General features: G+C 42.5%; 1 protein-coding gene across 2 annotated transcripts; it reads right to left on the reverse strand.

Annotated features, from left to right (window-relative positions):
• Positions 1 to 791: 791 nt before the first annotated feature.
• On the reverse strand, positions 792 to 121,010 carry LOC126354213 (transcriptional regulator ovo-like). 2 transcript variants are annotated; one of them, XM_050003680.1, is made up of 12 exons: positions 120,139 to 121,010; positions 14,747 to 14,983; positions 14,124 to 14,476; positions 12,280 to 12,649; positions 11,296 to 11,740; positions 10,939 to 11,195; positions 10,251 to 10,367; positions 7,415 to 7,671; positions 5,108 to 5,425; positions 4,692 to 5,028; positions 4,183 to 4,307; positions 792 to 3,949 (listed from the first exon to the last, which is right to left on the reverse strand). In XM_050003680.1, exons 1-12 carry the CDS (start codon positions 120,359 to 120,361, stop codon positions 3,779 to 3,781), a joined length of 3,210 nt encoding a protein of 1,069 aa, XP_049859637.1. In that variant the 5' UTR covers positions 120,362 to 121,010; the 3' UTR covers positions 792 to 3,778. The 2 variants fall into 2 exon arrangements, with proteins under 2 accessions (XP_049859637.1, XP_049859638.1); XM_050003681.1 differs by having other exon boundaries at positions 5,135 to 5,425; positions 120,139 to 120,858.
• Between the last annotated feature and the right edge of the window lie 167,348 nt (positions 121,011 to 288,358).

Consider the following 288,358-nt stretch of genomic DNA (forward strand, 5'->3'; position numbering starts at 1 on the left):
TCTGTGGAAGATTACACTTTTAAATTACCTAAGAAATAACAGAGGGGACAGATGGTTTTATATTAGAGGTCACTTGCTTATTTCCACTTTTATAACTAGGTGTTACCATTGCTCACTTCAGCCCTTCAGGAAACACACCAACTCCTTAAATGGTTCCGAAAGTAACAAGGGATGTGCTGTAAGTCAGCAGATGGTTTTAATACTGTACGTAATTGAAGAACTTCTGATTTTTAGAAACAGTGTTTTTGTGATCCTTCCGACAGTCGATTTGCTAAACTTTTGTCCAAGCAAGCCTAAAAATCTAATTTTGATGGTCCATTCTTTGTCCCACTGTTTTCAGCTACTCTTAGACAAAGTCCTTGAATTTTATGGACAACGATCTGAATTTAACAATGTTTCTTATCATTTTCAAACTATTTATTTCCATTGATTGTGTACAACTTTTTGGTGATAACTTGAAAATTTGTGTCACTATAAACCTTTGTTCTTTATTGCAGCTAAGCATCTGAATTTAGATAGTGTCCATTCTTCCGGATAAGATACTGTGATACTACACGGCAAATACGCATAATCTCTTGGTGCTATTGTCCTTGTAAATTCTCTCTGAATGTTTTATTCATGCTATTTATAATCGTTTCCTTTCACTACAGTGAATGGGGTAACTGTACCACTTTTGCAATTTTGTTAAAATACTGAACACAAACTGCACATCACAGACAGACAATGCAACATTTTACATCAATAGTTACCGAGTGCCCAAGGAAGCGAAAATGCAGAATAATTATGCCCTGTTACAGTAAAATTTCAGTTTTAATACTGGTACAGTCAGATTAAGTTTAGAGCAGTCTTTAAAAAACTTAGGACTTTTTCCTGTATCTAATGTTCTGGCTACCTTGAGACCATGCCAGAAGGAAATCTGGTGTTAATAATGATTAAAAACAAGCAATTTGAATTCAGCCAGTATTACAGGTTTACTTTAAAATGTCCAGATATTTGCATTGACCTGCAATTGTTGAATTTAAATTGATGTTGTCAGAAGCTCTCTTCATAACCAATGTAATTAAATAGTCACACCCATTAGAGCATATAGGAAGGTGGAAAGGCAAATGAAATATAAACTAGAAATCACAGAGATAACAGAAATTACTTTTAGTACAAAATTATGTAAGTAGGTGGAAAACTGCATTATGAAACAAAAGTAGTTGGTGGTAGAAGATACCTTGACTGGTACAAGTTACATATTCTAAATTGGCCATTTTGTCAGAAAAAAACAGCATTAGAACTTTAGGGGCTATACATACACATTTCTCTTTTATAAATGCTGCTTAAAGATACTGCAGTTAACTTTCTGAAAGTAAATCTGCATGGAGCAACTACACATATTTAAACAAGCCTAGCCTTCCAAGTAAGTGTTGAACAAGAGTAATTTGTTAACAATCCTTTAATTAAGTAATAAATACAAGCACTGAAATTTACACTACTTATAATATTTGCAATGCTTTTCTGCAGGTTTCAGCTTTGGATGTATTTTTATGAATATATTTCCCCACTGAAATAAATTAAGAACATAATTTCAGTTTTGACTACAGCCGTTGCTCACATGTCAAAAAATTACTCAAATCAGCACATATGTCGTAGTTACATTTTACCATAACTGTTGCATGCAAACGACACAGTTGACAAGCCACTTTTCATTCAAATGGACTGTAGTGTGTATTTTAATTTTTTTATCATGTTGCAATAAGCCTGTGATTTTTATACAGACATTTGTTACAATTTTATTACCTGTACTGAATTTCACAAAACATGTACTTTTCTGATACACAAAAATTGCATATCCATACAAAACTGTTCACCTTTTTAGTATGTAGCTTTCCAGAATGAAAGAAACCACAACACACATCAGTATCAATGTGCTTGAACCTTTAAGTTTTGCTATAAGTTTTTTGCTTCATCAAGTAATTGATTTTCCATGCACATTTTCACTGACGTAATGAGAAAGAATGAGGTAATGTAAAGGCAAAACAGACTATTTCCACCTACTCGTGGATGTATTTGCTTCTACCCAGGAACTGTATGTGTCATGATATCAGTCTGCTTTGTAATACAGATTCAGATATAACCCTGTACAGTTTAATGAATACATGTATGATATATATCCTTCCCCTGAAATGTGAACATTTGATCCTAAAATCCATTTCTTTCTTTGTTTTAAGAAATGATACCAAGTATATATTATGATTACAGTTTACTTTTACAAGTGCGTACAACCCATATTTTATGCTTCCTTTAAGATAGTGTAGAATTTAGATAGTCTGGAAGACTTCTGTTGCAACCTGGCTCTGTTATAATCATTCTGTGGTGGATGAAGCCAAATCATATAGAAGAAGAAACTTCTTAAGGTGTAATAAACTGAGTACTTTCTTTCCAGTTTTGCCCCCTCAACAACATTTCTATAACAAAATGTACTATCACTAAGAATAGAGAACTTTTACGACAAATTCAGAAATGTATTTTATTACACATTTTGTTTGCAAAAATGTGAATACTTGATAGTGTGATTATCATATCTGCAGCTACACACCACACAGGAAACTGTTTATACAGACCTACACAACCAAATACCAGCCCATTATTTACAAGTAACCATCCCTCAGCCACATGTATCCTAATTGTGAATGAACAATGTCAACTCACAAGTTCAAGTCTTCTTTAATAGTGAAGTTTACTTTTCACTTTAGTAATGAACAGTCTGGAACACGCAATGTTTTTCAATTATATTATTAGATACAACATTTCAACAAGACAACAAATAACTGCACCAAAAACAGCACAACATGTAGTGTCTTCTCTTTCATTAAATATCTATTATTTTCAATTGTACTTATCACAAATATTAATGTAATATATATATCACAGGTACATACTGTTAAAGTCTGTAATTAAAAATATAGTCTACATACAAATAGTATTCAGTACATCCACTTTCCTGGTAAGATTGTTGCAACAGTCCAGATATTACAAAAAAATAATTTTTCCATTCTTCTGGTTGTGGAAAATGAATTGTATTGCACATATGGTCATACAAACTATCTAGAGCTCTGAAACTGATTTTGGAACTGCTACTCTCAATGCCTTCTGTACACTAACAACTTTTATCACAATAGATATACACTAACAATCCCACTAGATGACAAAATATGAGTTCAATACCACCTTATAAGATTGTACTACATAACAAATACTTTAAATACTGAAGTATGCTAAATTTTGAAACATTTTAACATATAACAAAGAGTTTACATAATGTCTGATTACCAATAGGCCTTTAATGCACAACCCCCTTACTTCCTGTTATAAAAATCTAAAAGAAAGGTCAACATAAAACTGATTAGTGATCTAAAAGACATTTTTAAAAAAAGCCAGTTGATATTTAGACAAAATACAAACTCTCAAAGCAATACTGTACTTTAGAACAACAGTCAGCTAGTTGATGCCAATTGCAAGTACAGAGTCGCAATGAATGGTTACCACCAAGTCCACATTTATATGCACAACTGTGCCTTTGCTCTAAAGTTTCACTGTTCACTGAGATTCCTACCCACTTTCCGAAAAGGTCTGTTGTCTTTGGTTAACTGTTAACTTCAGCATAATGACAGCAAGGCAGATTCATAACAGAAACACACACACACACACACACACACACACACACACACACACACACGTATGTTGCTTCAGCTGTTATTAAGCTTGTCATGAAGTCACACTTAAGGATGCTCTATGATCGCACTTGCAGAAGCATGTTGGCAAAGTTTGCATTTGTAAACTTGAAATGACGTTTGTCATAAAATTTCAGAAGTGCTGGGCTGTATGGATGGTTGTCTTTCAAGTGCAGGTAATGAACTTCAGGTTCACTGGTTGTGTGACCACATTCCTCACACACGTACATCTGAAAAATGGTTTTCTGAATTAGAAATATAATGTAAAAAATTATAAACTGAAAGATTAAAAGAAAATGGTGATTATCACAGGGCAATAAAAATCTCCATGAAAATGTGTGATAAAATGAAATTTTTATCTCCAATGCTCAGAAATTCTTGGAAAACCGCTAGTTACTTTCCCACCGATCCCTTTTTCTTAATAAACCATTGTTACTGCATCAGTAATGGAAACTTTAGTTACCTTTGTTCTCCTTTCCTTGTAAGCATACTGATGCTGGACCCCATGGACCTTGAGGCAATGAGATTCTAGAGAACACCGCTGTGTGAAGGATTTTTCACACAGGTTGCATTTATATGGCCGAACACCTACAACAAAAGACTATAATGAGAGTTTGTCCAACATAATACCTAGGCATGAAAACACATTCTATTAGACTTTATTATTAATCTCAATACTGTTCCACGATTCATCTTACATATCTTTTTGGTTGTTATTACTGCGTGCTCTCTGTCACCAGTGAAACAAACCAATGCATAAAATATTTGTCCTTTTTGAAACAACTTTAAACATCTGACTCAACAGGTAAAATTATGTTGAGTGAATGGTCATTAACTCAAAATATAACAGATGACAGTCATATTTTGAAAAGCAGACTCTCACTTGTCTTCTGAGAAATTTTAATTAAAATGCATCTGTATCTTTTCAAACAGTGCCATTTTAATAAGAATGTGACAAATATGTACACACACCTGTATGTGTCCTGGTATGTCGCTTCAAGTCAAATGTGTCATTAAACCCTTTTCCACAAAAAGTGCAAAGGTAGCGTTTTACATCACTGTGACACTTCATATGCCTATTGAGAAGTCTCTGCAGACTGAAGGTTTTGGCGCAAATACGACATGTAAAGCGTGTAGGATCATCAGGATTGGCTGAAGGACGTTCCACAGAATCATTTGCAACATGGGCTGCCCTCGAAGATGGTCTTCCTCCAGGCACTGCAGGTGTCATTTCATGGTTTGCCAATGGGTTTTTGATTCCGTGACCACCATTGACAAACTCCAATGGCACCTCCACAGGTAAACCAAGCTGTAAGGAAGAACCTCATTACTATCACAAAAACAGGAATGAAAATGGAGAACCAGAATGCAAAGAATAAAATTATTACCCTTTGCTGCAAGATGTTAACACGAACTTGCAATGATGGTATGTTGCTGATGTCTGTCTGTACAGTATTTGCATCTGAGCTGCTTGCCGTTCTGCGACTCGGTCCTCCAGAAATTGAAGCAGGAGGTGATAGAGAACCAGGTCCCGAGCCGGCTCCATCAAGGCTGCAGGAGGCAGGTGATGGAAGTGAAACTGCCCCAGGTGAATGCAACTCTAGGCCTCCACCAGCTGTGAAGGATGAAAGCCCTGGTGACAGCTGTAGCTGTGAGCTAGCTGATGAATGCTGCTGGACCATGTGCTGTTGTTGCGACATCTGCACCTGTAAAAATATTTTAAAAAATTCTTTTTATTAACTGATGAAAAATTAATGTTATTTGATTTGATACTTAGAACTTTAAGAAAAGAAATAAGAATAATGTGAAACAATCTAAAGACATGATATTAACACCTATTTACTATAATATGTAGGTAGGATGGACATGGGGGAAAGAAAAGATCACTGAACACTGTTGCTTGTACTGGTTGGAGTTAGTTAATTTGTGCCTCATTTATAAAATATGTTCTGTTTCTTTAAAAAGAAAGAAAGAAAGGTAATGTAGCGATTTGTCAGGTTTCTTCTATGTAGTTGTGATTGTTGATTTAGCTATACACATCATTTAGCAAGAAAGGTATGGAAACCCGAGAAAGATGGAGGGGGGGGGGGGGGATGCAGTGGACTGGCTTTCATAGATGTTTTGTGTCTTTTTCAGATCTAAACTTATTGCCTTTGGCGTACTTCTCATCTATGCAACTGTATAAAGATAAGTCATCAATTACAATAGTTACCAAAAAATCTCTGTAAATTATTTATTTACTTCAAATTTCACACCATACTATAATAAACATTCAGACGAACAAAGGCTATATATTTCTTTGAAATATGTACAGGTTTTCTGTTAAAACTGACTGCAAGAAAGAATATGATATGGAGTGCTCTGCTGTGAAAATGTGCTGTTGTGTTTACTTTCTTGCACTCTGTTTTCATAGAAGACAGGCTAGTTGAATTTATGGATTATTGGTTTATGATTAGAAAACAACTATGGAATTTGCAACAACAATAAACAATACTCAAGGTCACAGAGAGGGATATAAGAGCAAACGGACAGAGGAGGTGGGAGCAAACGGACAGAGGAGGTGGGAGCAAACGGACAGAGGAGGTGGGAGCAAACGGACAGAGGAGGTGGGAGCAAACGGACAGAGGAGGTGGGAGCAAACGGACAGAGGAGGTGGGAGCAAACGGACAGAGGAGGTGGGAGCAAACGGACAGAGGAGGTGGGAGCAAACGGACAGAGGAGGTGGGAGCAAACGGACAGAGGAGGTGGGAGCAAACGGACAGAGGAGGTGGGAGCAAACGGACAGAGGAGGTGGGAGCAAACGGACAGAGGAGGTGGGAGCAAACGGACAGAGGAGGTGGGAGCAAACGGACAGAGGAGGTGGGAGCAAACGGACAGAGGAGGTGGGAGCAAACGGACAGAGGAGGTGGGAGCAAACGGACAGAGAGGGGCAATGAGAAGATGGACAGAAAGAGATGGGTGGGGATGGGGAGTGGGAGATAAACGAGTGGGCAGAACGAGATTACAAGGAAAATCCAGTTCAAATATCTATTTAACAATTGCAAAGCATTACTGAATTTGCTAGTATTGAAGAATTACAAAGTTCTTTCTCTCAGGTAGAACCACTTATACCCTTAACAAGATTCTATTGGTTTTACTTCACATTTCCACTGATCTCAATTATTCATTTATACTTAATGTTTTATCCATATGGTGATCTAAAAAAACCTAATTGGTTAAATAATTTTCACTGCAAAAGCATTCAGTGTTCACTGTAGAGTTTACAGATAAGAACTTAGAGATGCTGAAGTAAAATAATATGACAATTATTCTATAGCACAGTACTTATTGATTTTCATCTCTCTCCTCACAGTCAGGATTCCCTCCATTTACTACCTGCATTCACATTTCCTTCAACTTGCTTCTCTTCAGCTAAATAGGGTGATGCTGACATCGCCTTTTATTTAAGTGCATGTCTGCTGATAATTGGAAAGCTAGTATTTGTTTTAGTTTATTATAATTTCATTTTGGACTTTTTTTTTCTTTGTGCACTTATTACAATGCTAGGACCTTTCAAGATTTTATGAAATAGTTTTCGCAAAAGAAGTGGAAAATCTGGGAGTGAACAAGAACAGGAAGAGGAGATAATGCTGCTGCTCACCACATAGCATGGCACTGAGTGGCAAGAAAGTACAAAGTACAATGGAAATTCATACCTGTATCTGCAGTTGCTGCATATGAGGTACAGCATCTGGGGCTGGAGAAGTAGCATCTGTTGGAGGGGAAGCTGATGATGATATATGTAGTGCCAACTCTGCACGTTCCTTTGGGAGAGGACTATAGCCAACATTGTTTCCAGAGGCATTGTTTTCTCCATTTCCATAGGAGGAGGATGAAACACCATTCTTTCCAAATTGAGAGGGTGCCGCAAAATTACGTGAAGTGTCAAAACTGCGCTGTCCATTGTTGTTAGCTGAAAAAGTTGTATTTTGTTACATAACTGAGCTGTGATGAAACCTAAGTATCTAAATATAAATATGTGTAATGGTGCAGTGTTATGGGTGTTTCTCAAGCTACCTGTAATTCTCCCAAGCCCGGTAAAGCTGGCTGTTTCTCAGAGTCTAAGTAAAATGTTATTCATAAGAAAACTATTTTCACTAAGCAGCATGGGAAATAATGATGCATAATAATTGATCACTGTGCGTAAAAGTGTGTGTTATACACTATATCTAACAATGTGCTACCAGACAGAAAATAATGAACAGCTGCAGCATTCAAAATGACATCTGTATACTCTTACTGCAAAATCTTAACTGTGTTAGTCCATTTTAAGATGGATGAAAGCCCAAACAAACCTTGGCATAAAGTAAAAACCTAGGCATGTTGCTCTCTTTCTTCTATTAATTTAATCTGCAGCCACAAGACACATTTGATACATATAAAACACACAGTAGAGTCCCATTAATCCAAACTAATGGGGACCGGACCTTGTTCGGATTATTGAATTGTCCAGATTAGCCGAAATTACAGTGACGAGTCTCTAGATTGGAGTATATCAAGCAGATAAGTGGGTATATCACAACAACAAATGGAAGCAAGTGTGGCAACAAAGGCTCACTCTCACTTCCTTCCCTTGTTGTTGTGCATAGTTGAGACCTTTTAATGCCTGAAGTTAGTGCACTGCCAGCTGGCTCACAAAGCACTTTGTTATGTTTGTTATCAATTGCTGGCATGCATTACAGTTTTATTGTATTTGTTCAGGTGTAGTGGCATATGTATTTTCGTCATGAGTAAACAGAATCATACAGCATAAACACTCAAAGAAAAAGTGACTGCTTTGAAGCAGATAGACAATGGTGAGAATGTATCTAAACTGGCAATGGAACTGAGTGTAGATAAAGCAATACCTTTGGGGGAAAAAAAAACACTCAAAACTCGGCAGACTTTTAAACAGTCTCAGTACAATAAAGTGGACAAAGCTCTTTTCCTTTGGTTTACACAGGAAAGAGAAAGGGGAACTCTTTTCAGTGCAACACTGGTTCAGGAGAAGGCTGTTTACCTGAACAAGCTAACGAATGGTGGCAAGTCTTTTAGTGCTACTACGGGTTGGACGGATTCAAAACACTGTCATGGAATCTGTCAGCTAACAATTACTGCAGAGAAGCTTTCTTCTGACTTGGGCAAGTTCGAAAAAATGATAAGAGAGGGCAAGTATTCTCCCAACAAATTTATTACACTACCTAGACTGGCCTTAATTTTAGGGCATTGCCAACAAGAAGCCCGACATCAAAAGCAGAAGACCATGCTTGTCATTTTAAAATGTGGAACGATAACTTGACTTTATTAGCGTGCAGCAGTGCTGCTGGTAATCACAAGCTGCCTTTAATGCTGATAGGCAAATCTGCTAGGCCCAGAGCTTTGCTAGTATAATATCGCAACCAGAAAAAGCATGGATGGATAGTATGCTGTTCAAAGAAAGGTTTCACGGCCTGTTAGTTACCTCTGTTTGAATGTTTTCTATGGGAAATCATTTGTCTTCTCATGCAATCCTGACAACGACCCATATCACTCAAGCACTGAGGAATTATGTGATGGAGAAATTGTGGAGAAGTTTTTGCAGCCGAATGTTACACAAATTCTACAGCCGATGGACCAGGGTGTACTGCCGACATTAAAACTGATTTACAGAAAACAAATTTTAAGAATGCTGATCCAAGAGGATAGCATTCCTTTAGTGGACAAAATAAAAAAGACCAGTGTGAAGGATGTTTACTGGGCCACTGAGGGCATGGCAGAGTATTTTAGAAAATACTCAGAGAATCGTGGAGAAAACTATGGACATCTCTTGAATTTCAGGACAACCTAGTTGAAAATGAAGAGGAAAATCTACTACAAGTTATACAAAAAATCGCTGGTTGTGAAGAAGCTAGTGAAGGAGATGTAGATGGGCAGATGGCAGTGGATGGGACGTGTGTGGAAAACCTTACTGATGCTGTTTTAGTTGCTGCCGTGTCTCAAGACTAGGAAGAAGCTGACTGCTGTGACGGAAGTGACAATGAACCTGAAAGCGACAAAGGAGAGCTGGTGCCACACAGTGACACAGCAGAAGCCCCTGACCTCATGCTACATTGTTTGGAGCAACAGCTCACTGCTACACCTTCTGATTTGATGTTTACGCAACGATGGCGCAACTATGCATCATAACGGACTGTCTTCATTATGCCAAAAAACGAGTTTGTCATCTAAAAAGTAGGGATAAAATGTCTGCTGTATTTTAGTAAGTTTGTCAGTTTTTGTAATACATGTTTACTGTACTGTGTAAATTAAAATAGTGTGTATGTACAGCAGTTTACTGCACAGTTTTCCATATTTAGACTAAAATTTCTCATTTTCAGATTTACCGAACATTCGGATTACTGGGGTTCGGATTATCGGGACTCTGCTGTATTCCCGTACTTGGGACACTGTATCTATCAGTTTTATGACAAAATATATAAATATGTGAAAGCAGTGACTTAAGTTATAGAAAGACTGTCGCCATAGCATTCTTACCTGCAGACGTAGAAAGGCCAAGTACATTCTGACAATGTTCTGGAAATGGATCTACACTTGGTTCGACTGGTGGTGGAATGTTCGTATTGCTGCTGTTGCCACTGACATCCCGCTGACCTGCAAAAATATATACATCGATTTTAAAGCAAACAAAAAGCTTGAACGATTCTTCTGATAAGTCTGGATTGAAATCTGTTCTGCACAATAGTTTGTACATAGATGGCTGAGAGGATAGATGATCTTTTAAATAGGCTTTACATCTATACATATAAAGTTAAGTAGAGAAGTAAGTAGATTCAGTTTATTCTACCTACTAAAACTGTGCCAATGATATAGCTGACTACTTATGCTATGTCTGCATCACTGTTTTAATTTCATAAGAGTCACTTTATTATAGAGTGTTTAAAGACTGAAAAATTCATTGTCAGGCACGCGTGTTATATTTTAAGACATTGATCTGCAACCAGCTACAAATATTTTCTTATCCTTGCAAAGACAAACATTAATAATTGCCAGAATAGACTAGTGGGGTGAAATTTTCACACCTTTCAATATACTCTAGCAAAGTTCAACCAGTCAAAGTATTTGGCCTGTTATTATATAAGAGTGCAATTATTTGACAACTACATTGCAACTTGTTTACTCATTAGAAACAGACTTATTAATAATTCACCATTGTAATGTATACCTTGGCTGTCATCATCCAGTAGGCCATTTGCATCAGCATTTCCTGTGCTCTCCATGGCAGCATCTGTATCATCTGCTTCTGGCGAAGACATCCGTTGAAGGAAGAGATCGTCAGAGAGAGAAGCAATGAGAGCATTGTGGTCATGTGCAGGGCTTGCAAATGCTAATGTTGCTGTGAAGGGCAGGGGATCGACAACACTTCCCGACACCATGTCCACCACCATCTGGTCTGCTGCAGCTGCAGCAGCTGTATCCACACTGTAAGAATTAAGTAAGTCCCATGGATTAAGTGTTTTACTACATTTACATGTAGATATGTCAGAATACACCATGAAACAAAACTTTGAATTTTATGTACCTGAACATATTGTATGTATGCTGAGGGGCACCAAGCAGATGAACAGGAGGCAAGACACTGCCCTCGACTTTAGGAACCACTTGCTGGCGTTGATTTTGCTGCTGCTGTTGCTGCTGCTGCTGCTGTTGCTGCTCTTGCTGTTGCGCAGCCACTGCTGCTGCAACATACTCGCTCAGTTCATCCTCCTCCTCCTCTTTGAAAGATATGCCATATGATTCACATACATTCTGAAGGAGAGAGTATTGCTTCTGCTGATTGTATATGTCCTGCTGTTGTTGCTGTTGGTGGTGGTGTTGCCCAGTGTCACAGTCCATTGCAAGTGGACCTAGCAAAGAGTAATTTGCATAATGCTGAGCAAATACGCCTCCCAAGCCATTACCATTGCTTCCTGCACCACCACCAAGGCTACCAGCTTTCAGGCTCTCGTAGAATGGAGGAAGTGAACCTAAAATTTAACAAAATACCTCAGTCTCGTGCAAATAATGGATACAGAGAATTTAAATCATCAAATTATAACATTTTTTTATTTTTATATGTTCTATAAGTTATTTTTGTGGATATTAAACTAATTTACAGTTGGCAATACTGAAACAACAAAACTCTTTGTAACATCAGGTCACAGCAATACTACGAACTTTCCTCCTCCTCTGAAGGGTTTTTGCATTGTTCAGTTAATCTAACTATCTTTGATTGGAATTCTCAAGATTTCACTTGCAGTAAGAGCCATGTAATGTAAATAAATTAAAAAGAAACACTGCAGACTTCACTCTTCTAACAGTGAAAATTTGTGAGGGTTCTGAAAGTTATTTCCATTTCAGTCAAACAGATAGTTATAGAAACTTATTCTATCTCCACAGAAAATGTTAGATTAAAAGAAATTACGTCTACAGAAATACAAAATTGAAAGAATTTACTAACTGACAATATCCTAGCCAACAATAGAAATGTCTCAAAATGTTCAATGATAGTTGAAATTTCAGTTACCTGTAGGAGGACTGTTGGGTCCATACATATTGGAACCACCACGATGGCCACCACCTCCACCTCCTGGGTTCATCGATCCACCACCTCCTCCGCCACCACCCAAAACCCCACCTCCACCACCTCCGAGACCACCACCACCTGAGTAGCCACCGAGACTGCCTCCTGAGGAGCCACTTCCAGATGAACTCCCACTGCCTCCACTGCTGCCACCACCACCACTACCACGGCTACTGCTATGACCGTGTCCAGCAGCTGCTGTGCGTGGAGTTCCTGCACCGTGGCGAGCCAGGAGGTGCTGAATGGGAAGAGGTGGTAACCTGCCTCCCACTTTGAACAACTGGAAGCGTGGTCGAGCCCTCCTGTCGTCGATCTGTGGAAAGTGCACTCTTGTCATTATGTTATATGAGTATTAGGGTAACTTCAATTTTAATGTACTGAACTTTGTATACCTGATATAAAATATATTTACACAGAAATGTGCAATAACAGTTACCATGTTTAACAATTATTGTAATACTTTTATCTATAGCCACTACAGTAATCAAATCTGCTATTTCACACTTCATCTTTAAGTAGCACTTTTGAAGTGCAGATGTTCCTCCAATTTTGTTGGCTTTGCTTGGCCTAACAAAACAATGCAGCAGTACGGATTTCGATGTGACAATGGATTTCCCATTTGCCAGGAAACTACATTTTACTTTGTTACCAAAATATATTGTCATGTAGCTACCAGAATTCTTACACTACATGTCAATCTGTACTGACTACAATGCTATAGGGAAAATATTGTTTGTTGATTTGATAACAGTAGTCTAATTATTCCAATTCCTTCTCATTTGTGAAACAGCTTACTAGCTAAATGTGGCATTTTAATAGGAAGTAGGGATGTAGCAGAAGCAGTTCTTTATCTTTGGTGCAGTGCACATAAGTAGCCAGCTTTAAATTGTTCTCTATATACACTACATTCCCCACTCAGCTTTCTCTACATCAAAAACATGTTTTAGGATTTCAGTTGCATCAAGCTTATGATGTCCATGAGCTTTTGCCAGATTTGTTCCAAGCCAATTTTAAGTAGTATGGTCATCACAACTGTTGTCACTATCTTTCTATAAACAAGCTGACAACTATGGAGATACAAGGTCACAGTGACTAAAAAATTTGACTAAGTGCATAAAGCTCTTCAATATACAGTCGAGGCACTAAGAACTGCAAGGGCTCAAGGCAGAGTAGTTAGGTTCTTAGAAATACAGATATTTGTGAAAATTAAATTTACTAACAACCAGCCACATAGGCCTGAATTGCTTTTTTAACCTAGCCTGAACATCTCACACTTCCTGCAAAAACATGTACCCATTTTACGTTATGAAATACTGATATTTAAGATTACGTTTTTTATTAATATTAATTCATAAAATTTCCAAGTTTATGCTAGGACAACAATGTATTTTGACACCTGTAAAATTTGTAATGTGAAACCAGATTCTTAACAAACAGATACTACATTCAACACACATGCAAATTATGATCTGTTTCCAACACCTCATTCTTCGTTAGCACCCCTGTGGACTTGAGGTTAAGATAAAACTGCCAATACAACTGACTACAAAGCATTACTACTAACATGCCGTAGACACAAAGTTTTCAACTATAGGTAACAGTTGAGCAGCACAGAGTAATAAAATTATGAAACTGAGGAATGATAGGAAACATAAAAAGAGTATTTTATTTGTAATGCTATGAGACTCCAAGGCCCTTCAAGTAGATTGTTCCAAGTCTGAATTTCTGATGAAAACAAAAAGATAACCTGTGAGATGGAAAATTTTTATCATCAATGCCCAACTGACCTGGGAGGTATCCTGTTCTGTGGCAGACCCGTCTCTCTTCTTGGGCACGTGGTAGTCTATTGGTGCATCCTGCTCAGGGCCCAGCTCAGGAGCAGTACTGGGAGCAGACGTGGGCGCACGCTGAATGACCGATACACGCTCGGCGGCAGCCGGTGGTGGCGTAGGGGTGATACCGGCATCTGGTACGGCACCTGCACTGGGAGTGCCAGTACCGGGAGGTGGGGGTGGCGGTGACGACACCGAGTCCTCCGACGGTGGAGCAGACGGTGGTGGAGGGGGTGGCGGAGCTGTCGCAACACCAGCATATTCCTTGCGTTCGGCACGTGTCAGTACGTGGGCGCGCTGGGTTCCACCTGTTAGTGAGAAACAATTTAACCAAATGCTCGAAATTGCATGTTTTATTAGTTTTGAAATGAAGGTGCACATGTGATTGCAGTGTTGATGGCCAGTTTTTAAAAAGCTACAGTATAAAAAAAACAGCAACATTATTACGTTTCTATTAAATATGTAAGCTGAACAACAACAACAACGTTTAAATGTGACTATAAGGTAGAGTGTTTATTTGCAGTCTTAGACAACTTTAACCTCCTCCCCCCCAGCTGAACTCTGAACTAAAAACGTACCATTAGCAGAGGTGGAGGATGCACGCTGCAGGTCTGCACCCAATAGGGACGAGTAAAAGCGGTGCGGCTTGTCGTCGCTAGCGGCGTTAGGTTTGGTCGCAGGAGTAGGCGGCCTGGCATCACCGTCACCGGAGCCCACACCAGTGCTGGCGCCGACACCCGGTGTCACAGCCCGAGAACCCTCTGGGCCGGGGGAAGAGGACGACTTGCTGTCGCCATCCGCATCGCATTTCCCATCTGCAAACATACCGACATCCCTGCATTATGTGTGAGTCCCACAGAGCACATACAAAGGCTGCAAAATGCTTGCTGACAACAGTGGCAGGAAACATGAACCACTGTCATAAACATGAACGTTGACGGAGTTGTTACACTTGATAATAAGATCGACACAAAAGTGACCGATTAAGTCAGCATGCATCTTACACAGCACAGTGACAACGAAAACAAAGGCAGAAATTGTGGGAAAAACGTGTAACTGTGGAGTAATGTTGCAAAACCCTCTTTTGAACAAGATGAATGAGAAGTTATACTTTTACTGCGTTGCAGGTATCGACCTTGAGAAAGCAGAAGGTCGTTGCGGGCAGAGAGAGAGTGAACACACAAGAGCACACGCCGTTAGCTGTGGCGTGGATTGGGGGTGGGGGCCGGGGGCTGAAGTCTGGCAGCGCCGCGGCTCACCTGTGAAGATGGGAAGACCTGGCCCGGCTGGACTGCTACCGGTAAAAAAGTGCTCGCCATCCGGGATGCTGGACGCAGTCGCACCTGCCCTACACCCTTCTGGCTCCTACAACACGGTCGCGACTACCACCGCTACAACATCTGGGAGCGGCTGCTCTTCAACGAAACGTTCCGTCGCTGTGCTGCCATTTCTGATGCTATCGCAGATGGTGGCGCCACTGCTCCCGCAGTAGATGAAGATTGCAACGAATATCTATCTTCTTCTATATCGAGAGCTCGCTTCTATGCACCGCTAAGATTGTATTCGCTGTCACGGATGAAGATGATCTCACACATTTAATTTCTACAGCTTCTAATTACATACCAGTACGTAGAAGCACGAACCAAACTTCTTTTCCGACGAACAGTATGTTACGTTTGTAAGGCTGTGCGCAGTAAATGCTGTTTCTCCAGTTTTCGGAAACTTAGTATGCTGTTGCTCTGTGTGGATGGACCTACCGCTATAACTACTTCCTCACTCACAAGGCATGTTATAAATCCAAAGATCCTGAGACCGGCCTATTTTGCTGGACGTAGCGCCGTAGTAAGGAAGGAATACAATCGTCGGCTGATCCTGTGAATTTTCAACATGTTCACGTTTCCTTTTCTTTCGTACCTTAAGTTGACGCACACTGATTTATGTCTTAGCGCTCAGAATTCTTATCATCCAATCCAAAAAGGAGCAGTCTTAATACATTAGTACACAGAGCAAAAACTGTTGCTGACGAGGACCACTTGGAACCCGAAAATAATCATCTGAAGTAGATGTTTCGAATGAACGGCTGTGGTGCACATGATATGAAGTCAGTGTTCCCGAGGAAAGCAAACGTGAAACCTAGTAGTTATTTTTGGTGGTGGGTCGGTAGGTCTCTCTCTCTCTCTCTCTCTCTCTCCCTCTTTCTTTCTTTCAACGTTTACTGGATCTTATCAGGTATTATGTTTCACCTGACAATGCGTTGCCACGCTAACGAGGAGAACACGGCAAGAGCCTTAATCCGATTTCTTAAAAACTTCACTTAGTGGAAGAGCGGTAAATAAGCGAACACGCGTATCCGCTTATCCGTTGATACTCGGCCGTTCCTGACAGAACGACGGTCAAAGCTTTCGAGGTACTGTTCATGGCTTTTACCGCGCGATATCATCAGACGAAAATGTGGCACAGTGATCAGCGTCGCGACTTCTTAATTTTGTACCCCGTGTTCGACCCCGATAACTATTTTTATTTTTACAAGTAACCTTAGAGATCGGGCAATCACTGCTAAAAAAAACTTTTACATAATGTGAACGATAATCAATTTTAAATCAGGTGGTAACGTAGTCTCCCTCACATGATGTACTTTTATTTTTGTTTTTCATTTATATAGCCACGCCTGTAGAAGATTACTACACGGATATTTTCCAGTGTACATTGATATATCGTTGTCATTCGTCCCGCCGTACGTCAGCTGAATGTTTTCAGACATCTCCTTTAGTGTATCTTGCTTCATAATCGGTTTCAAGCCCCTGTTTTCGGAAAAGTGACCCTTATGCATCCAAGGGAATGCAACAAATTTACCTGGAGAATAAACGTGAGTAAAATGTAAGGAATAATATAATAACTGATACGAGCATGAATTAAAATATGAGAATTGAAGACGATTGCAAACCCCCAACATTCCATTAGATACATACACGGTATAATCAATGTGTAACACTTATTGTGAATCCACCAGTAATATTACAATTAATATCGCCCAATTTGATATGAAACATTCTTGTAATAACCTACGGACATGGAATACAAATGGAAACAGAAATAGAATAAATAAAAACAATTTGCTTTCGAAAACGGGGCGCAATATTAAGAAGCGACGATGCTAACCACTGAGCCACCATTTCGTCTGACGATATCGCGCGGTAAATACAGAGTACCTCGAAACCTTTGACCATCGCTTTTTCAGAAATGGACGGGACACGTGTTCACTTATTTTGACTCCTCTTCCATTAAGTGAAATCCATGGGAAATCGTGTGACGGCCCTTGCTGTGTTCTCCTCTTAAGTAGCTCGGGTGCCAACTCGGGCGGAGCCCACGAGCACATTTTATGCAGATGTTTGGTGTGCTGCGAACGCGTAAGAGCGGGCAGAAGGACCCGGTCGAGCACCTGCCGAGGGCCTTCGGAAGCCGCCAAATGGAGCGGGGGCGGCGGCATCCGGCGCCGCTGTAAATGGCCGCCGCAGCGCGCCAAGGCGACGTGACGTCCGCGGACCGCTACGCCGCTTCCGTCGTCTGCGTCCGCGCACGAGGCACCTACAGCGGCTGGCATCGGGCTACACAGAATGAACTCAGATTGCGGCAAACTTTCAGAGGTTGTTCAGGGATACTGTCTTAGTATTCTGATTGAGGAGACCCGTGGTCTACCTTCGTACTCCACAGGCCACCTTACGACATTGGAAGGGGGTGCTCGTGGTACCACAACGATTTTCCAGCCCCGCTTTCCTGTTCAATTTGCGGATAGTGAGTGACAAGAACGACTGCCGGTAACTCTCCGTATGAGATCCGATTTTCTCGTCTCTGTCAAGCCACGAAAAACATGATGGAGAAAACAGTAAGTTGCCTGACTTCTTGGAACATACGGGCTCTGCATTTAAGCAGCAAACCTCTTTGGGATGCAGAAGGATTATCTTTTAGCGTCTTTCACAGGAGGTGGTTTAGCATTTTCGTAACGCTCTCGCCATTCTTAAATTATCCTGTGATGAAACGCGCCGCTCTTCGTAGGATCTTCTCTGTTTCTTCTACGAATCCAAACCGGTAAGGGTCACACTGATAAACAACATTCACGAACGGGTCCAACAATTATTCAGTAAAACATTTATTTTTATTCAATGAATACCTTCCTCAAGATGCTTCCCATTAATCTCTGCCTGGCATTTGCTTTACCGACGACGACGACGACGACGACGACCACCCCCCCCTCCCCCCCATGAACCATGGACATTGCCGTTGGTGGGGAGGCTTGCGTGCCTCAACGATACAGATAGCCGTACCGTAGGTGCAACCACAATGGAGGGGTATCTATTGAGAGGCCAGACAAACATGTGATTCCTGAAGAGGGGCAGGAGCCTTTTCAGTAGTTGCAGGGTCAACAGTCTGGATGATTGATCTGGCCTTGTAACACTAACCAAAATGGCCTTGCTGCTCTGGTACTGCGAACGGCTGAAAGCAAGGGGAAACTACAGCCTTAATTTTTCGCGACGGCATGCAGCTTTAGAGAGCTGCATCAAGCCAGTCTCAAGACTGAAGACCACAACAACAACGACGACTTTCACCACGTCACTTTGGTTCGTTCTGGATGGTTGCTCCTGGGTATATTACAGTCGTTTCACTTTTCAATAATGTACGAGGCGTGATCAAAAAGTAACGGAATTTTTTAATTCCGTGGTCATTAAACACGCGATTTTCAATTTTTTTATATTGTTCATACAAATGTTCATGTGTGTTTGCACTTTCAGCAGTTTTGAATATTCAGTTTATTTTTGGCAGTCGAAAAGGTCGTACGTGTTTCAGTGCTCGGTGAATTTTACTTTCAAAAAAGATGGATCAAAGAATTGGCATTGAATTTTGCTTGAAAGAAATACAGTGTAGCAGTGCATTCGAAATGTCAACTGATGATTTTGGCGAATCTCCTGGAGTACCAGTACAGCACTCGTGGCTGCCGCATCGCGGTCCCGAAGTGGGGCCGAGGCAGTTCCAAATAAGCTTTATAGTCTCACGATAATTTATGGATTCTTTGTTTTAGCTTGACGATGTCCACTATGGACAAAACGTAGTTACTGTTATTACGAAGAAGGTAGGGTTATCCTGACAAACCTAGGTGAATTCTAGGTAAACGGTGCAGCTGAGGCCGTTTATTATTAAAATTAACCGATCAAAATAATCTAAGTGTATCCTTTGCATAAGTTTACTCGTTAGATACACAGGCAGAGTAGAGTTCCGCGAGATTAAGTGCCCGAGACGACCTCTGAGACGCCAGTGTGTTGGCAGGCGGCTTCCCGCAGCCAAACAAGGACCCAGTGGCGGTCGTGCGGCCGTTCCCAGGTGTCCCCGAGAGTCTCCCGCCGCCTGTGTCCTTGGCACAGTTGAGCAGCCCAGACGACACAGGCTTCTGGTTCACCACATGCACCGGCCATCTGAGGGAACTATTGAGTCAGTCTTAGGTCAAAGCCCTAACATACCTCTTTCACTACAGTTCATTCGGCTGCTGGAAAATTATTCTGTTACGTTGCCTGGCACATTATCTGAATTTAAACTGGGAATGTATTACCGAAGATATCTCGGGGGCCACATCAATTGACCAACTACTAAGTTAACCCTGAACATTAGCTTGAAAATTAGTGAATAGGCCACAATTCAGGAATGATTAATGGGATCTTAATATACCTTGATAAATTCTTGGGACCATCAGTTCGGGAAATTCCCTTAAATACACTAATAATTATACACGTGTGACCTGGCTTTGAAGAGCCTCGTTAGGAAATTGGATGAATAGTGGATGAGTTATTGAACATCAGGAATGCCTTTTACTATACAAAAAATGGTTCAAATGGCTCTGAGTACTATGGGACTTCTGAGGTCATCAGTCCCCTATATCTTAGAACTACTTAAACCTAACATAAGGGTATCACACACATCCATGCCCGAGGCATGATTCGAACCTGCAACCGTAGCGATCGAGCGGTTCCAGACTGTAGCGCCTAGAACCGCTCGGCCACCCCGGCTGATTTTACTATACATTTCAGAATTAATTCTTTAAAAGGAAAGCACACGAACGAACGTATACCTAAAGGCTAACCTACAGAGGAATGTTGCTTTGCTGGAAAACGGACTGAATTGCCAACATGGATAACACGATCGTTTGAAATCTTAAGTGCTGTGGCAAAGATGGATGACATACACACACACACACACACACACACACACACACACACACACACACACACACAGATAGATAAACAAGTTCTTCAATAATTTAATAATGCAAACAAGGTCTAAATTGGGTTGGAGAGGCTAGCCTAAATGGCGTTAGCTATAACAAAAAATTATTCCCAAATTTACAGACTGCAATTAAGAACAATGAATAGGACCTATCGTCCTGTGGACAATTCTTCCAGAACGTAGGAGCCACCTAAAAATCTCTAGTAACCACGTGGCTACCACCACAAAGAAAAATCGGTAAAACATAAAAAAAATTCTCGACAAGAAAGATCACGAAATTGAACAGAGTACGAGAATTTACTGAAACAAGCAAACTCATGCACTTGCAAGCACAGAATACTGAAGCACAATCTCATAAACAAAGCAAATGGTAAAGGCTACCGGCCCTGAAAAAAGAAAACTCACTGAAATCAGCACAAAAACAATGAATTTTTATTAATATTGCTACTGAATGGTAAAACCATAAACACTGCTCTTAGTTACATGATTTAGTCAGAAATCTAGTCACACTCAGTACCAAGTGACCTCATGCTACAATCCCAAGAAAACCCTATTAATACGATAAATCACGAAATTCTCAATTCTTGCCTATACAAGGTATCCCGAGTTAGTCTATAATAGCTGAGAACTACTAAGAAATGAATTAAGGACTCAGTTAACCTGCAACTTAAACATTTACAAAACTACAGTACTATGGATTAAGCAACTACGTGTTACCTCTTCCACGACTCCAAGCGCAGTAGACCTGTCGCCACTCACCCAATAGCTAACGCGGACCGGAAGCCGACGCACAAACAATATGCACTTTCTACCTGTGCCAACCGAACAAAAGCGACGGATCATTTCTGACCGAGAAGAGTTCGCCTTTGAAGTATACAAAAGTTGGCTATACTGTTCCTACATCAGAGAAACCTATCGCAAGTCCAAAGACATATGGACACTCCAGCTTCCAAGCATAAAATAGGAGGGTGGAGCAAGGAAAGTAAAGGGTGACAGCGCCGATGTATGATGATTTTCTGTATCAAATGAAACTCTTAATATGTGTCTGGATGGTGTGCAAAATGATTTAGCTATGAGATACAATTCAGATAGGGTAACCTGGTACTGAAATATCGCTATAGCTGCATGGCTACCAGATATAGCAACCAGCTGATCGTCTCAGTTTGAATTTATAGGAGCACCGACACCTAAGTAGTTGTGGTGGTGGTGGTGGTGGTGGTGGTGGTGGTGACCAGAAATGTAAAAGTGGGTATCAACATTGAAATTCAATTAAGTGAATCGGATAGTAACGCTTCAGTGCCTGATTACGTATCTGAACATTTATATACCATTTTTTACGTCTAACTTTTTGTTGCGCGGGCTCAAATATTATCTTGTAGCAAGTGACTGCAAAATACTTGCTATGATAATGATGCTGGCATAGTTACACTAGTTTTCCTTCGTGTGAAATAAAAGCCCTCGGCACACTATGCCCTCAGTGAGCGAGGAAGGGATTTTCTAGAACTTCCGACGTAACTCTGTAAGCAATGGGTGTGACGCATTACTATATAGAAAGACGAATCAGTAACTGTTTCTTCAGATATTGAACCCTCTCTCTGGTATTCCTATCACATTCCTAAACACAAGTACGCTCAAGACAAAATATTAAAACTGTCTCCGTGTAAATAGCATGCTACAGTAGACAAAGCAACGAAATGACTGAGCAGATTTTCCCTGATAGATACGGAACAAAAACTGAATCTTTTTTACGTGGCAGCACTTCGGAAGTGTAGCTTCATTGGCAGGTAAATTGATACCGAAAATGCAAAACCGTTTTAATTACAACAATGGATAAAAATGCAGGAATCAAATAATTAAATAAGTTACTTGCGTGTCTGAGGGTAATTTTAACGTTAATCATTAAGTGACCACGTCAAAATTTCATTTTCCACACTTGCCGATATCGTACAAAATTTTGCAACTAATTCTGAAATTGGTTTGTCAGTAGAGGCCCTCATCCTCTATAAATGGAACTGCACTTATTAAAATATCTGGTTTCGTGTAATTGTGCGTTATGGTTACATCTGAAAGACAAAAAAAAAACGACAGTATAATATTAAAGTCAGTTGTAGATATTCTAAGGTATTTCACGAATTTAACAGTGATAAGCTGTTGGAACTTAAGGCGGCGATCGATCTGCCATAGCCGGCCGGTGTGGCTGAGCGGTTCTAGGCGCTACAGTCCGGAACCGCGCGGCCGCTACGGTCGCAAGTTCGAATCCTGCCTCGGGCATGGATGTGTGTGATGTCCTTAGGTTAGTTAGGTTTAAGTAGTTCTAAGTTCTAGTGGACTGATGACCTAAGATGTTAAGTCCCATAGTGCTCAGAGCAATTTTTTTTATCTGCCATACAATACTTATTCCTTCAGACAATATAAATACTTTAATCGCACGAAAACAAGACTTAATGCTGAGACAAATTTTTCCATGCCTCTTTTTTCTAAATAGCTTGTGCGTTTGATTACATTGCAGATTATTTTGCGCTTTGTTTATGCGTGCGCGAGAAACGCCGAGTTTTAAAGATAGCCATTTGGTTGATACATCAGCGGGAGATATCGTTCAGACTTAGTTCTCCTCTCTTCAATTTGTCTTGCAGAGGTTTCGTAGCTCTTGTTAATTGAGTACTACAAAATTCATCGCAATTGACCTTACAGTCTTTCATACGTCCGAAGGACAGGCGATCGCAAGACGTAATGCGCTTTCTAAGGACCTGAGTAAGTGACGAGCTCTGGAAACAGACATTCGTCACTAGTGAGGTGCCGGGAGGACGAACAACAGGGAGGTATCCCGTCCGGAGGTCGGGGAGCTTTCGACACTTGCTCCGTGGACTGCAGTCAGCAAACATGTGTGTCCGTGTGTGGCGGGCTGGCCCGGCGTTCTCACGACAGCGACTTGTTTGTCGCAACCACAAGGATACAGCTGCTTCACCCTTGCTGGTGCTGCGTCAAAATCCTGAACGTCGTCGCCAAAACAGGAGGCCCAGGGCTTGCCAGAGTGCGCTACACCAGTTGAAAGGACGGCTGCGTGGAGAATCAGTTTGACATCTCCCGCCGATTCCCCAGGGAGTATTAAAGGGCATCTGCGGAGCACACTAGACGTTGGAAAGCCTGAGGTGGTGGTGGTGGTGGTGGTGGTGGTGGTGGTGGTGGTGGTGCGCATATATTATGTGGCCTGTATCACTTTTTGCTACTGCCATAAGAGTACAATGCGTTATTTGACAAATTTTGTTCGATTTTTGAAGTTCGGTTTCAGCAAAAACTGGTACTCGATAATCTGCGAGTTAAATGATTAAGACGTGTCAATTATTTAGAGTTTTATTACAGTGGTGGACCCTAGAAAAATTAAAACTAAAATGGAATATGTCGCTTAAATTATACACACTTTCATAGACTGCACATAATAGTAAACTGTAGAAGAATTAAATTCTTTATTTTCGAAGCCAAGCATGTCTGAACTACGGTCATACTGCAGACGAGAGATTAGAAACTTACCTAACGGACGCCAAGGAACAGACGAATTGTATAGATCTAACAGGGCAACATGAAAAAAACACTTGCTGCAGCAATAGCTTCGAATCCTCAAAGAAAAATAGTGCAAAAGGCTACAGCAAACAAAACCCTCGTTCGACCAATACTCTGATTCTGCTCGTCAGTGTGAGATCGGTAAGAAACGTGACTGATAGAGGAAACAGAAAACCCCAAGAGGAGCAAGGCGTTTCATTACATGTTCAATTAGAAAGCGCCACGGGAGATGCTAAGCTAACTCAAGTGATAAATGCTGCAAGAGATGTTCCGCATAACTGTTTTTTTACAGTTAGAAGTTCCGTGAGCGTAGGTTCATAGGAAGAGCAAATCAATATGATTTTTTCTCTCTCTCTCTCTCTCTCTCTCTCTCTCTCTCTCTCTCTCTCTCTCTCTCTCTCTCTCTGTGCGTGTGTGTGTGTATGTGTGTGTGTGTGTGTGTGTGTGTGTGTGTGTGTGTGTGTGTGTGTGTGTGTGTGACAGACCATGAAGGCAAAATCTGCTATCTTTGAGCTCAAACACAAGCTTACCATTACTCTTCGCGAACCATTCGCGTCTGGAAGAGGAAAAAAGATTGAGTGACAGTGGGAAACTACCCTCCGCCGCAGACTATGGTAGCTGGCGGGGTGTATGGATAGATTCAGGAAAGGTCGAGGAAGGGTCCATTGCCTCCTGTACCCGAATCACGTAATTCGCCCTTCAAGTAGAAGAGTGCATACATGTAATTTATTTGGATAGAAGAGTCTTGGCACTTTGAAAAAGACGAAGGCGAGCAAGAGTTTTCACTATCGTCTTACCCCTGTTTCAATCGGCTCACCGTAACATTTACATTTTTTTAGTAACTTAAAACACACAGGTTCTTGCAATCGGCTTAATAGTGACGTCTCTGGTTCCGTACCAGAACCGGACAAGAAACTGAGAAGTATTAATCCAGAACAGAATTGTGGAATGGGTAAATAATGAAATGCTCAAAGCTTGAAAACGCCTTTACTCGTAGAATAAAAGTACTTGCAGCTGAAGCTCGTTCTGCTGTATTTTCTTTCCTTTAAACATTTTTTCGTTGTCGCTCTGTAAGAGTATTATTAAGATAATTTAACATTTAAAAAAATTGGTAATGAAATGTAGTAGTACTATTTAGCTTATTATTGCTCACCGTCTCATCATGGGTTACTGGCTTTTGCGGGGACTGAACACAACAAACTCTAATGATGCTGTAACAGTATAGCAGCGGATACTGGAGTTGCGGAGTTCATGTCAGACGTTTCTTGGAACCGGGAACGTTTCAACTGGCTAACGTGGCTGGACCTAGCAAAGAGCTGAAATTTTTAAGTATTAGCTGCGGCACCGAAATATCAAACAAATACACTCATAGAAAGTTAATTCCATTAGGGAGAACAACGAAATGCCTGAACGTCCGAGAAAGACGTGCGAATGCCTGTGATAGTGTGGAATTAGCGGCGTTTCTTCGAATGTGTCCTGTGGGGAGAAAAAAAAACTGCCGTATTTCTGGAGCAACAAAACCATTGCAACTATTCCGTCACCTTCGGAGAGTTTAATGTCCATACCTTAGGAAGATTAGGTGTAACAAAATTTCTCGTTTGCACGGCGATTAAGTGGCAATCTCTCGGCGCGCCAAAGCTTTGTAGTCTCCTAGCGCGGCAAACGAATGCTGAACAAGGGCTGGAGAACCTCTGACGAGAAGGAAGGGTGCAGGGTTGATTCTACCTGCTGGCTCCACCCCCACACCGTGGCTCTGAATGGCAGACGCGCGACAGGTCCGCTCCATCTCAACCTCACTTGTTAGGGAGTGCTGGAGGCCATTGTTAGGTGGCGGCGGGTTTCCCCCGGGACTGGGGCTGGGTCTGTCCAGGGAGGGAGGGAGAGGGAGAGAGAGAGAGAGCTCTACGCAGGAAGGCTCCATCCAAGTTCTATCGCTTAAAGAAAAAATGATCAATAGTTATCTACTTCTTGTCAAATATTACCTTTATTCTTAAACCGAGATATAGTAGAGGAATATGTACATTCTTCCGTAGTGTGTTACGTACCAAGTGGAGTGATGAAATAGGTTTCACTACTGTGAAAAATGGATACGGGTAATTGTTAGTGCTACCGATTCAATCATGGCGAAGCTTGACTGCCCAATACGCTCTATGCAATACGCTACGTTTGACTGAACTCTCAACGAGCTACACTTGGCTGTACCTGTTTAAAGCTTACATACTGGTAGCGTTCTTCACATTTAGTGATTGAAATAAGAAGGGAAGAATACGTTCTACATCCACCTACTTCTGTCCTTAGCCAACAGGTCAGTTGTGCTGTCTCACTTCTTTTTGGTCGAAGCAGTAGGCATGTATGTTATCAGTGGTGCACTTTATCATGTGCCTTTTTTTTTTTTTTGACAGAATACTGTAGTGTAATCGTATCTACAGAAACGAAGACTAACGGAATTCATAGGAATGATCATGTGTCTTGCAACTCTCCATGCGCAGTGGGTCTATGAGCAAGCTGCTGGAAAAGTGTGCGGAGGTCCACCATATGACCTTGAGCCGAGGAGACATTGCGCACTTTACCAGGAAGACTGGAGAGGCCTTGAAAAAGTGAATTCGTAACCTAGCGATATGCGAATTTTACATCCTATTGATGCTAGGATTATCTCTGCCATTTAACGCGACAGTGTTGTATAGTTGTCGCCTGCCTCTCACACACACACACACACACACACTTACCCTCTCTTCACAATAAGAAAGTAGTATCAGCAGTGAGGCACCATCTCCTAATGACACTTGAGGCAGTCACGTTTATTAAATACATGAATTACGAGTGCGAGAATTTAAAGTGGAACGGCCACATAAACAAACCACAAGAAAGGCAGATTCCAGCCAGCTTCATGAGAAGAATTCATATGCAGTGTAGTCCACCCACGGAAGATGTAGCTTGCAGAATCTCCATTCCATCGGTAGAATAATACTGCTCATCACTTTGCGACCCGTACCAGAAAGTATTGAGAGAAGAAATTTCGTCGCATGTTCAGTAAGCACGAAAGGTCATGTACATTTTGATTCCAGTAGCGGAAGTTACAAGAGAGGCGTTTGGTATCAGTGTCTTTTGCTCTTAATGCTGTTCTGGTACTTTTCTAGGAGACACTTTATACATTGTTTCCTGCTCCCTCTAGACAGCGGAAAAGACCAAAGACGTAAAACTGTATCAAGCTTGCAGAGAAGCTTACCAACAATCTTTCTTCCCGCGCGCCATTCGCCTAGTGGGAAGCGGCAGTGGTACACGAAGTACCCTCCTCCGCACAGCTTGAGGCAGACTTTGAAGCAAGGATGTAGGTGTAAAGAGACACTCCTAGCGAAGCTCTGCAGCGGAGACAGCAACGAGTGCACTTAACCACAGCTTCGCGCTACTCGCATTGGACTGTGCGCTGAGCAGCGGTCCTTCCGGAAGCAGTGGTCCCCCGTGTTGCCAACACGGTGGCTTTGGTTTTCGGCGTAAACACCCTTTGTGGGGGGGGGTTCGCTGTCAAATCTGCAAAGCTCCCCCGCAAGGTCGGGACGGACAGGACAGGACAGGACCGGACAGGACCGGACAGGACGAGACGAGACGAGCTTCTGACGCCGACCACCCGCAAACCACTCCGGCCAGAGCCCACAAGGGGCTCCTCTTATGATTGGCACGACGCTCTGTTCAATATACAATTACGTTTAACGCAATGTTCACGCCGCCGTATCTCTGACAACACAGTTATTTAATAAACATTGTGCTTCCACCTTAGTCTGAAATATGAACCAGCTGATCAAAGAGTTTGTAAAGTGGCTGGGATCACAGTTCAAACAGTAATTGAAATTTATGCCTTTTTTTTCACAGCCAAAATTGTCAGATATAAATATTACCTTTTAAGGTGAAGCTGTCAACTCTAAGGTGTGTTCGAACACTACAGTGCAGTACTATGCATTTTCCATTGGAGGTGGTATACCATTTCTATCTTTGAACTGACTGCCTCTGACATAAGGAGACCTACAGTTTAACGTGTACTTTAAACCATTATGCAACTCGGCATTTTTCACACCACCAAAAATTATCAGAGATGAAATAAATCATAAATGAAAAAAAGTATGACTGGCCGCGGATTCTTATCCGACGACCACTGAGCCACGTTACATTCCTGAAATCCTCAAACATGCTGACAAGCCAGACAATTAACTAACCTATCTATCGCTCCGAATTTCCAATTTAATTGCTTATCAGTCTCCAAAAGCTAGAAGTAGTTCTGAAGAGCGACAAAGTTGGAATATCTGCTTTGTGCGCACCCGACAGCAATGGACTGATTTACCTTACGCAACTTGCTGATGTGTAATGAAAGTCTTGGTCATTCGAAGAAATCAAAGAGACGAACGATTTGCAATAACATCAGTCAAATACAGAAGCCAGCATTCTGCGAAACCCTTCCATCATCTGCAATTTAGAACCCTTTGCCAACAATATGTCAATATATTTCTATGTAAGCATAATATGAAGTCACCAATCAAAACTGTGTTCGTTACAGGAGTTTTACGTTTACCAGGAACTAATCAACATTTCTACACAACCCGATACGATATCATATTGTTATTGGGGATACTGCTGAGACGCCAATTATACGGAAACAGTAACTGCAGAACAACAGTGAAAGGGAGTCTTTATACCGAAGTATGACGACGTGTCGTTAGAGAAATCTGTCAGTTGATTTATGATACAGTAGACGTCTTCTAAGCTGATGATAGTATTTGATGCTGCTAATTGTCTGTTAAATTAGTAACCGTGTTGTGTTTAATATTTCTGGCTTTACAGCCATCGTATTCAGTTACAAGAAGCTCTTCTTAGAGCAGTTGAGAAACCAGCAGTGGCAAGATGACGTAATCCGGTGCAAGTACCGGTACGTAGTTTATTCGGTTCGGTTACCGTGAGAAAGATCGCCGTTATTCGGATTCCTCTCCGCGATTGGCTGTTGTGTTCCCAAGTAGCCCGTCACAATGAAACTTATGTCATTAATATTAGAAAAAGTAAACAATTTACTTGCTTTTCATATAAAAGCATCTCTCAGTAGTAAGGCTATCATTCCATTATTTGCGAAGTGTTAATAGCCAGTAGTGTAATAAACAATTGCTACACGAAAGGACAGACGAAGCACTCTGGAGGTCTCTGCACCTCGCATAACTTGAATGGCGGGAGGGGTGGTGCGGTTACAGCTCTGGCAACAGTTTCTGAGCACATGCATGTTGCCTATCGCGGTCCGTATTCGTTAACAACTTAATTAGCAATGTAACTGAGAACTGCTTTCGTACCAATTACGCGAACAAGCGGTTCATAATTTTGTTTGTTCTCCATGAAAGTGTGAAGAATGGAAATTATTTTTTCTTCATAAACTGTACTATAATTGTGCAGTTTCTCGTATTCTCTTAACAAAAAGCGAGTGGTATTCCGTTTAAACAAACTAATGCAAAATTTAATAATTTATACAATACCAGTAGTGTACGCAATCTCAGTACAGATGAGATCAGTGACAAGGCATCTGTGTAACAGACTGTATGAAGGAAGAAAATTCTCGAGGGAACGGTTTTTCATACACACTTATATCCCTTTCATTTAACTCTTTCACTTGCCGTGTATAATATCTTTCTTATGCAGAGTCTGGGTAGTTTTTATTGATAGAATGTTCGCGATATCACGTCAAGTAATATCCAACTGTGTAAATAATTACGAGAAGTTTATCGCTGACCGACAAAAATAGACCACAGAAAGCAGTAATAGAGCTGCCTGTGTTTGTGGTACTTCATTTGACTAGAACATAAGAAATCGGATTAGACACGCGATCTAGAATTTCAGTGTGAATCTGTCGTGGCGCCGTCTGTTGTGAAACTTTGTTGGGTATGGTGAACTAATAATTTACAGTGCGTAATCGAAGTGTCATTGTTCTCATCTCGAACCTTCATCAGCACATTCATTATGGACCACCATGACTTATCGAAGGAACATCGCAAAGTGTTCAAGGAAAGAAAAATAGGATGGGGCGTCGAAATAAAAATATGTCATTTTGGCGATAAATTGTTCCGTTATTTTAGAGGAACAATACACAAAGATTTTGCTACCTCCGACGATTATTTAATCCAAAGACCTTACAAACAGGGTTACAGCGTGAACGATGTGGTACCGTGAGGTCCGACAGGGATGTGTGCAGCTGATTACGATGTAGACTTCCTCCTGATCACCGTTTACTTGGCGGCATGTGATACGCCGGAACCAGTGGATTGCAGACGTGGACTAAGGCATTGCGCCAGGTTGCAGACTGTCGGCAGCTGGCCGCCCTCCAGCATCGCGAATCGTCCCACGGCGGGATCCAGCTGCGCCACGAGGAAGCGCCGCCGTTCCCACGGTCTGCGGGGGCGGCAGTGGAGAGACAGACACCTGGCGGCCTCAAAGGGTCGCCGCCAGGTGGACTGCGACACGGCAGTCCCAACGTCCCAGCTGTTTGAGGGTCCAGCACACACCACGGAACACTGCACCTAGGTCCATGTACTCTCCTCGGAGGAGGTGGTCCCGTGTCTACTACGTGCGCACTTCAACAAGACTCGGCGAAGTAGCTGATGGGAGTAGCTGTATCGACAAATGTAATGACATAGACTGGTATTTATTTATTTATTATAGATAGGTTGCAAGGCGAGGTGACTAGCGAAAGGCAGGAAAACCTACCGACGATCAACGGCTGGTGCAGGGAATAGCAGTATACCCTGAAGTGCGGCCCATATTAATTGCATAAGATATCTGTTACTGTCCTATTATGCTAATGGCAATGCAAACAGCGGCAACCACAGTAACCCTTTTAGTAACCGCTCAGGAGCGCCTCATATCGATTGGACGCACTAAACTAATCATAGAAGATGCAGATGACAAGTTGAGATTCATTGGAAGAAAATTAAGGAAATTTAATTAAACCACAAAAGAAGGGCTTAAAAAACAATTTTTAGACCACGTCCTTTTTATCGTTCTTCATTCTGCACCCTTATCCGGCTGGATTGAGAGTGTTAAAACAGAAGCTACGAAGAGCGACGTGTTTCGAAATAAGATCGTGTGCTCAGCACGATAACATTGCAGAGATGATCAACAAACTCTGGTGACACACGTTACAAAATAGGCATTGTGCATCATCGAGAGGTTGCTGCAGAAATTTGAAGATCGTACTTTCCAAGAAGAGTCAGGTAGCTATTATTTCTCCCCAATACGTCTCGCGAGATGTCTCTGACGAGAAAAATCACAGAAACTGGAGATCATAAGATTGCTGATAGACAATTATTCTTGCGACTCCTTTGTTGTCATTGACGATGTGTGTGAGCTCGCGGACGACACAGAGTTCAGTGCGTTTACATCTAGGAAGCAGTAGCGACTCAAAGGAAAATTACTGAAACACAGTATTATGTTTAGTTTAATTTCAATTGCTATTACTTATTACTACGAAGACGCAGTAAACTATTTGACTTCTTATAGCGACCGGAATGCATTCATAAGCGATCAGCAGGTATCAGTTCCCATGGATTCAGCACCTCCCATTAGCCATCGTCAGAGTATTCTTGGAGCGCCCATGTGCTTGTAGTAATTCGTCATGCTACATGGAGTATACTGGGATGTAAAGAAATATACGAAAACGAATACGGAGATTTTATCCCCGTTTCCGCCGAGTACGAGAAAGTGTCACGAGTTAATTATTTCTGCGGATTCTATTCCAGCGTTGAAATTTCACAACTAGTATATGTAACAGGTAATTCGACTCAAGTGACATGTTCTATTGATACATATATTAACAGATCACAGTCATTGTTTTCGTTAGCTATCGGTCTTTAACGAACTAGGAAACACAATGATTAAAGCTCAAAGGAACTTTAGCCCTTTGTCGTGCCGTCCAGGTCAGAGACGTATCAGCTCAGATTAGACAAGGATGGTGCAGTAGAGGCCCCAGTGATTCTGAAAGAACCACAACCGAAGTGATACGAGATGGCCGATTTGAGGGAGGGCACCAAACTGCGAGGTCATCGGTCCCATGGGAGTCGGTCGTGCCCTATCAAAGGAATCATCCAGGCATCTCTCTGAAAGTAACGGAAGAACTACGTCAGGATGGCCAGGCGCGGGTCTGAACCGTCGTCCTCCCACTTGCGAGTTCACTTGCTAACCACTGCGCCACCCCGCCCGGTGTGATTCAGGAAAAGGCATAAAATGTAAGTGAGAGTAAATGCACTAAGACCACCTCTCCCATTTGCCCGAGATCTCACCCGATAGTTACGACTGGACTGGTAATCGAGCCGAGTGCTCGGCGAACCTGAATGCCACCGAAAGACCGAGTTCCATTCCCAATACTGCTAACACTTTTCGCTGAGAGGCTGTTTGCACCATAGAGATAGACAGAATGGCATAGCGGTTCGAAGAGGATCTGCACATTGGACTCATTCTAAAGGACGATTTATGTTTTCCTTGATTTCCCTAAATCAGTTGAGGCAAATGTCGGGATGGTTCCCTTCACAGGGCGCGGCTCATTTCCTTCCTCATCCTTCCCTTATCTGAGCTTGTGCTCCTCTAATGATCGTGCATCGACGGGAAGTTTCACATTAATCTCCTATTACTCCCCCTCCTGTTCCAAGAGAACGTTTGGTCTCCACCGACTTAATCCCACAGTTAAGAGGGCTGCTGTCGGAACGAAAATTATCCTAGTACTCATCCAAGTCAAAATTTTCGTTTCAATTTCAAAACAAAGACTGGAAACGCAAGCAGTCAAACATCACCTCCTTAAACTGAGGTCTAGTCATAAAGAGGAAAGTACGACGAGCGATAGGCGCGCGCGCGCACACACACACACACACACACACACACACACACACACACACACACACACAGTCGGAGATCGAGCACGGGCTACTGAAACAACAGCTGCGATGGAGTTACGTTTGGATACGCAGTGCGCATGCACGCTAGAGAGTTGCCGACATCAATGAAAACTTCCTAATAACTCTAAAATCTCAAGCAACCTCGCGGCATACTTTTTCCTTCACTTGCAAAGGAATTACTGGAGACTCACCAAGTCTTTAAACTAACTACGAAAGCTAAATGACTGGGCTCATTGAGGCAACCTCACAAAGCAGTCGTTCAGAGTGAAAATTGTAACTTCAGATGCTCTTTAGACGGCGTCTTTTCCATTTGCATCCGAATGACCATTCTTTGGACCGTGCTACAAACAAACAGTACCAAAAGCTGCCAACAAAGCGGATGGGGGCCGACGCTGCATGGAGGAGATTCCCCTTCTCTCATTATGTCGAACAGGATGCAGATACTCTACTGGATCATCGAGCTTTTGTACCGACGCTCCGAGCGCATACCGCGGTCGTGTCAGGCGTTGTGCGCCGTCGTCGGACACGGAACGGAAGCGATTACGGTGGCAGAGGCACCTGACCGCCCGGCAGTCTCGTCCGTGGAGCAGCGCGCGTCCCGTACGGAGATGACTGAGGCGGCCCGGCCTGCGGCGCGCGGCAAAAACAAAAGCCAAGGCGGCAGAGGCCGGGAGCGCCGCGGTTCCACCTGGCTGCAGCGCGGAGGAGAGGGGCGGAGCGGCAGGCCCAACCGGTCCCCGGCGAGGTCACCTTGGGACGCCAACATGGCCGCCGCGCGCAGCATTCCTGGCCGTCTGTCGCCGCGGCGAAAGGAAGCCCGCGCCGGCTGCCTCTTGCCCAGCAGGCTGCGAGAATGTTATCACCGATTCCTTAACCCCCGATCTCCGTAAACACATGCAACAGGATGTTTGTCGTGAAGTGGCTGGTCGGATCTGAAACTCCTGACTTGCGATCTGCCAATCAGATCTACTGTAAGCCACGTACAGCAGTTCCAACAAGGAGGCACGGTCAAGGTTATAAGCCGAGGAAGGAAAAGAAACAGTTTGCACGAACGTACGGACACTCCGACATCAGACTTTTTCTTCACTGGTCACGGACAGCACACCTTACTGCTCCTAAGCGCGCAGTACTTTCCTCGCTTTCGATTTATCGACGACGGGAAGACATTAGATGACTATTTGCATCCAGTCCTCGTATCAGAAAATATAAAGCTAAACTGATTTTACACGAAGTATTCTCCGTGAGGCCCAGTTCTTATTTCTACCGTATTTGTCATTTTACACGAACTTAGAAGCTGTCGACGTGAACGAACAAGCTAGGCTACAAGAAATTCGACTATCTGTATTGACTGGCAGATCTGTATCCTTTCGTTCTAGCAGCCCCTTGTACCAATTCTGCATCCAGACGAGCGAGGGGCCACAGTGGTTATTAAGCCAACACAGCGTTATTCGCAAGACAGAATTATTAGAATATTCTTTTCGGTCGTTCTGATTTAGCTCTTCCGTGCTGTCACTTCAGACGATTGCAGGGACGGTTCCTATATACGATCGCCGCCCATTTACTTTCACAACTTTTTCGTTACGTCTGGTAACCTTGACAACGACGAAAGTTTAGGATTATGTACGGAGAGCGGTAAACATCTGCGTTCCACCAATCAACAACATTTACCGTAGTGCATAACAGCTTCGTCCACACTAACAGGTACTACAAACAACATGCAATCGTTTGACAATTCAGTAGCTGGGAGTGAAAAGTAACAAAGAACTCCGGTTAACATGCTTTATTCGGTCGATCTGTCAATCCGTTATCACGAGCTGTCGTGGGATCTGAAATATAACAACTGCGCAATTTAGCATTGGCGTCACGCTGTGTGGAAGAATTTACGCCTACAGTTTCGTCTGCGAGTCAAGCTATATCGAGAAGACAAATTTGCTTGTAAATGCTCAGTGTCCTGTCATTGCTCAAATGGAAGATTACACTTATGATGGGTTTCTTTTTAAGGATCGTTGATCAGTTCTTTCAGATCCCTGTTAGAAGACGTTTTACAAAAAGGTGTGTGTGCGGCGGGACGCTCTATTTCTGTGGAAAGGAAGGAAGATTGGGGTTTAACATCTCTCCAACGATTAGAAGGTGAAACAATGATTTGGGCAGAAAGTCGCCTTGGTCCTTTTCAGATTCTTCGGCGATTTAAGGAAGTCGTGGAAAATTAAAATCTGAATGGCCGTCCGGGAATCTGAGCCCATGTCTTTCGGAATACGAGCCTAGCACGGTAAACATTGCGTAACCTCTGTAGGTTACATTCATGAGTCGGTCAGTGCAGTCGAAGTAAAACGTTAGTTTCGGAGCGACGTCAAAGCCATTATAGACTTAGTATTGGACTCGTTCGATTTTGTCAGTAGACATCTTAAATGCCTTAAGTGAAACTATGTAAAACCTAAATTCAGTTGACATGGGAGAGTTAACTCCGTCCGACAGCAAATGCCTCCGTATCTTAGAAAACGGTGCTGTCTTGTCGATCGAAATCTAGGGAGTAGCATTACTCCTGAATGCCTTAAGGAATTTACTATGTGCAACGAACGGGAGTTCCGCGATTCGCCGACATCGTGAGAAGACGATACACTTGCAGCTGTCGACTGCAGATTTACGTGGGAAATCTGGCCGAAGACTGCACGGACAGCCCGCTTAGCGGCAATGGACGCCGGCGTGCTGGTGCTGGTGACCTTCGCGGTGGACCTCTCTGTTTGACGGACAGTTCGTGAGTCAGCCGCCGGCCGCATATTCATGCTGATACATATTCAGCGCTCTGTCTGACGTCGCCGTCCATCGGCTCGGCCAACGGTGCTCCGCCACTTAGTCGTCTGCCAGTGTCTCCTCGTCAATGCTCGCCTTCATAGCTATATTGCTATACAGACTGATTTTTTTTTAGAAGTAAAGTAAGAAGATGCGGCCAAAGTTACTAACTCTCTATTTAGAATTCAGTACGTTTAGAAGAGTGGATACGAATGTACATACCTGATCGTTGGTTTGTAACTATTAGCATAATCTCAAGTCGCGTTGTAGGCAGGTGCTACAACCCAACACAATGACAGCTGTAGATGATGTAGCTCTTACAGCGGGGCAGAACAGCTTGAAACACTATGCATCTTATTCCACAGAAGGATAGTCTTCAACAGCTGATATCAGAGATACTGAAGACACTAACGTATGCATTAGTTGGTGGGCGTAGCAGTGTCTTCGACGAAGTGCTCAAGACAGTTTACATGTTTTCGGCGAGGTGCATACTTTGAATCCTTGTCAAATCAGCCCAGTTTTGAGTTTTGATTGGTTTTCTTCCTTCCTGATTCCTTAATCGGTTGATCACCTGTTCCACACGGGATATATTTCAAAATTTGGACAACCGCACAGGATGAAGTGATAAATGCTTTTCGCTAACGGTGAATGAACAAAAAATGACAAAACATGTGTCTCCAGTATTGCTAAATCCTAAGCAGAGCTGCTATTGCGTATAACAACTTGCCAGTACTTTGTATACGAATTCCTTGTACTGTCGTGTGCTTTGCTCTTCTTACCAGTTTGTCTCCCACAAATACCGTCAGGCTGTGTAGCTTGGCTTCTTCTTACAGGTATTTCTTCTACGCTGATATATTTACAGTCTTTCATATTATTACAAACAGATGATGAATATAAGGGCAATGAAAACCGGAAGGGTAGAAGCCTGAGGCGATTGAAAATGTTATGTCACAGGTGGTTGTTTAAATTTAGTGGACATATTAAGAAGCAAAGCCAACAGTTTTAAATTAGGTAAGGATAAGAAATTGAGCTACACCTATGAGAAGATACAGCCCGAGTGCTTGGGGAAAAATATGAGAATGGTAGTAGGTGAATAGAAATGCACGAAATCGCAAACGTCCTCAATTCAGACTGTAATAGTCTCATCAGAATGGTCAGCAATTAGACTGACACAGCCCAGGAAGAAATGCGGTGTTGCACTAGTGTCATTGGGATTTTGTACACATTTATTGAACGATTAAGATAAGACCCCTTGTGTCTGCAATTCTGGTTAGGTTGGACTAATAAGGCCTTACATTCTCCACAATATTGTGCAATGGAATACAGTCCAACTTGGCTCGCTGGGCGAGTTGTGCAAACAACGGCTATACTGGAAGCGTGTCGCGTCGCAGGCGTGTGTGTGACCTTTGGACAAACTCTGCTGCCAGACAACGCTGAACCACCGTCTCCTCTGACCCCAGCACAGCTGGGAGTGGCCGCTCCACACACAAAACCACGCACAAAAAAAGTCGCATACTCGTGTAGCCGCATCAGCCGCTCGGCTTAAAAGGCGGAAACGGGGGGCAGTTAGACAGTAACTATTTACGTGCCGGGCCCTCAAAAGCAAGAATAATGCCAAAGAAAGCTATCAATTGTACTTCCTCCGTGTTATGTGCTTGTATCTCTGAAGGAAATAAGGACAGCATGTAAGCTGTATTAGCAGTATCATTGCACGGAATGTTTTAAGGACAAATTTCACATTTTAAATATAAACAGCCACAGTGTGCAGAAAACTTCATAAACTACTTACGTTAGTATACCTCTCAGATGGAACGACAAAATCCATATAACGTGCAAAATATTTTGGGCACCGAAAGTATGTTATACAGAAGCATATGAACAATGTATTATTCGAAACTTTTGTCCCCTTCATAGAAATGGCTGAAGATGTTTGTACAATTAGAAGCCATTTTTTCACTGCGTCTTTAGTGGAACTTACCTACGCTCGAACTCTCTTCCACGAAATGAAATAACTACAGTCAGTTCAAATGAAATGGCTCCAAGCACTATGGGACTTAACATCTGAGGTCATCAGTCCCCTATGACTGAACTACTTAAACCTAACTAACGTAAGGACATCACACATATCCGTGCCCGAGGCAGGATTCGGCCCTGCGACCGTAGCAGCAGCGCGGTTCCGGACTGAAGCTTCAGTAAGGTTCATTTTATTCCACCAACTGCGAAATAGTCGTATATACTAACAACAGTGATCCAATACTATCAAACATTTTTTATTCCAGTCTTTGATCACAATATGAGTTCCTTAGACGATGGCCGGTTTCTATCCGTAATGACCATCCTCAGATCTACATTATACAAATATATATACACACCTAGTGAGCAGTGTGTCTCAACATGATACAGCAATACGTATCACAATATATTATCACGCAACCAGGGAAAGTACAGATTAAATACGGTAAAACGTACCTTTTTTTTTACACCATATCCTAAAGTGGTAAGGCATTGTCGAAACATAAATATAACCAGCACAGCATCGTCACATAGACCTAAAATAAGGTATAGAATAGGGCACATCGTCCACACAGTCATTATTGCACCTGGCTACTGAAGTACAGTAGCTACCAGAAAGCTGTTTGCCTACATCCTCCCTAGATGTCGCTACTGTGGGCTTAGATTTACGCAAAAAACTATCTGATAAACACACATTAGGTAAAATACATGTAGCAGACTTAAAATTGGTAACTGTCATAGAAACCAATTGTGATATGTTAAAAGACGAATACAGTTACCCATTCAAATTATTAAAAGGAAGTACATGAATAGAATAGGTCCGCCCCTTTTCATGGTGAATTTACGGTCAACAATTAATAGACGTAATACATTGCCTGTAGCAACCTATAAGTTGCCTATGTCTATATGACAGTTGAAGAATATATATATATATATATATATATATATATATATACGATGTCATTATGGACTTATCAATTTAGAACAGTGTAAAAAGGTACGTTTTACAGTATTTTATCTGTACACTTCCCTGGTTGTATGTTAGTATATTGTGATACACATTACTGTATTATGCTGAAAGACACATTGCTCACTATGTGTATATATATTTGTAAATTTTAGGTCTGAGGATGGTCATTACGGACTGAAACCGGTCATCGTCTAAAGAACTGATAGTGTGATCAAAGACTGGAATAAAAACCTTTTGTTCATTTCATTTCCTAGGAACGTATTCTCTACATGAATGAGAAAGGTATTTCGGGTAATCGCAGCTTCAGCATCAAAACTAAAGCTTTACATGGGCACCAGTAGTTACTTGCCGATTCATGTGATTGCCAGTCGTAGGTCTGCGTAGTGAGCGCTCTTTCCTCACTCGTTGCCTGATGTGAGTCGCGTCGCCCTCGCTGTAACACGTCAACGTCACCCGTTTGAGTTCTGTTTGAACAGGCGCAACTCGGATCCAACTGCGCGGCGTGATTTTCGTCGACAGCACGACACTGCAGCACTTCCAGTGGATACAGCGCCCTAATCTCGGGTTGAACCCCTGACTTCCAAGGTCGCGTGATCTCACCGTATGTGATTATTTTGTGGAACTTGTGAAACACGCCGATTATGTGTTTTCTTCCAGTACCAACGGGTCAAATGCTACGACTTACAGCAAAAGCAGTAATCCAATAAGCCCAGATATGCTAGACCAGGCCAGCCGGAGTGGCCGTGCAGTTCTAGGCGCTACAGTCTGGAGCCGAGTGACCACTACAGTCGCCGGTTCGAATCCTGCCTCGGGCATGGATGTGTGAGATGTCCTTAGGTTAGCTGGGTTTAATTAGTTCTGAGTTCTAGGCGACTGATGATCTCAGAAGTTAAGTCGCATAGTGCTCAGAGCCATTTGAACCAGCCATATGCTAGACTAGATCAGCGGTTTCCAATCCGCGGCCCACATGTGGTCCAAAGCGAGTATGAAAGCTACCCAAGAAGTGATCGATAAAAAAGATTCCATATAATTCCATTTATGTAAAGTTCTGGTAATTTGAATATGTTCAATATGGAATCGTCACAGGATGCCATTACCTATTGGTCCATCGTGTCTTTTCTATTATTTTTAGTGTTACGTATATTACGTACGGCTGAAGATACTCGTCTTCTTCCGATGTGGCACAGGTAAGCTAAAAGGTTGGACACCCTTGGTGTTAATGATGTGCATCCGGTGGAGAGCACACATAGAAAATATATGAAAGGAAAGTGAAGTGAAAATTTTGATCCTAGATGTATCCGTAGGAAGTACAGCGAAGTTTTATCTGCACGCGTGTAAGATACATTCTTTTAACACGGGCTTTATTTAGAAAGTAAGAACTATACATTCGTAAGCGTAAGTTAAAAATTACTCTTAGTTTCTATCTCCATTCGTGGGGAAGACAGTCCTGTGAAATCGAATGAATCTTCCTAAAGTATTATGTTCGTAACAGTTTGTGGTGTTTGGCAAGAAAGATTTCCTCCCGTTCGTGTGAGCATATTTCTGCTAAAAGGATGAATAAATATTGTGCCACACTTTCATTATGACGGAATAAACACTTTCTGCTTGTTCTATTTTGCCACACTGAAGAGACACATGGCATCTTAATGATCTCACCTAAGGAAGGTAACGTAAGTGTTCTCTGGTCGAGCGTCCCTTGAGGAGGCTGTCAACTCGAAAAGCGCGCCCCCTGCCGGCGCGCACGTGTGTTGGGGTACCGCTAGGTCGGCGAGCGGTCCGTATATTAAAAGTCGTCTTCTGTAGCGGCCCGCGAACAGCGGCAAGCTACTTGGAAAAACAAAGAGGACGCCAGCGGGAGTCCGAGGAACGGTCGGTGGCGGGCCAGGGGAAGGTGCGGGTGGCGGGGGAGGGGGAGGGGGGATAGGTAGGAGGGGGAAGACGGGCAACGGCGCAGATGCCAGGCACGATAGCGGCATTCCTGCCTCAACGGATTCACCTCCTGGCCAGCTGCGGCCAACAGAACTGCAATTCACTTGTTCCTTTTCTCGTATTGCGCGCACACACACACACACACACACACACATTCGTCGCTCTGTCGATCGACAGCTTCATTTGATTGTATTTAGCCCATTAGTAACGGATGGAGTTTGTTATTTAATCTTTTTCTTATGGGCTACTCATTGTTCGCAATTACTCAAATCCCAAATGTTCTGTCAATAGAAATGTAAATTTAATTTTTTAAGGATGTAATTTTTAAAATTTTGCTCAATTTTTATGTTTAACGTCCTTTTCCGACAACAGTTCATTCTTTTAATGTTCGCATGAAGGAACAATGCACGCACGTCTAGGAAAAACGCAACAGTGTTGATGAGGAAGAAATTCTTAAATACTTTACGTACATTGAAGATTCACATGCTACGTTGTTGCGTCTTTTATTTATGCAGAAGCGCACACTTCAGTTTGTCAACAATTTATCCGACTGTGTACCTTTGGTTTGCCGTGTTTGTGAAACAATGTCAAACATTTTGAATGACGACCGATTTGGCAACACGGCGGAAATTTTTTTTGTTTGTACCGCCGCGCATATTTAACCAAAAAGGGTTACTACAATTTGTCTCACTGCACAGTGGAAACTACGATCAAAGACAAAAAACAGCTCTGACAGTTACCAAAAGTAGTAGAGTTGATGCGTTTTTTCCAACTATATATAGCTATATATAGCTCACCAAGAAATTAAGAAGAAAATCAATATTCCGCGTACAACATGAAGAGGATGTGCAATAAAACGTAAAATAATCTAAGCTTTGCGGTTCCAACACCGGACGATTGTGTTTCCCACTTTGTTATATTTTAAGGAACTTTCATTAAAGAGCCAGTATATGTGAATATATTTTCTGTTTCTGTTTTCAACTTGTCTGCGAAGTAACTCCAACGAGTTATTAAAAGTTCGACGGCTCACCCTGATGTAGACGTAATCGCCATCAGGTTCTGAGTGTAGAATTTCTCTTAGCAGATACTCGTGGGTATATTTGTCTATGAATTTCAGCCAGTCACTGGACCAGGGACTCTGTTCTCGTTCTTAATACATAGTGCTAAAATGAACGCAATAAATGCTAAACGCAACGCATGGAAACATTACTTAGGTCACAGAATAAAGCCGATGTAATATAAATCAAGGACGATAGTACTGACCTTGAAAGCCTACACTGTAAGAGTTGATTTGTTATTGCTACTTTTACGAATGAAATTAGAAAGCATTTTTTTCGACATCGGTCACGTTTAACACCTTTCTCCATACTTGGATCTCACAGACGGAGGCTACACTTTTTATTGCTGACACCATGTATACAAGTAGCAAAACCGGAATGTCACCAAGGTCGATGTGGTTAGATGAGCATCTGTTAGTCACCGTCGAAGCTACACGGCTGAGTTAATTTCGAAATATTTCTCTCCGTTAGTTTTTGTACTCCTGTTTCGAAGTTCTCTCTTTACGAAACATCATGGAGTGTATTCTTAGTAATTGATATGAAGGGGTTGTACATACGGAAGGTATCACCATTCCATATTTGATTCAATATTTTTCTTACAACTGGGTGGGTGAACGAGTTCTTAGTTCCGAAGGAGAGGGGAGTACATTGTCTCTCTAATGGGACCAGGTACATAGTATATGAAGCTAGTACTTCGCAAGGCCAGCGAAAGAGTGAGCAGCCAGTGATATTCGCCAATTAAATGGTTGACATTCAGTCTGATTCGCTAGAATGACCTGTGAAAACAAACTTTCTTAAACGTAATGAGTTCCTCAGTGTAGTCTGTTGGTAGGCTATTGTGGGAGGATGCTAGTAGTATAGTGTGGTCACTGAAGCCGCACACCATTTTTTTCACTCACAAAGACTATGACATGCAATATTTTTGCAGTTTTTATTATGCTGCCTACATGAAATATAACGAGGGATTCGGTAATTCTTAACACTGCTTTCGCTGTATTTTACTTTTACAGTATCTGATACAGTCCGAGGTCACTTCGCACACAGTAATTCATACCAACCACAGGGCATTTTTCCATTCATTGCACCGCGTCGGGCAGAAGTGCGTTGCAAAGGCTGAAGGGCGTAGCAAAGTAGTTGCGTAAAGTATGGCTCCTTTTATTACAATCTCTGCAAAACGGCAACATGCTTGAAGCGATGTCCATCTTTACAAGAACCTGTGGATCCATTTCAGAGACCTTTCTGAACGTCGCATGAATCACGTATGCAGTTAATTATCAGCAATCGCGATCTGTGTGTGTGTGCAGGGAACGGAAAACTGCGGGCATCGGCGGTGTACTCAGCATGTGGTTGTCACTTCTTGTTTCCTTTGTGTGCGTGTGTGTGTGTGTGTGTGTGTGTGTGTGTGTGTGTGTGTGTGTGTGTGTGTGTGTAGCTCTTTCCTCCCCATGTCGAATGACAATTACATTAAAACTACGGAGAACGAATTAAAATTATGATTGCCTGATTACAAGTGTGTGTGTAATGCTTGGTAAGTTCTCCTAACTAGAAGCGTGACATAGTAACCGAACATAGGTCAGTGAGGAGACAGAGGGCCTCCCCCACAAGCTGCGAGAGAGGTAGGTATTGCTAACCCAGATGTGGCCTCCCATACACAGCGCGGCCGCGGGCGATTCGTACTAAGGGCATCCGGTCGCTGGGAGCGCCGCTGTTTCTGCTGCTGCTGCAGTCTTCCTGCAGACAACCCAGTGTGGGCCACCTAAGATCCAGGTATTTCAATACGTAATCCGAACTACTATTAAGATGCAATTTATGTAAAGAGTCTGAATTCTGGAACTGCAGAATACCTTCCTGTTTTCTGTAGTGGTTAGAACTTTTTACCATAGCATTGCCACATGACGGCAAATAAATAACAAATTCTAGGATCATGTACCGTAGGTAACCAACTTCACGTTCGCCCTTCATGTAGTTTCCGTCATAGTAAAACTGACAATATAATTTTATTTGTTGTTTGTTCTCTATTAACCTGGGAACAGGCAAAACGACTACTTGCTGAGACTACTAGTAGTGTTCGAACATTCATCTTCTGGCACTTCTATAGATTCTCCTCACATGTTCATCTTCACGCGCGGTATCTATCACAGGAAAAGCTGAACGCGGTTATTGAATATATCGAGACGTTTTCCTTCATTATTGTGGACTTAAATGATCGTATGGCATCGATGGCCGGGAGTCTCTACATGGTGAAGTTCGACCGCCGAATTACAAGTTTTTCAGTTGACACCACAATGAGCGAACTGCGATGATGAGAACAGAACACCCAGTCCCTGAGCGGAGAAAATATCAGACCCGGCCGGGAATCGAACCCGGTCCCCCTGCATGGCAGTCAGACGCGCTGAACACTCAGCTAAGGAGGAGGATGCTTCATGACTGTGCGCTACGTTTGTTTTTCTACGTACTTTGTCGCAATTTCTTAAAATGATTTCCTGTTTGTGCTAAGTGTATAAAAAAGTACATAACTGAATAGTTTCTAAACTGTGACTTTTGTCGCTATCCTAAATTCTGTGATCATTCCACAAAACCTCGAGAGGTAATCACTGTACCGACATGTCAAAGCAGGGACAGAATCAGTAGCCAACGTTATTAATATGGAATCACAATGACAGCTTTTATTGACTTAACCGAAGGCTCCTATTAAAAGTTAGGCTGGTCGAGATTTGTAATTTCTCAATCGCTCTCAGGGCAACATCGAAAAAGTTCAAAGAATGGCAGCACGTTTTGTATTATCGCGAAATATGGGAGAGAGTGTCACTGAGATGATACAGGATTTGGGCTGGACATCATTAAAAGAAAGGCGTTTTTCTTCTCACGCATTTGCAATCACCAAATTTCTCCTCCGAATGCGAAAATATTTTGTTGACACCAACCTACATAGGGAGAAACGATCACCACGATAAAAAAAAAAGGGAAACCAGAGCTCGTATGGAAAGATATAGGTGTCCGTTCTTTCCACGCGGTGTAGGAGATTGGAATAATAGAGAACTGGTGGTTCGATGAACCTCTGCCAGGTACTCAAATGTGATTTGCAGAGTATCGATGTACACGTATGCAATTTCTTTTTTTCATCACTTAATCCACCGCAATTGCCAGAAATTAGATTGAATGAGTCTGCAGTTGTGTGTCAATCACTTTTCATCAAAACAACTCTGATGCTTTAGTGTTGTCCGAATATGATATTTCTGGTACCTACATGTGCAATCTTCCGGAATATCCGGATGCTTTTTGAGTCCGCAGTCTTCTAACTTATTTGCCAACCTCTGCCTGTGCTAACCTCTTCATCTCGGAGTAGAACTTGCAACCTACGTCCTCAATTATATGCTGGATGTATTCCAATCTGTTTTCCTCTACAGTTTTTTTTTTTTTCCCCGTACAGCTCGCATTGAAGTCATTCCCACGTTTCTTAACGGATGTCCCATCTTCCTGCCCCTTTTCCGTATCAGTGTTTTCCACACATTCATTTCCTCTCCGATTCTGCGCAGAACCACCTCATTGCTTATCTTATCACTCCACCTAATGTTCAACACTCGTCAGCACCACATCTCAAATGCTTCGATTCTCTTCTGTTCCGGTTTTCCCACAGTCCGTGTTTCACTACCGTACAATGCTGAGCTCCAAAGATACATTCTCAGAAATTTCTTCCTCAAATTAAGGCCTATGTTTGGATACTAGTAAGCTTCTCTTATCCAGGAACGCCCTTTTTGCCAGTGCTAGTCTGCTTTTGATGTCCTCATTGCTCCGTCCGTCATTGGTCATTTTGCTGCCTATGTGTCAGAATCCCTTAACTTCGTCTACCCCGTGACCATCAATCCTCATGTTAAATTTCTCGTTCTCATTTCTGATACTTCTCATTGCTTTCGCCTTTCTTCGATTCACTCTCAATCCGTATTCTGTACTCATTAGAGTGTTCATCCCATTTAGCAGATCACTTAATTGCTCGCTTTCACTCAGGGTAGCAATGTCAGCGAATCATATCGTTGACGTTTCACCTTTAATTTAATCCCACTCCTGACAATTGCTTTTTTTTTTCATCACTTCTTCGATGTACAGACTGAGCAGTAGGGGCGAAAGACTACGTCCCTGTCTTACGCCCTTTTCAATCCGAGCACTTCGTTATTGGTTATCCACTCTCTTTATTCCCTCTTGGCTCTAGTGCATTTTATTTATCGCCTGAATGCTTTAGTCAGTAAGTAAATCAAACAGGAAACAACGTCTAAAACGTGCTTGGCACCAAACGCCGCATATTTAACCAGCTGTTCAGCTTCAAGGGGCGCTTTTACGGTTTCTCCGCGTGCTTGACCTTAGCATCACGGCTCGAGAGTCACCGCTGAGGAGGTGGGGGTATTAGGGAGAAAGCGGTTTGCTCAGAAAGCGAGCAAGGGAGGAGACCCGACCGCCAGCGTCTGCAGTAACCTTGACGGGCCCAGTTAGCGGATGGTTGCGCAACCACGCCGCAGACAGACCCAGCCAACCAGTCTCGAAGCTCCATGAATACTAGCACAGGGAATCGGGAAGTCGAGACAGGCCAGCTTAGCTGCATGCGGCGTCGAGGTCACGGCAGCCTGAACTTAACTTTTCTGATTCAGCAACATCCGACAAAAAGAATAAGCTTCTTGCAGAATTCCTGTCCTAGACCAAACTTACATTCCTCAGAAAACCTAGGCGACACTTCTCTATGATCCCAAACAGGTTGGTAAACACTTTCTTACGGTGACAGTACAGCTTTTTCTTTATCATAATGTAAGTACTGTAATCGTAAGATTCGTAACGGTTCTAATACTTTTTTTGTAGTCCACATGTTTTATTTTTGCATTAATGTCTTAACCCACTGTCTTCCTGAATCTTCTTTGTGAACTCTCATTACTCGAGCATTTTTTTTTCCTTTCACACACCTCGCACCGATTCAGATTCGGGAGTACTAGTTTCGATTCTGTAAGCGTGACATAAGCAGCTCCTTTCTTTTACAAACATGCTTTTCTGCTTCAGTCACGTAAATGTGAAACTACATGAATGTTTAAGAAATGACAGGATTAAATTTCGATAATTTATTTTTGAAGAGCAATTTGAGTCGCTTATCAGTCCCCTAAGCAATGCATGAAAGAACTGGAGGCTGACAGCCATTGGTGCCTAATGTACAAAATAATAATGTACGATATCATTATAACTAAACTGAAGGGGATAACTGCTGTCAGCTGCATCGGGACATTACGCGGAATCGGCGGCGCCGAGAGAAAATGTGTACCGGACCGTGATTCGAACCCGGGATCTGCTTACTAGGGAGGTGCGTTAACCACTGCGCCATACGGGACACAGTGTTATCTCAACTGCGCGAACTATCCCGGCGCGCCTCACGGCCGATTCACATTCCCATAGTGTCCTCACCTGCCCGCACTCCCTGTTCGCTAGTGACATTCCCACAGGGGGGAATTGATACGTGTAGCAGGACAATGGATCCACCTTCGGTGCGGACACGCGAATATGTCCAACGTATTGTGGGAATGTCAGGGTAGCGAACAGTGAGTTAATGGACGGGGACTGCGGATAGATGGCTCTGCGGGAGTGTGGATCGGCCGTGAGGCGCGCCGGGATAGTCCACGCAGAGGCGATAACGTTGTGTCCCGGATGGCACAGTGGTTAACGCGAGACCTCGGGTTCGAATCCCCGTCCGGTACACATTCTCGCTCGTCGCCGCTGGTCCCTCAATGGCCCGCTGCAACTGTCATCGGTGATCCCCTTCACTTTACGTGTAATGTTTAGCGGCTGATCATAACCATATAAGATATCTTTGCTTCTAGCGGGAATAGATCAATACTGCTTGTGGTGAAAATGTCGAACCGTACACAGAGTACTGTGATGTTCGTGCCATTAAGCATCCTTTGATTCTCCTGCATCACCGAAATTGTAGCACTAAATCTTATTTCGTTGTCTACGTGATACAGCCTCATTAAAGTAACCACAGCCTAGGTTCGACATGACCGCGCAATAACCAGTGACAGACGGCATGTGGCAGCACTAGCAATGGAGGGTGTGTAAAGCGTGTCCGAGGGACGCAGAAAACTGTGAAGTTCTCGTAATCGAGAATCAGAGCGATGTTATCTGACTTCCAAAATGGCATGATCATTGGGCTTCGGGCCAAGGGTGAAAGCACTTCCTAAGCAGCTATGTTGTGAACCGTTCGCGCGCTGCCGCGGTTAAAGTGTACCGAGCACGGCAAAATGGCGCTATAGAAAACCGCCGCTGAGGTAAGTGTGGTGCTCCACGAGTCACAGATGGCAAGGGTGAACGATGGCTGCGGAGATTTATACGGGTGAATAGACGTGCAGATGTTCAGCAGCTGTCGCCCAGATGAGCTGCGCATGCACCGCCACAGCAGGCGCCTTGTTCGTGTATCCGTTACGACTGCTGTTCATCGGTGACGGGCGCAGGAATTTGCAAGCCAGTAGCGTATCCGAACGTTCAGGTGAATCACGTTCTATCGGACAGACTGCGGTTAGCGTGTACGGAAATGTCTGAAAGCAAACACCCTGCAACAATCGTCGGATGGGTGCAGGCTGCAGCACGGAGCGTTATGGTCTAGCGAATGTTTCTGTGGCATTACCTCAGTGATGCCTTCATTGTGGAAGGCACAATGAATCAACAAAAGTATCTGTTGCTCGAGACCACGTCCGTCCCATACGTGCAGTTTGTTTCTCGTCGGCACGATAGCATCTACCAGCAGGACAATGCAACATCTCACGCAGCTCGCAATGCACGTGCGTGGTTCGAAGACCACCCGGACGAGTTTACCGGATTCCTCTGTCAGCCACACCCGCCGGATTAAAAGCCAATCGAGAACCTGAAGGACCACCTCGACCGGGCGCTTGGCACCATCTAACCTCTGCCGACGAACCTAGTGCAACTCGCCACGGCACTGCGATCGGCACGGCCGCAAAAGGTGGCTATTCAGGCTTTCGACAGGTCTTCACATTAATATGACTAGACAGTATATATGACACATTCACCAATGGCTGCAAGTTTTCTGTGCGCTAACTAAACGTTTCAGCAGTCACTCTTCCCTGGTTTCTATCGCAAAGGCCACTGCACACTGAAAGTAGCCTCCGCCACGCTATTTATCGTGATGTGTGGAGGGGAGGGGTGGGGGCGAAAGAAGAGTTTCCTGTGTGCAGGACACGGTATCTGGTACGGGGCCTTTCCGCTGCAGTGAGACGCCACTGCGGCTGTGGCGGCGCCCGCGGCCGGCGCGTGCTTTCTGAATGCCAAGGCCGCAGCCGCCGCCGCAGCAGCAGCAGCAGCCGGCCGCGCCCACCGCCGACACGTCGCGGCATTGCGCCCCCATTCCTCTGGTCCTGTAAGCCAAGGTAACCAATTTTGAGCACTATGCATGTCCACTCATTTGGAAATACGAACACACCACATTACGTCGCACAGTACTCTGGAAGACTCCTCTCTCGAAAAATTTTCCTAACACCATCAGGCCTGACAGCCTGTGCTGTTGGAGACTGATTACTGATCCTTCCGTCAGTGTGGATGGGATTTTAACCGCACATCTTTCAGCCATCAGGGACCACTTACCGGAGTCAGTCTACTGTCACAAGACCACTAGCCGTCCCAAGTTTGGTTGGGTGAAGTTACCCTCTCAGACTAGAACATATACGAAACTAAGTCTATATAGTAATTACAAAGGTAAGCAGTTTCGAAAATATGGGAAAATTATGAACTCTACGTCAGCGAAAATCTTAAAAATACAGAATGTTTCTACCACTTCCAAAAAGCCACATATACGAATTAGAGTATCGTTATTGTCGAACATGATAATTTTCTTTGAAGGACGTATTTATAAGGTTACGATTATTCAATTTATAAATTATATGAAACACTCTTCAAATCTCTCCGTTCTAGTAACTACAAAGGTACTGCATCAAATTACCTTTCGTAAGAATTCTACACGACAGCCCTTTGCCTCTATTATTCAAACTTCATCTGCACACCGTTGTCATTTAAGAGTAGTATAGGCCTACTATTAAAGAATAATGGTGGTCGTTGCGTTGGTATATTAGGATGAGACAGTGTTAATGATCAACTTGTCAATGTGATTGGAAGTGGCCTCTTCCACTCTTAACCCTAGACCACTAGAAGGGGTGAAGGGGAGGGGGGGGGGAGATTACATTGTCACTAAATCATCGCAAATGTTACTACCGCACGTTTTATCCAAAGGAAGTCTTAATTTATAGTTTATGCACTACCTATTTACAATTATAAGGCCTCAATGGTATGTCACAAACAAAGCAACCACAAAATAACCTATTTACACCCTATAGTGACAATGCAAGAAAGGTTTTAATAACTCATTAACTACAGACGTTCGCTGTGTTCGTCACTCATGTAGAACAATAAAGGCATCTTTTTTTTTGTTTTTTTTTTGTTTTTTTACCGGCGACGCTCATATAGACTAGGTCTCTCTCTGGTACAACAGAGGCAATAACTTTGTGAAGTCCAAGAGAGCTCATTCAAGTTTGCTTCCCAACCGCGCGTTGTAGTCTCCACGGTGCGATTTCCAGGATTCAACCTTTTTGAAATATTTAACTAGCAGCCTCGTTTTCTATGTCATAGCGTGATACATTCTGATACAATTCATCTTTTACTGAAACGGATACTTTTGTAACAATATTTCATAGAACTACGGTACTGAATTACTACGTCGGTTTTAGTAGTTTACAGAAAGTAAAAAATTTATGCAGTCAGATACAATCAAACCTCATTTCTCGAGTTTTAAATTAACGGGGCCAATCACACCGTAGGATGTTTCAGCAGTAGGGCCTTCAAACAGGCATGGAGATATGAAGTGGTAGGAATGCCGCTATTAAGGAAAGTTCTACACTATTCGCAATAATTACGCCAAAAAGTAAAGGGTCTGTCTTGTTAGCGGGAATACGAAGAAGGATCACTACAGGCGTAAAACACTGTATGGCGCTGGCCACTAATCGTCTTGCCGCCACCATATTTGTGAAACAGTGTCCTTTGTCGTCGCTACCCAACGCAGGGTCAACATTTTTGTAATATTTAGGCGAAACTTATTAAATCGATCGGCTGTGTATATAGTTGTTACATCGAATAACGTGTTAGCCAGTTCACCAGATACCGCCACTGTGCAGTGTCCGGAAGTAAAGCAGACAGCGCCAGAGCATATGGTACGAGTGTTCTACCCCTACTCTGAGATGGTATAACAGACGCCGATTTAAGTTTTACGAGTTTCCTCCAGAGACCTACATCCAGCCGAACAGCTGCGGACTGTCATTTAATACCACAAAAAAGGCGTACTAAGTATAAATTGAGAATAAACGCAGGCGCGCGCAGAGCCGTTTCTCGGGGACCGGGTAAGCGGGCAGCGGGGATTAACCGCAGCTGGTGCTATTGTGCGTGCACGGCATAAACACACGGGGAGGGTAATCAGACGGTGAATGAGGTGCACCTGAATAGCAGCAGGCCAGCAGGTTGGCCGGTGGCTTCCTTCGGCAGGCGTTCCTAATGAATATGCACGCCGAGCTGCCGGAAGTGCGGTCGCCATTCTTCGCGGGACGGTTTGTTTGGCTGCATTCACATGGGGGCGGCCGGGGGCCTTGAGTACGTCCCTGCCCCTGCCCTTGTTGCAAGCAAGCAGTCGCTGCAATGGATGTCCGGCCGCCATCGATTTCGCCCACGTGGTATAACGTGTGCAGGCGTCTCGTACTGCATGCAGTCGCGACTTGGGAACAACGACTCAGCCAAAGGAAAGTTTGCTCACCAAGAAGCATTTCAATAAGATTCTTAATGGTCTATTTGTAAACTAACATCCACACTTTTCATGCTACACAAAGCGAGGAGACGCGATGTTCACTATGTCCCATACAATGAAGAATCACTTAAATGCGGCCGGCCGTAGTGACCGAGAGGTTCTAGGCGGTACAGTCTGGAACGGCGGGACCGCTACGGTCGCAGGTTCGAATCCTGCCGCGGGCGTGGATCTGTGTGATGTCCTTAGGTTAGTTAGGTTTAAGTAGTTCTAAGTTCTTGGGGACTGATGACCTCAGATGTTAAGTCCCATAGTGCTCAGAGCCATTTGAACCGTTTCAACTTAAATGCAGTATATTTTTCCTTTTCTGAGAAACATCATTCCAAAGCTATTCAGTGGATAATTCTAACATCTTATTCTTTCTGAGCTCAAATATCACTAATAATGTGGAACGCTGACTCAATTTCTGGGGCAAGGAAATGGGCCCATGTTGTACAAAAGACTGGCCTCATATTTGGGACTGGAGCCTTTAATTTCCATCTGGCCATCCTGATGTAGACTCCTCGTGATTTCTGTAAATTGCTATTGGGAAATGACGAGTTAGTTGCTTAAAAGCGGTACAATCTGTATCTTGCTTCCCCAATCCGAACTTGTTCTGAAGCATACTCTTCTGCGGCTTCCTTGCGTTTCTTGTTTCGCGTTGTTCAGACTCACCTTCCATGTAGCGTCGCATCGAAGACAATTACGTCAAATTCGGTTCTAAGAACTATCCATTATTTGTTTTATAAGAAGGTGAACCCTTTCTCTATCCTCACTAAGTCATTAGCATGCCGACATCTGTATTTTTGAGTTTATAATAGAAAACGCGGTCGTCTATTGCCGGATCTTCACGCGATTGTGTAACACCAACAGGCCGGTAGATAAGGGCGCTATACAGGGCATTACTTTGAGAGGTCTGGAGTGAGCCAGCGAGTCGCATTTCTAACGACGCGACTTGCTTTCCACAGCAAGTCATTAGAGGGGAAAATGCTCAGGAGGGACACCATCGATCTTTACCTGGCTACCTGATACAAGTTGTGTACCGAAGCGCTCCAGTTTTATAAATAGCTCTTTCCAGAAATGCTTCTATGTTTGTTCCCCGTAAGTCATTAACGGTCGCGCAGAACGACACTCAAAAATAGCCCAGTGTTGTCAATTCTATTACAGACGTAGAGGTATAAGTAGTTAATTTTGCACACGTTTGTCGTCAGTCTGACTCATTTTCGTTTCACCTCTTCTGTGTTTTGCAGTGAGCAATTTTGACGGTATGTAAATCGCTTCCGCGTATCCATTTTTATTGCTAATCACAATATTCAAAAACATACTTCAGTCTCAGAACTCTCTTCAAATTGTGTACTGTACTGTCCCGTACTTAATTCGCACTGGTTAACTACAAACGATAAAGTTTTCGGTCTAACGAAAATAAAAATAATATATCCGTTTACCACACCTTTCTTTGCTTTTTCAAATATATGGGGTTTGGAATTCTGTTTGTCTCTTTGCATGGATGTAGTAAATAGAGACGGGATGAAACATTCATTAACATATCATTTCTTTACGTAGTTACTATGATGCAAAATGATAAATGTATGTCCTCTTAGTGTTGTTAAATTGCTGTTTCATATCGTACGTTTTGGTGACTGCATATTACATATTTGTATTTTCAGCTAAAGCTAAGCAATGTGTGTAACAAACGTAGTGAATCAAATACATTATTACGCTGTAACGAGTCACTGGAGCCCACGGGTTCCTTATACCAAAACTCGGGAAATATCCGTTAACAACCTCTGAAATTTTGCCGGTGGAGTTTGAGTTTAATTAGGACAAGCCGTTAATTGGTGTCATCCGTCTAAATGACAGCAACATCTATAACCTGGCAAGAGACCTTACACTATGTGGCGATTGGTTCTTCTGGTGGCACTCAATTTATCTTTTTCTGCTCCACTCGCGAATGCAGCTTGACAGGAACGAATGTCGCTCGCCGCAGTAATTTCGCGAGACAGATGTGTAAGTAATATGTCGACAGACTTCTCTGAGAACATACGATTCTCGCAATTTCAACAGTGAACCTTTCCGTGGTACACAACGCCTCTCTTGTAATGTCTGCCACTGTAGTTTAGCAAGCGCGAGAGCGTTACGGAGATGCTAAACGTTTGCGTGACGAAACGTTTCTCCGTGCATAGGATCTTCTGTCTCCGATTTCTCGATCACTGTAGAGGTCCGACACTGACGAGCAATAGCCAAGATCAGTGTTTTGCAAGCTACTTCTTTTGTGAAAAAATTACGTTTCGTTAATATTCTTCCAAGAAAACTTTGAATCTGATTCTCATACAGTTAAATTTCATGTGGTCATTCCACTTAAGGTTATTGCAGTACATCACGCGGTTGTTACTGTGTCCAGTGGCTACTCGGTAATAGCGAATAGTAACAGTAACGTATCTCTTCTAATGAAGAAGCTAACTACTAACACTCTTGGCTCGCCCCTGTTAGGAAAATGTACAACTGCAGGATTTAAGCCTTTCTGCCGGGATGTCTTCTTGTCCGTAGCTGCTTGAAATGCTTACCGAAGGTAATAATGTGGCCGGGAAAAGCGATTCCGCAGTTCGAGTGGGGATCTCTTTGACTGGCCAGCAGCGCGGTCCACAAGAGTGACAGGCAGAGGGCGTGTCGGGCCCGCAAAGGGTTCTGCCAGACAATGACTGCAAATGCTTTGTTCCTGCCGCGACAGTCCGCTCGTCTGGGACAACCCGGTGGCGGCAAACTTTGAAGCAAAGTTTCCGCGGGAGACGTCACCGCAAGCAACACGCTTGTCAAACCACTACTGGAATGTGCAAGATTCTCGGTGACTATTTCTACACAACTGGGCGTATGTGCTTTTATGTTATTGAGAGGAACTACTGATTTCTGTAGTTCCAAATCTGTAGCTGCATTCTATGGCGAATTTTCGATAAATTTTACAATAAGTAGGTGAGGAGAATGTCTACAAGGGGGAGATGGACAGCGGGAAAAGTCCTTTTCCTCGCCGTCGCTGGTGATCAGTTGCATTGGCCGTTCGAAAAATGTTGCCTTGCCAGTAGAGTCCTTTGTCAGCATTGTTGTCTCTTTCGTGGTTTGCATTCAATTAGTGTACGCACTAAAGGCCCATACATCGTTAACAATAATATCAATACTTTCTTCATAGTAATCGCTTTCTGTGAGATAAAATGTACCTTTTATCATTGTACACGTCGAATCCTACCAGTTGAAGTGTATATTTCTGTTTATCACTTTCGAAAGGAGGCATTACGTGTTTGCTCATCACACAAGAATTTTACCTTTGACATTGTTTTTCTTGCCGTCTTTCATCTAAAGCCGCGGTATTCGACCTGTTCCTACCACTCACGAGTGGGCGTTCCAGCTTTCGTGGCGGGAGACAGACGGTATGAATCTTAAAAACATTTTAATTAGCTTCTCATAAACTACTACTACTACTACTACTACTACTACTACTACTACTACTAGCTCTAACCAGCAGTAACTCTGCTATATAAATTTTATACGGTTCTCTCTTTGCCTTATAAAAAACCATTGCTGCGGAAGTGTCGGGCGGGCGGAAAATTTTACTACACACGAAATATGAGAGTGGGTGGGAAGTAAAAAGGATTGACTACCCCTGATTTACAGCATCAGTGACAAATTACAGTTGAGCCTTTATGATCAGAGCGTGATATTTAACAGGCGAGAAATCGAATCCAGCATATTTAGCAACTACGGAACTATTGCGATATACCACATTAGGCATCATTAACTTTCTAGTTAAATGATATTGTGTGAGTAATTCGCTTTGGTCTTACTGTTATAGCAGTCTCTGTATAGCCTGAAGCACGATGTGTCTTTAAAGCATCGCTTCTTGTTCTTGTGACTCCCTGCGTCAGCATTAAGTGGAAGGTCACCACTTCTGAGGAAGACTGACGACGAGCAGAGACTGATCTCACGAAAAACAGGGAAGACAAAAGACGAAGCGTCAACGTTCCGCTGGACACTGTATGGTTGTCGTACGTTGCTACACAGCAGTGTCAACGTTCTTTTGAGTGAACACAGATGCTGGTTTTATCAATACATAAAATCCGTTAAGGAAAAATCTAGAAATGGACACGTACTGGTTTGTAGTAGGTTAGAAAACCGAAATTTTAGCCTATGTGAAGTTCGGACGTTTAAGAGTGCTTTCAACGTTAATTTGCCCGTATTTTTGACTTGTTTACTTAGAAAAGATTGTTGGTAACCGCATACAAGGCCAGTCTCCAACTAGCTTTTATTTGAGATCTTTATGTTACATTAGCCATACAAGGATCTTCAGCATGTATGGAGTTTCTCTGAGTAATCTGAATTCCCGTAAGTCTTTAAACCGAAACAACATCTAGAGTTTTCTAAATGGCATGATATCTTAAAGGTATCATGCGCTAAATGTGCCCCTTACTAAGAATTTTGTAGTGATTGCTACAGATCTGTTGATTCGTTGAAATTCCGAAGATTCAACCAGGCAATGAGTTGGTCTGTAGTTTTTAGCATAGAAATCGTAAGAAATCTCAATTGCGGACAATTATGTCGCGTACGGTGTCCCTGGTCTTTGAGGTTACGCCACTTTGAAATCTATGAATGACGTTTTCGTTTTGAATAACGCCTGTGATTAATCAAGATAGTTACACATCTGAGGATGAGATTGTGTAATCTCTGAACTGTTACAACTGATAATGTAATATGAATAACTTAAAATACATCCAAATGAAAATTTAGCCCATATACAGTCAATAACATAGATAATAGCTCCAGGAAAACCTTTTTTAAAAGATAAAGTCTATAATTTATTTAAACCGATACATCATTCTCATAGTTAGTTACTACACGGCAGTTTTAATGTAATAAAGTTGTGTTAATACAATTTGCTTCGATAAAGAGTATATATTGGAAAATAAGCAGACGTCGTTTTAGTGGGTACGGCAGGAAACTGTCTTTTGAAGCTGGAAATGTTATTCAGTTTTCTGATATAAGCAGAATGGTCATTCGAGGCACTACACATTTAGCTTGCTATATTACGGGCATAAGTGAATTTGAGACATGAATCGTCAAGTGTTGACTGTAGCCTAGCGCAGCGATGTCTGAACATATCCCGGGAATTTGCCGGCAGGTTCTGCAATTACGAGGAGAGCGCTTTGCAGAGCAGGAGGCCGCGTGACGCAGAAAGCTTTCGCCCGGCTCTGGAAGCACCGTTGCCGGACCGGTTGCTAGGAGACGGCTGCTCCTCCCCCAACAATCCGGTACTGCGTTGCGTCACACACCACGTGACCGCGCCCGTGGCGGCAGGGGTCACGCCCATCCCGTCAAGGTGGACCGCACCGCCAGCGCTCCTGCAGCCAGGAGCACGCACGCATGTACGCACGCGCTTCGGAAACTAGAATTCCTAAGCCGGAAGGAAACCTCGGATGTTTATTTTTACTACCTAAGCTTAATGACAACTGTCTGTACCTTGTCTCTTCTACCGCTATCTTCAACTTCGTGCGCATTATTTTAAATGTGCCTCTGAACGTGGCCTGCAGGGCAGAGTAGCCACTCATCTGTAAATATGGGTGAGTAGAGGCATTGAAGTAAAGGTAAGTTCGGAAACTAAATGTTTCCCCTATACGAGTATTCCGACTGAGTACATTCACACATTATAACATCGTCCCCGATAATTCAAGCCGCAGATATGCACTTCAAGAGGACAAGCAAGAGTGTTTCGTATGACAACCGTCCTTGTAAAGGCTGGCTTTAGCACCTCTTCTCATCGATGCTCCTACACGTTCAAAAATCCCAGGCGTGTTCGTAATACACTGACAGTCATGCACGATGCGTTCCCCGAATTCATCGGCAACATCAACAGCGCTGAGTTGGAATACACCAAAACGTTTGACGTCTCTACACAAAAGCAGGTTGAAGTCGAGCGACTTGGGTGGCTATAGTATTGGCGGGAAACGACCGATACACTTTATCTAACATTCTTTCTGTGTATTGCTGGACAAACATGAAAAACCTGACCGTGCACCATCGCGCAAGTGCAACATACGTATCCTTTCACCAGAAGGAACATTATCGAACCCGTAGCCTTCGACATGAATAGTAACACTAGCGTGACTACACTTGTGAATATGCAGTATTGGATAAACCACTCGTTTCTGGACCTATATTAGGATTGCTTGCTCGTTTCATTGTACTCAATTCGCCCTTTTTCGTCTCTATCTATAACAAACATTCTGTGTACAATAGTATCAGATAAAGTTGACTACAACAACTCGATTCAGAACACGCGGCACCTGACGTTCATTGTCCAGGTGGCAACACGTAAAGTGTTAAGGCACTGCTCGGCACAGTTATCACGAAGTGACGTGAATTACATCTGCTACGTTTATTTTCATTTAGTTTAAGTGACTCCATCTTTTCAGGTCAAACGTAGGAGTTGTTACATAACAAACCAAGTTCATACTAGACTAAAAAACCTACAAATATAATATGGGCGCGTTACAACTTCCACCTTTGTACGTCGGTATGCCTATTACTGCAGCAGTCGTGCTATCGATGATGCATGCGACCAATCAGCTCACAATGAACATTGCAGATCCAACTCACGGTACTGTGGCGATGATGCTGCCGGAAGATGCTTTAAACCTTCGAAGCGGGCGATGAATAGAACTTACTACGTTGTTAAGTCTTATTAAAAACTGATGCTATTGTTAGCAAACGTAATTTCAAACAATGGAAAATCTCTGATATAATAATAATAATAATAATAATAATAATAATAATAATAATAATAATAATAATAATAATAATAGGATAGTTGCTACTCACCATATAGCGGAGAGTTGTCCTTGCGCGCGCGTTTGTGTGTGTGTGTGTGTGTGTGTGTGTGTGTGTGTGTGTGTGTGTGTGTGTGCGCACGCGCGCGCGCGCGCTTTCGGGGAGGGGGAGCTATTCCGATGAAGGGCTTTCGGCTGAAAGCTCTTTTGGCAGTCCTTTTGTTGTGACTATCTGCGACTCAGCATCTCCGCTGTATAGTGAGTAGCAACTATCCTTTCATAATATTATTGGGACACGGTAATTTCCATAGATCGTAGGATGTTCCCGACTCACGAGCGAAGCTAATCCATGAAGCAAGCGGTACGCTATCACTAGCGGTTTCATCTGCACATTTTATTACCTGTGCTCTCGTTGAAGAGACACTTGAACGGTGGCTGATGTCGGCTCACTGTTTCGGTGCAAATCCAAGATACTTGACCAACATTGACAGCTTCCCTCGCTGCCAACCTAGTCTGACCGTTAGCTGACAACGAGTTTACCATGTCTGCTTCTGTATACGAAAGCAGATGTGACACGACGATTTAACACACGAGACAAAACATCACCGCCGAGACAACAAAGAGTGGTGACAAAAATGCCAATATATACTGCATTCTATTCTGGATTACGGTTGGTTTCTACCCCTGAAACAAGTGAATCTGTCGCAAGTCTTGAACTGTCCAGCGAATTTAGTTTTAAAAAGAATACAGAATAATTCTGCCACTCCCATCAGGCACTGCGTCGAGTTTCATCTTTGTGTGGGCGATTAATGAGAGACCGTGATTTACGAATATTAATTAAAAGCACAAATTATTGTAACCTGTCACATGTTGTTCATCAGATTATGCTACCATCAAATGGATTATTTGAGTAATTAAGACTGGTGATTTGTATTTACGAGTTTTGGTGGGTAGCCATCGGATCTGGGTTTGGCCGCAGTCAGCTTTTCGAGTGGTATTTACATTACAGGTAGTTTCTATAAATACAAATGTAAGTAAATCCACTTGCTGGAGGTTAAATCATGTAGGTAATTTGTTATTACGCAGAGATATTGCTATTAGTATCTGGAGATTACACCTTGGCGACTGCTCTTTTAAATGGGCTTCCGTGTTTGTATTGTGGTCGTTTGTAGTGCGTCGGCTTCGAGACGGAGCTCGGGACAGTATTTGTGGGGCAGGGCTGAGGGGGCGGGGAGTGGGAGGGAACTCGACAAGTGAGACCGCTTTGTGTGCGGGAGGGTCTGGTCCGCGCTCCTTAGTCCCCACCGCTACAAGGACACCTGCCGCCCTGCTCCCAAAGCAAGAACAGGGGAGGGGCCTCCGGTTTCCTGCCGCCAGCTTTTGGGGGGCGTTTCACTCCCTTACGATGTATGATTAAGGACAGGTCAGGTATGTTTATGGGCTTGGCTGGTTCATTCACGCTGCTTGACTGACAATATTACAAAAATGAGTAAATGGTTCGTCGGCAAGAAGTGGGAAAAGAAGGTGCGCTACACGTACACATGGTAAAAAGCAACCCTCATAAATGCACGCCGTGTCAACTCCGTTGTTGTTCCCTCCTAAATGTAGCGCGTAGCAAAACCAAAGAAGCTCTACACATTAGAACATCGATAATCCGAAAGAGTTGTGTATGGAGGGGTGAAGGGCGCGTGAGGGGAGGGAGGGGAGGGGAGGCTGGCAGTTCAGATACCTGATTTTCCGAATAACCTACGATTTACTGAAAGTTACTGCACCAGGCTTCGTACGTAATGCTGTGGCCAATCTGACGGTTTGTTTTAACACCAGTGCTTTACTAGGCAAGGTACTATTAGATCCGTACGTTTGGCTGACCCTCCTAGTTGTAGGTGCCCCTTACAGTTTCCTTAAGGAGCACGGCCGTTGTCACCAGGTTCGTGGTTCCCCCTCGGGAGTCTCAAGAAAGAAAAGGAACCCATTCGTAAGTCTCTTCCAGACATCCAGCTCTTTAAATTTTTTAAGTACGCGAGGATGTTCGGGTAACTTTTTCGTTTAATCAGTCATGTACGGAACAAAGAAACTCTGAATTAAACATAAAACTGTACATTTAGAGATTGGCTTGGCGAGAGCCTTACTCGTCCGTGACACTGGCAATTATTACATCGTCCGGCAATGCTTGATAGCCAGAGTCACCAACATCACATTCGAGCCATTCTTTAATGGTTACGTTAGAGCATACTTCGAATCTTTTAGATTCGGCGACAGCGCCATACGAATTAGCTGTATGGAACGCTTTTGGTTAAATGATATCGCGGTCGATCGGCAGTTTGGTAATCGACACTTTACTGTAGGGTGGCTATCGCGTAGGGTGAGCACATTGTTACTCATACAATTAACAATACGGGAACCTGCCGACCTCATTTTTGGAAACCAAACAATCCACTGCATCTCCAGAAAGTCTCAATTATCGGTGTGTCGTAAAATTTACTGATAAAAATATTCTGTACGTCTACGAACCTGCCCCCGTAGGCAAGGCCGCTAAGTCACGCCCGTGCGATGACGCTCGAGTATGAGGTAAGCTGGTCCAAATACGGGTGGTGGGAAATTTTTAATGCCTGTATTTGGCCGGCAAGGGGAGGAGTGATGGTGGCGTAAAGCTCCTGACCACTAGGCTTTGCACCAATGTCTGGTACTTTCTGCAGTCTCTCTAAGTGAGCGCACCAGACACTTGGTGATCCGTCGGTTAAGCTGGGCCATTCCAGCGGAGGTGGCCGGTGCCGGGTTTCTCAATCTCCCTGTTTTTCACCCACAACAATAAACTCAACACTACACACAGGAAGCACGCTCAGACATCCACAGGACACAAGGTTGTATCTGACATTTTACAATAGGTCGGAGTGAGGCAATGGCACACCATTATTCCTACATATGTTCCTCTATACTCACTTCTTAGCACGGGACTTTTTTATTTATGAAGACCGAACAATATAACATCGAAGTATAAGCCTACCGCAACTATTTCTTGATAGAGACAAATCAGTCCGTTACGCTCTGACGCCTGCTGTATAAACGACCACTTGGCACGTCGCAGGACTACTGCTGTGAACGAATTCACTATGTTCTACGTAAATGTGCACTACCAGGGAAAAGTGTCAAATTACAGTACGTATATAGTACATCACATCTGCAACACGAGATGATATTGAACTATGAAACTACTTCAGCGCTGCCCATGTGTTAACCCTTACTCTAAATAATGTTATCATCAACTAGGATGTCGCTGATATCTGGCTTAACACAGATCGTGCTAGCAAATATTAACGCGAAATTCCTGTTTGGTTATTTCATTTTGTTATTTCACATTTTTCTCACAATGTAATACCTTCGGGAAGTTTACCTTTCGCCTGACGTGTGAAAATTAGTGAGCTGAATGGCTACCTATACTAAAACATGAAAACTAACGTAATTCAGATTGCTTGTTAAATTGTATAGTTATTTATGAACGTGAAACCTCCATTTTGTCCAGTAATTTCAACTATTCGCGTTGCTAAATCTTATAAATTTGTGTAAATATGGGAAATGCGAGGAAGCATAGGCTAAAGACGTACTGTAGCAGCGATCTTTCTCACTTCAGTAATACTGTAGTTCTGCACAGCTTCGGCCCGCACTGTCCGTACTGCCTACAGTCACCTTCGACTTATTTCGTTAAGTTCTAAATTGGCATCAAAACCGAGAAAAAGTAAATATTAAATGACTGTCGCCCATTTTTGACTTAATACTCACACGTTCCCAGTTACCAAAGGTGTATTTAGATGTAACGCTCAAATGTTTAAAATAAAAAAAACAGCATTCAGTGCTGTTCTCTCAATACTACGAGGCTCGGAAAAAATAGAATCCCTTCTTTGTTGTGACAAGCTGTTTTATCTGTTACCGTTGTTAGGCATTCAGTCTTCAGCGAGGCCTCCAGGAGCAGAAAGCCTGCATTTTTATTGTTACGGAAGGCAGGCTACAAGGTAATGTGACGAGCACAAAGCAACGCTATAATATTGTATTGTACGTAAGAGAGAAACAGTAAAGGTACCGTGTAATTCAGTGAGATTCTTCAAAACTGCAAAAATGTTTTAGCCTTCAAAGAGTTTTTATAGGCGGCATACAAAAATAGTTGTCTTTGTTGTCGAAGTTCACGCCGAGCGAAGCGTCGCAACAGTTAAACACTTTATTCTCATTATGAAGAACGACCACAACTTGACTAGAAGGAGGGATCGGTTGTTAGGACATATTCTGAGGCATCAAGGGATCACCAGTTTAGTGTTGGAGGGCAGCGTGGAGGGTAAAAATCGTCGAGGGAGCCCAAGAGATGAATACACTAAGCAGATTCAGAAGGATGTAGGTTGCAGTAGGTAGTGGGAGATCAAGAAGCTTACACAGGATAAAGTAGCATGGAGAGCTGCATCAAATCAGTCTCTGAACTGAAGACCACAACAACATGAACGGCTATTTAAACCCTCGCCCGTCTTAATTGAGGGTTTCCATGGTTCCCTTGAATCGTTTAAAGTACGCACCGAGAGGACACAGCCAATATAGGTTCCAAGTGTCCTAGCCGAGGTTGTTCTCTATCTTTAGTCTTCGTTATCGCGGCGTTAAAAAGTGATATTTGTTCGTTTCCTTCTAGTACACCTATTGAAAACCAATACACTAACGCAAAAAACAACACCTTTTACACATAACCGCCTTTTTAATTTAAACATATAATTTAAAGACTCACATAATCAGTAATTAACAATGATAATTGTTCTGTTCGAGTCAGTCGCCTGTCTTTCAGAACGGAAGGACCACGCCGAAGCCATTAAATTAGCTCTACCGTCTCTTGACTCTTGCTCCTACTGAAACGGGAAGAAGAAATCTTATGGATGCACATCATCACCACCACCACCACACCACACATCTCTCTCTCTCTCTCTCTCTCTCTCTCTCTCTCTCTCTCTCTCTCTCTCTCTCTCTCTCAATCATTTAACAGCATATAAAAAGGTGGTTTCCGAAATATACACAAAGAACTACTTTAACGATATCTGAGACCATGAAGCTCAACAGAAAGTTATGTGCAGCCAGGAGAAGTGTGTGATACTGCACTGTGTTGGTGCCTTTTTTAATGCGCTACCCATTTAGACATATTTTTAAGTAATCCCACGGTAAAATATATATAATTACCATTGGTGACGTCAAGAAATTATTGCGGGAACAAACATGTAAGCCACCGATGTCGATCTCAATGTGCCATACAGCAAATCATTGAGCCAAGACAAGCCCGTTAGCCATTAAGCGTACGGCTACCCTCCCTCCCTCCCTCCCTCCCTCCCTCTCCTGCTGCTTTCGGAAGACACACATGAGCAATTTAAGAGACAAGTATTGTTATTCTAAACTGCAAGCAAAAGAAAGTAAAAAAAGAGTGAGCAGCGGATATTCCACGGACGTGGCCCGCAGCAGCGGTTGTGGGGGCGCGCCTTAACTGCCCGGACCGCGTGAATGACAATGCAGCCTGGTGTGCTGAACAGTATCAGTATGTGCGAGCGGCGACCCGACACAATGTACAAAGCGGGACGTGACGCCGCTGCCGGTATCCGTTAAGTTTGGCCATTGTCTCCCTCGCGAGGCACACGGCATGCCTAATACCCCAATGGTCCGGAGCTGCTCGCCCAGGAGCCGAGCTCATCTTGTCGACTCTGAGGCTTATTAGAACAGTGGGCCAATTTAGGTAGACACCTACCGAATGGACTTAGAGACTCTGTTGAACTACCAGTAGTTTTTCGTGGTAATTATTGGAACCTTACGCTAATGCTGTCGAAGTTGTGCTATGCAGCCACTCATTCAAGTGGACAATGATTCGTTTCGAGGTATAAACCCTAAAGACGACAATGACAATACAAAAACGTTTAACGTGTGTGCACATCGATGTTCACGTAGCTCTACAATTCTGACATGTGCTATGTTCACCTGATTTTTTTTCTTTCTCTCTGGACTATGTGTGCCAAAACTGGAGAGGAAGTTTGAAATCTATGTAAACTGATATTAAACTTTTTGTATTGTCGTAGCCTGTAGTTTAGGTTGCAGTACCATCACAATTTTTTTTGACGTGGCTGAATGAAGTAACGACGGTGGCACGGCTAATGCAGAAGGCTGGCGAAGCGGCTGAGAACGAGAGTGTCGGTCGCTATGGAGTTACAGTGGCAAACTGGACTGCGACTGTTCTCTATCCTCGAGATAAAGGAGTGGCTCCTGATAATCTGGCTAACGGTTGCTTGCCTGGTCCTCCTGGCTGATCTGCCAAGGCGAAGGTGTCTTCCGCAGACTGCCTGGAGTTACCTGGTACCATTTTGGAAGTCAAATACTGAAATTGCCGACAGGTAGCAGCATTATGAGGTAGCAGTACCAGCCAGAGGAGGAACTGCCAATCTTTTTGTCTGCTGTGGAGGCTGGCTGGCCGAAACTTCAGCGCGCTAAAGCCGTGTCAGGGCTGTAGGAACCTTGCGAGATCGTGAAGTCGGTCTTTGGCCATGGTGGCGAGTGAGACTGGTTTGTGCCCTCTGCGGCGGAGGTGGTGTGGAGGTATATTTCGGAGTTCGTAGTCAGGGAGCAGTAAGGTCGTTAAGATATGGCAAGCTCATCAAAGTGTTCGGAAGTTCGTTCTCTTTCACACACGTGGGAACGTCTCCATCTAGAGCTGGTTCTCGAGGTGGGTGTTTGTTAGCGAACGTACACGAACTGTTAAGTAAAAGGCCGCTTGATAAGAGTGCACCAACTGGCTAGCTGTAGGCGTTGTGTAACGAGCGGAACAGACTTGTCAACAGTTATTGGAAGAAAAATAAATGGAGTTTTGACCCGATAGAAACTAAGTATGGAGTCCTCGGCTTCGTCCCTATCCTCTGACTTTAGATTCTGTTCCAGTGATGCTTTTTTTTTCTTTTTTGCGCAAGGGTTGGGAGAGACCGGTTGATGACGGTGTGGTGATTGCGGTGTTTGTTGTCCAATCCAGTGATCGCGCCTGGGAGCTTTAAAGGTAGGTAGATGGCTTCAGGGCACTGAATACTGGTGTACAAGAAGAAACGACTTTAACTCCGTCCCGTGAATTAAGGCAAGGTTGGAGACGCGTATCTAGCCCGAGACCGTCCGTATATGCAGCAAGTGCTCCAGCAAACTTGCTGAGGCAGTCTGTGAAACAATTCCTCGTGCAAGTTGTCTGCCGCAGCACACGGCGCCAGCAGTTCGCGGACTAGTGGCAGCCGTGAAGAAACTTCGCCTGACGCTGCATCAACTCTGGGACCGAGACAGAGGATGAAAAGCAACGTTTCAACTGACCAGACACTTCAGGAGCTGCCTGCTGGTAGAACGACTGCCGCTGGGACGCCGGGCAGTTATCACAGCACCGGGCCGGCAGAGAGAACAGCGTTAACATCATCGACGCGGCAGACACACTGCAGTATTGGTAACCCGATTCGTCCACATCCTATCCGTGGTCTGTGTTGGGGCTTACGTAACGGGAATCGATGCCTTGGGAAAAGAAGTAGGAGTGAAGCCTATACAAAAAACCCTCCTTTTAACACATATGAATGCAGTTTGACAACTGTAAGCTTTGAGACACACACCGAGTCGGCAAAATGTACAAGCTGCCACTTCGAGACTTAGCCTTCAAAACCTGCAAGCTCACTGTGCTCTGAGCTCGATGCTAGGGACTCGGCGCCTTCCAGCCGACCTTAATTCCAGTCGCTGCCAACCTCCTACCCTGGAAGGCTACAGTTCGAGACTGGGGCCTCACAGCTGCTCAGCCACGTTCGCCTGGGCGGGCATACTGCCGTCCGCCTCCACAAGCAACGGCAGGAACTGCGGGAGCTATTTTGCTCTACAGGGTCGACACCGTGATACCGCGACTACTGGCGTTTCCTTCCCGAAGTTGAGGAACTGCGTTGAGTTGGCGCACAAAGGGCAAAGCCGCCGCCGCCGCAGGTCCCTCGCGTCATCCCTCCCCCGCGCGCGCGGCACTGCAAGCTACCAGACACTGGAGGCGCTTGCTCGCTTGCTTGCTTGCTTGCTTGCTTCAGCGTCTCTGCACACGCCGGCTGTACAGCACAAGCACTGGAAATGAAGGGGGTGGAGGGGTTGCTATAGCCAAGCGCCGCTCAGAAATTATTTGGTCATAACTAATAATCTAACAAAATGAATGTTTAATCAGTGATGTTTCCATGGTACGTCGGACTGCAACCAGGCTTCCTGACACAAACAACATTTCTAACACCCACTGTAGTGCCCATCGACACGCGGCCACTTCAGCTTTTATACTTTGACATGTTCCTTCATTCGACAATTTAAGTGCGTCAACAAATCTTGCGACCAGTAGCGGTCCCTGAATATCCTTTCAATTTTTGACACAGTCACGACCAACTGACAGTCAGGATAGAACTAGCCTTACCGGGGAGTCACGTCAAGTCGGACAAATGAGGAATATTGATTCCAGTCACAGGGCCACAGTGCGTACGACAAGTTCATGGTGTTACTGTTTTCTTCTCCAGATATGTACTGCTTATATTCAGACTAGCTAGTTACGAGGTTGAGGGTGATCTGCGCGATAACTAATGGCAGCAAGAGTCGACAGGAAATGCGCTGTGCCAAGAGGAGAACCCAAAATTTCGAGAATTTCCGTTCGAATACGAGTTAATCGCACAGTGTAACTTCTGTCTCACACTGGAGTGAGAGCACACGTAGACGCAGATCTGTTCTGTGAGGAATGGTGCTGCCTTCCTCGATCTCTTAGGTAGGAGACGAACATAGCTTACAGGATCGTCAATGTAGAAGTTAACAAACTCAGCCGATGAAAAAAAGAAAGTAAATTCTCAAATGAAACCCTTTCAGAATACTCACCTGACACGATTCAGTAATAGCGCGGAAAAAATCCGAGTATCATTCGCAACATCTCACGATTTCTTCACGGTTGGGCCATTACTTTCTTCGACAATGGAATGGCATCATTGCAGAAATTGAGTTATAAATTTCGAGTACTTGATGCTAGAAATTTGATTTCAGAAAAAAAGTTTAATTCTTGTTTTTCCACCACTGTTAGCGTTCACACTGATGTACGCTGTACCTGTTAGAACAAAAACCGTCATATTCTGTGCACTTTAAACTTTTGGTTTTCGTCATTTACAGCATTGCACATTGCAGCATCACACTGCCATACTGTAGTGCCATTTGTATAGAACAAGTATTAAGAAAGTAATGGCAGCACGGTACGTTTAGCGCAGCTGATTTAGTAGTCTAGCTTCACCCAGTAAATATCACAGAAAATTTGTATCTAACGTAACCAGCCGCGTATATGAATTGAGAGATTGCTCAGCTTTGACTGTTCAGCTGACCTTCGGCTAATTTAATTAGTAACTGCTCCGTTTGGTGTAACAAGTATTACCTGGCGCCAAAGTAGTTAATGTTACTCGATTACTTGTGGAGTATTACGGCGCGGTCGATGACGGGAGTCGTTCGTCTGATACAATGTGTTTCACTTCGAAAGGAAGTTTCTGGTGGCTGTCAAACTTAGCTTTCTATACAGTGTGTAGAGTAACTCCATTGAACATATGAAGTGGAACCATTTCATATTAAATTACATGTAGCATTTACGGGGTCTAACTCCAAGTGTTGTATCACCTTTTGTTTACGAGTATATACATGCGTTTACCACATTGTCGTCAGCCAATAACTGTTGCCTCGGTTAGCTGCGCCGGAAAATACTGTCAGCACCAATCGAGATGACTCGAAACTGGTATTCCATAGGACACCTCTCAGTAACTCTTCATAAAATATAGTAGTAAAACACACACACACACACACACACACACACACACACACACACACACACACACAAATGCTCCCGCTCGTGCATTCGACGCTACTGGCTGTTTCTTGCCCATGTATCCACAATGGTGAATTTCCGGTCTATGGTTATCTGGAAAATGTCGCTGGATCCGACTTCGACCACCCTGCTCCAGGCCGTGCTAGCGGCGCGTGCAGGAGCAGTGCAGGTAAGAGCCGCACGCCGCGCCCGCTGCCACGCTAGGAGGCAGCGCCAGCGGCGCACTGGGAATGCAAACGCGCGCAGCCCGGCACAATGGAAGGCCGGACGGGCACACTGCGCGGTCCTTGCTTCGAATCCGGGTGCCGGCGCCGAGGTCGCGCGCTGTGAACCGTCGCCAAGGCGACGCCCTGTCTGCCCGCTACCGGTCTCCACACTCCCTGTACTCTGCCACCTACGTCCTCCAAGCAGTGCGGCAGCTTCTTGTCCCCATGTATCGACAGCACTAGGGATACTTTCAACTTTCGATCGATTTTTTCCATCTTACGCGTACCTTTATGTGAGACTACCACACCACATTGATACACTTGTTTACATAGATCGGTGGGCGTTCTGCAAATGTAATACGCATAGTAAGTCTGAATTTGGCTATTTTACTTTATGACTGTCGTGTGCAGTTCATGTTCTGAAGTTGGCATACTTTTCCTTCGTAGTTATCTGATAAAAATTCTTATTGCACTTTCACCCTTTACGATTTTTTTGCTTACGGTAACCTGCTTTTGTCTTTGCAAAATATGAGTCCTTTCCACTTCACTTTTATATTCTCGTGGGGTTAACTTCAACCTTTGGTAACAATGAGGCAAAAACGTGTCTATCAGAAACGGTGAAAATTTATGCATATGCCGTAAATTTCACACGAAATTCTTAAAAACAGCAAAATTTTGAAGAAAGTGCGATAATCAGTGTGCAAGGAAACTGTACACCAAGTTGACCAAGAAAAACTCACTATGAAGAGAAAAATGTATGCTACATTTACCGAACGTCCACCAGTGATTTGTAAATAAAAGCGAAATTAATCTTCATGTTTCGCGGCGTAAAGACTGTTACATAAAATTTTAGGCGTGCTGCGGTTTAAATTCAGCTTCTAATATTTCGGCTGAATACCTTTCAGCCGTCTTCAGAGTGAGCCGAGGTGACTAACGCTCCAGCACTTGCTCCGTCCTTTTTAAACTCTAGGAGCGAACCACTACGTACGCTGCCAAAGATACACCCAGGGCGCCGGAGACGTTGGTAGGCGGAGCACTGTACTGACACTGGGCACTATGGCGTACGATAATGTCGAAATTTTAGCCTCAACTTCATCTTTCTGGGACTACCGTAGGGAAAGAAGCAAATGAAATTCGGTTTAATTAATACACGTAGTGGCTTCAGCTTGGACAAATCATGAAATCTGGCAATTTCTGTAATTCAATCACAGAGACTTCGCGAAGGTGCTTCTCTCCGTGACACATCGGTATCACCCTGTGGATCGACTGCGCAGGCATGGATTTAATTTCCATGCATGTGTTACACTCGTTTGCCGCCTATCAACGTCTCTGGCGCCTTGTATATCTTTGGCCGCAGACGCTTTGGTTCGGTCCTCGAGTTTAGAAAGGACGGAGCAAGTGCTGGAGCGTTAGTCACCTCGGTTCACTCCGAAGATGGCTGGACGGTATTCAGCCGAAATATTAGAAGAAGCTGAATTTATGAGGCTGCACGCTCGAAATTTTATGGGAAAGCTAAATGCCTCTGGTATAAAACACTAACTGCATCACGCTTAGGACTGAAGAATCTCTTCGGTATGTAAGCTACTGCGGAGGTTGGTCATGGAAACAAACATATAGAACTTTTATTAACCTCGCAAGATTAAATTAACGTAATTAATATTTTGGCTGCCGGTACGTGCCTGTCGTCTTGGTACACATTCTGTCACAGTACTGTAACACGCTGCTCGAGAAGACGAAACAAAATGCCATACCTCCTTGAAAAACTTATTATTCGGTAATTCGTTTCCGAGAGCAGCAGAAATGTTGGAGCTGGGTCTCGCCAATTCAAATTTCGTTAGTCAACTGTACTGGACAGACACAGCTGCAAGTCGTCAGTGAACGACTGATTATCTTAACTTTGTTTTAGTACATGATATTCACTACATATATAATATTTGCCCGCAAAAACGCCAAATTAGTACCACTCTGGAATATAGAATGGATGTGGCGAGCTCCTACAGCGGTAAAACCTTAATTTCTGGAATCGAAAAAGACAGCAATTAGGTTTTAAGCAAAATCCGAGAAAAATTAAAACTCTTTACATGCACAGACTCCCACCAAGAAGATAGTCACAAAATTTTAACGTAGACGGAATGAACACTATACCCTGTATCCACGAAGTCAAGAGATCTACAAAGAGCGGAGATGAACTCGCCGGACATGGGCAGAAAGACAGACAAAAACGAACATATGGAAATAACAGTCGGTGACCGAACATTGAAGAAAACAGGAGCAAAATTGACTGAGGAAAGAAATAATACTCTGGAAATGACAGGGGAGTCTCGGGATGAAGCAAAGTCGCCGGTCTGAGCTAACTTTCGCAGCTACAGATTTCTGGTGAATAGGCTTAGCGTCGCTGCCGCCATTGGTGGGGCGTGGCTGGCCCCGGTCGGAGCATAAGCCACAGGGACGCGAGGGGCGGGGCAGCGTCTTTTTTTAATCGCGTCACGTGACCAGCGGGGCGCGCCAGAGACCGACAGCATGGCGTCACTCTCATTGCGACGGATTCTTGGTTCACGGCGGAGCCATTCTCAGCAATTTAAATACACTAGCTAGGTGTTTGTGTACGAGCAAAGTAGAAATTAGCAGTTCTGGATCGCTCACAAACCTGGACACAAAACAGTCCCTGAAACGTTGATTTTCTATTGCACTGAGACCAAACTCTAGGGACTGCATGAACTTCTTAAAAACTCCCCAGTTGTACTTGGCGTCGCATGTTAACTGCCGACTGATGCTACTGGATCACGCAAAGATAAATGACACAGTTTTCGAAGTTTCCAAGCGGCTCATTTTCTCCGTAAACTTCTCTCAGCCATTTTGCTAGTTTTCTCTGCAGTTTCGTTCTTCGGTTGCAGTGTCCATCTGTCAATTTTTTTGTCCACGCGGTTTTCTAAAATTCTTGAATTTATCTGAGCTCTAACTAGATCTTTAACTGTTTAAATCTGTGGTAGAGTGTTCAGCAGTTCCGTGAATTTTCTGTAACTTATTCTGGTTGCCGTGTGTAGGCTGACGTGCATAATTTCTTTTCCCATAGTCTACTTGTCTCTGCACGTATGTGCACGGTATGTAGCAGTTGTTACTTCCCCTTAAACCGTCTTCTGTAAACGTAACTTACCGTAAAACTTTTTTGTAGTGGTGGCTCTTCTCAGATTGTAAAGTCTCACTGCCTGTGGAAAATTAAAGATTTCTACGAACAGCAAGTTTATGTACAAAGTGGAAATCATTTTTACTGACATTTGAATATTCATCAAGCATGCATTAGTGTTAATTCTCAGTGCAGACGGCAAATCTTAGATGTCAGAATGAAGGATGCGTCAGTATTCTCTATAGCTCCGCTCAAACAATACAAGTTTTCTTGTTTGACAAAACTAAGGATTGACGAAATTCTTTTTCAAGTTGTTGAAGTCCATCGATTGATGCAAATAGGCTTATGTTTACCAAGGGCCACGGACCACTTTGCTGTGAATTATTTTAGCAGTTTATATCCCTGTGAGGATGCTCACAGTGACTTTCATTACTAGCCGGAAAACTCATGTATAGAACGTAATTCCGGTATGAGTACAAGATTATCAAACGAAACCTGATCATGTGTGTTTCTGTAAGTCAGCAGTCTTAAAGATTACGGGAAGGAGGGGGGAGAGGGAGAGAGAGAGAGAGAGGGAGAGAGAGAGAGAGGGAGAGAGAGAGAGAGGGAGAGAGAGAGAGAGAGAATATGTAGTATTACGTGACAGCCAAAAATGACTGACCAAATGAAACGAAATCCAGTGTCTGAGAATAGGTTGGCTTACATTTGTAGAGAAAGATGGTCGAGTGTCGGTTTGAGATGTTTCGAATCTGAAGGCGAAGTTGCCCGGAAAACGCGAATTCTTTGCTGGACTCTGTGGAACGGCAGATCTCTAAGGGCAGGATAAAAGTGAGGGGAAATGTTGGTGTTATTGTGGGAGGGAGACAGAGCGGAACGGCCAGACAATGGTAGGAGTACGTGGGGGCGATGCTCGCGATGGCAGCGGCTCCGCTATCAGATGGCGGGGGTGGCCCGCGCCGCCGGCCGCGCCCACGAGTCAAGGCCTCGCCTGCCTGCCTGCCTGCCTGCCTGCCTGCCTGCGTCTCTGTAATGCCACGGCTCCTCTGTTTCCGGGAACACGTCGCTCTCCAACACGTTGGAACAGCCGCTCCTACCCAATCAAGCAGATACGTCATCGTGCTTAGAGATAACACACTGCCAAACAGGGCCGATCCGTTATACAAAACTAGCACTGCATTCTTATTTTTGTAAAATTTATGATGGAAGTACCCCAGTACACCGTCAAACATCTTATAAAGCGCCTTTATAAAAGAAACGGTGTAGAAAGTCATTTCACCAAACTTTGTTAGTACAGTACATTACGATACAGCTATCCACGACTATGATAACTAAAATGAATGGAACGTTTAGTACCGAGACTGCTCGCAAAATTATTTAAACCATTCACAGTACCCTTTCGAATTCTGTTGATCCATCTTCAGGTACTTTCCCTACAGCGTCAACTTGTTCAAGTTCACAGGCTTTCTCGGTAGGTGGTGGTTTCCGTGAAATGGTTCTAAGTTTTAGATCGTAGCACCATTTCGGCCGCTATTTCAAATGGCATCGGGATATACTGTACAATGCTACGTAAGTGCCAGGGCGTACTCGGCGACGGGCAGAGCACGATGTTTGTCCTAGTCCCCTTCTCCTCCAGAAAGAAACTAAACCGACGTCATATTCTGCTTCGGCAGGCTGATAGAAACATCAGATCAGTTTCACTGTGAAGAAAACGAGAACACGTAATGGTTGTTTACTAGTACTATGTATGCACGGTGCCATTTGTGTGGGATATCCCAACTATTTCGTCGTTCAGCGGCAGATTAACGAGTTACATCCCCTGCCCCTCCCCGACGCTCACGATCATGATTGCGCTCTCGCTTTAGTATTGTCACACCTTAATGAAGTCCAGTATGGACAGTGACCGAAACGTTGGCAGGCCTGCGTCATTTTATAACACGACGCGGACACACAGACACACACACACACAGAGAGAGAGAGAGAGAGAGAGAGAGAGAGAGAGAGAGAGAGAGAGAGAGAGCGAGAGAGCGCTCTACCTTCTAATACTTGGCTCTGCTGAACCTGTAACATAACTCGTAACGAGTAGATTATCACGGCATTTTAAATATTTAAATTCGTTCCATAATTTATTACATCAGGTACTGAAAATCAAGTTTTTGTTGCCACTGGAAGCAGACAGGCAACACGCAGCTGCGACCTGCTTATCGTGTCCCGAGTTAGTCACTCACTACTGCAGATGTAATTCTCGTAGCACGTCATCGTTCGCACAGCAGAGTCTTAATACGATATAGCACGGAATGCCCAACTGGGGCAGTAGCTGAACTCTAGTGTTCGTGTGAAATGGGCAGAAAAGGCTCGCACCGAACAAAAAGCTTGTGTCAAGAAATTGATAGCAGCTTCTGCTCTATGTCCTGAAACCGACGGCCTAGTACACACAAATGTTTTGCATTCAAATCCTGTAGCTATAGATGTACTTGAAAACGGGCGTTTCCCGAAACTAGTAGTGCAAAATGAAGTATTTTAAAATACAGCCCGGTGCAATAATCTCTCTAAAATTTATCGGGACTGGAGCGTACCCAGGAGAAAATTATCGCTAAAAATACCGTTTTTCTTACCAGGAATAGAGCTAAATAGAATGACGTAACATTCTGAAATACTACATCGAGTAGTGACGGACAAATATTTAAGGTGGATGTTAAGGGTGAGAAATAAGAGGAACAGTACTGACTATTTTGATCCAACAGTTTTTGCCGAGTTATCATATATGTAAAGTAAAAAGCAGTGTGCGCACGTCGCGATATTCTCACAGGTAAATTGGACCGTGAATAGGCGAGATGTGTGGACAGCGAGTGGTCCCGGCAGCAGACGCGCCGACCCGCTGCTCTGTTGCCACGTATCACCGGCCAAGCGTCACGCGCCTGATGGCCGCGGCCAGACAATATTTGTCCTGCCGGACGGACTTGTGCAACGGGCCCCGGGTCTCTAGGCCACCTCTTCATGCCAGGCGCGAGCAAACAGAGGCGTCACATCTGTAACAATATTACGAAATAGCAGTGTCTGCGTTAAGAACAATGCAGCCGTGTCCAGAGGAACATTACGGCGTACTTCCTAACAACACAGGCACTGCTATTTCGTATTTCTTCGAAAATATCAGGCCCTCGACTCTCAAATATGCCTGTCCTGGACCTCAACATATGTAACGTACGACTGTAGGTTGTGGCACATGAACGGCGACATATCGAAGTTTCAATCTGGCCGTGATTCGTCCCACATGGCCGAAACTGTTGAGGCGACCGCTCGCGTAAAGCGGCATATGCGGGTTCGCGTCCCGGTCCGGCACAAATTTTCATTCCGATACACAGGCGACGGTGGTTCATATTAGAAACGGCGAATATATTTCCTGTAACACTATTATTTGGCTTCTACATCTTTTGGCACATAGGTAGAGACGCAATTAGGGTAAGGCAGTCGCGACGCATGCCCTCGACACTGTTTCAGTCGGAACACAAGCTTTGTGGCAAGACACAGAAAATGAAGTGGAAAAGAAAAGGAGAAGAGAGGGCACGAAGAAGGGTGAGGTGTAGGAGAAGGAAGCAACAGCAGTAGAAGGGAAGGAATTTGAGAGCACCGAATTGGGATGGGGCGGAAAGGAATTCACGAGGAGATTCAGACTGGACTGTTTTGAGCTGCAGTTCTACAATACGTCCCTCTCTCTGGTACGTTGACGCTTGCTTCTTCTTGCCTAGTGGATAAATCTTAATCCAAGTGTGCCATAGCAACTGAAGTCTAAAGAGTGTATTTTGCGTTTGTTCTTTTGTACCTCCAACAGACGAATCGCCAGGTTGCTGCAACGAATGCCATTTTGTACTGCCTGCGTCGCAATCTTCGAATTATATCAGAAAAAATAAACAAAAAATTGATCTGTGTACTTCATTGCAAATTCGTGCAGCCATCAAACGAATGGACGGGCCAAGGCGCGTTAGAGATATGAAAGGATGGGGGATGGAGATGTCTTCCCGTGGAGGGGGACAACTACTGACGTGCACATTTTCTTCACCTACATTTACACACTGGCAGACGTTGTCGTACCACTTTCATCGCACTCTCTAATACACTCTGGATTAAACTCTCGAATAAATGGGGGAAAAACTTTTTCCTTGCAACGTCTTATTTCATTACGATCGCCATTTCTCCCGAAGTAGGTGGGAGTTAACAAGATATTTTCACAATCGGAAGAGAAATTCGGTGACTGAAATTTCGTGTAGAAGCTTGCCGCAAGGAAAAACTGTTTTATTGACTACCACTCATGTCCGCGGCACACCCCCTTATTTCGTGGTAATATCAAACGAGCTGCCTTTCTTTGAACTTCTTCGATGTCCTCCGTCAGTCTTATCTGGTAAGGATTCCATACGGCGCAGCTCTATTCCACACGAGATCAAACGACCGTAGTGTAGGCAGTCTCTTTACAATATTTGTTGCATCGTCTAAATGTTCCACCAATAAAAGTCAGAGTTTCGTTCGCTTTCCCCGCAACATTTTCTGCTTATCGTTCCAAATTAAGTTCTAATCAGACATTTACGTTAATCGAGAAGCTTTAAATCTGTGTTATTTATCGTGTAATCGAAATTTGGCAGATTCATGTTTTGTTTCATACGGTTCAGATACCGCCAATGTTAGAATGTATTCTCTTCCGCGCCTTCATCGTAAGATAGTTGTATTCATCACGTTCCACTAGACCTTTTCCCCTTTAGCTTAACTCTTACATTAAAATAAAATGTAGACCATTTACTGCGATCAACTAAAAACAACAGGGCTGACAAAGTATGTCGGCAAGGTTTTTTTTTCTTTCTTCTGGATGCCAGCAACACAGCCATTACACTGAGGAGACGAAAGTAATGGGATACCTCCAAATATCGCGTAGGGCCACCTGTTGTCTGACCTAGCCCAGCATCTCGTCGTACAAAGCTCTGAAGGAGTCGTTTAAAGTCCCCTGCAGAAACACTGAGCCATGCTGGCTCTATTGCCGTCCACAATCTCGAAAGGGTTGCCGCTGCAGAATTTTGTACACGTTCTGACATCTTGGTTAAATACCATAAACGTTCGACGGGATTTGTGTAGGGCGATTTGGGTGGCTAAATCAGTCGCTCAAATTGTCCAAAACTATTTTCAAAGCAATCGTGAACAGTTGTGGCCCGGTGACACAGCGCATTGTCATATATAAAAACTGATTAGTCGTTTGGGAACAAGTAGCCGAATATGAACATTCCCAGTCAGTGATCAGTTCAGTTGGACCAGAGGACCACAGTCCATTCCATGTAGACACAGCCCACGTAATTATGGAGCTGTCAACCTTACCACCAGCTCTTAACTGAAATCGGCGCTCATCTGACCAGGCCACTGTTCTCCAGCCTAGGGTACAACCGATATGGTCATGAGCTCCGGAGGGGAGCTGCGGATGACGACGTGCTTCTCGCAAAGGCACTCGCGTCGGTCGGCTGCTGCCGCAACTCATTAAACCCAGATGCCCCGCACCCTCTTAACGGATACATTGGTCGTACGCCCCAAATTGATTTCTGCGGTTATTTCATGTGGTGTTGCTTGTTTGTAAGCACTGACAAGATGTTGCTCTCTGTCGTTAAGTCTGCACTGCGTTCTTCGTGCTTACACGTAGTGTCTGAAATTTCGTATTCAGGGTATACTCTTGACACTATGGATCTTCGAATATCCAATCCCTAACTATTTCCGAAATGCCTCTAGCTCCAACCACAATTTCGCGTTCGAAGTCTTAATTCACGTCAAAAACCTCTACACATAAATCAGTTGAGTACAAAGGACAGCTCCTTCAATGCACCGCTCTTTTATACCGTATGTACACGGTAATACCGGCACCTGTATATGGGCACATCCATAAGCCACGACTTGTCACCTCGGTGTAGGTTGTCGCGGGACATGAGGGAGCGAGGGAAATGATTTCCCCAGGTCCTGCACTGGCTACCTGGGTGTGACCACGACACGTACGCAGTCTCCTTAGAGCCGTACACAGGATATCTAGCCAGACTGTCGCGGTGGTGCTCGTGGCCAGGGAACAGGTATACGCGAGGCGCGGGCCAGGCCGGCGGGCAGGTAGGTAGGTAGGTAGGTAGGTAGGTAGGTAGCGTGCTGTGCCCAGCTGCCGCCTCAAGGCCAGGCGGCTATTCAGCTGGCTTGGCCGATTACAGGAAATTGGTGGCGGCCACAATTAGAGCGCAGTGGCGCAGGTCAGTGCTCTGCGCATGCCCGCCCTTCATTAGGCAAATTGACGCCCGTTACATGTCGCCCAGGCCGCGCTTCCAACTTCGCGTCAGCGCACCGCCGCCGGACGAAAAGTTTTTGGTAAACTTGCCAGCTTCCTGTTACACGCCGTTCCCTGTCCGCCGGAAGCAGTAAGTTGCGCAGATAATGCACCTTACCACGAATCTAATCGCTGTTCCCGTCTCGGAAGTAAGTCAAGGTTTATGTTCAAAGGCTGCGAATACGTTTCTTCCCGTCTTTCAGTAACTCGTCCGGAAGAACAGTTTTGAAGCTAATAGAACTGTTTTGGCAGGAAGCTTGTACGTAAGATCAGCAACTACAGCATCGGAAACTACTAGTCATGTTGAATTTCATTTCAACGGAGTGGTGAAGAAAAGTAGCCCTTACCTTCCCCTTACCTTTGAACTGACTACCTGGCCAGTTACGGGCCACTGACAGTCAAAACGAAACTCAGTTTTCACATTAATAGACCTGTCAGGGAGAAGGAAGTCACAAATGACTTAATTCTGCTGTGTGTTCGGAGGAAAGCTACATTCTTTGAGGGCGATAGTATTGGTGGTTCTGAAAAAAAAACTCCAAATAAACGTTTGCCTTTTTCCAACCTATTCTGACGCACAACTGAAAATCACGGGCCTCTGTCTGATGTCCGTCAGCACTCATGTGAAAACCACCAAAGCGACATTAGGCTGTGTAGTGTTGTCTTTACTGACCCCCATGTGGTCCGGCATTATTTATTACTAACTTGTCCGTCCAGTTGTTTCAGATAACCGTCTTAATGCAGTACAGTCGATTTCTTTCCAAATGTGTTACCAGAATACTTTGACGGTGTTCGTTCGGCAACAGGACGCCTTATATAGGGCCTGCTTCCAGCACGACGGAGCTCCTGCACATTCCTTACGGCCAGTGACACAGTACCTCATTCAAATGTGTCCTGCGCTTTTGATCGGTCGTAGCTCAGTCCTTCCTTGACTACCGAAGTTATCCGATCTTAACTAGTTAGATTATTGCATGAAGGGTTGGCGTAAGAGCTAAGTCTGTAAGCGCAGCGTGGACACCAAGGAGGAACTTATCATTCGTATTTTACATGCATATGCTGAAATAAAGGACGGCATGAATGAGCTCAGATCAGCAGCACAGCAGGTATCTACAAGAGCTGCAAAATGCATTGCACTTGACGGGACATTTTTAACATCTTTTGTGAGGAAATGTACATAATGAAACGAAACGTTAGAGACAATGTTTCATTTATTATCACCTGCATTTGTCCTGTTCCCCATCCTTTTCATTAGTTTCCTCGGAAACTAGTGAGAACACGACACACATTCATGTGACTTGTTTGTTCCGAATCAGTAGCAGCACGCCCCTCAAATCTGGTCTCTTTCCTCCTGACCTGTGTAAATAATGTAAGTTGCGTCTCCAGTGGCGGACACTCACCTGAAGATGGCTGGACGGTTGCCAGCCGAAATATTGTAGCAAGAAGTCAACATGCTCCGCATGCAATCCCGAAACCTCATGTAATATTCAGTTCGTCCCGTTTGTTAGACAACAAGCAATGTTCCCAACGTATTCACGACTGTTTGTTCCGTTTAATATACCTCTTCTTGCCTCCACATATGCATTCTGACCTTTCTCAAGTCCCAAACTTACAAAGGACTTTTTGAAACAGTCGTAGCGATTCTGCATGAGGTGACGCTGCCAATATAACTATATCCTCGATAGGCCCCCAAGATGTGATTGTTCGTGTAACTGCCAACACCGTCAACGCTCTCTTCTCTCTGATACTGTAGCCTTACGTTAGGGTTAGGCATTATAGCAAGAATGGCACTGTCAATGGCGTGAGAGGGACTTTTGCTTTCATCTACTTCCTTATAACAAAAAATGAGCATGTTATTACGAAAAAACTAATGTAGGACCAACATTGTTTAAGGAGAGTATGTTGAGAAAGTAAGACCAGTTACTGATAAATTTGATTAAAACAAAGATAAACCCAAGAGAGAATGACCTCAAGGTCATTTGAGAACTTCATTGTGTGTACCTTGAACAGAATCCACTAAATTTGAGGACCTGTAACTCGTGCGTTCTGCCAGTTCTAGAAGTCGCCAGTGACATTTCAAATGCACAATATCGCACAAAATTCCACTGTTTTTATCAGGATGTAGATTAACAGCTTATTAGTGTAAACGGGCGGATGATTAACTAAAGACTTCTTTTTATTGCGTCTACTGTGACAAGAAACGAGTTAAGCAACGATTTAACACAAAATTTAAATTTGACGTGAGGAAACATATCCATTGTTGATGTAAAACTCGACACGTAATAAACTGGAAAAGCCCTACACGGCAATAGAACAGAAAAATCTACTGACTAAGTTACATGTCTGAAACGTGGTTCTAAAAGCAAACGGAAATAAGAATGGAGTGATTTGTACTTGACACAAAGCGACAAAATATTCTTGTCAACAGCGAAAATGTAAGTCCAATGAATTTACTATTTTATTACTCGGTGCTCTTCTAGCATTTCTAATTCCAGGCTGTTGCTGTTCGTGATCCACTGAGACAATACCCATGATGCGATACTTGTGCAACAGCATTACAAGCCATCGGCATCTGTCTTACTAGGAGGTATAAAAGTAGCTGCAAGGAAAGCCAAGAGTTTCCAGTTAACAATGCCCACTAAAGTGGAAACGCTTTCCTTTTTAAACAGTCTACAGCCTTGCTGCTGCATTAGCTGGAACACCTGTTCGGAAGCCCATCCGATTTTTTCCTTAGAAGCTCTTTCATCCACCCTTGTCTTCATTTCTTCTAGGGAGAGGGGTACAGCTACTTCGAGGAGGGACAGGCAAATATTTGTCGCTAGGCGCCCAGCCCAGTATACTGAGGAGATCCCGAGAGTGAAGTTCAGAGCGCCAGCTACGAACAAACTGGGCGAGCACGAGGCTCGCGATATGATCTTGTTTACTGAAAATATGTCACAGAACAAATATACTCAATCTCTGCTCATCCAGAGCAAAGTGCCCCGGAAAGCTCAAGTCCCTCGCCAGATCGCGATTATCACAGTGGATAAAGGTTCACCTTCACCAGTGAAATTTCAGTTTCGGTTTTACCCAGCTGGTCGCGATACTACGACGCAATTCTCTTTACTCTATCAGCTTAGAGTGATATTTTTGTGGTCACAGTTTTATTGGTGGCTGAGATTTGGATGACAATTGGCAGTACGTCTCTTGGTAAGAGTATTTCGATTACGTCTAAGAGCGAAGTACTTTAGTGGAGATTTTCATTTCCTACACATTGGAGTTGCAAGTCTGATTGTCAATTGCAGAGTATAAACATAGTTTCGTATTTGGGTTACTGTATTTCGCAAAGTAGCTCTGCACAATGCTTTTCAACAGCCGTTTGCCATCTTCGGGTGACCTCCTGCTGTAATATGTATGCCTACTGAAAGAGTATCAGTCATGTGAAGTAACGAACTTTTCATGTCGTTATGGCGATGTGAAACATTTCGATGGAAACATGGTTTCTGATGATGGCAGCTTGCTGCCAAAACTTCTTGCGTTAATCTGGAAGGTAAAATAGAGCGCAAGCAGAATCGTATTCTTTCCTAAGCAAGAGGTCGATAAATTTAGTCCGAGTTTCAGGTCGACAGTTACTGTGAGGCGACCTTGACGAGCGAGCTCGTTCAGCGCGGCAGCACACAGACGGAGTCTGTGGTAGAAAGCTGGCCAGCTCTGGTGACCTCGGCGTGGGCGCTGTATCGAGCAAGGCAACCGGCCTGTCAGCTTGCAAGGTACTCACCTGAAAAAGACACCCAGCTCACTACTCGCTTTGATACTTCAGTACAAGGTCACCACTGCGAGTTTGCTATTTACTAATCTTATATAAAATGGTATTAACAAGTAATTCAGAAAGTAGTGACGTGGTGAAAATAATGTGATTTATTGTACACGTCTGCAAGTACCAAGCAGATAAGAAATGAATTTTATCGGGATGGAGTATGCTAGCAAGTGTGATCTTGTTAGAGGAACCGTAGCGGAAACATAATACCGTAATTTGAGTAAGGCTGCTCCGGTGCAATTCTTTTCTCAATTACAGTTAATTAAATCAAAAACCAGTGTCGAGCTTGTAGCAGCTTCCAAGCCGGTTGATTCTGCTGCTAGAAACTACGTCAACAGAACCTTACGAAGGTCACTCAAGTGGAGTCTTGTAAAATATCCTTCGAGGATTTTGTATACTGTATTATTTTAGCCAGTCAAATTTCAAATAACGCGAGTAGAGATGAGAAAACTGGTACAATCTTATTTTTTCTTAAGGGTTACCATTACTTTGGAAACCAAATACTGAAGCACCTGAGCGGAGTTCTACGCATGTTTTGGGACAGTGGAATCTACTGTCCCGCTAAGGCAAGCCCTCCAGCACCATCAGTAATGTCATGTAGGTGCAGGTTTAACCATGGCCTTTAACCTTTCCGGCAAAACACTAGTCTTTAACACCGCATTCCGATCTCTATTGACAGTTTTAATCTTTAACCTCCCAGGGTGTATCTTAAAACATGTCTGCAAACCGTCTCCCTGTTTTGAATTCACAAATCATGCTACTGATGTACCACGAGTAATTTAAGCCTCTGGGGTGTATTGTATGCTAAAGGGCTACTACCGACTGAGCAGGGCTGTTGGGAAACACTCATAGTGGGTGTTGGAATAGGGAGATAGCCCGAGTCAGCGCTTCCGGATAGCTGAACAAACAATTCGTGTATGGCCTCAGCAAATACTTGCTGGCGACAATTCGGAGGATGGCTGCACCAGCTGCTTCGATACCACAAGCAACGGGGCTGCGGTGATTTTAATGGGTACTCATATGCAGTATGAGTAAGTAATGCGATATTGCTCTAAATCGAAGTTAATTTCTCAATACCATTCTTCGCATAAGTCATAGTTTTCTCCTCTTTAATCGACTGCCTTGGACTGTGCACCCTCGCGCTGCCACTGTGCTATCTAATCACAAACGCTCTTCCTGCAGCTCCGATTTGGAGCAGGCTGCAATCACTATGATTTGTCCGGTTCCCATTATTTTGAATGTCTTCCGTCGTCGTCGGAATCATTGACAGCTGCAACTTTAGCTGTAGTTGCGTTATATAACCAGTCTGATACCTTAAAAACCTATCTACAGACATCTCACACAAACTTCTTTGCTTTCCTGCTAGGACATCATTTCATAGTCGTTACTAGTTTCGTACGTTGGTCTACAATGCAAATGTCCGAAGAATACTTAGCACAAAAAGTAAGAAGTCTGTAGGAGGCATATGAAGATCGATTTATAAGAAACCTTAATATCAGTTTGCGTTAGATAGACATTTTTAAAACATACTTGTGGCTGCTTAGTATTCCAAATTATAAACCTGATATCCGTTCAAAGTCATACTTCCTTAAACTTGATTTAGTGTTAGTTCATGATTTGAAGATGCTTGCTTGACCTCATTAGTTATCTGTGAATAGGTGTTCTTCACAATTTCTGTTATAGAATGGCGTCGTTAGTTTAATCAACGAGCAAGCCACGAAGTCGAGACGTTTGCTTGCGCTTTATGTACTGGCTAAATCATTCGTGAAGACTAGGTCAGACGGCGCCATCGTTTGGAAAGACTGCAGTGCATCCTCGAAAACAGCAGGTTCGGTTTCCTTCCTGTGTCCCTGTTTGGAGCTGGAGGACCGTCTAGCACTCATAAGGCGCCAGCAGGCGGCACAATGAGTCTGCCAGCGTGCAGCTGCGAGCGGCCGGCGCGGCGGCACAAAAGCAGGCCCGGGCCCCGCACGACGCTTTTCCTGAAATACGCAACCGGCCAGCGAAGACGCGTCAGCTGTGCGCAACGGACGAGGCGGGGGCGGCGGCAGCAGGCCTGATCTGGGGCACGCAAACACGGGGGCAGCAGCTGGCCAGACCAGCACCTGCCTGCCGCTCCGTGGCTCATCCTTCACGTGAGCCACTAATTCCACAACCCTTCCGGCTCCATTCACAGAGCGTGCGCGGGAAAAGCAGCTGCTTCCGAGCTGCTGCGTTTCCCTTAATCTTTATAATTTTGTTTCTGCAGACCCCTACTACACCACACATCGGATGCAGGTGTCTGGCACGTTAGACGTTAGATACATTGGAGGCATTGAGTTAGAAAGCTAGATAGACAGAACGCACTCCTATTGCCCTCGCTCAGGGTTTAAAATAATTTGGCTTCACTTACATTGGTCTTCAGACATCTTTAGTATAAACTAGCATGACCGCTAGGAACAGCATGCGGGATGTACACTGATCAGCCAGAAAATTGTGACCACCGACATAAAACCGTCCAGGCGATAGCAGCTTCACCTGGCGAGGTATGACACACGTGCACTGTGCGTGTATTTATCAGTGAGCGTGCTGTCCGTGTGTAGAATGGGGAAGGCTCGAGTTTCATCTGAGTTTCACAGAAAGCAAGTTGTGATGGGCCGGAGGATAGGTTCGATCATTTCGGAAACTGCGTCACTTGCCTGGTGTTCGAGGAGTGACTTGGTGTCTTCAATACATGGCGAAACCGAAGTGGAACCACGTCCAGCCGTCGAGGGGCTGGGCGGCCGTACCTCATTACAAATGTAGGATGTCTAGGCAGGGAAAACTGGTAAAACACAGTGCACAGAACACTCTTAACGATGGACCTCCACAGCCTACGACCTATACTTGTGCCAATGTTAATACCATGACATCGGCAATTAAGATTGAAACAGGCACGTGACCGTAAGCACTGGATGTTGGTGTAGTGGCAGAGTGTTGCGTGGTTTGATTAATACCTTCTTCATCATGCCGATAGGAGGGAGCGAATGCGTAGTCTTCCAGATGAACAGCTCCTTGAAACCTGTATTGCGGGACAGGGACAAGATGTCGGCGGCTCATGCTCCGAAAATGCACACGTGGGCATCCATGGGCCCAGTGGAGCTCGTGCAAGGCATCATGGTGGCCAAAGGGTATCGTACATTGCATGCAGACCACGTACACCTCTTCATGACGATCATGTTTCCCGACGGCAGTGGCATTTTCAACAAGATAACACGCCTTCTCACGAGGCCAGGAAGGTAATGGAGTGGCTCGAGGAACACACTGAAGAGTTTCAATTGATGTGCTGGCCCCCGAATTCGCCATATCTGAATTCGATCCAATACATCTGAAATGCGACTGAACGGAGAGAGAGAGAGAGAGAGAGAGAGAGAGAGAGAGAGAGAGAGAGAGCTCATCGACCTCCTCCCCCTTCCCCGGAATAGGTGGCCTGTTAGGACCGACGTGGTGCCAACTCCCTCCTGCGACCTACCGAGGCGTCATTGCTTCCATGTTACCACGGCCGCCGCTGTTATCGGTGCCAAAAATGGACATACCTGCTATTAGGTAGGTGGCCATGACGTTCTGGCTTAGGTGTCCGCGTATTTGGTCGCGTCAAGTACAGGATAGGCTACTCTACCTCCAAAGACGTGCTGGCAGTACTGTGTATTCCTCCGACCACCATGTCACAATCCGGTGCATCATTTTGAGTACCGAGACACTCAGATTGGGCAGTCACTGCTCATTACCCCAAGCAAGGCAGTTAAACATGTGACACGTATTGATCACTACAAAAATACAAACTTCATTCGGATTCCGAGCACCGGCTTTGGCGTATGGTTAACGTTCTGGAACACTTTCTCGACTCTCTGAAGTATATACTATTAGCCGACACCATGTTACGGCATTATTGGGACGGACAGAGGAAACTAGTGTTATGAGATTGCAGTACAGCAGTAACTCTGAACACAATGATGTGAGATACCTTTTCTTCCAGTCGGAAGGGCTTTAGAAATGGTAAAACACTTTCATTACTTGTTGTATGCCCTAACATTTTACTCCACAAACCTCTGGCTCCATCCGCGATCGAACTAACTTCATTCACAGACACAACTGACTGCGCGAATTATATGAAGAGGATGTAACCGAAACGAACCGTCTCTATACCTTCTTGAGCAGTAGGCGAAGGATGGCCAGCGCTGGCAGGTATTTGGCCGTATGGTGATTGCGCTCACCAGCTCTATAGTTTGCGTAGGCCCACGAGAGAGGCCACCGCTGGAGCAGCTGCCACCCACGCCCGAACCCCGCCCACGCACGGCTCACACGTGTCCGTCCAGCTGCGCGGCTGCGGCCTCCAGGTAGAGCCAGCACACCATCTCATTGTCGCGGGGTGCACCCTTTGCGCCCAGAAAGTCCTGCGCTACGCAATCCCTGCGTGCAATCCTATTTGTGTCTGCCTGGAACCAATACAGTATATCGGCTCCGGCAGCTGCAACTTCTCGAAAAGGCAGCTGCCGCACTCAACAGATCGCCAGATACACAACACGCAGGTAACACGAATAACAGCAGTCACGTTTCTTTAACTGCCTCACACGCCTCGTCTTCTCCCCTTAAGATGTAACTGCTCGTGATACTCACAATGCTAGAACGTAATATCCGGCTTTATGAAGGACTAAACAACAAATAAATAAACAAATGTTTCATAAAGTGAATGGTCGTCATACTACCGTTTACAAAAAGACTATGGTGAGATAAAAATAGTCTTGTTTGCAGAAGGTTCTTTTTTCAAATTTCGATGTTTTGCCTGTGGTAGCCGTCTTCAGATTACAGAAACTGGTCGCGGCGATCGCCGTCCGTAAAATGATTACACGATGCGAATACATCGGCAAAATGCGATTAGGATACCAAAAAGTTGAAAATCTCCAACAACTGTCAAGTGGGGATTTTCAACCTGTTGATATCCTAACCCCATTTTATCGATGTATTCGCATCTTGTAATCATTTTACGGCCGGCGTGCGCCGTGACCAGTTTCTAGAATCTGAAGATAGCTACTATAGGCGAAACGAGACATTGAAATTTGAAAATAAAAACCTGCGTTTTTGCCTCAAATTTTACACTGGCTGCTATATTAGTCGAATAGGAAGAAACTTCATACGTAAGACTATGGTGACTTAATTCATTCAAAATGTTTCCTTGCCTTCCGAACACACAGTAAATTTATTTCATCCTTCCTAGTCTCCGAAACCGCCATTGTGGTTACAATTGCGAAAGATTTATATGCAAACATCAACAAGTCACTTTATAGGCCTCTTATCTCATGATTTAGTCTGCATTGGCGTGATAGCAGACGGACATGTAATAGAATTATGAGCTGCCTAAGCGGGAGGAAGCGTGTACTATTCATACTCTGACCCTGTACAGTAGGATAGCGACAAGGGCGGTTCTTCTGTTGTGTCTACAAATGGTCCCTCGTCCAAAGGCACTTTACTAATTTTCCATCGCCAATAGGACCCGAGGTATCAGCCCCAAAAGAATCCAGTTTTTTATGCGCACCGTTTTGGAACATAACAGGTAGTGCATGCTGTCGCATGCGCACCGATTCACGTAATTGTTACGAACGTCTTTCCGTCTACAAGACAATAGTCTGGACTCAATGGAGGTCTGCATGACTGACAACGGAATTTCTACTGTATGGTAATTCACAATCGCTAACCACTTCCCTGTTAGGCTTTACTGACACACGTGAGCGTACACGATGCCTACTACCCACAACAAATGACCGATAAAGCTCCACTTCCATTGTTCTTCGTATTTAAAACATCGAAAATATTTTCTCGTTTTGATTTCCTTATAAAACATTAGTTCGGCCAATGTTCGCTACACAGCTGATTAGTATGTATGTTTGCAGATGAACGTAGGCCACATTTAGGTTATGCAATCCGTGCTTAATTAATCTCGGATAAAGAATGTGAACAGGCGAGTCAGTTCGCCCTGGGTGACTTCGCGTGCTTTGCATAGGGAACAGTTAGGCAAGCAGGCGCTGTCACTTCCACCGTTCCACCGGACCCAGTGGCCTTCGATCTACCAGGGCTGTCCAAACCAGCCTATGGACTAAGTGAGATGCTAGAACTTCTAACACGTTGCGATGCAGTTTTTACATTCAGCCAGGGGAAAGCACAAAATGACTGCGAACTAGGAAAGTTTAACAAATGGGAGCCATATTTATGTTTCACATAGGTACAAGAATGCACGTACATTTGTCATACAGTAGAGAAAAAAAAGGTAAATCAACTACTCAAGGCTTCACAGCGCGACATTTTTAACGCATGTGGATCCACGACGCCCGAAGGTCCTACCATATTTCCACGCAGATACGAATGCCGCTGTATGAAATTGCTTTCACAACCTTCAGGTTTCCAGCCGCTTCGTAGTTGGAAACAACCAATACTGATTAAGTACTGGGATGAGCATGTTTGTCACGGTGAAGAAGCTTCGGTGTCTGACTTATTTGACACGACCACAAACTTTACCTTGCTTTCTCAAACAGTGCGTTACGGGCGGACTTAAGCACTAAACAAAGTGATATCCGCTAGCTACTGTTGACGAAACCAGTCGATACCGATCGACCATCATTTGACTTCTTTGGAGGATGTACCTCCCGTCACGTAAACCGCCGATGATGTCAGAGTGCGCATACAGTAGCAGTGCAGTCACACCTAATGACTGCGAAGGCAACTGTCGCAACAACGTACACTTTCTTCGGAAACCATGTCAGTACATTAGAGATAACTCAGTCTCAGGTGTTCTCTGCAAAATAGTGCTGGTATAAATTAGGAAAAGATGATAATTGATGTGTTTGGGGTGTGGTGCTGTAGAAGGTAACTGAAAATTTAGTGGACTGGCAAGATAGAACAGAAGATTCTGCGTAGAATTGTCAGTTTTAGGAATATATGGAAAACATTGACTACAAGAAGGAAGTATGGTGGGACTTATGTTACGGTATCGAGCAGTGACTTTCAAGATGCTAGAGGAAGCCGTGAAGTGACAAAAATTGTATGGAAGAACACATTAAAATATACTGAACAAATATATTAGAACGTTTGGCGTAGGCGCTACTCTGAAATATAAACAGATTAGAGCTGGAGAGAATGTCGTGGCGTCATCATACGAGCCAAAATACATACGTGTCAGAAGCACGAAATACGCAAAAATAAAACTGTAGAAAACCTCCTACCAGAAAAATGGTGCCATGTGTGCTAAGGATTTATGTTCAATTGATCTAGAAGACTTGAGTCTTAAAAATTTGAAGAAAAATTAAGTTCACACATAATTAACCTTTATCATCCCAGAAACCAACGAACACAAGAGGAATTTGGCAAAAAGGATATAATCAGTTAAGGTGGAGATTTCACTTTGGAACTACTTGGGCACATTTGTCAATCAATTGCCATTCCATGTGATAAATCTGACTGCAGATTCGCCTTATTGCTAGAAAAAATATCTGTAAACTTCGATGAACTCTTAACGCACAAAACAAATTATAGTCCGAAACAGCAACAAAAAAATTGACCTGAACTTTAATAAATTTTGTATCACAACTAGGTACTGTCTCAGTACCTGCATTTCGAAAATGTTCTTAAAAGCAGTAGCACAAACTCAGACTTAGATTACAAAAACTTTCGTATAGTTACATTTATTGCCGATGATTCATTCAATACGGCCGCTATAAAAAAAGAGTCGCATGTCATCTTCTCCTGCAATCACGTAGCACAATCTCCGCACCGATGCTCTGAAAGCTAAGAGGGTCACTCCAAAAGAAATGCACACTATTTTTGTAAAAATACAGTTTTCATTCTGCACGTGTGAAAGTTTTTCAGTGTGTAGATACATCCTTCCTCAGTTTTCAAACTTAGTTCAACCTGTTCCCATGAGTGGCGCCGTCAGAGCATGTCTTCAAGATGGCTGCTACACTTGACGTTCGTCAGAAGCAACGTGCTGTCATAGAATTCCTGTGCTGTGAAAACGAAACAGTGGGAAACATCCACAAGAGGTTGAAAAAGGTGTATGGAGATGATGCCGTCAATCACAGCACAGTGGACAAGCAGGTTACGTGATGAAAGCGGGCACGGCAACACTGATGATTGCCCTCGCAGCGGTAGGCCTCGTACTCCACACACTCCAGACAATGTGCAGAGAGTTTACGAATTGGTGACTGCTGACAGACGCATCACAGTGAACGAATTGTCACGCTACGTTGGGATAGGGGAAGAAAGTGTTTGCAGAATACTGAAAGTGTTGGCGTTAAAAAAAGGTTTGTTACAGCTGGGTTCCCAGAATGTTGACAGTGGCTTTCAAAGAAAGTGGCCCCAACAGGTTGGTCTAGAATTTTACCGTGCGGGTATACAAGCGCTGGTTCCAAGATGGCATAAGGTAGTTGAGAGGGATGGAAATTATGTGGAGAAATGAAAACATTGTTCCTAAGTGATTTAGCTACAGACTGTAAAACTTTGAAACATGTAGAATAGAAGATGGATTTTAAAAAACTAGTGTGCATTTCTTTTGGAGTGACCCTCCTATTGACTGCTACATTCGCAGAAGTACCACAGTGTGCCACTAGGAGCCTCTGTCTTGCAATAGCGTCGGTGGTGGTTTCATAGCAAGGCATTGGTACTTGAAAGAATAAAACGGTGGTTTAAGGCAGAAAACCTTGTGACTCGGAGGTTTAAAAGTTAAGATATGAGGGAAACTGGAAAACTGGAAGGCGGAAAGTTAGGCAGAGATGAAATAAGGTGAAGATTAAGAAAAATGAGTAGTGGCTATTATTTAACTTTCAGCCGGCAATTCAGGTAAGGAAGACTTAGGAAATGGAGACGTTTGGATCGGCTTGCCATTCACATGGAGGGAACATCGGAAGCGAGAATGAGGCTCAGTGATATGTCGTCGGCCCTTTCGTCACTACATCGCAATTTCTGTTTGGCGGGGACTGATGTAGGTGCACGAAGACAACTGCGGGAATAGTAGCTAACGGAACGTAGATGACGAAATTCTGTAGTGAAAGCTGCAGTAATGCGTGACGGCATCGTCCCTAACGACCCTCGAGGCTGGGCAGCGCTGAATACGGCGGCGGAGCGCGCCGTCCTTGCGCGCACGAGGTCTGGACGCACAGCGCACCGGCCTCCGAGAACGGCTGGTGGCGTGGCGTGGCGCGTCACCCGGGTTCCTGCCTAATGATGCACGCACCGTTACCAACTGCCACTAGCACCTACCCTGAGGGGGCGAGGAGGTTCCGCGAAAGCTCGCAAAATCAGCTTTGTTGAATGCCTCAACAGACCAAACTCTAAAGACAGACTAAATTATTCCGCTAGCTTACGGGATCTTTTGCTGTCCTTCCCAGTTATACTTAAAGATTTACCTCAACATGCATTTTCCTTCACCGTTCATTTGCAAATTAAAATACAAGCGTAGAAGAATTACTGACCAACCGCGGCAAAATGCTTAGATAATGACCTCTTGAGTTTATCACATTGCTCAGTTCGATATTATGATCAGAATAACTAACAAAACATTTTCACGGTTACAGTACCTCCCACTCAGATCTATCGCAGTGGATCATGTTTGTGGCAAAGAAACACTTTCTTCCTACGAGCATATTTAGATGTGTGTGCACACACTAGTTACGGTTAAATAATGGCGTGGCCTTTACTTATAGTGTCTATTTACACTGGTACAAATGCCACAAGGACAAATTTTACCGGACTAGTTCGCTGTTGCTTCTCTCAATGAATCAATCAAAATCTAATGCAGAGGTAACAGTAATTCAACGTGAGAAAATTATGAAAACTTTTTCAAGTTTCGGAAAGAACTACATCATTTTAAGGAGACGGTGGTTGACTTGCTTTAAAAATTTATTTTTTACACACAATCACTTTTTATGAGATTAACTGATCTCGGCCCCCAACGGCCATCTCTAGATTCAATGGGCGAAATTTGGTGAACAATTATTTATGCGTTGTTTACCTATGCCCCCTACAGCATCCGAAGATAGTCATTGTGGGCTGAAACTGGATATCATTGTGCTATTAAAAATTGAGTGTCAAAAGCAAAAAAGAACTACCTTTTCTCCATAAACAGAAGCTGGTAAGCGATGGATGGTATTCGCGTTGTCCTCCACCACTGTGCCATTTAGCATTTGACCTGACTGCGGGAATAACTTCGTTTGATTTACTTCTATACACAGCTACACACCGTGCTCTGCCGCAGTGTCCGACACGCAATGCGCCTTCGAACGCCACAGTGAGACTTTTATACAGGATCTAGCCGCATTAATGTGATCACTGCCTCTGTTCGACTCAACGTCCAATAACCACTTGCAGATGGCAGCAGTATCAGTTGACGGTATTTCAAGCTCGTGGGAGGGACGCGGGAAACATTGTAATCGTTGTCGGAACGCGCAAACTTGTGTGACGTCCAAAAAGGCATTGTAATTGGCTTTCGGGCGAAAGGTGGAAGCTTTTATGAAACGGCTCAGTTTGTTAACAGTTCTCGTGCCGCCGTGTTTGAAATATGCCGTGCAAGGCAACACGGCGCTATCCAAAGACGGCGCCGAGGCAATTGTGATGCACGACGGGCCATAGAAGACAGGGGTGAACTACGGCTGCGGACACGTGTACTGGTGAATGGACTCAACTGCTGAGTAACTGACCCTCCACATGAACCAAGGGGCTACCAGCGATATTTCCTGTTCAGCGAACGTTTTGTTCGGGCCTCTGCAGCAGGTGCCTGGTTGGAGCACCCATGCTTACTGCTGTTCATCGGTGAGTAAGGATGGCATCTGTACGCTACTGGAACACCACCGAGTTGCAAAAGGTGGCCTTTTTAGGTGATCCATTTTTATGCTCCATACAGATGGCAATTGGCGTGTACGACGTGAAACGTCTGATGGCTCCAAGCACTATGAGACTTAACATCTGAGGACATCAGTTCCCTAGACTTAGAACTACTTAAACCTAACTAACCTGAGGACATCATACACATCCATGCTCGAGGCAGGATTCGAACCTGCGACCGTAGCAGCAGCGTGATTACGGATTGAAGCGCCTAGAACCGCTCTGTCACAGCGGCCGGGGTGAAACGTCTGAAAGCAAACTTCTTGCAACTAGAAGTGAGCATTATGATTTTGGGAATATTCTCCTGGCAATACCTGGGAGATTGCGTCATTGCGGAAGGCACAATGGATAAACGCAAACATCTATTTATCCTTGGGGACCACGTCCACCCCTAAATATGGTTTCTCCTCGGCACCATGGCATCTACCAGCAGGACATTGCAACGTGTCGCAACTCGCAGTGCACGACCCTCGTTCGAAGAGCACCAGAATGAGTTGACCGCGGCACTCAGGATTTAAACCCTCGAGAATCTGTGGGCCCAGCTCGATCGGGCCGTTCGCGCCATGGATTCTCAATTAAGAAACCAAGCGGAGCAGACTGCGGCACGGCTCCGCATCCCTGTCAACCTTCGATATTCTTCCTGCTTGTCCCGCGCTCGAAAGGTAGTTACTCAGGTTTTTGACAGTCGCATTAATGTGACTGAACAGTGCATCTAAGCAGGTGACAGCAACAGTTCCTGTAACATATGTTGATGTATGGGCTCTTTATTGAAAGTAACAGTTTCGCTATGTTTTTCCCCTTCTTATTCCCTTTTTTTAAATTGCGCTTCCTCTGGTAAGAAAGGAAAGGGAGTCCAGCTTGTCGCCGACATTTATTGCACAGGTCTGAGGAATATCCGAGTGGGAAGGAAATCAGTTGTCACTTCGCTGATATGAAAATCTTTAGAAGTTGTCGTAGTTTAATTCAAACTCCAGTGTATGGGCATTAGGCAGCAAGGCACATCGCTCCGTTATTCTAGGAATGAGGCTTTCTCTGGACGGCGGTGAACTAATGTGGGCAGGAGGTGTCCAGGCGCACGCGCTACTCCTCAGCTGTAGGACTGGACTCTGGGTCTGCCGCCAGGGCCGCAAAAACTGTGCCCCGCGCCTCGCCTTGCGAAAGTCTGCGACGGGCCTTGGACCACCCGCCCCCGCCGCCCATTTGTTCGGATGACTGGTTTCAGCGTGCGCTCCTTCCTTTCAGTCTGTAGCTACTAGCACTAGAGACTAAAATGCCGGTTAAGTCACCATGCTGACTCGATCCGCCTCAAAATTTCACGCCTGATGGAAATTAATCTAAGCGAAACAAGTAGTCTACTATTCAACAGAACTGTCACACTGATAACAGGACGCCTTAAACCACCTACAGACATACTGCACTAACAATACTGCTGCTCCTAGCGTATGTTTAAATCTGCAGACGCTTAGCTGGATATACTCTCGAATCGCGGAAAATATTCCGAAGCTCGCCATCAGATATCAATAAGGCGTTCAAACTAAGACTGCTGTCCAAACTCCATGTGCTCCCTAGGCGTTATTCTAACTGGTAACTGTACGCCCTTGCCTTTCTCCTATCTTGCAGCTAACCTATCGAGGTGCTAACAGAATAACTGGTTTCTGCTGGCAGTTTTGCATTTTTCACATAATAATCACAAGCAGTGGTGAAAGAAATGAAAAATCATAGGATTGGAGGTTGAATTTCGGACATATAGATCTGTGGACTGGCTTCCGAGCCGGCCGGAGTGGCCGTGCGGTTCTAGGCGCTACAGTCTGGAGCCGAGTGACCACTACAGTCGCCGGTTCGAATCCTTCCTCGGGCATGGATGTGTGAGATGTCCTTAGGTTAGCTGGGTTTAATTAGTTCTGAGTTCTAGGCGACTGATGATCTCAGAAGTTAAGTCGCATAGTGCTCAGAGCCATTTGAACCAGCCATATGCTAGACTAGATCAGCGGCTTCCAATCCGCGGCCCACATGTGGTCCAAAACGAGTATGAAAGCGACCCAAGAAGTGATCGATAAAAGAGAAGATTCCATAAAATTCCATTTATGTAAAGTTCTGGTAATTTGAATATTTTCAATATGGAATCGTCACAGGATGCCATTACCTATTGGTCCATCGTGTCATTTCTATTATTTTTAGTGTTACGTATATTACGTACGGCTGAAGATACTCGTCTTCTTCCGATGTGGCACAGGTAAGCTAAAAGGTTGGACATCCTTGGTGTTACTGATGTGCATCCGGTGGAGAGCACACATTGAAAATCTACTGTCGCAGGTTCCAATCCTGCCTCGGGCATGGATGTTTGTGATGTCCTTAGGTTAGTTAGGTTTAATTAGTTCTAAGTTCTAGGGGACTGATGACCTCAGAGGTTAAGTCCCATAGTGCTTAGAGCCATTTAAACTGGCTTCCGAGCACGGTCTTTATGACATTTTTCTTTGTCGCGTCCACATTTTAAGATAATAGGTGTTGATAACCTAAATGTCAGTTCTAGGAGACTATTTTAGCACCAGTTCTCAGCAGATTAAAATATATTCCGACAGTAGAAAATAAGTACTAGCTCTCTAAAAATCTGACGCTTCATTGTTAATGATTTTTCGTCTGTCATTAGATTAACAGGAGTGAATTTCTGACAAGTCACTAGCATATCGTATTATCGTTGTCTTCAGTCCTGAGACTGGTCTAATGCACCTCTTCATGCTACTCTACTCTGTACAAGCCTCTTCGTCTCTGCGTAACTACTGCAACCAACATCCGCATGATTTTTTTTTTACTGCAGCCAAGCATTTGTCTCACTGTACTATTTTTATCCTTCCATTTACAATTCCTTGATACCTCAGCCCGTGTCCTATCGAGAAATCTCTTCATCTGCCATAAACACCACTTCCAATTCGATCCCGTATCTCAGTTATCTCATTAACCCATCTAACCTTCAGCATGCTCCTGTAGCATCACATTGAAAATATACTATTATCTTCTTGTCTGACCTGTTTTTGTCCACGTTTCATTTAAATATATACTACGCAGGCCACCGTATGGTGCATAACGGAGGGTAAATGGTTGAAATGGCTCTGAGCATTATGGGACTTCTGAGGTCATTAGTGCCCTAGAACTTAGACCTACTTGAACCTAACTAACCGAAGGACATCACAAACATCCATGCCCGAGGCAGGATTGGAACCTGCGACCGTAGCGGTCGCGTGGTTCCAGGACGTAGCGCCTAGAACAGCTCGGCCACCTCCGCCGGCTGCGGAGGGTAGCTTGAACCCCCACTACTTAGAGTAAGGGAGAAGCGACATCTATTAGCCTGTGCACAAAACATGATCCTTACTGCATTTAACTTTACGTTGACAACAGAATCATTCTGCGTTCTCTAATTTTTCTCAGTAGTCTTGTGAAAAGAACGTGGTCGTCGTCTTTGCAGACAATTACAGAAAATGCTCCCAAACAATATTGTATTCGATGTCATTTTTTGTCACAGACGCTTTTCCCACTATTACCAGACTGAATTTTGATCCATCTTCGCATCAGCCACAATCTATTTTGCTGCCGAAATAACTAAACTCCTTTTGAAACACTGGTAGTTTTAAGAATCTGAATCACCGGTGCAGTAGTTTACGAAGTATTGCGTACATTGATGTGATCTATCTTAAGGCTTTGTCACTACGTATTGAAAAAGAGCGAAGAAAAGAATCATCCCTAGCGAAATCTGTCTTGGGCTACCAGAGAATCTGGACGCTGGCTTATTACGCGAGCAGGGCGAATGTCCCGGAGATGGTGACCGAGCCGAGCCGTCGGCAGACAAAGACGCGGTGTCTGCTGGCGGCCGCGACCTCCGCGGCCCTCGCCTCACGGCGGGGCGGGGCGCACCACATCCCAGGGCAACCCACACCTCTTCCGTCCCACGGTCCCGACACTCCACACCCAGCGGCCCACTGCTTACGCGCTCTCAGCTCGATTCAGTTACTGCTGTCGCCCAGGTCGCGAGATACGAACGCGTCAGCCTTGTGCCACTTACAAATAGCAACAATAAACCCACAAGGACTACGCGCCTCTTGCACAATCGTACAAGAGAGGAAGCGATGAGCAAAGCCGTACGATGACTCACATTCCACTGTCGCGTGAAACTGGTGCCTCCTGCGTTTGTTTATTGAGAGAATCACTCGGTAGGGGTTACTGATACACACCGTTTCATCACTGCATCCGTCTTTTACGACCCGCGTTTCATACATAAAACAAATGTATCATCAATGTAGCGGCAATGAAACAGCATTCTATCTGAGAAAAAAAATAATCAGTGATGATATCGGATATTGGTTTAACCAGCACAGTGTCTTTACTACCGGTTCTGCTGGAGCTGACATCCCCTCGTCACCCTCAGACCTGACAACCAGCTCAATCTTCAGGTTACTGCGGAACCAACGATTTAACGTTAAATCATACACAGTGCAGCTCGTGATATGAGCTCCTGTATCCAGAGAAAGGGTGGAGGAAAAATCACAAATCGGAGGAAAAATTAAGATCAACTGTGAACGCAATCATTTGATTCCTTGCTTAATTACCTGCCGTGTCAAAGTACCTACAAATAAAAATTACATCAAACATTTTTCATTGCTGCCATTCATCATACGCCACGAGTAATTGCATGGTACATGACATTTATTTACGAGGAGGATGCGTCCACTAACAGTTCAAATGGCTCTGAGCACTATGGGACTTAACTTCTGAGGTTATCAGTCCACTAGAACTTAGAACTACTTAAACCGAACTAACCTAAGGACATCACACACATCCATGCCCGAAGGCAGGATTCGAACCTGCGACCGCTGCGGTCGCGCGGTTCCAGACTGAAGCGCCTAGAACCGCTCGGCCACATCGGCCGGCAACGAACAATTCTATACTTGAAAATGAGCTACAGCTCTGAACTGGTTAGCAGTTATTAATAACACCATCTTTCTTTAAAGCAATAGCCTGGAGCAAATGACTTCTTTCTCGGAATCTGATGGCTTGCAGCTCTTCCAAAATAAGTTTCACGGTAAAAAGAGACTGGATATTTCCCGTCCTGGCTTCGCCACTTACATTAGTTACTCTGTTACAAGAACCAAGAGGAGGCCACTGCAATCTTGGCCGAAACCTGGAATTTATCTATTTCTTTGATGATTATTTAACAGGTTGCTGCTGTTGTATACGAAGGAAACAATACTAGAAAGACCTGTAGAGAACCCAAGCTTGGTGCCGGAATTACATTCATGTAACTAATTGCACAGAAACAGGAGGAAAAACCCATTATAACGTTACATGATTGACGAACGAGCATGGGAAGCAGCGACATCCCTAAATATCTGAGGATGCGCAAGGAGCGATTTAAAGTAGAACGACTACACAAAAGTAAACATAAGAAAGGTAGATGCCAAACAGATTCAGTGGAACGATTCTCAGGAAATCCACATACGAAAGAGGTATCTTACAAAACCATTCTTCCACCGTCATTTCAATATTTTTCGTCATTCTGGTACGCTTATGAGGAATGATACAGAAAATAGAGAACGTCTAAAGAAGACCAAGGTATTTCGCCACAGTTTCGTTTAGTAAATACGAAAGCGTCACGGACATGCTCAGCCAATTCCAGTGGCAAATGAAAAAAAGGAAGAGATTTTTCATCGCAGAAGTTTACTGTTTAAATTCCTAAAAGAGTCTACTACTAATGCGACGCTTCCACCTGCGTATATCACGCGAAAAGACCACGTAGGTAAAATTAGTGACATTCAGGCACTCACGGAGGCTTACCAAGAATCTTTCTTCACGCGTACCATTCGCGACTGGAACAGGAAAAGGGGAATGGACTGTGGTGCACAAATAATTCTCCACACAAAATTCCCTTGTACGAATGTAAACGACGCAACTCTTCGCCCAGGAAGTTCATTTTAATGACTCCGATTGTGGAAGCTTACGCACTTCCACAGCTGCTTGTTTACCGGTGGCACGGACGATGGTCAGCAGGAACAAGAGCAGTTACGCCGACGGGAGAGGCTGCTTGCATAAGCCAGCGCCTTACGTGGCGCGCCGGGCACTTCCCTCGCGGGCTGCGACTCTCTCCAGCAGCCCGGCCTTGGCCTTTCCGGGCCTCATCACTCTCCCCGCGACTGCTGGCGGGATTTATCGCCCCACGCAACTGCCACAGTGGCCACGTTCCGTGGCGACACGGACGCTTTGCCTGTTTACGCGCCAGAGTGGCCACTTCCATTGCAGAAACGCGGACCAAGGCCTGCCGGCCAAACACCACAACGCAGCCGCGGCCATTATTTCACGGCTCAGTTGCCCTCTGACATTCATTCCCAGTTTCCCAAACCGTGCCAGCCGCTGTTCCTGCTGAGGCGACCTTTTAGCACCTTGGAAGTGGTCGCAACTCCGGTGATGACTCATCCAACTTGGGAGGTTAACCTGCATCCTGCGGTTAGCAACAAAAACCTGTCATGGGCTGCAAAAGAAAACGCCTTTGTGGAACGCATCAATTAAGGTCTGATGCCGATAATACGAGGGAGCAGTCAAACGGAAACCGAAAACCCGCCACAAACGCTGACCGCCACGAAAATAATCCTCACACGTATTAAGACATTTATCCCAACGGGGGACGATATGATCAATTCCTGCTTCGCAGAATGCGGTCGATCACTGATAGGTCCACAAACACATCCACACTTGCACTTGCACTTCTTCGTCCGATGGAAACTTTCTGCAGGTCACCAAATAAGTGAAAATCGCGCAGTGAAAATTTAGCTTTAGTCCGATTGGCAGTGTGGGGGCGGGCGTTATCGTGCAACAGCATAATTACGCCCGACGGCATTCCAACAGCCCCAAGAGCTAACGAGAAAGCCAAGAGTGGAAACATACCAGAAGTTCAAGATCGCACTAGCTGGAGAAAAGTGCTAAAAGCGACAAGTGTGAGCAAAGTGAATCAGTAGTCCACAGGCTAACGCTGACGTAGCAGTGCTGCAATGGACATTTTCCTATTCGAATTAGCGAGCGAAGTGGCGCAGTGGTTAGCGACCGGACTCTCAAGACGTTCCAAACCCACGTGCCACGGCCATCGTGACTTAGGTTTTCCTGATTTCTCTTAGTCAGTTCAGGCATATCCCAGGATGGTTCCTCTGAAAGGGCACGGCCAACTTCCTCTCCTTCCCTAATCCAATGACAGGTGTTTCGTCTCTCTCTCTCTCTCTCTCTCTCTCTCTCTCTCTCTCTCTCTCCAGCGCCGTATCAGAAATCAACGAACTAAGCAAGCAAGCAACTCGGATGGCCAAGGCCTTTATCAGCTTCAGTTGAACTAGAAACTGATGGAGAGGGTTACATTGTCTCTGACCTACAGTTTAATATGGAATTATCAGCAAGGAGCTACTTCTCATTTAGATTCATATACCACAAGCCATCGTATGGTATATGGCGGAGGGGTACTTCGTTAATGACGTCATTTCCCAATATTTTGTTCCAGTCGAGAATGATGTGCGCTAAGGAATGATTGTTGGCAAGCCTCCGTGTGAGCTCTAATGTATCTGATCTTACTTTCATGGGCTTTTCCCGAGGTAGATAAAAGTTGGGAAAAACAACGCGTCTACTGACTTCCAGAAGTTTGCTCTCTGGGATTAGTAAACCACACATGATGCCCTACATCTGTTGCAGTGAGAGACTATTTTGGGATTACTAACCGAAACGCGCTGGTCTTCTTTGGATTTTGTATAATTCATTTATCAATCCCTTGTGGTAAGGGTTACACAGTAACTAGTAGTACAGGTCTGAGTCTAACAAGGGCTTTGTGAGCTATCTCCTTTGCCAGTAGACGGTGCTTCTTGAGGATTCTTTCATTGGATCTCAGTCGGGCATCGCCATGTCTCGCGGTAAGTTTCATGTGGTCGTACCACTTTACATCGTTCCGTACGTGTACATCCTGATATTTATAAGATGTGGCTATTTTCCTGTCTACGATGAAACATCGCATTTGTTTGCACTGAAGGTAAACTGCGAAGCCGACACAAACCGTCCACCCTCTCCAGATCTGCCAGTACTCTTATTAACTCTTCCTAGCGGTGCGAGTTTGGTTGTTTTTATGAAGTCATTGTGAAGATGATCTGATAGCGCACAGCAGAGATCAAGGGAACGAGATGAAGCACGAAGTGCGCAGTAGCCGCATCAGCTGGGGGCAGGTAGCCTCTGCGTGTCCTAGCACCGCGGCCTCCTCGCTGTGTGTGAGCGCGCGCTCGCCTTGTCCCACCTAGCGGACCGCCCACGGCAGCAGTACATTCCGCACAGCCCAGGACAGACCCCAACAGCCTCCTGCGTACCGAACACGCAAGCGCACAGACCGGGACACACCACCTGACTGACGCACACAGTGCAGTATACTTGTTAAACTCCGACACAGTAATTACATGCCCCGACAAGACAAGGCGGGCAAGCTGAGAGGAAATTATATGCCAGAAAACCTCTTGAGAATGGAAGCAATCCACAATACGTGTAATTAGCACGAAGAAGTTATAAGGGGTAATTACGAGTCATTATTTAAAGGGCTGAAGGCAGTCGCTAAATCTAAGTTAGGAAACAATGAAGGAAGGAAAAAAAATTGTCTGTTGCACTGATTTTGCCACGAGATACAGAAACAGTTTTTGAAGTTTGAAGACATTACCTCTTTGACCATGAAAAAAAAAAAAAACAAAAAAAAACAGAACTTCAATCAAAGAGGGATCAAAGACTTATAGGAAAGAAGTACTTGCTAAATACAATCATTTGAGAAAATACTGTCTCAATTTATGAAATAATAATGTTTACAAACTAAGGATGGCCAAAGCAAGAGCCATCTCTGGAGGAAACTACCTCATGCGAATGACCTAGTGTATAACGCAAATGTTCTACTAGTATCCAATATAGCACTGAAACGAGCGAGGTATTCCTGTAACTCTGAAGAGCACAAATTTATCGGAATGAAACATGGGTCGTGCGAATCCACAGAAGGGAGCATTGCAAGGAAGTCCATCGGAAGCCCTTGCTACGATATGGCATTTGTGGTACACAAAATTTAAGGCCATAATTTCAAACAGCAAGGAACATCGGTGTGCGGAAAATGCTAGAGACAGAAGGTATCAAAGATAGATTGCAAATATAACACAGTGCAGCAGATATGAGAAACGAGACGGTAAACATAAGGCAGAAGGAACTGAAGGCGACCTCAAATCAGTCTTCGGACTGGTACCTGGAAAGAAAAGGCAGTGACAAAAATTTGAGAACATCTCAGTAGGCCATTATTAAATAAGCGCCAGGGAAATATTCGAAACAAAGAGTACCAAATGAAATCAGTGAAAAAACTGTCTAGATCGCGATAATTTTTTAATAAAATCACCGGTTTCGGCCTTTTTAGGCCGTCTTCAGACAGAATCAGTTAACGTTGTCGTTCCGTGCTACAGCCAGTTGGACTGCTCAGCAGTTTCAGCGACTGAGATCAACTGGCTGTTCTACGCACCGTCAGCTTCAGCTGGTGCTGTCTGAAGATGGCCTAAAATACGCCGAAACCGGTCATTTAATTAAGTACCTTCGCGATTTAGACTGTTTCTTCGCTGATTTTGTATGGATTACAAGATCGCTGATTCCCGGAAATGTTACCAAAATTTTTAGAAGATTAATAAGGAAATAACGCAATTAATAGTCAACACAAATGTGTTGCAGGGTTGTTTTGCTCAGTTGTCTTGTTGGCCGTTCAGTAAACAATACAAGAAGGGACAATTAGACTTCATCTTTAGGCTCCTGGAAAGATGGATCATCAGAACCTAAATCCATGGAAGGTTATTCCACAGTACTTAATTGAAAAAGCTGAAAATTGACAGACCTAACGACTGTTAGTTTGCGCTGTAAATACAGTAATTGCTATCCGTAAGGGAAGTCGGAAACGGGCGTGAATCGCCGCGTCTTTTACCTCCTCAACTGGAGGACAGATTACCTTGGATGGCCAAACGGGGTTCTGGATTTGGCAGCGAGCGCTCCACGGCCCAAGGCTGTCCACTGCGGGGAACATTCCAGGCACGTCGCTGAGGCAGGTGGATGTCCTCTGCACACAGCGCCTCTAATCGCTGCATTAACGCGCTCTACCCTGTCCTTACAATGCTGTTTTCGTCAGAGACGGTACGCGTGATTCATGCAACGATTGTCGGGATTGTGAGGAGACTATTTATCTTTACATACCATTTACAAACTGTCACAACATTGTTTAAGGATGTTAATGATCGGCTGATCACTTAGCTGTCCTGCCTGGATAGCGAGGAAGAACCGCCGGACCCGTCTGAGATAAACGGGGTAATGAGCACACGGTGCTCACAGAGCAAACCGAGGAGAGGAAGTAGTGAGTGGTAGCAGACATAAGCGATGAACTTATCGAAATTGTCAACTACGGAGTAAAGTGGTACCCTGGGGCCAAAAATGGAGCGTGGACGAAGCAAGGAGTACATACAAAGCAGACCAGCACAGGCAGAGAGAGCATTCCTGACCAAAAGAAGTCACTAGTACCAAACATCGACTTTAATTTCAGGAAAATAATTTTGAGAATGTTCGTTTTGAGCACAACATCTTATAGAAATGAATGTTGGGCGGTGGAAAAACTGGAGAAAAAAAGAGAATCTAAGCATTTAAGATGTGGTGCTATAAAATGATTTAGCAAACTAGGTGGGCTACTGATAAATGAGGTTCACATGAACGGCAGGAATGGGGTACGTGGTAAACCCCAAAGAAGGGGTAGAATGATAAAACATGTGTTAAGACATCTAGGTATATATTACATGGTATTTGAAAGGGCTGTAGGAGACGACAGAAACTAGGATACATCCAACACCACGTTGGGTACAAGCGCTGCTCTGAGATGAAGTCCTGGTGGCCGCATCAAATGAAACCAAGTTATCAATTCCCAGCCATAAATTGATTAAAATTTGACTTAACTCTTTCGACAAATGTATTTTTGTGTCTTACAATTTTAGGATGTATGCCTTCATTAATAAAACGCATGTTAATCATTTAATATAAAGATTAGAGAAAGACAGTCAATTAGTATCTGCAAGAAATTTAACATCATGCACCCTTAAGATTAAACAATACTCAAGGTCAAAAAAACAAGTATTGCGATGACGTAGTAGAATGACAATTTTTACATTTTTTCACCGTGTTCCATTTAAAATTACAGCAGACATGATTCAGAAACTGCTTTTAAAGAAATTGGCTGTGGGACGGGGGGGGGGGGGGGGGGGTTGCTCCTGTTCGTTAAGCCTGCGCTGCGTACCAGAGATCGGCCAACTACGAATAGACGTGAGTGAAGATTTTGCAATCCCTGCCTCTGTGCTCTGAGGTCTTCCGCGCATATCCTAATTCTACCATACTTCAGAACCACTTTGAATTGCAGAAAGAATCTCGAAACACCAGATGTTGATTTCGAGACCTTTTAGAGGAAGGGGGAGATTAGACATTCACATGCCAATAGTGTCTATTTGGAGCATGAGCATTGAATTAACCGGGACGGGATGGCGGACATACTGGTCCATAGACTTTTTGATGCAACAATCCGCGGATTCGTTTCAAAGCACAGCAAATTTAAATAGTACGAGCTAAATAGATGTTTTTAACACCTCATCCAGGAAGTCTACACGCAAATTTTCTAGCTAAACCAGAAATTAGAGTATTAGATGACATAAGAGATTTTTTCTGTGAAGCTGGTATGTGATACCGTTGTATCAAAATAATGCCACTTGGCAGCCTTGCAACATGTTGCACTTATCGGAATGCCCTCAGCTGTTCCCTAGTCCCAAAGGCTACATAGTAGGGCTGGGATTCACCAGAGTCAAGCTCGCCGTAGCGGGTAGAGCGTTCCTGCGCACACGACGGTGGAGCACGCCTGTCTGCGCAAGATGTACGGCCAGGGCCCTGACGTACGACCCTTCCCCGCAGAGGTAAGCGCATCGCCTGCAGGCGTGACGTCAGTGCCAAGAAAGCCGCTGCAAAGAACCGTGTTCCAGGCAAAGGCTCTGCAGAAAATGTCAGTGGAAAAACGGCCGCAAAGCCTACTTATGTCGCAACACGTGGCTGTCGCAGATGACTCAACGAGCTACTGCGAAAGAAAATCCTCTTATCGACTTGTCAAACGGTCTTCTCCGTGACAAGTAGTAAAGATAGCAAACAAAACATGCTGGCATCGAAAGGATATTCCATGTGTAATGGATTTATGTAGGTAAGTGTTTCTAGATTTCCAAAACCTTTTCGATTTTGTACTAGGGCATATACAATACCTGAAATAAGCGTTGATACAGGAAACAGTCTAATTTGAGACCAGAGACAGTACTTCATTCCAAATTTAACACATACCAGAGGGAGAGTAATCCATTGGTACAGGAGTAATTCTAGACATATCTAGAGATGTACCATAGGACTGCAGCTGTTTGCGTTATATTTTAATGACTGATATACTAAGTAGAAATCTGACATTTCGCTAATGACATAGTAAACAATTAGTTGTTTAAATTTATAGTAGCGTCTAGTAAAATTCGACAAAATTGTAGCTTAGTGCAATGACTCATTTTTAATGTAGACTAATATAAATTATGTCCTTCATGAAAGAAATGTGACAACACGAGACTGTCGTAAATAGAATCAGCCATCCAACGCAAATAAGTTGGTGTAAAATTTCAAGCGCACAATTACTAGAGCAGTCACAGCTAGAGAAGTATGTGAAGCAAATCCCAGGCTTGTGTTCAATGGTTTAAGACACCGGACAATCACCTACGAAAGATAATGACTGAAAAATTTTTGTTGCTCATCCTGGAATACTGCTCTATTTCATAGGCTACATATAAGGTTTGACTGACGGTGTTCATAGCGCTATACAGAAAAGAGAAAAACTAGTGGTTACATAATTGTCTGTCTGGCGGATATCTATAGAAGTGTTGAGACACCTAAACTAAGATACTATCTAACCGCGTACTGGCGTTCAGGACAGTACCAATTGACACTCTTCAGCCTTTTACATAACATTTGAGTACTGAACGTAAAGATAAAATACTTACTAGCTACCGCAGAGGTATACGAGCAATCCTTCTTCTCCCGCATATGGGAGTGCAACAATGCTCAATCTGTGCTCCAATTGATATGCCAATTTCTTTCGATGCTTTTGGATAATTTGAGAGCGATTGTCACTCACCTCTTCCATTTATTGTCTGGCTGTAAGAGGTGGTGGATCCGTGTATCCAGTTATTGGAACTAATCTAGGAAAACAAACCGAACTTTAAGTGCAAGGATTTAAAACCTGCTCCTTTCGGACGTCAGTTCGTGATCTTGGCTCAAATGCCTCTGAGCACTATGGGACTTAACATCTGTGGTCATCAGTCCCCTAGAACTTAGAACTACTTAAACCTAACTAACCTAAGGACATCACACACATCCATGCCCGAGGCAGGATTCGAACCTGCGACCGTTTCGTGATCTTAACTGTTGCGTTTTCATATTCGGTGGTACACTTACGGCGTAATAAGGGATACAGAGTGGTACGAAGCGCTGTGCGACTGTACAGAGGCTACGTTGCGTCAGAACAAACGTCATACAGGAATACATCTGTTACGACAGCGGAGGAACAGAGGGAGATACTTATCGGTTGTATAATGACATGAAATGTATCTACTCCGGATGCGTATCTAACGTTGCCGTGGGTTGAGAAGAGATTTGCGGACACTGCGGTGCGTCCATCACTGGTCGGCGCTATTACCTTTCTTTCCAGCCAGCGCTGATCGTTCTCCAGGGAATGTGGGCCGCTGTTTTCTCAGAGCCTCTAAGAGGCCTCGCGTCTTAAGACGGCGGGCGTCCTTGTGGAGAAAGGCGCAGAGCGAGGAGCCGTGTGAGTGGGTAGGCGCCTCGCCCACGCCTGCTAATGGAGAGCCCAGTGCTCGCTATCCGTCCCTCTTCAGTAGCATGTTTGGACTGTAAACTCGTTAGTCAATCGAACTTCATAATGGACACGAAATATTGAGTGTGGGAAAGCCCGAGAAGAAAAAACACACATGACGCGTGATTGATGTCTTCCTAATGATTATCCCCATCCTACCCACGTATTGTTCACTCAACCCCTCTCACTTCCGTAGCACAGCAACTCGATTAAAATAGATTGACAATCTAGCTTGAAAGGGGGACTATGTCTTTTCACCTTGGCCCGCGAGCACACTATGGCTGCAGCTGCAACATCTCACTGTTGTTACTGGCACTTTGAGTGAACAGAAGGCATGATTCCCGATTGGTTGCTGCAATGAGGGTTGTCCTGTAAACGAAGAATTGTAAACAACAACTTCGAACACACAGAAAGAACTGCTACATTATATTACAGTATATGACACGAACAGAAGACAAAAGACAACTGCTCGGAAGGCGCTGCGGTTTATGATGGTACCCTGAACATTACGAAAGGCAAGACATGTTTCTTAATAGGGTGTGTCATTACGGACAGCAATCCGTGCTCTGCAACGTGCTCACACGCGGGTCCATTCCTCCAGCAGCGTCATTCAGAATTGCTCAATGGTCATTGGTGCACGTGCACGTGCTTTTTCCACCGCATCCCACACGTGCTCGATGGGATTTAAGTCTGGGGAACAGGTAGGCCAGTGCATTCGCCAAATTCTCAAGTTCCAAGACTGCTTTATCTGCGCTGTTCTATGCGGTTGCACACGCCATTCATGAAAATGAAGTGAGGTAAGACGTACGTGAGAAAGGAGTACAGTATGGCACCATAGCAAACGGAGGCGCCGATTTGGGTATGTCAACAGAACACAACGTACTGGTGGCCGAGCAATGAGACCACCCCCATGCGCCCTATAAAACTTAGCTGGAATAGGACCTGCTATCTGACCTATGACCCTTCTTGTCTGCTGCACTATGTGGTGGTCATCTGCTGCCGCAATTAAGCGTGGTTGACAGTGTCTTCTCAGCGCAGCGGTGCCTATGGTTCGGAATACTCTAGACGCAAGTAACATAATGCTGTGAGCAGTGCCAAACTTGTGGCCTACAATCTTCACATTTCAGCCCTCTTCCAGTTCGCCAATAATTCTTCCGTATGTGAAGTCATCCAGAAGTCTCCGGACCATGTTATAATGAGCACCACAGCGCACCGTAACTTCTCGGTGTTTTCCACTCACTGTCGTTTCCTGTTCCTTCGACTGCCTTGTGTTGCGGAGCCAGCCCCATTTAGCGCTATAGTCACGCTTAATTCACGCCATGTGACTCAGCTTTCTGTATATCTCTGAAAATATGCTTCTGCACTTTAGTTTCCATCGAGTACTTAAGATGGTATGTTACTTTACCTATCTAATCCTTAAGTTCTGTAGTGTAATACATTCCTGTACCTCAAGGGAGTGTTTTTGACAGGGAGAGCCCCCAGAGTCCTATATGTCTGCATAGCTGCGCTACTGTTACGAGCAAGTTAGTATACAGTCTATGGTGAAAAACTCCTCCGATGTGATTCTTTTTCCAAATTATTAAGTTCTCTCTACATTAAAGTGCAGTAATTTAGAGCGACGGCGTACGACTTATTGCTGTTTCGTACACTGTGTGTGGTGCTTTGAAAATGGCTTTACTGCGAAATTTTATAGCAGTTCAACATGACCGTGCCTAGTCAAGCACTGTGGTACTCTGAACAATCTTCGGATTGATTACCGGTTTACTCACTAAATGAGAAAACAGCAGAGAGAGCACGATTCAAACTAGCCAACCTCTTGCAGAAAAAGCGAACTGTTACAAAATTTGAGTCTGACAATATCAGAGAAAGCTGTGTATCGAAAATGCTGCTGAGTACCTTCCTCGCAGGGAGGTAATCGCTATTGTCCGCCAGCTGGCAGCCGACGTGGCGGCATTCCGCAGCCGTGACCTCCGCAAGGCGCAGGTCACTGCGAGCGAGCGGTGCCAACCTAACAGTTCAAAGCGCCGCGCAGCGAGAAGACATTCTATACTGCACACAAAACGAATTGCAGATCGGGAAGGAATAACATCACTGTTGGAGTTAACAATCTACCCTAAAAAATTAGTAGCTTAGTGGTTTTGAGCAGGAATAAATACATGTTCCAGAGAGTTTGATCGTTTCTGTGGCGTAGGGAAGACAGGCAGATCAACATTCCCGCGAACGAACAACCAATAATTATTACTTCTGCCTTGTGGTAGGTCTTAGCCACGTGTACCTGTACTGTGCTTACCTGTTTGGTTCCACGTAGTCATCGCTTTCCCCATTGATACTATTTCTTGGTTGGCATCTCCTCCTCCTCCCTTTAATCTTTTGCTGGAAAAAATACTGGAATGTGGCATAGTCCATTTTTTCCCTTTCTCTGTAATGTGCAGGACATTTGTGTTCTCCCTGAATCTTCTCAACACCTCGTTCCTTACCAAATCTTCCCAACGCACTCCAGCTTCTTCCATATCCAAGTTTCCTCTGTATCCAATTGTCTTTCTATATATTTTCGTTGTTCCGGTTTCTACATGTGTAAAACTATGTTCCATATGTATACCATTTGACCCGCATAGCTATTTGCTATTTTTATGAGCTTTTGCTACTCCTATGTGCAAAAAAAAGTAGTTCGCAGATGCGTTCCACTAGGTTCTACACTCAAGCTACCGGCAGTACACCTGATGACAAACCTTTTCCTTAATGATTATTGGAAAAATCCTCGCCCTGTAGTACCTTGTTTTGTTCCCTGCGATAGTAAGCGTATTCTTTCAGATAAATTTCCAGCCAACTTGTCCGTTGGCACTGTGCCTTATAAAGTTTTCCTTATGCTTGCACGTACCTGTGATTCTCGTGAAACTGACTTTGCACAAACAAGCCTAACTTGCAGGCGAGAGCAGAACGAGACTATCTCTTAATTTATACGTGTTGTTGAAATACATTACCATGACAAGGCTTCTGCGCCGTTAGGTGTTAGAATGAGCTAATTTTATTGTATTGCTATCTTAGGAAGTTTCCTCGAAATATGAAACCTGCGCCTCCGATCTTTGGACATGTGTAAGCCTACAGGTAGGAAAACCTATGGCGAACATGGAAAAAATCGCAAATACTAAAGAATCATTTTAGGAATGTGTGTCAAACTAGTATTACCTAATGGCAGGAAACGAATTTCATCTTATAGTGAGTCCTTTATAAAGGATAACTTAACCCAATGTGTAACACTGCACGCACCATGCTCAATACAAGCAGATGTTTTAACTGTATTGTTGGCGAAATCTTTATAATGTGTTCTACTTAGCAAAAGCAATTTTAATTGTATTGTGGGCGAAATACTTACATATGTTCTATTTAGCAGGTACCATACATTGTGGTTATGATATTTCGTCATAATCCAGTTAATCTACTGTGTATGACTAGTACTAACGGAGTGCTCCTCGTATTAAAGTTCCAAACGCTGTTTAGCACACAAATTATTTCCTGTGAGGGTACTATGAGGACGCAATGATTTTTTTAAACCCTCTGTCAGATTCACTGTGTATTCTAAGCTTACAATTAGAGCAGTAAGAGTAAAAAATCAGCACGAGTTGTTCTAAGCTACTGTTCTGTAACATTATTCTCAAGGAAATATCAGAAACAGTATGTTAATCGACTAGTTCGTTTCTTGAGGAAAAGTTAGTTCGAGAAACGTTTCCAGTGGTAATACTTTCTTGAGATTGAAGTCTCAACTAGTTCACAAGCTCAGAATGCACGCCATGAACCTTAAACTCTTGTCAATTACTAAAAGGGGAAGCTAACCACACCCACTGACATACAATACCATGTCTGCCAGCAGTCTCGGCGTCATTCGTTGATACATGCAACAGTGAGGACTCTGTTCGTACACATATGGCTAGGTTGTTTGGTCCGTGGGAATCAATACCAGTCAACTAAGAAAAGGCACCGTGTATACAGTCAACCTTTAACAGAAAAATTATTTATCGTACCATGTTCTCAGACAGCGTAGTAGACTACCCAGTTCCGTCACGATCTTGCGTAGATTCAAGCCGTTTCCAAGTTTTACTGAACTGCTTCTACATGTTCTAGTCCAAGCCACTTTGAGACGGACGAAATAGTTCTTGCAGCGTGACACGTGGACTGTTTTACGCCGTTGCGTCACTTTTTACTTTCGTACAGTGTCTGCATCCATTACTATAGATTGGTGCGAAACGGTGTGAGCCACGAAAATCATTTGGTTGTTAGGGAGCGACACATTTCTTCAAAAGATCGACGTTTCGATACCTGTGCTGGGATTTCTTCTGGATCGTGTAGAGTCCATTGTAGATGGCGCGCCACCCTTTCTAGTTGCGGTAGAAGTGACGCATAGAGCGTTTCCTAGTTTGTGGAGACGGCCGACAGAGGTCTCCTCGGCGGCCACGCAGCGCAGCGGACACGGAAGGTCAACGACCTCGCTCTGTCTTCCTGGTTGCGGGCGCGCGGCCAAGGCCGAGGGTGGCGCTAGCCAGAGGGGAGACGCAAAAATTTCACTCGTCTTTGCCTTATACCGACAGGTCAGAACCGAAAGCTGGCCCTCTGGCGGTACGTGGCACAATTTACTTTTCTCCACCTGGTGTGGCTAACGGTTCGTTACAGCACGAGGAAGTGATGCCCACTTAGGAGCACTGTCTGGACATAAGATCTGACAACCAGCCCCCTCTCCCAGTGCAATAATATCATAGTTGATTAGCAGAAGCTATGTGCCTACTTTGACAGATCGAAACAATTATTGCTATTTCTGAAAGATTTTAGAATACGGTAAGATCTTGAGAAAATAATTTACTTTTTCCTTCCCGCCTTAATGCGCAAAGTTTTTTTTGCTAGTACTCTTAATATTTTAACTGTTGGTTTATCCTCAGAATTTGTTCACTTTGTCTCAGTACTTTTAATTGATTGCAGGGAAACAAAACATCTCCAGAAGACGTTTAATGGTGATCGGTTTGAACAAATGGACGATTTACAAAAGGCAATGAATGAGAAAAGTAACCTACGGTTAAAAGGAACATTCCAATTATAAAAACGAACGTCATTTTATCATCATGAGAAGGAAACTACTCTGTTCAGAATAAGCTATCTGTATAATACTTCTCACAGAGAAGAAACTGCACGTAAGTTTAACATGGATTAATAAATCGGAGACTGCTCTCGTGTGCAGAGTATGATTCTTCACTACAAATATTTGGAGGATGCCAGAAACAATAATAGATACGGACTATCATGAGTCAGCCCCAGCTCTGGAGGAGGACAACGAAGAAAAGGTAGTTATGACCTAGAAATACTAGAAAAAAATAGGCGACTGTACAAATCTCGAGAACATTTTCCACCGTTGCCATACCGTCTACAATATGACATTAAATATTTGCTGCAACGTTTCCTAATATCGAAATGATCAAAAGATTATTTTATGCCATCGTACCAAAGTGAATAATAGTTGAAGATGACCCAGTACAATGCCGAAAGAAATTAAAGCAATTTGTATGTTTCTCTGTGGGTTCTTTTAGTACGGCTGATTTGGAACACCATTACTTGACACATTCGGTAACGGTGCTGGCATATTTACTTGCTTGTATAATTATTTCGTCACTACCACGAAATTACTGCACTATTCACTTTACAGGTTTCAGCAATTTATTACGACCTTCAGATGTGATTGTCATGGCACATAAAGGCTCAAGTATATGTATTCTGATCATAGTAAAATGTTGTGAAATTGTCCTCTGTGGGAAAGTCGGTGCGAAAGAAGTAAATGGTCTACGTTAAAGCATCTAACAATCCACCGTGGAGCAAACAAACGGCGCAAGAAAACACGCAGCTCGACTAGTTATCTCTGACCTTGGGCAAACCGCACCGGTGTCATCACAGAGGGCTGCGACTTTACTGTAGTCCACCTTATCTGCCGATTGCATTATCGCAAGGTTAAAAGACTCATTTTCTTACTTTCGAACGGTCACAGGAGTTGAACAAACTCAGCTAAATTCACTTTTTCTTCATATTAGCGTTCCGGAGCTTGTTTTAATAATTTAATAAAGTTTAATGAAACCAATTTGTTGGGTCTTCAACTACCACATTATCATGCCCATTATTTCTCAGCTGTTATTCATGCAAATTTTCAAATTATACTGCGATATACTTTAAATGCAAACCCTCTTTGCATAACCGAGAATTCAAAAGCTAAACCTTTTAGAAACCAGAAAGAATGGGAAGCCTCCACCAGTTCCGGAGCAAAACTAGACATAGTAGACCCTCAAATAGGTCCTGTACTTAGTAATTACCTTTATTACATTTAGACCATAATAATTCGTTTCTATGTAGACGAGTGTCCTCACCAACATACAAAGTGCACGTGCAGGTGCTTTAAGCTGGACTCGCAGGTGCCGAACTCTATTGCAGTGTAATTTGAACAGAGGAAGAAAGCTGAGAGGAAAATATGGTTGCCAGACAATGATTAGTTCTTCTCGCTTTGAACCGTCTACGAACCGGCGAGCAACATTAGAACTCGGGAAAGAGTAAAGGTGTCAACACTTGCAAATAAAGTTGTCGATTTAAGCGGCTGAATTCCTAAGGGACAAACCACTGAACAACTCTGTACGACAGTCATTATTTTATATTCTTTGACGTTGTTCAAGTTATCACGATGCTATTCACTATTTGCGGTAGCACTTTCATCATCATATTAGTACCCCAAACGCCTCACTGTAGACCTCGTTCCTTTCTGACTGATGATTCCGCCACATTAAAATTTATATTGTGTTAAGTTTTATGCTCACTGGTGTAAGCGACCGTTAATTTTTAGCTGTCTTTATTAACTCCCTGGGTAAGATTCCTCACAGATCAGAATGCTATCTGAATACAACATGCGGTGGAGCCATTTGTTATAAATCACTTCAGTATTCAAAGGAATTGACCTTGTCACTTATTTTTCTATATGCGTCCGACAGTACACATCTGATTAAAATTTTTGCATCCCTGGTGCCCAGACACACACACTCTCTCTCTCTCTCTCTCTCTCTCTCTCTCTCTCTCTCTCTCTCTCTCTCTCTAACACCTGCACATGATTAGTTTCAGGGTACAATGGGCATGAGTCACATCTTCGGATCCATAGTAGATGGGGTAAGCACCAGTCGCAGGCTGTGCTGGAGTTGCAGCTGTGAACGTACGGCCCCCAGGTGAGAGGTTGCAGCGGATGCTTATAGCGGTAAACTCCGAGCACACGTGCAACTTTAAAAGTTACTCAACAACGTGCACCTGCGCCGAGGCGGAAGCACGTCACTCGGCTAAATAAAAGGCCGACTCCACAGCGGTACTGGAGACCAAGTACATTCCTACGGAGGAATGGGGCAATTAACTCTCAGTCTGGTTCCCGTACCCATGTTACGCGCTGAGTAAAATAATCCGCACATTTACTCTGAACCGTAGTCCGTTCACTGAGCAGTCTGGAGTTTTACCTTCTGCAACAAGTACTGTTCGTCGGCTGTATTAGAGTTTACGTCCACTCTGGTGCAGCTATCTGGGTTCATTCATTCATCGTCATTTCGGATAACTTATTAACTACTTTAGTCACTCATCTAAGATTTGTACGTAACTATATTTGTGACTATTCTAGTAGACAGGTAGCAAACGGGGGTTCGGAAACTAAAGGAAGACTAAAGAACAACTACTTCGCGTCATATACGGCATCAAAGACCAAGTACGACGGGATCTGGGCAATCAGTGAGGAGAAAAGCGGACGTGTACTTTAAGACGCTATCCGAAAATTCACATTATTTAGAGAAACAAGTGAAAATATTAATCAGAACGGGTAGATGCATTGTGTTTCTCCCGATTGCAACATTGCACACCTTCCCTTGGTAAGGCCAATGGAGAGGAAGATAGGGGGAATTTATTTAGCACAGTATTAAACTAACAGGTCAACGGTGCTTTCACCTTCGCATTATGGATAAGGAGGGTGCCTTTACTCCAGCAGACATTTCTCAGTGTTGGCAGGAACATTTATAGGGTTGAGAGACCGAGGTCAGCTACCTCAATACACCCAAACCACTTAAAATTATTTTAGTCTGTTCACCCATTTCTCGCTCTCCACGTTTTACCTCCATGCAGTGAGATGTGCCAGACGTGCAGCTCCAAAAACTTTGACGTTTTGGGCCAATAAGCCTGTTAACCCAAATAGGAAAATTACTTAATCTTCTATTTTGATTGTCCTTTCTAGCAACAATAAGGGGTCGTTAAACACACAGCGCTCTCAAATACCGTAAGAAACTGTCCCAGCTGACACCTGCTGATGCAGAAGCGGAACTGTCCAATGTCGATTTAAGGCAGCAACACCAAAGGAAGGGATGAAAAGAGGTCCCTGGAAATCGTCTTCTTAGCCTATCAAAACGGACCGGGAATTTAAAAAATTGCCGTATCGTATTGATATACTGGTTTCTACACAAGCTGTTATGCTGAATTCCACGCTGAATGTTACTTTAATAAGTGCAGCTGTCTACATCCTGAATGCAGCTCTGAACTCCGCAGGTTTTTTTTTTTTTTTTTAATAACAAGCCAGTTACAGGGCATCTACAGATTACAGGGGGCTTCGGACCACGGCGCAATTTGACACTTCATATTAACAAATGATGCTCGAACCGAAGGAGCTATAGTTCCGAAGCTGCGTAAGAAAGTCCAAGTTCTGAAGCGGGTAATCACGGAATGTAATCAGAACGTCTCAGTGCAGAGCTGTACTGAATTAAATTTCTGTCTCTGAACTCTTACTTTAAAGTCCAACAAACGTAAGGCCTCCTTCCCCGATTTCCACGGAAGACAATTTTTGAAGTATCAGGAAAACAGCGCTTGCGAATAATAGATATGCAACTGTGCGTATAACTAATGAATTTAGTTTCTAGATCCTATAAAAGCTGTATGAAGCAACTAACGCAAACCTGATATGCCTTCTATAAGAAGATTGGCTACATCATTCATTGGGCAGTAATCACAGAGTCTGAGCATGCTGAGATTCAACAATATTCTACGAACTTTTCTTGTTCAGCCATCAAGCTCTGCGTTTCTATGAGACAGCAGCATAAACAGTAGAATCGACTAAATGTTCTAACAACTGATGGGCTCTAAGTTGTAAAAAGAGCTAACTGGTACGATTATTTTTAGTTAACAGCTTACTAACTCAATACTGGGTAGAAGAGTAAATGCTTGTACTTTTTGGACAGGATGTTATGAAACATTGTGAAACATCGCTCTAAGACGAACAACCACCTCGCTGATTATTCCTTAATGCTGAAAGATTTCGTCGGGTCCATGTGTGTTGAATGTAAAAAAGTGAAAACCGAGATGCCTTGACAGAACCATTGAAGATTTTTCTTGAGTGGGGTGATAGGTTTAAGTTAAGAAATTGAATAAAAAGTTTTTCTCCCACCAGAGAAATATTTACTAGGCGTATGGTTTACATATAATATTCGTGATGCACGCTTCCTCTGGCAACAACTCGGGAGTCACGTTTAACGGTTCCTCTCCTGATCCACTATTGAAGTCTCCAGTGCAAACGTTTTCTGTGTTTAGGGAAGGTATCAATACAATATATATATATATATGATTTTAAGTACGTTTTAACTTATCGAAAACCCTGACAGTAATCTGAAAGTACCAAGATAAAGTCTGAAGACATTTAATGCCTTACGTCTGTTTAGCACGCAGGCGGGCTACGCAGAACTTCTAGCAAGAATGGCATGCAATTAGTTCTGGAAGCATTATGGGCTACAATACTTCCGAAGCTGATTTCGTTTTCTCCGTGATTCACATATTTTACAGGGCCATGTAGATGAGTGAGTGAATGTATAGGTTGTTGTAATCACAAAAATTTAGAGTTTGCGAGTCCATGGACGCGACTGTTCCGGGAAGAGGTGTATTGCTTGTTTGTCTATCCAGCAAATTCAGTGATGCATAACAATACAAAATAAGGAAAGTCAACATTTAGGTCAACCAACTAAGAAAACAGTACACAGGAGACACCCAACTGCGAACCGAACTACAGTGGTCACTTAGCCTATAATATGATCCATATAATTACATGTTTCAGCGCCCCAGAGTGGCCCACCACAAGGCACGTAGTAGACGTCAGAAGGTATTAGTTGTGGCCCCTTGACGAGAAGGGGAGCTGCCGTGGAGTCGGGACCCTCGCCCCCGGTGCATTCCTGGGCGCCCATTGTGATGCTAAGAGCTGGGGAGAGCGCCCGCCCAGCCCGACAACAGCACCGGCGACTTCCCTGTCCATCATGCCTGGCACCGGCGAGACCCAGACCCCCACGGGACACAATCTTACAGGTGCTTCTCGCGACCCACATGCTTATACGAAATACCGCATTGAGGCGTTCGACTATAATGACTGAACTATTGACATCCTGCATCCCTCTGCAGGTCAGCTACGAACTTTACGGCAAGTAAGCTGTTGATACTTCGCACGGTTGAACGAAGGGAGATCAGTCTTGTTTAATATGGGCGAGTTATCCTCATCAAAAGGAATTTTCAGACGCTTTCGCAGAACAATTTTTTGTCCTCTTGCTCATCCTAGGCGCCATATTTGCAGAGAGAGTTTTAACAAGTGCTGTTTCAGCATTTTAAAATTGCTTATATTCAAGATTTTTTTCATCAGGACAGTTAAAAAAAGGAGAGTATCCCTCCCAAGAGGGAAATAGAAATGAAATGGCGGTAAACAGAAATTCGTATAACACATTTGCCTCTCAAAAGGCTAGTCACGTCTAGTTTGTAGTTTCCAAGTCTTATGTCACCTATTGCTCCCATTAGAGATGGTATGATCCTGACTGCGCCGCAATTACTCATTCGTGTCCTCCGGACGTCATGACAAGGTCAAAATCTAAGTTCGCAGAAAGACACCCAGAACATTCTGAGAAGCTATTAGAATAAAGAACCAATAACGATTTATCGCTGCGTTAAACGAGAGTGGGATTAATATGGGAGATCCTGAAAGGGATGGAAAACCCGGAGGGAGATTCGTCGAACTGTGCTAGGTCGAATTTCGCAAAGTTGCAGTTGTAGGAGAGGAAGGCCGTGTAGCGGTTTCGTCAGAACTGCAGCTCTACTGCTCTCTGCCGTTGCTGCACATTTCTAAGCGGAGATTCGAATCACACTAGGAGCCAAAGCGAATACGGCATGCGATTTTCAGTCCGTCCTAGGAAAACAACTCCGGAAACATTCCTCTTAGCGAAGTTCCTGTTACACGGGCATTACAGTGAGTCTAAATGGTTTACTGCCTTTGCTCAGCTCCCACTACTAATGGCATGTAACCGAAAGGAGGGGAGGATGGGGCTGAAGTCCGATATCTTAGAGCATTCCAGTGGCTTATCAGAAGTTCATTTCTTTTCAGTCTACGAGCACTTTAGCGTATCGTAATAATTTTTATTATTAATTTTTGCTTTGCTGTTAATGGTATGTGGACAAGTGAGAGACATTAAAAGGAAACTACTTATGGCTAATCGAACATGGTCCCATCTTTGCACTACCACAAATTATCTCTTCACTCAACAGTACTTATCTGCAAAAGCAGGACTAGAATAACTTTTTTCCCCGTATTTAATTCAAAAATTTCGGTCGGTAAATGAGGCACGCAAGGTCTAAGTTTACACCAACTAACCACGCTGCAAAGCGGAACTGTCTTGTAAGTGAAATCAAGATTTTAGTGGCACGTACAGGTCTCTAGTCTTCTTAACATTGATAGCATCACCTCAAACTTGGAAAGGTATCAGGTAGGACACCAAATATAAAAATTTTAAATCGAGCAGTGTTGTTGGGAGCTTCATGATGCTTTCCTGGAATGAACTTATAATATGGTACACCATTATCCGCTTTGACCTTCACGCGTTGATCAACATTTGATACGATAATATCGACAGTGAAGCCAGTCTCCTGCCGCGAACGTAGCTTGTGAGGTGATTACAGTAAACAACTGTCAAAATATAACTTGTGAAGGGGGTACTGCAATGAGAAGGAGGGGGGGGGGGGGGGGGGGTTGGAAGGTGAGACCGATGTTATTGTCCTTCTGCACGGAACAACCTCAAAAAAACTTAACCCTCAGTTTCGAACTTGCTACGTCAGACAGAAATCCTTCGTTAGGCTTACACCGAAAGTACTATGACTGCCCCACAGGAGTTTATTTTATGCCGTGAGTTATTACAGAGCTCCTCAGGCGGGAATTTATTGCTGTTGGTTATTCATAGAACTTACGCTCATTATCGATTTCGTAACATACCATCGTCAGATATATCAAGGAAAGTAATGACACCTATACCGACTCAATGAAATACTTCCATTCTGGGTTATCCGACAATCGTCGGTACCCTGTCACAAAATACACCCTACCAAACCATTTTCACAAAAGTAGGTAAGATCACGTAATATCATGTGAAAACTTAACTTTTTGGTAATGCAAACGAAACGTGGACTAATCTTTGAGAGTACCAACCAAAACAAATGCTGCATTGTGTATTCCGAAATTACCATGTTTGTTGTGTGCATAATCAACGTCACTGATGAGCATCCTTAGGAAGTGATCTTCCACATAGTAGACAGCATTGTCAGCGAGATGGAGAGATTAAAGTGAGGAACTTATTCTGTTTAAGAAACATCCCGCACCTCGACTTTTTTCGATGCTAACATTCCAAAGTGACGTTTTTACTGTCAATTACATCTAACCTTCATTGCTGACATTATCCATCATAATAGCTCAAAGCAGTGTGTCTTCGCGTTAGTTGACAAAGCTTGGAAAAAGGTAGTTCAAAATTAAGCGCTTAGGGCAAATCATACAGGCACACTATCAACAGGGTGTACGAGAGATCCTCTTATTTTCTGTGGAAACGGCAGAGAAAACGTCTGCAGCCGTCGCTATATTCACGATCACATTCAAGAATATTTGAAAATTAAAGGATTTGTGAACGAGGTTTGTGAAAGAATTATATGATGACTTACAGAAGCGAATTGTAGCCTGCCGTGCTTTCTTGGTCCAATTTCCAAATGCCGAGTTCCGTTCAAGATATTGTCTGATGAATATAGAGGGAATGTGGTTTTTCTAGTCTGCAGAAAATTTCCACAATGTTCCAAGATTTGGAAAAGCCAACAGTCTCGTATTATGATACGGGCAGGAATGTCATCACTATACTTGCCTGGACTTTACAAAGCCATGAAATTCATCCAGGGACTCGACATTGACACAAAACCAATGAAGAATTGTGCGAAAGTGACGGAGAAGCGTTTCTAAGCATAACAGATGATCCGCAAGATGTCGAGGAGGACATTGGAGGCACAAATTTCTGCGTACGGAAGGGTATTTAAAAGCATAGTTTGTATATGCGAATACTCGAATACAGATACACGGCTCTGACCCGGGGGCAATGAGGCTTCTCTGATACACACTTGGACAGTGGAGTAGGAAAAAGTCCCTTAACGCCTGAAAGGCGCGCAACAAGCACGACCGCGGTGGGATGACGCAGGGGTGCCGTAGAAGACGAGAGAGTACTGTACTCACCTGTTGCGGAGGCTCTCGGCGGTAGCTTCTGCTGCGCCGATGGCTGAGACGGCGATTTGCACACAATGAGAGACAGCGGCTGCGCCTGGTGCTGCTGGCTCTCCGACAGCGGCGACCCGGGAGGGCTCAGAGCGGGCGCATCCTCGGTGGCGCGCTTCTGCGACTCGAGCAGGCGCTGCTGCTGCAGGTGCAGCCGGTTCTTTATCAGGAAGATTTTAGGCATCTTCGCGATTCACTCACTGCACCGAATCGAGCGATTCCTCAACAGTTACCTTCTGTCTCGGCCGCGGAGCGGCTCCTTAACATGGTCACACAGCCTCGACGGGACTAGTCTCGCGGCAACGTTGCTGCGCACCAACACAAAACAAAAATAAAAATAAAAAGAAAATTGAGCCCACGACTATTTGCGGTCAAATTTTTTGGGATAAGTAACTTGGAAATGTATCCCTCGGGGCTCTCTGAAGGGTCTAGTAGCTCAAGGTCACACAATTCCACAGAAAAACATAAAATTTAAAAATATGGAACAATTGACGACACACACTGGGAGGTGAATCGCGAAGTAACAGGTGAGATCGAGTTTCGGTTAGCGAAGACAGACGCCGAGCGAGGTATAATCCTTACGGAGCATCTCAAGCCAGAGTTAACTGTTCTTGGCTGGCGGCAGGCACACGGGACGGACAGCACGCAACAACCGCTGCTCGGCGACCGACTGAACCGTTGTTCGCTGCCGCTTCCTGAGTCGCGCCGCGGAGGCCACGCCGGAGAGTGGGGGGCCGCGCTCGGCTGCGGTCGGCGGCGCTCGGCCGCACTCGGCCCGCTCTGCCGCCGGCCACTGCCAAGATCACGGCGAGCCCCCACCACTGCGGCCGACCGCTACAGATTTGTGCCGACCGGCTTCCGCCATTGCCGCGCCGGCGGCTGCTTGCCTCCTTCGCTCTCGTTCTGCGCTCGTCACAAGTGACTAGCACTTTCCGCGTTATACCGCCCCTCCCGCCTCTACTGTCACCTTTATCCACTTTTACTCTACGTAAAGGTACACTGCGCAAGAGAATTAAAGGATCACTTCTTCGAAGAAGTAGTTGTCTGCCAGTGAGACGCATAAGTTAGGAATTTAGCTCAAAGGTGCCTGGAACATTCTGTGACGGTGCAGAAGCGTGGGGCCCAGAAACGTCACTCTCGGGTCCGGCGACTCTGCAAACACCAAACACCTCGGAAGTTGGGCAATCCCTTCGACACCCCTTACCTTCAGGCGCTAGAGCAGTCGCCAGGCTGAACTCGTGTCGAAGTTTCTGTCAGGAATGTTCCTAACGTGCTCAACAAAGTTGTGTGGGTGGCATTGTGGTTGTTGCCGAACTGCGAAGCCTTAGAGGGACCCTTTGCCCTTTTATTCACGCATATGTTAATGTTGCACTTCAACGTGATGAAGCCACAGGAGAACGGATAACAGAGAGCTGAAAAAACGTAATTACCCTTTGCTGCTCCGGATAACGTTGAAATTTCATTGAATAGTTTTCAACGGTCCCTAGTGATTCCAACCCGTCACAACAGCATAAATTCCGTCGTGCTGCACTCCAAAGGGCTGCGATCACATTAAAGGGGGTTACAGTCCCACATTGTTCTTAGTGTTGGGGAAAGGTTGAAACCTCTAAGGGTGTCAGCAGTTGTAAGTAGGCTGTTTAGGTTTTTTTTTATTGGTAACGCCGCCGCCACTTAGCGCTCGGTATGAAAAATCACTGACTGTGCTGTGCGCAGTCTGTGTTTAGTTTGCATTGTTGTCTGCCATTGTAGTGTCGGGCAGCGGCAGCTGGATGCTAACAGCGCGTAGCGTTGCGCAGTTGGAGGTGAGCCGCCAGCTGTGGTGGACGTGGGGAGAGAGATGGCGGAGTTTTGAAATTTGTAAGAATTGGTGTCATGAACTGATATATATATATATATATATATATATATATATATATATATATATATATATATATATATATATATAATGACTATAAAGGTAAATACATTGTTTGTTCTCTATTAAAATCTTTCATTTGCTAACTGTGCCTATCCGTAGTTAGTGACTTCCGTAGTTTGAATCTTTTAGTTAGCTAGCAGTAGTGGCGCTCCCTGTGTTGCAGTAGTTCGAGTAACGAAGATTTTTGTGAGGTAAGTGATTTGTGAAACATATAGGTTAATGTTAGTGAGGGCCATTCTTTCGTAGGGATTTTTGAAAGTCAGATTGCGTTGCGCTAAAAAATATTGTGTGTCAGCTTAAGCACAGTCTTGAATAAATTTTTCTAAGGGGACGTTTGACAGTGTCAAAAGTTGTCAAGAATATCTTTCTATTCCTGATCGTACCGCGAACTGTTGTTTTTAACTGCGAAATATGTTGGGATCAACACTCAGGGGTGACTTCAGTCATTTCGATTGTGAGCGGCCGTGAGTCTGAAACGTCTATCTCGGCCACGCGTAAGAAAACCAAGTGATTTCGGTGCTGGGTATTGCGACTGTGACCTGCAACGCAAGGACGTCAAAAGAAGGGGTGAAAGTGGGTAAGAGGGGGTGTGACGACATTCACGCCGTGTGAAACGTCCACTGTGGCTTTGGGCAGAATAGTGTTTTTTTTTTCAGAACTAGACCTCACAATTTCCTCTTTTTGTTTGTCTATGAAAAATCGGACAAAAATCCTTTGTATAATTTATAGAGAGTATTGTTTTCTCTCAGCTCAAACATTTGCGCAATAAATTGAGCCCGACACAGACCCTCACAGAAATTTATCAAACAGTGGGAAGATTAAAAAATTGTCACTTCTCATACAGATGATTTAGTGGGTTTTGGCAACAGATACTTAAAACTCATTCTATCTCAAAGGAGTGATAGCTGTACACTGGATGGTTTTTTGGAGAAGATTACTTTGATACCAGAATTTGCAGAGTAAACCCATTCTTATATTTTTAAAAAGAAATTTCCGCCATTTGACTGTTAATTGTTCATTTATTGTACACAGTTACAATTTCGCCTTTGTAGCCATTCTCAAGCACGTGTTGAAAAGTTAAATTATGTGTGACCTGTCTGTGAATGTGTATTTTCGACCATGAGATCATGACAAGCCACAGACAGATCAGACATATTCTATCACTTAAACATGCACTTGAGAATGGCCACAAAGCCGAAATCGTGATTGTGTACACTAAACGTACAATTAATAGTCAAAAGGCGTAAATATCTTTCAAAATCTCTATATGAGCGTGGTACTGCACTACGAAAAGATCATTAAATACTTCTGTTTTTAATTAATATGGTTTTCTACGGCACATATTTTTAGTTGATAAACCCAAACTACATCTGTGTATGACCATGTCCAGAAAATGTAACGAGTTAAGAAATGTTGCAAAAGATCTGTAATGCATTTACGAATAATGTACGGTTGATAGTGAAAAATTAAAAATCTCGAATGGGAAAAACAGTCAGCGGAAATCCTGTTGTATGTCAACGAAAATGAATAACGAAAAGATAAGGAAATAAATCTTTTACTCATTATGGATGTGGAACACTGAGACTGTGATGAATAAAGGTTCCCAGGAATTATTGCAACCCGCCGCCCTTTGTTTTGTACTTCAATTTTTATTTTCCATTACCGGTTTCGAATCGCCTAGTGATTCATCATCAGATGGTACATATTTATTGCTTATTTGCAGCATTGTGACGGTCGTGTAGGTGTAACAAGATGTAAACACGAGAAATGTAACCACTGAATGCGGCGGGAATTATTCGCATTTTGAGATCAGTTTATTTGCGCTAATAACCTTCATTAATGCAGCTAAATCGATTTCATAATTTGAATAATGCTCGTCACATTCAGTGCTTGCGTGTTTCGTTTTTACATAGTATCACAGACACACGAGCCCCAGAATGCTGCAAGCATCTGATGATCAATCGCTAGGTGATTCGAAACGGGTAATGGAAAAGAAAAAATTGAAGAATAAAACAAAAGGCGACTGGTTGCAGTAATTCCTGGAAATACTGAACAACGAAAAGATACCGTTGATTAAAACTCCTTGAACTGTAATATAAAAAAATGATTTTTTAAAAAAAAACGTTATTCGTCTTTTATGCCTCCAGTAACATTTCGTTTACATAGAAAGCTTCGCAACTGAACATGTTAATGGATTTCTTTCTTTATTTTCATGCTTTAGATGTTTCAATGCCGACTGTCACAATTAAGTCTTCCTCATGTACTTGGTGTCTTCTTTCAGACACGTCCCAAAGAACAGACACCACATTCACTGCGGGAAAAAGAAGTCATGGGATAGCGATATTCCCATATACAGATGACGGTAGTATCGCTACACAAAGTATGAAAGGGCAGTGCATTGGCGAAGCTGCCAATTGTACACAGAACATTCACTTGAAAAAGTTTCCGACGTTGTTCTGGCTGCACGACGGGAATTAACAGACTTTAAGGCGACACGATAGGTGGAGCATAGGATATTTCATTTCATAAATCGTTAGGGAATTCAAAATTCTGAGATCCGCAGCGTCAACAGTGTGCTGAGAATATCAAATTTAAGGCTCAAATCTCACATGGACAACGCAATGGCCGACGGCTTTCACTTACAGGCGGAGAGCAGCGGCGTCTGCGTACAGTTGTCAGTGCTAGCAGAGAACCAGCAGTGCGTGAAATGACCACGACAGTATCGGTTGCGACAGTTCGGCCTCATCTGGTGTTAACGGGGTATGGCAGCAACCAAGTGAGGCGATTTCCTTTGCTGACTGTACGACCGCCTACAGCTCTTCTCCTGGGTTCCTGGCCATTTCGGTTGGACCCTGGACGACTCGAAAACGGTGGCCTGGTCACATGAGTCGCAATTTTATTTGGTAAGAGCGGATGCTAGGGTACAAGTGTAGCACACATCCCGCGAAGCCATGTGCCCAAGTTGTCAACAAAGCACTATCAAAGTTGGTGGTGGCTCCGTAATGGTGTGGGCTGTGTTCACATGGAATGGAGTGGGTCTTCTGGTCCAATTGAACCGATTACTGACGGAAATGGCAATGTTCGGCTACTTGGAGACCATTTGCAGCCATGCATGTACTTCATGTTCCCAGACAACTGGACAGTTCGAGCGATTGCTTTGGTCGTCCACACCGCCCGACATAAAGCCCATCGAACATTTGTGAGACATAATCCGGAAGTCAGTTCTTGCACAAAATACTCCACCGGCAACATTTTCACAATTATGGACGGCTTTAAGTGCAGCACGGCTCTATATATCTGCAGAAGACTTCTAACGACTTTCTGAGTCCATGCCACGTTAAGCTGCTGCAATACCCCGGGGAAAAGCTCCGACACGATATTAGGAAGTATCTTATGACTTTTGTCACCTTTCTGTATATTTACCCATCAGTATGGTGCGACGACCAAAGATCCATTCTTTCTGTGCAAATTCTCACGAAGCGGGTATCGAAAATGGCGAGTAAGGGAAACCTACCATTAAAATGGCATTTAGAACGTACTCATAACTGCCTAGGGTTGAACCAAGGAAGTCTTCACCTCCCTACTTCGACACATTATGCAGCTGTGCCGGATTCCTAACTTTATGATTCCTTGTAACGCTCTGTTGCATGCGAATGGAAATGAAGGTGGCTGCAACTTGTGGAGAGGACATCTTTTCGAGCTTGAAATCCCAGTTACTTTCCCTTTTTTATAACGTGGAAAATAGCGTTTTATCTTACTAACTATTGCATTCGGGCCCAGAGACGAAACATAATGAGCACACACATAGAATAACATGGCTGTTCTTTTAAGGTTCTTACAATTAATCTACCGTATAAATAACATGTAGCCCCGCCAAGCAGTTACCAGTCTACTTTGTCCAGGAAGAGGAGGTACTTCATTGATTAAGTTGTGCGACATGTGGACGGGGTGATATTGCAGCGATATTTACATAACGCTGTTGACCGAGGAGACGGGTGTCCTGGCAGCTGGCGCCTGTCTCTGCATTGGATGCCTGACCAGCCATTTCCTGCAGCTGCATGAGCAAGCGACAGAGCAAATGTTCCGTAAAGCTTCGCATCCTCCTCGACTGCAGGGCAGCGGCGAAACCGTCCCTGCGTCACGGAAAAGATATAGTTTACCTTCATTTACGGAGCGACCGAATAAACTGTGAAGCGACTGATAAATCCACAATACTTCCTTTCGCCCACGGCAAAGCCAAATCTGTGTATTTGTATGATCACAGAAACTCATTTCCGGAAATGCTTCTGAACTGAATAAAGAGTATGGATGAAAAGTCAAAATTCCAGAGAGAGAAAGTGCCCATTCTTGTTCCCCCCCTCCCCCCTCCATACCCCTGCCCCCCCCCCCCCCCCCCCCCCCCCCCCGCTCCTCCGACCGCTTTTTTCGTCTTAAACCAATGGCAGCTATACAGTGGCTGCATAACGACCAGAAAGTACTCTTTGCAGAATGTTAATGGAGTTTTGCTGGCGCCTTAACGTTTTGAGAAGTGGTCGTCTAAAACAGACTGAATCTTCTTGAGGTTTCTGTAGTCCCTCACTCTGTATAGAATATTTGGATTTCTGAAAGAGGAAGGACGGGTGCCAGCACTGTTTGACAAACTAAGCATTAGCCAAAACGTGAGAAATGTGACCAAAAATTACCGGGTGTATACAATTAAAGTTTCATTACTTAGCACTTTATAGCACGGAAACTAATTACCGTACGAGGGCCATTCTTGGTAGCATTAATGTCAACGGCATGAGAAAGAGATATAATGCAGAATAAATTCAGTTTAAACGCTTTTAATGAGCTGCTACGATACATCATACTATTACATACTGGTACCATTACTGCTACAAAAGGGGCTCAATATGGCTCCCATTAGTGTCTAGAACAGTCAGAAAGCTCAGGATAACATCCTTCACAGCAGGAGAAGCATGTCAGTAGGTATGCTAGCTACCTCTCTTTTCTGCGCTACGCTTCAGATCAGCATATGTGTGTATGTTCCCCTGGTAAATCCTGTCCTTCAGACAACCCCACAACCAGAAATCACAGGGAGTGTGGACAGGTGATCGCGCCGGCCAAGTATTTGGAAACGATCGGCTGATAATTCGATCGTTTCCAAACGTGGGAAGCAGGTGAAATTCACGAGCGATATGCGGTGGGCCCCGTCTTGCACGAAAACTGTTGAGTTCAATTAGTCTCTTTTCTGCAGAGCAGCTATGATATGCTGGCGAAGCATATCGCATGAGTTTCCCAGTCACACTGCACGTCTTTGGTCAATGAGGACCAGACTGTTCAAAAAAGAATGGGCCAATGATGGAGCCACGTTCACCACACAGTCGAACTTCAAGCACAGCGACTGGAGGTGGAGATCTCCACACTCGGGTATATGTTCACCTCACCCGTCAGAGGTAAATCAGCTTCGTATGTCCGTAGGATGGTTTAGGGCCAGCTCTGATCAACTTCAGTCCTTGCGAGAAAGTAGAGAGCGAAGTCAACACGTCGCTGTGCGTCTTGTTGTGCTGTACGATGCGGATCGTGTACGGACACCATTCGAGAATTATTCGAAGCGCCTTCCGTGCAGTGGGCCATGGGATGCTCAACTGTCGCGACAAAGCACGCTCCTGACGATCTGGAATTGCGCGCAGCGTTGTCTGCCGTAGCAACAGTGGTTTAATCAACCACCTGTGGTGTAACCAGCCGTCGGCCTCTTCCCGAAGAGACGCCCAGTTCCGCAGTTGATTCGACCTTCCTCATCATGCAAGTGGAGAAAGAGGACCTTTCGGTAGAGTTTGACCAGTAATGCCCTCCTCCTTGTGTCCAAGCTCATGTTGGACACGTCAACACATGCACTGCGACTGGTCAGGTGTGTGAGACCACGAGTCATGATAACTGACCACGGCACCTTGTCGGAACTGGACCGTGGCACTGGGACGGGTGGAAACCATGCACCCCATATTCTGGACATTAACTACCAAGTTTGGTACTTGTACGGTAATTAGTTTCCGTGTTATAACGTGTTAAATAGGGAAAGTTTAATTATAACCATCCGGTATATTGATCCAATGTCTGTGAGCAAACGGATATCTAAATAATTTCTGTGTTCGGTGTGAAAGTGGATCGTCCTACAAAATAAAGGACTGGTCAATTCTAAATACAGTCTGAACACCACAGCGATTCTATTCAATTCCCCTTCCTCCATCCTATGAAACGACGTCGATACCTACAGTTAGAACACAGCACTGTAATTCGCTCATGAGTTATGATTATATTTATATTAAATCGGTTAGTCAGATACATTTATCGGTGTACTGCAGTTATTGAGTATTATTTACAGGATGAGAAATCTAATAAAATTGTGGAACGTCACCTTGATATAGAATGTACAGTACTGTTTGAGTACGATGCTTCTAGGGTACGTTTATACTGTCAGGCAGAGATGAACGTAGTCTCCTCTGTCCAGCGTCAGAGTATTTGTGATATACAGATGCTGCAAATGCTTTCCCTTATACTATATACTCCTACTATATTTGTGACATATCTCTCTCATATTACAGTCCCCTGTTTTCTACAGCTGATCAACAAAAACGTTAGTTACACAGACCTGAAATTGTGTTTAGTTTGATTTACATTTTAGCCATTTCGTTAGGCCGGCTTTCAGTATGTTGAAGGTATCAGTTTATGAAACCCATGGAAATAAACAACGTCGATAAGTTTGTAAACGTTATAAAATTTTGCTAATCTAGCATACAATATGTCAGTTGTAGACCCATTGCTTATCTTGCGTTCACGAATTGACATCCTAATCTCGTAGTTACTTTAGTTTTCTTTAACAAAAACAAGACAATTTAGACATAAGTTATAGGATTTGCGGTTTCTTGATATGCAGTTTTTCTGTCTGCTGTATACTGAGAAATCCTGTTAGTAGTGTATATCCAGCGTTTCCACACTTTGCTGTTTTGCACTTTCAACTGTTTTGCAAAATACTCCTAAAGCGAAAGTCCACTGACTCACGTAGTAAGACGCCCCACTAGCTGCTCTGTAAATATAATTCCACGATTATTTGTTTGCAGCTAGATACCTTACAGTAGAAATAATGGATATATACCTACATTAAGTGGAACTGAGCAGATTATTACACTATATGATCAAAAGTATCTTGACACCCACAAAAAAATTGTTTCTCATATTAGGTGCATTGTGCTGCCACCTACTGCCTGGTGCTCCATATCAGAGACCTCAATAGTCATTAAACATCGTGAGAGAGCAGAATAGGACGCTCCGCGGAACTCACGGACCTCGAACGTGATCAGGTGATTGGGTATCATTTGTGTCATACGTCTATAAGCGAGATTTCCACACTCCTAAACATCCATAGGTACACTGTTTCCGATGTGATAGTAAAGCAGAAACGTGAAGGGACATGTACAGCGTAAAAGCGTACACGCCAACCTCATCTGTTGACTGACAGAGAATGCCGACAGTTGAGGAGGGTCTTAATGTGTAATAGGCAGATGTCTATCCAGACCATCACACTGAAATTCCAAACTTCATCAGGATCCACTGCAAGTACTGTGACAGTTTGGTGAGAGGTGAGAAAGCTTGGTCGAGGGACTGCTCATAAGCCACACATCACGTTGCTAAATGCCGAACGACGCCTCTATTGCTATAAGGAGCGTAAACATTGGACGACTGAAAGTGGAAAAACGTTGTGTGGAGTGACGAATCACAGTACACAATGTGGCGATCCGATGGCAGGGTGTGGGTATGGCGAATGTCCGGTGAACGTGTGTAATGCTAACAGTAAAACTCGGAGGCGTTGGCGTTATGGTGTAGTCTAGTTTTTCATAGAGGGGGCTTGCACCCCTTGTTGTCTTGCGTGGCACTATCGCTGCACAGGCCTACATTGATGTTTTAAGCAGCTTCTTGCTTGCCACTGTTGAAGAGCAATTCGAGGAAGGCAATTGCATCTTTCAACGTGATCGAGGACTTGTTCATAATGCACGGCCTGTGGCGGAGTGGTTACACGACAATAACATCCCTGTAATGGACTGGCCTGCACAGAGTGCTGACCTGAATTACATAGAACACCTTTGGGATGTTTTGGATCGCCGACTTCGTGCCAGGCCTCACCGCCCGACATCTATTCCTCTCCTTAGTGCGCCACTCCGTGAAGAACGGGCTGCCGTTCCCTAAGAAACCTTCCAGTACCTGACTGAACGTAAGGTTGCGAGAGTGGAAGCTGTAATCAAGGTTAAGGGTGTGCAAACACCATACTGAATTCCAGCATTACCGATGGTGGGCGCCACGAACTGACAAGTCATTTACAGTCAGGTGTCAGGTACTTTTCATCACATAATGTACATTCAGAACTATGACTCATTTATTTCTGATGTGTTTAGCTTAACGTGGGACTCGAATCACAAAGTATGTTGACGTTTTCACACTAAGAAAACACCTTCAGTTGTAGAAGTCCTTTTAAGTATCTGAATGTCGGGCCAGCTGGAAATTGAACGCTTATCCAGTAACGAAACCATGTCCTATCCAGTACGATGATTGAAGGTCATTATTGCCTCAAAGAGCGTAGGAAGTTTGCTGTTGAGGCTGGCGAACAAACACCGCAGCAGCGCAAACAATTTGGTCCCAGCGTCGGAGAACAGAGGCTGGGAAGGGAACAGGTAGAAGTCCTCTGAAGACAGGGCGGCGAGGGCCAGACATGAAAGTGAAGCCGCCCGCTCCCCCACCAGCAGCGTTTCGCTTTCGGCAGCGCCGGTCCCGCGGAAACAAAGCCACTCAACAGCTACACACTGCGTGCAAGACTGTACTCTCGCGCCCTTACGCGGCTCCGATACAGCCACCACAGAGCCTATTCGTTGATCTTGTTACCAGCAAGCCAGTGCTGTTTCAGTTTCCGAGTCAAACCACTTAACTTAAAGTCAACGTTACGCAAATGGAAGAGCAAGTTGGTGGAGCCGATAGGGAAAATATGATACAGCGATAACAATTACTATTAGTCACACCAGAGCTATCAACTAACTGTGAATCAAAGGTGCGTGACAGTTGCTTCTTCAGGAAAACGTCAGTTGTCTTTCTAATCGGCTACTTTGAAGCAGAGAAGATGAAGCATTCTATGTAGCCTTTCTTGAAATTTTCCAGACCATGTTGATAGACCATACTGATCATGCAGCTACATCAGATCTGTTGGCGACAAGAAAACCTGATGTCTGCGCGGAAAAAGAAGGAGAAGAAGAAGAAGACAAAGAGGAAGAAGTGGCGCACAACATAAAACAGAAACAGTGATCAGATGTTAACTGAAATTCTCAGATTCCGCAATGCGAGAGATACGTGTATTCAGTAACTACCACACCAAGTTATAAGAAGTTTATGCCGTTCGTTAAGCTTTACAGTGGCATAATATTAGTGTCCTGTTGATGATACAGGGCAGGAACAGCAAACGGCAAAAAAGGTAGGACAAATATTTTTTCTTTCAATTGTTCCTCCACAAAGGAAAAAGGAAGAACGTTGTCACCGTTCGACTGCTGTACTTCTAAAAGGTACGAACGGTATAATATTATATGGAAATGAAACTGAAGCTGTAATTACGGATACTCAAAAACGCCCCAACGCTCAACGAAGTAGCTGTTGAGTTCCGCACATAATTTTCTACTGAATTATATTCACTATTAACCATAACTTAACCCCTGAACAATTATTCCCAGCGATGGGAAAGTAGCCTCAAGTCGTCCCCTTTTACAAAAAAGGCAGTAGGCCTGATCGATTGAACAACGATATTATATTAGTCTTTTAACAGTTCAAACACAATTAATCTACCTGGAAGAATACAGCTACCATCATGGAAATTAGCATTAATTCTGAAAACACTGATCATATGAACTAAACTCGCGCTAAATGGAATTTTAAAAAACCCTAGTACACACTAAACAAAACTGCTTTCTAAATAATATATATATATATATATATATATATATATATATATATATATATATATATATATATATGCTCTTGGCCATTATAATTGCTACACCACGAAGATGACGTGCTACAGACGCGAAATTTAACTAACAAGAAGAAGCTGTGATATGCAAATGATTAGCTTATCAGAGCATTCACACAAGGTTGGCGCCGCTGGCGACACCTACAACGTGCTGACATTAGGAAAGTTTCCAACCGATTTCTCGTACACAAACAGCAGTTGACCGGCGTTGCCTGGTGAAACGTTGTTGTGATACCTCGTGTAAGGAGGAGAAATGCGTACCATCACGTTTCCGACTTTGTTAAAGGTCGGATTGTTACCTATCGCGATTGCGGTTTATCGTATCGCGACATTGCTGCTCGCGTTGGTAGAGATCCAATGACTGTTAGCAGAATATAGAATCGGTAGGTTCAGGAGGGTAAATCGGAACTCCGTGATGGATCCCAACGGCCTCGTATCACTAGCAGTCGAGGTGACAGGCATCTTATCCACACGGCTATAACGGATCGTGCAGCCACGTCTCGATCGCTGAGTCAACAGATGGGGAGGTTTGCAAGACAACAACCATCTGCACGAACAGTTCGACGACGTTTGCAGCAACTTGGACTATCAGCTCGGAGACCATGGCTGCGGTTACCCTTGACGCTGCATCACAGACAGGAGCTGCTGCGATGGTGTACTCAACGACGAACCTGGGTGCACGAATGGGAAAACGTCATTTTTTCGGATGAATCCACGTTCTGTTTACAGCATCAAGATGGTCGCATCCGTCTTTTGCGACATCGCGGTGAATGCACATGGGAAGCGTGTATTCATCATCGCCATACTGGCGTATCACCTTGCGTGATGGTGTGATGGTATGGGGTGCCATTGGTTACACGTCTCGGTCACCTCTTATTCGCACTGACGGCACTTTGAACAGTGGACATTACATTCCAGATGTGTTACGACCCGGGACTCTACCCTTCATTCGATACCTGCGGAACCCTACATTTCAGCAGGATAATGCACTACCGCGTGTTGCAGATCCTGTACGGGCCTTTCTGGATACAGAAAATGTTCGACTGCTGTCCTGGCCAGCACTTTCTCCAGATCGCTCACCAATTGAAAAGTCTGGTCAATGGTGGCCGAGCAGCTGGCTCATCACAATACGCCAGTCACTACTCTTGATGAACTGTGGTATCGTGTTGAAGCTGCATGGACAACTGTGCCTGTACACGCCATCCAAGCTCTGTTTAACTCAATTCTCAGGCGTATCAAGGCCGTTATTACGACCAGACGTGGTTGTTCTGGGTACTGATTTCTCAGGATCTATGCATCCAAATTGTGTGAAAATGTAATCACATGTCAGGTCTAGTATAATACATTTGTTGAATGAATACCCGTTTATCATCTGTATTTCTTCTTGGTGTAGCAAATTTTAATGACCAGTAGTGTGTATGACGCAGAACGATGTAATTATGGAATCATCCGAATGGGACGGAAATCGATAGATGCTATGTACACGTACAGACAGACAAATGATTACAGTTTCAGAAAAATTGGATGACTTATTTAGCAGAAGGAGCTTAACAAATTGAGCAAGCCAATGAAGCGTTGGTCCACCTCTGACTCTCGTATAATCAGTCATTTGGCATTGATTCACAGACTTGCTGGATGTCCCTGGATGTCCTCCTGAGGGATATCGTGCAAAATTCCGTCCCCAAGACGCGCGTGTTAGGCAGTCCAAGTCCTGAGCTGGTGGGAGGGTCCCGACCATTCTCATTTGAGAAGAGATCACGCTACTTTTCTGCCCAAGATAGGGTTTGGCAAACACGAAGACGGGCAATAGGAACTCTCGCAGCGTGCCGGCGGCATTGTCTTGCTGAAACGTAATCCCAGGATGACTTGTCGTAAGGGAAACAGGACTGGGAATAGAATATCGTCGACGTGCCACTGTGCTGTGAAGGTGCCGCAAATGACAAGCAAAGAGTGCTGCTATGAAATGAAGTGGCACCCCAGTGCTCTACTCCTGGTTGTCGAGCCGTATGGCGGGCGACAGTCGGATTGGTATCCACCGCTGCCCGGGGCAGGGATCAGTTCGAAGCGAGACTCGTCACTGAAGATAACCTCACTCCAGTCGGAGAGATTTCACGCCAAGACGTGTCTAGAGAGCCCCGAACAGCAGTGGGATACAAGCCTGACTGTTGCCCGCCATACGGCCAGCCACAGTTTGTCATCCTCAGCGTCCTGGTACCACAGCGGTACAATTACGATTTTCTATGCCTGCTTTATTGCCCTTCATGGCAAGACATCCTGGACATAAATTTTAGCAATTTAATGGTCAGTTGCACACGACGAGAGTTTCTAGTGATTGTCTTAGAGCTTGCCAAATTCTACCTTGAGCAGGAAAGTCGCCGGTTCTCTCCCCAAATTGGATTATTATGGTCAGGACCCTGCCACTAGCTCGGGACTTGAACGAGATGACGCGCTCTGCAATTTGACGGAATTTTGCACGATATCCTTTAGGAGGACATCCAGCAGGTATATGAAACACTGCGAAGTAATTGCTTACATAAGAGCCAGAAGTCGTGGACCAACACATTACCGACTTGTTCAATTTGTGAAACTCTTTGTGTCGAATAAATCATCCAATTTTTCTGACACTGTAGTCGTTTGCTTGTCTCTACGTGAACACCACGTCTACCGATTTCCATCCCAATTGGATAATTCCTTCGCGTGCGTCGTTTTTTTGTGTATGTTGATATGGGTTGCGTTTGTGATGTAGCTGTACTCTAATTCGCATATTATAAATACAAATACTGAGTACACATTGCTAGCTCCATAAAGTATCCGGTTTTATTATTCATAGCTGTATTAGTCAGAATTTTAATCCTTTAGTTGTATCGCCATCCTTCAAGTTCATATACAATTTATGTTTATTCCAGGCTTCCTTAACGATATTGCAGTTTTTCACAGTACTGTCGGCCGGATAGTTTGCACATAAACGACCACAGAGGAACGCAGCGTCGACTACAAAATTCTCATCTGTATCTGATCGAACTAAGTATTACGGCAATTAACAATACTGGTTAGGTACGAGGCTGTTAAAGTGTTCTCTCAGTAGTGAATTGCTTCAGATTGTACCGCAGATAGAATCCTGTGTAAAAGTAGGTCGATGGGACAAATGGCTATGATGATAGCCATCATTAAGAGGCAGATGGCCTTTGGCGAAAGGAAGGTCACGTGACGGCCGCGCTTCCATGTAGGCATCACTCGTAAGTTTTTTTATCTGGAAATCCATTTATTTATTTACGATCATCTTCAAGCGTGATCAACATCTCCTTACTACCCACCACAAACCAAGTTGGTAATGCACGCTGCAACGACAGCACTTTACCTATATTTATACGGGAAGGTAATAAAGTGAGTTGCAAATTACTATGGCACGCCATATAACGCTTGTTGGATGCTGCAGTACACTTCACTTTTTCAACATAGTCAACAGGTTTTTGTAAACAAAGGTTGAAACGTTGTACAAATCGTTCACTTCCTTGATGATAGAAATTCGGCACTTGGGTCATGGAGCCATTCGAGAACAGCTGTTTGAACTTTCTCAGATGCTCCTTCAGTTTGCCAAAACTATCTAAATCTCATAGTCCAAGGTCTGGATTTCCCAATCAGCATCATCCACGTCTGTGCGGCCCTAATCACATTGTTGGCAGCATTTTACTACGGCTGGACACGATGTTGCAGTTGGTCCACATATCACCAGAATTTCACGGTGAATCTGTGTGCAGTTTAGACCTTTCGCTCACTAGCACACTTCAACTGTGGAGTACGTTTCCAATAGTCGCGCAATTTCGCTCCCACACTGCAGTGCATCTACATCTACGTCATACTCAGCAAGCCATCAAATGGTGCGTGGCGGAGGATAATTTTTGTACCACCAACTGAGCTCTCCAGCCCTGTTCCACTCGCGAATAGCGTCTGCGAAGAATGATTATCGGTAATACTCTGTATTGGCTCTAATTTCTCGAATTTTCTCCTCGTGATCATTACACGAAACGTGTGTAGGAGGAACTAATATGTTGTCCGGCTCTTTCCGGAAAGTGCTATCTCAAAATTTCGATAGTAAATCTCTTCGTGATGCACAACGCCTCTCTTGTAACGTCTGCCAATGGAGTATGTTGAGCACCTCGGCAACGCCCCCGTCAAGCATTGCGCCGCTCTTCGTTGGATCTTCTCTGTCTCTTCTACGAGTCCTATCTGGTAGAGATCCCAGATAGATGAACAATACTCTAGAAGGGATCGAACAAGCTCCTTATAAGCCACTTCCTTCGTGGGTGAGTTACATTTCCTGAAGATTCTTCCTATGCATTTTGAGTCTGGCATCTGCTTTTCCCACTATTCGGTTTATATGGCCATTCCACTCAAGAACGCTTCGGACAGGTACCCCTGCATATTTTACGGCAGGCGCTATCTCCAGCTGTTTGTCATCAGTAGTGTAGATGTATAGTAGTGGATTTCTTTTCCTACGTATGCGCAATATGTTACATTTATTTACATTCAGGGTCTACTGCCATAGCCTGCCGCATTCATCAATTCTCTGGAGGTCATTCTGCAAATCATTACTATCTTCTGGCGTTGCTACTTTGTTGCAAACAATCGCATCGTCTGCCAACAGCCTCAGAGAGCATTGACGATGTCTACTAGATCATTTATACAGTATATACTGTGGACAATAACGGCCCTATCACATCTTTTAGCCGTACCGTAACAGAACTGTCTCTGTAGGAAATCCGAAACATGTACTCTCTTCTGACAACGCGCCGCTCTTGCTGCGCAGTAGCCTCAGCGTGGAACGATATACGTCGTTCGGACCACTTCGAACTGTTAACGCGTCTCTGAACTCCACCGACATCGTCTGTGACTGATTAATTACAAAAGCTTATGATTATTGCGAGTCTTGGTATCATACTTTGAAGCGCTCGTGAAACCATGAATCGACTTTGGAATGAAGTTACTCACTGATAGTCTAAGACACCACTGTGAGGTAGCTGAAAAAGGACGATTCTGAGTTTTTCCCATTTTAAACTGAAGTGGTAGTAAAACGTCAATATAAAACATGTGATAACATGAATGTGGCACCATAATTAAGAGAAAATAAATATCTGTTACTCTTAGTTTTAATTTAGATTTCAACATCTCTTACTATCCTACAGTTTTGCCGTGGTTAGGCGGGCCATAAATAACAAATATGACCTACTGCGAGGGTCACTCCAAAAGAAATGCACACTATTTTTTTAATCCATCTTTATTCTACATGTTTGAAAGTTTTACAGTGTGTAGATTCATCCTTTACGAACAATATTTTCGTTTCTCCACACAATTTCCATCACTCTCAACTGCCTCACGCCATCTTGGAACGAGCACCTGCATACCCGCACGGTAAAATTCTCGACCAACCTGTGGGAACCACTGTTTGGCAGCGTGCACAAGGGAGATATCATGTTCCACGATGAGAGTCTTTCAGTTTCGCAAAGAAATGATAGTCACATGGAGCCAGGTCAGGACTGCAAGGCGGGTGTTTCAGTGTTCTCCATCCGAGTTTTGTCATCGCTTCCATGGTTTTTTGACTGACATGTGGCCGTGCATTGTCGTACAGCAGCAAAACATCCAGATTTTGCCGATGTGGTCGAACACGACTCAGCCCAGCTTGAAGTTTCCTCAGTGTCGTCACATATGCATCAGAATTTATGGTGGTTCCACTTGGCATGATGTCCACAAGCAAGAGTCCTTCGGAATCGAAAAGCACCGTAGCCATAACGTTTCCAGCAGAGGGTGTGGCTTCAGTTCTTTTTTTTTTTCTTGGGTGAATTTGCATGATGCCACTCTACTGATTGCCTCTTCGTCTCTGGTGAAAAATGATGGAGCCATGTTTCATCACCTGTCACAATTCTTCCATGAAGTTCATCTCCGCCATTCTCGTACTGTTACAAAAGTCGCTGCATACCGTTTTTCTTGTTTCTTTGTAAGCCACTGTCAACATCCTGGGAACCCACCTGACAAAAACCTTTGTTAGCGCCAACACTTTGAGTATTCTGTGAACACTTCCTTCCCCTATCCCAACGTAGCGTGACAATTCTTTCACTGTGATGCGTCTGTCAGCAGTCGCCTATTCGTTAACTCTCTGCGCATTGTCTGGAGTGTGTGGAGTACGAGGCCTGCCGCTGCGAGGACAATCTTCAATATTGCCGAGCCCGCTTTCGTCACGTAACCTGCTTGCCCACCGACTAACTGTACTGCGATCGACAGCAGCATCTCCATACACCTTTTTCAACCTCTTGCGGGTGTTTCCCACTGTCTCGTCTTCACAGCACAGGAATTCTATGACAGCACGTTGCTTCTGACGAACGTCAAGTGTAGCAGCCATCTTGAAGACATGCTGTGACGGCGCGACTCACGGGAACAGGTTGAACTATGTTTGAAAGCAAGCGGGAAGGATGTATCTGAACACTGTAAAACTTTCACATGTGCAGAATGAAAACCGTATTTTTACAAAAATATGGCGCATTTCTTTTGGAGTGACACTCGTATCTCTACCCGGCCACGCGTTGTTGTGGCTCACTCTGGTTTAACGGAAAAGAAAGGAAAGATAATGGGCGATTGCCTTGATTGTTATTCAGGCTTGTTGTCGACTCACAGTTGCCTTCGATCTGTATCAGTCTTACGCTTACTGTCCTTTCCTGTCATTTTAAGCAACCTTTCTGTTAGCATGGCGAAAGTAGATCACATGCTCCCTCAGATCTAAAAACATTGTAACCCTAAGGATCTGTTCGACATGAGCAGATTATTTCAAGCTACGTAAGGAAATGGTTGACACACATAACACTTCAGAAGTGTGAATATCATAGGCATAAATAATGTACTGCACATACTGATTGCGCCGCTCCACTTCGCCTAACTGTCTGTCTCCTGCTGTTCTTATAACAGCGGCTATCGTCACCATTATTAAAAAAATTCTGCGATTGTACTGATCAATATGATCCAGATGGAGGTTATTAAAGGTTTGTACTTGAATGAGAAACATAGTTTTAGCTTAACCCTGTCGACTTCTTAAACGAAGAACTTTAATAAAATCCACTTTTGTGTAACATTGTTATTTGTCCTCACTAATATACAATATGAAATTGCACTATAAGTATTTTAATGCCAAAATTTCTTCATGCACACACTAACGCCTTACACTGTTGCTGTTGATGTTACCCTAAACTCATCTCAGATTTTCTAGATTTCCTAACACGTTCATAATTCTGACATTCCATGCCCCGATTCGTAGAACGTTATCTTGTCGTGGACTGTTCAATCTTTTTCTCATGGTCACCTCCACTATGGCAGTCCCCCCTCCCCCCCCCCCCCCCCCCGGAGAACAGAATGGTGACTATTTCGGAATCTTTTTCCAATGGAGAGATTATCATTTTCTTTTAATTGCAGTCCACATCTGCAAGCATGTACATCCAAGGAAGGTTACTGTGGCAACCCGGTACCAGCGTGGGGAAGTTGGTTGTTCTTGCTTCAAATGTTTGGTGTATGTAATCGAATGTGTTCCCGTGTTCTCATTAACTTTGAATTTTCGTGCCTCCCGGATGAGGACATCTTGTTGTGATTTCTCTATACAGTCTTCCATATAATTTGGTACCTCCCACATTGCTAGCAACAATTTTTAATTCTTTTTGAACTTTTAGAAAAGTTTTTTGTGTGTGAATGATGTCAGTTATTAAGGGCAGATAAAAATTTGTTACTGTCAGTCTTGACTTACATTTCAAGATTCTTTACTGTCCCACAACTTTCCATGGAAGTTGTTGTCTCACTATGTCGGTGTTTTCGTTGGCCGCAGCGGCCAAACTCAATGATTAGTTGCTTAAAAATTCAGGTAAGGAAACGAAACTTGCACTCACTTGTCTTATGTGATTATAGATTTGTTTGTTGTAACTTGGCTTTCAATTGTTTCATGATACACTACTCACCATTAAAATTGCTAAACCAAGAAGAAATGCAGATGATAAACGGGTATTCATTGGACAAATATATTATACTAAAACTGCCATGTGATTATATTTTTACGCAATTTGGTTGCATAGATCCTGAGAAATCAATAGCCAGAACAACCACGTCTGGCCGTAATAGCGGCCTTGATACGCCTGGGCATGAGTCTGAGCTTGGATGGCGTGTACAGGTACAGCTGCCCATGCACGTTCAAGACGATACCACAGTTCATCAAGAGTAGTGACTGGCGTATTGTCACGAGCCCGTTACTTGGCCACACCAAAGACCAGACTTACAATTGGTGAAGGATCTGGAGAATGTGCTGGCCATGGCAGCAGTCGAACATTTTCTGTATCCAGAAAGGCCCGTACAGGATCTGAAACATGCGGTCGTGCATTATCCTGCTGAAATGTAGGGTTTCACAGGGATCCAATGAAGGGTAGAGCCACGGATCGTAACTCATCTGAAATGTAACGTCCACTATTCAAAGTGCCGTCAATACGAACAACAGGTGACCGAGACGTGTAACCAATGGCTCCCCATACCATCACGCCTGGTGATACTCCTGTATGGCGATGACGAATACACGCTTCCAATGTGCGTTCACCACGATGTCGCCGAACACGGATGCGACCATCATGATGCTGTAAACAGAACCTGGATTCATCCGAAAAAATGACGTTTTCCCATTCGTGCACCAAGGGTAACCGCAGCCATGGTCTCCCAGCTGATAGTCAATGCTGCTGCAAACGTCGTCGAACTGTTCGTGCAGATGGTTGTTGTCTTGCAAACGTCCCCATCTATTAACTCAGGGATCGAGACGTGGCTGCAAGATCCATTACATCCATGCGGTTAAGATGCCTGTCATCTCGACTGCTAGTGATACGAGGCCGTTGGGATCCAGCACGGCGTTCCGTATTATCCTCGTGAACCCACCGACTCCATATTCTGCTAACAGTCATTGGATCTCGACCAACGCGAGCAGCAATGTCGCGATACGATAAACCGCAATCGCGATAGGCAACAATCCGACCTTTATCAAAGTCGGAAACGTGATGGTACGCATTTCTCCTCCTTACACGAGGCATCACAACAACGTTTTACCAGGCAATGCTGGTCAACTGCTGTTTGTGTACGAGAAATCGGTTGGAAACTTTAGTAATGTCAGCACGTTGTAGGTGTCGCCACCGGCTCTGAAAAGCTAATCATTTGCATATCACAGCATCTTCTTCTTGTCGGTTAAATTTCGTGCCTGTAGCACGTCATCTTCGTGGTGTAGCAATTTTAATGGCCAGTAGTGTACTACGGCTAGTGAACTTTAAGAGAGAAATCAGAAATTCCAGTAGTTCTCGCGTCTTGCTTCTCGTTTTTTAGTTCTTGCCTCTCAGTTCTTGCTTTACTGTTCTCGGTATGTATTCGTTTCGATTCACAAAATGAGACCAATGTTCTTAGCTCCCGAATTTCAACTGATTACCAATTTGTGTCTACTACCCCTTATTCGAAGAATTCGGTCAAACTCACTGATTTGTTTAACTGTTACTCAAAGTAGTACATTGGATTTAAAGATATATTAAAACATCAGACAATACGTTGTGTTTGTAATAACATCCACATTTCATTACGCAACGATATGTTCCACAGATTTTCAAAAATGATTACGAAAATGTAAGAAACTGAAATATTTTGAAAACAAGTTGTGATTTTCAATGAAGTTGTTTATAAAGACCTACGGAATGGGAAACGGCAATAATCTTTTTGGGGGCACACTGATTTTTCACGCACTGTTACGGATTTTGAACGGGTCATTGACATAAATGGTTAGGTTTGGCTGCTTGGAGACCATTTGCAGCCAGTCATGGATTCCATGTTCCTAACAACGATGGAATCGTAACGGATGACGATGCGTCATGTCACCGGGACACAATTGTTCCCGATTTGTTTGAAGAACATTCTGGACAGTTCGAACGTACGAGGTGGCTGCCCTGATAGCCCGACGTGAATCCCACCGACCATTTATGGGGCGTAATCGAGATGTCAGTTCGTGCACAAATTCTGCACCGCCAACACTTTCGCAATTATGGACCTCTATAGAGGCAGCGGACTTCCAACCATTTGTTGAGTACATGTCACGTCGAGCTGCTGGTCGGGAATATTAGGAGGGTCCCATGATTTCTGTCGCCTCAGTGTCCGTTTTATGCGTGTATCCACTAATGTTCGTCTGTTAGGCTTTTGACGCATGATGAATGCAATGTAAGTTCAGACTGCGACAGACCTTTTTATGTGATATAATTGCAATGTAACAAGTTTGAGATTTTTTTACTTTAGTTGTACTTTGAAACCTTATTTATGGTCGAATTTAATAATTGTAGGTCAACGGAAAGTATCCTATAGGTTTTGATGAGTGACTTTGCCGTTATCAAAATATGTCACATAAATGACCGAATCTTTTATTGCATTGATTTACACCATTACATTTTTTACACTGCCACTGGATCATAAACTTTAGTATGTGACATAAATTTAAAATTGATTTGTCAACCTATTCTAGAGAAAAAAAGGTCTTAAAAGACGGACAGACAGACAAAGGGGCAACAAAGTGATCCAGCAAGGATTCCGTTTTCACTAGTTGATACCCGAAATCGTGAAAAATTATTTTTTGTGAGAATTTCGGGTCGTTTCTTACTGGCAAGTACCTCCAGTTCCGAAAAGAAACGAACAATCTGCTAGGAGGGTACATGTCCTACTTTTAACTGCATGGAGGGGCAGATGGATTATTAAACCAAATGTAAGTGGACTGCTGTATTCGGTGTTCACCATCATCAGATGGTATTCTATTCCTTTTGATACTCGAGACATATTTTTCTGCTCCCAGAAGTCCTCCTTTTCGTCCACCTCTAACTACCCTCACTTGTTTGCCCTACGTGATAGCAACCAGCATTGCCTGAAAAAAAAAAAAAAATGCTCGTGTTGCTAACAGGGGTCACAGGTTTTGCTGGCTCGCAGCCAAGAATCAACAGGCGCTTGGACGGTCTAAAGGTCACGCTGATAAGCCCGCAACGTTGATGAGCAATACGAACTCATACTTTTTAAATGTAATAGTTTACTACGATATGAAGTAACATTTAATAAATTTAATTTCGCTAATTTAAGCACTGGCTTGTCTTTTAAGAGTAATAGGTTCTCCATCAAAAAACTAATGTAAATTTTGGCTGCTATCTAATGAAAGTTACCAACTCATCAGAGTGCTCTTATTCTGTTTTTTTTACTAAGCGGGAAGAGTAAGGTAATCACTGCTCCGAGCTCCTTCTCATGGCTGAAATCACGGCAAACAAAATTGACAGTCCCACTTACTTTCAGACGTGGCACGTAGGGCGTGGCATGTATGATGTATGGATGAACTTTCAGTGTACAGCAATAATTAAATAAAGTAAATAAACAAAACAGTAAGAAATGTTATTGTGAGAATGTGCTTACATGGTACAGAGATATTTTGTCTGCCTGACTCTCTGTACGTTCTTGAGTTGCTTCGTTAAATCGTTAAAGGTGCTAGACCTCTTTAAAAATTAAAAAAATAGATTTTTTGTTTTTGGCTTAAATTTTCTGTGGAACTTCTATGTTAATTTCGGGTTCATCCCAAACTGGCCAGAAACTTCGTTATCGAGTTACAAGCAGATTTGTGACAAAGTTCCTCCAAAACCTTATTCACAGCAGGCAAAAAAATAAATAAATAAATCGACACGTAATTCAGCGACGGCTGAACAGGCGTTAAGAAAGTTATGAACATACTTGGACTTGGGATCGAACTAGGGTGCTACAACTTCTGGACGAAAACGGACTAAAAACGTATCGAGCGAGCAGAGCAGTGGATGACAGAAGCTGCTGAAAAGGCCCGCAGGACCACCAAAGCCACGAAGAAGATAGGGGAGGCTCTCCTTTTGTATCTGGAAAGATTGCTGTATGATCCAGGGAATGCTGGCTACAGGTATGTTTAACTACAGTAAATGTAACTCAAAACTTTAAACTCGTTTACCTTGAAAGTGTATTTTTCAAATTGGCGGGAAACATAACTTGAGAACGGTACATACGATTTTGATCGGAATTCGATGTCAGCATTCTAAATCGAATTCTCTCATACGAGGACGTTTTGCGATATCTTCTAAAGTATCTTTTCGGTAGACACTTTCGTCCCGATTTTGTGGATGAGGAAAATTTTTAAATTGTCCTATACATGCTTATAGAAAACATGTAGACAATGACTTAGACGAAATTATTTGTTACGTGTCCAATAGAAGAACTTAGGAAATTTTCCCGATGACCAATGTTCCGGCTGCAATGTGTCCTTCCGTCTGGTGCAGCGCTTACAGGGAGAGTCCGATATGGACACAAAAATGATTTATTCAGGACAAAAATGTAAGGAATAAAACGATACCATCAGATTTGGCATTAATTTTTATTTTACTTGATTAAAAAAGATAATGGAAATCACCAATTTTTCATGCCTTCAAAGAGAGCTACCTCCTAAAGAAAGATGACGAGGTGGTTCGTTTGCAAAGAAAATTCGTTCCCCAATCTCTAACGACCCGTCGTCTACGTTACGCTAAACCCTAATATTCCTTCGTTGTTTCAAGTGATAATTACTGCTGCTCTTCGAAGAGATATAACTGAAAGGAAACGTGATCACCTTTTGTGCCACGGCAAGCTAAGACTAACGTGGCGATAATTGTGAATTAAGTGGCATGTTAGCGCGACGCACCAAGAGACTCCTCTTTGTTTTGGCCGCACTTGCGTCTATGGTTCGTATTCGTAACTACCTTTCAAATATAGACATGCAGGTAATTCTAATGAGGTTTCTTGCATTTTTTCCAGGACAAGAGTGATGATTCCTTCAACAAAAGAACGGATAATACATCCACCACTCTCATCTAAGTACGACGGTACTCCGTCACACGGACTCCACGTCCACGTTTTATCATTGAGGCTTTCTTTATATTTTTATTTATCTATTTTGAAGAAGTGACTTTGTTCTTTCTACACATCTGGTGGGATTTATAATGGCATTAACCAGAATGTGGTCAGCATGGGGTACATGAATTTTAGGGTGGAATGAAATTCTTTTACACGAATATTTACAGTTCTGCAATTTCAGCAAACTGTGTATGAATCGGGAATAGAATTCAAATCGCTACCTTTCTTCAGCAGTTATCTTCCAGTTGGACTATCTCAGAGTTCTAGTAGATAAAAAGAATCATCCGAGACACTTTGTAGCAGGTTGGAAGCGAAGATTACGGATAGTATTAGCTTCAAATTATGCTTGGAAGAGAGACCTCTTCCACGAAGTCAAATTTCACACTCAAATAACCATGATGCTCCATAGCGAAACAAGAATAACAAAAATCGTACGCTCTTAAAGTATTAGTGTCAAGTATTTTGAACTCGCCCATTATTTAAATTTATGGAAGCAGTACCAAGAAGCGATATAAAATGGGATGAAGACGTGAAATCAAATGAAATGCTAACAGATTTAGAGTTTCTTGGAGGGGTACATCTTTGAAGGGAAACACAAGATGATAGAGCGTGTAATTTTAGGAAACTTCTTCCGATTTTGGTGTCCTTATCTAGTAGGCATGAAAGTAAACATCGATTGAATACAGATATGTGCATTGAGAATCGTAACAGAGAGTCTCAAAAACTTGAAACGGAATCTTTCGTAGAAAGTAAACGTTGGTGGCGCGAAATTCTGTTGGTTGTTTGTGGAGAACCAGTATCCGAGCACGGCTTTACGATATTTTTGGTGTTTCCATATTGGTCTCAAGTAGGGATCACGAAAACAAGTGTTCAGGACTCTTACTGAGACAGAGGTTCGATGATATTTAATTGCTGATATGTAATGCTCGGCATTTGGGGCAATATGATGCCATCCGACGGCTTTCTTGGGTCACATCTTTCATTCAGGATGGAAACTGTGTCAACCATTAGAGAATATAAGGAGTCTATTGTTAAAGTTCTTGCCAGCAGCATGTGTGCTTGTTAGCGACCTTACACAACCACATGCCGCCCTCTCCCCCCCCCCCCCCCCTATCCTAGATCCCTTCACACAATTCACTACCACCGAGCCTGAGGGAGCAATGGTGAGACTGGACTCGCGTTCCGAAGGACGCGGGTTAAATCCCAGTCCGGTCATCCAGATTTAGGTTTGCACAAATTGCTTAAGGCAAATGCTTGGATAGTTCCTTTGAAGTAGACGGTCGATTTCCTTCCTTAATCCGAGGCTCTGCTCCGTCTCGGTGTCCGTACACCTGCGAACACGGACACTTGCAACTCTGCGCTCTTACCTGCTCCGAAGGGTTGGGTACGTCTTCACCTCCTCCTCCACTACCCGGCCCTTGGAATTCCCCTGGTCGGTGTCCAGACACATGCTCCGAAGGAAGCTAGTCGAAACACAGGTCCTCATGTTGATCGCTTCCAAAGTTCCTAGTGTGACCATCATTATGGTACTTAATACAACGATTAAGGGCAGGTCTTCTGCTCATTAAAGCTGTTACGCCCATCCTAAAGTGGAGAAATCTAAAGAACGTGTCGTTACGTAGGTGGGCTAAAGTCCGATCCTTGTAAGGGACGGATGCATTGGAAGAACGGAGGAGTGTTTAACGTATGAGAACACCTCTGTGGATCGCCTGATAATGCAGCTCTGGAAATGAAAAAGCAAATGGCGAAGAGGAGGGTCCGAGAAGAAACTACGCATTTATCCAAGATATATGTGAATGAAATGGAAATCTTCATGATAAAGTTTATGACTTTGTTAGAGTGATGCCTGCCTTAGGATCTATGAGGACGATCTAGCGTCGTCAGCAGAGTTAAGGGCGACGGAGCTAACAAGAGCCCAAGAGTTCTTACGAGATTGATCTTCATGAAGATATCTTCTACAAGACAATAAATTAGAGGAGAGGATAACAATTTTTAGTGGAAAAGAAGAAAAGAAAGCTTAAAAACGTCTATCCATTTTTTGTCTGTGGAACACTTAAGAGCTGCAGCAAGCAATTTGCACAAATCTATATCATACACGCAGACTTAAGAGGCCAGCGTGACGAAACAAACTTTCTTCCTGGTACCTGCACTTGTTCTTAATAAGAAGAAAGACACACGTTCGCCTGTTTCGTCTGATTAAAGAATTAGATCCTCAGTGGTGTCGTAGAGAAGTGAACGTCGATTCTGAGTCAGCTGTGGTATCGGCCCTTCGTCAAATTTTTCCCTCAACTGAAATAAGTGAATATTATTTCCATATGAAGAAGATTTTATGCAGAAGACATCAAGATCTCGGTCTAACTGAGGATTACCGCAAGAAAGAAGACTTACGATTTTAGGTCAGCATGTGTACAGTGCTGCCATTTATTAAACAGGAGGACGTAAGTAATGGATGGGTTACGAAAGGCTATCTAACTTTCCTCTGCTTTGTGAGCAACTGGGTAAAGAATGAGAAGATACCTGTAGCAATGTAGAACTGCTACGGGAAAAGACACGGAACGAGGAATGCTGTTGAAAGATGGCACAACAAAATAAATTGTGTTATTGGAAACCCTCACCTCAGAATCGTCTACTTGGTGGAGTGCTTGAAGAAGGAGGTGAGGCTCGTGAACTGCATGTACATGGAGTTAGAAACGAATCTTGAAGGAAAGAAGAGAATTCAGAAATATTTGAAGCTGGACGACATAGTGGAGAGAACTGTAAAAAATTATGAAGAGACTGGCAACATTCGGTTCAGCTTGAAAGCCATTGCTCATATTAGGAAGCTGTATTAAAATATGTTAAAAAGGAACGTATTAAAAAGCTATGAAGACTACTGAGTCCTGACAAATTATTTAATTAAAATTATTGAGCATACTGAAGTAGCACTATATGTACTAACATTATAGTTACAAATAAAATGTATTGTAGTTCTTGCATAAAAATTATGAAGTCTACTTAGGTTGACTTTTAAACAAGCCAAAATGGTAAATGATCATTTATAATTTTGACAATCCGATGCCTGTACAAAATTTGATGGGAATCAGCCTTAATTGGTTGTAAAAATTAAAGAGTGTTCCCAAAATAGCTTAATGATGAAACTAGCTAGTCGCAGCCCGGTCCACTAGCATTTAATCAGTGAGCAGTGGGGTGTGGCTTAACGAATGCAACATTAAAAATCACTCAGAAGATCATCCTGTCACTAGAAATTATACTTTCCAAGATACTGCTCCAGGAGGGTGTAAAATGAATGTGCGCAACGGAAAATACTGAACGAGAAAATCAAGATTTGGCCATATCTAACTACCCCCTGAAGCAGATCTTAGGATCTCTTAGTTTCCTCCTTCTTTCCCTTTAACATATAAATTACAATCTAAACATAAATGAATGATTTCGTTTCTGCTTATACATTTATTGTAGATCAAAAACCCCTTTATATTAGGAATGTTTATATTTCCTAACTAATATTACTGATAAATTGTCCACATCTGCAATATAAATAACGGAAGATGACTGACGTCATCTGCGTACCAAACTTTAGAAGACACTACTTTCAAAGATGATCTACAGTGGTGTGCAACCTCAGGGGAAATAAAACTTACGTCGTCACAGCTGTTGACTCTTATAGCCCTAATAAGCCCAAGCAATTAGCTATATCACCATATGTACTGCATCCGGTGCATCGGAGTGATGGCTCTCGTACACGCCTGTGATGGTGGAAGAACTCCAGAAACAAAATAAACTCTTTCAAACACTAGGGCGTCAGAAGGCGGTCCTGTGACTAGTATGATCTAAACTGTCTTCGCCTCTCAAGAAACGCGAATTCCCAACCACAAGGAAGGAATTCAAACAACGTCCCTACGTGAGTACAGGCAGAAGAAGTGCTCTCAAACACTGAACACTGCGTACTCAACGACGACTCCCTACCGAGAGGGAAGTCCAGAATCGTATAAGTTCGCAACAGTACGGTGCCTAACCGTTGTAACTATAAAATCTCCTGAGAGCAAAGACAGAAAGTTCGTCTCTACCAACAAAAGCTGATATTTGGCGACTGTCAAAGACGGGTGCTCAAAACGAAAGACCTCTTTCTCTCCACTGATGGCTTCCCAGCAAAACTCAGCTCCCCCTCCCTCAGAACTGCAAAAGGCGAATCATATTCTACACTCCTGGAAATGGAAAAAAGAATACATTGACACCGGTGTGTCAGACCCACCATACTTGCTCCGGACACTGCGAGAGGCACGGCACAGCGGACACACCGGGAACCGCGGTGTTGGCCGTCGAATGGCGCTAGCTGCGCAGCATTTGTGCACCGCCGCCGTCAGTGTCAGCCAGTTTGCCGTGGCATACGGAGCTCCATCGCAGTCTTTAACACTGGTAGCATGCCGCGACAGCGTGGACGTGAACCGTATGTGCAGTTGACGGACTTTGAGCGAGGGCGTATAGTGAGCATGCGGGAGGCCGGGTGGACGTACCGCCGAATTGCTCAACACGTGGGGCGTGAGGTCTCCACAGTACATCGATGTTGTCACCAGTGGTCGGCGGAAGGTGCACGTGCCCGTCGACCTGGGACCGGACCGCAGCGACGCACGGATGCACGCCAAGACCGTAGGATCCTACGCAGTGCCGTAGGGGACCGCACCGCCACTTCCCAGCAAATTAGGGACACTGTTGCTCCTGGGGTATCGGCGAGGATCATTCGCAACCGTCTCCATGAAGCTGGGCTACAGTCCCGCACACCGTTAGGCCGTCTTCCGCTCACGCCCCAACATCGTGCAGCCCGCCTCCAGTGGTGTCGCGACAGGCGTGGATGGAGGGACGAATGCAGACGTGTCGTCTTCAGCGATGAGAGTTGCTTCTGCCTTGGTGCCAATGATGGTCGTATGAGTGTTTGTCGCCGTGCAGGTGAGCGCCACAATCAGGACTGCATACGACCGAGGCACACAGGGCCAGCACCCGGCATCATGATGTGGGGAGCGATCTCCTACACTGGCCGTACACTTCTGGTGATCGTCGAGGGAACACTGAATAGTGCATGGTACATCCAAACCGTCATTGAACCCATCGTTCTACCATTCCTAGATCGGCAAGGGAACTTGCTGTTCCAACAGGACAATGCACGTCCGCATGTATCCCTTGCCACCCAACGTGCTCTATAAGGTGTAAGTCAACTACCCTGGCCAGCAAGATCTCCGGATCTGTCCCCCATTGAGCATGTTTGGGACTGGATGAAGCGTCGTCTCACGCGGTCTGCACGTCCAGCACGAACGCTGGTCCAACTGGGGAGCCAAGTGGAAATGGCATGGCAAGCCGTTCCACATGACTACATCCAGCATCTCTACGATCGTCTCCATGGGAGAATAGCAGCCTGCATTGCTGCGAAAGGTGGATATACACTGTACTAGTGCCGACATTGTGCATGCTCTGTTGCCTGTGTCTATGTGCCTGTGGTTCTGTCAGTGTGATCATGTGATGTATCTGACCCCAGGAATGTGTCAATAAAGTTTCCCCTTCCTGGGACAATGAATTCACGGTGTTCTTATTTCAATTTCCAGGAGTGTAGAAACCACAGAATATCCTCCCTCTCTACAGATTCATCCGAACGCTGACCAACCATATTTTAGTCTTTTGTCGTCCAGTATGGAAAGTTTGCGAGGTAATACCCATCGTCGTTAATTAGGTTCAAATGGCTCTAAGCACTATGGGACTTAACTTCTAAGGTCATCAGTCCCCTAGAACTTAGAACTAATTAAACCTAACTAACCTAAGGACATCACACACATCTATGCCCGAGGCAGAATTCGAACCTGTGGTTCCAGACTGTAGCGCCTAGAACCGCTCCGCCGTTCCGGCAGGCCGTTAATTAGGAATACATACAATGGTAAGCTTCTCAGAGTAAAAATCCACGGAAATAACCCAGCCTGCGTGATATCCGAGGTAAAGTTCCTTGTTCCTCTCTGCTGCATCCAAGATTTTCAGAGTTTCCGAAGTACTCTCCAGTTATCCTTCCATCCTCGCTACAATATCGGCTGGCCGTCGCTGTATTGTGCTTCAGCGCTCAGGTGCCCTGACCATCTGTCTTGGCTACGTCCTGTGTTAAGAGGACCAACACATTTGTGCCGGCTTTTCCACTCAGGGCTTGAGTTATGCCTGCCGTTTCCACTGGCGTTCCAACCTCTACTAGTATAGGCAATCATTCATCACGCCATTTTGATAGTAAAGACACTCCAACACCTTCCATACAGTAAGCGTTAACAACTATTCACAAGCCGTACCTGAGAGTGTCAGTTCCCTTTAAATATTCATATGTACGATGTACAACCTATCAAATAATACGTAATTCAGGTTGTAAATCACGGTAAAGTATGTAGATAAGCGCTTGTAAGGCGCGAAATACCCCCACATAATGAACTATTTTGTACTAGGATTGGGTAATCCTTATAGTATTATCTCACCCAGCAGAAAATAATCTAACCATCAATATTCTGTACAAGCAAATTAATATGAATATGAGGGCAGAGGAACAACTGAATCATGACATGTTCTTCTACAGTCGTTCTGCGTTCATTCATGGGCTTACTGTCATAAATTTATTCACTACAGGTTTATTATTTATCTGTCTGCTCTCTATGTTTGGAAATTTTTTTCGAGACATAACAATTGGAATATACATTAACATGCAAAATAACCCATGTTATCAAAAGAAATTTCACTAACATTACAAAAAAATGTTATTATGCTCTTTCAGGAATGGCAGTTCTCATCTTTCTTTAGACTTAAGGCCCATGTTCTCTGTCATTCATTCATTCCTAAGGCATAGTTTGAGGCAAGAAATATTAATGTAGTATGATCTTTTCAAGATGGTCGTCCAAGAAATTACATGTGCTTCATTTAGCCATTAGAATGCAAAACAAGTAGTTACATCAATTATTCTAGGGGTTATCTATTGTTCATTATGTTGTTGTTGTTGTCTTCAGTCCTGAGACTGGTTTGATGCAGCTCTCCATGCTACTCTATCCTGTGCAAGCTGCTTCATCTCCCAGTACCTACTGCAACCTACATCCTTCTGAATCTGCTTAGTGTACTCATCTCTCGGTCTCCCTCTACGATTTTTACCCTCCACGCTGCCCTCCAATGCTAAATTTGTGATCCCTTGATGCCTCAAAACATGTCCTACCAACCGATCCCTTCTTCTAGTCAAGTTGTGCCACAAACTTCTCTTCTCCCCAATCCTATTCAATACCTCCTCATTAGTTACGTGATCTATCCACCTTATCTTCAGTATTCTTCTGTAGCACCACATTTCGAAAGCTTCTATTCTCTTCTTGTCCAAACTAGTTATCGTCCATGTTTCACTTCCATACATGGCTACACTCCAAACAAATACTTTCAGAAACGACTTCCTGATACATAAATCTATATTCGATGTTAACAAATTTCTCTTCTTCAGAAACGCTTTCCTTCCCATTGCCAGTCTACATTTTATATCCTCTCTACTTCGACCATCATCAGTTATTTTACTTCCTAAATAGCAAAACTCCTTTACTACTTTAAGTGTCTCATTTCCTAATCTAATTCCCTCAGCATCACCCGATTTAATTTGACTACATTCCATTATCCTCGTTTTGCTTTTGTTAATGTTCATCTTATATCCTCCTTTCAAGACACTGTCCATTCCGTTCAACTGCTCTTCCAAGTCCTTTGCCGTCTCTGACAGAATTACAATGTCATCGGCGAACCTCAAAGTTTTTACTTCGTCTCCATGAATTTTAATACCTACTCCAAATTTTTCTTTTGTTTCCTTTACTGCTTGCTCAATATACAGATTGAATAACATCGGGGAGAGGCTACAACCCTGTCTCACTCCTTTCCCAACCACTGCTTCCCTTTCATGCCCCTCGACTCTTATTACTGCCATCTGGTTTCTGTACAAATTATAAATAGCCTTTCGCTCCCTGTATTTTACCCCTGCCACCTTCAGAATTTGAAAAAGAGTATTCCAGTCAACATTGTCAAAAGCTTTCTCTAAGTCTACAAATGCTAGGAACGTAGGTTTGCCTTTTCTTAATCTTTCTTCTAAGATAAGTCGTAAGGTCAGTATTGCCTCACGTGTTCCAACATTTCGACGGAATCCAAACTGATCCTCCCCGAGGTCTGCATCTACCAGTTTTTCCATTCGTCTGTAAAGAATTCGTGTTAGTATTTTGCAGCCGTGGCTTATTAAACTGATAGTTCGGTAATTTTCACATCTGTCAGCACCTGCTTTCTTTGGGATTGGAATTATTATATTCTTCTTGAAGTCTGAGGGTATTTCGCCTGTCTCATACATCTTGCTCACCAGCTGGTAGAGTTTTGTCATGACTGGCTCTCCAAAGGCCGTCAGTAGTTCTAATGGAATGTTGTCTACTCCGGGGGCCTTGTTTCGACTCAGGTCTTTCAGTGCTCTGTCAAACTCTTCACGCAGTATCGTATCTCCCATTTTGTCTTCATCTACATCCTCTTCTATTTCCATAATATTGTCCTCAAGTACATCGCCCTTGTATAAGCCTTCTATATACTCCTTCCACCTTTCTGCCTTCCTTTCTTTGCTTAGAACTGGGCTGCCATCTGAGCTCTTGATATTCATACACGTGGTTCTCTTCTCTCCAAAGGTCTCTTTAATTTTCCTGTAGGCAGTATCTATCTTACCCCTAGTGAGATAAGCTCCTACATCCTTACATTTGTCCTCTAGCCATCCCTGTTTAGCCATTTTGCACTTCCTGTCGATCTCATTTTTGAGACGTTTGTATTCCTTTTTGCCTGCTTCATTTACTGCATTTTTATATTTTCTCCTTTCATCAATTAAATTCAATATTTCTTCTGTTACCCAAGGATTTCTAGCAGCCCTCGTCTTTGTACCTACTTTATCCTCTGCTGCCTTCACTACTACATCCCTCAGAGCTACCCATTCTTCTTCTACTGTATTTCTTTCCCCTATTCCTGTCAATTGTTCCCTTATGCTCTCTCTGAAACTCTGTACAACCTCTGGTTCTTTCAGTTTATCCAGGTCCCATCTCCTTAACTTCTCACATTTTTGCAGTTTCTTCAGTTTTAATCTACAGGTCATAACCAATAGATTGTGGTCAGAGTCCACATCTGCCCCTGGAAATGTCTTACAACTTAAAACCTGGTTCCTAAATCTCTGTCTTACCATTATATAATCTATCTGATACCTTTTAGTATCTCCAGGGTTCTTCCACGTATACAACCTTCTTTCATGATTCTTAAACCAAGTGTTAGCTATGATTAAGTTGTGCATTGTTCATTATACAATTATAAAAAATTCTGTGAAACATCCTGCGTAAATTTTACGAGGTCATATTTATGCTCTTGGCTTGCATAAAAAAAAATCATTTCACAAAATGATTGTCCAAGTCTATTGTTTTCCTAAGGTATATACTCTTCAAACATTTCAAAAATCTCATTTTCTAAAGCGTTATTTGACAAACTGCATTGACATTTACTGTGTCAACTAATATTTGTAATAAAAGTTCGGATTGACCACCAATCTTAGCTAACGTTCTTGTTCACAGTGTATGAAAAATGTAATTCATTAAAACTTTAAAGCTCATAGCATCATTATCAAAGAAAATGACAGACAATAATTTTACATAAATAAATACACAAATATTTAAAATCTTTGAAGCATATGGCATTATAATCAAAGAGGATGACAAAGAATAATTTTAGATGAATAAATTCAAATATTTTCTTAAGACTACCCTGAAAAATAAGTACAAGATATTTACAGAAATGATAAATGTATCAGAAACTGCTAGTTTTATAAAATTATACAACACACTTTCATCTTCATTTGTGTTCAGGGGTGGAAGCTACAGTTTATTGTGAAGTTTAGGAAGTGAATGTTGGTTCAAAAACTTGTTTGAGGTCGGTCATGATGGCTTTGTAAGTCTGTCTTTGGACCCTCAACTCATTGTTGATCACAACAGATTACAAGTCTCTCGCAGAGTTGACGATGTGGGAGATCCTCAGAATATACAGCAAGGTAAGTGGGTGTATGTTTTGAAAAAGCCGAGTTTTCGTCGAATATGCATACAGTGTGAGAGAAGCACAGTCAGATAGGATCTTTACAGGTCACCTAAAATTCTTCTGCGTCAGCTAAGAGAACTGTAATGGTATCTAGTCTTCAGTTCTTCATGTTTCTTCTTTTTACTGTGTTTGTTTTCCTACTCTTCTGTTGTCCACGTCGCTTCTTTCTCTTGATATAAATATTGTATTTTGGATAAGGATATCGATAATTGCGGACAGGTATGTTATCTGCTTGGTGACATTATACATGGAACTCGAGTCATTGTATGTGACTCAGATTCCTCAGAAGTCAGTGCCAGGAGACTGACTGCTACAGACTACGATGTGTATCAGTCTCTGTCTGGCAGAGAACAGCAGAAGGAAAAAGCAAATAGAGTTCACAGTTCCATCCAAATTTTAGCAGTTGTTCTGTAAGATTAACTGACTGTATCGTATTTTGCAATTTGCTTATCTCATCTCCATTGTGTAATACAACAGTGAAGGGAAGTCATTACCGGCCATTTAAACACCCATCTTGACCCAGCCCAGCAGGTCTGCAGTGGATTGCCCCATACTACCTGCTCACTCGTCACCTGACACCCAAGTTCTTCAGGTAGCCACATTTGAATAGGCCTGCTGTTTGCCCTAATCTCGGACACGGCTTTGGATTAACGACGGCATCCCTTGCTTCCCCTTTTCTCTGCAGCTGTGCTCTTGGCCTCCTGTTCCATGCACACATCACATTGTTGCTTCCAGTGTGTCTTGCAAAAGTATCTTTTAGCGAAAACTGTACTCACTATTATATACAAGTAGTTTCCGATTTATACAAATACTATACAATACATAGCACAAAATCATTGCATGTTTCTGTTGTGAAATATAATTTTTTTAAAGATGCACTCACCAGTGAGGTCATTTATTTTTACATTTATTATTGTTCTAGTAGTACAATCAGCCAATACGCTCACATATTTACCCTTATTATTCTGATCAAAATTTCATGTACAAAGGTCATGTTAATTATAAAAGAACGTATTCCTCAACCTATGTGATTTAATTATTAAATATCTGTCGGCACCTGTACACCTATGAAAAAATACGCATAACAGTAGAATTACGATCATCACCAGATCCCAATGTTTATAATTGCAAATACTACTACTGGCCAGTAGGACGTTTATACTAGTCTAATTACAACCCTATTCAAAGTACTACACTGTCTTTGGGTATCACAAGCATCATCCGATCTCATGGCTCTTGGTTCCGTTGTCGATACCGTTGTGAACATCTGTGAACAATAAAGTGCATGTCTGCACAAAACATACACAAATGAATGATTAGGTGGGCCTCTTCATCATTTCATGCTTCCTGTTGACAATCATAAACCACATTGCAAGTTTAGTACAAAATTACTGACACTTTCTTTAATCATACTGTCACATAACTTCTTTCATGTTTTTACCCGGTAATACCTTCTCTGTGGCTGCTTTTTTAAATAGCTGCTGCTATTACCTTTATCTGCCGTTAACTCTTCCTCTTACGTTAATAAAATTACATTTTATTTTACTAGTGGTACCTGAAAATGTAAAGATTTTAGTACAGTTTACAAGCACTGCTTATCAACACGACTGCCATACCCTTATGTATTACCCACAATGTCATGTGCAATGTCATGTACTTTCCTTTATTAATTTTTACTTGTCTATATCGCCTTATTACACTTCCATTTCCTGTCGCTATAACACTCAAACAATATTTCGGTGCGCTCATACGGAATTCCATGGAACTGGCCACCATGTACACAATTATTCAGTCTCTCTGAACAGCATAAACACAAGACTTCCATACACAAGTAACTTTGCACTCTTGCGCAGCCACTTGGAGCAGGCCACCTAGTGAACTCTCTTTTCTCTGATTGAAGACAAATCATACTAGGACGACACACCTGCATGTCACCGCAAACCGCTACTAGCAAGTCACTCATTTGTGATCCCACTGCTAAATGTGGAAAATAGACACTCATAACATAAAGTATTTCTAAAATCTTTTCATAATGCAGACATTCTCTGTTAATACGTTCCACATCAGTTGGATAACAATCTTATCTACTTGCACATCTTTACAATATATATATTTTGCGGTACAACACGTTTCTCATTTTTACTTTATTCCTTCATGGACAGATAGCACATCTTAAACTCCGGACACCTTTTAAATCGTAGTCTTAGCTTGCTGTGCACATAATTAGAGCCTACACAAAGAAACATGCCCTAATTATCTCACTGTCGACATCCTGCCCCTTTATGCACTGTAGTTCCTCTTTTAAAATGATAATAACACAGAAAATATTGATAAATCTACGTATCCTTTCATTGCAATAACTTAATTGCTAACTATATACAATACAATTTACTTTCGCCATACAAGCTCACTTTAAGTCCTTCTACTTATTCTATAAATGGCTTGAGATGGCTCACAAGATGAAGTCCCAAAGATTTTTTGCGTACTCTCCCAGGGTTAGGTGGTCTAATTTCATTTGATTGTTCCCGATTTCTGTTGCTATTCATTCCACCCCATCCTTGGTCAGACCGTTGACACATTTCTGTATTGGCGCCCCATGATGCGCCAATATTTTGTGGCTCCCATCTGCGTTCATATTGTTGTATATATTCTGTGCCATAATTCTTCCATTGTACATTGTTCCCACTACGATATCGATGGTCCATGTTTTGGTGAGGCGGCCGATTTACGTTGATTTGCCAATTATGGCCTCTATTATTCCCTCCGTTGTTCTCCCTTCTTTCACTCTCTCTGCCTACGTTTTTCTCGGGCCTGCTGCTCATTGAAAGAGAACTCCAACTGTCTTAGGATACCCTTGAATCCTTCTACCACACTTCCACATTGGCCGACAAGAGTTTTCTGATAGAAAATTGGCAACTTCATGTAAAACAATCTTATGATCCCAGCCGGTGTGCATGGGTCGTCCAAATACTGATTTTTCTTGGTCAAGTTGTGAAATACTTCACCAGACTATGAAAACCTGAACTCGCCAAGTCTCTGCTCACCATTACTTCCCGTTTGATCCCGTCCCGTGTCTCCTAGGACCAGTATGTGTTTAAAAATGCGTCACGAAACTCTTCGTATGACGTGCATGTTTTTTCCAGTGTTCCGCATGCATTCGGCCGATGTTCCCTCGATATATGAATATATATGAATTTGTACATGAGAGGCCAGTGAGGAGGTAATGATAAATCAAATTCTCAAATGGTTCAAATGGCTCTGAGCACTATGGGACATAACATCTGAGGCCATCAGTCTCCTAGAACTTAGAACTCCTTAAACTTAACAGACATCCATGCCCGAGGCAGGATTCGAACCTGTGACCGTAGCGATCGCGCGGTTCCAGACTGAAGCGCCTAGAACCGCTCGGGCACACCGGCTGACATCAAATTGTCCAATGAAAGTTTTTGGGTGTAAAACATTACCCTCGACTTTGTAATGCTGGAGTTTTCGTACAGAGATAAAATGCTTAAAATCAAAAATTTCATTATAATTTCTTCCCGCTTGGCCCACCACATTCTCACTTAGCGCTAACGTTTCCTGTCTACCGTTACCTTGGGCGTCCTCTCTTCTACTCCCTTTCACGTTTCCATCACTAGAAAATTGTCCCATGTGCGCATTGTCTGGTTACAATTATGCGTATGAAATATCTCATTGCCGTTCTCCATATTCGCAATTTGCGACCCAGTCGTGCCCTGTGTAGACGCGGGGGCCACATCTCTAGCGACATTTCGTTGTTCTGCAGATACGCTTTCAGTCTGTAGTTGACAAGCAACTCTTACATTCTAGTATCATCTGGGCTTGGACACGATCGTGCTGAGTGTGAACTGGCTATTTCGGTTTCTTTTATTTCGTAATGGCCTACTACTCCTTTACTCAGATGTGATCTTTGCTTAGGTTGCGACCTGACTTCGTGAGATAATTGCTTAATTTTGCTTTGTACGTTTTGTTTAGACTGTGAGAGCTCCGCGGTCAATGTCTTATTTGGTGCAATTTCTGTCTTTTGCAGCTGTGTTATTTCTACTCGATTCAAGCGCCCCTGCAACTTCGTTAATGCACGTCTACTTATCTTTGCCGTGTCTTCTGTAATGTTTCAAGAGCAATCTGCTTTGCCTTCCTCGCTAGTAAAAGCGTCTCGTTTGCGGTTCTTCTGACCTCGAAAATCTCTCGTTCTAGTTTTGTTCGGAGCATCATTACCTCATTTTTCACTTCCTTCGTTTCATGTTTTTAGACTGAATCTCGACACTAAGGTTTTGAATTTTACTTTCCATTTCAGACCGTACTTCGTCATTCCCCTTTTTTATTTGGCTCCCCAATTCAGAGCTGACCTTTTGAATTTTATTTCCCATTTCTGAGCTGAACTTCTGAAATTTATTTCCCATTTCTGAGCTGACCTTCTGTATTTTACTTCCCATTTCACTTCCCATTGGTTTTAGGTATGCAAGGATGACCAACACAGCTGTGTTATCTAAATCTCCTCTCCTATTGTGACTTTCTCTTCCTCTACCCTTAGGTGATCTTCTCCCCTTTTCCCTTTCCTTTCCTTGGTATTCAAGAAACTCATCACCGTGCGCCCCTGATATGCTGCCTCGTGACGATGTCACTGACGGAGATCTACCACCATTCTTAGTTGTTCCTCGTTCACTTGGACTCCCTACATTATAGTCCCGTATCTTTACGATTCCCTCAGTGTGTCTCTGATCCTGGACTTCGCTATCAGGATTGCCCACCATGTGCTTGACTGTGTCTATCATCCTCAAAAACTTCCCTAGGATCGGTATTCTCCTCACCTGTGCCTTGTGCTGTTAACAAAGCTAACTCTTTATCATCACAAAAGCTTTCTTGGCTACCCCGTGTATCTGCATTTCGATATTGTTACAACTAGTGATCTGTTGTGCTACTAGGCGCGCTTTCGCCCTAGTTATCATGGACTGATCCCTGATAACAGTTGTCTCTTAAAAGTACACACAATTTACACTACCCACATTTATTATGTAACTGGCTGTAAGTTGGCTGTTTAGGTTTTTATGTTGGTAACACCACGTAGCAGGCAGTTGGGTGTGAACAGCACATAGCGTTGCGCAGTTGCGGGTGAGCCACCACCAGTGGTGGATGTGGGGAGTGAGATGGCGGAGTTTTGAGAGCTGATGATCTGGACGTGTGTCCATCAGAGAGAGTAAATTTGTAAGACTGGATGTCATGAACTGATATATATATTATGACTTTTGAAAACTATTAAGGTAAATACACTGTTTGTTCTTTATCAAAATCTTTCATTTGCTAACTACGCCTATCAGTAGTTAGTCCCTTCAGTAGTTTGAATCTTTTATTTAGCTGGCAGTAGTTTGAGTAACGAAGATTTATTGTGCGGCAAGTGATTAATGAAAGGTATAGGTTATTGTTAGTCAGGACCGTTCTTTTGTAGGGATTATTGAAAGTCAGATTGCGTTGCGCTAAAAATATTATGTGTCAGTTTACTGGTGATCAGAATAAGTAAAAAGAGAAATGTCTGAGTACGTTCAGTTTTGTTCAGCTGTTTGAAAATCAAATAACGTAAGGGGTTTACCAGTACAGTAATTCATTAATTTTTCTAAGAGGACGTTTCAGGGCACGTCAGATAAAATATCTACAACAAAGAAGCTAAACTAATGGTAATGTCATGAACGAGCTGTGTAGTTACAATTAAAACAAAATACAACTACAAAGGACTTAACATTAATATCAATAAATTGCAGCCACCAGGCTCAAGTGCAATGACTCTGAAAAGAAATACAATAACATACACAAATATTATTTTTAATGTTATCGTTTGACTTTATTACTGCAAACTATACGCACAAGCTGGTGATCACTGCCAGTAACACCTAAACATTATCAATGGGTAAAAAAAAGTTTTTTGAAAACTTCTGAAGTTTCAAATCACTTTATGACTACTATCAGAAGACTCCAAGTAGGATCCTGGTAGGGTAGGCCATTTCCACAATGCTACTCCAGTCGAGTGTAAAATGAATGGCGCAACGGAAAATACTGAACGTGAAGATCAAGATTTGGCCGTGTTTAACTACCCCCTGAAGCAGATCTTAGAATCTCTTAATTGTGATATTCCTTCCCTCTTCTTGCTGTTTAACATACAAATTACAACTTCAACATAAATAAATGAATAAGGGAACTAGTAACTACTAAATGATAAATGTTGTTTCCGCTTATACATTTATTGTAGATTAAAAAAAAACCCTTTATATTACAAATGTTTATGTTTCCTAACTAATATTACTGATAAATTGTCCACATCTGCAATATAAATAACGGAAGATGACTGACGTCATCTGCGTACCAAACTTTAGAAGACACTACTTTCAAAGATGATCTACAGTGGTGTGCAACCTCAGGGGAAATAAAACTTACGTCGTCACAGTTGTTGACTCTTATAGCCCTAATAAGCCCAAGCAATTAGCTATATCACCATATGTACTGCATCCGGTGCGTCGGAGTGATGGCTCTCGTACACGCCTGTGATGGTGGAAGAACTCCAGAAACGAAATAAACTCTTTCAAACACTAGGGCGTCAGAAGGCGGTCCTGTGACTAGTATGATCTAAACTGTCTTCGCCTCTCAAGAAACGAGAACTCCCAGCCACAAGGACGGAATTCAAATAACGTCCCTACGTGAGTACAGGCAGAAGAAGTGCTCTCAAACACTGAACACTGCGTACTCAACGACGACTCCCTACCCAGAGGGAAGTCCAGAATCGTATAAGTTCACAACGGTACAGTGCCTAACCGTTGTAACTCGTATAACATCTCCTGAGAGCAAAGACAGCAAGTCCGTCTCTACCAACAGAAGCTGATACTGAGCGACCGTCAAACACGGGTGCTCGAAACGGAAGACCTCTTTCTCTTCGCTGCTGGCTTCCCAGCAAAGCTCGGCTCCCCTCCCTCAAAACTGCAGAAGGCGAATCATATTCTCGAAACCACGGAATATTCTCCCACTCTACAGATTCATCCGAACGCCGACCAACCATATTTTAGTCTTTTGTCGTCCAACGCGGAAATTTTGCGAGGAAATACCCATCGTCGTTAATTAGGAATACATACAATGGTACGTTTCTCAGAGTAAAAATTCTCCAAAATAGCCCAGCCTGCGTGATTTCCGAGGTAACGCTTCCTTGATCCTCTTTGCTGAATCCAAGATTTTCAGAGTTTCCGAAGTACTATCCAGTTATCCTACAGGCCCCGCTACAGTACCGACTGGCCACCGCTGTATTGTGCTTCAGCGCTGAGGTGCCCCGACCGTCCGTCTTGACTACCTCCTGTGTGAAGAGGACCAACACACCTGTGCGGGCTTCTCCATCCAGGGCTTGAGTTATGCCTGCCGTTTCATTTCCACTGGCGTTCCAACCTCTACTAGTATAGGCAATCATTCAGCACGCCGTTTTGATAATGATGACACTCCAACACCTTTCATGCAATAAGCTTTAACAACTATTTACAAGCTGTACGTGACAATGTCAATTTTCTTTAAATATTCATATGTACGATGTACAACCTATCAAATAATACCTAATCCCGGTTGTAAATCACGGCAAAGTATGTAGATGAGTGCTTGTAAGGTGCAAAATTATAGCCACCTTACAACTTATATCTAACTTTTTAAACGGAAAATTTCTTGTCCTGTGGCCAAATTTTTATTCTTTGTTTTGAATATTGTGGCACGACACATTATTAATGAAGCTTTGGCCGCAACGGCAATCGGATTTTAGTGCGTAAATTAACGTGAAGTATGTCGTTCTGTTCAGCCATCCACATACCCATTTCTTCTGTCCTTATTGCCTTTTTTAAATGTGAGTCATAGTAATTCAAATATTCACAAATGCAGCGTTCTAAATGGTTAGTGAACATTTGCCTTCTTTTTACATCGTACCTTTACTTTTCTTCCCATGGCGATGGGCGGTTTCTGTAGCAGTCAATAATTGTGGAAAGAAGCTGCGTTACAGACCGCAAATGTCCGCGATCGCAACGAATGTATCTGGCATTCCTTCGTCTCTATCGATCTCGTTGTCTATCGATCTCGTCTCCACCTCGCTTTCGTTTAGTTATCAGTGTGCCAACTGAGCAGTTCCCTCCATCCTTTGCTACGTTATGCCGAGTATTCATATTCACACATCTAAACAAGCAAAATGACGAAGTAGATACGACACATCAAAGTTATTGGTGGTGAGGGTGGATGATAATGGGAGTTAAATCTCCATTCAGTCGCGCTGGTTTAAGTTTTCTAAACCACTCTTACGAATGGTGGGATGTTCTCTTTAAACAATTCACGGCCGATTGCTTCTCCATATTTCTTCGAACGAACGAGTGCTCTGTATCTAGTGCTGTCGACGTAAACGTCTCTTTGCCGTCTAGCTTTAGCACATTCATTAATCTGTGCTATGTAATCCAACATTCACCTTATACTGCTGACGCGTACAGCGACCAACAAGATCACGGCGGAGTCTCGTCGTAAAATGGATAACACTAACCTGCTGTGACACAAGCTACTGATGCCCTCTGAAAGGATTTGGGAAATTTTGACCTCGTTTGTGAGTAATGGATAAAGGTGCCGGACTGTAATTTTGAACATACTGCAATTAATAGAAAAACTAAACAGACTTTAACTATGGGTTTTAATGAAAGTGGTAAATTTCATACACGAATGAAAAAATGAACGGTCGCCAGCCCAATTAGGCACATTAATTAGGAAATATATGTTTAAGAAAACAGAATACTAGTTATTTAAGTTACTTTCAATAGTATTTCCCTATGAATAGATCACAGGATACAAACGGACACAGGGCACTCTGAGTTGTGGGTAGCAGCAGTCACCAATAATGCACATACTAGAAAGCAAAATTGTGCCAAATTCAGACTAATAGGAGTTACTTTCAAGATCATTACTTGAATCAGCACTGAAATATTACTACAAGAAATGCAGAACTAAACTTGGACGGGGAGGGGGGGGGGCTTCTGACTTAACTGAAATGTAACAAACACTAATAAAAACAGTAAATATTACAGTTACACTGGTTTATACTCCCACTTAAAGAAATATATCAAATTTCGTTAGTATCAATAATATTTCATTATCTTTCTGATATGAAAAGTAGATGTGGAGACTCATAAATTGTTATTGTGTCACTAGTCAAACTCTATGATTATTTCAGTAGCAAAATTTAATTCAACTAAAGTTAATTCGTAGCCTCACTAGGAATACTCTATGTTTTTCCTTTTCAAGCCAAATTGTCCAACACCTTGCTCAATTAACCACAAAAAATCATTCATGATACTAATTAAGACACTACTAATTTTAAAACTAGCTTAACTTGTTTGCCTTTTCTATCACATGTGAAGCAGGTATTTTAGACCGTAACATTTATACAATGTGGCACTGTATTTTTGCAAAAAGATACTTTGCAATAAACTGAGGGTACTTTAGCAAATTTCTAAATAATTTCACTTTTGCTAATCTTTGCACATTTTACCAACGTAAATAAATCACTCGTTCATTTGAAACACGATACTCGGTTTTATAAGCACTTAGGAGAGGATCCCGCATAGGTTCACGGTCAGGATGGAAGTTATGGTTGCAAACACAGAGTTGTAGGGTTTGGATTATTGTTAAAAGTCACTCACACAAATTAACTGGTCCATGCCCTGATACATATCTGTATGCATGAAGCTGGTGGAGCAGTGGCGAAGTTGTGGTGGCAAGCGACGTGGCGGTTAAACTGTGCTCGCGGCTCTTGATGTTTGAATGCTCTATAAAATTTATTCTTGGCGACGGATTTTTAACGTGCCGGGAGTGCCATGCAACAACCAAATCCACATCCGAGGCAAAATTCCTTTCAAAGCGATTTCCAATTACCTCCCTTGGCACCGATGATGTGTACCGTGCAACGGCTAGCCACTGACTGCGTACCGTTCACACCAAGGAGCCGCCCAGTTCGACCGCCAAAACCACCTTTTACATCGCGCCATGCCACTTCCGTTGCGGAGGGACTTAATTACATCTTCTACATTTTACAATACAAGCGCCCTAAGCATGAACCAGCTTCCAATATACATTGTTTTTCTTATAAACATATACATATTATAAAATTTCATTATTTTAAACAATCATTATCTTTTTCCATATAAACATTACAATACTCTACTTTCGTGTCACAAATGAAGGACTTTAACTAACAAAGAATAAACACTTAATAATTGTAGGCTAGATAGTTACATAATATAAATCTACTTCTAATCGATATAAGTGCGCAAGACGCAGGAAGCACTGGGCTATCAGGCTGCGTCCACAAGTGACACAGATTGTGTGTAACAGGTGGGTGACTGTCACACGTACATGTCTTGATTGACTTAAGTCAGTTGTAGTAGGACCAGATCGAGGGACGGGGTAAAGTAAGTTAAATGCACGTCTGTTGGATGACTTCGCTCATATGCCACAGTCACCTTTGGTACCAGAGTGGTCCTCGGTACACATCACTCTCAGCCTTAGTTTCATTTGTGAATTCAGAACACACTTCAGTAACGCCACGTTTCAGACGCCTCCGGTTTCGTCTTTAGAGTTTTTGTAGTGACTACGTCCACTTCTATGCACTTCTATGCCTCAAACATAGGGCTGGGGAACTTCTATTTGAGTGTTCGGCCAGTGTCCGATATTACATTTCTGTCCTGGCGGAAGTATTTGTGGTACCCCTTCACGATCCCCCACTCTCCCGAGCCCCACCACGCCACAAGAGCCCCGCCGCTCCCTCACTCTTATACATTGAAACTGCCCCTACAGAAATTTAAGCCCCGACAAAAAATCACTGAAATATATACCCAAACAAAAATCACTTAAATTTGCTCCCAATAATCCTGGAAACGACGTGTTCATTAAGTACGTTCCACCTGCATTCCGAAAGCTCTCTTCCACTCCAATGGATGACCATTTGAACAATCGCTCTTAGCACGACTAACTTATATTGGCATTTTGATAAGGATTAAACTTGGCACTGATAACATTGAAGAGCAAACGGAAATGATGCACGGTGACCGAGCACTTCTAGGCGCTTCAGTTCGGAACCACGCGGCTGCTACGGTCGCAGGTTCGAATCCTGCCTCATGCATGGATGTGTGTGATGTCCTTAGGTTAGTTAGATTTAAGTAGTTCTACGTCTAGGGGTTTGATGACCACAGAAGTTAATTCCTCTAGTGCTTAGAGCTTTTTTTTTTTTAAAAAAAAGAAAAGAGGACAAGCCACTTCACACGTTAGAAGAACTGGAGATCGGCATTGCAAAAAGCCTGCTTGATGATCAAAATTAATTTGCTACAGATATCTGCTTTAACATTTATCATGATCTGCCCGTTTAAGGCAGGTACTGAAGTTTATTTCTGCAGGAGTTGGCTGGTGCTCGCAGTGAGAAGCTGTGCCGCTCAAAGCGCCGCTATGCAAACGACCAGCAACGTAAACATCCTACTGCCGGAAGAAGAACACTTCCAGTCGTCGACATAATATTCTAAGATACGCACTCATACGTACGCATGTTGCACTAATTGTAATTGTTTTAAGGTTTAAATCTTTTAATAAATCTAGCTTGTACTTCTTTCATGGCGCATACTATACACAAGATGAAAACTCGAGTTAAGCGCTGTCCCTTGAAAAATTTTATGGTTGTTTTTGCGTGTTATTTTAAGACGCAAAGGCTACTCTGTTTTTTTTTTAAGAATATCTTACTGAATATACAATTTTATAACACTCAAAAATCTTCCAATTAGCAATAATGACAATTATGTGCAGTATTATAAATACGAAGAAAATTATTTTCATGTCTTGAAATCAAACATTAAGGATGCACAGATGTCGAGCTAGGAATGTGAGGAGAAGCTATGTACAGTTTATGTCACCTAGATATGGGCATACTCCTGGCCTTTTAATTATTACGACAACGCACTTTGTGTACATTACACATGCCATATGCTGATCCATAAGCTCGGAAAATATTTTACTTTATGTTTAATGTAAAGTATGCTTTATCAAATAGAACAGATACGATTTTAAAATTTCGTTTTATAACTTGTTTTTTACGTTTCCCATAATACTTTATGAAGATCTGGTCATGACAAGAAAATTGTAATTACGTCTGTCTGTAACTAAATTAAATTATGATCACTTTCGACTGTCAGTGCTGTAACTTTACTGTTCTTGTGCGAGCATCTCCAATCCTCTTCAAAAATAATCTTTAGCAGGTAGAGCTTCACGTAAGAGCCCTCCGTTCCTCTACTTGCCTGGTACGATGCGGCGTTTGACAGGGACCGGCCGCGGTGGCCGAGCTATTCTGGGCGCTTCAGTCCGGAACAGCGCGACTTCTACGGTCGTAGGTTCGAATCCTGCCTCAGGCATGGATGTGTGTAATGTCCTTAAGTTAGTTAGGTTTAAGTGGTTCTAAGTTCTAGTGGACTGATGATCTCAGATGTTGAGTCCCGTAGTGCTGAGAGCCATTTTGAACCAGTCTGACAGGGGGATTAGTGGGCCTTCCCTCGACCTTTCCTGAGCCCATATTTCACTGGGCTTAGTTTACAGAGCACCCCGTCGATGTTTCGTGTTTCGGCCTCGTTGTATTTTTTTCTGCGTAGCAATATGCTTTCACCATCTGACGTACCGAATTCGAAATGACTGTTAGTTTCCGGAAATGGCTGCGATACTAATGCTAGTAATAACAGAATTGTGAGATGAGGAACATTTATTTGTCAATTTCGAAGAGTGGTGACGCTTCCAGCTTGGTCTCGTAGAATGAACGGGTTGGGCGGGCAGAATTTTGTTCAAGGACGGTCATTCATCCTCCACTTCCAGCTCAGCCGGCGGGCGCAGTCTGTGACGAGCAGCAGCTGGGTCGTTGGCCCCCGGAAACCTGCCTCGTCTTGTTTGGCGCTGCCTTCGCTTCGCTGGTCATACTTATTTTGCGATCATTGGCTACGATGTCGTTCTCTAGTTCCTCACACTGGACATGTGCACTATCACACCGGAAATGAATCTGCAAAAACAAGCCCGAAACTGGTGGTGGATCTACGATATTCTCGTCTGATTATTATTTCGTAATTAATAACACCGACGTGTCAAATAATAGTAGTCTTCCTCATTCGCCTGTCTTTCCCAACTCGCATCGCATACCATATCAACCATGGCCCACACCTTCTCTTCGTGGAGCACCTTCGGATCCAATACATTTATGGTAAAACCCAGTCCCAGTACAGAGTATCCTATCCAGTAATAACCACTCCAGACACCCTGGGGCACCACTACATCTCTTCCCCACCTTCCATGCGTCTCTGTACCTTATTCATCATCTACCTGCCGAACTTCAAGCAGTTCCCATTTCTCAACGATTAAATCCGTCCATATAGTACTAGTCAACGACGCTCCACCTCAGCACCGCCGTTTATGCCTTCTCCACCCTTCTATTAGTTGCTTCCTGTTCTTTAACAGATCCTCGTTACAGTACCCGTCATTCCACCTCCATCATTAACTTCATCATTTTCATGAATCAGCAGCATCACAGATTACCACAGATTATCACGATTATCAACATCCGTGAATCAGTTTCATCTTTTGAGTAAAATCGTCTAAAAATCGCAAAACCAGAAAGTAATATTCACAAGTGTTTATTTTTAAAAAGATTGTGAGAGTTTGCAGCCATTTCTTTTTAGTGGCTACTTCAATTATGCTTTATCGTACAGATAAGAAAAATCCGTGTTTTGCAACTGAATTTATTTGTGTGTATCAAAAATGTCTCGCCTAGTCATTCTGGGCAACTTCAGTGGTGTATAATTCAAAGAAAATTATTTAATTCTGCGTATTTTCATATGAGAGCCGTAGTGATGTTTGTCTGGTCACTTAACTATAATTATTTCTATTTACAGCTATATGCTTACGTTTTTTTACACTTATATTCATTTTATGTACGGTTCGTGCATCTATTTGTTGTTTTGCTTGTACCACTTATACATGCACACAGTATAGGTCTTTTTCCAATTGATATGCCACATTTAAACATTTCTCTGTACTTTAACGTATACTGTAGCCCTCTGCACCTGTTCTTGCTCACATGTATCAGGGCTGTCTGAGGGATCATGGGAGTTGTGGAGTGTGAGAGTGGAGTGGCGAGTTGGGATGGGGATGAGCTGCCAAGGATCGCTATATACCTCATATCAAAATATGCGTAATTAAACATTTGCCTTTGTATACAATGAAGGTTTTCGTCACCGGATGGTACTGTTGTTGATAATTCTTCCGGGTTATATGGCCGTGGTCCATGGAATTGTTCTATTCCTAACGCTTCGTTCAGTACTACGTTGGACATCTTCAGAGGTATGGCTGGTCCTGCTGAGTATTGGACGAAACGTTAGGAATAGAAGAATTCCATGGACCACGGCGATATAACCCGGAAGAATTATCAACAACATTTGCCTTTCTACTATAGATAACTGAAGGTACCTATCATGAAGTCAAAATATTTTCGTACACACAAATAAATTCAGTTTCAAATTACGGTTGTTTTCTTATCTGTATGATAAAGTATATTTTTAAAAAGGATTTATTTAATATTTTAATATAATTATAACTTTGTTAAATATATGAAACCTTAGGCTGAACTTCATTCGCTACCAGCCTGCCCTCATCGAGGAGAGAGGAAATAACAAAGGAGAAGAAAAAATAGTCGATGAGCTTATTTGTATGCGCAGAGGTTAGGTTGCATGTGGATAGATGAAGGTATTTTCTCAGGATCTGAAGTTTTAAGGACCTCTAACAAAATTATAAACAATTATTTGCTTAGGTAATTTATTTAAAACGTAAGTTAATGAAGGAAGAAAGTAATGCTGAGATTAGAAGTCTCGTCGATGACGAGGTCACTAGGCATGAAATAAGCTTGGATGGGGGAAGCATGAGGAAGAAAACAGTACGTATGTCGCACAGAGATGATGTGAACTATATTCTTTAGGTATAACACTAAAACCGAACTCTTTCCTATTAGTTCAAAAATTCAAATGGCTCTGAGCACTATGGGACTTAACATCAGTCCCTTAAAACTTAGAACTACTTAAACCTAACTAACCTAAGGACATCACACACATCCACGCCCACGACAGGATTCGAACCTGCGACCGTAGCGGTCGCGCCGTTCCAGACTGTAGCGCCTAGAACCTCTCGGACACCCCGCCCGGCTCTATTAATTCCTTTTCAAGTTTGAAAACTCGTAGGAATTGCAGATATAGTGAAATCCAATCGTGGCAACGCGTTGCTCTCCCGGTAGTTTACATTGCAGTTCCTGTGTGAGGGTTTCCGTCAAGTGCACATGGCTTAAAGTTAATACAGATGAGCATCCTGACTGGTTTGGGTCTTTGCGGACACGGCATTCTCCTACGTGCAGTGCTAGCCGCGGCCTCTCATTCTGACAGCGCCTCAACAATAGTGCTCAGTGGAGAAGCGGTTACAGGATCCAGTCACACACGGCCAATGTTAATAAATACATTTAATGTCTATGGACGGTACCACCTGCTGTCTCCGATCGTAGTATCCTCGGTGGATCTGAAGTGACTGAGAGGAGGAAAAAAAACCTAACGTATAACATATATTGTGTGTCTCTATAGCAGCAAAATCTTTACGCGCTGATGATGGAAAGCAAGCGCTTGTAGCCTTACTGATTGGGTTAGAGGAAAACTCGGGCGGATACTGATAACTAAAACCGAGATATGGTTCTCCGGGTGAAATCCAAAGGAAACGAAAAACCCTGCCTTGTTAAAGACTCAGATAATAGGTTCTTCGAAGACTCACCCTACCAGCCGTGTAATGATATTCTATACACGTTGAAAATTGTCCAGCGGTCACTAGACCAGTATCATGGACAACGATGGCTGCTCCAACAGACCTACCCGCATTACTCACTCGACAGGAAGAATGCAGCTCGAATGGACTGGCCTGAATGTTTGACGGACCCGAAGCGAGTGAACCACGCTCAGGAGTATTTCAGATGATTAGCTACAGAGAGGATGACATCAGATCAAAGTTATAGAAACACATAAATCGCATTGAGGTAGATATGAAACAAAGAACAGCTTCATGCAGAGTGACCCAAACAGATGCAAACTCTTTGTCGCCATCTGGAGTGGTCACATTTCTTCCCGATCATACTGTGCGCTTGGAGCAATTACATTTTTTTAAAGAAATCATGATCTCCAACGCTTTCAGCTACACTATATACTTTTATTTTCCACACAGAATACCCATCGGACTTACTTTCATTTTAAAGTCCTCTTGGATACCAGTAAAAACAGGTTGAGTAATATTCTCGTGCTGGCAAATAGTGTACAGAAAATGTAATGCCGCATTTTTATTTGATATCACTTTCCAGTAAGAGACTGTATTAGGATGTGTTAACGAGATGATGTTGCTGAAATTTTGTTGAAATTAGAAGCATATCCGTCCGTATTAGGAATATAACAGTAATTCCGTTATGAAGTGCAGAGGAAAGAGGAGATGGATGACAAGTGTGTTAGAGTAAATGTTTGACAAGACCCTCGAAGACCTGCAATAAAACAAGGCCGAAGAGACAGAAACGTGCCTTCGAAATTTCTGAAATAATTGGGAGAAGCGGCAATGAAATGGCTATAAGACTGGAGAAAAACAATTGTACTTTCGGAAGAATATCATGCACAAAACCCTGAAGACAGCAAAGGCAGATAAATGGGAGAACTACCGCACTTTCAGAATAACAGCTCATCCTCCAAGGAGCTAGCAATAATAAATTAGAGAACACTGGAAATAAAATTAAGGACCCGTCAGATGCCGACCAGTTAGACTTCAGGAAACGTCGCTAGAGACGCAGCTCTGACGTTTCCCTTGACAATGGAGGCAAGAATTTAAAAAGAATGCAGATATTTACATAGGATATGTTGACCAGATCTCAGAAGCAGCTATAACAATGGAAGATTTGGATTTAACGTCACGTTTACATGGAGCCATAAGAATCCGAAAAGAGAAGTAGAGTTATGGGACTTGGATGGAATGAACAATTTAACGGTTACAGCACATTAATTGAGAGAAAAACCGAAGGTAGACAGAATTAATGGATAGCAAGGGAAACGAAAATCAATAGCCGTATCACTGCATGAAAATTACCATCACGTAGCCCACCCGGCTAGCCGTGCGGCCTAACGCGCTGCTTCCCGAGAGGGCAGGCATGCCGGTCCCCTGCAGGAATCCGCCCAGCGGATCAGTGTCGAGGTCCGGCGTGCCGGCCAGCCTGTGGATGGTTTTTAAGGCGGTTTTCCATCTGCATCGGCGAATGCAGGCTGGTTCCCCTTATTCCGCCTCAGTTACACTATGTCGGCGATTGCTGTGGAAACACTGTGTCTACGTACTCGTTCATCACAATTACTCTACCACATAAACATTTGATTTGGGGTTACACTCGTTTGGTACGAGACGTTCCCGGGGGTCTACTAGAGGCCGAAGTGCCCAGTAACCCTGGGATCGGTGGGGGGTGGGTGGACTGCTGTGGCCTGTTCTGGGGCTGTGAACCACTAAGGGCCACGGCGGGCGAAGCCTCTAAGTCCTCAGTTCAATACACACTGCACACCATCATACAGTAGACTAAAAATACGATTTTACGACTTCAGAAGCAGACAGGCACAGGCAAAAAGGCCGTTGATCGTTAAAAAAGCCTACCAAGCATATGCCTCAAGATGCGGAAGATATTTATGAGAATGTCCGTGGAAACGAATCATGGGCTGTGGAAATCTGGAAAACAAGAGAATCGAAGGGTCTGAGATGCGGTTTTACAAATGGATGCTGGAAATTAAGCGGTCTTGTAAAATGGCGAGGTTTTCCGTAGATTCGGCTGGGAAAGGAACAAATGAAAACACTGACTAGGACAGGATGGTAGGACACTTGTTGAGCCAGCAGGAAATAATTGCCGCGCTGCTACAGGGAGTTGTAGAGGGACAAACCTGTAGTGCAAGCCAGAGATTGGATTACATCCAACATTAATTGGCGAAGTTGAGTGTAAGTGTTATTCTGAGACTAAGGGGTTGGCACGGCTAAGGCAGTCTTGGCAGAGAGCTTACCTAGAAGAAAAGGATTAAAAAAAAGTGACCCAACTAACACAGATCCCACACTGTTATAAGGGGTGATCGGAAAGTTTCAGTTTGAGGGTATTGATGCAGCTTATATGCAAAGTAGCGCGACCACAATCCCGGTAGGTAAGCACCGACATGTCATTCGTCTGTTTCCGAACGTCAACTGTAGCGACGTTATTATCAAATACTTCCAAACAGGACCAATGAGCTCTTGTTCTTTTCTTGGCTTCCGAAGGACAAATACAGGTAGAGTTCCAACGGAGAAAGAAGAATGTGTTTGCAGTTACGACGAAACATACGAGAAAACTGCGCCAGGGGATGCTGCTGCTTCATGATAAGGCACGTGCTCAGGTCGCAAATGCCGTAATGTAGAGTGTACGACAACTGAAGACGGAAGCAGTCGAGCGTCTCCCTATATCCCGATCTATACCCATGCCATTATCATGTCTTCGGTCCCTTAAAAATAGCCTTGCAGGTTTGACGACTCCTCTCGGACGAGGATATGCAGCAGGCAGTTACTCGCCAGGGATACTTCACGCAGCAGGACGCGGTGTTTTACCAAACGGGTATCTTCAGCCTGGTGCTTCGCTGGGACGATTACCGCAATGCTCAAGGCGATTTTGCCAGACTGGCACACCGATTCTGCACAGCAGGGCCTTCGAACGGAAACTTTGTGATCGCCCCTTACATCATACCCGGAAGTCATCAGGTTAATGCCGCTTAACACCGTCTCTGGTCTTGATATTTCTCTCAACTTGCCGAAGACGAGACTACAAGTTTACTTAGATATGCCACATCCAGCTGAAGCTACTCATTGACGAATAGACCACATAGATCTAACAAGCTACGGGGATGTTGCCTGTTACATTACACTTAGTGGTGCTAACAGTTCCAGACATTTTCGAGGGTATTAAGACTGGGTGAGCGTTAAGCACCTCACAGGGCCATTGTTGCACTCGATGACTAGCGTCATTTGCAAAGAGACAAAGCCGCAACACGATGGACCACTCTACATGTCTCCTGTTCGCCTACTGTCCAATCTCCATGTTGTTTGGCATACAGCAGACTTAGATATTTATGTGCCGCTGTGAGCAACGGTATTATGCGGTGTACCTGTCTCTTAAATGTGCACAATGTTCGCTCAGAAATTGAGGTGCATTTGTATTCAGCGACAGCAACAATTCATGTGGGATGTAATGGTGATATTTATTGAGGAGGCGATTTAACTTCTCTCCCCATTAACTTGAAGTTAAATTATTAGGACTGACTAATATCTAATTACTTGAATGGAAACTTTTGGGCGAGAGAAGCCGCTTCCCCAATATTTTAACACAAATATCTCTTGGGGGAGGTGGTGATAAGTTCCTATGGGACCAGACTGCTGAGGTAGTCGGTCCCTAGGCTTACACACTACTTAATGTAACTAAACTATCTTACGAAGGAGGACTCGAACCTCTGAGGGGCAGGGGCGGGGGAGGGGGGCGGGAGGTGCGTGAATTGTGACAAGGCGCCTAGAACGCGCGACTACTCCGCGCGGCCCACACTCCAGGAAGTACAAACTTAATTCCTGTTTGAATTCTCAACTCTATAAAACAATAGATTAGACAGTTACAGTACGTAATCATACTCTGTAGGCCTCTGGATGTCGAAGTCAGCACCTGGAATAAAATTTCTGTGGCTCTGTAGAATTCCGGCGATCGTCGATTCTGAAAATTCTTAAGCAGAGGCACAAGCGTACGCCGTGAGAAAGGCGTCTTGGGGGCTCTGACGTACTCGTTCTGCAGCATGGGAATCAGTGTTCAAGTTGTATGTTAATTTCGATAACAGTCCAGAAATCACTGTCGCAAAATAGAGCATAAACGACCGTGGTGATTTCGAAGGATACAAGGTTCCTACGAGTTACGACACAACAAATAATGTTCCGAGCCACCGACAAGGGAGAATTTAAAATAACCAAAGAATTAAACGTACCTGTTCCATTCATGAAATTATGTTTTACCATAAATGATCTTCGTAGCCACATTTCAGGATACATCATCTTCCTCTATTACATTTCGTATTCAAATGACAACATTCAACAATGTGGCTAGTTACATTTCCGCTGCGATCACACTCCCCGCAATTGCTACATCCGAAGTAAATAAGTTCCTAGTACACATAATATTCTACATTATATCCACAGAGTTTTTATGTTACGAGGCAGAGATAATCTCTCTCGGCGCGCGCTAGCGCAGTCGTAGTAACTATTTGATCCATAAACACCACTTGCGCAATCAGCACAAATATTTGCGCTAAAAGAAAAATGGTATCAGAAAATGGGTGATACGACAACGGGACACTCCTCAGCATTTGTTGGTTAGGATGTTTTGATTTCCACTGGTGTTATGCCGTGTTGAGTGAGTGAGAATGATAAGGCATTCCGCGCAGCTACGTTGGACAGTCGGTGTTGATACACCAACAAATCAGACAACTTCATTCACAGTGTGGTCATGGACGCGTCCAAATACGACAGTTCCTTTCTGCCAGTCCGTCATGTATTCATTTGACTGCACTGATTCCATACTACTGACTGGCACATACGTACTACTTCGCTGCAATAACTTCCATCAGTGGTGACGAGTCACAAGGACGCATGGTACCAGCTACAAAACCACAAGTTCAGTCGATTAAGGGGGAGGGGGTTATCCTGTGTGATTTCTGATATGATCTGACCGGATAGCCGTGGGTGTTAAAGGGCTGCTTCCGGGACAGGTATACAAACGACGCAAACAAATAGAAAACTTTTGCTCATTTCCGCATGAATAACACTAGATGCGTACACTTGGGGTACTAATATTCCGACCCGTGGAGGCGGAAGGAGTAATGAGATGGTGACAAGAACTTCATCCAGTCACCTCTTAAATTAACTATGCCAAATCCGTTCATAATTTGCCGACCTTGCGCCGATGTGCGTCAAAGGCTCAAGGAAAAAAAAGAGCTTATGTGACATGTACAAATTTTGGGGGGAAAAAACCTGTGTGATCTGTCGCATGTGCTGACGACACTGCCTCTCTAAAGCGTTGATGTCGCATACCGTTTCTGAGCGAGGAGCAATCAAACTCGAAAACACGCTCACGTGTCCACGTTCTGCAGTTGGAAATCAACATATGAAGCGTGGTCTGAAAATCGGTGTGTCTTTTGTCAGTCGTAGTGCTAGAGCACTGCAATAGTCGTGTTCGTGCTTACGCGCCAGCTGTGACGGCGCTGCCTAGCGGTGTGTGGTTCGAACCCGGCGCAGGCCCCCGCGCTTGGCTCAATGTCAAGGCCGGCGCGTTCGCTAGCACAGCGCGCCACTCACTCAGACAGCAGGCAAACACGCCGCTCCCGCAGATACAGTGGTCGGCGTCGACCGTGATCTTTGCCATTTATTTTCATTGTTGTTGTTTATAGGTCCCCTGACTCGACTACGTTCAACTCGCATACGTTTCGTCTACATATTCATACTACTCGGAAATATGCTATATAGAGAAGTTTGGAGAAGAAGACCTGAAGATGACAGCAAAGAAATATTTGTGCAATCTTGGCTTTAGAAAGTTTTTACCAAATAAATATTGCTCTTCTTCTCCGACAGGAAGAGACAGTTTACAAAATCCTCGTTCGTCCGATTCGCGAGTACTTTTCCCGAGTATGCGACCTTTACTAAATAGGATTAATGAAGAATACAGAGAAAATCCAAAGAACAACGGTGTGTTGCGTCCGCGGGTGGTTTAGCAAGCGCGAGAACGTCATCGCGATGTCCACTAAGCGCCAGCGGCAAGCGCAACGACACAACAGTTCTGCATCACGGGATGGTTCATTATTCAAATTCGAAGAGCTTCTGTTCTTTCTTTTTATTGTGAAGACTTTGTTTGTTGATAGCTTCTTTATTGTGGATTACCAGTCCACAGCTAAGTAACCACAGGGTCATACGTTGGGCAGCCAACTAAAACCCATCCGAATACTGTTTCTTGTCGGGATCTCTCACTTAGGTGCTTGCCCGTTCTGCACCTACGCTATGTTCTGGGGCATGTGTGGCTACCTCGCCAAAACCTGCCTTTCCTGGGCTACCCTGCCTCTACACAGGGTGTCTAAAACCTTTTGGGTCAAATTGAAACAGGTGATTGTGGCTCCTCAACCGATTATATTGAGATAGGGAACCAGTGGTCGTAAATGCATATTTATTGTGTCAATGACATACACAGCGTACACAGCATAACAACAACATAGCTCATAGTAACTGTTCAAAGCGATGATCAGCCTCAATGATGCATGACAACGGCGCATTAAGTTCTGCCTCACTGTCTCAAAGATACCTGGTGTCTGTTGTACCAGTACACAGGTAGCTTGGACATTAGTAAGCAGATCTTCATCCATTTCTTCGAGGGTTTCATACATCAACGTCTGGTCGCATCCCCAGAGGAAAAAGTTCACAAGTGTGAGATCCGGCGGTTGCGCTGGCCACAGCACAGAACCTTCTCTTCCAATCCAATGTGGTCGCAAATATTAACATCGACGTAGGCTGGTGCAGGTCGTCTTGAAGCCTTATCCTTTCGCTGCTAACAATGGGTACAGCTTTCAAAAACTACGACAGCACATCTCGCAGGAACACCGGATAACGTGGACCAGTCAAACGGGGAGGCAGCAATAAAGGTCCTAGCCACTTATTACAATGCTATTTATTCATATAAACAGCGCGTTACCGGTTTCGAACCGACGGGTTCATCTTCAGTCAGCTATTTCACGTTATACATTAGCTTTCGTCTTTTGTTTCCCGAATTGAAGAAATTTCCTTGGAGTGGTGGTGCCCTACAACAAAAAGAAGATGTATTTTTAACTGTAATTGTGCCTCCCGCCGATTTTAAGTGATATAAACATATTATTAGAGGAAGATGTTTCGCGACTGCTACGGTCGCAGGTTCGAATCCTGCCTCGGGCATGGATGTGTGTGATGTCCTTAGGTTAGTTAGGTTTAACTAGTTCTAAGTTCTAGGGGACTGATGACCTAAGATGTTAAGTCCCATAGTGCTCAGAGCCATTTGAACCTTTTTTTTTTTTTAAGATGTTTCGGTTACTTACGATGAAAAATCCGCCCCATTATGTTCCGGTGCAGACTGCTTATGATCTTGCAGCATGATGCACTTCTTTTTATATGCATATGTATGCACATAATGTAAAGCACCACTCACACACTAAGACGTTTCTTCGCATGGAGAAATATATACAAAGATGGCGATATTACAGCCACAACAATGCCAAAGATTTCCACTCTGAGAGATACTTTAGTTATGTACATGTATGTGACAGTAGAAATTTACAAATTGCTAATGTTACAGTACTTACTATTTACATTGAAAAAGAACTAATTAAAATTAAGATAAATAAACAACGCAGTCAGTAATAAAGTATTACTGCGGTGATATTACGTAAACATAGCATAATGTTTCATTTCATCGTGAGTAACCGAAACATCTTCCTCTAATAATTTTATTACATCTCTTAAAACCGGTATAAAGCTCAATTACACTTAAAAAGACATCGTCTCACATATTTTTTTGGATATAGGGAACCACCACTCCAACGAAATTTCTTCAGCTGGAGAAACAAAAGGCGAAATGTAAAATGTGAACTAGCCGTCTAAAGATGGACCTGTTGCCTCCAAACCGATAACGGCGCTGTTTATATAAATAAATAGCATTGTAAAAAGTAGCTGGTTGCTGTTATCTTCTATGCGAGAGTCAACCTAGATTTTGTACACAGCCACGGGCTCAAAATGTCACTTTTTGACAGAACAGAATAAAGGCCTGTTGGGTGATGTATGACAATGCCCGCCGATACGTTGACAGACAATTGTTATTGGTGGCCACCGCTGTGCGAGCTTCGCGAGAGCGCGGCAGAAATGCAAGCGCCGTTGCAATGCATCCACTGAGACAGACGGTCGTCGCTTAGAACGATTACTGTGAGCTATGTTGTCATGTACATAACACAATAATTACCATTTCCGACCTTTAGTTCCCAATCTCAGTATAATCAGTTGTGGGCCCACTATCACCAGTTTCAATTTCACTCAACAGGTTTAAGAGGCGGTAGGCCAGTCTCGCCAGCCATCTGTCGTTATACTTTTACTGACAAGATTGTCGCACAGGTAAATTTTCGTTTTATTTTCTACTTCACTCGATATGTCAACTTCAATGACCACAGGATAAACATACTGGGGATTTAAACTAACGACTTCTTACTCTTATTTCTCGTTATACGAGCAAACATACACAGTCACTACCTTCATATTATTTACATTTCTACTACGCTTTGGGGAGACAAATACGCGATGGGGTTCCGCACGCAAGCATCTTGCTCAATCCTCAAGTGCCCACTGGTGTGCCGAGGACGGAAGCTGCCTTTTGTGGTGGTCGACACTAATCCTCTTACAACGGTCAGCCGGCTCGGAGGCCAGCAGGGTACGGTACTGCCTAAGATTAACCCAAGGCTGGACGTTCCTTTAGGCGGGAACTGTTTCTGCAGCTCTGGGAAGGAGGTTTCTGGAGGATGCGATAACATCTTTAAAACCATTCTTGGGAACACAGCCCAGATTTTCCTTTTATTTTTTACTCACTTTTTTTGGCGCACTTGGGACATTCCGTAGCGCTTTCACTTGACCTAGCCTGTGGTTCGGCCGTACAGATTTTTAAAAATTTCGTGGGAGCAAAAGTTACTATTATAATTTGTTCATTGGAGGGGCGTTCGCGCCATGCCCTGCGATTGGCCGTAGTAGCGGTGAGAGAGCGTCTTCAAGAAGTTTAGGAGGGAAGTTAAGGGAAAGTCGCTCTTGGTTCAGTCTCCGTTCAGTGAACACAATGCTAGTCTACCATTTGTCTGGAGATGGCGCCACACTTAACGCTGGGTTCTCAGTTCTGCGACTTGGCCGAATTTTGCTGATGAGTGGTGGAGCATGGTGTACATCAGCCCTGCTGCCACGGAAGCGACGCGACTGTTTGGTGCGGATGCAGCGCAATGATAGCAAGAACGGGGAACTTTCTGTCAGTTCGGTTAGGACGAGACAAATTCCACGACGTCGGGTCATCTGAGATATGCGAGAGGCAGAAGGATCACTCAAAAACCTCCCATGTTCTTCTTTCACTGGGTAGCTATTCAGGCGGTCAGAGGCGCTTTGCCACGGTTCGCGCGGCTCCTCTGATTCGAGTCCTCCCTCAGGCATGGCTGTGTGTTGTTCTTAGCGTAAGTCAGTTTAAGTTAGATAAAGTAGTGTTTAAGCCTAGGGACCGATGACCTCAGCAGTTTGGTTCCATAGAACTTACCACAAATTTCCAATTTCCATTCGCGTTGTCACGTAATCTAAATGCAACTCCCGATCTTTTAATCATATTGCATAACAGTCTTTCGGTCTGTCGAATCTAACAAATTTCAGTTTGTCTCTGATTTTCTCCCTGTTTCCTTTCTACATTTACTATGTTTTTCATTTTTTCTTTTTTACAGAATTTCGGTTGTCCACTGTGGTAAATTCATGTGGCATGTTACGTTACGTCACTCACCCTCAGTGAAATGACGAAGTTTTCAAGTGATATCTCGCTGGTGGCGACCCAAATGTTATTCTTTTCATCCTCCTTATTCTTTGTTCCTTCGTTATTGATGATTAAAATTAATTCAGTACCATATGTCTTTTCAATGATAGTATCTCTTGCATTAGCGTTAATAAGTTATATTTTTGCCAGATCAACCTGTTGTTGTTGTGGTTTTCAGTCCAGAGACTGGTGTGAAGCAGCTCTCCATGCTACTCTATCCTGTGAAAGCTTCTTCATCTCCCACTACCTTCTGCAACCTACATCCTTCTGAATCTGTTTTTGTATTCATCTCGTGGTTTGCCTCTACAATTTTTACCCTCCACGCTGCCCTCCAATACTAAATTGGTGATCCCTTGATGCCTCAGAACATGTCCTACCAACCGATCCCTTCTTCTGGTCAAGTCGTGCCACAAACTTCTCTTCTCCCCAATCCTATTCAATACCTCCTCATTAGTTATATGATCTATTCATCTAATCTTCAACATTCTTCTGTAGCACCACATTTCGAAAGCTTCTATTCTCTTCTTGTCTAAACTATTTATCATCCATGTTTCACTTCCATACATGGTTACACTCCATACAGATACTTTCAGAAACGACTTCCTGACACTTAAACCAATACTCGATGTTCACAAATTTCTCTTATTCAGAAACGATTTCCTTGTCATTGCCAGTCTACATTTTATATCCTCTCTACCTCGACCATCATCAGTTATTTTGCTCCCCAAATAGCAAAACTCTTTTACTACTTTAAGAGTCTCATTTCCTAATCTAATTCCCTCAGCATCACCCGATTTAATTCGACTACATTCCATTATCCTCGTTTTGATTTTGTTGATGTTCGTCTTATACCCTCCTTTCAAGACACTGTCCATTCCGTTCAGCTGCTCTTCCAAGTCCTTTGCTGTCTCTGACAGAATTACAATGTCATCGGCGAACCTCAAAGTTTTTATTTCTTCTCCATAGATTTTAATACCTACTCCGAACTTTTCTTTTGTTTCCTTTACTGCTAGCTCAATGTACAGATTGAGTAGCATCGGGGAGAGGCTACAACCCTGTCTCACTCCATTCCCAACCACTACTTCCCTTTCATGTCCCTCGGCTCTCATAACTGCCATCTGGTTTCTGTACAAATTGTAAATAGCCTTTCGCTCCCTGTATTTTACCCCTGCCACCTTCAGAATTTGAAAGAGAGTATTCCAGTCAACATTGTCAAAAGCTTTCTCTAAGTCTACAAATGCTAGAAATGTAGGTTTGTCTTTCCTTAATCTAGCTTCTAAGATAAACTGTAGGGTCAGTATTGCTTTACGTGTTCCAATATTTCTACGGAATCCAAACTGATCTTCCCCGAGGTCGGCTTCTACCAGTTTTTCCATTCGTCTGTAAAGAATTCGCGTTAGTAGTTTGCATCCGTGACTTATTAAACTGATTGTTCGGTAATTTTCACATCTGTCAGCACCTGCTTTCTTTGGGATTGGTATTATTATATTCTTCTTGAAGTCTGAGGGTATATCGCCTGTCTCATATATCTTGCTTACCAGATGGTAAAGTTTTGTCAGGACTGGCTCTCCCGACGCTGTCAGTAGTTCTAATGGAACGTTATCTATTCCCGGGGCCTTGTTTCGACTCAGGTCTTTCAGTGCTCTGTCAAACTCCTCTCCCATTTCATCTTCATCTACATCCTCTTCCATTTCCATAATATTGTCCTCAAGTACATTGCCCTTGTATAGCCCCTTTATATTCTCCTTCCACCTTTCTGCTTTCCCCTCTTTGCTTAGAACTCGGTTTCCATCTGAGCTCTTGATATTCATATAAGTGGCTCTCTTTTCTCCAAAGGTCTCTTTAATTTTCATGTAGGCAGTATCTATCTGACCCCTAGTGAGTTAAGCTTCTATATCCGTACATTTGTCCTCTAGCCATTCCTGCTTAGCCATTTTGCACTTCCTGTCGATCTCATTTTTGAGACGTTTGAATTCATTTTTGCCTGCTTCCCTACCTGCATTTTTATATTTTCTCCTTTCATCAATTAAATTCAATATTTGTTCTGTTACCCAAGGGTTTCTACTAGCCCTCGTCTAATTGCCTACTTGATCCTCTGCTGCCTTCACCACTTCATTCCTCAAAGCTACCCATTCTTCTTCTACTGTATTTCTTTTCCCCATTCCTGTCAATTGTTCCCTTACTCTCTACCTGAAACTCTCTATAACCTCTGGTTTTGTCAGTTTACAGTTTATCCAGGTCACATCTCCTTAAATTCCCACCTTTTTGCAGTTTCTTCAGTTTTAATCTACAGTTCATAACCAATAGATTGTGGTCAGAGTGCACATCTGCCCCTGGAAATGTCTTACAATTTAAAACCTGGATCCTAAATCTCTGTCTTACCATTATAAAATCTATTTGATACCTTCTAATATCTCCAGGCTTCTTCTATGTATGCAATCTTCTTTTATGATTCTTGATTAAGTTGTGCTCTGTGCAAAATTCTATCAGGCGGCTTCCTCTTTTATTTCTTAGCCGCAATCCATATTCACCTACTGCATTTCCTTCTCTCCCTTTTTTCCTACTACCGAATTCCAGTCACCCATGACTATTAAATTTTCGTCTCCCTTCACTATCTGAATAATTTATTTTATTTCATCATACATTTCTTCAATTTCTTTGTCGTCTGCAGAGGTAGTTGGCATACAAACTTGTACTACTGTAGTAGGCGTGGGTTTCGTGTCTGTCTTGGCCACAATAATGCGTTCACTATGCTGTTTGTAGTAGCTTACCCGCACTCCTATTTTCCTATTCATTATTAAAACTACTCCTGCATTACCCCTATTTGATTTTGTATTTATAACCCTGTATTCACCTGACCAAAAGTCTTGTTCCTCCTGCCGCCGAACTTCACTAATTCCCACTATATCTAACTTTAACCTATCCATTTCCCTTTTTAAATTTTTTAATCTACCTGCCCGATTAAGGGATCTGACATTCCACGCTCCGATCCGTAGAACGCGAGTTTTGTTTCTCCTGATAACAACGTCCTCCTGAGTAGTCCCCGCCCGGAGTTCCAAATGGGGGACTATTTTACCTCACGAATATTTTACCCAAGAGGACGCCGTCATCATTGAACCATACAGTAAAGCTGCATGCCCTCGGGAAAAATTGCAGCCGTAGTTTCCCCTTGCTTTGAGCCGTTTGCAGTACCAGCACAGCAAGCCCGTTTTGGTTAGTGTTGCAAGGCCAGATCAGTCAATCATCCCGACTGTTGCCCTTGCAACTACTGAAAAGGCTGCTGCCCCTCTTCAGATCAACATATATGATTTAATTACTAGAAGATTTACTTCAGCCACAAGCTGATGTGTTACGGCCCCGTTGTTGTAGTAGGGGCGTTGTACAGCGCGCCAACGGTGTGCAGTGGCACAGTAGTCATCAGCTTCGTGGGGACGCCCTGTTTCACTAGAGCTGGGATCGCAAGGATGAGGTCAAGTTAACTTTGTCCGTCCACAAGACACCTTGTAGGGAACCTGACGGTGACAGGGCTCAGAGAAGATTGGACACAATTTCACCATTTTCTTTGCACACACACACACACACACACACACACACACACACACACACACACACACACACACACACACACACACACACACCGGATTCTCGCAAGGTTTGCGACACTCTGTATAACTACTTTGCTGCCAGAATAGCTCCTAGTTTGACTGAAGCGCGTCAATACTCCCGCTGCAATAGATAAACAGCAGCATTCCGTACACAACCTAAATCTGGCCTACTGTGGCGTTGGCCTACCGGAGAAAGTAGTCGTTAAATCTGAAATAATCCTTGACAAGAAGAACAGAACAAAGTTTTCCATTCAATTATTTAGAGAGTGAAATTAATAACGATAAATACAGAAGCATTAAGAAAAAAATCTATACACCTCCAATCAACATATGAACTCTTAAGTAGCTTCTTAAAGCATGAAACAAAAATTATTTTTTTCATTACCATGGCAATTCCTATAACACTGTATGGGTATGAGAGCATGGTTACAACTTAGAGGTGTGAAATGATGTTCCTAAGGAGAAATGAATGTTTTACATGAGAAGGCAGCTTTAATAGCGATAATTTAGGGCAGGAATTTGTAAGATTGCAAGAACTATGGCCCTTACATGAAGTCATTAAATATCACCTAACTCACATTGAGCGAACAGTAGGTCTGAACAAAAATGACTGACAAGGCACAATGCATCTTGTAGAGGGTATAGTATGAACGTATTGGAATAATTAATGTCGGGTGATGGTTTTAAAGTAATTCACACAACATGAAAAGTTTGTGGAACTGCATAGATTTACTGGAGGCTAGTTTATCCCAGGGAAGTATTCGAGTTGTCCACCATGACCGGCAGGGGAGTGGTGAACGGGAGCGACAATAGGCAGCTTAGGGCGGCTCAAGCTCTGAGAAAGCCTTAACAGGGCGCGGCCTCCAGCTGCCTTAAGATGAGTGACAGTGAGTGTGTGGTTGACCCCATGCTGGTGTACCGGGAAGCTGACGGAGAACTTATACACCTGTTGATAAATATACATCGTCAAACATGCGAGAAAGCCGGACAAAGTTACGGTGGAGTGGTCAACAGAGGTCAAAAAATGCGTGTTCGTGACTATAACAACTGCACACTGAATTCACGGTCTGCAGAGTCTGAAGTAAATCAGGTGAAGAGCAACAGAATGAAATACCCCGGCCCCTGATGGGAAGGTAGGACCAAGGAATTTGAAGTACTCTCCTGGGAGTCCGAATTCTGGAAAAATGGGTGTTTGTGCAGACGCTAACCTTGATGGATGGCCTGGGAGGAGCTAAATAGCAGAAGTTGAGAGGACGGGAAATTTTGTGGGAATTTCTTCACTTCCCAGAGCAGGCATTGGTCGGTGCTGGGAAGCGATTCATAATAAACACGACTTGTGCTGCAATTGGAGTAAGTGATTTTGCTGGAGGGGAAACCTAGGTGAAGAGCGGACTGGGAGAAGTCTCCGTAGGAGTCTTCCATTCCCAGCTTGCCTAAAGTGCGGACATGGCGTTCTTTATGCAGCTTGCCTGAGAGAGAGTGAGCATCTCTGCAGTTTAGGACTTAGCAAATGAAACGATTGAGCTTGGAGATAGGAAGTTTAGGTTCAACTATGTACTGAGCAAGATAGCTAAGAGTGAATAAACGAGCGCAGCCTTGCAGCACCACGAGGTCGGCCGATGTCCACACAATGACACCGATCCGCCATGCTGAATTCGGTGATATTGCGCCCGCTCCGGCCACTGATTAATTTGTTGGATCACGTCGGCGAAGTTTCCACGAGGGTTTCATGGGCCGTGTATTGTAGAATTCTTCTCGCACTTCACATTACGCCTGGGTCAGTCGATTACTTTTGATTTATCGCACTTTACTCCACGCAAACGCAATTTATTACCACTGCCTGTTAGGAGAGTCATTTAATGTGATGATTGAAGGACATGAGTTAAAATAAATCTTGTCTAATCGACTGCATCTGTTTTCAATCAAGTAGTGAAATTCCAAGTCTTAATTAATTTTATGTTCAACATTTGTATCTGGTGTTCAATAGCTGAATATAACATCAATGTGCACCCCTTTTTAATTAAACAGGATCAATTCTGAATCAATTAATGTCAACACTGCCACCGCAGTTCAATCAGGAGTCACAGGGCCTTATCACTTTCTTTGCGTTATCCGACATTGCGGCAGTTTTGCACTCTCTGTTGATCTGTTAGTCAATTACCTGGGGTGAACACACACCAAAACCAGATAAGTGATGGGTGGGGTGTTACAAATTAAAAGCAACGCCAGGATACAGGAATTTAGACATAAACGGCTCTAACATGTTGCCAGGATGCATGACAGAAGGCTCACAAAGGCAGTCCTCTGCTATCATCGAGAGGAAGAGCAAGGTGTGGAAAACATTAAGGGCGGGAGGGGTGGGGGGAAGGGAAGGTTCAAATGGTTCAAATGGCTCTAAGCACTATGGGACTTAACATGTGAAGTCATCCATCACCTAGACTTAGAACTACTTAAAGCTAACTGACATAAGGACACCACACACATCCATGCCCGAGGCAAGATTCGAACCTGCGTCCGTAGCAGCCTCGCGGCCCCGGACTGAAGCGTCTAGAACCGCTCGACCACAGCGGCTGGCCAGGGGGGAGGGAGAGGGGAAGGAAACGCTGCGGCAATGGAACAGGCTGTAGTCTAAAGATTGAAGTGAAGGAAAGGAAGAAGAAGAAAAGTTCCGACAGCAACAAGAAGTAAAAGAAGATAGGCAGTTCACTATTCACTCCTTCACGAGTACCGAGCGACGTGGCGCAGGGGCCAGCACACTGGTCTCGCAGTGGAGAGCCGGCTGGAGTGGCCGAGCGGTTCTAGGCGCTTCAGTCTGGAACCGTACGACCGCTACGGTCGCAGGTTCAGATCCTGCCTCCGGTGTGGATGTGTGGATGTGTTAGTTAGGATTAAGTAGTTCTATGTTCTAGAGTACTGATGACCTCAGATGTTGTCCCATAGTGCTCAGAGCCGTTTGAACCAGTTTTGCAGTCGAGAGGACGCCGGTTCAGATTTGCCGCAGGCCATCCACGTTGGGATTTTTCGTAATTTCCCTAAACAGCTCCAGCAAATGCAGGGATGGGCCCTTTAAAAGGCCACACCCTACTTTCTCCCCAATCCTTAACTAAACTATCGGAGCTTGTGTCCCGTCTCTAATGACCTCCTGGACGACGAGACATTAAACCCCAAATTTTCCTTACTTCATTCCTTCATACATCTCCTGAAATGACCGTGACCGGAACGTTAGAGCAATTCGAGCTCATTAGGAGACTTAATGGCAGACGTTCTTCGCATTCACTATCTCCGGAGGGAAAGAGAAAGTGGGAAAGTGTTAGTTACACTCGAACGAAGTCACTGGACAAAAAAATTACTCACCTTGGAGAAATCATTACACGCATCATTTAATAGCGTGTGATTCCGCACCTGGACGTTACAACTTCCTGGATTCGGTTAGAAGTGAGTTTACAATGTTGTGCAGGTGCGTCGGATCCAGGCAAGCCATTCGGTGAAGGTTTGATCCCGTAATTACATCAAAGTGAGGGGATGCTGACGTCGGCATTTTACCCTCTGTTCCAAAATGTCCCACAGATTTTGTATCGGCTTAACGTTTGGTGATTCTGCAAGACAATCGAGATGGAATGGGGTTGGTTGGAGGGGGGGGGGGAGGTAGAGGGTGGAGTTTCGGAAAACCAGTAGATATTCTGCCAGCACGACGAACTTTGCTGTCGCCGTCAACCAATAGTATACTCATCACTGAAAGACAACACCTGATCATTCGTAATGTTTAAATAAACATACTGCTTCATGTCAATGGTCACCTCAGTGAGTGGACACAATTCACGGAAAGAAAAACACCCCCAAAACATCACAGACACGCCTCCGGCTTGAATCTGACCTTGAACGCGTTCAGTACGAAATGCTTCATTAGGGCTTCGGTGCATTCGGTGGCGCGCCTCATTTGAATATATATCACATTACATTCCACGAGTCAGCTACTGTTCGCATTCGTTGATTTCTAGCGCACTGGGGACGCGCAGTTTTACAGCGAGGTGACTAAAGTCATGGGATGCCTCCTAATATTGTGTCGCACCTCCTTCTGCCCGGGGCAGTGCACCAGCTCGACGTGACAGTGAGTCAACAAGTCGTTGGAAGTCTTCTGCTGAAACATTGAGCCTTGTCATCCTCTATAGCCGTCTATAATTGGGAAGGTGTTTCTGGTGCAGAATTTAATGCACGAAGTGACCTCTCGATTGCGTCCCCTAAATATTCGATGGGATTCATGTCTGGCGATCTGGGTGGGCAAATCGTTCGCTTGATTTGTCGAGAATATTCTTCAAACCAATCACGAGCAATTATGGCTCGGTGACATGGCGCATTATCGCCCATAAGAATTCCACCGTTGCTTGGGAACATGGCGTCCATGAATGGCTGCGAATGGTCTCCAAGTAGCCGAACATCCAGAGGACCCAGTCCATTCCATGTAAACACTGCTTACATCCTTAGCAAGCCGCCACCCGCCAGCACAGTGCCTTGCTGATAACTTGGGTCCATGGCTTAGTGGGGTCTGCACCTCACTCTAACCGGACCATCAGCTATTACCAGCCGAAATCGGGACTCATTTGTAGAGGCCATCGTTTCCAAGTTATGTCCAACAGATATGGTCAAGAGCCCAGGACAGGCGCTGCAGGCGATGTCGTCCTGTTAGCAAAGCCAGTCGCGTCTGATGTCTGCTACCATAGCCAATTAAAACCAGATTTCGCCGCTCTGTCCTAAGGGAAAAGTTCGTCGTACGTCCCACATTGATTTCTGCGGTCATTTCATGCAATATTGCTTGTCTGTTAGCAATGACAGCTCTACGTAGACGTCGCTGCTCCCGGGCCTTAAGTGAAGACCTTTGGCCACTGCGTTGTCCATACTGAGAAGTAATGCCTGAAATTTGATATTCTCGGCACACTTTTGACACTGTGGATCTCGGAATATTGAATTTCTTAACGATTTCCGAAATGGAATGTCCAATGCGTCTAGCTCCAACTACCATTTCGCATTCAGAGTCTGTTAAATTCCGTCGTGCGGCCATAATCACGTCGGAAATCTTTTCACGTGAATCTCCTAAATACAAATGACAGCTCCGCCAATGCACTTCCCTTTTATACCTCTTGTACGGGAGACTTACGCCATTTGTATATGTGCGTCTCCCTGTCCCCTGACTTTGGTCACCTCAATGTATGTCCCTGTGGGAGAAATGGCCTCTTGCAATGTAACTGACTCTAAATGTTCATTGGATGCAGTTCCCGCTGCAATGTTCTCTTGCTAACAGGTTGCGGTGGACATTCATTCACTGCCTGTAGCAGTTCCTCTCTGGTTTGGATTCACAATCGGTGAAACGCGTTTCCGGTCCCTCCCAGTCAGCATCTTTTTCCGATCACACTTCGTGTTTCGTGGCCACGTTTGTTGCACCACTGCTTGTAAAGACGTTAACAGTACTAGTACACCGCCAAACTCCAGCAAATGCAGCAACTTTACACACTGTATGGTCAAGGGCACGGCCGAACACGATTGCCTCTTTTCTGTCACTCTGTCCGCCCCCGGTAGCTGAGTAGTCAGCGCGACAGATTGTCAATCCTAAGGGCCCGGGTTCGATTCCCGGCTGGGTCGGAGATTTTCTCCGCTCAGGGACTGGGTGTTGTGTTCTCCTAATCATCATCATTTCATCCCCATCGACGCCCAAGTCGCCAAACTGGCGTCAAATCGAAAGACTTGCACCAGGCGAGCCGTCTACCCGACGGGAGGCCCTCGTCACGCGCCATTTCTGTCACTTTGTGATGTCCTTATACATACCCATGTTTACGTACAACGTCTGCTTGAAACATTAACGTCTCATCACTGGTCGCTATTTCCTTTCGCTCACGTAGAGGCAATAATATTGCGGTTGAGCACGTGACACGATCGTTGCACCATGTGTAGCGTCTTAACTATTCATCTGCGCGTGCAAACGAGAGTGACTAATTTTTTGTCCAGAGACAACGTAAGTTGTCTTAGGCATTATACTACGGAGGTATCACGAATTGTCCATTGCCAGAGGCGATGACAAGTAACGTCGTGAAGTGCCCTGTTTGTATGTGCAGCGCAAGTCGCAGAGGTAAAAATCCATGTATCTCATTGTTAGTGTGTTTCGTGGAACAATGTTGGTAGTGCAGGGTGTAGTGTCGGCGCCACCTGATATGCCTGCAAGCTGAAGCGACTTCTCATTACTCGGTTGGTGTAGATAAAGATGTAGAGCGAAGCTAGGAAAACGCTATACTCTGCGCGTCCCCGTGGGCGTTATTTTCTCTCTTCTTTAATTCTTATTGTCTCTTGTGCTAAAAGAGGGAGATTTGGATTTCCCGTCCCGTGGACGAAGAGTAGACAGAGAACAAGCTCGGACTAAGGAAGGGTGGAAAAGAAAATTCGCCACCTCCTTTACAAATGGATCATTCCGCATCTTCTTTAAGCGCTTTAGTGAAACCACAGAAAACTCAAGTGTGGATCGAATCCCGCTTCTCTCGCAAGTGGCGTCCAATGTCTTAAACACGGTGACTCGTCGCACGTTGCCCGTACACGCAGCATGCGAAGAGTATATTTAGTTCAGAAAATAGGGAAGTCAGGAAAGAATTTCGTGTTTTGTCATCGTTGAGGTCATTAGGAACGCAATACACGAGCACACTGGACACGGACGGCGAGACAGATAGTCCGCGGTCTTATCCAACGGAGTTCCAGCATCTACTTTTGGGAGACTTGGGAAACTCCAGCCAAGATGCCCGAACGGAAATTTGAAATAAACTTTTCCAGTGTCTCAGTCTCTTCATCATCTAATTCGGTAACTGTTTCTCTGTCTCAGACCTTTTTTTTCGGTTCAGTTTAACGAGTGTCACTCAGCAACCTTGTAAAGACGAAGCTAACCGCCAACAGCCTTGAAGCAAGGCTCTGCATTTCGTCACCTTCTTCAACAACTATGCAAGGTGAGGCAGCTAAGAATGGCTACACCAAATGTATACAGAATAAGTAAATATATCGCGATGCAGTTTACTTTAAGCTGTAGTGGACAATGTGACGAACTTTCTGGCATATGCAAGTAATTTTTTAATATTGATAGCTGCTGAGTTACGAAACCGATTTCTTACAAATGAAACTATTAGCTTGGTGCATAAGCCCGTGGCGGTTTCCCATATCTTTAATCACAAAACACAGAAATAACAGAGACTTTAGTCATTAATAATATATTCTCATTCACCGTTAACATAAATCTGCCAACGCTGGGGTAACTTTTCCATTCCGCGACTGTGAAAATCACCTGGTTTTGAGGCGAAGAACTTGTCGAACTAAAGTGATATTTTCACTCTGCAGCAAAGTGTGCGCTGATATGAAACTTACTGATAAAAACTTTGTGCCGAACCCAGACTCGAACTCGGGACCTTTGCCTTTCGCGCGCAAGTGCTCTACCATCCGCTGCAGAGTGAAAATCTCATTCAGGAAACATCCCTCAGGCTGTGGCTAAGCCATGCCTCCGCAATATCCTTTCTTCTAGGAGTGATAGTTGTGCAGGATTCACAGGAGAGCTTCTGTAAAGTTTGGAAGGTAGGAGACGAGGTACTGGTAGAAGTAAAGCTGCGAGGACGGGGCGTGAGTCGTGCTTGGGTAGCTCAGATGGTAGAGCACTTGCCAGCGAAGGGAAAAGGTCCCGAGTTCGAGTCTCGATCCGGCACACAGCTTTAATCTGCCAGGAAGTTTCGTCGAACCATGTTCGGAGAGCACTTTCATCCGGAAAAGAAGTTCCTTGAAGGTTGTTCGATAGATAGAGGTATAAGTGAAAATGTGAGGGCGCAAAATCAAGTGAAAAATTTTTGTGCGGAATTACTTCCCAACCCAACCCCTGTGCAGTGTTTTTTGTCAGCGTGTCACAATGCGGGCGGGCATTTTCGCCGAGTAGCATCACTTCACGCAGACTTCCTGGTCGTTGTTCTTGGAAACGTTTGCAAGACGTGTCGGTAATTGACACTAAATGTCTGCAGAGACCGTAACACCTCGGCGAAGCAGTTCGTAGTACATCTCACCGTCGCTGTTCCACCAGATACACAACTTATCTTTTGTAGATGCACGCATGGCTTTGTGCGGGAAGTTGCTGCTTTCTTTGGGCTCAAGCAGTCCTTTCTTTTCCTTAAAGACACCATTTCTCGTCACCAGTAACGACACGGGTGTTGTTGACGAGTCAATTGTTGACGAGATGCACATACGGCCACCTGCTGAATTCTGTAATTTTAATACGAATGCTGCAAAATTATTGAATTGGTCGCTAAATGAAACGCTGCTAGTTAAAAAACAAATGGCTTCACTTGACGCATTTCGGAAGATACCTATCATCAGATAGTCTAGAAACCAAAATACAAATAATAGAAAATACACAGAGGTATACAGGCAACATGACAAGAGTACAGACATTACGATGTTACGTCATATTGAGAGCGCACATACATACCAGATCATCTAGGTATTCAGATACATGAAGACACGTTGTAAGTGATGCAGCTGTCAAGCCAAACTAATTTCAAAACTACATCATGCTTTCTAGGTAGAAAATTTCACCCAGCACAGTACGGTGAAGGATACGATGGTGGTGCTGCACTGCGGCGAAAACAGAATGATAAATCTTAATTTATTTCCATAAAAATTGTTGAATATAACACACAACTTTCAAAAAGGTACACATCGCAAGAAAGTTAAACAGCACGCCGTAAAGCAAAGTTTTAGGTTGGTATAAAATGCTATCAGCAGAATAGACATATAAAATAATATGCGTAAGGTATACTAACCAATTATACAAAACCGAAATTGTGCACAAATGACGTATTGACAAAAGGTATGAATCATACCACATAGTGATGTACAATAAAATGCATGAAACTTCAATGTCGAAAAACGAGAAAACAGCAGTAATGACGTACGACACGAATATAACCACTCACAGGATCAGGTAATGGAATTAGTACTAGTGAAAGATACTAAAATAAATCAAGAGAAAGATTAAATACATAAACAGACTTGTTTGTTACTATATAACGCGGCAATATCCCCATATCCAACTGAAGATCTTCTTATAATGTGATTTACTATACTTCCATTGTACAGAACATTCAAACGATGAATAAAAATATTGGAGTTACTGATCAGGGATTGACTGAACAGAAGCATTTGTTCCGGTAGGTGATTTCTCATAAAAGTAGAACTGTCGTAAGACTTTCCTGCTACAATGTGGCTGTTCTGGTCTCCGCTTTATACATACTATTTTTGAAGGAGAGTTTTTTGTTTTCAGTTCTTTATGCCGGTCAACCTACTACCAATCATATATTATGTATTGAGCCACGAAGCACAGTTCTGGATTCCGCATGAATACTGCTCTGGAGGGCTGTTTCTGCGCTGGGTAGTGGCTGCCCCAGTACGTGAGGAGGAATCTGTTGTGAGCGACCTTCGTTCTCCGGCGCTGTCGTGCGGGTTATCTTTGGTCCAATGTGCGGCTTGTCTGGACAAGACTGATCATTATCCGCAGCAAACACGGCTGATACCCGTCAGGATGGCGTCGCCTACATCGTTGTCTCGACTATGTTAACATGTGTTTATGGAGACGTATAATTACCAGAAGCGTTCCTTTTATAAAAATATACATGATGGTAAATGATTGTGTGTGAATAACAATAAAAAAGACTCAACACTCAATAACCATAGGCCTACACATTATCATAAAAATTATAGCACTTAAAAGAGTCAAGAATGATGAGATGTTTCCAAAACTGCATGACGGTGTTTTATTCACAACCATCGATTCTCGCCAATATAGACGCGTCATCACATTTATAATGGTTACATGAGTGGTTTCATAATGTTGACATTGAAGATATTCAGAATGCCTCTGAGCTGTGCTTGCCCTCCCCAGAAAGTTGTTAGCTCACCGTCTGATCATTCCTTAGTTCGTTCGCTACATTTTGGAGTCGTAACTATTTTGTAATGGGCTGAAATGTGTTAACTGTTGTCTTGATTCGGTTGTTCTTCAGGCAACCCTCGAAATTAAGCTACCGGTCTTACTTTTTACCAGCATTAAGTAAAAAATAGTGTCGGTTTTATTCTTCTGTCACCTTCCTAAGGCATATAAGCGTGTGAATCACAAATTGTCCTATATAGAATGAAGTTAAATGGAAGGTGTGGGGTAGTCGATCAATGGATAATGCCGAACCAAAAGAATGCAGATATACATTATAATTCAACCAATGTAAGCAGGAGAGATTCTCCTAACTAAGGAGAAATTCGTTACGGAATTCCACATGGCTCAGTTTTAGGTCACTACGGCTGTGTATTTAAACGACGTTCCGCTTAATATAGAACTAGAAGAATTAGTTGCAGATGACACCAACATTGGAATCAATGCAAGTATACCTACTGCAACAGAAGAAATGGTACGTAATGTTCTTAAAAGTATTACTAAGTAGTTTTCTGCGAATGGTCTCAATCTCTATTCGAGAAAGACACTACGTATTCGGTTCTGGTCATCTAGAGGTAGTATGGCAATTATAAAATTATCACACGGTTAAGCAATAATAGCTATGGTGGAAACGCCAAAAATTTTAATTTTCCATGTTGACGAAAATTTATAATGAAGAATAACATGTTTTTGAACTGCTAAATTCACTCATTTCAGCCACATTTGCACTTACAGTCATTGCAGATATTGGGGACAGACAAATCAGTAAGTTAACAAGTTTTGCGCATTTTCATTCTATACTGTCGTAGGTAATAATATTCTGGCTCAACGCATGTTAAAGAAATAACGTTTTCATTGCTCAGAAACTTGCCGTAAGAATAATACGTTCATTTTGTAGACATCAATTTGAGTTAAGCATTTTGACTACATCTTCACAGTATGATATATCTATTTCTTCATGAAGTTTGTAAGTAATCCACTACAGTTCAAACGGAACAACAATATGCATGATTACAACTGAAGAGGACAAACTGACGTTCATTATTTCCATTCTCCTTCAGCGTTGTCATTAGCTAACTTTGGAGTGCACAAAGCTGCCGCAAACAATTTTGGTCACTTGCCCAATAATAAAAAATGTCTAACAGCAAAATTAAGTATAAAAACATACAGAATAACTTTCTCCTTGAAAACACGTTCTATTCAATAGAAAAATTTCTGTTTGTATAATATGTACATGATAATGGATAAGAACTACTGATTCACATCCGTAAAACAAAAATAAAAATAAACTTGTAAAGAACAACGGTAAGAAAATCTTGTTATTTACATATGAATATGTAATAAGAACGTATAGTTACTCGCTCCACATCGTTATAATTAATCGTTTATATGATCCATGGAACATAAAACTATCCAGATAACGACAGGGAAAAAGAAACGAATCTAGTGAGAAGTATAATGAAATGCGAGAATCATGAATTAAAATCACTTATTCGACGTCTGTGACGGTGGAGACTTAGCAATATTCTTCATCATTTATCACTTTCTGCAATTATTATCCTAAGATTTGGATTATTTTCTTGAAGTTGGTTCTTCAGAAGAAGAGGAGGTCCTTAATTGACGAATGAATACTGCTACAAGCCTTTTACCCATGCTGTTGCCTATTTCGAGAGGCAAAACTCATCCTCATATGATGCAAATGTGTGTTGTGTGACGTGAGGGACAAATGCCACTTACCTGTTTTTAGCATGGAATTTGCAGAAACCCGAAAGTAACGTTACGCCATAATTTTGTATGTTCAAATCCTGTTTCATGACGTGCGTGAATGCATGCTGAAATATTTTGTACCGACATCATGTCCAGTGATAGCGCCTTCCAACAAAGTAGTTCGGTAGTACAGTGAACAATGCATGTCATATGAAGACGTATTTTGCCACTCGAAACCATGCATGGATAAGATAGCAAAACGAAAGCCGAAAGTCTAAATTCTGCGTTTAAGAAATCGATCACGAAGAGGATCTTACAAAAATACTGTCGCTTGACCATCGCAGAGAGTCTCGTATGAACGACACAGTGATAAGCGTTCCTGGCGTATAGAAACAATTGAAATTTGACAATAAGTAAGTCTCCAAGTTTGGATGGAATCCAAATACCGTTTTGCAAAGAGTACTCCATGATACTGGCCCCTTACGTATCTTCCATTTAAGCGAATCTCTCGCGCAGTGTAAGGTCCCATGTGGCTCGAAAAATGCGCCGATAAGAAGGGTAAGAGAACGGACTCTCAAAATTACAGACCAAAATCCTTAACAACTGTTTGTGGTACAATTCTAGGACATATCCTGAGTCCGAATATAATAAATTTCCTAGACACCAAAGAGCTCATGTCAACGAATCAGCACGGTTTTGGAAAGCATCGCTTGTGTGAAACTCAGCTTGTCCTTTTCTCACACGATAGCTTGTGAACTATGGATGAAGGGCAAGAGGCAGATTCCATATTTCTAGATTTACGAAAAGTATTTGACACGATGCCTCATCACGGATTGTTAACGAAAGTAAGTGCATACGGAACAGACACACGAGTTCATACATACATACATTAATCCTTGTTCCATAGATCATGAAGACGACATTTTGTAATGATGTGGAACATGTCACTTTAACATAAGTTTTCTTTAAACAAAATAATTACTTTTTTTTACTGTTACTACTTCGTATCTAAGACTTCATATATTGAGTAGAAGGCGTTGTCATTCAGAAAGTTAATTTGCCTTTAAATGCTGGTTGGCTATCTGTCTGAGACTTTTAATACTATTTGGCATATGACCGAAGATTTTTTTGGCAGCATGATTCACTCCTTTCTGTGCCAAAGTGAGATTTAATCCAGAATAATGAATATCATCCTTTCTTCTACTCTTGTGGCTATGCACTTCGCTGTTATTTTTGAACTGGGATGGATTATTAATGACACATTATATAAGTGAATATATGTATTGCCAAGATACTGCGAATATCCCGAGTTCCTTAAATAAATGTCTGCAAGGTGATTTGGGTGGGCTCCAGCTATTATTCTGATTACACGCTTTTGTACAATAAATACTTTCTCTCTTAATGACGAATTGCCCCAAAATATGATGCCATATGAAAGCAGTGAATCAAAATAGGCATGGTAGGCTAATTTACTGATATGTTTATCACCAAAAATCAAAATAACCGTAACAGCATAAGTAGCTGAACCTAACCGTTTCAGCAGATCATCAATGTGTTTCTTCCAATTCAATTTGTCATCAATGCATACACCCAGAAATTGTGAGTATTCTACCTTAGCAACAGACTTTCGTTTATAGTCTATGTTTATCATTGGTGTTATACCATTTACTGTATAGAATTGTATAAACTGTATTTTCTCAAAATTTAGTGAGAGTCCATCTGCAGAGAACCACTTAATAATTTTCTGAAAGACATTATTTGCAATATCCTCAGCTGATTCTTGCTTCTTGGGTGTGATTACTATACTTGTATCATCAGCATAAAGAACTAACTTTGCATCTTCATGAACATAGAGTGGCAAGTCGTTAATATATACGTATTAAGAACAATAAGGGATCCAAGACTGAACCCTGTGGGACACCAACTTTGATACCTCCCCAGTTAAAGGACTCTGCTGGTTTTTGTAGACTATCTGTACTGTTAATTTCAACCTTCTCCATTCTTCCATTTAAGTATGAATTAAACCATTTGTGCACTGTCCCTCTCATACCACATACTTAAGCTTATCTAGAAGAATTCCGTGATTCAAGCAATAAAAAGCCTTTGAGAATCACAAACTATCCCAATGGATGATGTTCAGTTGTTCAGTAATATTTGATCAGTGAAAGCATATATAGCATTTTATGATGAAAATTCTTTCTGAAAACCAAATTTGACATCTTGTTAGTGCTTCATTTTTACATGTATGTGATGCTACTCTTGAATACATTACTTTTTAAGAATTTTGGATAAAGCTGTCAGAAGTGAGACTGGGCAGTAGTTGTTAGCATCAGATCTATCCCCTTTTTTATGCAATGGTTTAACAACAGCATGTTTCAGTCTATGAAAAAATTCGCTGTTTTATTGGGAACAAGCTTTTAGTACTCTGTTGGAAATGCCATAATTCCATGTGAGCTTTTATTTTTGAGTGAATTTATTATTTTCCTAATTTCAGTAGGAGAGGTGGGTTGAATTTCAATTGTATCAAATTGTGTAGGTACTGCCTCTTCCATATACTGCCTTGCATTTTCTAATGAATAGCTGGAACCTACTTTCTCTACAACACTTAAAAATGATTATTAAAAATGTTTTCTACTTCTGACTTCTTGTTAACAAACTTTTCATTGTGTTTGAGAAAAATACAGTCTTCCTGTGCTCTCGGTTGCCCTGTTTCCCTTTTCACAATATTCCAAATTGTTTTAATTTTATTATCAGATGTGCTAAACTCAAACATAATGCATATAATTCTGGACTCTTTAATGACTTTTTTTAATATAGTGCAGTAGTTTTTATAAGGTTTCATTGATCCAGGATCAATACTCCTCCTATCTATAAGATACATTTCCCTTTTCTGTTTACAAGATATTTTTATCCCATTAGTAGGTCATGCCTTTTTCCATGGTTTCTTACAATTATATTTCACTGTTTTCTTAGGGAAACTGTTTTCAAATATACTCACAAAGGTATCATGAAATAGGTTAAAATTTAAATTAGCTTCATGTTCCCTGTATACCTCATCCCAGTCTAACTGTTGCAAGTTTTCCCTAAAATTTTGAAGTGTTAATCGTTAATGGTACGTACTATTTTGGAGGACTGTTTTGCATTACTGTATGAAGCCATATCATATACTGTAACTAGCTGTGCATCATGATCAGACAGACCATTCTTAACAGGAAAAGCTTTTATTTGGTTACATTTATCTTTGTCTATGAAAACGTTATCTGTCAGTGTGTTGCTTTCCTGTACCACCCGAGTAGGAAAATCAATAACTGATGTCAAATTGAAAGAAACAAGTAATGCTTCAAGGTCAAGCTTTCTATCTGACTCTTTCAGAAATTCTACACTGTAATCCCCACAAACAATAATTTTCTTTCCTTTGTCTGACAGGCAGCACAACAAAGAATCTAAGTTTTTCAAAAATAGTTCAAAATTTCCCAATGGGGACCTACACACAGCTACAATTTTTAAAGTGCCATTATTTAGTTTGAGCTCACATGCACATGCTTCTCTGTGTTGCTCTGTTCAAAATCTTTTAGTTTCCAAATTTTTCACACTAAGACTATTTTAACATATATGGCAGCTCCACCCCTCTCCATAGTGCCCCTACTTACATGTGATGAAAGCTTATATCCACCTACATTTACCATTTCCATATCTGTGACTATATGATGTTCAGGCAGGCACAGTACATCTATCCCACCCTAGTTTCTAAATCTTGTATGCGAAGAAGAAGCTCATCTACTTTGTTTCTTAATCCCTTGATATTCTGATGCAATATATTAACATAATTTTTTACTGTGCTTTTATGTGAATCTTGTGACATACTAACATTAGTTTTCACTGTACTGTTATGAGAATCTTGTGATATTTTCACATCTCTAGTACCTGCCTGTCTGAACTTTTTATTAACCTTAATTTCAATCAATGTAGGATGACTGGATACTGATATTAGCCTAAAAAGTACTCCTGTTAGTTTCAGTGCACCCCCTTAAAGATTTGGCTATCATCCCAGCCAGTTTACCCTTCCCTTTCCTATTGAGATGCAGGCCATGTCTTGTGAAGTCCAACCTACCAATACCATCAACAGGAAACAAACCTATGGTTGACAAAGTAGCTGCCTGAAGCAGCTGATCTAGCTCCATATTGACCCTCCTGACAGAACTGTTTAAGTAGGGCCGGTCGTACCGAATGAAAGCAGGAACCAAGCCAACATTTGTATGGTTCGTTGCAGATGCTATTTTTAACAGGTCACACTCAATATTGTAGTCCTGGTCCCTATCAATACTGTTTCCTGCTCCACCCACTACCACAACATGATCCTGCTTTGTAAAACCTTTGCACAATGATCCTACATCGTCTATCATTTGGCTAAGACATGCACTGGGCTTGAAAATACTTGTGACCTGGTACTGGTCACCTAATTTTTCCTGCAAAATCTGGCCCACACCTCTTCCATGGCTACTACCTAAAAACGGAACTTTCCTCCTACTTTCTACTTTTTTTGCAACAGTTGGTTTCCTAGTGAAAGTCTGTTGAGTGGTGACTACACTTACATCTATTTGAGCCTCTTTCTTAGCTGACTGAGGTTGCAAAGCAAATCTATTGTTTGTGCCAGTGATGAAGTACGTAAGTGGCTCGAAGAGGTTTCAAGTAAGAGAACCCAGTATGTTGTCCTCGACGAAGAGTGCTCATCAGAGATAAGGGTATCGTCAGGAGTGCCCCGAGAAAGTGAGATAGGATCACTATTATTTTCTACGTGCCGTATACAAATGATCTGGCGGACAGGGTAGGCAGCAATTTGCGGCTGTTTTCTGATAAGTCTGTGGTGTACGCAATGATATCGAAGTTGAATGTCTTACGATGATACAAGACGACTTACACAAAATTTCTTGTGGATATGATGAATGTCAGCTGGCTCTAAATGAAGAAGAAACGTAAGTTAATGCGGACGAGTAAGAAAAACAAATCCGTAATACTTTTACACATTATTAGTAGTGTCTTGCTTGACCCAGTCATGTGGTTTAAATATCTGGGAGTAACGTTGCAAAGCGGTATGAAATGGAACGAGCTTGTGTGGATTGTGGTAAATATATACAAATGTATGCAAATAGAAAATGATAGTTAGGTATCTACACTAACTGTCATTTTCTATTTACGTACCTACTTGAGAACACCAAAAATGTGTGCCAAATTCTGTAACGACGCCAATGCGTTTCTTTCGGATACTATAACTTCATATAATTTTAATGTGGATGGTCGACGAAACTGCGTCTTCCAGAAAGATTTACATCACATGTACTTAAATGAAACATGATTTAATTCGTGACCTATAAATGGAAATGCCGCGATGTTTCCGGAACTTTGTTACGAAATTCTGCAGGAATTTATATTGTCAGACATGTTTCTTAAAGATGTGTTGACTGAAGAATTATTATTTGAATTTGAAAAACAGCAAGATATACTAACAGCATTTGAGTCATTAGGCGTCCTATGATGCCTCAGCTAGTTAAATGAAACAACAGTGTTTGAATTTAAGTTATTGGCAGTAAATATCTTTAGTAGGTTACATTATTCTGTCTCACACAATTCAGGTAGTTAGTATATTACGTTGGTGAGTTGTACAAGTATCATTCTGGATTCTAATACTGTAGTTTCTTTTCAGTTGTTCTGGACTAGTTAAATTTCTTGTGGGTATGATGAACGGCAGCTGGCTTTAAACATTTCATTGTTTCTTGTTACAGGTTTCGAATATTTTGTTCATCATGCTATGATTCTCTAGAGTAAAAATATTTCAAATTGATATTTTTTTAAAATAAGATGAAAACTGAGGATAGATTCATGTTATATTAACATCTGGCACATGAACTTACAGTGACTGTGAATGTGTCCTAGCTGCTTCGAAATATTTTATTGAATATACATATTTTGGTATCACTATGTTGCATGTTTTTTAACCAAAATCACAAACGCACAGACTTAAAATTGAGTCATCTTTTGCACCTATGTATTCAGCAAGTAGATTTCATACTAATATCAAGTGTTGCACATGCATTTTTGACAATAAAAGATGCTACAGAGCTCAGATATGACGTTATTTGCATTAGATATCAGAGATGAGTTGAATGAGAAGGTATCTTATCTCTGATGTCTAACGTAAACGGCACATAGCTTTGTAGCATCTTTGTTTGCTATCAATACCCCAAGAACAAGCGGAGTTGTTGCAAATCAGGTTGTCAGATGCATAAGTAGAAATGGTGATCCATTTTAGCTCTGTACATTGCTAACTACGATTAAAAATCATGCAACACAGTGATACTGGCACGTTTAATTAGTACAATATTTCGTGCTACATGAAAAAAGTAAGTCTTCAAAGGAACTAGGACCGTTCGTTGTAAATACATGCGGTATAAGTTCATCGTACAGTTCGATTTTCATTTCCTTTTCGAAAACTGAAAACTCATCAGTCTGAAATGTTTTCACTGTAGGGCACCATAGCATTCGAACATCCAACAGCTGATAAATAGTTTGTATTGTAAAATAAGATGAGCAAAACGTTCGAAACCGGTAATGATGACAAACAGTAAAAGTGTCTAGGAAAAAGGTCATGAAATAAGTGGTTGGCAGCTGTTTTATAACATATCTTAAAGAACCTACTGAGAAAATAAGAACTCTATGACTATAACGTCAATTAATCAAGGTTGGAACCACTCGACTCATTCAAATCCCCGTGTGTAAGAGTATATAGGGATACAAATTTATCTTGTATATTCACTCGTACGTGAAACAGGTGGCAGACTTCGATTCAATTCTAGGACACTAGAAATGTGCATTCAGTTTACAAAGGAGGTTACCTACAAAGAAGTCGTGAGACTCATTCTAAAATTTTGCTCAAAAGTGTCGGATCCTGCCAAACAGGACTAGCAGGGAATACTTAATGTATACAGAAAAGGGCAGCGCGAATGGCCGCAAGTCCTTTTGGCCGCGGGAGATTACTACAGAGATGTGGAAGAAACTGAGCTGGCAGACACTTGAAGATATTACGCTGGAGCAAAAGTTCGTAGCATTATCGTTTTACATCTTGGAATTCCTATTGCTATGTGTTTATTTATCGATCGTCACCTTTTTTCTGTAGTTAACTCTTGCTATTTGAGTTTACATGTTATCATTTTGTCATTTGGAGATTGTGACCGGAGCTGCGGACGCTAGAAAATGGAGTGCCAAGTGGAGAAATCTGAACATTTCCGATGTGTTCTTCTGTTTGAGTTCAGTAAAGGGGTGACAGGCAGCGGAGGTAGCCAGAAATATATGCGCCGTGTATGGAGGTAATGCTACAGGAGAGGGGACGACCAGAAAAGGGTACTCCTGTTCTGACATTAGTGAGTCTTCACGTTCAGGAAGACCTTTGGGGTTTTATGAAGATCGTGTAAATGCGTTAATCCACAATGAGGCACATCAGTGTAGTGCAGAACTAGGAAAAATGATGAATTGTGATCGTTCCACTATCGTGCGACATGTACATACAATGGGGATGTTCAGAAATGCTCTATGCCAAAACCACGAATATAAGCGGATGGCCATAGCCTATGTGCATTTTTGCCAGCTGATAATCAGTGGTGACGAGAAATGGTGTCTGTATGCTAACATAAGGAAAAGAAAGGAATGCCTGAACCCAAGCAAAGCAGCAATTCCCCATACAAAGACCTCCGCGCATCTACAAAAGATAAGGTTCTGTATTTGGTGGAACAGCGACGATGTAGTGTACTATGCATTGCATTCCCGAGGTCTAACCATCACTGCTGACATTTATTATCAACAAATAAGACATCGCCGGCCGGAGTGGCCGAGCGGTTCTAGGCGCTACAGTCTGCAACCGCGCGACTGCTACTCTCGCAGGTTCGAATCCTGCCTCGGGCATGGATGTGCTGACTAAGGTTTCCCATGATTTTCCTAAACGGCTGCAATCAAATCCCGGGATGTTTCCTTTGAAAGGGTACGGCTGATTTACTTCATCCATAACCCGAGGTTGTGCTCCGCCTCTAATGAACTCGACACTAATCTCCTTCACCTCTTCCTTAAAGAAAAACATCATCCACACAATTTCCAAGATTGAAAGAGCCGACAAATGCTATAATTTTCGAACAATCAGCTTAACAGCTCATACATCCAAGTTGCTGACAAGAATAATATACAGAACAATGGAAAAGAAATTTGAGGATCTGTTACATGGCGATCAGTTTGGCTTTACGAACGATAAAGGGACCAGAGAGGCAGTTCTGACGTTGTTGCTGATAATGAAAGCAAGAAAAGAAAAATAGAAAAATTAAGAAAAGTTCATTGGATTTGTCCAAGTGGAATAAGCTTTCGACAATGTAAAATAATGCAAGATGTTCGAAATCCTGAGAAAACTAGAGGTAAGCTCTAGGGAGACACGGGTATGTACAATATGTGCAAGAACCAAGAGGGAACAGTAAGAGTGAAAGATCAAGAACGAAGTGCACAAATTAGAAAGTGTGTAAGACAGAGATGTAGTCTTTCAGCCCTGCTGTTCAACCTATATGTTGAAGAATCAATGACGAAAATAAAAGAAAGGTTCAAGAGTGAGAATACAATTCAAGATGAAAGGATATCAACAGTAAGATTTATGTGACAGGATCTACTGAATGGAATGAACAGCCTAATGAGTACAGAATGTGAATTGGAAGTAAATCGACGAAAGACAAAAATAATGAGAAGTAGGAGAAATGAGAACAGCGAAAGACTTAAGATCAGGATTGGATTGGTGATAACAAAGTAGATGAAGTTAAGGAATTCTTCTACCTAGGCAGCAAAGTAACCAATGACGCGCTGAGCTAGGAGGACATAAAAAGCAGACATAAAAAGCACACTATTTCGGGTTAAGAGAAGTCTACTAGTATTAAAAATAGGTCTTAATGTTGGGGAACAAATTTCTGAGAACGTATGTTTGGAGCACAGCATTGTATGGCAGAGAGACATGGACTGTGAGAAAACCGGAAGAGAAGCACTTCAGATCTGGTTTACAGAAGAAGTTGAAAATTAGGTGGACTGATAAGGCGAGGAATGAGGAGGTTCTCAGCTGAACCGTTCAAGGGGAGGAATATATGGGAAACACTGATGAGAAGGTGAAAATCCTAGGGCACATTTTAAGACATCTGAGAATAGCTTCCATGACGGAACTGTGGGGGATAAAATCTGTAGAGGAAGAGATTGGGATACATTTAGGACATAACTGAGGACGTGAAATACAATGAAAAGGTTGCCACAGGAGAGGAATTCTTGGCGGGTCACATTAAAGCAGTCAGAAGACTGATGAAAAAACACTTAATGCTTTATCTCAGAACTTCTGTACTTTTATAGTACTGCGTTCGATACGGTGGCTATCAACTGTGCGCGGCTGCCGCTTCTTGGCCCCGGATCGCACTCACTGGCCTCGGCGGCTGGTGTGCCAGTGGGCGCGCCCGGCCTGGGGTACCGAAACGTGACGTAAGCCACGACCAGCCTCCCGCCCCCTCACCAACGGATTTTCCACGGCGCTCCTCGACGAACCTGCCTACGTCGGCGCTGAGTCGAATTCGTAGATCCACGGGTGTACGATGCTCTGCTTAGGACAAAGTACCGGGTCAAAATACCTGCGAACCTGTGTTCTTCCGACCATTAACAACACTCACCAACGCCCGCAAGTACGGAGGAGTGTTCAACAAAACACTCGTGGCAACAATTAATTAAATATACAAAGACACTACCTCAACGAAATGATACTGGTGTTGCTGTTCGGAAGGTAAGATCCGATCGGTGAAAATGTTTCATTTGTGATAGTTAGCTACACCTTTCAGCTACTTTTCTTCATAGTCGCCACCCCGACCTAGACATTTGTCGTGGTGTTGTACAAAGTCTCGCCAAGAAAGGCAGCCGCCTGTGCTTTCCGCTAATTCTCTGCTCTGGTCTGCAGTTTGTTGTCTGTGTTGAAGTGTCGATTCATCTGAACACAGCAGAAGGGACTACGAATGGGCTGTATGGTGGTAGGTGGGAGAACAAAGAGTACCCATCGAAAAAGCTGAAGGAGCATCTTCGTTTCCCCTGTAGTGTGCTGCCGAGAATTGTTATTAAGTAGGATGGTTCAAATGGGTCAAGTGGCTCTGAGGACTATGGGACTTAACTGCTGAGGTCATCAGTCCCCTAGAACTTAGAACTACTTAAACTTAAATAACCTAAGGACATCACACACATCCATGCCCGAGGCAGGATTTGAACCTGCGACCGTACCGGTCGCGCGGTTCCAGACTGTAGCACCTAGAACCGCTCGGCCACACTGGCCGGCAATTAAGAAGGAAATGAATGACAGATACGTTACGCTGGCCGCTTGAAATCAGGCTAAGTCTCACAATAGGCCTTCATACTTGGCGGGAGATACTATTTTCGAGCCATCTCTATGTGCTCACTCTGCTCTCAGAGAAAGAAAGACGTGGCGCGATCGATAGGCACTAGAGACAGTGACCAACACGTCTGTCCAAAGCTTCATCTGTTATTTATTGTGGTTTCCATTTCGCGCTCCATCGGACCTGACTTTCTGAATAGCTCTCGTATATCAAGCGTCCTGGATTATTCAAAAACACGTGCTTGTGAACGCCATCCTTCCATCTCTCTCTCTCTCTCTCTCTCTCTCTCTCTCTCTCTCTCTCTCTCACACACACACACACACACAAACTACTATCACGAAAGATTTACCACGAAAACTAACACCAACTGCACCACACCAGACAAAAGAACAAATGGGGGGCGACAATAACACAGCGTCTATAGATGATTATGGCGACACAAGTTTTCGCCTAAACTTAATTTTGTGTTTGAAAATGTGTGATACAAGGTGAGAGTGAAATGTAAAAGGCGTAAAAATATAGTCTATGCAATTGCAACCAAAAAAAAAAACACCAAAGATGTCCAACATGTTGGGAAACGAAAGTACACGAAAAAATGGTTCAAATGACTGTGAACACTATGGTGAGGTCATCAGTCCCCTCGAACTTAGAACTATTTAAACCTAACTAACCTAAGAACATCACACACATCCATACCCGAGGCAGGATTCGAACCTGAGACCGTAGCGGTAACGCGGTACCAGTTTGAAGCGCCTAGAACCGCTCGCACACAGCACCCGGGAAAAGTACACGACATACACCAATATTACCCTCGAAAGAAATTTCAGAATTAATAATTTCTGAAGCAAATTGTTCCGACTAATGTGTATGAGACAGTATTGTCACGTGATAAAAGAATATAAAAGAAAACCGACCAGTACAGATCCACTTACACGGTTGAAGTAATTTCAGGTGAGAAATCACAACAAAATAATAACATATACTTGTTAAAATTCCTAGGCATTAAATAAAAAAACGCCGGCCGGGGTAGCCGAGCGGTTCTATGCGCTACAGTCGCAGGTTCGAATCCTACCTCGGGCATGGATGTGTGTGATGTCCTTAGGTTAGTTAGGTTTAAGTAGTTCTAAGTTCTAGGGGACTGATGACCTCAGAAGTTAAGTTCCATAGTGCTCAAAGCCATTTAAACCGTTTTTAAATACAAAAATAATCTTACACGTTAATAATATTTTTACAGAAATAAATCGCGACATACAGATAATGACACATTTTCGATGAATAGAAAAAAATAAATGCATTTGTTTTGGTAGGAGACGAACTCAAAAACTCAAAAATTGTAAATGCTTGCTTGACAAATTACAAATGCTTGACTTCGAATGTTTCGTAGAAAACTGACACAGTGAAGCTGTGGATATGTAACAATACAGGTTAATTTTTACAAAAGTTAACATAGCTACCAGCCACTGTTACTAATGCTATTTATTAAAAATAAAATAGTCTCGCTACCACCTTCGAACCACCATATTCATCGTCAGAAAACTGTTCACGTTTAAAATTAAATTTAGTTTATGCTGTAGATGCGATGTTCGTTGATTTTTATTGTGGTGAAAGGTCCTTGGGTGGTGGTATCGTACAGGATAAAAAGGACTACTTTACTGTAATTGGATCTAACAATGAATTCAAGACGTAAACATGTTTCTAAGTTAAGAACTGAGTTAGTTTTGTGTTACTTACCAGTACTTTTAAAATGACGCAGAAATTTCATTGTTATAATTAAATAACGCAATTCTGTCTTGCCTCACTTTTTTCTTATACAACGAACACTGTAATGAGATGAAACAGAGAAGGTGCTGTAACTTTTTTCATAGTTTAATGTTTTAACAAGCTATCTTTGAAGTTTTAAAAATATTGTTTTATTAACAGTACCACTTGGGTTAGGTGCTTGCTGCGTCATAGGCCACCTCTTAAATCTGCACGTGTTGCAGTGCTGTATTAACATTGCCAAGTTCTACACTAGTTAGACTATCTTATTTCGGCTATCATCAGTTTACAGACTGGAGAAAGACAAGGGAATAGCATTTCCCAGGATAGTGCTTTGAGTTACAACCAAACATGAAATAATTGCCACCTTAATTAAGCCAATGAAGTGTAAATAAATAACTGTAAATGAAAGCACAGACGTTTAAAATATTTGAAAAGCAAACAAATCATTTAATTATATGTGGAAGACATATAATGTTTACCTTAGAATTAGAATCAGTACCGACACAGCTTAGATCCATTCATATAACCCTAAATTTACGGATTTTATTTGTATTGCGGGAGTCAGAAGTGTGTGAGCTTGATTTTGGTCAAAGTGAGGTCTTAAATAGGGACAGTTGCATTGCATGGAACACTTGCAGTTCAGATGTGGGGACAGCTGGGATTGAGATCTGGGACAGACAATATGAATGCACGACAGTGTGTTGTGTCTCCAGTGTGTTGAAATATTTCGTAACTACTGAGTCATAGACTTATGATATTTGTGTGTGACACTGCTGAATACTCTCAAATATTTTCAACTTACGAACTTTGAATATTTCACAGTAGATGATCTACTCTAAACAGTAAAACTTTACCATGCTTATTTCTGTGAGCAGTCTATGCCCAGAATGCACTAAACAACCTTTTATTATTTTCAGAAATTTTTCTGAAAGTTTACGTGGGTCTGAGGTATTTTTCTGTTTCATTTAAGCCCTCCCTAAAATATTCATCAGTTCAATGATAGCCGGCTGAAGTGACCGAGCGATTCTAGGCGCTACAGTCTGGATCCGCGGGACCGATACGGTCGCAGGTTCGAATCCTGCCTTGGGCATGGAGGTATGTGATGTCCTTAGGTCAGTTAGGTTTAAGTAGTTCTAACTTCTGGGGGACTGATGACCTTAGAAATAAGTCTCATAGTGCTCAGAGCCATTTTATTTTGTTCAGTGATAAACAATTATTAACCTATGATGAGTGTTACAGTGAACTGAATAAATTCAATTTTGTTAAAAAAGGGCAGTGAGTAGTGGACATTATTTTTCACCTAAAACTCCTGCAAGCATTTATTTGATCTTAATGACTCGACCCTTTTTTTTTAGTTTAATTTTATAAATGTATTGCTTGGCCACTAGACAATAGCTTAGCCAACGTTTACAAATTCAGCCATGTAATCAGAGGCCATATAAACAGTGATTTTTGAGCTAACAGTTTATTATTGTGCTGTTGTTCATGGGGGCTGTGAGCGATCAATGCTCAGAATGCACTAAACGACCTTTTATTATTTTCAGAAATTTTTCTGAAAGTTTATGTGGATCTGAGGTATTGTTCTGATTCATTTAAGCCCTCCCTCAAACATTCATTTACTGAACAGTTATTTTGTGCTTTCAACAACATAGCTACAAGTGTCAGCTTCACCAATTAATGTCGATATACTCACAAGAAAAAGCTGAGTTATGTTGATGCTCATAAAAAAATAATTATTTTAAGCGTAAGTATTTCTTGGTTATGTTTAAAAGTCCAATCATTTACTCTCAGAGTAGAAAAGGAGTATGGAGAAAATATTTTAGTCAGTGATATTAACCACTAACATCGAAAAATCATTTGAGTTCATTTTTTCTTCTCTAGCTCCAAATGACAACTCGAAATTAAACTCTTTATAAATCCATCAAGAAATAAATGTTTACTCAACACTTGCCTACAGGGAAACTCGAATAATTTTAGAAATTGCCCATCTTTGCTGTCGTTTTAATATTTTTGTTTCTTGGTAAAAAAGTATTTAACTGTGTTTATGTGAGCTAATGAGATGCCGAAACAGAATGAGAGGCACTCAGGGAAGGGAGTAAGACAGGGTTGTAGCCTCTCCCCGATGTTATTCAATCTGTATATTGAGCTAGCAGTAAAGGAAACAAAAGAAAAATTCGGAGTAGGTATTAAAATCCTTGGAGAAGAAATAAAAACTTTGAGGTTCGCCGATGACATTGTAATTCTGTCAGAGACAGCAAAGGACTTGGAAGTTCAGTTGAATGGAATGGAGAGTGTCTTGAAAGGAGGATATAAGATGAACATCAACAAAAGCAAAACGAGGATAATGGAATGTAGTCGGATTAAGTCGGGTGATGCTGAGTGAATTAGATTAGGAAATGAGACACTTAAAGTAGTAAAGGAGTTTTGCTATTTGGGGAGCAAAATAACGGATGATGGTCGAAATAGAGAGGATATAAAATGTAGACTGGCAATAGCAAGGAAAGCGTTTCTGAAGAAGAGAAATTTGTTAACATCGAGTATAGATTTAAGTGTTAGGAAGACATTTCTGAAAGTATTTGTATGGAGTGTAGCCATGTATGGAAGTGAAACATGGACAATAAATAGTTTGGACAAGAAGAGAATAGAAGCTTTCGAAATGTGGTGCTACAGAAGAATGCTGAAGATTAGATGGGTAGATCACGTAACTAATGAGGAAGTATTGAATAGGATTGGGGAGAAGAGAAGTTTGTGGCACAACTTTACCAGAAGAAGGGATCGGTTGGTAGGACATGTTCTGAGGCATCAAGGGATCATCAATTTAGTACTGGAGGGCAGCGTGGAGGGTAAAAATCGTAGAGGGAGACCAAGAGATGAATACACTAAGCAGATTCAGAAGGGTGTAGGTTGCAGTAGGTAGTGGGAGATGAAGAATCTTGCACAGGATAGAGTAGCATCGAGAGCTGCATCAAACCAGTCTCAGGACTGAAGACCACGACAACAACATATTAGCTCTATTGTTACAACAGTAAATTTTGTTTCATCCTAAAAAAAGTACAATACAAAGACAAATTATGCAAAGTAAATAAAACTGAAATGCTTTATTCAGTGGAGCATATATATTATGCAGTCCACATATTGTTTTATCACCCTGAGCATTGTGATCACCGAACATACAATGTGTTGAACCACGATCGCCATGTAGATTTTTGTGAATATTGGGGGTTAGTAAAGTTGCGCCTGGAATACTATGAGATGGTTAATAGTGGAGGTAGAATATTTTTGGAACAATGGGTCCATTATTCTCTTATATTATCAAACTAGACACTTGCCCTAGCCTAATTTATTGATCTTTATGTAAGCAGTCCATTTACTTCAGCTCTTAATTTTGTTTATTTAGAATCAGGTTAATGGTCTATAACTATCATTTTAATTACCATAATTTATGGCCCAAGATGGCTACCAAGTAATGCGCTTGCACTTGTGTTTGCACAGGTGATTAAATGCTTTTAGCCTAATCTGATAGCTGTTATCTTAATAATCATAATTTTTGTTTAATCGTAATAACTACAATTTACTATGCAAAAATGGTAGCCTTCCCTCTCCCATTTAAATAGGGTGTTCCTATTGGTCCTCCACCAGCAGCCTCCTCACCACCACCCTCTTTGGATACAGGACTTAGCATTTGTACTCTTCTCCTCAGTCAATCAACACTGTCAAATATCAGCAGCAGCAAAGGCAAGTGATATTTGCCATTTCAGTTTTTACAATTTCTAGCAGAGTATCATAGGCAGAGGTATTCTCTGCAACCTACGATACTGTTTACAGTGTTTGGCGTATTTATTATAATTCTGTCGATTTTCTCTCAATTTTCAAGAATACACACATAAATAAAAGCTTCAAACCTTTAACAGCTGGTATCATACTGCACCAAATATGCTCTTGCTAAACTGTCTGAAAAAAAAAACATTGGGTGGCCTGACACTATAATATTATTGTCAGGCGCGCAGTCCGGAACCGTGCGACTGCTACGGTCGCAGGTTTGAATCCTGCCTCGTGCATGGATGTGTGTGATGTCCTTAGGTTAGTTAGGTTTAAGTAGTTCTAAGTTCTAGGGACTGATGACCACAGCAGTTGAGTCCCATAGTGCTCAGAGCCACTTGAACCATTTGAACCAATGTTAGATGGATTCGCCATATTCGGGGAATATTTACTATTTGCACGGTTTCTAGAGAGAATTGTCAGTGCATGTGCTTCGGTAAGGAATACCACTCAATCTATGATAAGAAGATTGCAGCACTGAACTGATACCAATGGTCATTACTTCGAACGCCGCGCGTGGTAGCCGCGCGGTCTTAGGCGCCTTGCCACAGTTAGTGCGGCTGCTCCCGTCGGAGGTTCGAGTCCTCCCTCGGGAATGGGTGTTGTGTTGTCCTTAGCGTAAGTTAGTCTAAGTTAGTTTAAGTAGTGTGTAAGACTAGGGACCGATTACCTTAGCAGTTTGGTCCCTTAGCAATTCACACACACACAGTACTTCGATCACTTTCTGTAAATGGACGTTCATACCACCTTTGTGACCTTCGTTGACCTTCAAGGACCTTACTGTTACACATCATTGGACTGGTCCCGATAGCTGCTTTAGAAAATAAGAAACTATAGCACCCCATAAAAGAAAACAAAGTTTACCTTCATATCTCTGAAGCAACACCACTTAGCAACAAAAAACCAACGTCATATTATGCCCCCCATTGTCCTATGCAACTTTCGTCCCACAAAATTTCGGCTACTATCATGCTTTCGGAGTAATTCTAGGTGGCAGTAGTTAGTGACTCACCTTGTATACATGACGACACTGCTGTTCGTCGTTGTTGAGAAAAACACGGAATGAACTGTAAAAAACGTTTTTTTCATTTTTTATGAGCCTCGCTTGCATACAGAATGTTACTAGGGTTATTACACTACTTTCATGATTTCTACTCATTTTACTGTAAACTCGTATAGTTAAAGTTGAATAAAATGTGTTTTGTAAGTTATGTTTTGGGTTCAGTGGGCAAAGCGTAGTTCTGGCTGGGTATACGACTACATGAATGTGGGTGGGATCCCTCCTAAAGCCACACTCCGGTTAGCCAGTTCCCATCTCTCCACTTTGTCTTATAACTGTTCAGTCGTGCAACCTGAAGTACAGAATTCGTAGTCTATGATCGCATATGGCGCTGTTTTGAGAAGACCAAAATTTCGAGAATGAACATAGTTTCTACCTTGAAATGTCGCACCTTTTTCTTTTTCTCCTAGTACATTCGCGAGAATTCCATTTTGGGTGAAAAACCTGACTACCAGATTTCAAGAGGGGGCTCCCTTTCGGGGACGCCAGTGCGTGGTGTTACTAATTAGCATTCCGCGTGTGCCACACTCGCTGAAGGACAGCTGCATACATTTCTGTAGAATTCTCAGGGGCAGGTGGCACGTGGCTTTGTAACAATGTAGGTCATAGTCTACAAGCATTATCACCAGAAGAAGACGCTGTGAAAAGAATTAAATGGTATTCAATGACATTTGCGTGGGAAAAATATTCATTACAGTCAGGAAGTGATGTAGCAACGTAATAAACGTTTCATTCGTGAGCTGAAACTAAAGTGGTTAATCCTGCAGTTAATTCTACAACTATTTATTTTTATTTTTTATTTATGCATTTATTTTACCTGGCAAGAACAAACCTGTAATGAAACCAAAAACGAGCAGTGTACAAGATCAAAGCACCATAACGCTTCACAGTTTTTCTGACATATTGAAGCTAATGAAAAAAGGGTTCTCAGCTGAAAAGCGAAGTGATACATCCCATTTTAATAATAAAATGTCCTTTGAGATTTCCTCAAAATTGTCTACTGACATGTCAGCTACATTCACTGAAATGTCAAATCAATTGTCACCCGAATGCGATGAAATTTCAGCGAAATTATGGTTTGAAATTTCTGCAAAACTTGATAAATTCCACAGCGAAATTTATGCTCAAATAACGACTCCGTCTATCGATGCATCATAGTTAACATTGCAGTGTAATACCCTCACAACCGATGTAGCAAACCTGTCGTTGCAACAGACTACAATGAATACTGACGTAGCTACATTAAAAGATGCAAACTAGGATTTTTGAAGTGGAACACAATTGCAAGACGCCTTACCATGTTTTGTATGATGTGAGGGCTGCACTCAATTGTCATCTGTTCTATTGTACGATAGACTCCGTAAACATAGGCAATTTGAAGTATTCATTTCTGAGAAAAAACATATATATCCTGTCAAGTTAATCAAGGATTTTAGAATTAGTAACCAGGTCATGGACTAATAAACAAAAAAATCAGTGCATGATAGGTTTCATCCAAGGGGAAACCACTCCTTGGGCCACTGAGACAGCAGAGAGTTGCTAAGATTATGCCCAATTTGAGTGCGCATTCATAGAACAGTATTGGTTTGGATGCGTGGAGTAAAGACTTAGGAAGGAGCTATTTAATCTAGAGCCCTTTAACAGGACGCACGTAGCCTCCAAAAGTATTCTGAAAAATATCTAAACAAGACAAGATACTGGGACGAAACTATATTTAATTCGGATGGTCTCAGTACTGTGAACCCCAAACTGCCAATGGATTTCCAGGATAAATTAGTTCAAGTAACAGGAACTGATTTTGATCATTTTACCTCAATCTTCGATTCTCTCCAACTCATACAAGAGGATTCAAGTGTGAACAACCATAACAATAACAGTGCATCACGATCTTCTCTGCTGTGGGCGCAATGCGACAACCACAGCAGCCCAAGAGACAACAGACAACTGGCACAGCCAAACCTGCTTCTCATGCGAAATTCGCGGCACATAGATCGCAGACCACCAGAGGTCAATAAAAGGAAGTCAGGTGAGAACCCTTGTTCTCCAGGATATTCTAGAAATGGAGACGGCCACTGGTGAAACGACCAACAGCAACAGATGGGATGCATCTATGGGAAGTCATGACAAACCACAAACACGTAATCATAATAACAGTAATGACTTGCATGGAGCTTCAGTACATATACTACAAAACGTAACCAGTGAGCTGAACACCCAATCATAAATATAACTGAAGTTATATACTGAGTCGACAAACTAGACACTGTCATATTAATAACTCAGATGCTGACCGTAAGATGGCTTGGGGACAATTCGGATAAAATCAGTCGGCCGGAGTGGCCGAGCGGTTCTAGGCGCTACAGTCTGAAACCTTGCGACCGCTACGGTCCTTGGTTGGAATCCTGCCTCGGGTATGGATGTGTGTAATTTCCTTAGGTTAGTTGGGTTTAAGTAGTTCTAAGTTCTAGGGGACTGATGACCTCAGAAGTTCAGTCCCATAGTGATCAGAGCCATCTGAACCATTTGATAAAATCAGTAAATATGCTATATTATAACAGTGATACTGATATCAAGGGAAATTAGCCACAGATCAGTTTAAATGAAGTAATCAAACTAAAGAGATTGTGCATGCATTGGTAGGAGGTATGTCAACTCATGTTATGACTGATGCAGGTTCCATCGTAAGCATTACGTCAGCTACTTTATTCATTAAAGTACCCTGTCCAGGACTGTAGAGTCATAGGAGGTATCAGCACTAAGTCATGCAATGTTAAAATTCAGGCGCAGCTAAAAGCAAGATAGAGAATGGAGAGAGAAAAATGTCAGTACTTAATCATCAATGGTTTAACATTAGAATTATTTTGGGGATTGACGTTTTACATGAAAAGGCTGCAATAACAGACTTCTCTTTGGGTAAGTGCTATTTGAACATCGATAGCCAAAGGATTATAATTTATCTGGTAAGGACAAAAGTAGACCATGGTAAGTACTTTCAAGGATCCAAAGTAAAGTTAATTTAAGCCAAGACAGCACCTAACTGTAGCACACAATACCCAGAGTAGTCAGGTTGAAGATGTTGAGAACCAGATAATGGTCAAAGTAATTGAGTCTACCACTATTCACCTGACACAACGAAATGAGTTAAAAAATTATTGTTAAAGTATGTGCATGTATTTAGCAAAAAACCTGGCCCCAAGAGATTTATTGCTACAATATGTATTCTATCAATAGTTAATAGCGACATAAAGCAGATGCTTGAGTGGAATACTACAGAACTATCTATGCCATCCTATTGTAGTCTGCTGTTAGCTGTGGCAAAACCTGGCGACAGTGTTCACTTGCTTTTGGGTGTGGGGATAAATAAGAAGATTATTATCCACATACAAATTCGTCCAGATAATTTTCATGAACAATTACAGAAATTTGTTTGGGTTGAATTCCTCACTAGCTTCGATTTACAAAGTTCGTTCTGGCTGATAAGTCTCACCAAGTAGTCTAGGAAACACAATGCCTTTATTTATAGTGGAAGAAGCTACCATTTCTGTGTACTGGTGTTTGGTTTAAATGTAAGTTCAGGAGTGTTTATGACCACCTTACTGCCTTAGGACTTGAACTGCTTCACCTAGTTACATTGTATATTGATGACACAATGACAGCTACTCACACATGAGAAAAATTTGTAAGACTGTTAGAAAAGATAGTACACAAATTCTCACAGGCAGGAGTGACAGCTATTAGCAAAAGTCTAAGTTTTTTAGGGAGAAGGTCAAGTTCATTTGTCACATAATTAGCTCTCCTGGAATAATACCTAACACAGATAAGGTTAATGCCATCAAAAATTTTCCATACCCTCATACTAAGAGACAACTTAAAGCAGTCGTTAGCTTACGCTCATTTTCTCGTCAATTTATACCTAATCAACTTTTAAACAGTACACACTTGCTTTGCCTTCTGAAAAGAAGACAAGTGACTGTGAGCATGATTTTAATGCAATAAGAGAGGCTTTAGTGCAATCTGACATTCTGCATCATCCTGGCGTGATTGAGGATTTCTGTTTGGTTACTGATGCATCTATTTCTGGATTAGGAGCTTATTTACTTCGTATCCATGAGGAGGAAGCAGAACGAGTACTTCGAGCAATACGTTTTGCTAGTTGCACCTTATCTGAATGTGAATGCTTGTACCCCTCCACTGAATTAGAAACTTTAGCAGTAGTCTGGGTGTTCAGAAAATTCAACTGTTACGTTTATGGCAAGAACATTAAAGTCTGATGTGAGCCTCAGGCACTGAGCTTCATCATGCCATGCAAGTTATTACATCCCACTTCGTGTGCTGGTTTTTGTTTCTTCAGGAATTAGAGTTTGTGGTTATTTACATATTCAGAGAGACTTGTCAGAATACATGCAACTAACTGAACAAACAAATGACTGCTGGGTACTGTTAATGCCAGATTGTAATTACAGCCATTATTGCTTAGACATGGCAAGGAATAGGGCTGGTTTGCAGAATTCAGACAATCGCTAGCAGAAGATAAAACTTTGCTTTTATGAAATCGATTAGACAAACTGAAACAGCACTACATGTTTCAAAATGATGTCCTGTTCTATAGACGAAATCCAAATTTAGACACTTGGTGTGTTTGCGTTCCTCACAGATATGAAGGTGCATTAATCTGGTGCGTACATGATAATTTGAGGGTATTGCAGCACATTTAAGTGTGTACAAATGATTAACTTACGCGCACATTTTCCAAATATGAGCAAACAAACACAAAAACTGATGAAAACATCATATTTATTAAAAATCTAAACCCACAAATAAATCCCGTAGCAAAGAATTACACCCAACATACCAACGCAATCACTTCAGATAGTTTGCATAGGTCCCCTCTGCGACAGGTGGAGTTAAATAAACCGTACCATTATGTGATATATTCACAAAGTACGTTAAGTTACACATTACAGTATCTACAGCAGCAGCTCCCGATATAAAGTAATAGTAAACCTTTACATCCGAACCATACCAGAAGCTCCCGATATAAAGAAGTAATAAACCTTTACATCCCAACCTGCCACTCTGCTGTGTGACAATGCATATATACTTTATTTGCCAAACTTGGAAAACAGTGATACATGATCATGACATTAAATGGATAGTAATCTCTCTTTTTCATCCAGAAGGGAATCCAAGCAAACATGTGTTTAGAGAATGTAAGAGATTAATTAGGACTTGTGTGCACAATCATCAAATGAAATGAATGGAATACTGGTGTTCTTTGAACAGGTGGTAAACGGTCTTCTTCTATATAACAAACACTTCACTCCAGCTGATCTCATAGATAAACCCAAAGAGAGGAATCAGTGGATGAATCCTCTTCCACTACATAGTCTACATAGAGAAGAGTGTTTCTGGCAGGAGAAGATAAGGGAAATATTAGTTACAGTCACACTATGGGCATAAATACATAAATTGTTCTATGATAGGCAGCTACAACAAGTTCAAAAATACCAGATTGAAGATTATATTTTTCACGAACACACCTGAAGTCGTAACTTCTGTTCAGGGGAATACTAAGTGGCAACTTTTATGTACCAGTCCTATAACATTGTGAGAATAGTTCATGATGGAAGCTACTTTCTGACTTATTCTAACACTGAAAAGATGGAGGGCTTATATTCTCATCAGGATTTAGAAGTATTTTGAAATGTAATTGATCTTATTTTTACCTAAGTGATATTTATGTTAATTGTTCTTACTGAAGGTAATTTAGAACTGGTTAACCAATAATGTTTATAGGAGCTAAGAATTTTATAGGAAATAAAGATACAAGGAAAATGCTGTTAAATTAAAGAAGCTAATATTTAAGTGCCGAGAGGAACAGGAAGTCAAACGGCAAATGTTCAAGTGGACGTAGTTCCAAGTTTCCTATTGTTTATCTGAAGAAAGAATAATTTGCTAGGCGTACTGCTACCTTAACCGGTATATGTCAGTATATGTATATGTACGTAAATAGTAGTTGTAAGGATTATTGCTTAAGAGACACTGTAGTATTAGTCTGAGATTTGTAGGGCCGATGCTCTGTCAAAAGCGATAACCACTGTCTGTGTTTCTTTGGCAGATGAAACATTGAGTTAAAACGTAAAAAAAGAAAGAAGAAAGAAAGAATCCGATCATACAGATTCTTAGTATCTGAATGAATAGAGGAGATGACAGACACTTAGTGTCTGCTCTGACGTTGTGCCATGCGAATAGTCTATTGTAAAACTTGGAATTTTGAGTAATTAGCTATATGATTCACACTTACGTAAACATTTTTTCAATACTTGTGACACAACTAATTTAGATTCAACAGAAAACAGGAAAGTGCTTTAACTACCAAAACTTAAGTACACAAAATATTAATGTTACTCATATCAAAGCTATGTGGTCATTAGGACAAGAGAGCAAGTACATATAGAAAGCTGAAAATGAATGTAAGTATACACGTGTTCCTACAAGGAGATGTATCCACATATTTAATCTGTGAACAAATTAACTAGTTACATTGAAAATCTTGGGATCCGTATGGGAAATCGCGAGAGCGCGGACTATAAATAATATGATAATGAGCTTGAACACAACTTCAAGAGGTTACTTTGTTAGCAAAAACGACGAAAGATAGGATAGTGATGAACACATACAACGTGCACCTTTGATGGCAAAGTCAAGGTAGTACATTATGTGTTATTATGGGCCACAAACTAAAAATTAGCTAATGGTATACTGTGAATCTATGCTTACCTTGAGATGGACTTAGCGATTCACTAACTACCTCTAGTGTCATGCAGAAAAATGGAGACTGGCCTCAGTGTGAGTTGTGGCTCCTTCACATACGTGATATATATTCGCAGTTGCGAATTTAGTGAAACTTCAGCCGTACACGTATTGGTGACAATGAAAACTTGTGCCAGATTGGGACTCGAACTCGAACCCGGATTTCCCGCTTTACGTAAGAAGTCACCTTAACGGCCTGGCGCATCTGAGCACGCTTCCAGAATCGATGCAAATTTCCATGTGTCACCGAGGTTCTATGTCCTTCACTTGCACAAATTCTGTTATTCGCACCCAGGGAGAGGAGTATTTGTCAAAGTCGAGGCCTTTGTTTTAGACATTCACTTGTATATTGCAGTACCTGAGGTGGTTCGATGAGCTTGCAAAATGCTTTAGGCATGCATGCATGTAAGAAGGAAAAGGAACTGCTGCGGTATACATCTATACGGCATACAAGAAATGTATTGACAATTGCAAATACAGTGAAACTCCAGATGTACGGTGTATTGGTGACAATGAAAGCTTGTGCCAGATTGGGACTCGGACCTATATTTCCTGCTTTACGCGAACGCTCACCTAAACCGCCTCGGTCATCTGAGCACTCTGCCAGGACTGACCGAAAGTTCCGTATCTCAACGTGCCTCTACATCCTATGCTCGCACAAATTCTGTGATTCCCGCCCACGTGGAAACGTATTTATTAAATTTGCGACCTTTATTTTCGGCATGAAATAGTATATTCAATTGCCTGTTTTGGTTCGACGTGCTATGCAGTGGTGACGACTTTAATATATGTCTCTTTCTGGGCGGGAGTCACAGAATTTGTGAGAACACAGGACGTAGACACAAGATGACATGTGGAAGTTTGGGTCGATCCAGGAAACATGCTCAGACGGCCGAGGTGATTTAAGTGACCGCTGCCATAATGCCGGAAATTTGGGTTTGAGTTCCAGCCAGGCAGAAGTTTTCATTAGCATCGATAGATTGTACGGTATTCACAATTGCGAATAATTTTGTATGCCGTATAGCTGCAGATCGCAGCAGCGCCTGAAGGACATTGCATACTACATCGAACCAATACAGGCACCACAATATACTACTTCACTCACTAAGAAATGAAGCCTCTCCAATGAGGAAGAGCCAATGACAAACTGGTCAGGGTCAAACGCTCTGCGAGGCGTGACATCAGGTGTGATTGTTGACGCATTTATGTGCAGCACCGTCATGATTTACTTCAACTATGGTGGAAACCCTCTCCCCCATGAACCATGGACCTTGCCGTTGGTGGGGAGACTTGCGTGCCTCAGCGTACACATAGCCTTGCCGTAGGTGCAACCACAACGGAGGGGTATCTGTTGAGAGGACAGACAAACGTGTGGCTCCTGAAGAGGGGCAGCAGCCTTTTCAGTAGTTGAAAGGGCAACAGTCTGGATGATTGACTGATCTGGCCTTGCAACACTAAGCAAAACGGCCTTGCTGTGCTGGTACTGCAAACGGCTGAAAGCAAGGGGAAACAAAGGCCGTAATTTTTCCCGAGGTCATGCAGCTTTACTGTATGATTAAATGATGATGGCGTCGTCTTGGGCAAAATATTCTGTAGGTAAAATAGTCCCCCATTCGGATCTCCGGGTGGGGACTACTCGAGAGGGTGTCGTTATCAGGTGAAAGAAAACTGGCGTTCTACAGATCGGAGCCTGGAATGCCAGATCCCTAAATCGGGAAGGTAGGTTAGAAAATTTAAAAAGGGAAATGGATAGTTTAAAGTTAGATATAGTGGGAATTAGTGAAGTTCGGTGGCAGGAGGAACAAGACTTCTGGTCAGGTGACTGCAGGGTTATAAACACAAAATCAAATAGGGGTAATGCAGGAGCAGGTTTAATAATGAGTAGGAAAATAGTAATGCGGGTAAGCTACTATAAAAAGCATAGTGAACGCAATATTGTGGCCAAGATAGATACGAAGCCCACACCTACTACAGTAGTACAAGTTTATATGCCAACTAGCTCTGCAGATGACGAACAAATTGAAGAAATGTATGATGAAATAATAGAAATTTTTCAGGTAGTGAAGGGTAACGAAAATCTAATAGTCATGGGTGACTGAAATTCGGTAGTAGGAAAAGGGAGAGAAGGAAACGTAGTAGGTGAATATGGGTTGGAGCTAAGAAATGAAAGAGGAAGCCGCCTGGTAGAATTTTGGACAGAGCACAACTTAATCATAGATAACACTTGGTTCCAGAATCATAAAAGAAGGTTGTATACATGGAAGAAGCCTGGAGATACTGACAGGTTTCAGATAGATTATTTAATGGTAAGACAGAGATTTAGGAACCAGGTTTTAAATTGTAAGACATTTCCAGGGGCAGATGTGCACTCTGACCACAATCTATTAGTTATGAACTGTAGATTAAAACTGAAGAAACTGCAAAAAGGTTGGAATTTAAGGAGATGGGACCAAGGCAAACTGAAAGAATCAGAGATTGTACGGAGTTTCAGGGTGAGCATAAGGGAACAATTGACAGGAATGGGGGAAAGAAATACAGTAGAAGAAGAATAGGTAGCTTTGAAGAATGAAGTGGTGAAGGCAGCAGAGGATCAAGTAGGTAATTAGACGTGGGCTAGTAGAAATTCTTGGGTAACAGAAGAAATATTGAATTTAATTGATGAAAGGAGAAAATATAAAAATGCAGTTAATGAAGCAGGGAAAAAGGAAAACAAACGTCTCAAAAATGAGATCAACAGGAGGTGCAAACTGGCTAAGCTTGGATGGGTAGAGGACAAATGTAAGGATGTAGAGTCTTATCTCATTAGGGGTAAGATAGATACTGCCTACAGGAAAATTAAAGAGACCTTTGGAGATAAGAAAACCACTTGTATGAACATCAAGAGCTCAGATAAAAACCAAGTTCTAAGCAAAGAAGGGAAAGTAGAAAGGTTGAAGAAGTATATAGAGGGTCTATAGAAGGGCGATGTACTTGAGGACAATATTATGGAAATGGAAGAGGATGTAGATGAAGATGAAATGGGAGGTAGAATACTGCGTGAAGAGTTTGACAGAGCACTGAAAGACCTGAGTCGAAACAAGGCTCCCGGAGTAGACAACATTCTATTGGAACTACTGACGGCCTTGGGAGAGCCAGTCCTGACAAAACTCTACCATCTGGTGAGCAAGATGTATGAAACTGGCGAAATACCCTCAGACTTCAAGAACAATATAGTGATTCCAATCCAAAAGAAAGCAGGTGTTGACAGATGTGAAAATTACCTAAGTATCAGTTTAATAAGTCACAGCTGCAAAATACTAACGCCAATTCTTTACAGACGAATGGAAAAACTAGTGGAAGCCGACTCAGAGAAGATCAGTTTGGATTCCGTAGAAATGTTGGAACGCGTGAGGCAATACTGAACCGACGACTTATCTTAGAAGCTAGATTAAGGAAAGGCAAAACTTACGTTTCTAGCATTTGTAGACTTAGAGAAAGGTTTTGGCAATGTTGATTGGAATACTCTCTTTCAAATTCTGAAGGTAGCAGGGGTAAAATACAGGGAGCGAAAGGCTATTTACAATTTGTACAGAAAGCAGATGGTAGTTATAAGAATCGAGGGACATGAAAGGGAAGCAGTGGTTGGGAAGGGAGTGAGACAGGGTTGTAGTCTCTCCCTGATGCTATTCAATCTGTATATTGAGCCAGCAGTGAAGGAAACAAAAGAAAATTTCGGAGTAGGTATCAAAATCCACGGAGAAGAAATAAAAACTTAGAGGTTCGCCGATGACATTGTAATTCTGCCAGAGACAGCAAATGACTTGGAAGAGCAGTTGAACGGAATGGATAGTGTCTTGAATGGAGGATATAAGATGAACATCAACAAAAGCAAAACGAGGATAATGGAATGTATCCGAATTAAATTGTTTGATGCTGAGGGAATTAGATTAGGAAATGAGACACTTAAAGTAGTAAATGAGTTTTGCTATCTAGGGAGCAAAATAACTGATGATGGTCGAAGTAGAAAGGATATAAAATGGGGGCAATGGCAAGGAAAGCGTTTGTGAAGAAGAGAAATTTGTTAACATCAAGTATAGATTTAAGAGTCAGGAAGTCGTTTCTGACAGTATTTGTATGGAGTTTAGCCATGTATGGAAGTGGAAAGTGGGCGATAACTAGTTTGGACAAGAAGAGTATAGAAGCTTCGAAATGTGGGGCTACAGAAGAATGCTGAAGAATAGGTGGGTATATCACATAACTAATGAGGAGGTATTGAATAGAATTAGGGAGAAAAGAAATTTGTGGCACAACTTGACTAGAAGGAGGGATCGTTTGTTAGGACATATTCTGAGGCATCAAGGGATCATCAGTTTAGTGTTGGAGGGCAGCGTGTAGGGTAAAAATGGTCGAGGGAGCCAAAGAGATGAATACACTAAGCAGATTCAGAAGGATGTAGGTTGCAGTAGGTACTGGGAGATGAAGAAGCTTGCACAGGATAGAGTAGCACGGAGAGCTGCATCAAACCAGTCTCAGGACTGAAGACCACAACAGCAACATCATGGTGGGAACATTATTGGCTTATCTAGCAGAGACATTCCCATTGTGCACACCGAGGCATTAGTAAAAACATAATTCTGAGTGAATGGAGTCTTCTGCAACCAACAAAGCCAATACTTAACGGCGACTAACGGCCGGAAATGAGTTGCTGTAGCAGTAAAAGATTCAAACACGGATCTATTTGATATAGTAAATGTGTATTTCATTTTCTATATATAATTGTATCTTTGTTAAATTTAGAATAAAATATTGTTCATGCACTGACAATGACTCTCTTTTAGTATGTCCTGCATGCATCAGACACTACATATTAATAATATTGTGTTTTACAATTGTTTCATCCAATTGGAAAATGCTGAAATGACTAAGGTAAATTTAGATGCTAGACAAATGGGACGGTGATTCGTGCCTATCGCTCCAGCCAATGAGATTTTACGAAGAGTTTGACTACCAGGATGGGTCCTAACACAGCTGAAGAACTTCGCCTGTGCCATTCCCTTGGTTCCAACATCCCTGATCATCGTCTGTTGCAACATCTATCCGCTCTTGAACGCCTCCATTTCATGAAGTACAAAACCACATCAGTACCACATGACAACATTAATTAGCTGAACTAGGATCAGTTTGTGTTGCGTCACTGTTCCTTTATTTTGGAAGAAGTTAGTGCGAAACTGAAAAACACAAAAAGTAATAATGAAGCATTCGAAGTATTTGCAGTAAACAAAACTGATAGTAAGAATTTTAAGCTGCAAAGAGCCTAGTACTATATTAGGTCACTGATTGTAAAATTTTCTCGAAAACTAACTCTGATCAGTTATACGAGTTTTCTCCATACTTCGTAATAAACCATCACTCTTACTGTTCGCAGATACTTTGTTTGAAAGACGTTTAAACCGAACTGCACTGACTGTTTTATCTGTTTAACTGACTGTCGTAGAAATACCACTATGCCCTCCAATTATTTGAAGAGATAATATGGTGGAACCTTGATACCCACCCTTCAATAAACACTTGTTGAACAATATAACTACCTTCAAACTCATTGTAGCTGTAATACTGTTTAGTGTATGTAGCCGTTCTGTCTTTCCTGATGTAGCAGTTGAATGGCTATTTAAAGTTGTTCCAGACCTTGTCACGGCCATTCAAGGAGGCGAAATAACAAATTAAATTTGGTCATTTAGTGAAGTACCACCCTGAGAGGTATGTATATCGCTGACTTCAATATGTCAGCGTCAATGAGTGATTTCGTTGTTCTTTTGCTTAAAACGAAAGAAGTTTCTTTACAATCCTTTTTCCTAACTCTCCTTATTCTGTCGTGATGAATTTTCGTACCTCTAAGGTAACTGTGAATAATAAGGTTAACATTAGCTAAAATGACTTACTGTTTATTAAGTATATACCTTAGCCATCATTTGTTGTCTGTATAGTTTTATTCTACGTTGCAGTAGTTTAATTCAACTGAGAAGCAAAAGTTTGGTGATGTGACAATTACGCGCTATCACATGCGTATTTGCATCTTTTCTGTCAGAACCTGCAGTCTAAATTGTTTGTTATACTAAGAGTGGTTAGCCTTGTTGTACACGGTGACATACGTTACTCCATTGTGTGCAGTTGTTGTACACAGTGACATACATTACTCCATTGTGTGCAGTTGTGGTCAACCATCACCAAAATTATTGTTCTCATACTGTGATCTCGGGGTCTGGTCATAGCAGGAAACTAAAAAGTAAAAAATCACAGAATAAGGTTTAGTGGGGAATTTTGCCTAAACCCTATCATAACTACATACAATCGTTTTCACTCCCACTTTACCTGTTGTGACTATTTCATCTCAGAATAATCAATATGCGGAGGCAAATGCAATCTGGCATTCCATGGATACACTGGCAAAGACGATATGAAAGTCTAAAGAATGTGGGATTGACATCACAGTAGTTGTGGGGGAATGAGGAACCCACTGGGCTGCCTACTAAGAAAAAAAGAAAAGAGAACAACCGTCTATCTATTACTTACTTCACCAACTGGAACCAAATGTACTACAAATTTCGGTGCTACCAAGACTTTAATTCATACCTCTGTAAACATTACTGTCTAATGTTTATCTTGACAATTGCATATAAACGAGCAGTATGCACATTACTGAATCATTTGAGGACTAGATACAATCTCGTAATTCTAACCCTGAAAGAATATTCATGTACATTAAAAGCGAACTTCTTTCCTCCAATAGATTTAATCGAGAGGGGAATGGAGTATTGCTGGAAAAATACAATAGTATAGTTAATGTTACTGATGCAGATAATAAATTGCTTCTAGGATGAGGTACGTTGTGGTAATATCTCAGTCTGGCCCCTACGACATTGATACTTTTAATGCATACATAAAACTATTTGTAAAAGGATTTGAGCTATATGCAAACTTTAATACGTTTAAAACAGAGATAAGAACAACAGAAGAGACAGTGGACTTTAACCACAAAGGTTCAGGAGGATCACTACTAGGTTTCTCGAAGGGTCAAATAAATGCTGGAGCATAATACTAATGAAATTTACAAGTCGAATCAGTCAGTGGACATACTGTATAGAGTTATTTTGTACATAATCCCCCTTTCAATCAATAAGAACCTAAATTAAGAACGAATATCACATGAAATACTTACTGTGGAGTACTTTCTATCGATTATGAAATCATGTACAAGTTTTGTGATGATTTGTTTTCAACGTCAGACAACTGAGTAAATGACACAATGGAAATCTGCTTTCATTTAAATTAAATGTTTGATAATAGAAAGCATTCCGAGGTTGTTTAGCAATACTAGTTCTTTTCTTTCCGGAGATCGACTAGTATATACGTAAGTGTACTTCAGGCTATCGTTATCTGAATAATAACGATTGCAAGGATTAAATTGCATTTATTTCGATCTTAGTTAAGCCACTGATCCTTTCCTACCAAGTGAAATATCAAATCACAATTTTTGGGCCATTCCTCATGGGGTCGGTACATTTGATGACAACAATCAAGCGCCTTTCAGCACTTAATCTTTAAACATGATATTGTTCAAACTGAGTCTCTACTTTCAAAAAAGTCTCTTAACCTTTGTTAAGGTATTTCACATAAGTGTGGTAATATTAACTAATTTACGCAGTCAAGCGTCATATTACATATTGACAACCAACATTGTACTTTGGCCTGTACTAAATATAGAGTTATATTAAAAGACATTAATTCAATACACAATATTAGAATTAAATGTCTTCATCATCATGTATTGAACATAAGGGTCAGTTCTATATGATTTTTGGAGTGCATCCTTTCGAGAAATATTCTGTATTACATAAGAAATAATGCAAATATAATCACACCACGAAAGGAACGCTTCAGATATCGACCTGGGTTCGAGGACCCTTTAGATCATAAACTGAAATACACAGGGTGTAAATTTTAAGTTGACAATCCAGAATAACTCGCAAAATAAACTTCACACGCAAAAATGTGTAGAATCCAAAGTTGATTATTTTCGAGGGAGACATCTGCTGGTGCTAAAATTAGCCCTCCATCCCAGCACCCTGGGGTTGGGGATGGAGATAACTTTAAAGTTTCAAATGGGAGTCCCCATTTTTTGTTGCAGAACCAGATCCACACAAGTACGTACATTTTGTCTTAAACATTTGTTTTGATTCTTGGTAGTTGGCGCTGTAATTGAAGAAAATCCATGTTCTCATTTTTGCGTGGAAAATGGTTACAGATCAATAAAAATACTTATTTACTTTGTAAATTTTGATTCTCTAAAACTAAAACTCTCTCTGTCTCCCCACAGGGGAATTTAAGTGGGCTCTAGTTAAATCAAGCCAGTACGAATTTGAGTTTCTCCTAGATTCAGTTAAATTAAACCAAGACTGATTCAGGTCCAAGCTTGACACATAAGGATATAAACTGAATACCATCCTGGATGTAATTAAAAAATTAATCAAGGACATTGGTACACTGTGAATAGAACAGAATGGTTTGAAGAGTATTGTACTGCAGCTATCAGAACACGTCAACAACTTAGCTGTTGTACAGGCAAAAAGTCAAAAGAACGTTTCGAATTTCAAAGGCATTAATTTGCAGACAATTTATCGAGGCTGATAGTTCAAAAGATAACCGAATCAGTGAAAAGTTCGGCTCTGAATGAAGGATAGTGACACAGCAAGTAGGTACTGAAGCTTTATCGGAGGGAGGAGTTTCAGGGCAAGTAATTCAAAGAGAATTATATCAAGTTAAGTAGCTAATTAAGTGGCTACAGATTTTAACAAAGTGAAGAAGGAATTGTCTTCCATACAAGAGGCCTTTAAAGTACCACTCCTCAGCCATCAGGTGACACCTGCAATGCCAATAATCAGTTCAAACGAAGGAACAGGGATGAAACAGCTCGTAGCGGCTGGTCACGTAATAATATAGAATATAAGGCAGCTAATCTGTGGCCTTATCGTCAATCTTACCAGCTGTAAGTCTGTTTAGAGATAGGCATTTTAAGCTGGTATTATCCAAAGCGTGGAACAACCGACAGAAAATAAAATTTGTAACAGCTTATATCAAGTGGGATGCAGCAATATGTGTAACAGAAACCACCGGATGTTGTGAAACATACGACCAGTTAGAGAGAGACTTCTTAGCAAAATATTGGCCAACGTGTGTTTAGGAGAGATTAAGGAAAGAGTATTTAACCCCAAGCCATACCGTTGCAAGAAAGGCACTTTACAGAAATATTTTGAGCATTATGTAAACAAATCTCTATGCTAGGATAAGCCAGTTTCGTACCATGATGTACTGAGAACTGTAAAAGCTAAATTACCATTTGATACTGGAGACAAACTCGTACATGTTCCTGGAACATTTCACATCGATACTTGACTCAACTTACCTGATGCACGAGGACTCAAAGACGACGGGTATTGGAAATGACGATCGCCAGCCAAATCAGTGAGGCAGCTATCACAATGGGGACAGTCGAAATAATGAGCAGCCATGACGAATCAAACCGGCATAATCTGATTAAAGCAGTGTGACTAATGGAGGTAGTTGAGGATGGCCGCCAGACTTTATTGGATTTGACAAACATTTAGCCATCAAATGTTGGTCGTGGGCTAGTGGAGAGGGTAGCAGAAAAGAAACCTGTTGCTATATCTTGAAGCTATATACCTTAGTGAAGAATTATGTGCTGATCCTTTACCATGTGAGAAGCAGCAAAAAGAGGTACTGCAAACTGCAATCAAAGCAGCACTTAGAAATAGTCCTTCTACTGTTATTTTAGAGACTGGAGTTTCAGTTAGTGTTACGTCCATTGGTTCATTCACGAGAATTAAATAGCTCTCCAAGGTACAGACTTCGACTATCAAGAGTTGTAGGATTGTAGGTGCCATTGGTGCGAATGCATAGGGCATTTGGATGCAACCACGAGTTAATATAAATATGGGAGAAGGAGCCATGAGCTGCACGTTCCTGATTACTGAGGGTTTCACTTTACTGACGAGTTCTTGTAAGACGGGAATACAGGGACTGACTTTTGCAATGGCAAGAAGATCAAGGGCAAATTTATTGGCACTAAAATACTGTAAATTAGCAACCAGTCAGGTCATTTGCTACGGACAAGTCAGCAACTGCAATATAATGAAATGCAACCCAGACAAAAGAAAAAGTTTCTGAATCCAGTGCCTGAATTTGTCACAGCAAGCAGCACTAAGTTATTTGTTAGCGAGATACAAAAATGTACTTGCTGAGAACCTGGTATTGTAAGAGGCTATGAATACCACATGGAGATAATATGTCATGAAATATATTACCACACAACTTACTCCATCTCGTGACCGAGAAGGGAAGCAATCAAGAAATGAATCCGTAAAATGCTACAGTGCAACATAATAGCACTGTCCTCATCGCCATGCAGTATCCCACTACTGGCAGTAGCCAAGGTGTTAATATTCGCCTAGTGACTGACGCCTGGACAATAAAACATATCATAGTTACTGCATGTCCAAGGCCAGAAAACCTGGATGGGTAAATCCCAAAATTCTATGGTGATGATTATTAACTAGCAGAGATTCGCAAGCTTTCTTGGGCAGATTTTACTCAGCAAAGAATATCGAAAATGCGCTCTGCTTCTGTTTTCTAGAAGGAGTTATCAATTCTGAGTACCACCTTTTGGATTAAATGTGCTACCTTCTTTTTATACCTCTTGATACAGTTCTAGGACCTGAACTTCTGGCTCAAGTAACTCTATATGTCAATAAATTACTAATAGCAACTTCAAGATAGAAGGAACATCTGAATCTTGTAGAGAAAGTACTGAAAGGTATTTGGTGACAGGAGTAATGGCCAACCTTCAAATTCGACATGAATCAAATCAAATCTCTACATCACGTAATATCACCAGAAGGAATACTGGTCCATCTGCAGAAGATCAACACTCTAAAAAGTATTTCTACTCCACGTAAAAAAAAAAAAAAAAATTAAAGTGTTCATGGGACTGGCATTATGTTTTGGCTTTTTGTGCCAGAGCAAGTGTTAAATAGTGATGCACACTTGAAGCTACTAACGAACATATATCATGGTTTTGGTCTGGGGAGTGTGACTTAGCCTTTCACGCTATTAAGCATGCATCAGTCATCTCAAATATTCTTCACCATCCAGATATGAATATTTTTTTCTGTATTGCCACTGATGCGTCATGCTCGGGTCTAGGTTCTTGTCTATTTAAAATCAAAGAATCAAAGGCTGAATCTAGTATAATTGTAACAGGATTTGCTACCCATGTCTTATTAGAATGGAAGAATAAGCAGTAGTATGGTCTTTTAAAAAGTTTCACTATTATTTATACGGAAACCATGCTGAGGTGTATTGTGATCACCAGCTGCTAAGTTTTCTCCTCAGTTGCAAGTTATCACATGCACAACTTGCTTGATAATGTCTGTAACTGCTGGAGTATGACTTCGAGATAATCCACATCAATGGAAAAAAACAACATAGTAACAGATGCAGTATCGAGATGTCCCCAAGGGGTATCTAAATTTTCTCTGTTTACACTTTTACTGATAAAGGAATCCACCAATAGACAATATTACTTTGACATGTACAAGAATATGGAATATTTGAAGAATGTTTATAACAGGTGCCACGAGGTTTGACAGTAACTAATTCAAAACGCCAATGACGAGCTCATTCATCATTATTTTACAGACATAACATACAATCTAACTCATAATGGACACACATACCTTTTGTTTGCTTAGACAATTTAACTCGGGATCTACATAATGCATGGGGGCACTGCAGTGTCACAAAGTGTACATGGGAGATTGGCCTGTGTTGCAACTTCCCAAGCACTTATTGAAGGATACACCAATTTCTAAGAACCTGCATAATATGTGAAGAAAGCCAAACCTATAAATAGGTGCTTTGATACTGAATTATGCCGCATAAAGCCTATCAAATCATGTCCATTGACATGGCTGATATTCTGTTGCAAGATAAAGGTGGAATAAAATATTTAGTAGCATTACTAGACAATTTTTCTAAATATATCAGGCTCTCTGCAACCAAAAATTTTCTCACCAATCATAGAGAGAATAGTTAATGATTACATACCTAGGAATGGGTAACCTCATTCTATCTACTCAGACAATACTTCAAACTTCATCAAGATTGAATGGAAACAATTACTTTAAGAACAAAAGATCAAACATATTTTAATATCTCACTTTCATCCAGAATTGAACCCAGTTGAAGGAATATTTAGGAAATTTAGAAGGTTTGTCAGTACGTACGCTGTAAATCAGCAAACTGAGTGGGAAGAATATATTGGGCCATTTCAACAAATAATAAATAACTTTCCACACCCCTTCCATTTCTGCTGAACTTTTGCTGAAAACTGAAGAATCTTATGAATGGATAAACACACTCTCTAATATTCCTGTGACTCAAGACTCTTGGGAAGAAAATAAACAAGGAATACAATAGCATCATTAACAGAAATTTCTCATCTAAGGAAAATCCATTACAGTAAAAAGCTAACAAAATCGCAGGAATATTGGGATGCCCCCCAAGCTATCTCTGTTGAAGAGGAAAAACAGTAAATAGCAAATGCTATATTCTGGTCCTTTTAAAACAGTTACCTTATCTTGGAAGTTACTTACTGACTTATCTGGAACCGAATAAAGTCAAAGGTCTGTATGCACACCAGGATTTTGAAAGATTACAGGGTAATTGAAAATAAATATGTGAGTTTAAAGGCTCTGTAGTATTTGTTACCTTGAATTTAGTACTATAAATAATACGTCAAAGTAGAGAGCAACTCAAATAATTATTCTTACAAGAGTTTAATATGAGCACCATTTGTCACACATAGAGTCGAATGTCGAACGCTTTCCATATTTTGATCAGTGTGTCTGGAGTAGTTGTTGGAACAACGATGTTTCTAAAGTCATGCAGATCAGGTGGTAGAGGAGGCACATACACGTGATCCTTTATGAACCTCCATAGGTAAATTTCACATGATGTCAGATCGTAGCGGGGTTCTGGGGCTCTAAGACACCTACCCCACCCCCAGATGATGTCATGTGTTTTCCTCAGCTGGCACATGGTCCCTGGTCCCTCCCCAGTCCTCCCCCTCCCCACTCTTCCCCCTCCCACCACCTGTCCTATTGTTGGGAATTTCGGATTTTGGCGGGAATCTCGAATTTTGATGGGAATTCCTTTGTACCAGAGCTGTGCTGACATACCTCCTTCTCCCACCTGTGAACTGGCAGGAAATTAAAAAAAATGAAGGTGGCATATCTGGGACTCGAAACCTGGGCCTTCTGGTTGGATAGCCCTAGTGCACCCCCTTCCCTCCCCTCCACGAACACGTGGAAATTGTCCAGATGCAGGAAATGGAGGTTAGGTTAGTGTACTTTATTAGTGTACTTTATTTATTTTGGTTGGGAAACTGAAGTAAAGACCAGTCCTCATTCTGTAATTAATCATAAAGATCGGTCCTAATCACACAACTACATACATAGTGCTACAAAAGGAGTGCCTAAAATCGCAACACAGCTCAAAAATTGACGATCTCATACAACTGGTGTTATCCGTCTGGGAAAAAGTTTCACAATACCACTAGAGGCAGACGTAGTCATACTCTTCACCTGAAATCTGGCGAGAAAAAAGATTGAGTGGTAGGTACTATATTTACATTTTTTGTGGGAAATATGTGCAATTGACAAGATACTGGCGATAGACATAGAGGAGTTTAATAAGTGTATCACCTGTAAGCATACAGCTATTTGAGGTCAGAGTTCGCCAAGAATGTCTCTCCCTGCATTCCTTGACAATCACTGTACAGCCCAGGTAATCGAAGCCAATATATGCTACCATAACTGGTAGAAAATGCTTCACTGTTCTTATTACATATCTAAATTGTCGTAAGAAGAACCACTACTTGTAATCAACGGGTCAAAATGCGACACATGTGTTGGAGACAATCGTAGTCCCAAATGATTGCATCAGGTGAGAGGGATGTCAGTTGCAGCTGTGTCGTCCTCCTCGACAGGCGCTCGTGATCTAACCATCTTAGAGGCAGTCTCCCCTCTACCAGCCCTCATCCCTCCCTCTCCTCACTGTAGGTAAGGATAGAGAGCTGTTCTATATTGCCGCTGATGATCCACAAAGAGATCCTTCTTCTGGCATTGGTATACTGTCCCCAGTCTGTGGAAATCAGTCGCAGATAGACAAAGGACAAGAACAGGACGCTTTACGCAATCTGTTAAACGCATTTCTCAGAAAGAATGGACCCTCCCCCCCACAACAACCAACGAAATTCCGGAGAACTCTCCACATTGAATTTTCAAACGTCCGCTGCTTTGAGACAGGCAGCTGCCGCCAACACCTCTGCAGACCGCAGCCCCCAACCCGCCGTATCTTCAAGCCGAGTCCGCTGTCAACTGTGACATACCGCCATCCCGCCGGTGGATGAATTGTTTAAATGGCTCTGAGCACCATGGAACTTAACATCTGAGGTCATCAGTCCCCGGTGGACGAATGAGCGCACAAAGTGCGGTACCCGGCCGACCCTGAGGCGACGGTCCAGGCATCAGTTCTTTGCCAATGCAAAAGGCTATATCACCGACTAAGCAATGAGAGACAAATGAGGGCCGCCCAAGTGCAAGCTGCTTGTTCATCCAAAATGTAGCAGCACCGCACCGCTCCTCCACACTGCCCCACATGCCTGCTCCTGGTTTCAGCGCAGCTGCGTTGGCTACCACAAGCAAAGAAGGCCCGCCACCAAAGGCTCCAGTAGGCCCACCGTTCTGCGATGGAGAGTACTTTTATTTGACATCATCTCTTATAATCGAGTATCTATTAATACTATAACAAATTTCCTCTTTCCATGAAAACAGGCGCAGTCCATTTTCTTTTAGTTTTATGAGCAAAAATTGTGTAACTTTTACGTTCGACTGCAGGATATATTCTGCATCTCATTGTTTTGCGATACCCAACGAAGTGAAAAAAAAAACATGCAGCAATGCCGCCGATTACAGAAGACCAGGTCACAGAGGTCAGGCTACATACCCCCTATAAAGTCGGGAAAAAAAGAACTTCCATAATTTTGCTCCGAACTGATCACTACGGAGTGTCCTCGTTATTTCGAGACTGTCATTTTAGTAAATTTATACTCCGAAGAAGAAACATCTATGTTAGGCAATTTCTTTCAGCTTGATAAACAAATTACACGACCTGAGAGCGTCTGTCGCGATCAAATCAGTGTGTGTATGTGAACTGTAATCTATGTCCAGTACACTCGATGTGAACGCGCAGACGGTATTTGTTTTTCGATATATCAGAAGAGAGAGACGTGGTAAAATCTTACAGGGGGTTCATTACAAGGAGAGATGTGAAGTGATTAAGGTTTGGATGCATACAGTTCTTTCAAAACTAGATCGATTCTGCTCATAAAACTATAGAAATCAGCTGTATCTATTCTCATGGAAACATGACTGTTTTTATTATTATCGTCAAGATGGCGTGTTTAAAAAAGGGATGTTACCACATGGCGTGTGTTATTTCATGCTTCGCAACCTCTACTTGTAAAGTACACACCAGTTGAATTATAGCTCATTGTGAAACCTAGAAATGAGAGTGTTCTTTCCGACATGTGAGTAGATTGTGTGAACAGGCTGTGATCAATCTGCTTGAAAAACTAGAACCCAAGGATCTGCTGCATCAGATTGGTAAAATGGGACCTGCCACAGTGTACAAAATTGCATCGTCCCCTTGAGTTATAGCTTGTTGTTATCGAACGTAAAATGATTGTGTTTTTTTCCGACATGTGAGCAAATGGCGTGAGAGGCTGTATTCTGCAATGTTACTTAATGTTTGTGGAATGTATCTAATACACACGTGCATCACAATTTATTTACAGACACTGATTTGAATGCGAGAGACACTATCAGGTTTTGCAATTTGTCCACCTAACTGAAAGAAATTGTTTAACATAGATGCTTTTTTCTTCGGCGTATAAATTCTCGCTGTTCCTTTATTACGATGACCCTTCAGTGATCAGTAGCTTTCTGAGCAAAATGGGGTAAGTTCTTTCTTTCCCGATGTTGTGCAGAGTGGACATTTATAGGGGGTGTGTAGCCTGACCGCTGTGATCTGTAATCGGTGCCGATGATGTAGTTTTTCACTTCGTTGGATGTCGCAAAATAATGAGATGCGGAATGTATCCTGCATTCGAATGTAAGATGCTCACTTGTAAGACATGCATTGACTTTTAATAAAAGTGTTGACCATAGAAAAATGGCGAGATTACTTTAGGCAAGGGGTGCAGGCCTTTTGTATGTGTGGTCGCCGAAACCCCTTCATTGCGACCAGGGTTCGGCACGTGGGGCAGTGCGAGGAGCGGTGCGGTGCTGCTACATTTAAGACAAACAACCAAATTGTACTTGTGGCAGCCCTCATTTATCTCACGTTGCTTAGTCGGCAATGCAGCCTTTTTTGTTGGCGAAGAGCTGATGCCTAGGCCGTCGCCTGAAGGAGGGCCGGGTGTTGCACGTAGTGCACTCGCTCGTCTATGGCAGTGCGCCACCTTTGACCAAGGACTGAGGATACTATATCAATGCCAGCAGAAGGGTCGCTCTGTGGACTGTCAATGGCACCTACCGTGAACGGGGGGGGGGGGGGGGGGGGGCAGGGTTGAGGAGTGGTAGGGGGTGGAGGGTAAGACTGCCTCCAAGATGGTTAGGTCGTGAGCGCCCATCGAGGACGACACAGCTGCAACTGCCGCCCCTCTCTCCTGATGCATTCTTTCGGGACTGCGATTTTCCCCAGTACATGTGTTGCGTTATGACCCGTTGATTACGAGTGATGGTTTTTTCACAATAATGTTGATGGGTAATTAGAACAGTGAAGTAATTTTATATCAGTTATGGTATCGTCTATTATTGGCTTCGATTACCTGGGCTGTAGGGTGATTGTCGAGCAATGCAGGGGGAGCCATCTGACCTCAAATAGTGATAGGTACAGTCCTCAGCTGTGTGCTTACAGGTAATACACTTATTAAACTCCTCTCTGTCCATAACCAATACCTTGTCAGTTGAACATACCTCCCACAAAAGAAAATTAAAATATTACCTTCCACTCCATGGCTGTTTCTGCCAGCTTGGAGGTTAAGGGTAGATTTTAAGTACGTTTCGAATGGTATTGTGAAATCTTTTCCCAAAGGACAACACCAGTTGTACGACATTGTCACTTTTTGAGCTGTATTACGATTTTAGGCACTCCTTGGATAGCGCTATGCATGTAGTTGTGTAATAAGGACAGTTTTTATGATTAATTACGTAATTGGGACTGATCTTCAGTTTCCCAACCAAAATAAATACACTAACGTAACCTTCCTCTCCTGAATTTGGACAGTTTCTTTGTGTGTGTGTGTGGGGGGGGGGGGGGGGGGGGGAAGGGGTACGCTTGGGATTTCTGTCCATAAGGACCAGGGTTCAAGTGCCGGAAAGGTCTCTGCCATTTTTAATTTCCTGCCAATTGCCAGATTGGGGGGGGGGGGGGGGGCTGTGACGTCAGCACAGCCCTGGAACAACGAAATTCCCACCATAATTCGAAATTCCCACCAAAATCGCAAATTTCCGCCAAAATTCGAAATGCTTGCCAGAATTCGAAATTCCCACCAATAGTGATGTTTAGGTGAAGGTGTTGAGTAGCGGGAGGAGGCGGGGATCCACGTTCTAGCTGATGAAAACATATGACATCGTCCGAGGGGTGGGGGTAGGGATGGATGCGGGGTGGTTGTGGGGGGTAATTAATTCAACAATATAATTAATTTGCATATTAATTTGATACCAAAACTGTCCTAGGAGCCCCAATACCGTACTGATAATGGGGAAGTCATGCAAAACAAGCTCTGTCAGCTGGCCCTTTGCGCCGAATCGAGTAATCGGGTACAACGTTGTTCAACCGATTGCTAATGACTTATGCCACTTAAGAGATGCACCATCTTGTTGCCAGATAATGTTCTGTGAGTGAGTTTCTTCCAACTGACGAATGACCCACACTTCTAGCTTATCAAGATAAGTAACACAGGTTAAAGTTACTTCGCCGAATACGTAAGGTCCATAAACTTTCCACCAGGGGAGTCTAGTTGCAACTATACCGTCCTGTGGGGATTTTCTGACCCTGAGAAGCGCACATTATGTTGTTCACATTTCCGCTTAAGAGAAATGTCGATTCATCACTCAAGACGATACGATTCAGAAAATTTCATCATCATGCAGAAATATTTCACTTGCAATGTTTTCAGAGCACTGACCGTAGTCTGTTTGCATCAGAGCTTCTAACAACTGCAAACAATAAGGAAATAGTTGTAAGCGTCTCCTTAAAAGTGATCACACAGATGTCACGGGAAGTGCTAATTCACCACTAGCCCTCTGAACTGATTTCTTGGGGCTATGTTTCAAAGACTCCCTTCGTTCAACACCTTCGTCAGTCACTTTTGGTCGTTCCATGCTCTTCGGTTTGCGCACGGCAGTCATACAAACAATACTGTCTGAATTGCCCTTTCGTCTGATGTATCATTTACAATAGTAAGTTGAACGTAATAAATGCTACTAAGCCTTAAAATCCGTACACTCGTTTTGAAACACCCTGCATATGCTTGAGGTTGAATAACGAGTACACTGTTCTTGTTCTGCTGATTTTTGTTTATTTCAAACTAGGTTCGGCTTACTGCCCTGTCTTCAGGCAACAACTGACTAGCATTTGAATGGGACATCAGTTCTCAGGTAACCAAACATTATAAGCAAATATACAGTCCAGTTGCAGAGAATGTTATGCATCGAATTTGTTTCTTAATGTTGAAATTACACATTACACAATGGCCAATATTAAGCACAATAAATAATTAAACTACTCCAACTTCACTAATTTCTCTCTTGACAGCCAAACGATTTTCATTCATCGTCTCTGTATCTATAGTCCTGCGCTTTGTTATACACCTATTACGCTGTAGTCTCTGTTTCTTTAGAAATTTCTTTACAGTGGCTGCATACCACGGAGGGTCCCTCCTACTATTAACTGTTACTGGGTACATACACTCCTGGAAATTGAAATAAGAACACCGTGAATTCATTGTCCCAGGAAGAGGAAACTTTATTGACACATTCCTGGGGTCAGATACATCACATGATCACACTGACAGAACCACAGGCACATAGACACAGGCAACAGAGCATGCACAATGTCGGCACTAGTACAGTGTATATCCACCTTTCGCAGCAATGCAGGCTGCTATTCTCCCATGGAAACGATCGTAGAGATGCTGGATGTAGTCCTGTGGAACGGCTTGCCATGCCATTTCCACCTGGCGCCTCAGTTGGACCAGCGTTCGTGCTGGACGTGAAGACCGCGTGAGACGACGCTTCATCCAGTCCCAAACATGCTCAATGGGGGACAGATCCGGAGATCTTGCTGGCCAGGGTAGTTGACTTACACCTTCTAGAGTACGTTGGGTGGCACGGGATACATGCGGACGTGCATTGTCCTGTTGGAACAGCAAGTTCCCTTGCCGGTCTAGGAATGGTAGAACGATGGGTTCGATGACGGTTTGGATGTACCGTGCACTATTCAGTGTCCCCTCGACGATCACCAGAGGTGTACGGCCAGTGTAGGAGATCGCTCTCCAAACCATGATGCCGGGTGTTCGCCCGGTGTGCCTCGGTCGTATGCAGTCCTGATTGTGGCGCTCACCTGCACGGCGCCAAACACGCATACGACCATCATTGGCACCAAGGCAGAAGCGACTCTCATCGCTGAAGACGACACGTCTCCATCCGTCCCTCCATTCACGCCTGTCGCGACACCACTGGAGGCGGGCTGCACGATGTTGGGGCGTGAGCGGAAGACGGTGTGCGGGACCGTAGCCCAGCTTCATGGAGACGGTTGCGAATGGTCCTCGCCGATACCCAAGGAGCAACAGTGTCCCTAATTTGCTGGGAAGTGGCGGTGCGGTCCCCTACGGCACTGCATAGGATCCTACGGTCTTGGAGTGCATCCGTGCGTCGCTGCGGTCCGGTCCCAGGTCGACGGGCACGTGCACCTTCCGCCGACCACTGGCGACAACATCGATGTACTGTGGAGACCTCACGCCCCACGTGTTGAGCAATTCGACGGTACGTCCACCCGGCCTCCCGCATGCCCACTATACGCCCTCGCTCAAAGTCCGTCAACTGCACATACGGTTCACGTCCACGCTGTCGCGGCATGCTACCAGTGTTAAAGACTGCGATGGAGCTCCGTATGCCACGGCAAACTGGCTGACACTGACGGCGGCGGTGCACAAATGCTGCGCAGCTAGCGCCATTCGACGGCCAACACCGCGGTTCCTGGTGTGTCCGCTGTGCCGTGCGTGTGATCATTATTGCTTGTACAGCCCTCTCGCAGTGTCCGGAGCAAGTATGGTGGGTCTGACACACCGGTGTCAATGTGTTCTTTTTTCCATTTCCGGGAGTGTATTATTCAGTGCATGGTGAATTATTATTTCAAACTTGAACCATAGTTCCTTTACATTATCTTCCTCTGTGCTGAAAGTTTCAAGTTCATAATTGACACGTGACACTACAGCTTTTTTGTCTTCATCTGAAGATATAAATCTTTCTACTTGTTTTAGTTGTCCTTTGTACTTGGGCAATCATTGTTACCACAAACGAATCGTCGTCACTGATATTAGTTTCGATATGAACATCCTTGAAGAGGTCATGTCTATTTGTTGCCGTTAGACTGAACATATTTCGATCGTGAGTAGGGTTCCTAACTATCTGTTGTAAGGAATATTCAGAGAAGACATTTAGTAATGTTTCACACTTTGTCTTGTCATGCCCACCACTAATTTTCCCAATTGATTGCTGGACGATTACAGTATGATTGGGGAAAATACGTACAAGGGAACTGAGCTGTTCTGTAAAGTTTTCGGTTACATCAAGAGACGAGTCTGGTGGGCGACAGATGGATCCAATTACCGTCTTATGACCACCCCTGATACTGAGTCTTGCGAAACAGTCATGCAGCTTCAACTTATATCACGACAGATGTGAGTTTCTCGTCTAATGCGACAAATTCACCAACCCCATTTCCCGTTAGCCTATCCTTACGATATACATATAATTTTTTCTTAGAAATCCAGATTTTTAAAAGTCATCTTAAATCATCCGAGTCATTTTACATTCTTATAAGTCTTTTAATCTTTTGAAGGTACCTACGTAACTTTTTTTTTTTTTTTTTTGGAGAGGCAGGCCAATGAAATTCTTTTTAATTACAAATACAACAGTAACTGCTTCCTCTTTCAGTATCTTTGTCAGAAAGCATGCTTTCTTATGTCATTGATTTACTAAGGTGTTAAGTTTCCTATGACAATATTCGACAGCATTCGTGGTCCTGTGCCGCTAGTTGAAACAGCTCCAGATATTTCAATTGGCACGCTAGGATTTTCCATCCAGTGATTGACAATACAGTCCTTGAAATTCATGAACTTTCTCCCCTGGACATTTCCTCCGTTACTACCATCCACCTCCCCCCATGAACCATGGACCTTGCCGTTGGTGGGGAGGCTTGCGTGCCTCAGCGATACAGATGGCCGTACCGTAGGTGCAACCAGAGGGGCAGCAGCCTTTTCAGTAGTTGCAGGGGCAACAGTCTGGATGATTGACTGATCTGGCCTTGCAACAATAACCAAAACGGCCTTGCTGTGCTGGTACTGCGAACGGCTGAAAGCAAGGGGAAACTACAGCCGTAATTTTTCCCGAGGACATGCAGCTTTACTGTATGATTAAATGATGATGGCATCCTCTTGGGTAAAATATTCCGGAGGTAAAATAGTCCCCCATTCGGATCTCCGGGCGGGGACTACTCAGGAGGATGTCGTTATCAGGAGAAAGAAAACTGGCGTTCTACGGATCGGAGCGTGGAATGTCAGATCCCTTAATCGGGCAGGTAGGTTAGAAAATTTAAAAAGGGAAATGGATAGGTTAAAGTTAGATATAGTGGGAATTAGTGAAGTTCGGTGGCAGGAGGAACAAGACTTCTGGTCAGGTGACTACAGGGTTATAAACACAAAATCAAATAGGGGTAATGCAGGAGTAGGTTTAATAATGAATAGGAAAATAGGAATGCGGGTAAGCTACTACAAACAGCATAGTGAACGCATTACTGTGGGCAAGATAGATACGAAGCCCACACCTACTACAGTAGTACAAGTTTATATGCCAACTAGCTCTGCAGATGATGAAGAAATTGCAGAAATGTACGATGAAATAAAAGAAATTATTCAGATAGTGAAGGGAGACGAAAATTTAATAGTAATGGGTGACTGGAATTCGAGTGTAGGAAAAGGGAGAGAAGGAAACATAGTAGGTGAATATGGATTGGGGCTAAGAAATGGAAGAGGAAGCCGCCTAGTAGAATTTTGCACAGAGCACAACTCAATCATAGCTAACACTTGGTTTAAGAATCATGAAAGAAGGTTGTATACGTGGAAGAACCCTGGAGATACTAAAAGGTATCAGATAGATTATATAATGGTAAGACAGAGATTTAGGAACCAGGTTTTAAGTTGTAAGACATTTCCAGGGGCAGATGTGGACTCTGACCACAATCTATTGGATATGACCTGTAGATTAAAACTGAAGAAACTGCAAGAAGTTGGGAATTTAAGGAGATGGGACCTGGATAAACTGAAAGAACCAGAGGTTGTACAGAGTTTCAGAGAGAGCATAAGGGAACAATTGACAGGAATAGGGGAAAGAAATACAGTAGAAGAAGAATGGGTAGCTCTGAGGGATGTAGTAGTGAAGGCAGCAGAGGATAAAGTAGGTACAAAGACGAGGGCTGCTAGAAATCCTTGGGTAACAGAAGAAATATTGAATTTAATTGATGAAAGGAGAAAATATAAAAATGCTGTAAATGAAGCAGGGAAAAAGGAATACAAACGTCTCAAAAATGAGATCGACAGGAAGTGCAAAATGGCTAAACATGGATGGCTAGAGGACAAATGTAAGGATGTAGAAGCTTATCTCACTAGGGGTAAGATAGATACTGCCTACAGGAAAATTAAAGAGACCTTTGGAGAGAAGAGAACCACGTGTATGAATATCAAGAGCTCAGATGGCAGCCCAGTTCTAAGCAAAGAAGGAAGGCAGAAAGGTGGAAGGAGTATATACACTCCTGGAAATTGAAATAAGAACACCGTGAATTAATTGTCCCAGGAAGGGGAAACTTTATTGACACATTCCTGGGGTCAGATACATCACGTGATCACACTGACAGAACCACAGGCACATAGACACAGGCAACAGAGCATGCACAATGTCGGCACTAGTACAGTGTATATCCACCTTTCGCAGCAATGCATGCTGCTATTCTCCCATGGAGACGATCGTAGAGATGCTGGATGTAGTCCTGTGGAACGGCTTGCCATGCCATTTCCACCTGGCGCCTCAGTTGGACGAGCGTTCGTGCTGGACGTGCAGACCACGTGAGACGACGCTTCATCCAGTCCCAAACATGCTCAATGGGGGACAGATCCGGAGATCTTGCTGGCCAGGGTAGTTGACTTACACCTTCTAGAGCACGTTGGGTGTCACGGGATACATGCGGACGTGCATTGTCCTGTTGGAACAGCAAGTTACCTTGCCGGTCTAGGAATGGTAGAACGATGGGTTCGATGACGGTTTGGATGTACCGTGCACTATTCAGTGTCCCCTCGACGATCACCAGAGGTGTACGGCCAGTGTAGGAGATCGCTCCCCACACCATGATGCCGGGTGTTGGCCGTGTGTGCCTCGGTCGTATGCAGTCCTGATTGTGGCGCTCACCTGCACGGCGCCAAACACGCATACGACCATCATTGGCACCAAGGCAGAAGCGACTCTCATCGCTGAAGACGACACGTCTCCATTCGTCCCTCCATTCACGCCTGTCGCGACACCACTGGAGGCGGGCTGCACGATGTTGGGACGTGAGCGGAAGACGGCCTAACGGTGTGCGGGACCGTAGCCCAGCTTCATGGAGACGGTTGCGAATGGTCCTCGCCGATACCCCAGGAGCAACAGTGTCCCTAATTTGCTGGGAAGTGGCGGTGCGGTGCCCTACGGCACTGCGTAGGATCCTACGGTCTTGGCGTGCATCCGTGCGTCGCTGCGGTCCGGTCCCAGGTCGACGGGCACGTGCACCTTCCGCCGACCACTGGCGACAACATCGATATACTGTGGAGACCTCACGCCCCACGTGTTGAGCAATTCGGCGGTACGTCCACCCGGCCTCCCGCATGCCCACTATACGCCCTCACTCAAAGTCCGTCAACTGCACATACGGTTCACGTCCACGCTGTCGCGGCATACTACCAGTGTTAAAGACTGCGATGGAACTCCGTATGCCACGGCAAACTGGCTGACACTGACGGCGGTGGTGCACAAATGCTGCGCAGCTAGCGCCATTCGACGGCCAACACCGCGGTTCCTGGTGTGTCCGCTGTGCCGTGCGTGTGATCATTGCTTGTACAGCCCTCTCGCAGTGTCCGGAGCAAGTATGGTGGATCTGACACACCGGTGTCAATGTGTTCTTTTTTCAATTTCCAGGAGTGTAGAAGGTTTATACAAGGGCGATGTACTTGAGGACAATATTATGGAAATGGAAGAGGATGTAGAGGAAGACGAAATGGGAGATACGATACTGCGTGAAGAGTTTGACAGAGCACTGAAAGACCTGAGTCGAAACAAGGCCCCCGGAGTAGACAACATTCCATTAGAACTATTGACGGCCTTGGGACAACCAGTCCTGACAAAACTCTACCAGCTGGTGAGCAAGATGTATGAGACAGGCGAAATACCCTCAGACTTCAAGAAGAATATAATAATTCCAATCCCAAAGAAAGCAGGTGCTGACAGATGTGAAAATTACCGAACTATCAGTTTAATAAGCCATGGCTGCAAAATATTAACGCGAAATCTTTACAGACGAATGGAAAAACTGGTAGATGCGGACCTCGGGGAGGATCAGTTTGGATTCCGTCGAAATGTTGGAACACGTGAGGCAATATTGACCTTACGACTTATCTTAGAAGAAAGATTAAGAAAAGGCAAACCTACGTTTCTAGCATTTGTAGACTTAGAGAAAGCTTTTGACAATGTTGACTGGAATACTCTTTTCCAAATTTTAAAGGTGGCAGGGGTAAAATACAGGGAGCGAAAGGCTATTTATAATTTGTACAGAAACCAGATGGCAGTCATAAGAGTCGAGGGGCAAGAAAGGGAAGCAGTGGTTGGGAAAGGAGTGAGACAGGGTTGTAGCCTCTCCCCGATGTTATTCAATCTGTATATTGAGCAAGCAGTAAAGGAAACAAAAGAAAAATTTGGAGTAGGTATTAAAATTCATGGAGACGAAGTAAAAACTTTGAGGTTCGCCGATGACATTGTAATTCTGTCAGAGACAGCAAAGGACTTGGAAGAGCAGTTGAATGGAATGGACAGTGTCTTGAAAGGAGGATATAAGATGAACATTAACAAAAGCAAAACGAGGATAATGGAATGTAGTCAAATTAAATCGGGTGATGCTGAGGGAATTAGATTAGGAAATGAGACACTTAAAGTAGTAAAGGAGTTTTGCTATTTAGGAAGTAAAATAACTGATGATGGTCGAAGTAGAGAGGATATAAAATGTAGACTGGCAATGGCAAGGAAAGCGTTTCTGAAGAAGAGAAATTTGTTAACATCGAATATAGATTTATGTATCAGGAAGTCGTTTCTGAAAGTATTTGTTTGGAGTGTAGCCATGTATGGAAGTGAAACATGGACGATAACTAGTTTGGACAAGAAGAGAATAGAAGCTTTCGAAATGTGGTGCTACAGAAGAATACTGAAGATAAGGTGGATAGATCACGTAACTAATGAGGAGGTATTGAATAGGATTGGGGAGAAGAGAAGTTTGTGGCACAACTTGACTAGAAGAAGGGATCGGTTGGTAGGACATGTTTTGAGGCATCAAGGGATCACAAATTTAGCATTGGAGGGCAGCGTGGAGGGTAAAAATCGTAGAGGGAGACCGAGAGATGAGTACACTAAGCAGATTCAGAAGGATGTAGGTTGCAGTAGGTACTGGGAGATGAAGCAGCTTGCACAGGATAGAGTAGCATGGAGAGCTGCATCAAACCAGTCTCAGGACTGAAGACAACAACAACAACAACAACAACTACCATCCATGGCTCATCAGCACAGTTTAGTGACAACTGCAGCACACTTGCGGCAAAACAATCGTACTTCTACTCTATACCTGTAATTCTCCGTAAATCCCAGTTCTTGTATTTTCTTCCACAGTCCTTGGTTGAGCTGAAAATTCCGGCCGGGAAGGGATATTTATGGGAAACTTTTTTATAACTTTAACTGTAGCCATTCCGAAGTTTAGCACGTCAGTTTTCGGTGACCAGACAGGCATCTTATTTTTCATTACTGAGAAATAAGAAATCTTAGTTCATTTTCCCCTCTGATACCCCAATTAAAATACCAAATCTGTGAAATTCCACCAGTCGTTATGGGTTAATCACCATTCGTATTCAAGAAAAATGATACAAGCTGTCAAATCTGGTGCAAATGCATACGTATACTATTTGTTTTTCTCAATCTTTTTTTTTTCAGGCTGACAATGTTTTCAGACTATGACTTGCGTTGATGACAAAATCGTATGTTATTGGTGCCTGATAAATCGATACACCTGTACGCGGCAGCCCTTCAGCAAGCGTTGCCTTGTAATGCTGCGAAGTCTTCCTCCAGAGTCCTCCATGCAATACAGTCCCCAGCCACACGTCCATGTTGCTCCAAAGGATTTTTTAACGTCGGTATTTCCGTCAGCTAAGTCTTGGTACGTTCTTACTTCTTGGAATCCAGGAAAAGATTTCCTTGGTCCTTCTATCATACTTCCACCCAGCTAAATGGCTTGTTATTTCCTTTTCATTTCTGTCATGATTACATTTACATCTACATCTGCAACCATACTCCGCGATTCACCTTACATTGTGTGACGGAGGGTACTTTGTGTGCAACTGTCACCTCCCCCTTTTCCCAGTCGCGGACGGTTCGCGGAAGAACAAGACTGCTCATAAGTCTCTGTGTGGGCTACAATCTATCTGATTTGATCTTGATGGTCTTTTCACGAGATACACGGAGGAGGAAACAACATATTGGCTGACTCTTCTAGGAACGTAGCCTCTCTAAATTTTAACAGTAGACCATACTGTGATGCAGAATGCCTCTCTTGCAGCGTATTCCATTGGATTTGAGTGATCATCTCCGTGGCGCTTTCGAGCTTACTAAATGAGCTTATAACGAAACGTACTGTTCTTCTTTGCATATTCTCCATATCTTCTGTCATTCCTACATGTTGCGGATCGCAGACTGACGAGCAATATTCAAGTACTGGTCGAAGGAGTGTTTTGTAAGCTACATCCTTCGTTGATTGACTGCATTTTCTGAGGATTCTTGCAATGAATCTCAGTCTGGCATCGGGCTTAGAAGCGATTAATTTCAGGTTGTCGTTCCACTTCGGATCACTCCATACACATACTCCTAGATATTTTATGGAAGTATCTCAATCCAGTGATTGTTCTGCAATCGTGTAATAATTAAATGGAGGGCCTTTCTATTTATTCGCAGAACATTAAATTTCTTTATGTTGGGGTCAGCTGCCTCTCCTTGCTACAAGCGTCGATCTGCTGCAGGGCTTATTCGCGGAGATGACACAGCAGAGGTGTTGTTGTTCTGGTCATCAGTCCAGAGACTGGTTTGATGCAGCTCTCCATGCTACTCTATCCTGTGCAAGCTTCTTCATCTCCCAGTACCTACTGCAACCTACATCCTTCTGAATCTGCTTAGTGTATTCATCTCCTGGTCTCCCTCGACGATTTTTACCCTCTTCGCTGCCCTCCAACACTAAATTGGTGATCCCTTGATGCCTCAGAATATGTCATACCAACTGATCCCTTCTTCTAGTCAAGTTGTGCCACAAATTTCTTTTCTCCCCAATTCTATTCAATACCTCCTCATTAGTTATGTGATATGCCCACCTATTCTTCAGCATTCTTCTGTAGCCCCACATTTCGAAGCTTCTATTCTCTTCTTGTCCAAACTAGTTATCGTTCACTTTTCACTTCCATACATGGCAACACTCCATACAAATACTTTCAGAAACGACTTCCTGACGCTTACGTCTATACTTGATGTTAACAAATTTCTCTTCTTCACAAACGCTATCCTTGCCATTGCCCCATTTTATATCCTTTCTACTTCGACCATCGACAGTTATTTTGCTCCCCAGATAGCAAAACTCATTTACTACTTTAAGTGTCTCATTTCCTAATCTAATTCCCTCAGCATCACCCGACTTTATTCGACTACATTCCATTATCCTCGTTTTGCTTTCGTTGATGTTCATCTTATATCCCCCTTTCAAGACACTGTCCATTCCATTCAACTGCTCTTCCAAGTCCTTTGCTGTCTCTGACAGAATTACAATCTCATCGGCGAACTTCAAAGTTTTTATTTCTTCTCCAAGGATTTTAATATCTACTCCGCATTTTTCTTTTGTTTCCTTTACTGCTAGCTCAATATACAGATCGAATAACATCGGGGAGAGGCTACAAACCTGTCTTACTCCCTTCCCGACCACTGCTTCCCTTTCATACCCCTCGACTCTTATAACTGACATCTGGTTTCTGGATAAATTGTAAATAGCCTTTCGCTCCCTGTATTTTATCTCTGCCACCTTCAGAATTTGAAAGAGAGTATTCCAGTCAACATTGTCAAAAGCTTTCTCTAAGTCTACAAGTGCTAGAAACTTAGGTTTGCCTTTCCTTAAATTTTTCTTCTAAGATAAGTCGTAGGGTCAGTATCGCCTCACGTGTTCCAGTGTTTCTACGCAATTCAAACTGATCTTCCCCGAGGTCGGCTTCTACTAGTTTTTCCATTCGTCTGTAAAGAATTCGCGTTAGTATTTTGCAGCTGTGACTTATTAAACTGATAGTTCGGTAATTTTCACATCTGTCAGCCCCTGCTTTCTTTGGGATTGGAATTATTATATTCTTCTTGAAGTCTGAGGGTATTTCGCCAGTTTCATACATCTTGCTCACCAGATGGTAGAGTTTTGTCAGGACTGGCTCTCCCAAGGCCGTCAGTAGTTCCAGTGGAATGTTGTTTACTCCGGGGGCCTTGTTTCGACTCAGGTCTTTCAGTGCTCTGTCAAACTCTTCACGCAGTATTCTACCTCCCATTTCATCTTCATCTACATCCTCTTCCATTTCCATAATATTGTTCTCAAGAACCTCGCCCTTGTATAGACCCTCTATATACTCCTTCCACGTATCTGCTTTCCCTTCTTTGCTTAGAACTGGGTTTCCTTCTGCGCTCTTGATATTCATGCAAGTGGTTCTTTATGTACAAAGGTCTCTTTAATTTTCCTGTAGGCAGTATCTATCTTACCTCTAGTGATACCGTCGATCTCATTTTTGAGACGTTTGTATTCCTTTTTGGATGCTTCATTTACTGCATTTTTATATTTTCTCCTTTCATCAATTAAATTCAATATCCCATCTGTTACCCAAGGATTTCTATTAGCCCTCGTCTTTTTACCGACTTGATCCTCTGCTGCCTTCACTATTTCATCTCTCAAAACTACCCATTCTTCTTTCCTACTGCATTTATTTCCCCCATTCTTGTCAATCGTTCCCTAATGTTCTGCCTGAAACTCTGTACAACCTGTGGTTCTGTAGGTTTATCGAGGTCCCATCTCCTTAAATTCTCACCATTTTGCAGTTTCTTCAGTTTTAATCTACAGTTTATAACCAATAGATTGTGGTCAGAGTCCACATCTGTCCCCGGAAAAGTCGTACAGTTTAAAACCTGGGTCCTACCATTGTATAATCTATCTGATACCATCCAGTATCTCCAGGCTTCTTCCATGTATACAACCTTCTTTCATGATTCTTGAACCAAGTGTTAGCTATGATTAAGTTACGCTCTGTGCAAAATTCTACCAGGCGGCTTCCTTTATCATTCCTTATCCCCATTCCATATTCACCTACTACATTTCCTTCTCTTCCTTTTCCAACTATCGAATTCCAGTCACCCATGACTATTAAATTTTCGTCTCCCTTCACTATCAGTATAATTTCTTTGTCTCATCATACATTTCATCAATCTCTTCGTCATTTGCGGAGCTAGTTGGCATATAAACTTGTACTACTGTGATAGGCATGGGCTTCGTATCTATCTTGGCCACAATAATGCGTTCACTATGCTGTCTGTAGTACCTTACCTGCATTCCTATTGTTTTTAATTCATTATTAAATCTACTCCTGCATTACCCCTATTTGATTTTGTAGCCGGCTGAGTTGGTCGAGCGGTTCTGGGCGCTACAGTCTGGAACCGTGCGACCGCTACGGTCACAGGTTCGAATCCTGCCTCGGGCATGGGTGTGTGTGTGATGTCCTTAGGATAGTTTGGTTTAAGTAGTTCTAAGTTCTAGGGGACTGATGACCTCATAAGTTGTGTCCCATAGTGCTCAGAGCCATTTGAAGCATGTGTTTTTGATTTTGTATTTATAACCCTTTAGTCACCTGACCAGAAATCTTGTTCCTCCTGCCATCGAACTTCACTAATTCCCTCTATATCTAACTTGAACCTATCCATTTTCCTTTTTAAATTTTCTAACCTACCTGCCAGATTAAAGGATCTGACATTGCACGCTCCGACCCGTAGAATGCCAGGTTTCTTTCTGCTGATAACACTGTCATCGTGAGTAGTCCCCGCCCGGAGATCCGGGATATTTTACCCAAGAGAACGCTATCATCATTTAACCATACAGTAAATCTGCATGCCCTCGGGAAAAATGACGGCTGTATTTTCCCCTTAATTCCAGTCGTTTGCAGTGCCAGCAAAGTAAGGCCGTTTTCGTTAGTTTTACAAGGCCAGATCAGTCAATCATCCAGACCTTTGCCCCTGCAGCTACTGAAAAGGCTGCTGCTCCTCTTCAGGAACCACACATTTGTGTGGCGTCTCAGCAGATAAATCTTCGTTGTGGTTGCACCTACGGTACGGCTATCTGTATCGCTGAGGAACGCAAGCCTGCCCACCAACGGCAAGGTCCATGGTTCATGGGGGAGGGACAGCAGAAGTAAACAGCCCGAACCACGTGCTAGTGATGTCACATTAGCAGCTGTTGCCAGCATAAACATAACCGCGCGATCCTTTCAGTACGGGGTATTGCTGCGCTCTATTGTGTCGGCGAAATGTTGTAAGTGGAATTTGTAGATAGTACGTGTGGAAAAGTAAGTATTATTATCTTCGTTTGACACAGGTGTTTTTGTTTATGCGTTTTGTCTTATACTTCTTTTCTGATATTATCTTTTCTGTTTGTCCCAGTGCTAAACATCAAAATGTTGATGGCGTTCCCATTCTACCAGAGAAACGAGTGAAAACATTAGCATTAAGCAGTTCGGAGAAGAAAATGATCCTGAATATGTACAAGACAGAATATGATTGACATTCAACAACAATAACATCGGAAATTGTTGCTAAAACTGCACATTCCCCTGAGGTCAGTAGCTTGTCCGTATATCGCGTGCTTCGCGAACATAAAGGTAATCTCACCTGGAAATCGCCAGAGAAAGACAGGCCTCGCGTAAAGATTATTAAAAATGTTACGACTTATACAGGAACGCCATGAGACGCTTGCTTTTGACAAAAGCCGTGTTTCCCTTAAGGGAGAAGATCCTGATGTTCCGGATTTCACAAGAACAACATTTCACTTTTTATTAAAGGAGATAAATTTCAGGTATGTTAATTGTGGATGTAAAAGTGTGCTGGTAGACAAAGAAGAGATCATTGTATGAAGAAGGCGTTATTTAAGGACAATAAAATCTGCAGGCTAGGAAGGTAGGAGAAGTTATTAGTTGGATGAAACTTGGCTAAATGCAGGTCATATGAGGAACAAAATCTAGGTAGACTATTCAGTATCATCAGCTAAGGAAAGAAAGCGCCGGATAGGAAAGAAAAATGAGTAATAATAGCACATACTGGAAACGAGACAGGTTGTGTTGGTTAGTTGATTTGGGGGAAGGGACAAAATAGCGAGGTCATCGGTCCCATCGCATTAGGGAAGGAAGGGGAAGGAAGTCAGCCGTGCCCTTTCGAAGGAACCGTCCCAGCATTGATTTAGGGAAATCACGGAAACCTAAATCAGGATGGCCGGACGCGGGTTTGAACCGTCGTCCTCCCGAACAGATTTTGTGGACAATTCCTTGTGAACTTTCGAGTCGACACAGAACGGTGAGTGTCACAAAGAAATGAAAACCAAATCTTTCGAATCTTGGTTTTCCAAAGTTCTTCCTAGCCTTGAGAGTCATTTTGTTATTGTATGTGATAATGCACTGTAGCACTCCCGCAAACTGCAAAAAATTCCGATCACAGGCTCCAGTAAACAGGATATTATAGGCAAGCTTTGATCCCAAAAATGTCATTTGAAAATGATATATTGAAGCGAGAACTGCTATCGTCGAGGAAAATAACCAGCTCTAATGCGTATGTTGTGAACGATATGACTAGTTCACTAATCAAAACAGTTTTAAGAACGTCACCATACCACTGTGAACTGAAAGCCATTGAACTTGTCTGGGCACAGATTAAGAATTATATCGCAACAAGGAACAAAACCTTCCTACTGGGTTAATTGAAAGTATTTGTGGTTGAAGCAAAGTACAGCCGAATGTGTGGCAGAAATGTGTGCAGCACTTTAAAAAAATTGAAAAATCAATGTGGGACATGGATAACACTGTGGAAGATCACGAAGAGAGTTTAACTATCAGCGTCAATAGAAGTAATAACAGCTTATCTGGTTCCTGAGACAGATGATTTTATGCCTGTGCTAGAAAAAATAAAGTACTCGCCCAGTAAAATTGCTGGTGAGTTGTTTTATTCATTTGTTTTATTTTTTTCTCGAAATTGAACTAAAGCGCTTGCGTCACAGGTAGCAGGAAAGAATGAGTACATAATTGTGTCCGTAACTACAGTTTTTATTCTCGTTTTACGTTTTGCTGTAGAGCATATCGGGGTCAGCCCAGAGCGCGGCACAGCTTACCCGCAATGGCTCGATTCGGTGTTTATATATATATATATATATATATATATATATATATATATATATATATATATATATATATCGCTCGCGTCGTTTCGGGCCTATGAAAAATTTCTCTGTTCTAAAAGAAACCATATGTGCACGCCACACGTACTTCACTACCGTGGCAGCTGCTTACTGCGTGTAATGCAAGCCCGACATATTAAGGCGATACTAAATTTCTCCGTCCGATAGAAGAAGTCGAGAAATCAGCATATAAGATCGTCTTGGTTAAAGTATATTGAGCATGTCGGAATTGCGTTATCCGAAACTGGCGCCGAGGCAACAGTGGTGCAGCAGGGGCCATAGATGACAGGGGTGAACGACAGCTGGGGAGATGTGTAAGGACGAACAGACGTGTAACTGCTGACCAACTGACCACCCAGATGAACCAAGGGGCCTGCTCTAGTTATCTGGACAAAACGACGGTTCAGCGAACGTTGATGCGTACACGTCTCCTCAACGACTGTTCAGCGTACATTATTACGTATGAGTCTCTGCAGATGGCGCCTATTTCAAGGATCCATGCTGACTGCTGTTCATCTGCGACGAATGCTAGAATCTGTAGGCGAATACCGCAACTGGACGTTCAATGAGTGGCAGCGGGAAGCTTTTTCAGATGAATCTCGTTTTATACTACATCGAGCAGTTGACCTTTGCTGTGTATAGCCCTGCAACAATCGTCGGAAGGCTCCATGCCGGATGGGGGAACATTATGATCTGGGGAATGTTTTAGTGACGTTCCCTGGGTGATCTCGTTATTCTGGAAGATACACTGTATCAAAAAAAAAATATTCATCTATCCTTGGGGACGATATCCACGCCTACAGGCCATTTGCTTTTCCTCGGCACGATAGCATCTACCAGCAGGACAGTGCAACGTGTCACACAGCTTGTTGTGTACGTGCATGCCTCGAAGAGCAGCAGGATGAGCTTACATACTCTCCTGCCCACCAAACTCCCCGGATTTACACCCAGTTGAGAATTTTTGTGACCACCTCGATCGGGCTGTACACTTTATGGCTCCTCAACCAAGAAACGTGGCGCATCTGGCCGCTTCATGGTTCCACATCCTTTCCGGTAGCCGCCCGCTGTTGCCGAGCGGTTCTACAGGTAGGCCTTCAGTCCGTAACCGAGCTGCTGCTGCGGTAGCAGGTTCCAATCCTGCCTCGGGTATGGATCTGTGTGATGTTCTTAGGTTAGTTAGGTTTACGTAGCTCCAAGTCTAGGGGACTGATGGCCTGACATGTTGTCCCATAGTGTTCAGAACCATTTGAACCTTGCCGGTACCTTCCAGAACTTCATTGACTCCATTCCTCCAGGTCTTGTAGCAGTCCATGCTGAAAGAGGTGGTTATTCAGCCTTTTGACAGGTGGTCACATTAATGTGACTGGATTGTGTATAATGTGTAACGAGGGCTCTGTAAATGAAATAGTACTAACTGATAATAATGTAATAAAGCCAGTTGATACATTTTACATTTAGCACAAATGAATACAACGACTGGATTGGCAGAGAGGAAAAAGAAACAAAAAGAAATGTGAAGTTGGTCTAGTCTGCTTTTGACTAAATTCTGGAGACTAAATACAGTTTCCAAAGCTAAGCTCACGATATATGTGAAACGGTAAGTTTACAATTAGTTGTGGTACCAGTTTTGAGTTATGGCAATGCTATGTGGACTTCGGATGCGCAGAACTGTCCAAAAACTTAGAACTATTCGGCGAACAATCGAACGACGCAGACTGAGAATTTCTAAGAGAAATAGGAAAAATAAAAACTAAACCAATCAACAGATGGAGTACTTCCGCGAGGAAGTGAACTGAACCTGTGTATTTTACTGTGTAGACTAGTGTACACTATTTCAGTTTTCTCCGTAAATTTTAGTGTTTTAGGTGACTTAAAAATGGCTCTGAGCAATATGGGACACAACTTCTGACGTCATCAGTCCCCTAGAACTTAGAACTACTTAAACCTAAATAACCTAAGGACATCACAAACATCCATGCCCGAGGCAGGATTCGAACCTGCGACCGTAGCGATCGCGCGGTTCCAGACTGTAGCGCCTAGAACGCTCGGCCACCTCGGCCGGCTTAGGTGACTTCTCTCAGGTAGTAAAGACAAGAGGTAGCGAAGCAGCAGTAACGTAGACTACACCCAGCGATTTCTTGGGTTAGTTTTATAATACTTGTTATACAGACAAAATTGGTTGAGGATAGATACGGACTGTAACTGTTATGTGCGGATGCAGGGGGAATTGGCCACTGTCTGTAAACAGCTGGAAGCTGTCTTGGCCACGGTTGACAGGCTTCAGCCTGTTGCCCCGAGCTGCAGAGCCGTTGGGGCATCTGATACGAATGCTTTGGCATCTCTGGAGCCTTGGCGCCGCCTGGGTTGTTTGTTGCCGCTACGTCTTCCGTCCGCACTCCCCTGACGGTCGACAGTTGCCTGAGCGTAGGTGGAGGCAAGGCTTGTCATTGCGAGTGTCAGTGCTAGGCGGGAGATGGAACTTCTAAGGAAAATAAGGGACAGGCTGGGGAAGAACACCAGTGTCCACTCTCTTTTGATGCCGGAGTGGGATGGGAGTGAATACGTGGAGGAGACTCTTCTGGCAGTAATTGAGCGTACTAGGTGAACCACGCTGCAGATCGTGCCTCATGTCAGCACGAATGACGCCTGCCGCCTGGGTTCAGGGACCATCGTAGGTTGTCACAGGCAACGGACACGTCTAATAGAGACAGCTAGCGGGGTGGGAGCCGATCTATCGTATTGTAACGTCGTTCCCACAACCGATCGAAGTCCTTTGGCTTGAAGTAGGCAGAAGGCGATTGTGGAATAGATAATCAAGTAAAACTGTTCAACAGTGAAAGGGCAACTGGAACATGATCTGCCTGTGGTATTTGAAGGACCTTGCTGCCATTCTTGCAGCAAAGTGTCGTAGATTGGGAACGAACGACTCCTCTATAAAAATCTTGCGAAAATGCTTTCTCTCTGTTCGTCCAAGTTATCCAGAGTACCTCTGACAGAGCCGGTCAGTCGGGTTGATGCCATATTCATTGACTTTCGGATCAGATTCCATACAATTTCGCATTGTCACTTAGGAATGTACTACCATACCTAACCATATCCTGGAATGTATTGAAGACTTCCTTGCGGATACTATTCAAGACGTCGTTTCTAACGGAACAAAATCGACAAATGTAGAGGTAATTTCGGAAGTACCCCGCCGGCCGATGTGGCCGAACGGTTCTAGGCGCTACAGTCTGGAACCGTACGATCGCTTCGGTCGCAGGTTCGAATCGTGTCGCGGGTATGAATGTGTGTGATGTCCTTAGGTTCGTTAGGTTTAAGTTGTTGTAAGTTCTAGGGGACTGATGACCTCAGAAGTTAAGTCCCATAGTGCTCAGAGCTATTTTTTTTTTCGGGAGTACCCCACGAGAATGTTATGCGTCACAGCCGTTTACAAGAGATTCTGATATGCAAAACTCATAGACGAAAGTACGTTCTACATTATGTGTCACTGCCAACTAACATAGACCAATGGAACTTGAATCACACGTAGAAAGAGCTGCTGCGGTATAGTGCCAGAGGTAACTGAAAGAAATATGTGATGAGACGAAAAGAAGTGACACTTTTATTCAAAGACAATGACTACACTGAAGTCACCGCGATTCGTGACGGTCCCCTGGATATTACAAACGGCGGGACATAGTTCTTAATAACGCGTGTAATCGCCACGGACGACAAAGCGGGCTCTGCAAAATGCTCGCACGCTCGTAGAGCATTCCATTCCTCCACAAGTGTAGCTGACAAGTGCTGGATGGTCTCTGGTGCATGTAGTCATGCTGCAGTACGCCTTCCCAAAGCACTCAACACGTGCTCGATGGGATTTATGTTGTGGGAACGAGCAGAAGAGTCCTTTCGGCGAATATCATCCCAAAAGCTCCTACACCTCCGCAGTTCGATGCGGTATCGTGCTGTCATACATAAAAATGAAGTCAGTGTCGAATGCATCCCTGAAAAGACATTCAAGTGGGAGGAGTATAGTGTCACAATAACGTTGATCGGTGAGCGTACTGTGTTCAAAGAGATGGAGGTCAGTACGAGCTTGCAATTGATACATCCCCACACCATGACACCTGCACCACCAAAACGATCATGTTCAAAGTGTTCCTGGCTACGTTAGTTTTTCCTACCCCTCACCATATGAAGGGAAGTCCACCATTGTATAACAAGATCAGCTGGTGGTCCAGACGTTATTGTGATAATGTACTCAATGTGAGTCTTTTCAGGGATGCATTCAGCTGTGCTCTCGTTTTTATGGACGACAGTGCGCAGCGGTATCGAACAGCGCACACGGGGAGGCTCTTGGACCGAGAGGATGCCCGACGAACTGGCTGGCCTGCCCGTTTCCCCCCACGGTCACATGCACCAGCGACCACCAGGTGTCAGCCGGGCTGGTGGAAGAATGGAATGCCCTAACAACTCCTCGCCAACCTCGTGGCCGGCGTGGGAACATGCACTGCTCTTCGTGGTGATCACACACCCTCCCTTTATGATGCCCAGTGGACCAACATAAATCGCGGTGACTTCAGTGTAATTATTGTGTTTGAATTAAAGCGTCTTTTCTGTTCGTCTCACTGAGTAGTTTTTTGTTACCTTCAGTACTACACTTACTGCGGTTCTTTCAATGTATGGTCCAAGTTTTATCGAGTTACATTTATTGGCAGTTGCACATCATGCGAAAGTTGCTGTCGTCCCTAAAGTTCGCGCCGCAGCGTCTATTAGCGTTGTCATGAATGTTGGAATCTCCGTGAAGTTGCTCGCGAATGATGCTGTTGTCTACAGGAAGTTGCAATGCCAGAAGAGTACAGCGAAATGCTGGACAACCCGCAGAGAATCGAAAACTGGTACACGGCGGCAGATGAACACTGACTTAAACAAATGTAACGTACTGTGTACAACTACTAGAGGAGGTGCACTACTGTTCGACTGCACAGCAGGCGGCAAACCACTGGAAACAGTAGCATCTTGGAGTAACCGTACCAGCGACCCAAAGCTAAATGATCTCATAATGGTTCGATGAACCCTTTGTCAGGTACTTAAGTGTGAATTGCAGAGTATCCACGTAGATGTAGATGTAAAGTAAATAATGGGAAGAGCAAATGTCAAGCTGAAATTTATTGGGAGAGTCTTAAGGAAATTTAATACATCTACGAAGTGGCTTACAGAAAACACGTTTTCGACTGAATCTTGTGTACGGTTCATCAGCCTTTGACCCTTACCAGGTCGAAGTAACTGAAGAGACAGAGAAGGTCAAACGAAGACCGGCACGCTTAGTCACGGGTTTGTTTACACGTCGCTAGCGCTTGTGCTAAGCTCTACAGACAATAATCCCTCCCACGCACCGTTCGTGAATAAAAGAGAGAAAGGGACCGAAGAAACGGGTACCAGCAGTAGCCTGCGCCATATGCCGTAATGTGGCTTACAGAGTGTAGAACTGTATATGGCACAGCGCGGCACAACTAGTCGTACGAGTTTGTTACTTCCCTTGATTGAAACCTAATTTCATTCTTACGTGGTGGCAAGTCTACGGTTGTTTTTGCTTGTCCGTCTCCCTCATCGTGAAACGCAACAATTACAGCATTGTTCCAGTTTCAAAGAACCTCTTTGATGCACATTCTGTAATCGATCTTAATTTCAAAGAAATCTTCGCATATTCGTACAATTCGTTCTGCTGTTAGTAACTGTATTATCTGCCTTCCTGACGAATGGAATACGATAGTTACCCAACCAAAGTTTCCATTTTGTGTTCTTTAAACTTTGAATACTTTCAAACGAATGTCTTATTTAATTTCCATTTTGTCGTATTACATCACATCAGAGGTGTTGCCCAACGGTGTTTTTCAAAACATTATGAGTATAAATCCGTCAATAATATATAGAAATACTTGCTTCCTGTCTCCAGAAAACAGGAGTCTTGGTAGGAAAGGAGCGTGGTGTCCACCATGTGAGCGTCAAGTAAGCCAATTCGCTTGCCTCTCAGACCCGGTAGTCAGTGTCCTGCGCTTATTCTTCAGGAACATATTTTCTAGTTACGTCTTTGTTTTGAAGTTGTTTACTTTGGGACCGCATATTTGCAGTTCCTGCGGTGTAACAGACGAAGAATCTTTACGTTTTCCGCTTTTGAAACGTCTACCACAAAACCTTTGCGGTCCGTTTCTTTCTCTCAACTGAATTTCTTTGAATTCCTTTGCTAATTCCATGATCACCCTTTATTAGTACTGGTTATGTAAAGCATCACACCTATAGTGAAAAAGGAAAGTTTGAAGAATGTATGGCCGCTGATTACATCATGAAATCTCCTCTGTAAATCAACCTTTACCTGCTTATTTAATTTAAAATTCGTTTTTCTTAAGTTGTGAGGTGCTCCTGTCATACTGCGTTTGTGATTTTCTCCAAAGTTAATTTTCTACCAGTCCTCATTTCGTACGATTACTTTTTCGGTTAGTAGCTGTACAATATCATCGGAAGACAGGGAATGAGATGGTGAGGACCGAACGCCCATAAGGCCTAATCCAGCACTGGCAGAAAAGGAGAACTCTTCTCTTTGCAGCGCGGTGTACGCTAGAATGCAATTTTCTATCAGCCGGAATGCTTTTGACCAACCGATTCCCAGACTTCTACGGTGTATATATTCAGACTGTAGCGACAGATGAAAATTTGTACCAAGGCTCGGTTTCGAACCTATGTCTATGCACCTATGGCTCGGTTTCAAGCAGGATCCCTCGTTTCGTTCAAAGGTGAGGTGCTATTCCAGTACATTTGGAGAGCCTCTGCTATACTGTTTGAATTTAGGAGGAATACCAAGTGAGCTGAGACGTGAATGGGATTTTTGATCGAGAGGAAGGCGTGCTAGTGTAGTCAGTGCTGTTGTGCAAAGCCACTGTGTCAGGGTGTCCGCCCCGATAGCTGAATGGTCAGCGTGAAGCACTAAGAGGCCCGGGTTCGATTCCCGGCTGAGTCGGTGATTTTCTCCGCTCAGGGACTGGCTGTTGTGTTATCTTCATCAACATTTCATCCCCATCCGGCGCGCAGGTTCCCCAATGTGGCGTAGAATGTAATAAGACCTGCACCAAGGCGGCCTGAGTCGCAACCTAAGGGGCCTCCCGGCCAATGACGCCAAACGTTCATTTCATTTCATTACTGTGCCAGTAGAAGCCGACCTCGGGGGAGATCAGTTTGGATTCCGTAGAAATGTTGGAACACGTGAGGCAATACTGGCCCAACGACTTATTTTAGAAGCTAGATTAAGGAAGGGCAAACCTACGTTTCTAGCATTTGTAGACTTAGAGAGAGCTTTTGACAATGTTGATTGGAATACTCTCTTTCAAATTCTGAAGGTAGCAGGGGTAAAATACAGGGAGCGAAAGGTTATTTATAATTTGTACAGAAACCAGATGGCATTTATAAGAGTCGAGGGACATGAAAGGGAAGCAGTGGTTGGGAAGGGAGTGAGACAGGGTTGTAGTCTCTCCCCGATGTTATTCAATCTGTATATTGAGCAAGCAGTGAAGGTAACAAAAGAAAAATTCGGAGTAGGTATTAAAATCCATGGAGAAGAAATAAAAATGTTGAGGTTCACCGATGACATCGTAATTCTGTCAGAGACAGCAAAGGACTTGGAAGAGCAGTTGAACGGAATGGATAGTGTCTTGAAAGGAGGATATAAGATGAACACCGACAAAAGCAAAACGACGATAATGGAATGTAGTTGAATAAAGTCGGGTGATGCTGAGGGAATTAGATTAGGAAATGAGACACTTAAAGTAGTAAAGGAGTTTTGCTATTTGGGGAGCAAAATAACTGATGATGGTCGAAATAGAGAGGATATAAAATGTAGACTGGCAATGGCAAGGAAAGCGTTTCTGAAGAAGAGAAATTTGTTAACATCGAGTATAGATTTAAGTGTCAGGAAGTCATTTCTGAAAGTATTTGTATGGAGTGTAGCCATGTATGGAAGTGAAACATGGACGATAAATAGTTTGGACAAGAAGAGAATAGAAGCTTTCGAAATGTGGCGCTACAGAAGAATGCTGAGGATTAGATGGGTAGATCACATAACTAATGAGGAAGTATTGAATAGAATTGGAGAGAAGAGAAGTTTGTGGCACAACTTGACCAGAAGAAGGGATCGGTTGGTAGGACATGTTCTGAGGCATCAAGGGATCACTAATTTAGTATTAGAGTGCAGTGTGGAGGGTAAAAATCGTAGAGGGAGACCAAGAGATGAATACACTAAGCACATTCAGAAGGATGTAGGTTGCAGTAGGTACTGGGAGATGAAGAAGCTTGCACAGGATAGAATAGCATGGAGAGCTGCATCAAACCAGTCTCAGGACTGAAGACCGCAACAACAAACTGTGCCAGGGTGGCGTGTGGTTAGCGGATGTGCCCATTGAGCAAGATACCCGTGTTCGAATACCGACCTTTATAAAATTTCGTCGTTGCACTCTACATACATACATATTAGGTGTTTTGTAAGTAGGCTGTTTAGGTTTTCTTATTGGTAACGCCACGTAGCGCTCTGTATGAAAATCACTGGCTGTGCCGTGTGCAGTCTGTGGCTGGTTGGCATTGTTGTAATACTCGCCATTGTAGTGTTGGGCAGCGGCTGCTGGATGTGAACAGCGCGTAGCGTTGGGCAGTTGGAGGTGAGCCGCCAGCAGTGGTGGACGTGGGGAGAGAGATGGCGGAGTTTTGAAATTTGTAAGAATTGGTGTCATGAACTGATATATATATTATGACTACTAAGGTAAATACATTGTTTGTTCTCTATTAAAATCTTTCATTTGCTAACTATACCAATCAGTAGTTAGTGCCTTCCGTTGTTTGAATCTTTTATCTAGCTGGCAGTAGTAGCGCTCGCTGTATTGCACGTAATGCGTCGTGGGCACCCAGCTGCGCGACAACCACCTGACAAAAAGAAAGCCATTAGTGTGTGCCTTTCAGAGACACAGGTAAAAAAAAAGGGAGGCCATTATCCTCGCTATTGACATTCCTTTGTAGAAAGCATCGCAAAAACGACTCCCTCATTACTTGGAAAAGATACTTACTTACTTCTGCACACCTGATAATGACAAGCGTCTTTCTACGAGAGTTGAGAGAATTTCTACTAACTTATGAAATGTCACATGACTATTGAATGATATTTTTATGTTTTGCCTTACATAGTTGCTTATTTTATTTGATATCTGTTTTCCAGCTGTGTTGGAGCACTGGTTTTATAAAATAAGATTAAATGCATTTGCTAATGTGAACACTTTCTGTCAACAGATTTATTAAATAATTATTTCATGATCCACATTCTTCGAAAAAGGAGCTCTTGGAATGGAAAGAGCAATAAGAAGCGACTAGTAACAGGAACTGCATACATAATTTTCTTTTCAAGTACTTGGTAATTTATTTCATAGAATAAGTTGTGGTCCACCACTTTAATTACATAGACATTAAGATGAGAATATACATTTCCCTTATCTGCATTGTTGTCTTTAGTGTACTATTTTTTCTGCTTGAGCTTTGTCATGTTTAGGTATAAGTTTATTGCCTTCTATTAGTTGTAATATTGCTGCCTGCTTTGACAACTTCCATTTTTTTCATTGCTGTTTGTATTAATTGTTTTGTGCTGCTGCATTGCCTCGTCCCTTAGTTAAGCATTAGTAGCAGTAGGTTTAAGTTATCTTAAGAGGGGGTAGCCTATATAAGAGAATGAGTTGCGATGGATTTGAAGAAATGCACTGAGAGGTTATATGAGAAAAGTACAAAAGCAGGTATAGATAGGACTTTTTGGAAATAATTAAGAACGAAGGGAGATCTCCGAGAAGTAAAGAAAGTTTTGTTTGCAAAATACTGCAGTAAAACAAACCCTGCCCTTTCCTTGTGTTATCCCATTTTGTGTTTGTGTACCCTTGGGCATTTGTGTTCTTCCTGTCTTTATGTGTTTATCTGATGAGAGTTACGTTGTAGAATTTTTCTCATAATATGTTATTTACTTTGTAAAGATGTTAAGACATTATTTATCTGTTCTGTTTTAATGCTCATGTGTGAAGTTGATGTTTCAAAAGTTATTCTGATCTTTTATGTATGTACTTATGTCGTAATTTTGTAACACTGATGTATTTGCTATTTCGATTCTTTTGTAAAGCCTGTACTACTGCTAATGATATCTGTATTGTTATGTTCTTTAATGATGTATTTTATACCTTTGTTATTGTATTCTTATGTTATAAAATTGTAATTGACACCAGTTCATCAAATTAAGTAACTTGTAAATTACATTTCACTGCACATGTTTCTGTTGGTCATAGTATATGGAGAATATGTGAGAAGTAGGGACTGATAGTGTTTGCACATGTGTTAATAATTCAGTAAGGGACTGGATAACAGCATTGCTGGTTGTAAGGACATTTCAAAAACAATTTTTGTGAGTGCACAAGTGGTGGTTATGGACTTGCTACATTCTCTGCAAGACTCTTCAATGGTTATTGTGCACCTGCACAGTCGCAACAGATGGCTGCTGGCCGTCTCTACAAGGACTACAGTGGGTCTGCACCTTTGATGACCCACCAATACCATTATTTCTACAAGGACTGCAGTGGGTCAGCACCTTTGATGACCCACCAATACCATTATTTCTACAAGGACTGCAGTGGGTCTGCACCTCTGGTGGTCCACCAATACCGTAATCTCTACCAGGACTACAATGGGTCTACTCTGTGACGACCTACCTACCAATATTCTTGAAAACTTCGACTGACTCTGCTGTGGGTTTGCTCTGTTGTGGCCCATTACCTGTCAGCATGTCAAGAGTTAGCACTGTCTTTCCGTTGGAAGGACAACACTACTTCCTCAAGACTGCATGGAAATCCACTACTTCCATGTGCATTTTCTTTTGCTGCTCAGACATTGAGCAAAAACACTGTTATTTTACTGTGATGAACGATCAGGACTGTCTTTATGGACTGTGAGAAAATTTTAGCTTTTGACCAACATTGTATTAATAAGTGTGTGCATTTCATATATTGTAATTATGAAAAATTTTATCAAATTTGTATTGGCCACTGCCCAAAACAATTTATAAATTTTTTTGTGGGGAGCATGGGGGCTATGTAAGTAGGCTGTTTAGGTTTTCTTATTGGTAACGCCACGTAGCGCTCTGTATGAAAATCACTGGCTGTGCCGTGTGCAGTCTGTGGCTGGTTAGCATTGTTGTAATACTCGCCATTGTAGTGTTGGGCAGCGGCAGCTGGATGTGAACAGCGGGTAGCGTTGGGCAGTTGGAGGTGAGCCGCCAGCAGTGGTGGACGTGGGGAGAGAGATGGCGGAGTTTTGAAATTTGTAAGAATTGGTGTCATGAACTGATATATATATTATGACTGCTAAGGTAAATACATTGTTTGTTCTCTATTAAAATCTTTCATTTGCTAACTATACCTATCAGTAGATAGTGCCTTCCGTAGTTTGAATCTTTTATCTAGCTGGCAGTAGTAGCTCTCGCTGTATTGCAGTAGCTTGAGTAACGAAGATTTTTCTGAGGTAAGTGATTTGTGAAACGTATAGGTTAATGTTAGTCAGGGCCGTTCTTTCGTAGGGATTTTTGGAAATCAGATTGCGTTGCGCTAAAAAAATATTGTGTGTCAGTTTAAGCACAGTCGCGTATAATTGTTCTAAAAGGGGACGTTTCAGTTTATGACTTGAAAATGTCTCTGAAACCATCTAGTTTCATTTGATCAGTTACTGTTGCTTCGTATAAACGTAGGCATACATAAACTACCTTCTATTGAACTCAGACCAATTTAATTAAATAACATCACGAAACTAAAAAATGGGATGCCTCAGTTCAGCAATTGACTGCCACGTGTCACCATCTCCGCCTGTCTCACGGAAATTCCTCTTTTCGTATCTTATACAATTAGCGTGGCTCCTCTTTGACAGTAAGTGTCTCGTAGGACTAGCATGGGGCAGGGTAAGATGGCGCCGTTGTTAGAGTGAAAATCAAAGGTTCGAGTTCCAATTTGACAAACAGAGTCACACTGTTGGGATACTTCAGAGTTGATCTTTATGATTTTTAGTAATTACAGGTTGTTCTACGATTACTAGACCTGTGCGCGTGGGTAAACATTTCGGGTTAAGATAATCTAAACACGGACAGCCTAATGCAGTAATGTCACGCGTCCTAATTTCTTGCGGAAATGTTAAATTAATGCGCAGTTAGGCAACTGCTCTCTGACAATGCAGTGAGACTTATATTCCCAAGAAGCAAGGCCAGCTCTTCACGTTCACGGCCGAGCCGTGTTCATCGTGCTGGCCCTATCGTGGGGAAGCAGAACCACAGTCCGCTGCCGGAACTACCAGCTATCAGTAAAACAAATAGGATCCCAAGTCTAATTAGGTAAGTGGACTCGTAAGCAGGTTATTCTTTTCCTGAGCGTGGGAGGGTTTAAAAAACGTACGCCAGAAACAGTGTAAATTGAACTTTAATGACTATGGTGGACGTTTCATAAAATATCTCCTGATGGTTCCATATCTGTTAGACGACAGGAAGTTTCGACTTAAACAACTAAATGGTATTATTCTTGGTAGTGTCTCAAGTATTTACGAGGGATTCATTTTCGTTTTTTAAGAATGGATCAAAATAAAATTTCAAATAATTACTCATCTTCACATCCTCATTGAAGTAAAGGCAAACGTAATAAATAGGCATAAAATTTGAAATGCTATTCCGTTCGATGAAAAACAAAAAAAAAGATCGTAAATTACTACAACTGTTTTGATTCATGGCTTGTAAATTAACAAGTTTCAATTAAAATACGATGTACCGTGACATCAAATATTTATCAGCTGAATTACGAATTTTGAAACATAATGGGTATCGGAGTAACATCTAATCCCTGCGGTAAGAATCATAGATAATGATGACGGTAGATATTTGTACGTGTACCTGGAATTCAGCCTAGATCCTGATAAATTCCTCTAGCAGCGACTGCACAACCTGCGACATCCAAACACACAGCACACAATTAACAACTTTCAGTAAGAGAATAAACCTACAAATTCGGAGAAATGGCTGTATGACCTACATGTAAAGTGAAAATTCACTGGCGCACGATACTCAGAAAGTTTTTGTACCACAATCTACACGAGGACAAGTAAATGGACAATGATTTTCAGACTATAACGTACGTAAGTTGCAAAGTCAAATTGATGTATATTTTCAGGAAGAGATTTCAGTCCAAAAATTCGTGCTTTATTGTGATTCACAATGTGCTTCAGTCGCTACAGGCCAATCATCAGGTGCAATTTGCTTCTTATACTAGCTTCCTCTCTCGTTTTGTTCAAGAATACATGATGTAACAAATTCGTGAATGACCCCTGTCACTGAACTGTATTGCGTAAAACAGTTACGCATGAATATTGTAATCGAAGGCGTTGCCTATTATATTTTCAAAGTGTGCAGTCAAGTCTACAATTGCAGAATGTGCATAAAATGACACTTAAATTCTGTTCTCAAATCAGCAATTATTGCATATTGTTCAGTTTAATAGTTATTCTGAGATGTGACGAGGCTCGGAAGCCACGTAGATAACTCAGTCCATTAACTTCTTCGCTTATCACTAGACTTTTCTGTGACTATTATTCTTATAGAAACAATATTTTTGCTGTAAGAAAGCGCATGGCGACAATATTTATACACTACTATGTCGCTATCAGCATTCAGACAATTATTGAAGAAATTGCTTAAGTTCGTGCGTTTTTGTTTTGCATGTTGGTATTCCACTTGCCATGGGTTGGTTTATCAATTGTCATTTTTTTATTTGTAGTTCACTGTTGCTATTTGAGTTTACATACTGTCATTTTGCCATTTCGATACAGCGAGTGAAGCTGTAGAGCCAGAAAGCAGAGTGGTCACAGTTGAACATTTCCGACATAATCTGCTTTTTGTGTTCAGTAGAGAGGTGACGTTAGCGCAGGCAGCCGGAACGTTTGCACCGTGTATGGGGATAATGCCGTTGGACCAATCAAGGCAAGAAAATGGTTTTCTCGTTTTAAGTGACTCTGCACGTTCTGGAAGACCTGACTCATCCAACCTGAAGTTATCATGGTGAGTTTTGACGTCGTTTCCTTGTTTACGAGGGTACCCCTGCAAGAGTCGCTAGAGTTGATTGGTCAGAGGTTTGACGAGAATACCACTGAACATTTTAGGCATGTCTTGACTTCCACGTATTTTCTTTTTAATGGAGAATACTACGAACAAACGGAAGGAGTCGCCATGGGTAGCCCACTCTCACCGGTGGTAGCGAATTTGTACACGGAGAACTTCGAGGAGGAAGCCCTGTCATCATCCGAATGGAAACGTACTTGCTTTTTCCGTTACGTGGACGACACGTTCGTCATCTGGCCACATGGTATGGATAAACTCCTTGACTTCCTTACACATCTAAACTCCATACACCCCAACATCAAATTCACTATGGAGACTGAAACGGAGGGTAAATTACCTTTCCTTGACGTCTTGGTCAGGAGAAGGGCTGACGGCACCCTAGGTCATGGGGTGTATCGAAAGACAACACACACTGATCTGTATTTGCACGCAGACAGCTGCCACCACCCTTTACAGAGGAATGGGGAACTTAAAACTCTAGTACATAGGGCGCGCACTATCTGACAAAGAGAGTCTACCCCAGGAATTGGAACATCTGAGAACTGTGTTTCGAAAGAATGGGTACTCAGAGTGGCAGATCCAACGTGCTCTCCGCCCAACCACTGCAGCACAACCTGTTGAGATGGATGAAGTCACGAGGGAGGAGGTAGGCACTGCATTTATTCCATACACAGGCGCACTCTCGGGGAAAATCGCCCGCATTCTGAAGAAACACCGGGTCGGAACTGTGTTTTGTCCTCCGAATAAAACTCGTGCACTGGTGGGGAGCGCCAAAGATGACCTCGGTTTGAGGAAGGCCGGCGTGTACCAGATTCCGTGTCAATGTGGCAAGTCGTATATTGGTCAGACGATGCGTACCGTCGAGGATCGATGCCGTGAACACCAGAGGCACACTCGACTGATGTATCCGAGCAAGTCGGCGGTCGCTGAACATTGTTTGTCGGAAAATCACGCTATGGAGTATGACCGCACGAGGATTCTGGTACAGACGTCGAGATACTGGGACAGCGTTGTTAGAGAGGCCATCGAAATTCACACCAATGACGACCTCATAAACCGTGACTGTGGCTATAATCTTAGCAAGGCTTGGGAACCAGCGATTGGGTTAATCAAGAGTAAATCGAGCAAACGCATAGTTGTGACGACCACGGCGGACAGAGCCATCACACCGACGTCATCTCAGACGCCGTCGCAATCTGTTCCACCGCGCTACCGTGGCGTGGGGCGCGGACGGCGGAGGGAGCGCGCCGCGGGCGGAGGGTATTTAAATCGGCCGTCGCTGCGACCGAACCCAGTTCCCCCTGAGCAGCCATAGCGTACGGATCTCCGTGCCGGCACGTTCACAGGAGCTCAGTCCGTCAGTTCACCTGATGATGGCGACATGTTTGATCGCCGAAATGTTGTGCCCGTTGGACAATATAGACCAGCAGTACACCCGTGGATATTTTGATTATCAAATACGCCGGGAGAAACTCAAAAGTCACACCCTAATACATATTTACAAAATGATAATACGTGTATTCTCCCAAGCATTTTGTTGTAAATAACCAATTACGGCTTTAGTAGGATTAGAGATATCCGTAACCAAAAATACAAGAAGAAGAAAAGACATAAACAACAATTCGTTGAAAACGACTATAGCTCAGAAATAATGCTGTGAAAATCTTTGATTCAGTCTTTACCCGCCAACGTAAAATACCTGATAGATAGCATAGCTGAAGTTGAAAGAAAGCTGAAGACATATATTCTGGAGAACTCGTTCTATTATCAACTTTTATTTCATTTAAGTAGGTGTATTTGCTGCAATATTAACATAAAACTCAAATACAACTCATTAGAAATCTGGACTTGGGAACAGAGCAAAGGCTAAGACTGAATTACTTTGCGCTGTACTGTTGCAGACGCATCTTGAAAATCATATACACTGTTAAAATCAAAAACGACGTAGTCCTTAACAGTAAAGAGAGGTTTATGGAGCACTACCGAAAAAGAAGGCTTCAGATTGTTGGACATCTTTTGTGACATGAGAGACTGTTTAAAGCAATAATAGTGAAATGTCAGCGGAATAAGAACTGTAAAAAGAACACGAGTGAAGATTCCGACCCAGTTGTAAAATGTATCGGTTAGCAATTCGTGTGCAGAAGTGAAGAAGGACGCAAAGGACGTGAAGACTGGAGATCTCCAACGAAGAAGACCGTTGCTTAGAGTCCTAGGACTGAGCGATAACGAAGAAGATCATAACTCATCTGTAATTCTGAATTTAATTAAACAGATTGTAAAATAACTCGTACCAAACTGCTTGGCTATACTACAGAACAAACTCTTGGTATGCTTGATTAGTTAAACTAAATTGAACTATACTGTTTCATTACACAATACTTACATTTTATTTGCAATATTTTACACAACTTTAAACTGGGTGAGATTCGTATAGTTACATTTGGTTGCTGTTTTGCTCTAAACGGCCTCAGTTTTCACTACAATCCCAGAGTTCTACTATTTCCAGAATAGGCAAATGGAGCATAATTAAATAGCTTACAGATACCTTCATAAAGTTCTGAATAATGAAATTTTCAAATTAAAGAAGGGTCGGATTACTCATTGGCATTGAACCTTATAATAAAAATATTCACCCCTGTGATGAATAATAAGAAACTAGTTAAGGTGAGAAAGTGTTTCATTTTAGGGTCCACATCTGTCTGTCTTTAATCGTAAATCTGAAGGCACGTTTCTTTATTGAATTATTCTTTCAGTAAGCTGCAGTGATGGGCTGTTTCCTCCGTTTTTTTCTATTCTGAGGGGTTGTGTGCTGTGCTGATCACATTTATGTCCTTGGAAGAAATGGAGGTTATCTTTTCAGAAGAAAGAATGGCTGCTTTTTGTTACGGAATGGAGAATTCGATCAAGTTCTGTCTGGACCACACGCTTCGCTACATAAATTTAGCCTGTGGTAAGGATAATAGGGTGGCATCTGACGTTTAATGTCCACTTCCGTGACGAAGGAAAATGACTTTAAAGTATATGTCTTCTACAAGAAACGTAAACGGATCTTAAATTCAAGTATGGTACAGATAGATCTCCATAGTGGCTCTAAGCATGTCCAAAACCTGTTCTCAGTTTTAGATAAGTCCAGACTCACATTATTTCTTTTTAAATTGGTGAGTATGGGCTTCAGAAAACAGCATGTTTTTGCAGCTGTTATAATATTTAACTTGTAACAAGTATGATGTTTAAAGTCTCTATCTGCTACGAAAATCATATGCAAGTTTTGAAATTGTCATGTAGTTTACAGTGCCTCTATGTCCAAATGTTGTTATTAACTCTACTTAGGGTCGCGGATACATATTTACTTGCAATGGATGATATTTTGGTGTCTGGAAAACTTTCTTACTTGAGAATTGACATGATAATTTGCACAGGAGAAGCAGCTACACCTTTCTGTACCCATATAATCATGTTAAAATTTTTGCTGTTCATGTTTTGAACATTATGTAAATCTTTTGACGTGGTTTCACGAGACAATTCGTAACTTACCCTTTTAACGAGCTCTGTACTCTAGTAGATCCTTTTTTCGTTTGTCGTTCAACGTCCAGGTCATCCAGCTAACGCTTCCGTATTGATTAATCTGATACCTTGCCATCTCAATAGCACAAACAATGGCTTTGTTCCTCTTTCGGATCGTTCTCGCAGAAATTCAAAGCATTCGAAATGAGTTTATGGAAGCATAATGCTTAAGCTCTTGAGCAACGAACAGTTGCTACATTTTCTCAGAACTGTATCCACGAAACGAAGTCCGTATCCCGCTTTCACTTTTGACTGATCTTGTGTGTTAGTTCCACTTCGTATCACACGAGATCGTTGCCTCCAAGGTTACGAAGCGAATTTCGGAAATGGCGGTATGGATTCCAGGAATAAATCGAAGATAAACCAGTTATTTGAACGAAACCAATAACGATATTAACAATTGATTGACGTGATACTGAGGAATCAGCTCTACATTAGTTCTTAATGAGGACGCAGTGGACTTTAGTAATTACGTTATCTGTCAACATTTATCTCTAAAAACTTGTGATTAGAAAACGTACTGTGATAGTTTCTCCTGAAGCCAGACAGGGAATCACGTCCCAGGTATACCGCGGTACGCACATTAAAACGTGTGACATGATATTGTAATTGAATGCTTCGGGTTTCCCTCAATTTTAAGTACATCAGTTTTCTAAGATGAGCTATCAGTTTGCCTGGTTGAGTAACACACTAGGAACCAGCGTTACTAGACGACCCGGCTTTCGTGGGGCGTCCAGATTTTTAGGGGTATCGTGACGTGTCCCCCATAAGCATTACGCAAGACACCACGTCTCGACAACTGGGCACTCCTAACAATTCACTTCAAAATTGATTGAGTACATGAAAGTACCAAAATTAGTCTCTTAATGCGTATTAGTAGTAGTAGTAGTAGCTTTATTCACCTGTACGTCTCTTGTTACAAGGACATAGGACGTGTCAAAGTATTTACAAGTTTAGACCAATTTAAAATAAGCTAATTCGTATATGTATTTTTACAATTTCTGTAATATCTTTTGGTAATTTATTCTACAGTTCATACAGTTTTATTCTTTGGTAGAAAATGCAGTTTTGAGTTTTATGTTTATTTTTTCTTGCTAAATGTAAGTTGAGTCTAGCTCTTATTCCATGGTCATAGACAGAGCTATATGTGCAGTAATTACCAAGGTTACTTTTGATGTGTACAACTGACTGGTAAAGGTATTCACACAGAACACTTAAAATTCCAGTGTTTTGAACAGATCTATACAATGAACTCAACTGCTATTTTTGGTTTTTATTCTTATGGCTCTTTTCTGGAGTTTGAAAACAGTGTTCATATTTTGTGCATTTGTTCCCCAAAAAAGAATGCCTTAGCTAAGAATGGAGTGTGCATATGAATAGTATGTAACTAAAAGACACTGCTTGTTATCTGATGATAGGATTCTAAGGGCATAACATGCTGATGGCATTCCGTTTGCAAGTACGTTTGTGTGTTCGCACCAACTGAGAATCAATATTCATTTCTAGAAATTTTGCATTTGTAACTCGGTCTATGAAGGTGCCATCTACATTTAATTTAACATTTCCATTTTTCCTGTTCTAACTGAAATTCATGGCACTAGTTTTCTTTGTGTTCAGTGTCACTTTATTGCTTACTGACGATCGTTAATTTCCTTGAGACTTTAATTTGCTTTCTCTACAAGGAGTTCCCTTGTTTTCTCAGTGACTATATATTGCTGTCATCAGCGAAGAGAATTTTTTCACCATGGGTAAAACTACTGGGAAATTCATTGATATATATCAGGAATAGTATTGGTCCTAATATGCTACCTTGCTGAGCCCCTATATTAACGTATTTTGACTCTGATAAGTGTTTCACTAAATTCTTAGAGCTAGGTGAAGTACGTGTTATCTCTGCTCTGTGTACTCTATCTACTAGGTATGATCAAAGCCAGTCATTAGCTACCCCTCATATTCCTAAAGCTTCTAATTTATTTAAAGGAATTTGGTGGTCGACTGTATCAAAGGCCTTAGAAAGATCAAGAAATATGCCATTGACACACTCATCTTTGTCGAGAGCATCAAGTACAAGTTTTGTGAATTCTACTGTGGCTGACTCCATATTTTTGACACTTTGGAAACTAAACTGTGATTCTCTTAAAAGATTATATTTATTCAGGTAATTCATTAATCTGTATTACACAATTGCTTCTATTATTTTTTAGAATGCTGACAGCAGGGAAATGGGTCGGTAATTTTCTAAGTTTTCTGCACTACCTTTCTTAAGAAAAGGTACAACTTTTGCCTGTTTTAACTGCTCTGGAAATGTTTCCGATGTGAAGGATTCATGTATTATATTTGTTAAAGGGTCTTGTATAATCTCTATTCATTGTTTCAGTACGCTCATAGGTACTTCATCTAAGCCTGCAGACTTTTTACTTTTTAGCATTTGAACAGTTTTATTTACTTCATTCTCTGTGGCTGGAAGTAACATCATTGTATTTAGTACAACATTATTTACAAGTGTTATATCTGTTTTGGGAAATTTTTGCTGTAACTTCTCTGCAATAGTTGAAAAATGCTCGTTTACATACTTTATTAAGTTTTTTTTTTGTAGATCATTTATTACCTCATCCCCTCTCTTAGCAGCATGTTTTTCTGCGTTTGTTTGCCTCTGGCCATTTCCGTTTTTATAACACCCCAGTCTGCTTTGCTTTTATTCTCTGTATTATAAATTATTTTTTCATTAAATGACTTTTTTGCAGCAATCATCACCTGCATATAGGTATTTTTGTATGTACGATAGAAATTTAAGAATTCTGGATAACTGCGACTCTTTTTTATGGAACTGGTGTATTTAAGTGTTTGGGAGGACTTCTCAATACCTGCTGTTATCCATCTGTTTTTATGAGATGTTGATACAGACATGCATACTTTTGGTAATGCCTTTTCAAAGTTCAGTTTCAATAAAGTGGAGATTGTAGGGAATTTCATATTCACACTGGTTCCCTTATACACATCTTCCCAGATTTGTATTGCTATTTCTTTTGATTTCTGATAAATGTCGCTTGTAGGTTTGTAGTGTAGGAAATGATTCGATGCCTGATTTTACTGTTGTTATTTGATTGAGCTGATCTGATAGTCCAAGATCCTCTACAGTTACATCACATTTTTCGCTGTCCATATTTGTGGTCACATGGTCAATTACTGATGCAGTCATTGTAGTAACACTTGTTGCACTACTGACCAGGGACATGCCAAAACTTTGAAGGACATTTATGAGGGTGCTGCTGGACTCATTTATAATATTGGTGTTGTTGCTAATGTCCTCTGTCAATTATGTTGACATTTGTACTTTAGACTTTATCTAGAATTTTTGCGGTAATCTAGAAAGAATACGATGTGCATCAGCATATAAGTCAACTGTACTTTTTTGAAAACATTTAGCTACGTCTGATCTATTGTTATATTACAGATTGTCCACATGAAAGCAGTCTAATTTACAAATGTAATTAAAAAACTATGAAGGAAAGGTATTTGCTGTTTACGGCATCATGTAAAGTAACTCAAAAATTTTATGTAAAAAATGAATACATTTCTAGATGGGCTACTTTAGTAATTCGTAAAATGTCAAAACGATACTCTGTCTTAACCAAAGTGTGGACAAGCATGTCTTGGCTGATGGGAGCCGTTGCATTCACAACTGTACTGTTAATATCGCCAAGCTCATGTACAGACGAAGAATTCGCAATGTCTTCCACATAAACCCACAGAAAGAAATGCGGAGGGGTTATGTCCAGAGACTGCGGTGGCTTCTCGGATGACCCATTACGCCCAATCCATCGCTGTGGAAATTTTCGGTCCAGGAAGTCATGTACATGTGAACTCCAGTTCGGTGGTGCACCATCCTGCCGGAAGATCATATTTGACGAAGGAGGGGAAAAAGCTGGTGGGTAGCAAATTGCTCAATCACGTCTAGATAAACGCTTCCTTTTACTGTTTAATCGATGAAGAAAAATGACACAACTATGCCGTCTTTCATCAGTGCACGTCACACATTTGCCTTTCTGCTGTCTCTGAAATTTTCTCGAAATCTATGGTGGCTTTCCGAATCTCAGGTACTAATGTTGTGTCATTTAACCTACCCATTTTATAGATATTTGGTGTTTTGAGCTATCAGGTCCAACATCTCAGTATCGAAATTGTGGTGAAACTGCAAGTTGTCTCGCTTTCAGTGCCTGCACTGTTTGAACTTTTCAAGCGCGCAAGACATTTCTTTAATTTACCGCCTTGCGGACTGTAGAGCGAGTTAGTTTACCTCTCGTGGTGCTCGGCAAACCGGGTTTAACGGGGCCTTTTTCGAAGGGCTCTCTGAACTCCTCTATATCAAATGTGTGTTTACAGCCAGAAACTAACTGACTTTTTAGACTCCCAGTGGCTAGAAACTTCTCGTACTGTAATCCGTTCAGCATAAGTATAAACTTGGTATAAACATTGCTTTTCATTGTTTTTCATGTTTGTACGGTACTCATATACCTTTGTGGTATTAAAAGATGGACATAGTCCAAACAATTTTCACTTAAAAAATTAAATAATGTTTTCGTAATTTAAACAACATTTATGAACAGTATTTCATAAAACATCGATAATTAAGTATTTGTATTTGAAATGGAAAAAGAAATTTCACGTGCAATATGTAATTAGAAACATGAAGACGTGCATTATTGATAAAATGATGAGTTTTATAATTATGAGATGTAGGTATTTGAAATTGAACGAGGAAAAAGAAGGATACTGAGGAGATTTGAACCAACGCACGAATAACCAACATGCTGCCGAGTGCGCTACACATTCGATGTACACTGCGTTATATACAGAACTTCATAGCCGCTTATCTCCGTAAATTTATGAAAAACATTAAGAAATTAACGGTGTTTCACTACGGAACAGAAAGCAGCCTCAGCCATTTTCATGCTGCGCATTAACAGCGCGACAATCAGAGCACAGCGCTGCAGGGGCTGTGACTGCACACGATTTATGAAATAAAAACTACGTAGCTAATGCTTGAGTAAGAAAAACTTTGATGGCTGACAATACATTTGAGTACCTTACAGGTTTAGATAACGTAACTTACTAACAAGATATCAAAAACTTATGTAGGACCTACTTCCAACAGCGTACCAACACCAGTCTACATGTGCTACAGCTTCTGACCAATCATCGCGTTTGTGTTTGTTTAGATCAGGTTTATTCTTATAATGAACTGATTATAACAAGGAGGCCGCAAGACAATTGGATTTTTGTAACGTTTTATATTTGTGGTTCGTGAAGTTCACAAACATCAATAACCCAAAGCAGTTCGATGCAACTCTCAAAAATTCTGTAGAAAATCGTCTTTTATTCAGTAATTCTCGTCCAATTTTATCACAGTGTCAGATGGCTGTGTGGTAGAATACTCCCCTGGAATGTGGACGCCCTGGTTCGATTCCCGGGAAGTGCAAGGTTTTGAACAATGACACATGTTCTACCAATATTTCTATGTAGTATAAAATACGAAAAAAATCGGTAACCTTGGAGACACATAATCTGTGGTTTGAGTCTCGTTTCGGTCATTTACTTCTTAGTTTTCCTTGCAGAGCTGTCACCTAAATCATTTAAATATGAATTTCATAAAATATATGTTAATTAACACATATTTAATTGTCAGTTTTTTATAAAGAGGCGTGTTTTCTTATTTAAAACTACACATCGCACGCAAAATATAAATTCTTACTTCGGTATCCTTTAAAAGTATTGTTAATACAGATTGTTTCGTTAAAAAATTGCAATTTTTTGCATCTTTATGTACTTTACGCTTCATGGAAATGTTTGTAGAACATGCACCAGACCGCCCAGGCTACAGGCGAGCATTCTAGCACAGCGTCGTGTGAGCCGTCGACCTGGGTTATTGAGTTAAAAGACAAGCGTCATATTTCAAAGTCGAACTTGCCGACGATTTTTGAGAGTTGCATCGAAGTGTTTCGGCAGAGTGATTCTTCGGTTCTGAACTTCACGTACTACAAATACGAAATATTGCAAAAATCTGATTGCCGTGCAGTGTCCTTGTAGGGCTAAATCATTTTATCGTCTGGTGGATCTCTTTGAAACTGACGTCGATAATGTCCTTGGACGGCAATGGGTCATTTCGTATTTTGCATGCCACACCACTCACTGGACTATCGACTGAGGTGCAGTCAGCTCTGGCAATTATGTAGCACCTAAAATAAAATAAAAGGAATAGTTGTTTCTAACAAATATACGCTCAACTTTTTTAGTCGCCTTACTTAACATCACAAACTTTGAGTGCCTCTGTCTTAAAGCTCTTTTCTGAATAGTGTTTCAAGTGTGGCCTCCCTCCTCTCTCCCTCTGACTGATTCGAACAGTTGAAACTTTCCCGTCTAATATTGGATGGACGATTGCTTGCTGACTGAACGCTGCGTCTCTTAAAATCTTTTAACTGCTGCTCTGTCAAGACTACCTGCTGATTATTACGACGAAACATAAAATGTGTTGTCGCCGTGGCCCTCAGTCGTTACCTGAAATTATTAAGACTGATTCTTACCTTTAATTATTTATACTGGATCGCCATCTGACTGCTACAGCAAACTGTGGAATGAATATACTTACTTCTCTTTAACATAATTATAAGCTGCTGGTGGAGTTTCATAATACTTTGTGACTGGAATTCTTTAAGTTGAAGTTAATTTAGATTTGATAAAAGCTGAAGCTCAGTTTAGACTTTTCTTTTAAGATAACAATAAATTCCGTAAAGCATTTACGTGAATGATTTTGGGATAGAAAATTCTTAGTGCATTTAATCTGGTAGAAGTTAACTATATTCTGAGAACGATCTTGACAAATAATTACAAGGGGTATAGTTCTTTACAAAAATTCTTAAAAAAAGTAGCGTTGCGCTACATACCTAATTTTCCATCAAAATTACATAACTATATTCTGAGAACGATCTTGACAAACAATTACAAGGGGCATAGTTCTTTACAAAAATTCTTAAAAACTAGCATTGCGCTACATATAGCGAGTGGCTGGCGAGCACACCGCTTCTTTCAAAGTGTTAATTCATACCTCGCTTACAGCGACCTCCTCTCATGTCTCGCTAGCTACGACTGCCTCGTCTCACATCTTACTCGCAACTGCTCGCTTCCAACGCTCAATGCTACAAAAGTGCGGTCTCGCCGCCAACAATGGTTTTTGGTGCAGACAATCCCTGCTACCATTACAGATGTATTACTGCGCGCTGTTTCCCGCTCTTTCTCAAAATGTATCTATGCGCGGTTTCCCGCTCTTTCTCAATAATACACAATGCAATTTAATTAACAAAACAATTTAAATAAGAAACAGTTCAGATAATTACATGCTAAAACAGTTTAAATACGCCTATTACATAATTACATATGCCGCTACTCGGCTTTCTTAAAATTTTACTACATTGTTGAGTCATATGGACTCAACATAAGTATAAAATTTGATTATAGAAAATAGTTTGAACAAAGTGTATACACAAATGCTGTCATACGAAATGGTTTGTCTATCTCTAATAAAGAGAATATGTAAATAGAAAGGGTTTTAGTAGGAATTGTACATCAAGTAAAATTTGGTTCCCTTAAATTTAACAACAAGAATAAGAGTAAATGTGAAAATCAATATACAGATCATATGAAGCAATTGAAAGTTTACATTATGAAACATTTAATTCAAATTGGCATCTCTTAGTACCACAATTAAGGAAGGTACAAAAGGAATTGGATAGCATGGTCAAAGCACTGGCAACTGTCTGTGAATGCACTCAAAAGTCTGTCCCTTTCCCTCACATAGCACAACACCAGGTTTCGCCATGTGGTTCCATCATCGCCTTGCTCCATAGTTTTAGTGTACCCAAACACTAAGTACGTCGTCGAATAGCCTGAGTTGCCGCAGCCACATCAGGATTAAGTTCCATCTCCAATGGTCCATTAAGGTTGGTGGTGTGCATCTTGGTATGCAAACACCTATTGTCGTACATCATACTGTGGTGTGTATCTAGGTATGCAGGCACCAATTGACATACATCGGGCTGTGGTGTGCATCTAGGTATGCAAACACCTCTTCGGGAACATCATATGTTGAAGTCACGTGTTTCACAATTCACTGATTCTGTGCTCAATAACCATGGGGATGCACAGGAATTAAGGTACGGGTAAAATTGTTTTGGCAATGGGTTCACGGACATTGTTGGTACCATAATTTGACTACCAAATAATTTTCCCTATGACAAAATATGTTGTGTCGTAATTTGTAACAATATGTAGTTTTAATTTAAGAATTCTTCCAGAAAATTATTCCCATATATAAAAGACATAAAAGTTCCTACTTATTCAGTATTTGATAGTATACAGATTTGTTATAGACAAGTACATTATTACTTATTCTGTATTTACATATCTTAGTTTCTTACATCATTAATTATAAATTTTGTTGACAATGCATTTCTTGACTTACTGTCCTAAAATTTTATCTTCCATTCATGGGTGTAGTCGTCAGTTGATGATGATGAGTCCCATACTCCGTTTACCGAGCGTAGGAGAGCGACGCGGGAGACCCGCGCCGCCATACTAGGCAAGGTCCTAGTGGAGGTGGTTTGCCATTGCCTTCCTCCGACCGTAATGGGGATGATTGATGATGATGATGAAGACGACACAAACACCCAGTCATCACGAGGCAGGTGAAAAATCCCTGACCCCGCCGGGAATCGAACCCGGGACCCCGTGCTCGGGAAGCGAGAACGCTACCGCGAGACCACGAGCTGCGGACAGTCGTCAGTTTGAGTCGTCAAATGTCAGGTCATAATATACAATAAAATTACTGTCATAAAATTATTTAAAGTATTCTTTTGCAGCTGAAAATTAAGGTAAACATTATTCTGGTTAGACATTGTAATGTGTGGTCCCCATCCATAGTGTTGCAATGTGTCACATGCTAGCAAAATTATTTCTTAACATTATACATTTCTTATATACCAACATAACATACACATTCTTCTTCTGCATCTGTGTCAACTCTCTGCATAACCTGTTATAAACATTCACTAATTTTCCATCAAAATTACATAACTATATTCTGATAACGATCTTGACAAACAATTACAAGGGGCATAGTTCTTTACAAAAATTCTTAAAAACTAGCATTGCGCTACATATAGCGAGTGGCTGGCGAGCACACCGCTTCTTTCAAAGTGTTAATTCATACCTCGCTTACAGCGACCTCCTCTCATGTCTCGCTAGCTACGACTGCCTCGTCTCACATCTTACTCGCAACTGCTCGCTTCCAACGCTCAATGCTACAAAAGTGCGGTCTCGCCGCCAACAATGGTTTTTGGTGCAGACAATCCCTGCTACCATTACAGATGTATTACTGCGCGCTGTTTCCCGCTCTTTCTCAAAATGTATCTATGCGCGGTTTCCCGCTCTTTCTCAATAATACACAATGCAATTTAATTAACAAAACAATTTAAATAAGAAACAGTTCAGATAATTACATGCTAAAACAGTTTAAATACGCCTATTACATAATTACACAGTTCTTGGGGCACCAGTTAGCACTCGCATTCCGTGGCGGTGACCGCTCCTCGAGCCCGCACACTTGTTTGTTTTGCGCTTTAGTTTGCGGTGAGAAATGAAACACTGAAGGCCAACGACTTCTAGCTGTGTGCTGAAACTGATTATACGGATTCTTCTCGGACCGAATCATAATAAGCCGAGTCCACACCGGAGGAACTGCGCACGAACGAACGATTTCCTTTGTACCGACACCGCACGGAACTTGTTCGTTGTTGCTCAGAACGCCATCTGACGTCCGCACTGCGCCGAATCCCATTCCTTGGTTTTGCGCGGCGCTGCGTTGGTGTGGGCGCGGCTTTAGATTTGTAGAAAAGTACGTTATTTGTATAATAACTAAAGACAGGTACACCTCTGACACGGTTTGATGTAGTACGTTCAGACTGAACTAAAGAAGTAGTCGACTGGTACAACGAGTCCTTTCAGTCGGTCGAGGACTGAATGAAATTGACCGAAAGTGTCAGTTTGCAGTTTTTTTTTAGTTAGTAGAACTCATGGAAAAAAGTTGTATAGCTTGCATGATGAAATCGCATCCGAATTGCCTGGAAAATAGTCAAATGTGTGTCACGACCTTCCGTCCATGCGCACTTTTTGAAGCAACAATTGGGTACTAGCCCGGTGAATGATTTCGTGGATTACTTTCAAGAAAACGTGCGCAGGATATGTCTAGAAGGCTGTGATATATTTGACTTTTTACATCATCTGTGACTCTGTTTCTTAAAACAATAACAAAAGGGCTGCTTTGTTTATGAAGAAGCAATTCTTGTTTTCCCATATTTTCGTCTTCTACAGTCAGAATCGCAACTTGTGATGCAGTTCTTGTGTTCAACAATGCGGACGCACGGAGGATGAAGTTCTTAGAGAGACTCGCTTTAAGATAGGATATTTCACTGAAGTCGTCTCAGAAAAATAGATTTACAGCGTCTCTCTACAGCTGAAAAGTAAGTTGAAGACTTGGTAGTGGAAAGAAGGCAGAAAACAAGAAAGCAGAAGACTTGCTTGAAGGGAGTACAAATCTGTGGTCTTATGAAGAGGTGACAAGATAAAAAACCTATTAGATTGAACTTTGTACTGCATTTCCTGAATATCACGTTTTTTAAAATATACATACCTTTTTCTCAGAATCTATAAAGGCAAGACTTATGAAATTTTGTACTCTTACTTCTATAAATCCGGTAAACGTTGTCTCAAGTTTAAATTTTGAAATTATGACTCTAAGCTGAGATATGGGGCAAAACGCTTCGAATTGCTCATGAATTTTATGTTACATTACAAAATTATAATTAGAAAATTGTTAAAATTCTTCAATTCGATATATTAAAAACACCTCATGAGAGAAGCTTACTATTTGCGAAGAGATTAAACAGAGAAAATTTTGTAGAAGTCTCTTGAATAGTTTCTGAGATAAAGGTTCAGCATCATTTTGTGAGAATAAAATTTTTAAATTTCTTAAAAATGACAAGTATATATAATCCAAGAAACTTAACACTAAATGTGTTGATTTTGTGTAAAGCGTGGTACACACTTCCATAGTCGTATCTTTAAAATTGTGGATTTGATGCATCTTTTAAAAAGAGTCTGTTTTTCATTAACATGAAGGTACGTAGGCCACAATTGCATGTTTATGGAGACACAAACATAGGAAAGTTTACGTTCGCTGGAAACCTTATTACGCACAAGCAGACAATGTATATGCCATATTGATCTGAATTTGGATTTGGAAAGCGTAACGCCCTTTTACAATGACTAACTTTTCTTGAAGAATTAAGCTGGCTTAAGCGGAAACGGCACAGTTATATTTTGAAACTTATTGCTGAAGGTCTCTGGTTACTGTAAACGTAAAGAATAAACCGGGGCTAACGTTCTGTCACCGTGAAATTGTCGTCTTTGTCTCCACTGAAATGTATACAAGAGATGAGTTTAATTCCTTCGTTTGCAAGTGGTAGATGCTAACTGCTGTTTTCGGCATCTTGTATCATTTATGGCGGAGACAACGGAGACGCCGACGGAGAGTGGTGATTCATGCATCGGGGATACAGCCTCTTCGTCACGGGATGAGAATGCGACGTCGTCGGATAGCGAGACAGAAAATAGAACGCCGGAAATCTGTGGTGTCGTCCATTCCGCTATTTCGGCCCATGGCCCGTGGATTACTAAATTTTCTAATCCTTTTAATCTAACATCTAACAATGGAAAAAGAATAACTAGCAACAGTTCAACTCAATTTTTTTGAAGAATAAGGTAGTACTGAGAAGCCAAGAATTGTATTTGGTAATAAATTAGGATCATTTTCGCTGCAGTGATTTGATTGAACAGGTGTTCCATACTATTTATGTGTAATCAGTAACTACTCTAATAAAACTAAACATCAATCCGTCTTATGTTACAAGTTCCACTGCTATTCTTGAGAAACACAAACGCACAATTCATTATTGTGCTTGTGTTTCTTCATACTTAAACCTTCACTGCAAGTTCATTTCTATTATGAATTTTTCACGAGTCATAGAGTCAAGAAGACTGATGAAAAATTTCATTTACGTGCAAAATACCGCAATCATTGTTTATAATCCACATGTGAGAAGGTGAATACTGAATTCCCTTGATCTGTTATTATTTATATGATATATTTTTTATATTATTTACATGATATGGATTCTGCAACTCTTATTGTTTCTCCAGTCTGTTATGTTCCCAAAAATTCTGAAATATGCACGAACTTCGGCAGCAACAAGCTTCTGTATCCACGACAAAAGACGCCTGCTACGAGTAAAGCATTGTACACACACACACACACACACACACACACACACACACACACACACACACACATACAACGTTGTGATAAGTTCTCAAAATATAATTTGTAAGAAAAGTGTAAGTTTAGCCACAAGTGTAGCTGTACCAATGTGCCATAATCTACTGCAAGAAAATACTAACCCAGTGACTTAAAATTAGCTTTATTTTTCATTTTTCGACTTTTAGTTGCTTATTCTGCCCATTTTTTTAAACCATCACTCCTCACGTCTCGATTTCTGCAACCTGGGTCTGGGAGCACTACTAGTACCCAAAGTCATTGGTACATAGAGAGTTCAGGCGTGGAGGTGTGAATGTTCAGCAACAAAACTCGGTTCACACTGACACAGAGGAACGAGCTAACTGGCAAACTGGCAGTCGCGGTCGTCGGGGGTTGGTGCTGGGTGTGGTAGCACAACCGTTCTTCACCTTCAGGATGACCCTCCTATGTAAAGCTTCACCTAAATTGTGTAAATTGGCATTGTGCTCAAGAAAACCTGAATCACCTGAATTTTGCACCATACTCAAAAGTATTTGATTATTTATCAAAAAATGTAAATACTGGGTGATCAAAAAGTCAGTATAAATTTGGAAACTTCATAAATCAAGGAATAATGTAGATAGAGAGGTACAAATTGACACACATGTTTGGAATGATATGCGGTTTTGTTAGAACCAAAAAAATACGAAAGTTCAAAAAATGTCCGACACATGGCGCTTCATCTTCTAACATTCTGCGTGGTGTCTGTTTGTTCTATATCGTGTCTCCCTACCACTTTCGCGCAACGACGCTCTGAGCGTGTTTTTTAGGAAATTGACTAGTTTGAACCTGGGACCTGTTGCTGGTAAGGAGACGCCAGACCACACATGACATGTAGAATTCAGAAGAGTTCAGTGAGACTAGCAATGATATAACCAAATACTAAATGATCTCAGCGTCAGCTCCACTGCACTCCCTGTAAAAGAATCTTGATACTAACTAAATTTAGTGGAAGGGGATCAAGGCTTTCCTATTTTTAGTTAGCTGGTAAAATAACGTCGAAAAAGCAGTTAAGTTTACCATGGAAATTTTATTCTACTCCCAAAACATCGTTTATAAATTGCACTATTGATAAAAGGAAATGTTTTAACACAGGATGATAAAAACCAACTGCGGTCAAAAAAAATGTGAACGAATATTCCCTGAGTGGGTTTCCAAGTTCTACAATGGATCGAAGGATGACCTATGCCATATCACATCTATAATCTAGGTTTAAATTAAGCTTCACAAAAGAGAAAACTATCAAAATGGTCTACAGTGACCCTCAGTTATCTTTAATTACTTATCTAACATGTCGTAAATTAAAGTGGCTGATGTGGCTTCTCAATAGCTATATAACAGAAAAATCATCGCGTTTCAGATTTTTACTTCAAGTGGCAAATGTGAACACCATGAGCTTTAATTGACGATCGACACTAGTATTAAGCAAAAAGGGGATGTAACAGATGAAACTTCAGCAGTTCTGAGTGAAGGTTTATGCGTTGTTCTGCGGCATCGCGTGCGTTCATTACCTTGTCGGTGTTCGTCAGGGGGCGGCGGACAGCACAGCTCCGCTCACCTCGCCGTCTCCGAAGCAACTCTCTCCTAACTTCTCCTTACTACAATTTACCGAAGTTGGTTTAAAAAAACTATCTGGCTGTGTTTTCATCTGACCAATCAGGGTCTCAATGTTAACCTTAAGCTCCGCCTACAAAAATTCTGTCTATCCAATTAGAAACGTTATACTTTTCGTGGTGGGGCAATGTTTTTAAAGTTTGCAACGTAACAGATATGCGAAAAAGTTTCACGCTAAAACTTGCAGCTGGTGTGGTCCTTTTAGTGTTATCGTAAGATCTGTACTGTTCTTTTGGAGGGCTCTATCTTTTAACATGGGCTGGAGGGTGGTACTGACGTAACAGAGACGCGAAAAAGTCTCACGCTAAAACTTGCGGCTGGGGTAGCCCTTTTAGCTTAACACGGTTCTGCTCTCGGCGTCTGTTCTCGTTTCTCCCCTCGGAACTGCGTCTGTCTCACTGTGGGAAGGTATGACATGCATTTAGGCATTCTTGTGTTACTCTGTGGTATTCCATTTGCTCACTCGTTACTCGTATTACTTTGGTTAATTTAATGTCAACATACTACTGGATTTGCTTATCATGTCGGGGTTTTCATGGAAGGTGTTGGATTTGCCTGAACCTAACAATCTGATCAGAATAGCAATAATTAGCATAACAAAGTAAGACAAAGCAAAGATTATGTTCTTTACAGGAAATGCTCATTATGTCCACCATCATTCCTCAACAATAGCTGTAGTCGAGGAATAGTGTTGTGAGCAGCACTGTAAAGCATGTCCGGATTTATGGTGTGGCACTGGGGTCGTATGTTGTGTTTCAGCATCCCTAGAGATGTCGGTCGATCACGATACACTTGCGACTTCAGGTAACCCCAAAGCCAATAATGGCACGAACTGAGGTCTGGGGACCTGGGAGGCCAAGCATAACAAAAGTGGCGGCTGAGCACACGATCATCACCAAACGACAAGCGCCAGAGATCTTTTACGCGTCTAGCAATATGGGGTGGAGCGCCACCCTGCATAAACATCGTACGTTCCAGCAGGTGTTTATCAGCCAGGCTGGGGATGATGTGATTCTGTAACGTATCGGCGTACCTCTCACCCGTCACGGTAGCAGTTACAAAACCAGAATCACGCATTTCCTCGAAGAAAAAAGGCCCGATAACGGTAGATGTGGTATATTCAACCCATACCGTGACTTTCTCGTCGTGCAATGGAGTTTCCATGACAGTTCTAGGATTTTCGGTAGACCAAAGTCTGCTGTTGTGGGCGTTGGCAGACCCTCGGAGCGTGAAATGAACTTCATCGGTCCACAACACGTTACTCAACCAATCGTCATCTTACGCCATCTTTTGAAACGCCCACACCGCAAATGCCCTCCGCTTCACTAAATCGCCAGGTAACAGTTCATGATGCCGATGGATTTTGCACGGATAACATCGGAGGTTACGCCTAAGTGCCAACCAAACAATAGTGTATGGAATGCCGGTGCGACTGCACGAGCGCTGACTTCCCCGTGCATAGACGAACTCACTACAGTCTCCATTTCTTCCTGAACTGTCCCAGCAGCATTATGCCTTATGCTTGGTCGTCCACTACGGGTCTATCGTCTAAACAACCCGTGGCTTCGAACTTCGAAATCATTCTCACCACAGCTACATTTGTCAACGGACCTTTACCCGTTCGAATCCCCTTCCTATGGCGATAGGATCGTAACGCTGAACTAGCACATTCCCGATTCTAATAATACAGCTTCACTAAAAGCGCCTTTCAGTTAACGTCAACATGCTGCGACTGCTGGCGCATCTGATTCTCACTCTCATTACAGCTCCTTTTATACACGAGTGTCATGCGCAGTCACTGACGTTTTGAGGTCCAGCGCCATCTGTCGGACATTTTGTGAACTTTTTTTGGTTATAATAAAACTCCATGTCATTCTAAGCATGTGTGTCAAATGTTACCTCTCTATCTACATTATTCCGTGGTTTATTAAGTTTTCAAATTTATACTGACTTTTTGATCACCCGGTATTTTAGCAGCGCTGGTGTAACTTGGCATTAGTGGTCTAATTTACAAGTTAAACAGTACTTCTGAATAAGCTTAGTTTGATCTCTTTACCACATTTACTGTAAAGCAAAAGGGACCTTAAGATTTAATATTTCTACAGGCCTAAAACAAATTAAGTGCCTAAACGCTAATTTCATGTCTAGATTGTTTGTAATATTTATCAAAATAGGTAAAGGTATTGGCATATCGACTTAGGCCTACTTGAAAGTATGTTTCTGGTGGTACAAAGCTGTGAACGTTGAAATTAAATGCAAAATGTTAATTCTAAGTCTAAATTGTTCTTTAACTGTACGAAATAGATGCGGCTAAAACAACAATCTAATTGGACAGTTGACATTTTATTCTATGTCTAAATGAGGCTTTGCACGGAAACGAATTGACCAAGCACCAATTTAAAGAGAAAGAGTAACTTACAGTATTTCTACATCTGAAACGTTTCTCAAATAATGTCATCAATACACAATGTGTGTGACAAGTACCACAATATTATTACCACATCTCATCTGATGCACAAAACATGACTGCAAACTCTCAAATGATGTCTCACAAAGCTATTTCCATGTCTAAATTGTCTCTAATGTTTATCAAAATATGTAAAAATATATTTGTTACTGGTGGAACAAAGATCGAACTTTTGCCACCTGACATTTTTAGCAGTTTTCGGTAATGCTTCACCTCACCAAGCATCATTTTAGGGAGGAAGAAGATAAAGCATAATGTTCCAATCTAGGAAAACATAACCAGTGCCTTAACTGGCTTATATAACCTTTTTATTAGCTTCAGTCTCGGAAATAATTGTGACTGCATGTTTATTAATCATTGTTACATTTTCTGACACTTTAGCAAAATCCGCCATACTAAAAAGTATGTTGCATTTTAAAAGATTGTTAATGCTTTCAGTCACTTAACCTGTGTATTTTCCTAAAACTCAAGTATAATTTTGTAACGCAGGAAACGTGAAATGTAAACAACATTACACAGTCAAATAAAACGGTGGACAAGATTCCTCACACATAGGGAAGTTAAGTTG

Source organism: Schistocerca gregaria, chromosome 3, assembly GCF_023897955.1.
Source record: "Schistocerca gregaria isolate iqSchGreg1 chromosome 3, iqSchGreg1.2, whole genome shotgun sequence".
Classification (NCBI taxonomy): Eukaryota; Metazoa; Arthropoda; class Insecta; order Orthoptera; family Acrididae; genus Schistocerca; species Schistocerca gregaria.

Bases quoted from the DNA above. Each gene is read 5' to 3' on its own strand.
- LOC126354213 (XM_050003680.1), bottom strand. From the start codon at position 120,361: ATGCCTAAAATCTTCCTGATAAAGAACCGGCTGCACCTGCAGCAGCAG. The intron at 7,672-10,250 runs GTAAGAATGCTA...CAACTTTTTCAG, and splicing joins TGGCCTTTCTACGTCTGCAG to CTAACAACAATGGACAGCGC. The intron at 3,950-4,182 runs GTAACTAAAGTT...ACCATTTTTCAG, and splicing joins ACAAGGAAAGGAGAACAAAG to ATGTACGTGTGTGAGGAATG.